Source organism: Lithobates pipiens, unplaced genomic scaffold, assembly GCF_037356315.1.
Source record: "Lithobates pipiens isolate NorthernLeopardFrog02 unplaced genomic scaffold, aLitPip1_a1.2 Scaffold_18, whole genome shotgun sequence".
Taxonomy (NCBI): Eukaryota; Metazoa; Chordata; class Amphibia; order Anura; family Ranidae; genus Lithobates; species Lithobates pipiens.
This window is the reverse complement of record NW_027507758.1, coordinates 333,327,171-333,615,528: the sequence shown is the minus strand read 5'-3', so window position 1 is coordinate 333,615,528 and position 288,358 is coordinate 333,327,171. Positions and strand designations below refer to the sequence as shown.

Below are 288,358 nucleotides of genomic sequence, written 5' to 3'. Positions count from 1 at the left end.
ATTGTTCCAGAGAACAATGTATAGCTGGACTATTCTACACCTCCTTGTGGATGGAAGGTTATCCACAGATGTGCACTGCCCATCGCCTCTGCTGATCAGACACAGCAGAGACAATCCGCCTACAACCAATCCTTGCAGAGCAAGCATATGTCCCCAGACGATCGTCTGTCCAGTGTACAGGGGCCCTTTTGCTGGCAGACATACCCCCACTCCACAAACACCTCTTTCCAATCCCAGGAAGTTATCCACTACCTAACGGATCTCAACCAGCGTCAGTCTGCCCCAGTCAGTTCTTTTAGAGCAGGCTAGGGGAGAACGAACACAGGGGGACGCTTATGACAAGACATATACAATTTTCCACAAAAGAGGACAAGGACGACGAGGAGGCCTGGGCCACCGCTAGTAAAAGAGCTATAGGAAGATAGCGGAGGCCCGGCAAGGAGAACCAAAGAGGGGGACAAGTCAGAACAAGACCCCAGGCGGCGAGAACGAGGATGATGACTAGGAGTCCGGCAAGAAGACCCCCCAAGATGGAAGACCACCGGAGCTGTGCAATAAATTTTAAAAACGTGTTGATTTTTTTTTCTTTTCTTTTTTTTCACCAGATGAATGGGTAGGGGTACATGGTACCCCATACTCATTCACATAAGGTGGGGGGCCAGTATCTGGAGCCCCCTTAAAGGGGGCTCCTGGATTCCGATAAACCCCCCACCCGCAGACCCCGACAACCAACGGCCAGGGTTGTCGGGAAGAGGCCCTTGTCATCAACATGGGGACAAAATGCTTTGGAGTGGGGGGCCGCAGGGTCCCCCCTTCCCCAAAGCACCCCCAATGTTGAGGGTGCACGGCCTGGTATGGCTCAGGAGGGAGGGCGCTCGTTCGTCCCCACCCCCTTTGCTGACCGCTCGGGCTGTGTGCTCAGATAAGGGTCTTATATGGACTTGGGAGGGACCCCCACTCTATTTTTTCGGCGTAGGGCTTCCCCTTTAAGTCCATACCAGGTGACGGGGCAAGCAAGGTGTCAATCTCGCCTATGGAGGCGGTGAGATTGAACTCTTTCGCTAGTCCCGTCTACCTGGAGCCACCTGGAGCCACGTTTAAAATGAACGGACTTTCCTCCGTGTGTGGGCAAGTCCGTTCATTTGAAAAGTCCGGTCGTGTGTGGGCAGGTCCATCGTTCGGAAAGTCCGGCGGACCTCATCTGCAAAGTCCGGCTGTTCCTCCGGACTAGGTCTACCGTACTAAGTCCGCTGGATAGTCCGATCATGTGTACGCAGCATTAGGGACACTAAGAAACTGAGCAGGATTGTGTAGTTAATGGTTTATAGTTCCTAGCAGATGGCCTTCAGTATTTGTGTGCGTGCCCCTAGTGTACATTTCTCCTATAGGCAGCAGTATAACCATTATGTTGCTTAATATGAAGTTGTGTCCCTCAATATGGCCTAGAGAAAATGTAATTAACCATAACTCTTAAATTACAATATACAAGGAATATACAAGACCTTTTCAACAGTCAAGGGAAAGTAATAATTTAATTTCCAATTTGCCATAACTGAAATACTAAATTATTGGTCAAAGGGGTTTGTAAAATTAAACTTCTAGGAAAACATCTTGGGAATTAGGTTGTTTTGGATTGCAGTACAACATATCAATCAACATTGCCATGTTATATACAGCAACTGCAAAATACACAAGTTCAACAGTGCATGAAAGATCCAAAATAATTGGCCTGAGTTATTTGAAAAGCAAAAAAATACACGTTTAATACATAATGTATGTGACGCAATATTTAAACGCTTAAAGGTTACTTGTCCTGAGAGGCATACTAAGCCTGCAATAGTTGACTTTTCATTTTGCAGATGCTAGCTGGCTGTCTGTCAATAACCATGCTCATTTCAGATCAAGGACACAAATTATTTAAGCCTGTAGGCCAACATACTTGCCAAGTAACATTTTCATGAGGTGGTCAGCAAAAGCAGCTCCCATTGTTCTCTCAGGAAAGGTTAAATTTAAAGTAAACCTTTCGGTAACTGGCAATGGAACTAGCAGTGCCTAATCACATCTCCTCTATTCCAGGAGCCCTGGGATCCACTATACCAGGGTGTAAATTTCAACACTTTCTAGTGGAAATGGTTTCCTCAGGCCGGTAAAGGTCAGGGAGCGACAGATTTCTCCTGCAACTTTATCAGGCCACAGAAAGTTTTGAAAAGCGGCCTCTGCAGCATCATCAGGTGAGAGGGAGCACTGTTGGTAGCTGCCCCCATCAGCCTCCCCGTCAGTAAGGTCAGAGAACAGTGTTGACAGAAGGTCCAGTAAGGTCAGATAAGTGTAGAAGGCTAGAGCCTGCAGCTTCCTCTGGCTAGTAAAGACAGAGAGCAGTGTAGATAGCTGTCCTATGCTGCTTTCCCCTGGTCAGTAAGGCCAGAAAGAACATTGTTGAGAATTTCCCTAACAGCTTTTTTTGGCCCTTCAAGGCCAGAAAGAAGTGTGCTGAGATAACTCCTGTATTTCACACAGGCCAGAATGCAAAAGTGTCCCTTGCAGCTCTCAGGCCAAAGAGAGAAAGCAGTATTTGAAGATGGCCCAGGTGGCTTGCTAAGGCCAGAATAGCCAAGTGGAGCAGTGTTGGGGAGCTGGCTCCTTCAGCTTCCTCTCACCCTAAAAGGTTTAAAAAAAAAAAAAAAAACAATCCCCACTGGGTGACCAATGTACATTGCAGGGATTTTAACAAACGTTGCTACAGATTTCTACCTGAAGGGTTTGTTCTTTGCCTTTTGGATAGGGATTCAGAATGCGAAGTACTTCGATTTTTCAGCTGATGCACTTGCAGGGCTCTAATGAGGAGAGCATCAGGGTCTGCATTCCTTTAGAGGTGGTTAACCATTTAGGAGCATCACGTCCAACCTGAAATTTTTGCTGCAGCGGATGTCTAAAATCTAACTTTTAGTGCAGACTTCTGGGAAAACTCGTCAGCCAATCACCCAAGGAGGAAACTATATTTCTGGGGGCATTCTGTACATCAGAAAAACTTAAGGAAGAGTCGGCACTGCTGGATATAACATCTGTGATCTTTATTATATCATGACAGGTATAAAAAAAAAAAGCAGACGTGTTTCGGCACACGCCTTGCGCACATACCAAATCCCTCCTTCAATTAATTTGATGATATGAAAACAAATTGGAAACATTTCTGCATGATTGTGAAGGAGCTGCAATACATAAATGTAAAGAAAACATGCAAAATAAAATAGACATTGAACATGGATCTGTGAAGAAAAAAAGTAATAAAAAAAAATAAATAAAAGCACTTATATTTCATTTACACCATTATAATTTATATTGTCATGGCTGAGATACATTAAAACATTATATTTTTCATGGAGCTTTCAGATCAGGAGTCATCACTCCAGGAGAGCGGGGACAGGGAAGATGGTTAAAATTGAGGGGAAGATGGATGCAGCCAAATACAGGACCATTCTGGATGAAAACCTGTTGGAGTCTGCAAAAGACCTGAAACTGGGAAGGAGATTTATCTTCCAACAAGACAATGATCCCAAACATACAGCAAAATCTACAAAGGAATGGTTCACAAATAAACGTATCCAGGTGTTAGAATGGCCAAGTCAAAGTCCAGACCTGAATCCAATCGAGAATCTGTGGAAAGAGCTGAAAACTGCTGTTCACAAACGCTCTCCATCCAACCTCACTGAGCTCGAGATGTTTTGCAAGGAAGAATGGGCAAGAATTTCAGTCTCTCGATGTGCAAAGCTGATAGAGACATACCCCAAGCGACTTGCAGCTGTAATCGCAGCAAAAGGTGGCTCTACAAAGTATTAACGCAAGGGGTCCGAATAATTTTGCACGCCCCACTTTTCATTTTTTTATTCGTTAAAAAAAGTTTCAAAAATCCAATAGATTTTGTTCCACTTCACAATTGTGTCCCACTTGTTGGTGATTCTTCACAAAAAATAAAAATGTTATATCTTTAGGTTTGAAGCCTGAAATGTGGCAAGAGGTTGAAAAGTTCAAGGGGGCGAATACTTTTGCAAGGCACTGTAACCCCATTGTTTCAAAGGGTGAAATCGCCTCCATAATAAGAGCCTTTGGATTCCTTCTGCCCGGAGAAATTCAGAGGACTGTTTCCCTGAGTGACAAGGGGTATTGTGTTCTTAAACATAAAAGCACATATTTTTCTAACAGAACAATTTGGGCTCCCCTGAGTTATTTTATAATATATTAAGAAATATTGTTTTATAGCAGATTTTTTTTATAGTGTTGATGTTTTGATAATGTGTGTGTGAAATATCAATCAGAAATTCCAGTTCTGTATGAAAATGTATAACTATACTTGTTCATTAATCAAGTCAAATTATTTACTTATTAAATTTTATTGGAAGATATTTATGCATTGGTAAGAAATCCCCATAAATGAGCAAAGTATTGTGGTGTGTACTGATTATCTTAAAGTTAAAAATTTTACCGTAAGGTTGGAGGCGCTGAAATACAGAACACTGAGATATTAATTAAGATTCCATGCCACATTCACAACATAAAACTGGCAAGCACTGCTGAGATATTTTGTAAGAGGGAATCTTACCACATTACAGAACATACTGGTGATTGTATTTGCATATACATTGTGAAAGATATCTGTTGTATAATAACATGGTAGGTAGTGATAATCAAGTTAATTTAGAAACAGCCAGGATGGTAATACCGCCCCAGCTGTAACTACATCAAACCAGAAAAAGGCCACTGGGCCTCAGAAAAACTTAAGTGGGGTCCTTGACTATGGTGTGACCGAATATATTCGCAAAAGATTAGACCTAGTAGGCAATTTTGAGAAATTTATCAAAGAGGAGAAAGAACAGGCCCAAAGGTTAAGTGATATTTTTTTTATTGAAGATTGTCGGGTTTAGCGCAAAAGATAGAAAAAGTCGAGATCGGCTCAATATGGAGTCTTGGCCGATCTTGTGGTTTTTGTGTAATGAAGTTGCCAGAAAAACGCCAGTCTTAAAGAGAAAATTGTTGGAAACCCCTTAAATAACAAAACAGACCGAAATCCAACAGGCCGATAGTAGACTCAGACAATCTAAAGAAGGTCGGGAAAAGTTAGTGGGCCAGATCCAAAATGCTCAGGCCTTACATGAAGTATCCCGTCACCTCCTTAGAAAACTACAAGAGAAATATCAAAAATGTAAACAAGAAATAGAATATTACAAACGAGAGAGAAAAGGCCCCACTGAAGCAAACTCTGCCACTAGAGATAAAGAAAGCGAAGCAAAAATTGAGAGACTCAAATCTGAGCAGAGAGCAATGGAGGGATGGGAAAAAAAAAAAAAAAAAAAAGCTCTCAGGCCAAAGAGAGAAAGCAGTATTTGAAGATGGCCCAGGTGGCTTGCTAAGGCCAGAATAGCCAAGTGGAGCAGTGTTGGGGAGCTGGCTCCTTCAGCTTCCTCTAACCCTAAAAGGTTAAAAAAAAAATAAAAAAATAAAAAAAAAACAATCCCCACTGGGTGACCAATGTACATTGCAGGGATTTTAACAAACGTTGCTACAGATTTCTACCTGAAGGGTTTGTTCTTTGCCTTTTGGATACTGATTCAGAATGCGAAGGACTTCGGTTTTTCAGCTGATGCACTTGCAGGGCTCTAATGAGGAGAGCATCAGGGTCTGCATTCCTTTAGAGGTGGTTAACCATTTAGGAGCATCACGTCCAACCTGAAATTTTTGAAGTTTGGAGCAAAAATTGAGAGACTCAAATCTGAGCAAAGAGCAATGGAGGGATGGAAAAAAAAAAAAAAAAAAAATGAATGGACCAGTTAGAAAATTAATCCATGAGCCGAAATCATCGCGTACACATGTTCGGACTATCCGGCGGATAACCCGCTGGACTTTGCAGCGGACGTCCGCCGGACTTTACGAAGGAGCGGACTTGCCCACACATGACCGGACTTTCCGGTGGACAATCTGCCGGACTATGGCAGGAGTACGTCAGACTTTTGAAATGAACGGACTTGCCCACACACGGAGTAAAGTCCGTTCATTTGGAACGTGGCTCCAGGTAGATTGAGCTAGTGAAAGAAGTCAATGTCGCCACCTCCATCGGCGATATTGACACCTCGCGAGAGCAGTCACCTGGTATGGATTTAAAGGGGAAGTCCTACGCTGAAAAAACGGCATAGTCGTCCATAGCAGACCCTTATCCGAGTATGCAGCCCAGCTGGACTTTCCGAACGAGCGGACCTGCCCACACACGACCGGACTTTTCCGGACTTTTAAAATGAACGGACTTGCCCGCACACGAAGTAAAGTCTGTTCATTTGAAACGTGCTCCAGGTAGACGGAACTAGCAAAGTCAATGTCGCCGCCTGAATGAATATGGGGTACATGGTACCCCTACCCATTCACCAGGGGGAAAAATGTGTACATAAAAAAAAAAAACACAACACATGTTTTTAAAATACTTTATTAGACAGCCCTGGGGGATTTCTCACTGGACTCCTCCGCTATCTTCTGCTCTTTTGCTATCTCTTTTACTAGCGGAGGAGCCCGGCTTTCTCCTTTGTCGCCGCCACCCGGGGGGACTTCTTCCGACTTCGGGGTCTTGTACCGCTTTTCGGTTCTTCTTGCCGGGCCTCCGCTTTCTTCTTCCAGCTCTTTAACTAGCGTTGGCCCGGTCTTCTGTCACCGTCGTCTTCTTCCGATGTGGGCACGATGCTCTCTTCGGCCTTAATGGCAGGGACGCATTGTGCGGCGACTTATATAGGGACAAGGGGCGGGACAAGGGAGCTGTTGCAGACAAATACACCCTCAGAGCCCGAACCACATCCAGGGCATGAAGGGCCACTTCCTTAGGATGTGTCGGCTTAGGACACAAAGATGGTAACACAATGTCTTCATTGATGCGGAATGATAAAACCACCTTATCCCTGTGGATAACAAGATAGAGCGACTTGCAAGATAAGGCCACCAGTTCCAAAAACCCTCCTGGCCGATGTAATGGCCACTAGAAAGACCACTTTCTGGGAAAGAGTCAACAGGGGAATCTCTCTGATATTTTCAAATGGCGGATTTTGAAGCGCCGATAACACCAGGTTCAGATCCCACAGGGGGTAAGGGTGGATGTACCGGAGGAACTACATGTCGGGCCCCTTGAACAAAAGTGCTTACTAGATAGTGAGACAGCCAAAGCTGATATTTGTCCTTTAATAGTGCTTAAAGCCAATTTCTGGTCTACTCCTTGCTGTAGAAACAGCAGGATCCTGGATATAGAAAAGGAGCGCGGATGCCATCCTTTCTCCTCACACATGGAGATGTAGGCCTTCCAGGTAAGAAGATTTCCGCGCTCTCAGCATAGTTGGGATCACCGAGTCCGAAAGACCCCGGTTCCTCAACATGTGGCTCTCAATAGTCATGCCATTAAAATCAACAATGGTAAAGCAGGATGGAGAATCGGACCTTGAGACAGAAGGTCTTCTCATAACGGAAGTCGCCAAGGGTCGTCTGCCACCAGGTGCACTAGGTCTGCGTACCAGGGATGCTGGGGCCAATCTGGGGCAATCAGTATTACTGGAATCCCCTCGGCCTCCACTCTGCGAAGCAGACGTGGTAACGGTTTCAGTAGAGGGAAGGCATAGATCAGCTGGTACTGATCCCACGGAGCCACCATCGCGTCTGCCACATCTGCCCAAGGATCTCTTGTCCTGGACATGAATCTTGGCACCTTCCAATTGAGACGGGAGGCCAGAAGATCCACGTCTGGTGTGCCCCATCGCAGGCACAGTAGCCTGAACACCTCCAGGTGCAATGCCCATTCTCCTGGGTCCAGCATCTGGCGACTTAGATAATCCGCCTACCAGTTCTCCACTCCCGGGATGTAAATGGCCAACAGGTCCGGTACATGGTGCTTGTCTGAAGGGAGACACACTCTTGCTTCCATGGAGTCCAGCAGCAAGCCTAGGTACTCCAAACGCTGAGTCGGTACGATCACCGAATTTTTTAGGTTCAACAGCCACCCAAATTCCTGCAGGGTCTGCATGGTGATCACCACATCCTCCTCTCTGAGGTAGAAGAAGCTCTCAGGAGATAGTCTAGGTATCCCTTGATCGCGATCCCGCGTTGCCAGAGCAACGCCAAAACAGGAGCCGATACCTTGGTAAAGACTCGGGGAGCTGATGCCAAACCAAAAGGAAGAGCCACAAACTGGTAGTGGGCTTCCCCGACTGCAAATTGCAGAAACTTCTGATGCCGGAGGCATATGGGTATGTGCAGGTACGCATCCCGGATGTCTAAGGACGCCAGGGAGTTCCCTTGATGGAGTGCAGAGACTACAGAGGGAACTGATTCCATTCTGAACCTCTGTACTTTCACAAAGTAATTGAGGGCTTTCAGGTCCAAGATTGGACATACCTCTTCCTTTTTGGGGACTACAAACAGGTTTGAGTAGAACTCCTGGAAACGTTCCGAATCCACAACTATCACCCCGTGACTCAGCAAGTCCCTTACCGCCCCCAAAAGGGCCTCCCGGCGAGCCGGGTGTACGGGTATGCTGGAGGGGAAGAATCTGTTTTGTGGCCAAGAGAGGAACTCTATCTTGTAGCCTGAGGAAATCAGATCGCAGACTCATTGGTCGGACAGCCGAGAGGTCCACCGGGCTGCAAACCCCAGAAGGCGACCCCCCCACCCGTGTTGTGTGCAGGGGCAAACCTACATGTGGTAGCACTTTTCTCGCAGGCTTGCGGTCTGAAGCCCTGAGGGCCATTGCCTACGGCGTGGCTCCTTAGCCTTCCTGGCCTGTGGGAGCAGTGTACTCTTAAAACCTGTGGCATTTTTAATAATGTCATCCAAAGGTCGCCAAGGAAGGGAAGATCCATCAGGGCTTTTTTGGATGCCTGGTCAGCAGACCTAAAAAAGGGGGGGGGGGGTGTTTTATGTGGCGCTACCTATAATAAAGCTACCTGTGTCTACTCAAAAACCATAAATAATAATAACACAATATATAATAATACAGTACATACAAATGCGCAAATAGTGCCAGATAATAAAGTGCATAAAAGTATCCGTATTAAAGTGTAAGAAAATGTATATCAATATACTAAATGACATCAAGCAATCAATCCATGCAAATAGTGCAAACTAGTGTACAAAGCAAGAATGAGCATACCAAAATGGAAACAAATGTTCAAAGATCAAAAATAGAAAAAAAATTATATATATCCAGTGAAAAGTGTAAATAAAACAAAGTCCACTCAAATGATGTGCAATCCGTCCAAACGGCTAATATTAAACCGTGCAATGTGAGTAAATAAAGTGCAATCTACATCCTTCTTCCAGGCTTCAGTGCTTAACTTGGACCCCTTAATTCCCCCAGCCTCTCACCTCAAATAAAGGTCCCTATGGACCGGATGCCGCTTAGGGGGTGGTTGGTAGAACAGTCTTCCACCTCTTAACAGTATACCTCCGGGACCCAGACTCAGTTCATCCACTATCAGCACTCCGGTTTCATATACAAAAGAGTAAGGGGGCCGCCAATGTGTAGTACCGTTAAAACACTTTATTGATAAGAAATATCCACACTTACATTAAAAATCTAAATACAGATGTAAACACTGATGCTTCCGGTCTCGGCTGCGACCGGAAGTGACGATCGACACCTAGACTCCTCCCTGACGCGTTGCGTCACATATCACGTGACTTTCTCAAAGGGTATGGGAGTCAGGTGTCACAATTCTTTATATATGGTCCGCGCAGCTGTCGCATTGATTACACGGCAGCGGAGCGATGCCCATCTCTCTCATATAAAGTAGGTTTATTCATATAACTTCATATTACATTACCAATTTAACTTCCAACATAAAATATCAAATATATGCATATATAAAATCTCATTGCTACACTATATAAGCAAAAACAAAACTTTCAAAATATAATCCTTAGAAAACCCACTGAGGCCATCTTGTGGATGGAATAAAGAATGCAACATCAATACATAGAATGGCATTTAGCCATCTAACAAAATAATTCATATAGCCATTTTGTGGGTAATAATGAACTTCAATACTCATATGGCCAAGACCACAATAATAAGGCCATCTAATGGCCATTTAATGAATTAATCAATCAATTAATTTATAAGCAATCAAATCAATATCAAAAATAAGAAGTATATAAAAAATATGTAAAAAATACATTAAAATATATAAAAAAATACATTAAAATATATAAAAAAAATATAATTAAAATGTAATAAAAATTTTTTTCCATTATTAAAAAATATCTATTATAAAAATATATATTTAAGTCGACAAATATTCAAAATCCCCACAGATAGATATAGGATTCCTGAATAATAGTAATCAGACCATAAACTAGATAATCCTATAATATTTTAACCAGAAGGAGTACAAAGAAGCAAAGTATTAGGGAACATCTGATAATTAAAAATAATTAATTAAATCAAACTCAACATTGTGGCCTAACGGTGTTAAGGTGCATAATTCATGGATCCACCGGGATTCTGCCTGACTAAGCTTAATAATTTTGTAATCCCCCCTCCAATGGGGTTTGTATTTTTCTATTGCACAGATCCTTAATGAGGAGGGATCTTTTTTGTGATATTTAGCGTAGTGTCTTGAAAGACTGTGTTTGTCAAAGCCCTTTTTAATGTTCTGAACATGCTCCCTTAACCTTTTCCACAGTTCCCTTTTGGTCCTTCCCACATATTGGATATGGCATGGACATTCAAGAAGGTATACCACACCCTCACTACGACATGTGATTCAGTCATTAACTGTATATTCTTTTCCAGTAACAACTGAAAAAAAATGGGATTTCTTCTTTTTATTTTCCATTGTATGTCTACACGCGTAGCATTTTTTACAAGGGTAAAATCCCTTACCTTCAAAAAAGGAAAGGAAAGGAATTTCTTGGGGGGATCCAAAACATTTTTTGCTAAACAGTCTCTTAGGAGTGGGAGGTCTCCTATAAATGAACTTGGGTTTTTCTGGGAGAATCTTACAAAGATTGCGGTCAGTTCTAATGATCTCCCAATATTTCACAATTATTTTTTCAATTTGTTTGAACTGAATGTTATAATCCATAATTAGAGGGACTAACTCATTTCCTTCTTCCTTTCTGACATTATCATGTATTAATTTATTCCTATCAAGTTGTAATACAGTATTAATTTTCTCTTTGATAAATTCAGTTTGATATCCCTTTTGAATAAACCTCTCACCAATCACTTTTGCCTGTTGAAGGAATACCGAATTTTTAGAGCAATTGCGCCTCAATCTTATTAGTTGCCCCCTTGGGATATTTTCTAGCCATCTAAAATGATGGCAGCTGTCTAAAAGGATAACTGTTCCTATCAACAGATTTAAAATATGTATGCGTTTTGAGTCCCTCTTCAGTTTTTTCAATAACCAAATCCAAAAAATTATTTTTTTCAGTACTTATTTCCCATGTCAGTTTGATATTTTTATTATTCATATTTAGTTTAAAACAAAATTCCTCTAGACTTTCTTTATCTCCCGCCCATATCAATCAAATCATCAATGAAGCGTCTATAGAGTATTAATTGACGAGGCATATCATTATATAGGATTTCTTCTTCCCATTCAGCCATGTAAAAATTGGCTACACTTGGTGCAAATTTTGCACCCATAGCAATCCCACAAATTTGCTTATAGTAAGTATTGTTGAACCAGAAATAGTTTGACTCTAATCCGAAGCGTAAACACTATTAAAAATCTCCTTTGTCTACATTTCAGACTACTGAGGTTTCTCAAACCCCATTTAGTCGCTTGTATTGCTTCTTCATGGTTAATAATTGTGTACAATGAAGCAACATCTGCTGTTATCAGATATACAGGTCCTTCATTTAAGTTGATATCGTTCAATAATTGTATGAGGTGTTTCGTATCCCTCAGGTAAGATTTTGTTTTTCTCACAACAGGCTGCAGGAAGAAATCTACATATTCGCCAAGTCTGGCACAAACGGAGTTAATCCCATTTACTATGGGCCTTCCCGGAGGTTTCTTCTCGTCTTTGTGTATTTTCGGGATCATATATATTCTGCATACATTAGGCAATAAATATTTTGCCTCCTTCTTATTTAAAAGTCCCTTTTCTGATCCCTTATGTATAATTTTGGCTAATTCTTTTTTATATCGCATCGTTGGATTGCTTAATAATTTTTGATAGGTATTCTCGTCGCTCAATTGGTTATTAAGTTCTTCATTATAATCTTTCTTTGATTGTATGACAATAGCTACTCCTTTGTCAGCCTGTCTTATCACAATAGCTTTCCTAGATTCTAGTTTCTTGATACCATTCTTAATGAATATGGGATCCGACATCTTTTTTATTTTTTATTCATGTAGATCTTTCAGGACCATTTTTTTAAAAACTTCAATATGGCCATCATTTGATACAGGAGGATTAAATACTGATTTATTTTTTAAGTTATTAAATTGTATCCCCCTTTGTTTCTGGGAGTTTCGTTCCTCTACCTACTCCTGACTCACTTAACATATATTTCTTTATATTCATGCTTCTCACAAATTTGTTAATGTCCAGTCCAGAAAGTCACGTGATGTGACGCAACGCGTCAGGGGGGGAGTCTAGGTGTCGATCGCCACGTCCGGTCACGGCCGAGACCGGAAGCATCAGTGTTTACATCTGTATTTCGATTTTTAATGTAAGTGTGGATATTTCTGATCAATAAAGTGTTTTAACGGTACTACACATTGGCAGCCCCCTTACTTTTTTGTATATGAAACCGGAGTGCTGATAGTGGATGAACTGAGTCTGGGTCCCGGAGGTATACCGTTAAGAGGTGGAAGACTGTTCTACCAACCACCCCCTAAGCGGCATCCGGTCCATAGGGACCTTTATTTGAGGTGAGAGGCTGGGGGAAATAAGGGGTCCAAGTTAAGCACTGAAGCCTGGAAGAAGGATGTAGATTGCACTTTACTCACATTGCACGGTTTAATATTAGCCGTTTGGACGGATTGCACATCATTTCAGTGGACTTTGTTTTAGTTACACTTTTCACTGGATATATATAATTTTTATTGTTCTATTTTTGATCTTTGAACATTTGTTTCCATTTTGGTATGCTCATTCTTGCTTTGTACACTAGTTTGCACTATTTGCATGGATTGATTGCTTGATGTCATTTAGTATATTGATATACATTTTCTTACACTTTAATACGGATACTTTTATGCACTTTATTATCCGGCACTATTTGCACATTTGTATGTACTGTATTATTATATATTGCGTTATTATTATTTATGGTTTTTGAGTAGACACAGGTAGCTTTATTATAGGTAGCGCCACATAAAACACCCCCCCTTTTTTATGTTTGAGTGTAGAGAACACTTTGTTATGTGAGCAGCTTTCTAGAATTTTCATTTAGTCCTTCTGGCAAGGTTGTGCGCAACAGTATTAATTTATTTTACATGGTCAGCAGACCTAGGCGCCTCGGCGCCTCAGCGCCTCAGCACCACAGCTGACACTGAAGCCCTGGACAGAGGAAGGGTATCCAGGGCTGCATCACAAATGTACTTCAGGCCTTGCGCTAGTTGGTCTGCTAATTCCACGCAGACAGGAGAAGCCTGTTCTCTTAATTTGCGGTGCAACAGTTTTACCCACTCCGTTAGTGACTGCGACACAAGTGTGGATGCCAGTACTGGTCACATGGTTGTACCACAACCGTAAACAAGGAACGAGCCACTTCCTAGGCCTTGCTGTCCGTGGGGTCCTTAAATGCAGGAGTCCCTCTCTCCTGGGATTGTGGTTACTTTGTTTAACCTGGATATTGGGGGGTCCGACCATTTTTTAAGAAGGCTCTCCTCAAAAGGGGTAATGTACCACCATGTATTTGGGGACCCCATTCCTTGTAAATTAACTTAACAAAATAAGTCCGATACAGAAACACCTTAGGTGAACGGGCTGGCTTACAGGACCCAAAAGGGACCGTCACATCAGCAGAGGGATCTGCTGGCTCCTGAATTTTCAGAGTATCACGCACAGCTGTGATAAGTGCTCCAACAAGCGCTTTGTTGTGCACGGACCCGGACGGGGACTCATCCTCACTGTCCGAACGGTCCTGGTCAGTGTCATCAGAAAAGACAGAGCAGGGGTCACCAGCCTCAGCAGGGCCTGAGTCTACGTCAGAGCTCTCCCTGGAAGACGAGGGGGCAGGGGGTCACTTTTTTGCACCTTTGCGCCCATGCACCACCTCCATCTTGTCAACGAACGAATTGAGGACCGCCGACAAAGCGTCCAGAGGCACTGCACCGTGCAGGCAAACCAGTTACAATTGCCTGGATTTCAGTGGAAGAAACACCAGCTTCTGAAGCCATGCTGACCCTACCCTGTCTGCCACCTGAAGGGGACTAAGGACAGTGGTGGTCCCACACTCCTAACTGCTGCTGGCTGAGAGGCTCTTTCACGCAGGACTCAACACCATGACTGGTTTCTGCACTGTCCAGCTAGTAGTGCCTTTGTCAGCTCCCAGGTGCATAGGAGAATCCAATGCGCTGTCCAGAGCTGCTGCAAATGGTGCTGAAACTGATTAAAAAAATGCTACGGCTTCAAAAAAATGGCCGCCGAGCGTCCAGTATAAAGGACAAACACAGGGAAGATGGCCACCAAGCTACAGGAAAGCATGCTGCTCCTTGAAACTGTGCTATATAAAAGTGTAGCGCTTCTCAAAACTTTAAAAACCAAACATAATTATGCCTTCACTACATAAGCATAATGCGTGCAAACTTATACCAATACATTCCGTGAAAAATTCCACTATAAAAAAAAGTGCACAAAACATGTAAAATCTTACATAAGTATTGACTACTATATGAACATATATTAGTGATTATGAAGTGAGAAAAAAAAGGAGTCCCAATACAACGGTATAGAGTCCTTTGTGTATAATATCCTTCAAAAGTCCACAAGTGTGCAGGAAATATATTACACCTTCTTCATAAAAGACTCGTGTATTAACCACGTGATATTCCCGTCACCAAGCGAATTGAACGCTTACCGGAATTATTGGATCATCACAAATTTACATTTGGGGGATTATACAGACTTTTGCAAACATATGCAGATACTTTCAGCAGCCAGTTATCCAGGGGGACCTTGAATATAACTAATCCCTTCATATGTTGAGCGGTATTTTAACTCCAGCCAGATATATCCATAGGTATGATTAAAAACATATAAAGAAAAAACAGGGACCAAAAATAGTGTAATTCCGTTTTTTATAGAAAGATAAAAAGTAAAAGTACAAAACTCACATGTGTACGGTAGTATAAGCGCTTATCAAGATAAAATACGATTGCAGTAGAGTCCCTCCTTGAAACTGACCAAAAACGTGTTGAGGCTTCAAGAAAATGGCAGAGCATCCAGTATAAAGGACATAAACACAGGGAAGATGGCTGCCGAGCTACAGGAAAGCATGCTGCTCCTTGCCCCACCAAAGATGGCCACCAAACACTGTATACCATGAGGGACAGTGAAACAAACAGGCAAGAATGGCAGTGAACAGAGCTACAGCAATTGACAGGTACAGCCTCCAGACACCCCCAGGGAGAGACCAGCACAGCCCCCCCCCCCCCCAGGTGAGAGCCCCTGCATATGACACACACACACCGCTCAGCCTCATGCAGCATCCCCCACAGGGAGGGGAAGGGAAGATAGGGACAGGGAGAGAAGAGAGGGAGGTGAGGGACCCCTGAATAGACCTCCCAGGGAATGCCCATCTGCTCAGCCCCACTGAAGCAGGGAGAGCTGTACTTACCAGTCCTGCAGAGCTGGGAGTCATTCCATCACAGACAGACACACTCTCCAATCAGTACGGGGTGGCTGCTGGCCCGGCACACTGTGACACAGACATCAGTAGCTCAGTCATATGTGTGCCCCGGCGCATTAACGCTCACCGACCACCTCTGGTGCTGAGGCCTGTCGTGGCCGACCCAGCACATAGCTCTGGTCTGCACATGCTCGCTGGCCAGGCTGAGGAGACTACAAGGATAAGGTTATCCAGCCTGTCACCCAGCAAGCTGTTGATAGCAGATCACAGGATCTTTAATCTTGCCCAAAAAGCAAAGCGTCTGCAGAAAAAACATGGACCGATGGGCCGGTCAGGGTTCCTAGGTCCTTCTCTTTCACTAGGCAAAATAAAACTGAAGCTGCATGGCAGGCTGAGGGGTGGTTACCTAAGGGACCGCCCCTTGGGCGGAACTAGAAGTTGTGAGTTTTTTTCATTACATGTTATGCCTAGTCCTCTCCTAAAGGTGGCGTAACAACCCAATGGTCTAAAGAGAGTAGCTGTGTCAGTCTGTGAATATAAGAGAAAATGCCACATCTGATTAACTGCCAATATACCCGCCTGTCTTTTTTTAGGGGCCGCTCCTGTGACCAACCCAGGGTCACAGAATGCTTAAAACCCCAGACAGTCCTCTAGCAGGGGACAACCCTGGGTGCGATGCCAGGAGACACACCACACCCCTCACATGCCCCTAAACCGGGGGATCAGTGTAGGATTATTAATTCTGCACTTTTTTTCCAATATCCTTTTAACCTCTCTAAGCTGAGTCGCTGGGAGCCGTAATTGACAATTTGGGCAGCATGCCTCCTACTCCGTGTGCTTTTCTCGAGTAGGCCGAGCAGACCATCCCACGGGAATAAGCACAAAGAATTTATGTCGGGGTGGGGCGAATGCAAAGTAACAAATACTTCTACAGAGGCACCATCCCGTAAAGATATGCAACGGTTTCTAACAAAAATATATAGAACTGGATGGGACTTTAATTATGCCTCAGAGAAGTGTGAATAAATAGAAAACTGAAAAAAGAAAAAATACATAGTTTTATTCAATATAAAAACAATTGATAATACATTAGTTAATACAACTGAGTTGGATTCAGGGTGTGCAAATCCCCAATTTTAACAGAGTTGTGACCTATGCGTTTCGTGGACAAGGCCGATTCGTCAAGGCCTTGAAAGTGGCACAATATGATATAGGGGTGCGCATCTTCACTGGTCTCAGGATTCGATTACGATTATCTGGTCAACGATTCAATTCGATTCCGCAATGCATCACGATTACCGACATGCTCCCACTTCCGCTTGGGCCACCTAGGCGGCCCTTCCTCTCTGCAATCTACTGGGACACATCACAGGTCCCAGAAGATTGCCCGGCTGTGCAGGACAGCGCAGTAAGACATGCGCACCTGGATGCCCACAGTAGTATTGCCAGCACCGTGGACAGGCAGGGGAGAGAATGGAGGGTTCGGGTGGCCACATCGCTGGATTGTGGGACAGGTGAGTGTCTTTTTTAAAAATCAGAAGATACACTTTTTTTGTAGCTGCTGACTTAATAAACAAAAAAAATACTAGGCGGCCCCTCTCTGCCAACGATCTTCTGGGGCCGTTGTCTGGCCAATGGCAGAGCACAGTGCATGCCCGGCCGTAAGCTGTAACGGGTGGGTGTCACTGCCCACAGTAGATGATGGCGCTGAGGAGAGGAGGGGGAGAGGAGCAATGCTCCGTGCGGCCACATCGATGGACCGTGGGACAGGTGAATGCGATTATTAAAAGTCAGCAGCTACACTTTCTAGCTGCTGACTTTTAATAAACTAAAAAACAGGTGGAACTCCGATTTACTGAGTGCACTAATCTGGTGCACTACAGGGTACAGGAATTCACACACACCCAGCTGCTGGGAGGTCAGGAGGGATTATAATCCAAATCCACAACTGACAAACAGCCCTGTGAAGTTCCTTGTACTGTCTCTCTGATGACATTTACTCGCCTCCCCCCCCTCGTTTGCACCTTCCAGCACACTAGGAGTTAACAGTGGAATGTGCAAACGAGGGGGGGGGGGCTGGGTAAATGTCATCACAGAGCACGTGTAGGAGCCAGTGTATGTAGAGTACAAACATACTTGTACTCTACATACTTCTGCTAAAAAATGTGGTGATATAAATGCAATTATAATCTATTAAGTGCCCACCGCTGTATGTGCATTCTAAAATATATGCAGCTTTTCATACCTCGTTTCTTAGTGTGTGTGTGTGTGTGTGTGTGTGTGTGTGTGTGTGTGTGTGTGTGTGTGTGTGTGTGTGTGTGTGTGTGTGTGTGTGTGTGTGAGACTGCATAAGCTGCTCATGTGACTGCTCACTGCTCTCCTCGTTCTGGTCCGCCTCTCTCGTCGCTCAGGCTCACGTCTCTAGTCAGGTCAGTAGGAGTTCTCAGCCCCGCTCACCGACTGTAGCTATCAGATTAGAAGAGAGGCGCGTCAGGAGGGACGCGAGAGGAGGGGGGCTGGCTGGACTGAGCAGTCACATGAGCGGTGTATACAGTTATATACACACGCCATAAAAAGAGGTTTAAAGCTGCATATATTTTTAAAAAACACACAGGAGGTGACCACTTAATGGATGATCATTGTATTTATAAAAATAAAAAAAAGGCATTTTGATAAAAACACTCGGATTGCTCTTCCGGGAGGGGCGGGCAAGTCGGGATGACGTCACCCAACATCGATTTTTCGGGTCGCATGTATCGATGGCGCATCGGGGACCCCCGAATCGCGATGCTGCGATTAAATTCCACACCCCTAATACGATATCATGTAGATTCTACAAAAAGAACATCAATTATTTACATAAATTTATACAGTTACATCAGTAAAAATGAAATACAAAGTATTTTTACATAGGTGTGTATTGATGAAATATTATAAATATTTACCAAACAGACCTTGTGACAAGCATCGCTACATACGCCCCTAACGGGTTGAAAATGCAGCCATATTTGTTTGTCCAATATTTCATAAACATCTAGGTCTGTTTAGTAAATATTTATAATAATTCATCAATACACACCTATGTAAAAATATATGCATCAATGTTTATATATACTTTGCATTTCATTTTTACTGACGTAACTGTATACATTTATGTAATATTAATTGATATTCCATTTGTAGAATCTACACGATATCACATTGTGCCACTTTCAAGGCCTTGACGAAACGGCCTTGTCCATGAAACGCGTAGGCCACAACTGTTAAAATTGGGGATTTGCACACCCTGAATCCAACTCCTATTAACTGTAATGTATTTTAAATTTTTTTTATATTAAATAAAACTATTTTTTCATAAACTTTATTTATTCACACTTCTCAGAGGCACAATTAAAGTCCCATCCGGTTCTATATATTTTTCTTAGAAACATAGTTGCATAAGCACAAAGAAGCTGTGACATGCGGTGAGATAAATGCCAAATGTAAATTATTGGAAAGCCCACAGATCCTCAACCACGGTAATTTCACCTGTGAGTTTACTGAATGCGATGGAAGGTATTTCACCATTTGTAAAAGGTACATGAGGTCAGTGATCACCCCATTTCAGGTTTAATCGTCATGGGATCCCAAGCCACCATCCTGTCGCAGGAACAACTTAAAGCGGGAGTCCCCCGGGACTCCGCGTTTTTTTTTTTTTAAAAGCCAGCAGCTACAAATACTGCAGCTGCTGACTTTTAAAATAGTGACACTTACCTGTCCAGCGCGCCCGCGATGTCGGCACCCGAAGCCGATCTCTAGATCATCTCGAGTGCTGCCGCCGCCATCTTGGGTATGGGAATCAGGAAATGGAGCCTTTCGGCTTCATTTCTCGGTTCCCTACTGCGCATACGCGAGTCGCGCTGTGCAATAAGGACGGTCCCCGCTGCCTCTGGGATCTGTGCGTTTCCCAGCAGGCAGCGGGGCACTTGCGGAAAGGGGCGTAATCTACGCCCCTTTCCGCAGAGAGCTATCCCGGAAGTGGGTGCAGAATACCTGTACTGTACAGGTATCTGCACCCCCCTCCCCCCTGAAAGGTGCCAATTGTGGGGGGGGTTCCGATGAGCGGAGGTCCACTTTAGGGTGGACCTCCGCTTTAATGAAGCAATAAATTCAATGCCCTACAAACCAAAACTTAGGAGTTTTAATTGCTCACTAATTGGGGTAGGGGGAGAGCCATTGCAAGTCATGGGTACTGCCTGGCTAAAACTCAAAATTAGGTAATGACCTGGACATTTTATAGGCAACTCCTATCATCATATTGATCAGTAGTTCCAAATAACTACTGCAGTAGGGAATAGACACAAAAGATATGCTCAGCATCTTTCCAAATAACTGTTCTGCTTTAACCACTTTCAGACCGGACCATTTCGCTGGTAAATGACCAGAGGTCTTTTTACACTTTGGCACTGCGCTGCTTTAACTGGTAATTGCGCGGTCATGCAATGTTGTACCCAAACAAAATTTGCGTCCTTTTCTTCCCACAAATAGAGCTTTCTTTTGATGGTATTTGATTGCCTCTGCGATTTTTATTTTTTGCGATATAAACGTAAAAAGACCGCAAATTTTGAAAAAAAATGATATTTTCTACTTTTTGTTATTAGAAAAATCCAATAAACTCAATTTTAGTCATACATTTAGGCCAAAATGTATTCAGCCACATGTCTTTGGTAAAAAAAAAGTCAATAATTGTATATTTATTGGTTTGCGCAAAAGTTGTCACATCTACAAACTAAGGTACGTTTTCTGGAATTTACGCAGCTTTTAGTTTACGACTGCCTATCTCATTTCTTGAGGTGCTAAAATGGCAGGGCAGTACAAAACCCCCCCAAATGACCCCATTTTGGAAAGTAGACCCCCTAAGGAAATTGATAAGAGGCATGTTGAGCCCATTGAATATTTTATTTTTTTGCCTCAAGCGATTGAATAATGACAAAAAAAAAAAATTTTTTTTTTTTTTTTACACAAAGTTGTCACTAAATGATATATTGCTCACACATGCTATGGGCGTATGTGAAATGACACCCCAAAATAAATTCTGCTGCTTCTCCTGAGTATGGGGATACCACATATGTGGGACTTTTTGGGAGCCTAGCCGCGTACGGGGCCCCGAAAACCAAGCACCGCCTTCAGGCTTTCTAAGGGCGTAAATTTTTGAGTTCACTTCTCACTACCTATTACAGTTTTGAAGGCCATAAAATGCCAAGATGGCACAAAACCCCCACAAATGACCCCATTTTAGAAAGTAGACACCCCAAGCTATTTGCTGAGAGGCATGTTGAGTTCATGGAATATTTTATATTTTGCCACAAGTTGCGGGAAAATTACAAACTTTTTTTTTTTTTTTTTTTTTTTTTAACAAAGTTGTCACTAAATGATATATTGCTCATGCATGCCATGGGCATATGTGAAATGACACCCCAAAATAAATTCTGCTGCTTCTCCTGAGTACGAGGATACCACATATGTGGGACTTTTTGGGAGCCTAGCCGCGTACGGGGCCCCGAAAACCAAGCACCGCCTTCAGGCTTTCTAAGGGCGTTACAGTTTTGAAGGCCATAAAATGCCAAGATGGCACAAACCCCCCCCAAATGACCCCATTTTGGAAAGTAGACACCCCTAAATTTAGGGGTACACTAGTCAGACTAGGTAATAAATGGCGGGTGCCCTGAAACTATAAAAAAATAACTAACCAACCAGCGTCACCTGTAACAGTTATATGGTGATCACTGGTGAAAGGGTTAACTAGGGGGCAATTAGGGGGCTTTATGCGGTAGTATATGGGGGTCCCTGGCGCTATAAAAAGCTGCAGCGAACCTAAATACCTACCTGCCTAACTAGCGTCACCTGTGACACTAATACAGCGATCAGAAAAACGATCGCTTATTAGGCTGGGTTCACACTGGAGCGATGCGGGAACGCCACGAATGCGCGGCGGGTTCCCGCATCGCATGCCTCCCGGCGGCAGTTCACACTGCCCTATGCGAACTGCTGGGAGTGTCAGTGAAATGTTACTGACACCCCCAGATCAGTTCGCATATCGCAGTGCGATCTGCAAACTCGGATCGCATGGTGTGAACACCCATGCGATCCGATTCTGCTGCGGGCCAAAAAAAGGGTCCCGTGCGAATTTGCGGCGGGTGCGGCGGGTGCGGCGAATGGCTGAACTCGAATCGCACAGAGATCGGATGTGATTTGCACTGCAGTGCGGTGCGAATCACATTCGTTCTCATAAACCGCTGCAATGTGAACCCAGCCTTAGTGACACTGGCGACGGGGGGTGATCACGGGGTTAAACCTTTATTGGGGGGGTTAGGGGGGTACATTAGAACTAAAGGGGGCTAACTCTAACTGCCCTAACAGTTATTACAGTCACAAATGACACCAATGCAAAAAAAAAAAAAAAAAAAAAAAAAATGACATTGGTGTCACTGTGACTGGGGGGCAGGGGTAATTGGGGGGGTGATCGGGGGGTAAAGGGGGGGTGTGAGTGTGCCTGGCATGTTCTACTGTGTGTGTAGAGTGTTGGTGCAACTTACTGATCCGCTCTCCTCCGTGTCGGAACGAAAAATACCGACACGGAGGAGAGAATACATCACTTCCTCTCCTGTGTTTACATTACAGGAGAGGAAGTGATGTCACCGGGGATTTCTATTCGTCGGGAGCGATCGCGAGGGGGTGGCCATGAATGAATGGCCGTCCCCTCGTCCGGGATCGCTCCCGTACGAATACCGACCGCCGCAGGCACCGGGCGGGGGCCCGATCGGGCCCCCGACCCGCGGGAGGCAAGGGACGTACATGTATGTCCTTATGCCTGCCCGTGCCATTGTACCGACGTACATCGGCGTGCGGCGGTCGGCAACTGGTTAAAGTGGTTGTATACCCGCTGAAGTTTTTTTTTCTGACCTGCAAAGGAAAAGGCATAATGAGCTAGTATGCACCGCATACTAGCTCATTATGAAATACTTACCTTAGAACGAGGCCCCGACATCTGGCCCGATCCCCGCAGGGGGAGCAGACATGTTCCCTCTCCGTTTCTTCCGGGTATCACTGTGATATCGCCACTCCCACGCATGCTCGCGGGAGATTTCTTTCCGGCGTCTGTCGGACTTTCAGCCGAGAATCCCCTGTGGGCATGCGCCGCTGCAGTCAGCGGTGCATTGCGAGGGGAATATCTCCTAAACCGTACAGGTTTAGGGAGATTGTTACTTACAGGTAAGCCTTATTATAGGCTTTCCTGTAGGTAAAAGTCATTTTTATGACTATACAACCACTTTAATTATGATGCAATTGAAGGTTTTTATAAACATGATTACATAGGAATCACATTAATATTACAATTGTACGTTTATGGTAACAAGGGGCGTTACATAGGCAGGATAATTCTAATCAGGACACGAAAGAATGCAAACGTACTGAAAACATTATTAGTGCCGTGTGTAACACATACAAAATAGAATAAAATTATATATAGAACTTACAAATTCCCATTACAGGTAATAAGGAAATTAGGCTCCCTGTTATTATTGTAAATCTCCCAGACCATCACATAATAATCGAAATGGATCTCCTTAAGAGGCTCAACACAATTGTTGACTGTGTGAATCAGGTAATGTGGTCCACAGGTCAATTCCCCGTGGTGGAAGAAAGGCCGGGTTCCCTAGAAATCCACTTCAGGAATAGTCAGTTCCCCGATGTTATGGTTATCCAACCTGACAATCAAGGCCTGGAAGTAGGAGATGGGGACCAGCTTTTTAAAATTCCCCAGGATAAAATAAAAGATCTGCCTCCAGGATAATGTACTGACCATATCCTTACATCAGGAAAATAAGACTAAGAAAGGGGGAAATCACTCCCAGATCCTGACAGAAGTAGAAAGGGTTAGCAACAACCTATTCATCCCTATCCTGATAAACGGTCTTACATAGGTCAAAATTAGAAAATGTATCTAAAACAAGAGCATAGCTTTGTGAGCCATGGCCTTGTTACCTTTCTGACAGGGAAATGATCCGTTTCTCCACTCCTCAGCGACATCGGACGGCAGATGCCCTTGAGGACTCCGAGGACCATAATTCAGTCATTAGATGCCTTTTAAACATTACTATAGGTAATAAGACAACCACCCACTTGTTCATAGTGCTGGATAATCCCCAATCCCAAATTTACCTCAGCAACGACTTACTGCATCGGTTTGCCACCCAAATTGACATGATAAACGACTGCTTATGGAGTTGACTAAAGGGGGACTCCGAGGGATACCAGGATATAACCTCAGCCCTTCAAGTTCCAGCAACAGATGCCTTATGCTGTTGAAATTCAGGTAGCTCAATAAATTATCATCCCTAGGGACATAAAAAATTTCCTGCAGGAGGGAATAAAAATTATTCACGCACCTTTGATCAATACGCATCAGTCGATAATATCTATATCCACAACCTCTCAAATCAGGACCTTAACCTAACCAAGGACACGCTTATCGGCCTTGCGGTAGAGACGGGGTATTATACTTTTGGAGTCACCAACCAAGTGATTGGACTCATACTAGATGAATATTTATCTGAGGAAAAACTAATTGAACAATTGTTCAATTCTTTACCCGAGGGCATGTTCATCACCATAGAGTCCATTTACCCCTTCAATTCTAAGGACGGTACCTGTAGAATTGATCAGCCAAAGAACAAGAGAACCCCTGATGGTCTGGGAACCGATTGGGAGAGAACTACACCTCACACACCCAATGACCTGACCACCAGGCTTAAAGAGGCCTATGAGATGGGGCAACGTGAAATCTTTCCAGGATTCAAAGAGATAGTCGAGGGGGGTCATAGCCCTAGCCGACGCATGCACCAATGATCTTGAGAGACAATTTCTCTGCAAACTTTTTTGAATGCCAGGAAATCTTTGCTCAGGATTCCTACAATTGTGGGAATAGGGATCTCCACATGCCAAAATCCAGACCAACCCTCAGGCCCCACCAGCATTTGTAAAGTAGTATATACTTCCATTAGCCTCCTATGAGTCTCTCGCCGAGATCATTATGGAGTTACATGAACGGGGTATAATTAGACCCATTCACAGCTTGTACAAATCACTCCATCCTGGGGATTTTGAAACCCAACGGAAAGTGCCGCGTGTGCGCTGATCTCCGGAAACTCAGTAAGCGTTTACATGTCAATCTGGCCCGTACCCTACATAGACCAGTGCCTTGCCCAACTCCAGGGATCCCAGGTATTCTTAGCCCTTAACTGTGCCCAGGGATACTGGACCAAAAAAAATTACGAAAAGAAGATCGGTATAAACTGGCCTTCGGTTTTGGAAACCAACAGTACTGCTGGGCGTGTATGCCTTTCGGCTTTATAAATTCTGGCCATGAATTTGCAGTCTTCATGCACAAGGCTATGCCAGATGCCTTGGAGCAAGGAACATTGGCATACGTCGAGGACATAGTCATGAAAAGTACTGACAAGACCAAACACCTCACAGAACTCCAACACATCTTGGGCCAGCTAAGGACGGCCGGAGTGAAGTTATCCATTCAGAAAGCACAATGGTGCTGCACCCGAGTACATTTCTTCGGCCATGAAGTTACCTCAGAAGGTTAAAACCGCCAAAAGAAAAAGGTTGAAGCAGTATTTAACTAAGTTTCCAACTAATCTTAAAGAATTAAGATTGTTTCTAGGAATGATTAACTATTCAAGTAAATTCAATCGACAATTACGCCGAGATTAGCAAACCATTACTTCATATGCTGAATAAAGACCGGGCATGGTCATGGGGCGAGGAACAAGCAGACGCAGTGCAGGAACTGAAGGTATATGCAAGCCCCCTGCCTTGCATATCCAGAAGGAGGTAAATCTTTTTTCCTTGACAGGGTAGACACAGGTGAGTACGAGTTCTGTTCTTAATCAAAAACAAGAGAATGTCAGGCAGACCATCGCCTATACCAGTAAAACATTGTCCTCAGTTGAGATTACGTTTTCTGACTGCGAAAAAGCTTTATTGTCCACTGTCTCGACAGAAATTCCGCAGTTATATTCAAGGTGAAAGAATTATTGTTGAGACTGCGCACCAGCCTTTGCAATATTTACAGAGTGAACTTATCAGTGATGGAAATGTGTCTAGTAGCCGCATCCCTGCTTGGACTTTGTCATTACAAGCAGAACAAGAAAAGTCCAGTGGCCCAGGGCCTTGCTGACCTGCATAATTGTTCCGCCCCCGATCCCTGCACGGGGACCATGGACACTGACTTCTTAGAAAAACAAATGTTGTCTCCCTACAAGGTTTATGATGATGAATATTGTAAACGGTTGCTGTGTATTTATGTAGATGGCTGTGCCTATCATCATAAGGACAAAGACCAGCTCAAACAAGTGGCTGGCATCGGGATCTCATGGACCCAAGATGTAGCCCCAATCTCTGTGGCATACAAGCTTGGGCCAAGAAGCAGCCAAGTGGCTGAACTTGCTGCAATCCTGAAAGCCGTTGAGATGTCTATAGATTACTGCTTTCATCACCGATTCAAATTATCTCAGCAATAGTTTTGTATCTCCCCCCGTGGAAAAGGAACAACATGGTAAAAAGTAACCATAAACCTGTCACACATGGTAAGTTGTTTGTCAAATCGACCACTTGGTAAGGGAACATGAGATCACACTATTTCAAGAAAACCAAGGGCCACTCCAAAGTCCTAGGTGAAAAGAAGGAAGGGAATGATCAGGTCGATACTCTAGCCAAAGGAGGGGCCCTAACAGGCAAGTAGCTAGATTTAGATCATCTCTTAGGTTCAGTAAAGTGAGAAGCTGTCTCTAGACAATAAGCTAGGATGACTGATGATTCAAATGTATTGGAATCCTCCGGGATTACGCCTACTGGCCTCATATGCTGCGTGATGTGAAGGCATACTGCCAAGGCTGCTCAATATGTCCTCACTTTCAACCGGCTTCGCCCACCCATAGGGCACACCTTTAGAAAATGGGGATTTGTATGTCTTGGTCAGACCTTCAAATGGATTTCATTGGACCTGTAACAAAATCTTCACAAGGGAATTGATGTGTTAACCATGACATGCTTATTTACCAAATATGTTGATTGAATTCCAGCACCAAATAACAGTTCCGACACATGCCGTGCTGCCTGCTACTTACCTGGATTGATTATACTGACCTCAGCTTGGACTCTCTACTTCGCTCTGCTTGCCAATTCTGTACCTCGCTGCCAGCACATTGCCAACTCCTGCCTGTCCTCGACTACGAACCTGCCTTCCGCTCCTGTACCTTATTGCCAAACTTTGCCTGTTCCTGACATAGCAGTATTCCTACTTACCTGCTTGGCTTCTGCTGAACACTTCTGGTGACCAGTCTACACTCCCTCCTTCGTGAGGATCCAGTATCTCCGAACCTGCACCCTTTCGCTACCTCAGCAATTCCTGTCCTCATTACCAGGGGTGTTGAGACCAGAGCCATGCAAGAGGCCACCCTCAGCATTCACACTCCGCTGTAAGGTACATGACAATTACACATTGCCTACTGGCCAGTCTCTAGTGCTGGAATGGAATGGTACAATCAGACCATTGTAAACATACTCAAAAAATTTGTAAAGGAAACAGGCAAGAACTGGGATGTAAAGCTTCCCTTACTCCTGATGGCCATAAGGGCAACTCCCGAACACAAACACAAAATGTCACCCTTCGAACTCATGACCGGAAGGCGGATGGTCCTGCCCCAACACCTCTTGTATCGCACCACTGACCATATTTTGATCAATGCCACCACAACTCACCAATATACAGATGATTTACGAAAGAATTTACAATGTTCTCATTCACCCAGAGAAATATTGAAAGAGCCACAACTAAAAACTAAAAAACATACTATGACCTTAAAACCACAAAGGAGTATGAAATTGGGGACAAGGTATAGCTCTACAATTTTGGGAGAAACCAGGTAAAGGAACGGAAACTCCTGCTGTCCTGTAGAGGCAAATAAATTGCATATTCCACAGACTAGTGACATCAGTGAGAGATGGGTGCACATCAATTACGTGCTTGCAACCAAGTCCCAATTACAGTTGCTGGAGGACTAACCCTCCTGCCCCTCACTGGGTATCAAAAGGTCGTGATTGGCAACCTCTACATTCAAGGTCAATTAAAAAGGGTTACCTAACCAGATCATTTTTTTTTTTATATCTATGCGATACACAAACTATTTTCCTTTTAGCAGTTTATACATAAACACATCCCTACCACCATCCAAACTATCGGAGGTGATAGTGACTGGATAATTAAAGGAAGGCCCATTGATTTCCCAGGGTTCCGAACCAGAAACCCGCCCATCCATAATCACACCAGAAAGAACAACCAGATACACCAAAGAAGGGACCCGACCCTGAGACCGCCCCAGGAAACCCCCATATGTAAAGTCCTTTGTATACTGCTATGGATGTCCATGCCAGGTCATGCCAACCTCCTCGCACGGCCGAGACCTTCCTCGGAGATACTGATCCAGGAAGCTCCCGGATTCATCTTGACAGACATAAGAATCACCACCCATCAGGAAAGACTAAACATCTGACCCCCGCCATGTTATGGATTTAATTCCATGCATGTTTCCCTGACATGCCTGGAAAGCAAAGGGGGAGTTTGTCATGGCTGAAATACATTAAGGGCCAGTTCACACCAGACTCAGTTCCGTGTGCTTTTTTTCTGTACTAAAAATGCATGCAGTGTCTTCCATGTATTCCAATGACTCTAGTTCACACCATGCAGTCAGTTTTGGGTGCAGAAACTGACTGTATTGGTGCAGAAAAAACAAACTGCATGAAACTGCATCTGGTGTGAACTGGCCCTAAAATATTATAATTTTCATGGAGCTTTCAGATCAGGAGTCATCACTCCAGGAAAGCGTTCACCCCTCCCAACAGAGAAGGCTAATAAAGTTACACTATCCATTGGAGGAGCTAAAGCCAAGAGACAAAACTTATGCTGAAACCGAGTAAACATGAACAATAGTGCTGCCTTACACGAAACCAGCTGACAATGGTAAATTTTGTGTTTTCAGATCCAAGTTACAAAGCCTTTAAAGGAAAAGCTTTGGCAAATAACCTTCATTGTTTCAAAGGGTGAAATCGCCTCCATAGTAAGAGCCCCATGTAGACTCAGCTTTCCTCAGACAATGACCAAGATATAAGGTTAATGTTACATCAGAATGACAAACAGGCAAAAATCTCTTCACAGTCAATGAATATGTCTCTAAATTGTCTGAAAGGAGAAATTGTTTGGACAGCTAAAACCCTGATTTAAATCTTCACTGATCCTGTCCAAGGTTCATTTCAAATGCTCTAGCAGAACATTTAAAACCTGTATAAATATATGTGATCATAAATAACTCAAATGCTATATTAGACTCCACGTCATAAATGCAACTATAATTTTGATATCCACTGACCCCATGAGTAATCTGCCATAAGGTAGAAATGTAACATTTTGATATAGAACAAATTAGGAATTGTGTAAAAAATAACCATATATCATGTGTTATCCCAAGACAAATTGGTCTTCATAGAATATGCAGGAGTCATGCATTTATGCATATAAACATCCATTTTGTGTGATAATGATTAATCAAATTTATACTAAGTATATTGAATTTTGTACCAGTTGCCGGGATCCCTGAACAATATAGATATATAGTCATTAGTCCTAATACATAGGTAGATGCCCATTATGAAAGAACATATTTTCTTTTAATATATAATTCAGAACACATTTTTCTGCCCTCAGACACACCTAGTGGCCGAAGATATTACCTGAGCTCACCAGGTAAATCATTAGAGTTCTCCAACCAATGGAGAATAAACCAAACCTTCTGGGCTGAGCTTATAATTTTATGAGCTTATTGTCCCAGATGGTATAAAGGATGTGGGGACCATAGATAGGGATCACAGACCCACATGCTGTAAACACCCCTAGACTATCAAGAGACCTGCTGATAATTGACCACACCCCATCTTGCTGGACCTTGCCACTGAAACTACTCAAAGTGCTTCAAATTTGTTGGATATCTTCCCCTTTTAAACAGTTGGTAGGATAAAGACCAAATGAACATTATCTTTTTCTCTCAAAATTGTAGGGAGTGTAGTTTATGTGTTAACATTATCATGTGCAGTGTGTAGGGTAGTTTACCATTAATGATTTGCCCATATTGATTGTCTAGACTGTGTATTATTGAAGCCATGTTTGAGGGAATTCAGACAAACTTGTATAACATCAATTTAAATTGCTGTGGTCCCAGGGAAAATATTTATCGCCCCATTCAAATTAGCAATATGTATCTGTTGACTCCCTGAGACATACTTTGGATTCCTTCCAGCCAGAGAAATTCAGAGGACTGTTTCCCCCGAGCGACAGGGGATATTGCTTTCTTGAACGCAAAGCGCAATTATCACACATTTTTTTCTAACAGAACAATTTGGGCTCCCAAGTCAAATTACTTATTCATTTTATTGGGAGATCTCTGCATTAGTAAGAAATCCCCATAAATTAACGAACTCCGGAAAGTATTGCGGTATGTACTGAAAGTTAAAAATTTGACCTAAGGTTGGAGGCACTGAAAAACAAACCACTAAGATCTTAATTAAGATTCCATACCACACTCACAACATTATGGTGCAAAATTAGAGGAGTTTATTGTGTTGACAGTTGATTTTCTGCTCAAACAATACTTTCACTTTTGATGAGGCTTTTTATTTACAGAGAGTTTTCTCCCTCCCTAGCAAACCTCTACATGGGATGGTGGGAGAAGAAATTTATATTCTCCCTCCACAACCCCTTTTATGGATAGCATTAAATGGTACAGTCGTTACATAGACAATTTTCTGCATATAGGGGAGGGTCCCCCTGGATATCGTACCTTTTGTAACTTACATCAATAATAATTCTTTTAATCTTGAATTCAGTCACGAAAGCCATTCTCATATCATCAATTTCATAGATACTACATTGGTGGGATGCAGCTCTACAGGATGCATACATACCCGTACTTGTCGTAAAGTCTGTGCCGGTAACTCGTTGCTATTGGCTACAAGCTGCCATCTGGCACATACGATATGGACGATCCCTCTGGGGGAATGCATTAGAGGCAAACGGAACTGCTTATCATTGGATAGTTTCAAAGATGAATGTAGAGTTATAACCTCCTAGGTTATAAGCATGTAATTATAACTCAGACCATTGACAGAGCTATTAGGGTGGCTGGGAATAAAGATAGAGCTTCCATTTTGAAATATACATGCAAGAACATCAACAAAAGGGCTAAAGAGGGGACAGTTACATTTGTAACAAATAATTCAGTTTTTCTCAAGTTTGCCTATTTTTTTTGTAGGAGGATATCCTGAGCCCTAGAGCACCTGGATTCTGGGTGTGCCAAGGTTACCTGGATATCGTAGTTCAGAGTGGTGTTATTTTTGTGTTGTTACCTTGCCTGTACATCAGTTGTGTATAGAATGCCTCCAGGTTGCCAAATTGCATTGAATTTTACAGAAAACAAAGAGCTGCATGTTGAAAAGGAAAGCATGTTTAACCGCATACCGACTGCTGCATGTAAATATACGTCCTGGACGGGAAGCACTTGTAGGAGTCTGGTAACATTCTTTAATACTGGAGATGGGCTTTTTTTTGTAAAAGTGATCAGAGCGGCCTTCCACAATGACAGAAGTGCAGAAATACTATGAGCCTGCGTTTTAGCCCTGCGGCCAGTGTAGACTGTTTACTTTTAGGAGATCTTTAACATTTTACATTGGTGAAAGCAGCATTTAAGGATTTTGATACCTAGCTTTTCAGCTCAACCTAACCTTATCAGTACCTCTACACAGGGTTGTTTATAGTGGTTTCTAGGCAGAACTTAGAAGCATTTTTTGGAAAGCAAAATAAGCGTTCAGATCGGATGTGCAGAGGCATTTGAAACACCAAATTCATGTAACAGCTTGTAAAAGGCAGTAACTTGCGTTTAGCCGTGTTTCGTTTAAAAAAAAAAAAAAAAAAATATCAAAAACGTCTGTAAACGCTTTAAAAAACGCAAATGCAGCTAAATGTGGCAAAACAAGTTTTTAAATGTTGTTTACTATCTGTCAAGTTAAATCAATCATTCAGGGGAGGTTGTAAAACGTCTTGTGTACATTAAGCCTTACTTTCAAACATGCAAACATTTGTGCAGGTGTGAGGTCTTACATATGGAAACTGTTGCAAACAATGTGCACTGAACAGTCTAACAAAAGCTTTAAGTACATATTCACAGTGAATGCTGTATGCAAGATAAACTTGAATCTTATACTTACCTGCCTACTTACCACCTTGCTGTGCAGCATGCTGGGAGTTACATAATTGCTTCACTGAACATCTCCTGGCAGGTATCTGCTTCTACTGTGCATGTACAAAACAATTTGCATTCATTCCTATGGAACTATTATTTGTCTCAATAGTGGATGGTTATTCCAATAAGTACTAGTGATACTTCTGCGTGAAAATTGGAGCACAGCTGGGGAACTTAGGGAGGCTGTATGATGTTCCACAGCCTAATGTTTTTAAAATAAAATGAAAAGGTCTGCAAGCAGGAAGAGTGAATAAGAAAAAAAACATCATAACTGCCACCTCCTAAATAGACAAGAAGCATTTCATCACAAAATAAAGTCTGGGTGGCCCACAGTAACATCACTTGATAAAAACTGTGAAAATACATTTTGAAGAAAGGGACAGTACACATCTACACATTTTCATCTTTAAACATTCCAACAGGCTTGGTTGAAAAACTGGTAAAACTGCTTCATTAACCACTTAACAACCGCCCATTGCCGATTAACGGCTTCAGGGCGGTTGTTTAACTCCCAGAATTCTGCTCTCGCGCGCCCCCTGGGGCGCGCACACGAGAGCATCCGTGACCGCTGGCGCATCACGAATTACGGTAAACGGCCGCTCATCGCGGCCGTTTACCACGTGATCGCTCCGTCAAATGACGGAGTGATCACTTGTAAACAAGCCGGCGTCATGTTATGACGCCGGTTCCTCCCTCCCCTCTCTGTACCGATCGGTACAGCGGAGGGGGAAGAGATCGGTGTCAGCAGCGATGTGGGCTGCATCTGCAGTGCCCACATCGCTGCTCACCGAAAATTAACCCCTCAATTCCCTGCAAATACTCTGCATTACTCTGCAATTCCCTGCAAATACTCTGCATTGCCCTGCAACACTCTGCATTGCCCTGCAACACTCTGCATTGCCCTGCAACACTCTGCATTGCCCTGCAACACTCTGCATTGCCCTGCAACACTCTGCATTGCCCTGCAACACTCTGCATTGCCCTGCAACACTCTGCATTGCCCTGCAACACTCTGCATTGCCCTGCAACACTCTGCATTGCCCTGCAACACTCTGCATTGCCCTGCAACACTCTGCATTGCATTGCCCTGCAACACTCTGCATTGCATTGCCCTGCAACACTCTGCATTGCATTGCCCTGCAACACTCTGCATTGCCCTGCAACACTCTGCATTGCCCTGCAACACTCTGCAATGCCCTGCAACACTCTGCAATGCCCTGCAACACTCTGCAATGCCCTGCAACACTCTGCAATGCCCTGCAACACTCTGCAATGCCCTGCAACACTCTGCAATGCCCTGCAACACTCCGCAATGCCCTGCAACACTCCGCAATGCCCTGCAACACTCCGCAATGCCCTGCAACACTCCGCAATGCCCTGCAACACTCCGCAATGCCCTGCAACACTCTGCAATGCCCTGCAACACTCCGCAACGCTCTGCAATACCCTGCAACACTCTGCAACACCCGCCAATACCCTGCAACACTCTGCAACCCCCGCCGATACCCTGCAACACTCTGCAATGCTCTGCAACCCCCGCCGATACCCTGCAACACTCTGCAATGCTCTGCAACCCCCGCCGATACCCTGCAACACTCTGCAATGCTCTGCAACACCCGCCAATACCCTGCAACACTCTGCAACACCCGCCAATACCCTGCAATGCTCTGCAACGCAGTACTCTGCAACACCATGCTCTGAGATACCCAGCCATAGTCGGTGATACCCTGCAATACCCAGCCATAGACATCTCCCGCCGCCCTCCGCCCTCCGGTGCTTCTACCGAATCGCTAATACGATCAAAGCCAGAATCTTTTTTTTTTTTCAGGCTTCCCAGCTTAGAGGTGAGATGTGGGTCTTATTGACCCCACATCTCACTGTAAAGAGGACCTGTCATGCCATATTCCTATTACAAGGGATGTTTACATTCCTTGTAATAGGAATAAAAGTGATCAAAAAAATTATTTTTGGGGAAAAAAATGTCAAACTAAAATAAAGTAAAATGAACAATAAAAAAAAATGTTTTTTTAAAAGCGCCCCTGTCCCCATGTGCTCGCATGCAGAAGCGAACGCATGCGTAAGTCCCGCCCACATATGAAAACGGTGTTCAAACCACACATGTGAGGTATCGCTGCGAACGTTAGAGCGAGAGAAATAATTCTAGCCCTAGACCTCCTCTGTAACTCAAAACATATAACCAGTAAAAAAAATGTAAATCGTCGCCTATGGGGATTTTTAAGTAGCGACGTTTGCCGCCATTCCACGAGCGTGTGCAATTTTGAAGAGTGACATATTAGGTATCTATTTACTCAGCGTAGCTTCATCTTTCACATTATGCAAAAATTGGGCTAACTTTACTGTGTTTTTTTTTTTTTTAAGCACAAAACAGTTTTTTTTCCAAAAAAAAGCATTCGAAAAATTACTGCGCAAATACCGTGCGAGATAAAAAGTTGCAAAGACCACCATTGTATTCTCCAGGGTGTTTGCTAAAAAAACATATATAATGTTTTGGAGTTCTATGTCATTTTCTAGCAAATAAATGATGATTTTTACATGTAGGAGAGAAATGTCAGAATTGTCCTGGGTGCTCCAGAACACCTGATGGCGCTCCATGCATGTTGGGCCTCTGTATGTGGCCACGCTGTGTAAAAGTCTCACACATGTGGTATCACCATACTCGGGAGTAATAGCAGAATGTGTTTTGGGGTGTAATTTGTGGTATGCATATGCTGTGTGTGAGAAATAACCTGATAATATGACAATTTTGTGAAAAAAAAAAAAAAAAGTAAAAAGAATCTTGATTTTGCAAAGAATTGTGGGAAAAAATTACAACTTCAAAAAACTCATCATGCCTCTTACTAAATACCTTGGAATGTCTTCTTTCCAAAAAGGGGTCATTTGGGGGGTATTTGTACTTTTCTGGCATGTTAGGGTCTCAAGAATTGAAATGGGCCGTCAGTCCTTCAGGTGTGATCAATTTTCAGATATTGGCACCATAGCTTGTGGACTCTATAACTTTCACAAAGACCAAATAATATCCACCAATTTGTACTTATTTTTACCAAAGATATGTAGTAGTATAAATTTTGGCCAAAATTTATGAAGAAAAAATTACTAATCTGCTAAATTTTCTAACAGAAACAAAGAAAAATTCGTTTTTTTACAGAATTTTCGGTATTTTTTCTTTTATAGCACAAAAAATAAAAAACCCAGCGGTGATTAAATACCACCAAAAGAAAGCTCTATTTGTGTGAAAAAAAGGACAAAAATTTCATATAGGTCCAGTGTTGCATGACTGAGTAATTGTCATTCAAAATGCGAGAGCACCGAAAGCTGAAAATTGGTCTGGTTATTAAGGGTGTTTAAGTGCCCAGTGGTCAAGTGGTTAAACTAGCAAATGAGTGTCCATTAATGAACAGGTTTATTTAAGCCTCTGAGTGATTTATAATGCACTCATATGTGTTACTGTCAAAATGAGACAATATTTTATATTAGATGGGAGAAGAGACAGTGAATAAGCGGGACACATGGACCAAAAGGGGAAGAGAGTATTGTGGCTGAACAAATAGTAGATTTTGATTACCCAACCTTTCCTCTGCATAGAATACCTCAAACCAGGAATTTTTCAAAAATTAAAAAATGTAAATAGGCAAAGAGCTGTAACCAAGAGCAGTCAAGAAATTATTTCTTATGCTCTAACTGCTCCAAGTGATGACCTTCAAATAACTGCTATATATTAACACTTTTTAAATATCATTATCCTTCTTTGTGCAATGCAAATAGAACAAGATGACTATAGGTTTAAAATCGGTATGACTATTGTCCTACACCTAAACTTGCAAGACCGCTATTAACAGTCCTATGCAAAATTACAGTGGGGTAATGCAATGCAAAGATATATGCAGGTATAGCTCTAATAAACCCCATTGCAATGTATCTGCCAGTACAAGCAAAAGATTAGAGGGCCCAAGGTCAAAAAAGTTGAGGGTCTACAGCACTTCATTACTGGACCCTGACAGAATAACTTAAAACCCATGCAACTAACCTGCTACCTACGTTTACAGATTTCTCCAAGTCCAACTGAGCTACTGATTCTCTATATATCTTGGTCTAGTTACAGATTCTAGGTGAAGGGCAATGAACCTAAGATAAATTCTTGACTTTAGGTGTGCTTGAGGTGGACAATTTTTGAGGATTAAAAGAATACGCAATGTATTGGTGGGTTCTATGTTTGATAATGGTGCCTTGTGTATTTCAACCACCAATTGAAAAAATTACATCAAAAATCAGAGGTATAAGTGGTTAAGCAATTGCATAATTATTACACAAGTTACCTGTATCCTGGTATGTTTTGAGTTGCGGGTCCTGTACAGCTTCTTTGGCAAGGCACTAAAGCTCGAGCCTGGCAGTGTAGTTAAGAGTAGTGGAGCTAAATAATAACCCGTATGTCAGCACCCACAGGTTATTTCACCATTTATGGATATTTTGGATCCAGGCAGGTGCAGGCCTTTTTCTCCCAAGCATCCCCCCCCCCCCCCCCCCAAACTTTTCATATCTTATAGAAAGGTCCTCAAACTGCATGTATCACATTTTTTAATCCTCATGATAAAATTATGCTTAATGAAGTGAAAGGCAGACACCATAAAATAATCAAATGGTAGGTATAACTTTAGTTGCAATGAACAATTCTGAGTTCAAAAGTGTCAGAAAGCATTTGATGATTCAATCCATCTAAAAGTGAAATAATCAGCAAGAGGACATAGATGATCTTCATCAATTCATACTGTTGAGAACATCCTGAATAGAGTGATTTTAATGGCAACAAGCAAGGCTGAAACTAGGGCACATTCACTATTGGCTTCATTGTCTAGTGAGTCATTGACCTAGGCCAAGTTTGTCAGGGAAGACTACTTCAGTGTCCCCTTTAAATCGATGAAAGGAAAAAAAAAAAAAAATCACTGAAAGACATACAATATGTAAGCAGAAGGTTGTGAAAAGAAATTTTAATGATTTTCTTTCCAGAGGAACATAAATGGTATGCTGCAATGAAGTGACTACACTGAGAAACGCATTGCTGTAGTGTTATAAACAATGTCTTGTCTTTTTCAATGGCACTGAAACATTTCATACATTTAGCTAAATGTTAGGATTTTACAATGCTAAAACTTGGGATAAAAGCACAACTGATGTTTTACCAAAAATATCAACTTTGCTAATGTGGTATGAACCAGAGATAATATAAATGAAACTGTAAGTGTGCATTATTACTGTAAAAACATAGGTACATGAAAAGACATGACCTTTATATAAACTACCCAGCCTTAAGACGCAAACTAAAAAGATGGCATTTTCAAATTGGCTTTTAACTAGAATTTTTATTAAAAAAAATAAAAATGTCTGATACCTGCATTATAAAGATGTGTAAAACAGTGTTATTACACATACATGTATACACATATGTACATGTGTTATATACACATTTTTACAGTTGAGCATCTTGGGAGAAAATGTGGAACATTCAAACAAAAAGTAGCTTTGCCAAATAAAACAATGTAATAACTTCAATCCATAAAAATGGATTTTTAAAACAGCTTACCTGTAAAATCCTTTTCTTGGAGTACATCACGGGACACAGCACACCAGTAATGACTATCTGGGTTATAGGCCACCTTTAGGTGATTGGACACTGGCAACCAATAGTAAGAAGGTTCCTCCCATACGGGAAGTACCTGTTTTGTAGCAAGCAATGAAGATCCCAGAAAAGAGGGGAGGGACCTCTGTCCCGTGATGTACTCCAAGAAAAGGATTTTAAAGGTAAGCTAAGGTAAAAATCTATTTTTCTTTATCGTACATCATGGGACACAGAGTACCAGTAATGACTATCTGGGATGTCCTAAAGCAATGTACCCAAGGGGAGGGAACACAGTATTTCTAAGCCCAAAGGGCCCGTAGACTTATAAAGCTGCCTGCAATACGCTGTGGCCAAAGAGTCTCCTTTTGAGATCTAACATCCACCTGGTAAACATACGAACTGGAGACCAAGTGGCTGCTTTGCAAACCTGAGCCATAGACCCCTGTTGGCACACTGCCCATGATGCACTAACCCTGCGTTTTAACCCATACGCCTGGATAATAGCCTGGCGAATCCACCTAGAGATAGTTGAACTCTTAGCTGCCTGTCCTTTTTTAGGACCTTCTGGCAGGACAAAAAGGGAGTCAGTCTTCCGGAATAGAGTTGACATCCTTAAGTAAACTCTGATTGCCCTCACCACATCAAGCGAGTGAAGCGATCTTTCTTCCCCAGGCTTAGAATTTGGAAAAAAGGAAAGTAAAATGATATCTTGAATCAAATAAAAATTGGAAACCACTTTGGGCAAAAAATCTAGATGAGGGCGCATGACCACTTTGTCCTGATGTAGAATCAAATAAGGTTCCTTGCAAGAAAGGGTGGCCAATTCTGACACCCTTCTGGCCTTCTATCCAATTATCTAGTTAAATAGGATAAAAGGAATATGTCTAATAGGCTCCAAGAATTGACTCTGAAGGGTTGACAGCACCAAATTCAGGTCCCAGGGGCATAAGGGTGGTTTAACCAGCAGCCTCAGGTGCGTTACTTCCTTGACAAAGGTTCGCACCAGAGAATGGGATGCAATCAGTCTCTGGAAAAAAAAAAACCTTAAGGCCGAAATTTGTCCTTTAATTGTGCCTAAAACCAGTTTTAAGTCTACTCCTGCTCGAAGAAAAGCAAGGATCCTCCCAATCGTAAAATTACGAGGGTGCCTTCCCTTTCCCTCACACCAGGAAATGTAGGACCTCCAGAATCTATAGTAAATAGTTCTAGAAACTGGCAGGAAAAACCTGAGGTACTTCCCGTATGGGAGGGGTTATATGGGAGGAACCTTCTTACTATTGGTTGCCAGTGTCCAATCACCTAAAGGTAGCGTATAACACACATAGTCATCACTGGTGCTGTGTCCCGTGATGTATGATAAAGAAAAGGTATTTGCTACGGATAATTGCAATTAATCGCTTCCCACCCACTCAACGTCATATGACGTCGCAGACTTTGAGCGGTGATATCTGAATGCCACCTGCAGTTACAGGCATCATTCAGATATCTTTTACAGCCGGCGATTCCATTCACCATAAGATCATACATAGCATCCATTTAGTCACTTGATTGTTCTGGGGGAGAGGATGTTCCCCTCCTGCTGCTTCTCCCAGCTCGCCCCTGTGATCGGCGAAACAGAGAAGGAACGGACCAGCGCTCAGCCTCTGCATTTGAAAAAAATGCTGCCGCCTTGGCTGAGAAGCCAATATTGTTTTATTTTAGGTTTTCCAGCCTAGAGGTGAGATCTGGGGACTTATTGACCTCAGATCTCAATGTAAAGAGGACCTGTCACGCACTATTCCTATAGGGATGTATACATTCCTTGTAATAGGAATAAAAGTGATAAAAAAAAAAAAAAAAACGTAAAAAGAAAGCATCAAACTAGAAAAATAAAAGTAAAATTAACAATAAAATTTTTTTTTAAAAGAAAGCGCCCCGTCATATCGTGCAGAAGCGAACACATACGCAAGTCGTGCCCACATATGTAAACTGCATTCAAACCCCGTGAGGTATCGCCGCGAACGTTAGCGTCAGAGCAATAATTCTAGCCCAAGATCACCTCTGTAGATTGAAACATGTAACCTGCAAAAAAATTTAAAGCATTGCCTATGGAGATTTTTAAGTAGCAAATTTGGCGCCATTCCACGAGCGTGTGCAATTTGAAGCGTGACAGGTTTGGTATCTATTTACTCGGCATAACCTCATCTTCCTCATTAAAAAAAATGTAGCTAACTTTACTGCTTTTTTTTCTTCAAATGCATGGAATGCAAAAAAAAAAAGTTTGAAAATTGCTGCGCAAATACAGTGCTAGATAAAAAGTTGCATCGACTGCCATTTTATTCTCTATGATCTCTGCAAAAAAAAAAAAAACATGTTTTGGGGTTCTGTGTAATTTTCTAGCAAAAATATTAGGATTTTTACATGTAGGAGAGAAATGTCTTTATTGGCCTGGTAGGCAAGTGGTTAAAGTGATTTCAAAGTATTTTTCTCTAAAAAACAAACGTGGATTTGCACAGTGCAGCCCAGAGCCTCCTTTTCACTGCTCCTGGCCCCTCCCTCCTGTCGAGTGCCCACACAGCAAGCAGCTTGCCTATGGGGGCACCCGAGCAGTGCGACAGCTCCCTGTATGCAGACACTGAGCCCTGGTTTAGCCCCACCTCCTCTCTCTGATTGGCTGACTGACTGCAACGGGAGCCAATGGCGCTGCTGTGTCTCAGCCAATCAGGAGAGCCCCCGGATGGCTGAGGCACTCCTCGTGGACATTGCTGGAGAGAGATGGGGTTTAGGTAAGTTTTAGTGGGTGCTGCTGTACACAGGTGTTTTTATCTTAATGAAGTTTTTATCTTAATGCATAGAATGCATTAAGATAAAAAAAATCTGACATTACAACCCCTTTAATTGCCAACATACCCCCCAAAATGTTACGTTTCTTTTTAAATTCCATTCTTCCAACCTAAAATATCAAATATATAAATGTGCCTAGATTTCAATAAAAATCTAGGCTGCCCTTTTTTCTTATACATAAACAGTCAGGGTTCTCTAAACAGTGAAACCACTGCTGATTCTCAACAGAAGCAAGTAAATGCTTTAAAAATCCAACTTTATTATGGCAAATAAGATGACCCTTTAATTTTTAAGGCTGACTCCATCTAAAGCGGACTATTCAATTTTATTTGGAAGCCGATGTGTTCAAGGACCTTTTTATAACTCAGGGAGAAGGGAAATATCATTAAAAGTGTATCTCAAGCCCTGTAATGGCCATTGCCAGCTTACTTGCATTCTTGCTGGTGTCGGTAATAACATAAATAAGCAACATTGAACTGCACATGGTATAGTAAAGCAAGATAGCAATTAGTGGGATTGATTCATTGATTCATCATACAAACACTGTCCCCCTGACAACTATGGATAAATAGAAGACTGCCATGTTCTTACAAGCTTCCCTCCATAGTCCGCAGCATCTGCAAGTGTGATGAACACAACAGGAACTGTCCTAAAAAAATGTAAAAAAAGCTGATCTGCCACCCAGATTTCTGGAAATTGTGGAGAGAGTCTGCAAGAGGTGCTATGATGAACTTTCTTCAACTGCTGCGGAGCAGAATAATCAGGAGCAGATATCAATTTTTTGGAGGAATACATCCAACAAGAATTTGATAGAAATAACATGCTGTACTCAGGTCCTCAAGGAATGGGTTTGTATTTCCAAACAGTGACATTGGTATACATTATCTCACAAAAGTGCGTACAGCCCTCACATTTATGTAAATATTTTATTATATATTTTCATGTGAAAACACTGTATAAATTACACTTTGCTACAATGTAAATGAGTGTACAGCTTTAATAACAGTGTAAATTTGCTGTCCCCTCAAAATAACACAGACATTGATATCTAAACCACTGGCAACAAACGTGAGTACAACCCTAACTGAAAATGACCAAACTGGGCCCGAATGGTCAATATTTTGTGTGGCCACCTTTGTTTTCCAACACTGCCTTAACCCTTTTAGGCATGGAGTTAACCAGAACTTCACAGGCTGCCACTGGAGTCCTCTTCCACTCCTCCATGATGACATCACGGAGCTGGTGGATGTTAGAGACCTTGTGTTCCTCCACTTTTTGTTCAAGAATGCCCCACAGAAGCTCAATAGGGTTTAGGTCTTGAGACAAGCTTGGCCAGTCCATCACCTTTACCCTCAGCTTCTTTAGCAAGGCAGTGGTTGTCTTGGAGGTGTGTATGGGGTCGTTATATAGGAATACTGTCCAGAGGCCCAGTCTCCAAAAGGGAGGTGATAATGTTCTGCTTCAGTATGTCACAGTACATGTTGGCATTCATGGTTCCCTCAATGAACTGTAGCTCCCCAGTCCCAGCAGCACTCATGCAGCCCCAGACCATGACACTCCCACCATCATGATTTACTGTAGGCAAGACACTTGTCTTTGTACTCCTTGCCTGGTATGCCACGCTCAATTGACACCATCCGAACCAAAATGTTATCTTGGTCTCATCAGACCACAGGACATGGTTCCAGTAAGCCGTGTCCTTCATCTGCTTGTCTACAGCAAACTGTTTTCAGGCTTTCTTGTGCATCTTTAGAAGAGGCTTCCTTCTGGGACAATAGCCATGCAGACCAAATTTGATGCAGTGTATGGTCTGAGCACTGACAGGCTGACCCCCCACCTCATCAACCTCCTGCAGCAATGCTGGCAGCAATCATACATCCATTTCCCAAAGACAAGCTCTGGATACGATGCTTCGCATGTGCATTAAACTTCTTTGGTCGACCATGGGGAGGCCTGTTCTGAGTGGAACCTGTCCTGTTAAACCACTGTATGGTCTTAGCCATCATGCTGCAGCTCAGTTTACGCCTAGGCCATCGTTAAGTAGAGCAACAATTATTTTTTCTATCCTCAGAGAGAACTTTCCCATGAAGTGCCATGTTGAACTTCTAGCGACCAGCATGAGAAAGTGATAGCGAGAAACACGTAATTGAACACACCTGTTCCCCATTCACACCTGAGACCTTGTAACACTAACGAGTCACATGACACGGATAAGGGAAAATTGAGCCCAATTTGTACATTTTCACTTAGGGTGTACTCCCTTTTCTTGCCAGCGGTTTAGACATTAATGGCCAAGTGTTTAGTTATTTTGAGGGAACAGATTTACACCGTTATACAAGCTGTACACTCTCTACTTTACATTTTAGCAAAGTGTCATGTCTTCAGTGTTGTCACATGAAAAGATATAAAAATATTGACAAAAATGTGAGGTTGTGAGATACTGTATGTTAGCCCTTTGATGATTAAGATAATGCTGAGCAACTAAACCACCAAGTTGAAAACGTGGCAAAAACACTCAAAAATACCCAGGTTTAAAGAACATTTTGGCTTTATCAACAGCCAAGACACCAATCATAAAATTTGAACACAGAGAAAGCCATGTACCACATGCTGGCTCAGCACATCAAACTGTTGGCAACACATGCAGAATTTGATCCTATTGTAAAATATCTAGGATATGCCAAAGTTTTTTTTGCAAAGCAATGCGATATTGGGGGATGTATAGAGGGGCAGCCTCTCTTCCTATGCTTACATCTTGATGACCCTGTACTTTTTACAGCAGAGAAAGCTTCCCATCATACCGGTGCTACAAGAGATTTATGATGAGCATATTATTCCCAAGAGAATGGTTGGAACCCTTACTTTTATGATAATTGAGGAATTGAGAAGCCGGTTTCTATCCCGGTGAAAAAACTGACCGTGGGAGATCTCTGGATTGCGTTTTTAAACTTCTAAACAGAATTTGATTTTAAGAATTAATTTGCATTAGACAACACATTTAAAATAGTGGATATCTGAAAAAAATGTTTAATTTTATCATAAAGACATTCAATAAAGGAAGGAAGCCATTTTGGGACCACATTCACCACAGCTTGGGCATGAAATTTAACTTTTCTTCAATTTGAAAGTCCCAACAGCTGCAGAGCTGGTTTCGGACGAGAAGCTATCGAGGGTCTGGGAAGATTGGGCATTACATTATCCATATAGATCAAACCAACTTCATCCCACAAATAAAAAAAACCATGGCAATCAACCTCATCCACTCTGCAGTTGATTGCTGCTGCTGCCTTAATACATTTACTCATGTACACGGCACAGGCCTTTGGTAGAATGAACTGGAAATTTCTGCAATGCACCCTGGGCCATATAGGCCTGTTTCCCAAAGTGTTTTTCAGGACTGCTGCATGAGAGATAATGGACTCTAGCCTCTACAGGAACCACAACTCCAGAAACCGTTAAAAGACCCCCTCATCCTCTGTTATTGTGTTTGAGCCTCAAAGGGAACACATTGCTCCCGATTGTTTTTAGGTTATAGTAATTGTGGTTACCTGCTTTTCTCAGGGTTACTGACCTGCTTGTGGGTAAGGTTTCAGTGGCTCCCTTTCCTGAGTGTTTTTTTTTTCCCTTGATCTTACTCCCCCACGTCTGGTTTGACTCCGGAAGCCTCTTTAGGCTCCCCACTGGCTGTGTCTCCATGGCAGTATTGGGGAGTGTTGATACTGCAGGGGAAATTGGGTAGACAATGTGGGAGCGGTTGTTGTGTCACGGCTGCCACTCGGCTTTCTATTTGGTCCTTGGCGCTGTCTTGCATTCTCCTCTATGCTTGGGTGCACCAAACTGGTGACCAGTGTTTCACTTACGGCAGGCGGATGATGTAATTCCGATTCCAGCTTGACAAGGTTCCGCCTAATTTAATTTGAATGTTCAAAGATGGCGTTCACCGCTATTAGGCACCAGGGGATTCTGGTCACCATTGAGACACGTGGGGTTACCATTTTTGATGAGAGAAGCTGTGGGTCAGGGCACGTTGAATTTTGAGAACTAAGTTTATTGTTAACAGGACTCTGCACTAACCGGTGATCCATCTTGCCGTAGGAATAAAGCAGCACAGATGTTTGAAGCAGTACTCACCCAGCATGCAGGAGGGGGACATGAAGGACTCCCAAGATTGTATCAAAATCAGGCGCCTCTTCAGATGGGTCTAAACCCCCAGTGCCCCACAGGTAAGAAAGAGATAGTACCAAGTATAGGAAGAAAAACAGGATTCTATGCAAGGTGCTTATGAAAGTTATTTTTTTTCCTATATGTTTTGCTTTAAGTTACCACAGAGCAGCCTGGCAGGTCTAGGAGGATAAGTGGGAAATGACGCTTTAAGCCCTTGGATGCTTACACTACAAAATTGTTACAGGAGACCCGGCTTTGGGCTGAAGCAAATCTGGATTTACTGATAGCAAATCACCTCAGGAGCTCAAACTTTTAGCGGACTATATCAACCGGAATCCAATAAGGCAAAGAGTTGGAGCAAAATTAAGGAAGTCTTTGCATGGACAGATGAGGTACTCGGAAGATAAAGTGCATTCATAAAGTATTCAGATCCTTCACTTTTTTTCAACTTTGTAATGTTGGAGCCTATTACAGTTTAAAGGGTAAGTTCACATTTACAGAAAACATGTACTGGAACCCGCCCCCGCCCCCCGGTCCCACAGTACTGTATTCCCATGATCCTGCTATGTCTGAGATCGGAACGCCTCACCAGTCTGGGGATTTAAAGTCCACCTGGCTTTCTTTCCTTCGCAGTGCTGACAGGACAGGCTAGATGTATATTGATTGAATTCCATGAGACAGTGCTGATCAATTAGAATGTCTCTCGTTCGTACACACACAGGTATGGAAAGGCTATTAACCACTTCAGCTCTGGAAGATTTGGCTGCTTAATGACCTGATCATTTTTAGCGATACAGCACTGTGTATTTTAAATTACAATTTCATACCCTTTCGACACTGTACCCAAACAAAATTGACGTCCTTTTTATTCCCACAAATCGAGCTTTATTTTGGTGGTAATTGATCATCTCTGCAGTTTTTATTTTTTGCGCTATAAACAAAAAAGTGACAATTTAAAAAAAAAAAAAAAAAAAAAAAAAAAAAAAAATCGCAATAAGCGTATATCGATTGGTTTGCACAAAAGTTATAGCATCTACAAAACGGGATAGATTTTTGGCATTTTTATTATTTTTTTTTACTAGTAATGTCGATGTTTATCTGGACTGCGACATTATGGCAGACACATTTTTTCAGCTTGACAATTATACAGCGATCAGTGCTATAAAAATGCACTGATTACTGTGTAAATGTCACTGCCAGGGAAGGGGTTAACACTAGGGGGGTGATCAAGGACTTATGTTCCCTAGTGTGTATTCTGTGGGAGGGAGGGGACTGACTACAGGAGATGACAGATCGTGGTTCCTAGCCATTAGGAACTCATGATCTGCCTCTCCTCACAGAACAGGGATTTGTGTGTGTTTATACACACGTCCCTGTTCTGCCTCTCGTGCCCATGGACGCCAGCCACGAGCATCGGCACCCCCGCAGTGTAGCGGGCACGCGCACCTGCTATCCCGGAGCCGACGTACAGCTACGATGGCTCGCAGGATCGTGTCAAACTGCCGCATTATAATGATGGCGGCTGGTCAGCTAGTTAAGCTGCGTGGATTTTAAATCAACGGACTGGTGAAGTGGTGTTCCAGTCCCTGACAGAGTAGGATCGTGGGACTACAGCACAGCGGGACCAGAGGTTGTGGAGGCAGTCCAGTGTAAGGTCACCTTACAGATTTTCTGTAAAGGTGAATTTATACTTTAATTTTTTTTCTCAATTTACACTTGGTACCCCATAATGACAACATGAAAACAGAAATGTTTGCAAATGTATGAAAAAGGAAAAACTTATATATCACATTGACATAAGTATTGAGACCCTTTGCAACACTTGAAATTTAGCTCAATGGCCTAATTTCTCTTGATTGGTGCAGAGATGTTTCTACACCTTGACTGGAGTCCACCTGTGGTAAATTATGTAAATTGATTGGACACGATTAGGAAAGGCACACACACGTCTCTATAAATGGCATATTGTACCAGAGCAAAAGCTATGAGGTCACAGGAACTGCCTGCAGAGCTCAGAGATTGGATTATTGCAAGGCACAGATCTGGGAAAGGCTACAAAAAAAATCTGCTGCACTGAAGGTTCCCAAGAGCACAGTGGCCTCCATTAATCTTAATGGCAGAAGTTGGACACAACCAGGACTCTTCCAAGAGCTGGTCGCCCAGCCAAACTGAGCAATCAGGGGAGAAGGGTCTTAGTAAGAGAGGTGGCCAAGAACGCCATGGTCACTGCCTGAGCTCCTGTTAGGAGATGGGACAAAGTTACAGAAGGACAATCGCTGCAGGCCTCCACCAATCTGGGCTTTATGGCAGAGTGGCTAGACAACAGCCTCTCTTCGGTGCAACACACATTAAAGCCCGCTTGGAGTTTGCAAAAAAGCACCTGAAGGACTCAGACTGCGCAACAACTCTCTGGTCTGATGAAACCAAGATTGAACTGTTTGGCCTCAATTCTACACATTGTGTCTGGAGGAAACCAGACAGACATTGCTCATCACCTGCCCAATACCATTCCCAACAGTGAAGCATAGTGGTGGAAGCATCATGCTGGGCGGTATTTTTCAGCAGCGGGGACTGGAAGACTGGTCAAGGTTGAGGGAACGCTAAATGGAGCCAAGTACAGAGATCTCCTCAAAAACTTGCTCCACACACACGGCCCCTCAGAGGTTCACTTTTCAACATAGCAATGATCCTAAGCACATGGCCAAGACAACAAGAGAGTGGTTTAGGGACAACTCTGAATGTCCTACATTGGCCTAGCCAGAGCCCTGATTTGAACCCTACTGAACATCTCTGGAGAGACCTTACAATGGCTGTCAAGTGACGGTCCTCATCCAAACTGAGAGCTTGAGAGGATTTACAAAGAATGGCAGGAAATACCCCAATTCAGGTATACAAAGTTTGTCGTATCTTACCCAAAAAAAGACTTGAGCCTGGGTGTTTTAACAAAGTACTGAGTAAAGGGTCTGAATGTTAAATACATGTAATTTTAGTTTTTAAAAGATTCAGACATTTCTGTCAATGTTGTTTTTACTTTATCATTATGGGGTACAGAGTGTAGATTGGGGGGGGGGGGGAACTAATTTAATCAACTGTAGTATCAGACTGCAATATAACCTTGAAAAATTGAACGGGGTCTGAACACTTTAGGACTGCACTATAGGCCTGCTTGGCTTCGGCAAGAACAAGGTGGTTAGGAATTTTGTGTTGGAAAAGGAATCTAGTTCTGGAATTGGATCCACTGACTCTAGATTGGAATTCAAGCTGTTTTTTTTCTTCAATCCTTGTATAGCGTATAGATTCTTCAGAAAGATAATGTTGGAATCCTGCCAGGTCATTATCATAGCCCCATATTGGCTAAAGAGGAGCTGGTTTTCAGCTCTTAACGTTCCTGTTGACCTCCCCTTTGACACTTCCAGATCTGCTCTTCCAGGGTCCAGTTCTCCATCCCAATCCTTGGCTCTTCTATTGGGTGACATGAAAGCTGAGTGGAAAATCCTCAGGGACAAGAGGACACTTTGTTATGTAGTAAGAAGCACCAGGGAGATCTATTTCAAGGTGTGGAAGGCTTTATCCTCCTAGAGCGCAAGATTTGGAAGGTCGGACACACTTATACCTAAAGGTTTGGAATTTCTGCAGGCGGGGTGGATAAAGGGCTAGCAACTAGCAAGGTGCAGGTGGCTGCTTTGTCTGTTTTTCTAGATCTTATATTAGTGGAATATCCTCTAGTTAAGAGATTTATTTTGGCAAGGCAGAGGATGCACTCCCAAGGTTATTTAAGCGGTGGCTCCTTGAGATTTGTCACTGGTATTAAATGTCCTGATGAAGGACCTGATTAAGCCCTTATCCACTTGTTAACCAACATTTTCTAATGAGTAAATTACATTTTTGATAGCAATAAATTTGGCCAGGGGGTGGGAGACAGTCTTTCTTGTAAGGATCCTTTCTTAATGATTTAGGAAGATATAATCATCCTTAGGCCTGATCCAATGTACCTTCCTAAAGTATCTTCATATTTGCACTGTTCCTAGGTATAGTCTTTTGTAGTTCCCCCAGGAATGAGAAAAGGGGCAATTCAGTTTTTGGGACAGAAGGATAGGATATATTCTTCCAGTGATTTTAGGAGATTCAGTCCAGTCATGTCTAGATTCTTTTCAGTGGTCCAAACATTTTTTTTTCTGCTTCCAAGGAATCGATCACTAGATGGATACGTGAAACGATCTTATTTGTGTACAAGAGCTTGGACTAGGGGCCACCTTCCAGGGTGCGTGTGCATTTGACTAGAGCTTTGGCGGTTTCATGGGCAGAGAGCAGGTTCCTCATGGGAAGACATCAAGAACAACCATCTGGTCCACTAAACAAGCTTTTGTGAAACATGATTGTGTGGAACCTTTTCCAGCCAGGATCTGGCCTGTGGAAGAAAAGTTCAGCAAGCTGTGTTCTCTCACTGAGATAGAAGTATTACTTTTTTATCTCCTCATGTAGCAGTCCTAGAGGATGTTTTGGGAAAACAACGGTTAGACTTACCGGTAACAGTGTTTTCAGGAGTCTTCCAGGATAGTGCCTTTTTTTCCTCACCAAGTCTATGAGTGCCTGGCTATGATTATCGGTTTATTTTTGGATATCTAGTTTTTGCCCCTCCTGCACATTGGTGGCGGTTCTTTTTTGGCAAAGGATAACGAGTGGGTGGGAGGGGCCTTTTAATTGTTTCTGGAATTGTGTTTCCTGTAGAGGGCAGAACTGGTTACTTCCCATGTAGCTGTCCTGGAAGACTCCAGGAAATACTTATCAGTAAGTCCAACTGTGGTTTTCTGCAATACACCCTGGGTCATAGAGGCCTAGGAACCCACGTTATCCTGGATATCAACCCTTTACTCCACCCTTAAAGCAGCAGTAAAGGTTAAGGGAACCTAATCCGATTACTTCACTCTGTCCTATGACACCCCATACAGTTACCACTTGTTGCCCTTCATCCCTGTGCAGTTAGGGCCAACCAGAATATCAAAGGCCTGTCATTCCCGTATGCACAGCATACACAGATGTCTTATTCTTTACTTTGAACTTAGGATAACTCTGTCACACTTTATGACCCTCCCCAAACAATATGTGTTTAACTTTAACATGCCCTACAACAAATCAGAAGTCCTCAACATACCAAACCAGGTACAATAGGCATATCAAAGAGTGGTTTCTCATTTACCTGGACTCAAGATAGTTCCAAAATTTTGAAGACATTTTCCACTTCTGATCCTAGCAAACTATGTAAGATCTGAAAGGATATTTATTTATGATTGTGCACCCTGCATTGTTTTTACATGTTATGAAATTGGTAAGAATTCAGTTGTCTGTAACATTGTACAGAAAGGTGTCAAAAAATAAATAAAAAATAAAAATAAAAAATAAAAAACACGTGTGGGTTTAACCAATAACCCCAGCCCCCCACAAAAAAAAACAAAGATACACATGGGTCCTGTATCACACCAGAGGGAGTTCATGACAAACTAGATTTAGCCTTTATAAAGAAAAAGGAGTAACACAATAATGGCAATAACCAGTGCTTCTAAACCTCACATTTGCTGGAAAAAAATGAAAATAAAAATTGACAGATTCTCACCTAAATATTACGTTACATCTTTTTTTAAAACCGATTTTAAAACATCTTTTAAAACAACCCTGCCACAGCATTTTTTAATAAAAGTACCAAAATGGGATTAAGTGAGCACAGCTTACAATATTCTCAAAAGCAATATACAAGTTGTTTTGTATGTCTTATATACACAAAGATTGTGCGCTATTTTGACAGGCAGAAATCATAAGCTTTAACTGCATGGAGTCTCAGTCTTTGGCACACTAATCTGAATTATTGATTGGTACTAGAATTGAGGTCTGCAAAATTAGACATAAATGAAATATTTTCCAATGTGGATATATAAGTATATATAATTATATACCTGCTTACGTATATATATATAAGATATTTCACTGCCTATGTAAAAGATAATGTACAAAGTCTGGGATTAAAACTGGGTATTTTTCCCACCTGCAGAGGTTAACATTTGGTAGCATATTTGTCCTTGCTTATATTTCTCAGCTAGCTACCAATGTCAAGAAATGTTCCCAAACAGATGCCATTTTTGCATTTAGTATAATGTACCCACGTGCGTCAGATATTATTTTGTTAAAAGGCTTTTAGTCTGAGGACTACATATACTGAAATGCTTAAACCTAATCCATAGGCAATAAAGATCAAACACTTAAAACACCAACCCAATGAAAAATGTCTTTCCTTCCCCTGGAAGGGTTTTCAATTCTTTATAGCAGCACAAAAGTAGGAGTACTTAAGTAGAGCTGCCTTAGAGTACATTTTCACCAGCCTATTAAATTGGCTTTAGCTTTCTCTGTTAATTTCCGTACCCTTCCTCTGCTTGAGGTTCCGAATGTCAAAGAAGTGTCCTCAAACAGCAGCTGCCTTTGTTCCTCCTCAGAGTCATCTTCATTATAAAATGCAGTTCTCTTGCCCTGATTTCTAGTTCTCATTTGGGATTCAGAATGATTAAGGCCCTCAGTAGTCTCTCTGGATACATCCATAGGTTCCTCAACCTTTTTACATTTACTTCTTGTCTGTATTTTAACAAGTTCCTGTTCTGCATTTTCTGGCACTGTCTGTGTTGGTAATGACTGTGATAGTGGAGGTGGAGGAGAAGGAGGAGGAGGAGGAGGAGGAGAAGGAGGAGGAGGGGGAGGAGCAGTATTAATCTCTGTATGCTCAATTCTTATTTTTGGTTTTCTACCCCTCCGTTTTTTTGGTACCTCATTCTCATTCTTAACTTTCAGCTCTGCATGAGAATTACAGCTGGATGAAGTCGGCAGCTCCTTTTCCTTTTTAACTGGGGAAACAGGCCTGACTTGTTTGGTATGAGGTGTGACCTGGGGTACAATCTGTTGTTGATCATCATTCCTGGGATATTTTGGCTTCCTCCCCCTTTTCTTTGGAACCACTTGAACGCTATTATTTGGGTCACTGTTACTAGCGTTGTTGTTGAGAACAATCTTCGGTTTGCGGCCAGGGGGGCGACCTCTCACACCTGGCTTCTTGACCTGGCTGCTGTGCCCATTAACTTGAACACGTACTGGCAATGCACCTTCATTTCTTTCAGCTGCAACACAATGTAAAATAAAAAAATTAAAGGCTTCAATGTTTTGGAAAATCATCAATTAAATAAACCTGTCAGTAAAGGTAGCAGGCACAACTCGTTTCTTTTAAATCTGCCAAAGCCCTTTGGCTTCAAATATCAGAATTAGATATGCTAGTTATTATAGATAATTACCATATGCAATTGAAGTCTACAATCCTCAGTGATGAAGGGATTCAGGTTACATAGTTAGTTAGGTTGAATAAAGACCCCAGTCCATCCTGTGTGTGCGTGTGTGTACTATTTTCCATATCCTTGTACACTGCACTACAAAAACACACACAAAACTTTATTTTAAGGTTAAATAAAATAAAAAAGGTGTTGAGCTTGCCATTTAAAACAAATTGTGTATGTACATGCAAGAAGGCTGGCTGGAGGCTAGCCTGTATTTGTTGGAGGAGTCCGAGGGGTATATATCCCTCCTCCCCAGTCTGAGCCTGCTTCGGCTCATTTACAGAGTTACAGCTGACGGAATTTCTGGGCTTACGGGGCCTCCGCCTCACTTTTGTTTTTTTTGGGTTTGCAGATTGGCAGCAGGAGACTCGTAGCGGTCCCTGTGTTCACAGTTCCGGTTGGTGAAGGTGAGGACATCCCTCACCACCACAACCGTACTGGTAATTTCTCTGCTCTGGCTACCAATACTGCAGCAAAGCAATAATGCAATTTTTCTCCTTTATCATGCCGGCGGTGGTGGGGCGCGGGGGGAGGGGGATAGGCTGGTTGATGACTCTGCTCCATTTTCATGGTCATTCTTGCGACACAAAATGCGATTTGTCTCGGCAGGTATCGTCTCAGCAGATTTCTGTCATAGCATATCGGTGCCATGCAGTTTTGCATATTCACCAGTAGTCGTTTCATTTTGTTTGTTTTCCATGTCTCATTGTACTGTTCGTTCAGGTTTCTTTGTATACCTGGGCTTAGTTAGCTAGTGCTCACATCTCAGGATCTGTCAACGTCTACAGATTCATACAGGCTGAGGTTTCATTTTAAATGATTGCTGACCACAATCTTCTCGCCTGTATAACATACGTCATACCATGCACGTTGATTTCATTATACCTGTACGGCTACCCACCAGTGGGTACATTAGCTCTGAGTGTTCAGTTTTAAATTACCTGTCTTTGTGCTGCAGGTTACTCGAGCTCACTCACTACATACACTAAGGTGGAGGTTGTCATCAGGTTCACTCACACGTTGTGGTCTTGTCATTACTGATAAACTTCCTCATACTCGGATAGGCACAGAGGGGTGTTCTCATGTTTCGCTATGTTTGCGTTTCCTTAGGTTGGGCATGCCACACGTTTCAGGAGAGGATTATTTCACATTGATCCCTTCAACCCCACGTGGGAGTTCAGAGCATGGTAGCACCCTGTCATTAAGCAGTTGGTCCATACTTAAACCCATAGCGGAGCTTCGTCACAGGGTTTTTTTTCCGCTATCCCGGCCGGGAAAGTCGGGAAGGCGGAAAGCGTTGGATTGCTTCCAATTCTATCCCAGCTACTTCCTTCCACCAGCATGGAACATGTTCTGGGCACTATTCTTTAACTCAAATTCATGTTGGCTAAATGGGCTCTCCATGACCTGTTACGGTTGCAAGACAGGATATAGGTGATCGAAGCTTGCTTGGTTATGGTAATATTTCTTTGATAGGGACTTTCATGCGGGTTCCATCGGTGTCTTTCGTATGTAGTATATTGGCTTCAGCAAACAGTCATGCCATCATTGTCAATAAGTTACTGTAGGCAGTAATTTCCGAGTGGTGCTTAGTCCAGTTCTTTCACCGTCATTCTGAAGGTAGAGCGTCGGCACACCAGGCTTGTCTAGTGGCAAGGTTCCGATCTAGTTTTCCATTTTGACTGCCCTCTTTCATGTGGAAGCATTTTCATCGAAGTACTCGTCTGTGGATCTGGCATTTCAGCACTTTCTACAGTTGGGGGGGTATTGGCTATCCAGCTGATCTTACCTATGCTTTGAAACGACTTCTATCAGACCTGCCCAACTGCTACGGCATGGCATATGGCACAAACGTCATTTCACTACCAGGTTAACCTTTGGGTCAAAAGCAGTCCTTGCTTATTTGTCACCTTGGCCGACCACTCCATTCGATTTTGGGTTACTGCAAGGGGTTTATTAATTTAGTTGATTCCTACTGTGTGAAGATTCTGGTTACCCAGGACCAGGCAGCAGTTCCTCTCAGGGTGGGTGCTGAGCCAGACAAAGTGGTAGGTCGGGGCCAAAAATAGGATTTTTATAAGCGCTTTCCTGTAAAATCCTTTTCTTGAAGTACATCATGAGACACAGAACCTTAATATTTAATGGGTTATGGGCCACCTTCAGCTGTTGACACTGGTATACCCAATACAGGAAGTCGACTCCCCTATATAACCCCTCCTCATTCCAGGTGTACCTGTTTTTGTAGCCAAGCAATATACTTAAACCCCATAAAAAGAGGGATGGGACATCTTTGTCCCATGATGTACTCCAAGAAAAGGATTTTACAGGTATGCGGTTATAAAAATCCCATTTTCTTTATCATACATCATGGGACACAGAGCCTCAATTACTTAATGGGACGTCCCATAGCAACTCTACTCGAGGGGAGGGAGACACAACCCGTAGGGCACCACCAGACCTGAGGACTTATACTGCTGCCTGCAGCACACTGCGCTTGAAGACGATATCCTCATTCCTCCTTACATCCACTCGATAACATTTTGTGAATGTATGCACTGAAGACCAAGTTGTGGCCTTGCAGATCTGAGCCATGGAGCCCTGGTGACACACTGCCCAAGAAGCAATAACCGCTCTGGTAGAGTGCGCCTTAACTTGAAAAGGGGCAATCTTACCCCTTAAATCATAAGTTTGAATTATCACTTGTTGAATCCACTTAGCAACAGTGGATTTCGACGCTGCCTGTCCTTTCTTAGAACCCGCTGGCAGAATAAATAAGACATCAGTCTTACAAATCTGAGCAGTTGCCTTTAAATAGATTTTCACTGCTCTTACCACATCAAGACAATGTGGTGACTTTTCTTCCCTGGAACATGGTTTTGGAAAAAAACGACGGCAGGACAATATCTTGGTTCAGGTGAAAGGCGCAACACCACTCTGTCCTCATGAATAATCAAGTATGGCTCTTTACAAGTAAGAGCAGCCAATTCCGAAACCCTCCTTGCTGAGGATATAGCAACCAAAAATACCAGCTTCCTTGTCAAAAAGATTAAGGGAATATGCTTGCTGTATCAGTTCAAATGGCTGTTTTTGTAACACTGACAAAACTAAATTCAAGTCCCAAGGGCTTAAAGGTGATTTAACTAGCGGATAAATCCACATCACCCCTTACATAAAACCCTGGACTAAATAATACGTAGCAAGCGGTCTTTGAAATAAAATCGATAGGCTGAGACTTGGCTCTTAATAGTACTCAGGGCCAATATCTCTATGCCAAATTGCAGGGTGCCAACCCTTGGATTCACATCAGGAAACATAAGTCTTCCAAACACTATAATAATAGTTCTGGAAGCTAGTTTCCTTGCATTAATCAAAGAAGAGATAACTGACCCAGAAAGCCCACATTTCTGCAGAATGTGGTTCTCAATAGCCAGGCCGTTAAATTTCGCGTTCATAAAGTAGGATGGAATATTGGCCCCTGTGAGAGCAGAGCTGGTCTTAGTGGGAGGGGCCATGGACCCTCAACTGCCATCTTTACGATTTCTGCGTACTATGACCTTATGGGCCATGCCGATGCTACCAGAATTACCATCTTTCTTTCCAGCTTGATCCTGCAAAGAAGTCGCGGCAGCAACTGAATAGGAAGGAATGCATAGATCAGTGAGAACTGATCCCACGGGGTTATCAGCGCATGTGTTCCACATGCGCGTGGATCCCTTGTCCTGGACACAAAGTTGACTAACTTCATATTGAATCTGGATGCTAGAAGAGCTATGTATGGAGTCCCCCATCTTTGGCAAACAGCCCGAAAAACAGGGTGAAGAGACCATTCCCCCGGGAATAACTGCTGGCGACTTAAGTAGTGCGCCTGCCAATTCTCCACTCCCGGAATGAAGACTGCCAATAGGCAGGGAACATTTTCTGTTAGTTAGATAATGGTTCACCTCTGAGAGACTCTTGGTGCCCCCCCCAGTGATTGATATAGGCAACAGCCATGGCATTGTCAAATTGGATCCTGACAGGACAATTCTTTAACCTGGAAGTCCAGGTTTGCAGAGTCAGATGCACTGCCCGAATCTCTAGGATGTTGATGGGCAAGGCTCTCTTGGTTCTTGCCCACTGTCCCTGGACAGTCGTCTTCTCTAGCACTGCTCCCCAGCCTGAAAGGCAACTGTTACTACTTTCCAGATAATTGGTCTGAAGGATTTCCCTTTCGGCAGATTCTGGGTTAGTAACCAACTGAGGCTTTGGGACACTCTTGAGGACAGCTTGGATCGTTTTGTTCCAAGCAGACAGGATACTGTTTTGTAACAGTCTCAAATGGAAATGGGCATAGGGAACTGCTTTGAATGAAGCCACCATCTTTCCTAACAACCTCATGCAAAGGCGAATTGAGGGATTTCATTTCGACCTGACCATCTGCACCAACTCTCGTATGGAGCTGATCTTTGCTGGAGGCAATTACACCCTTTTCTGGGCTGTGTCTATGATCAGGCCCAATACTCCAGCTTTCTCAGCTGTTTTAAGGAAGACTTCTCTAGGTTGGGAATCCAACCCAGACTTTCCAGGTAACTGGTAATGGGTACGTTTTGCTCCAAGCGAGCCACTGACTGGTCTATTAACAATAGATTGTCTAGGTATACCAAGACTGTTATGCCCTGTGCCCTTAGCCTGGCTAGAGGTGGGGGCCAACCCTTTTGTGAACGCCCGGGGTGCTGTAGCTAACCCGATGGGCAAGGCTACAAATGGAAAGTGCTGTTCAACTTCGAACCGCAGAAATCTCTGGTGAGCAGCAAATATAGGGGCATCTCTGATGGATGCCAGAAGTTCTATACCTTGTAGGATGGAAACTACTGACTTGATCGACTCCAATGCGAAAGGAGTGGATCTTCAGGAACGGATTTAGATTCCTTAGATCTAGAATGGGTTTGACATTCCCTTTTGGTACCGTAAACAGGTTTGAATAAAACCACAAACCTTGCTCTTCTGTGGGGACCTGTATGATCACCCCCTGAGCAAATAATTGGTCTAATGCTTGAAACATGGACTGCCTTTTCCCTGGCTCTTTGGGAACATTTGATCTCAGAAAACGAGACGGTGGAAACTCCCGAAATTCTAGTTTGTATCCTAAAGACACCGTGGAGAGAACCCATCTGTCCAGAATTTCCCTCTGCCAGACTTCTGAGTATTTCAGAAGTGTTTCCCCTACTCTGGTGAGGAGGAGACGCCTCTTCATGATGAAGCTTTAGAATTCTGCTTTGCAGATTTGCAGCCCCATGTCTTCTTTTGTGCCCGACGCTGAGATTTTTCTCTAGAGTCTGACGGCGGAGGCCATCAACACAGCTTAGAGGCAGATGCCTCTGGCGTAGGAGAAAAAGTCAGTTTAAATGAAAGACATACTTTTTTTGACTGGCAAAAGAGTACTCTTTCCACTAGAAAATGTCTGGATGTATTTATCCAAATCATCAAATAGCCACTCCCCATGAAAAGTGAAACTAGTCAGAAGCTTTTTGCAAGGTGCTTCGGCTGAACGCCTGGTGATAATAATCTTTCATAGAGTCTATAGCAAAACATAATGCCTTTGGTAATTCAGCTAACTCACGGCTCTGTTGTGCAGGGACCTCTTTAAGAGCTTCTGAACTGGTCCTTTAAGGACTGATAAATGCCTATTGCTGCGACTGCAGGCCGAGTAACGGTCTCTGCCAAGGAAAAAGAGGATTTTAACAAGAATTCCAGTTTCTTATCTGTTGGATCTTTGAGCATTTGCGCATTGTCTACTGGACAAGTTAAACTTTTATTCACACTGGAAATTGCAGCGTCAATTGCTGGAACCTTCCATTCTGAGAATCTTTGTAAGGAGAAAATGCTTATTCGGATGATCCCATTCAATATAAATAAGCTTTTCTAGTAATGCATGGACAGGAAACGCATGCAAAGGCTGTAAAAGTTTCAAAGAACCCAAGGAAGAAATCAGACTTTCAGCTAACCCTGTTAGGGGTAAAATGAAAGCGGAGTGAACTCCGTAAGGATTTGTACCTCAGATTGTGAAGCTGAAACATCAACTGTATCCTCAGCAGAGGAATAGTCGGCTAGTTTTTCCTCTCGATTGAGGGTAATATCTCATCCTGTCCCCACTGTTCCCTCGGTAAGGGGTTTGAGGTGGCGGAGGGGCATCTAGCATGCTTACCATTCCCTTGGATGGAGGATGCGATTAAAGCTGCTAATCTTCCTTCTAAGCCCTGCAAGGCAGAGGAAAAAGCATCTTCAGTCATGCATACAGGGGCTGAAGTGCGATTAGTAGTTGCACCAATCGGTTCCAAAAACTCCCCCCGGCTTGCCATAGCTGGCATCGCCGGAGAGGATGACAGTGTGGAGGCATGACTGGAGTTCTCAGCGGCTGGGGGTGGAACTTTTGGTACCTTGGTAGTAAACCTGGAAGCCATAGTGCTAAGCATAAAAGCAGAGGCACTCTAAGAAACATACTATTTGCTGAGCAATAGTAACAAAAAACAATGGCAACATAGATTAAACTGATGCTAAACACTGTCTTTTCCTGTACTGAAAACGCACACCCCTCACATTGCTCCAGCGCTCCTGTGGCAGCTCTTCATTTAGCTGCTCTAGTAGACACATCTAGTGATAAGGGTCCCTCCTAGACCTCTCAGGCGTAAGCCTGATTGCCTTGCGCTTCACAAGGATGCAGAGTCCACACACAGTGCCAACCACTTTAGCCACGCCCCTTCATCAACCCACCCTCATCCTCTTTCAAAATAAATCTCAGCCTGCGCGAGAACGGCACAGCTTCGGGTCTCAGAGAAGACAGATGCCGCATGGTGGCTGCAGCCCCCTCCCCTCCTTCTGGTCATTGTCTATGTGAAGAGGCTTCTTTGTAACAAAAGAAAACCACCCTGGGGGGTGTATGGGGGTCTTGGCAGTTTGAGGTTATTACAAGTGTGCTGTCATACTGGGAATGTCACAATGCCTACTGCTTACAGGATGTAATTGTACCTTCACAGTACATGCACCCTCAGCCATGCAGTTTCCCCAATTGGGGGGGGGGGGATAAAGACCCCCCCCCCCCTCCAGATGCTAGGACACCCACACTGTTGTAGCACAGATTGAAAGGTTATGTGTAGTCTTACTGCCTCTAGAGAAGACTTTAAGGCAATACATTACATATTGAAAGAAAAGTCATAGGTGGACTTTGCAGTTCCTAAGCTTTTCTCTTACCTTTACCACGCTGCAAGATACTGCTGAAAACAGACAGATCCAAATTTCACCCACCGCGGTGGGCAGCGTAGTTAAACCTTCAAAGGCCGAGTCCCTTAATAGGGATTCTACTCCTTTGGACCTGTATAGCACCCCGCAGGACAACTTTAGGTAATGTAGCAAGCCCAAAAAGAGTCCTGGTTCCTAGGGTCCAGCCCTCAAAGGGAAGCGTTACAGGCATAAACTTGTTCTTCTATGGGAGGCCTGGGTATCATCCTGTGGCTGCAGTGACATGGATGGATCAGGTTGTGGAGGTTTTTATTAAAATCCAGCATGGATCCCTCCTGGAGCTCCTCAGTGCACATCTTCACTTGTTACCAACACCTTAGACACTGGCGAAAAAGCTGAGGTACTCCTGGAAGGTTATATAGGGGAGTCAACTTCCTGTATTAGGTATACCAGTGTCAACACCTGTAGGTGGCCCATATCCCATAAATTTTTTAAGGCTTTGTGTCCCATGATGTACGATAAAGAAAAAGCATTATTTTTGGGTTTCACTGTCGGATCTTATCTCGCTTGCGAGGGTACCTGCAGAACTGGTCGGACACGTTGGACCATTCATTTTTGGTCCGATCCTCTGTTCAAAAGGGGGGGGGGGGGCTCTCAGCCATTTTTGGGTATGCTGTATCAGGCCATGAGAATTCTTCCTCGGAATGCAGTCTAGCCTCCTTCCCCTGTTTTAGGACCCCGACTTTATACTTGTGGGACCGTTTTTTGTGCATCTGGAATGGTCTCTCCATGTTATTCTACAACCACGAGCTGGGCTGTCAGAGTGTTTGTCGCCGATGACTCAATTGGTTTGGCCCCCAGAAGTTTTTTTTCTGCCCTAGTTTGCGCATAATTCATAAATTTGCCCAATTCTGGCAGTTACAGCCACATAGGGACCGGTTGGTCAGAGAGCTCAGAGTCGCAGAGGATTTGGCCATAACTAATTTTTCTATCAGGTGGATCGGGGGTTGGTAGATTTCTCAGGTTCCAGACTTTGGCTGTAATGCATATTGCCACAGCATATTGGCCTTATTCGCCAGCAAGTTCCAGAATATATCAGATGTTCTGCATTACAGGCCCCTGAAAACTCCTCACAGGTCATACATTTTTGCGGTTCACCCCTCTCAAAAGCTCCCATACCAAGAATAGACAGACCGGCCAGGGGTTTGTGGGAATTTTACAGAGCTACTTAACTGGTGTCCCTTTTGAAGCGATTGATCTTCAATGCAATTATTTCGCAGGGGCTCCTTGGGTCAGCCCTTGCTCCCTTACCCCCACGTATCCCATCACTGCTAGCAGTTCATTCTCAGGTCTGTTTTCTCTGTAACTAGGCTTAATCCAAATCATTACAGAACATTTATTTGGGTTCTGGGCAGTTTCGCAGGTTCCTATGGTTGGGAAAGGGCACATAGAAGAATCTGAGTTAGCTGCACACCCACTGTCGTATTGAAAATACAAACTGGAGCTTTCCCCTTGGGGTTTTTAAGGCACGCAATGAGAAACGAAAAAGTTGTAAAAAATTGTTGATTTTATTATCCAAAACACTGATGGTTTAGCATAAGGTACACAAAATGTTTTAAAATATGAGCTCTGGTATACATTGTGCGAAAGGCTTTTTGTTGGTAGAAGGTAATGCAAATACAATTTTATGCCAAACAAGATACATTAAATGTGATGGGAATGTATTTTTAAGATCACACTCTGGTATACAGAATACACCAATGTATTTTGACCTTTGGGAAGATTATGGTCTTCAGGGGGAGAAGGGAAAAATGATTTCCACATTTCTGTAAGGATCACCTTCAGGAAGGAGGATGTGGGGGTTGTTTTAAGCAAAGTCTCTGGCCTGTGCGGAAATAGCCCTTGGTGGAAAGGGTAATATATTATGAACAGAAATAAATAATGGTAATTGTAATGTAATGAAATGCTTCAATTTGTCTTTTTTGGTATACTTACAGAAATGTGGAAATAATTTTCCCCTTCTCCCCCCTGAAGACCATAATCTTCCCAAAGGTGGAAATGCATTGGGCTATTCTGTATACCAGAGTGTGATCTTAATTAAATGTCATGGGACTTTATTTGTATTTAATGTATCTTGTTTGTATTTGCATTTCCTTCTACCAATAAAAAGCTTTTCGCACAATGTATACCAGAGCTCATATTTTAAAACATTTTGTGTACCTTATGCTAAACCATCAGTGTTTTGGATAATCAAATCAACTATTTTTTACAACTTTTTTGTTTCTCATTGCTGCTTAAAAACCCCAAGAGGAAACCTGCAGGTTCCAAAAAGGAACTTAAATTTGTGGGACGCTGGAATTCCTCCTGTTATAGCTGATACATAACAGATACGTATACTGAAGCCCTCCGGGCGTTTGCTAATTTACTAGACTGATCGTTACCTACCCTTAATCAAGCTCTCTCATCACCTATACTTTCGGGTCTTTTTTGCCCTCTTTTAGCAACACTGACCAGCTAGGCCAAGGCACACCGCAGGTCTCGGTAGTTAGGGTATTGCATTCTATATATAGTGTGCGTATACATATATATTATATATACACATACATACACACATATATATATATATATATATACACACACACACATACATATATACATACACACAGAGTATATTTGATATGCACATGTTTATTAGGTTTGAATGACAGCTCAACACACATTCTCCCAATGCTAGTCTTCATTTAAATATAATATATATTATACTATTTGTATGTTGCGATCATATCCCAGCTTAACTTGCCGCCAAATCACATACATGCACATCATTTTGGGTAAGTGGTTGCACCCGGGTGATGCCTGCAGCCAGAGCCATCACCCCGGTACAGATTTTTTTTTTTTTTATTATTTTTTATTTTTTTTTTTTAGAGTGGGCGATCGGCTTTTATGTTGGAACAACCAATTCGGCCAAGTCTGGTGGATTTTCCACCTACAGACAAGGGTACCTGCAGGAATGAACCACCACTATGATGTGGACCTTTTTTTTTTTTTAACTCGTTTCATAAAAAGTACTGGAGTTATGGGCATTGTATTATGCCCATTGCTTGTGAAACACCTTGAACGTGTATAGGTATGTTTATGTATAGTCTTTACATTTCATATCTTATGGATTTTGAAATCTATATTTTTTCATTAAAGATTCTCTCAGAACTTTTAATACATGTATTTTCTCACATGTCAAGACAGTCTGTTTTGTATCTCATGTGTTGTATTATAGCTAGACTCTGTGCTTCTCACTTCTCATCTTCACATCTGTTGACAATTTGTAATCACTTGATTTTAATTGAACACATTGCTGACTGGAGAGGAGCAGTAGTCATGTGTTTTTTTTTTTTATGTATAAATGTTAATGCTTTTCAACAAACTTGAACAAGGCTTATCGCCAAAACTAGTCTGCTGCTGACTATACTCACTGTGAAGGATTTACAATAAATAGGCTTGATGTTATGTAGTTGCTTGCTGCTGCTTCTTTATCTTGTTGACCGTATAGAGCCACACAGCTGTAATCACAAGCAGCAGTAAGAGGAGGGGACGGCCCCTGCACCTCCACCACAATGCCAAGGTCTCCCGTACCAGCAGGAAACCCGAGCGACCAGCTGGCTGAAGTCCTGAACAAAGCCGGAATCGGCTTTGATTGGGTCTCCAATGCAGTAACCCGGAAGTGACATCACGGCGCCACTTCCGGTTTACTCGGCAGCCAACGGTGCCGATTTTATAAAATCGAAAACCGCTGATCTTGTCGTTTTGAATACTTTTAAGTGCAAAAAAGGGGTTTGGGGTCTTTCATATATGTTTGGGAGTTCTACGTAATTTTCTAGCAAAAAACACCAATTAGAACTTGTAAGCAACAAGTGTCACAAATAGGATTGGTCCTGAAGTGGTTAAGTGTCTCTTCTCCAGGGAGAATAAGATTTATAGTGTTCCTTATAACAGAGGTCCTCCCGAACCCTTATTAAACTTGCCTGCCCTTCTCTGGACTCCCTGCAGTTCCAGCACATTCCTGAGGATTGGTGACCAGAACTGGACGACACTTAAAGATGTGGCCAAAGCAGAGTTTTGTAAATAGGTAGAATTATAGTTCTATCTTTTGAGTACATCCCCTTTTAATCTACGCTAATAGTCCGCTAGCCTCGCTATCGCTGAGCCTGTGATCTACCAGGACCCCCAGATAATGTTCCATCCTCAATTACCCTTAAAAGTTTCTACCCCCTAGCGAGTAACATGCATTCATATTTTTAGCTCCCAAGTACAGTGCATCTGGAAAGTATTTACAGCGCTTCACTTTTTCCACATCTTGCTATATGTTCCAGCCTTATTCAAAAATGGATTAAATTCATTATTTTTCTCAAAATTCCACAAACAATACCTCATAATGACAATGTAAAAGAAGTTTGTTTGAAATCTTTGCACATTATAAATAAAAAAATGAAAAAAAATTTGCATTAGTATTCACAGCCTTTGCTTAATATTTAGTTGAAGAACCTTTGGCACCAATTACAGCCTCAAGTCTATTTGAGTATGATGCTACGAACTTGGCACACCTATTTTGGGGCATTTTCTCCTAGTGCTTTTTGCAGAACCTCTCAAGCTCCATCAGGTTGGATGGGGAGTGCTGGTGCACAGCTGTTTTCAGCTCTCTAAAGAAATGTTTAATCAAATTCAAGCCTGGGCTCTGACATTCACAGAGTTGTCCTGTAGCCACTCCTTTGTTATCTTGGTTGTGTGCTTAGGGTTGTTGTCCTGTTAGAAGATAAACCTTCACCCCAGTCTGAGGTCAAGAGTGCTGGAGTAGATTTGCATCAAGAATGTGTATGTATATTGCTGCAGTCATCTTTCCCTCAATCCTGACTGGTCTCCCAGTTCCAGCCGCTGAAAAACAACCACACAGCATGATGCTGCCATCACCATGCTTCACTGTAGGGATGGTATTGGGCAGGTGATGAGCAGTGCCTGATTTCCTACAGACATGATGCAAGAGTTCAACCTTTGTTTCATCAGACCAGAGAATTGTATTGGTCTAAGAGTCCTTCAGGTGCCTTTTAGTAAACTCCAGATGGGCTATCAAGTAAATTTTACTGAGGAGTGGCTTCCGTCTGGCCACTTGACCATACAGGCCTGATTGGTGGAGTGCCGCTGAGATAGTTGTTCTTCTGGAAAGTTCTCACCTCTCCACAGAGAAACGCTGGAGCTCAATTTGAGTATCATGGCAAAGGCTGTGAACACTTCTGTACACGTGAGTTTTTATTTTTGTTTTTTATTTTTAATAAATTTGCAAAGGAAACAAACTTTTTCACGCTGTCACTATGAGGTATTGTTTGTAGAATTTTGAGGAAAATAATGAATTTAATCCATTCAGGAATAAGGCTGTAACAAAATGTGGAAAAAGTGAAGCGCTGCGAGTACTTTCCAGATACGTTTTTCAATATTAAACCTCATCTGCCATATAGCTATCCTCCCTTTATTTTAACTAGGTCCTCTTGTAAGTTATTCCCTGGTTAGCTTTGTATCAGCAAAGACTGAGATTGGAATAAATAGTCCAAACTCTATATTTATGAGCAAGTTAGAACAGAATTGGTCCCAAGACAGAACCATGGGGTACCCCGCTCATAACTGCAGACCATTCAGAAATATATGCCAACACCACCCTAGGACATGTTCCCGTAACCAGTTTTCTATCCTGGTACATGTTCTCATCAATGCCAAAAGAGCTTAATTTGTAAATTAAGCATTTATGGGGTAGTATAAAGAATGCCTTAGTGAAATTCAGATATGCCATGTCCACAGGACTTCCTCAATCTAGATGACAGCTTAGCATAGAATGTCTAAAGGTTTGTCTGGCAAGAGCGGGCTTTCATGAATCTCATTTAGTTGTCATGTGTTATATCACTAGCCTGTAATAAAAAGGCAATATAATCCATCCAAGGTCTAAATGAGTACTGTAAAATGTCAGCCTGCTTTCTCCCAAAATGTGGTGTATGACCAAAGTTAACTATCAGTAGAATGGCAAAAATTAGGAACCCCCAAGACTAAATATTTTAACACTGAATCTCCTCTTTACATCAAGGCATGTACACATTATAGCTACCTTGTGGTTGACTACACATCCCTTTCATCTTGCGTTTCAGAGACTTCTCCTTTTCCAGGTTTTCTTTGGGCACACTGTTCTTTTTAAGCTGGGTGGTTGTCATTGGCTGGCTGATACTGCTTGGAGTACTCTGATTTCTAGGATGTTTAACTGAGTTTTCAACTATTGCTACTGAAGAAAAAACGCAACATAAAACATATTAGTTAACATGTAAATAACTTATTCTGAAATATTCTTAATAGTACAATATATGTACAGTACCATATAATAATCACTGTAGAAAACTCCCCTTGTATAAACTATCCTGGGCATGTTTTTAGCACTAGATGTATTTCTAATGAACAGAAAAAAGCTCTCAAAACAATTCACTTTGCAGTCGCTTTCTAGGACACCTTGCTAAATCTTAGCTCTATTTCCATGCAGAATTAGTTTATTTCCCACTAAAGGGCAAGCAATTTTGGTTTTCCTTCCCCCACCTATCAATGGGTTGTTGGCTTATATTGCAGAGGTTGCTTGCGTCCCCCAATCTGTACATACATGAGTTAAAAACCCAAATCAGCTAGCGATACACATCTACATTTTAGAATACTAACTTACAACATACCTGTTTTTCCTGGAGCTGCAGCATTATTCAATCTTGTTGTCATGGGTTTAGGTGAAGATGTAGATGGTTTATCAGCAGAAACTGGCTCTATAGAACGCTTGTAACTCCTTGTGCGGGCCAATGGACTGGATTCTGCTCCTTTGCCATTTGTTTGAGCAGCTGGCACCTTTTGAACTGCTGAACGTGGGTTGGGCAGTCCTGAAGGCATTGCTGCGTTTTCCTGCTTTGGCTGTTTCACATATTTTCTTTTTCTTTCAGGACTTTAATAAAAGCACAAGTTACATATTAAAACCACCAAACCTTATATTAAAAATATTTAAAAAATGCTACATAATGCTTTTAGAGCACATTTGCTTTTCTTATGCTTAAAATGTATGTACAAAAACAAACCCAACATGTACTATAATAGTAAAGTGGCATTTGGGTTACTAAAAACGTTGCCAAATTACCTAGATGCTGCACTGCTGGAAGAGCTACTTCGATTCCTTTTATTCTTGCGTTTGGGTATCGCGCTCCTCTGATGAAATTTCATGGCAGAGCGATAATCTGTTAAAATAGTGCCGGCACGCTCCTCAAAGAATGCAGATAATCGCAAACTCATGCTATAGATCTATAAAGGAAAGGTAAAGCAGGAATTGTAATAATGCAGGAAAACAAGCAACAATTATCTTATTAATCAAAGGTTTATACTCATAAGATTTTGTATACCTCAAAACCTGAGAAAAAGCATTTCTGTATGTACTGTAAAACCCTTTTCTTGGATTCTACCAAGAGACATAGCATGTTTTAAGCCATTAGGGTGTACTGCTGCATACAGAAGGATTGGAAGGGCAAACAAAACTGCAGACCAGCCCAGGTATAACCTTTAATACGCCCATGCCTCCATTATTCCAGCACAGCATTACCGAAAGCATGATTATAAACACAGGAGAGGTGAGACCTGTGTTTCTCAACGGGCTCCAAGAAAGTATTTAATTTAATGGCGAGTACAAAATTCTATTTCCTTTGTCATCAGTTGAGGGACACAGCAAGTCTTAAAACTTTGGGATGTCCAAAATAAGTACAAATGAGGGGTGGGCAACACAGCAACAACTGGCAATAATCCCAAACTAAAAATAACTGTAGACTGCCTACAGCTCAAAAAGATACCTTAAGGCAGGGGTGTCCAAACTTTTTTCAAAGTGGGCCGGATTTGATGAAGTGAACATGCGTGAGGGCCGACCATTTTGCCTGACATTCTTTGAACCATTGAAAATTCGGTCTAAGTGTGTCCATCCGAGCACCAATACACGGCCCAACAAGAATTCTCTTGCCTTTGTTGCACTCGTTCCCAACACACAGACGAATGCTCTGCACTTTAGGGGGCACCGTTAATTCTTAATGGTACCCCACACATTGGAAAATGTAGGGTGCTTTTGGTGCAGTGCAATAAAAAAAAAAAAAAAAAAAAAGCTCGGGAACTTCTTGCCCTGCATTTTTGTGAGTAGGAAAGTCCATTGAAATTAATGGGCTGCCCTACACACAGTACGCAGCCACAGATGTTGCATTTATGGGCTTAAAACAGGTGGTGAGGAGGCAACATAATGCCTATTTACCGCCATTCAAATGCCTCTGCAAAGAGATCTGTGCATGGATTGCTTTTCAGAGGAGCAGCAGTCCTGGCTAATATCACACACAAGCCCTACAAAAGCAGTTTTGATGGTATAAGAATGGGGGGAGGGGGGTCCGGATTAAAAGTAACATACACACAGACACAAGCACACAAATGCAGGCACACATACAGACAAATGCACGCCGCACATACATACAGACACATGTGCACACACACACACACACACAGACATACATACAGACACATGTGCACACATACACATACTTACAGACACATACAGAAATACATACAGACACACATGCACACACATACAGACACATGTGCACACACACGTACATACAGACATATATACAGACACACACACATACACATACACACAGACATACATACAGACACATGTGCACACACACATACATACAGACATACATACAGACACATGTGCACACACACATACATACAGACATACATACAGACACATGTGCACACACACATACATACAGACATACATACAGACACATGTGCACACACACATACATACAGACATACATACAGACACATGTGCACACACACACAGACACATGTGCATACAGACACATGTGCACACACACATACATACACACACATGTGCACACACACATACATACAGACACATGTGCACACACACACATACACATGTGCACACACACACATACAGATGTGCACACACACACATACAGATGTGCACACACACACATACAGATGTGCACACACACACATACAGATGTGCACACACACACATACAGATGTGCACACACACACATACATACAGAGGTGCACACACACACATACAGATGTGCACACACACATACAGATGTGCACACACACACATACATACAGATGTGCACACACACACATACATACAGATGTGCACACACACACACACACACACACACACACACATACAGACACATGTGCACACACACACACACATACATACAGACACATGTGCACACACACATACAGACACATGTGCACACACACATACAGACACATGTGCACACACACATACAGACACATGTGCACACACACATACAGACACATGTGCACACACACATACAGACACATGTGCACACACACATACAGACACATGTGCACACACACATACAGACACATGTGCACACACACACACAGACACATGTGCACACACACATACAGACACATGTGCACACACACACACATACAGACACATGTGCACACACACATACAGACACATGTGCACACACACATACAGACACATGTGCACACACACACATACAGACACATGTGCACACACACACAGACACATGTGCACACACACAGACAGACACATGTGCACACACACACATACAGACACATGTGCACACACACACATACAGACACATGTGCACACACACACATACAGACACATGTGCACACACACACATACAGACACATGTGCACACACACACATACAGACACATGTGCACACACACACATACATACAGACACATGTGCACACACACACAGACACATGTGCACACACACACATACAGACACATGTGCACACACACACACATACATACAGACACATGTGCACACACACATACAGACACATGTGCACACACACACAGAGACACATGTGCACACACACACAGAGACACATGTGCACACACACACAGAGACACATGTGCACACACACACACACACACACACACAGACAGACACATGCGCACACACACATACAGACACATGTGCACACACACACATACAGACACATGTGCACACACACACATACAGACACATGTGCACACACACACATACAGACACATGTGCACACACACACATACAGACACATGTGCACACACACACATACAGACACATGTGCACACACACATACAGACACATGTGCACACACACACACATACAGACACATGTGCACACACACACACATACAGACACATGTGCACACACACACACATACAGACACATGTGCACACACACACACATACAGACACATGTGCACACACACACATACAGACACATGTGCACACACACACATACAGACACATGTGCACACACACACATACAGACACATGTGCACACACATACAGACACATGTGCACATACACACACACACACACACAGACATACAGACATACATGCACACAAATACAGACACATGCATACACATACATACATACATACATACACACACACACATGAATAAAGGCCTTTTTAACACTAATCTAGCTTGTAGTACAGTACCTTTGCAGCTTCCTCATTCAGCCGGGTACTGCACTGTAGGGGGAAGCAGAGAGCACAGCACACTCCTCTGCACTTTACTTTCACTTTTGAAGCTCACGGAGCTTCTCACAGTGTCGGGGATCGGCTGATCTGACAGCCCTGATCCCGCAGCACAATAAATTGAGAAAGACCAGGCGGGCCGTTCAAAACCGGACCGCGGGCCGCAATTGGCCCGCGGGCCGGACTTTGGACATGCCTGCCTTAAGGACTTTATACCTGATAAGATGCCAGCTTCAGGTATAAACGTCAATCTGGTAGAACTTCAAAACTCGAGAACAGAAGACCAGCTGTGCAAATCCAGGAAACCCTTGCCAAAAACCCCACAAGGCTTTTACAGCCCTGGTGGAGTGAGTCTTAACAGGAAAGAGAATCAGTTATAAGATGAGCCACCTGGAGATGGACCCTTTAAGAGTAAAATCTGGAAAGAAGCCCTGAAAAAAGCTTGCACAGCCCAAGCCATATCCAGAGAATGAAAGGAAAGTTCCTTTTGATAAAAAGGAGCCAAAAGGAATGTGAAAACAATGTCCTGTTAAAGCCGAAAGTCAGACTACCTTCAGCAGGGTTCGTCTGGGTCTTTACCACCTAGTCCCTATGCAAAATCAAGTGTTTTTTTTTTTTTTGCAAGATAAGTCTACCAGTTAGAATACTTGTCTCACAGAGGTGATTGAAACAATGAGCTTTGGATGTGGTACAGTCTAAAAGCGAGGCCGAGGACGACCACGGCAGACACCTGCACATTGGACAAAACCTTCAGTAGCATTGTAGAGAAGAGTCTTGAGTAAAAGCTTTAAAGAAGTGCTATAAAAATCACAGCTTGAGAAGATAAGCTAGTCTAGGTTGTCACTTTACAGATCTGCGCAAGTGATATTCTGGCTCTATTCTGGCTCTATCAGTTCAGAAGGCTGCTAAGTCTCTTTCAGACTGTGCTTAGATTATTTCTGACAGGAAAGACCTTGATATATTTTTAATTTTTTTATTAACAACCTTGCAATGGTGCTTCTGGTTGTTCTATTCTCTGAACCTCAGAAGTGAATAAGGGCAGAGTTTGACACTCCTCAGTCTGATAATTGTCAGGAAGGCCATGATGGCTCTTTTTTCCAATCATGACAATGTAAAGATGCTTCCTTTTCCTTAGGCGGCTTGTCACAGAATTGTTGAATTATAATTTCTATGGAATATGGACGAAATATGGAAGAAATCCATTATCTACTCCAAGGAATATTCTGTATGCAAACACTGTTAAAAAAAAAAAAAAAAAAAAAGTTCTGCAATGGAGGAGGTCCAAATTTAGTTTACCCCTGGTGGCTAGTGCAACTAAAATAGGATTTTTGTACTCACCGTAAAAAATTTTCTCTGAAGTTCACTGAATGACACAACACCCTCCCCTCCTACTACCGGAGTACGTTTATACTGCTTGTTGACGTACTGAGCTGCAGGAGGCAGGCTGAGGGGTTATTACCTGGACGGAACTGTAAAGTTCTGCTCTTCACATGTATTACATGTTATTATGCCTTGTCCTCTCCCGAAGGTGGCGTAATAACCCTACGGTCAAGATTACTGGAGCTGTGTCAGTCAATGAACTTCAGAGAAAAGAATTTTACCATGAGTACAAAAATACTATATTTCTCTTTCGTTCATTGACTGACACAGCTCCAGTAATCTTGCCCGTAGGGACGTCCCCAAGCAGTGTCATAACGAGGGGTGAGAACAGCAACATAAGTTCACCCACAACCAGAGATGCTCCCTAACGGGGGAGTTACCATCTGAACCAACCGCATCGGAACTTGCGGTCAATGTATGCATCAGAGCGCATCAACATTCAAAAGGGTAACTCTCTCTTAACAGAAGAAAGTGTAAAATTGCAACATTACACGGCCGCCTGCAAAACTTTACGGCCAAAGCAAGCATCAGAAGATGCGCTTACATCCACTTTGTAGAACTTTATAAAAGTGTGAATGGATGACCAAGTCGCCGCCTTACACACTTTAGCAACTGACGATTCATTTCGGAAAGTCCAAGAGGTCCCAATTGCCCTGGTGGAATGGGCCGTGACAGCAAAAGGGGGCACCTGCCCCTTTAAAGCGTAAGCCTGGACCACAATCTGTCTGAGCCACCTAGAAATGGTGGCTGATGTAACCGCCATCCCTTTTTTTCAGACAAGCCACCGAAACGAACAGAGAATATGACTTCCGGAAGGGAGCCGTGGAAGACAGATATACCCTTAGAGCCCAGACCACATCCAGGGAATGGAGGGGCACCTCCTTAAGATGTGTCGGCTTAGGACACTGATATGCAAACACAATGTCTTCATTGAGATGTAAGGCCGAACCCACCTTCGGCAGAAAAGAAGGTTGTGGACGCAACACCACCTTATCCCTGTGGATAACCAGATAGGGCTACTTGCAAGACAAGGCCGCCAGTTCAGAAACCCTCCTGGCAGATGTAATGGCCACTAGGAAGACCACTTTCTGAGAAAGAGTCAACAAGGGAATTTCCCTGATGTTCTTAAACTGCAGCTTCTGATGCGCCAATAGCACCAGGTTCAGATCCCAAGGGGGCAAGGGTGGACGCACCGCAGGGTGTACATGTCGGACCCCTTGTACAAAGATGCTCACTAGAGAGGGAGATGCCAGGGGTCATTGAAAAAAGACAGCCAAGGCTGATATCTGTCCCTTGATGGTGCTTAAAGCCAGATTCTGGTCTACTCCTCGTTGTAGGAACAGCAGAAGCCTGGAAACGGAATAGGTGCGCGGATGCCACCCCATCTACTCACACATGGAGATATAAGCCTTTCATGTACGATGGTCTATCTTCCTAGAAGATTTCTGTGCCACCAACATAGTTGAAATCACCAAGTCAGACAGGCCTCGGTTCTTTAGCACCTGGCTCTCAACAGCCATGGCGTTAAAACCAGCGATGGTAAACTAGGATGGAGAATCGGACCTTGAGACAGAAGGTCTTCTCGCATCGGTAGCCACCAGGGAGCGCCCGCAACCAGGCGTACTAGGTCGGCATACCAGGGACGCCGAGGCCAATCTGTGGCAATCAGTATCACTGGAATTCCCTCAGCCTCCACTGTGGAGCAGACGTGGTAACAGTTTTAGCGGAGGAAAGGCGTAGATCAGTCGGTACTGAGCCCATGGAGTCACCAACACGTCCGACGCGCCCGCCCAATTATCTCTTGCCCTGGATACGAACCTCGGCACGTTTCGATTGAGTGGGGAGGCCAGGAGATCCATGTCTGGTGTGCCCCACCGCAGGCACAGAGCCTGAACACCTCCGGATGCAACGACCACTCTCCTGGGTCCAGCATCTGGCTACTTAAGATAGTCCGCCTGCCAGTTTTCTACTCCTGGTATGTATATGGCCGACAGGGCCGGTACATGTCGCTCTGCCCACCGAAGGATGTGAGCGACCTCCTGTGCTACAGCAGAGCTTCTTGTTTCTCCTTGATGGTTGACATATGCCACTGCCGTGGCGTTGTCTGAGTGGATCCTGATCAGACGCCCTCTCAGTCTCATCAACCATGTGGAGAGGCATAGCCTGATTGCTCGGAGCTCGAGCACATTGATCGGCAATTGTTCTGAGTTTACATACTCTGCGTCCACCACAAGCCGGCATTTCTCTAACATCAGTAGTGGACAACGCTGAGAGGAACAGGAAGGACAGATGTGGACCGGATTACTGGCTGACGTCCTTAATCAGATACACCAGATGACCTCTCTTGTGATAAATGCCTACTTTTAACCTTCTAAATGTGAGTGCAAATCTTACTACTGTCACATTGTAAATAAAGTTTTTGGAAAAAATCTGCACCCAGAGGCGCCCCTCTCTTCTTCTCTTTTCATCCATTGTGATCACTGTCCAATGCAGAGGTAGGAAGAACGACTTCCCGGACCGAAGTGCTGGGGATCTCAGCCATCAGAGCAGGGAGTCCCTGACTGACAGGCTCACCCAAATCTGCCGATCCAGTGATAACGGAGATTTGTGCCATTTTTGGGCGGCACAGTGGTGTAGTGGATAGCACTTCTGCCTAGCAGTAAGAAGGGTCACTGGTTCGAATCCCAACCATGACAATACCTGCTTGGAGTTTACATGTTCTCCCTGTGCCTGCGTGGGTTTCCTCCGGGTACTCTGGTTTCCTCCCCACTCCAAAGACATGCTGCTAGGTTAATTGGATCCTGTCTAAATTGTCACTAGTATGTATGAATGTGAGTTAGGGACCTTAGATAGAAAGCTTCCTGAGGGTAGGGACTGATGTGAATGTACAATGTATATGTAAAGCTCTGCGTAAATTGATGGCACTATATAAGTAACTGAAATAAAATAAAATTTTGTCAATATCTCCTTCTGCTAGACTTTGGTGTGAACCAGGGCGTACGGTACTGCCTCGAAGGATGCCACCATGAGACCCAGAACTCGACTGCAGAAGCGCAGCGAGGACCACCAGCGGTTCATAAACAGCTTCACCGCAGCTCTGAGAGTCTGCAGTTTGTCTGAAGGGAGAAACTCTTGCTTCCACAGAGTCCAGCAGTAAGCCTAAGTACTCCAGTCACTGAGTCTGCATAAGCACCGACTTTTTGAGGTTCAACAGCCACCCAAATTCCTGCAGGGTTTGCATGGTGATCACCACATCCTCCTTTAATTCTGAGGCGGAAGCTGCTCTCAAGAGGAGATAGTCTAAGTAACCCATGATTGCGATCCTGTGTTGTCACAACAATGCCAAAATTGGAGCCAATACCTTGGTAAACACTCGGGGTGCTGAAGCCAAGCCAAAAGGGGAGAGCCACAAGTGGGCCTCCTCTACTGCAAATCGCAGAAACCTCTGACGCCTGAGGCATATGGGTATGTGCAGGCACGCGTCCTGGATGTCCAAAGACGCCAGAGAGTCCCCCTGATGGAGTGTATCGACAAGTGAGCGAACCAATTGCATTCAGAAACTCTGTACTTTTACAAAGCAATTAAGGGCTTTCAGGTCCAAGATTGGATGTACCCCTTCCTTTTTGGGGACTACAAATAGATTGGAGTAGAACCCCTGAAACTTTTCAGATTCAGGAACAGGCACTATCACCCCGTGGCTTAGCAGGTCCCATACTGCCCCCAACAGGGCCTCCCGCCGAGCTGGGAGTAAGGGTATGCTGGAGGGGGAAGAATCTGTTTGGTGGCCAAGAGAGAAACTATCTTGTAGCCCGATGAAATCAGTTTGCAGACCCAGTGGTCCGACAGCCGAGAGGCCCACCAGGCTGCAAACTCCCGAAGGCGACCCCTCAACCGAGTGACGGGCAGGGGCAAACCATCAAGCAGAAGCATTTTTGTTAGGCGCATGTCCAGGGACGTTTCTGTCCCTCAGTAGTTGCCCTGTTGGACTGGGAGCGTTTAGCCGAAGTCCCGGGCGGACGGAAAAGTCTCTTGAGCGGAAAATGAGGGTCCTTGCTGCGGCGTGGCTCCTTACTCTTCCTGGACTGTGAGAGCAAGGTGCTCTTCCCACCTGTGACATTCCTAATAATGCCATCCAACGAGACTCCAAATAGCCGCTCACCAAGGAAGGGTAGATCCATCAAGGCTTTTTTGGATGCCTGGTCCGCAGACCAGCATTTTAGCCACATCAGGCACAGCACCACTGCTTACACTGAAGCCCTGGAGCACAAGGGAAGCGTATGCAGGACAGTGTCACAAACGTACTTAAAGCCGTGCATTAACTGGTCTGCTAGTTCCACGCAGACTGGAGTAGCCTGCTGCTCCTCCAATTCACGGTGCAAAAGTTTTTCCCATTCAGTAAGTGTCTGCGACACTAGTGCTGTGGCCAGTACTGGTCGTATTGCTGACCCCCCCACCATAAACAAGGAATGGGCCACTGCTTCAGCCTTCCTGTCGGTAGGGTCCTTAAATGCAAGAGTCCCTTCTACCGGGTTAGTGGTTACTTTGTTTAACCTTGATACTGGGAGGTCCACGACTGGAGGAGCTGACAATTTTTTAAGAAGGCTCACCTCAAAGAGGTAGCGTACCGCCATTCTTTTAGGGGCCGGGAAGGTCCGCTGCGGGCTTCCCCATTCCTTGTATATGAACTTATCGAAATAAAGACATCTTAGGTGTACGGGCTGGCTTACGGGAAGCAAAAGGGACCACTACTTCAGCAGAGGATTCTGCTGTATCCTGAATTATCAGGGTATCACGCAAAGCTGTGATAAGTGCTCCAACTAGCGCTTTGTCTTGCATGGACCCGGATGGGGAATCATCCTCACTGTCCGATCGGTCCTGGTCAGCATCATCTATCAGGGCAGGGGCCGCCAGCCACTTTAGGGCCAGAGTCTGAGCTCTCCCCGGAGGACACTTTTAACCACCTTTGCGCCTGCACACAGCCTCCACCCAGGCAACGAACGTTTCAAGGACCGTCGAAAAAGTGTCCAAAGGCACTGCACGCAGATGAGCCGGTTGCAATTGCATGGCGTTCTGGGGAATTAACACCAGGTTCTGAAGCCATACTGACCCACCCTGTCTGCCACCCTTGGGGACTTAGGACAGATGCACAGTCCCACCCTCCTAGCTGCTGCAGATTGAGGGGCCCCCACCGCAAGACTCACCACCCCGACCGAGTGCTGCGCCATCCTGTTACAGGTGGCTGTGTCCAGAGCAAGAAAATGCGCTGTTCTGAGCTACAAGGACCAGCACTGAGGATAAAAACCGTGCTGAGCTACAACAAAATGGCCGAACTTTGGGAAAATGGCCCTTGACCATGCTTTCCACAGAAACTCAAAGAAAATGGCCGACAAGTAACTGTACACAGTGAATGAACAGAGATAATGGCGGCAGACATCGCTAAATGGCAGCAGCACATGCACACTAGACACCAGCAGAGACCAAAGGCAGCGCAGCCTCCAATCCAAAATCAAAGCCCCCTGGAGGACCCCGCTAGCAGCCCAGCAATGCAGCATCCCCCACGGGGGGGGGGGGGGGGGGATAGGGACAGGGAGAGAGTAGAGGGACCCCCTAATCGACCTCCCAGGGAATACCCAGCTGCTCAATCCCGCCGGGGCAGGAAGAGCTGTACTTACCATCCGGACGAGCTGGGGACATCCCATCACAGACCCACTCCCGAGCAGTACTGGGTGGCTGCTGGCCACGGCACACTATGACAAAGACATCGGTAGTCCGGTCATATGTGTGCCCCGGAGCATTGCGCTCAATGGCCGCCCGTGGAGCCTGAGGGGTATGTCGTGGCAGACCCAGCGCGTAGTTGGGGTCTGCACACGCTCGCGATGGCCAGGCTGGGGTGACTACAAGGATCTAGATTATCCAGCCTGTCACCCAGCCGGCTGTTGATAGCAGATCACAGAATCTTAAAGCTTGCACAAAAGGCAAAATCCAGGTGCTAAGCAGAAAAAAAAAAAAAAAAAAAAACTGAGCAGCAGGAGGCAGGCTGAGAGGTTATTACTAGAGGGACCGGCCCCTGAGCGGAACTGTAAAGTTCTGTTTTTCACAAGTATTACATGTTCTGTCTAGTCCTCTCCTGAAGGTGGCGTAATAACCCAACAGTCAAGATAACTGGAGCTGTGTCAGTCAATGAACGAAAGAGAAAGTTATGTTTAAGGTAATCAACCTGGGTGAACATAGTACTATATTTTTAAGGCACTGTTAGCACCACAGCTATAGGAAAGGGTTAGCTGTTTTCTGTGTGTTCTTTTTGAGAAGGGATAAAAAGAACCTAATTAGCTGATCGTTGGCTAACTTTTGGACAATAAAAATATTAGAGCTGATACTTGTTCTTTAAGTGTGCCGAGAAAATTTTTATCTGCTCTGTCTTTGGAAAATTCTAACACTGAAGCCATTTGTGAATGAGAGCAGCCTGTGTTTTTGAACAATCCAAGCTTTTTCCTTTTTGCAAAAGGTATGTGATTTTTTTTTTGCAGCTAGTACGGAGTAAAGAAATCCCTTTTTCTGAAAACTATTTTCTCAATGATTCCTGTTCATGTAACAAGCCATTAGCTTGAAAATCTGAGTCTTTGGTGCCAGATCAGTCCCTGGTCTCTTGGGATGCCACACGGTCTTCCAAAGTAGCGGCTGAAGCCTCACCGTTACCTGATGCAATCTGACCATCTACGTTACTTTGTGGCTTGCACCGCTGCAGCATCCGTTTAAAAAAATGGCATCACTTTTGCCCTTGCTGTTCCAGCTCACAAACACCTGCGTAATGTGCACACACCTTCATTCGGTCTTAAGTGCCTGCGCTGGTGGTCATAAGACTGTTCACACATGCACACATCTGTACTGCCTATGCTGGTTTACCACTTGCACCGGTGGCTCCAAATGGACTCAGCTGCTTCCTCTGCTGATTCCATATACTCCAAATGTGCCAGAATATACAGTAATGTGTAAGGGTTTTAGGCAGGTGTGAATACATGCTGTGAAGAATGCTTTCAAAAGTATATATATTATAAATTGTTCATTTTTATCAATTTACAAAATGCAAAGTAAGCCAATAGAAGAAAAAAAACTAAGTCAAATAAATTTTTGGTGCGACTACCCTTTGGCTTCTACCAGCATCAATTCTTATGCTTGCACACTTCGTACATTTGCACAAAAGTCAGGTATTTTGGAGGTTTAGAGTCAGGTGTACGATTAATCAATTATAACGGTTGTAGGTTGAAAAACAGCCATTAACTGAAACAGAAACCGCTGTGTAGGAGGCTTAAAACTGGGTGAGAAAGAGCCAAACTCTGCTACTAAGATGAGGTTGTGGAAGACAGTTTCATGTGAAAGGTCATTCACCATGACTAGACTAAGCACAGCAACAAGACACAAGGAAGTTATACTGCATCATATATAAAGAAAGTGTAGCGCTATATTACAAAAATTACCACAAAATGAGTCTGACTCTAGTGCATAATTATATCTAGTGATATAAACATAAGCTTATACAGTATATAATTTGAAATTTATATATATTCTGTAGAAAGAACTATATATAAAGCACCCAAAATCAAGTGAGACGTGTAAATATAATCAAACAAAAAAGTCCAACAAAGTCCTTCGGTGCATATTAAGAGTGCATAAAAATAATCAAATCCGGGTGATTTTCTGTGATATATAGACAAATGTGAATGTCCATGAAAGAAAATCCAAAATGTGATTCCTTGAAACGAAAAAACACCACCACCGTCACCGTGATAGGGAGGAGGCTTACCAAATAGTTTGAACCTGGCGGGGCATGTGCCACCCAAGTCAAAGCAAGCTTTATCAATAGGACGGATCCATCGGGTATATTCCCATCTACTGCATCAACAAGGTCAATTCCAGGCAAAGATTTCAAAGCAGACCAGGATTTTAGGATGTGCTGTTCAACCTCTTAAAGCACAAAGAAAACTGGGAATGTTGAGAACTGTGGACACTGTGGTTGGTCAAGGAAAAAATGCAGCGGATGAAAAGACAAATCATTCTTACTTCCCTTCGACATCAGAAGTTGTCCAGCAGTGCCATCGACACGGAATGGGCAGAAGCAAGTGGGATCCAGGTGCACTTATCTGAAGAAATCTGTCCAGAAGTTGTCTTCATGAAAGAATTTTAGCCAATAATCCATACCACAACATGGAAACAAGGCTAAGGAGACTCAACTATGCATGAAAAACACAGGAACAGGGGTGGAGAAAAATGTCAGCAGGTTTTCTGGATTGATGAAATTTAAAATATTTGTAGCAGGAGGAAGTTTGTTGGGGGAAGGGCTAGAGAACGTTTTTTTGCAGGCGATTTGTTGGGGAAACAGCTGGTGTTGATGCTTCAATCAGTGCATAATTTTCATTATTACATTGTAATAAAAAAAAAATAGTTCAACTCACCATAATGCAAAATCAGTGGGAAACCTGAGTGTGTCACGATCGCCTACCACCAGGTGCGGACTGTCCCTTGCCAGGTGAGGGTGAAATATGCGTCAATGCGGGTCGAGCAGTGAGATTTTATCTCTCATCCGCCGCACCTCAGTGTAGCGTTCGCGTCAGCTGTGAGGATTGGACGGTGAAGGGGCGGGGGGTGAGAGATGACATCATCTCTCTGCTCTCACACAACACCTCAGACAGTGTTGTGTTCGCGGCCAGCTGGGTGGGTGGAACAGCTGTGATGTGGGGCAGAACGCAAGAGGTGATGTCATCTCTATGCTCGCCTGCTCCTGCCAAACCTCTGAAAGTGCAGCATTCATGGTTCGGCTGCAAACAGACTACGGCCCAGCAGTGGGCCGTGACCCGGGGGTTGGAAACCCCTGACCCTCAGGAATTTATGCCATATTTATTTAAATTCCCATTTCTCTTCTGTGCATTCACTTTCCACTTTGTTCATTGATGAAAATTAAAGATTAGGACTTCTATTTCTGTAAGCATTCTTAATTTACAGCATTTTTCAGGACTGCCTAAAACCATTGCACAGTAGTGTATTATGTATATATGGGCATAGTATATGGGCAAAGAGCCTGAAAGAGGACACCAGATTATGTAATTTCTTGAATAATTGATAAATATTTTTAGTAATACATTGGACTATTTATATATTTATTATTTATAATCACAGAAGAAGCGAACAGGTGAGAGCCTAGAGATGCAAGTTCTTCCTCTAAGTAGTATAATATGGACTCTTGCATAATCTTCCGCACCGAATAGCTGACTCTGGTGTGCATCAGACCTTAAACCAGAACTTCACCCTAAAGGGGAAGTTGCGCATTATGCCCTACCCCACCCACCCCCCCCCCCCCCCCCACCTATTATTGGCACTTGTTGGGTGGGAGAGAAGGGGAAACAGGTACTGTATCTGGCTTTCTAGGACGTCACAGGTCCCAGAAGGCTGAAAGACCACTCACAAAGTTCAGCGCGCCTCACGCATTCCCAGTAGGCAGCTGGCTGTAAATCTGCAAGGGATCACAGTAGGTTGTCTATAGTAAGCATGCTGCCGCCAGGGAACCAGAGACTGGTGAAGAAGTGGTTCAGGTGAGCACAGCACTGGACCCCTGGACAGTTTTCCTTTTATTAAAAAGGAAACAGCTAGAGTATTTGTAGCTGCTGACTTCATTTTAAATCCAAAACGCTGAAGAACTACTTTAATGTTCTGACCAATTAACAGAGTTTCTTCTGTTAAACACAGAATACTTCAAAATTTTCTGCACAAACTATACAAAAATGTTCATTCATAAATCAGTATAAAACACATTTGCCTTAAAATGTTCTTAAAAACAAAAGCTAGTGTACCTTGGATCTTTTGCTTGGTGTATAAGCCTTTGAATTACTGAAAATGAGCCTCACGTCCTTGTACAAATCCATAGGAGATTTGTAAGTCCCAGCATCAAGTTTTTCTTTTACTGTTCCAAAATCCATAGGCGTGTCTATAATGTCTCTATAATCCTATAAAATAAACACATTGTTGTACAACATATCTTTTTCAGAGCTGAAAACATTAAGACAGAGTCCACTTTTTTCCCTAGCTTTAAATTCCATATCTTGGAGTACATTACAGAACACAAGAAACAATTCATAGAGCAGAGTGTGTATATGCATCCATATAACCTGTCCATTAAACTCCAGCTTTGTTAGCAATAAAGAAGATCACAGACCAGGGCCGTCTTTAATATTGATTGGACCCTGGGCAAAAATTTTCACAGGGTCCCCCCCCCCCCCCCCCCCCATGCAATTTCACTCTCCGCTTGCTCTGAGACATACAATAAATAGCAGCTAGACTTAAAATCAGTTTACTGTATCAAATCAGGAAGAAATTGCGATTGGTTGCCAGCAGATAAAAGCAGATCATTACTGCTTATTGAGTGGTTACTAGAGGTTACAGCACACATTACGGCTCACTGATTAGTTGCTAGAGGTTACAGCACATCATCTCCTCACTGCAGGGGAGCATGGTATACATATGAATGATCCTTTATTTAAATATCAATGCTGCCAACTGCAGTTATTTACATATAAATTCCAGTTTTTTACATGTAAACACAGGGTCTGCAGGTGAGTCATCTGTACACAAAAATAGGGCAGAGCTGGGCAGCATTAGTACCAGCACTTCACACAGATATTGGGACACAGCACAGGACTAAAAATTCAAGGGACAGGGGAATTTAAACTGGGATAGTTGGCAAGTATGAGGCAGCTGCTTTGGACCCCACAACAATGACAGGGCCCAGGGCAGCTGCCCCTTTTGCCCTTCCTTAATGATGGCCCTGTCACAGACCAGTAAAAAGGGAGGGACCGGTGTCGTGTACACTGCAAGATATGGAATTTACAGGCACGTCAAAATAACTTATCTTCATCATACAGTAAGTGACACATGGAACCTGGGCATCTCCAAGCAATATTCTAAGGGTGGGCAACAAATTATCTTAACAGTTGCAAGAGGCACCTAGGAATAAACATCACTTTGGACCCTGAGGAAGACCTGAAAGCTAATATACTCCCTTTAGTAGAATTTGTCAAGAGAAAATTGGGAAAATGGATAAAATTACCAATATCAATGGCAGGAACAATACAGCTGATTAAAGCGGAGCTCCACCCTAAAGTAGAGCTTCCGCTCATTGGAACCCCCCCCCCCCCCTCCGGCGCCACAATTGGCACCTTTCAGGGGGGAGGGGGTGCAGGTACCTGTACAGTACAGGTATCTGCACCCACTTCCGGCATAGATATCTGCAGAAGCTACGCCCCTTTCCGCAGAATCTACGCCTCTTTCCGAAGGTCCCCCACTGTCTGCTGGGAAACACACGGATCCCAGAGACAGCGGGGACCATCCTTATTGCGCAGCGCGACTCGCGCATGCGCAGTTGGGAACGGGACATGAAGCCGCAATGCTCCACTTTCTGATTCCCATACCCAAGATGGTGGCGGCAGCACCCGAGAGACGATCGAGAGATCGGCTTCGGGTGCCGACATCACGGGCGCGCTGGGTGGGTAAATGTCCTTATTTTAAAAGTCAGCAGCTGCAGTATTTGTAGCTGCTGGCTTTAAAAAAAAAAAAAAAAAAAAAAAAAACGGCAGACTCCCGCTTTAAGTTTATTGTATTGCCTAAGTGCTTGTAGGCATGGATGAGCATGAATGGGAATGGCCGAGTACGGCTGGGTATGGCCAATTATGGATGGGGGTGGATGGGAGGGCTGAGTATGGATGGATTGATGGATGGATGAGTATTACTGATGGATGGATGGATGAGTGAGCATAGATGGATGGATGGACAAGTATGCTGAGTATGGATGGGTGAGCATGGATGGATGAGTATGCCGAGTATGGATGAGTGAGAATGGATGGATGAGGATGCAGAGCATGGATGGGTATGCATGGATGAATGGATTTGCAGCCCACAGCGCTGCAGCCACCAATCTCTCCTCTCTCCGCTCACATTGGACAGAGGGGAGGCAGGAACCGGAAATCACACTGGTTTGTTTACATGTGATCGCTCCGTCATTTGACGGAGTGTTCACGTGGTAAACGGCCGCGATCCGTGATGCGCTGGGTCCTCTGGACCCAGCGGTCACCGAAGTTCTCGGGTACGCGCCCCAAGAGGCGCGCGAGAGAGCAGGATTCTGGAGGACGTCACTGTACACCCTCCCAGAGCTAAGCAACCGCCCTGTAGCCATCATTTGGCTATGGGCCAGTTGTTAAGTGGTTAAGCAAGATGCAGATAGATTACTTTGTAGGATTAGAAAAATAGGATTTTTGTACTCTTAAAATCCTTTTCTCTGAAGTTCATTGACAGACACAGCTCCAGTAATCTTGACAGTAAGGTTATTATGCCACCTTCAGGAGAGGACTAGGCAGAACGTGTAATACATGTTAAAACCAACAGAACTTTACAGTTCCGCCCAGGGGGCGGTCCCTCTGGTAATAACCCCCCAGCCTGCTTCCTGCGCTAAGTACGTCAATAAGCAGTATAACGTAAACCAACAGGAGGGGAGGGTGCCGTGTCCGTCAAACTTCAGAGAAAGTGATTTTATGGCGAGTACAAAATTTTTTTTTTTTTTTTTTTGTTTATTGACTGACACAGCTCCAGTAATCTTGACCGTAGGGAGGTCCCCAAGCAGTGCCATAATGAGGGGTGGGAAGAGCAACATGACTTCACCCACAACCAGCGGTGCTCCCTAACGGGGGAGGCACCTTCTTAACTAACCGCATCAGAACTTTTGGTCAACAATGCATAAATACTCAAAAATAACTTTTTTTGTAACTGAAGAGTAGAACTGCAACATTACACGGCCGCCTGCAAAACTTTGCGGCCAAAGCAGGCATCAGATGATGCGCTTACATCCACTTTGTAGAATTTTGTAAAGGTGTGAACAGACGACCAAGTCGCCACCTTACACACTTTAGCAACTGACGATTGATGTCGGAAAGCCCAAGAGGTCCTAATTGCCCTGGTGGAATGGGCCGTGACAGGAAAGGGGGGCACCTGCCCCTCCAAGGCGTAGGCCTGGACCACAATCTGTCTGATCCACCTAAAAATGGTGGCGGACATGACCGCCATCCCTTTTTTTGGACCAGCTACTGAAACAAACAGAATCTGACTTACGGAAGCCGTGGTAGACAAATATACCCTTAGAGCCCAGACCATGTCCAGGGAATGGAGGGCCACCTCCTTAGGATGTGTCTGTTTAGGACACAGATGGTAAAACAATGTCTTCATTGATGTGAAAAGCTGAAACCACCTTCGGTAGAAAAGAAAGTTGTGGACGCAACACCACCTTATCCTTGTGGATAACCAGATAGGGCGACTTGTAAGACAAGGCCGCTAGTTCCAAAAGCCCTCCTGGCCGATGTAATGGCCACTAGGAAGAGCACTTTCTGAGAAAGTCAACAAGGGAATTTCCCTGACGTTCTCAATCGGCGGTTTCTGAAGCGCCGATAGCACCAGGTTCAGATCCCATGGGGGCAAGAGTGGACGCACCGGAGGGACTAAATGCCGGATCCCTTGTACAAAAGTGCTCACTAGAGAGTGAGATGCCAGGGGTCATTGAAAAAAAAACAGCCAAAGCTGATATCTGTCCCTTAATGGTGCTTAAAGCCAGTTTCTGGTCTACGACTCGCTGTAGGAACAGCAGGATCCTTGAAACGGAATAAGTGCACGGACGCCACCCCATCTCCTCACACATGGAGATATAGGCCTTCCATGTACGATGGTATATATTCCGAAAAGATTTTCGTTCCCTCAACATAGTTAAAAACACAGAGTCAGACAAGCCCCGGTTCCTTAGCACCTGGCTCTCAACAGCCATGCCGTTAAAACCAGCGATGGTAAAGCAGGATGGGAGTATTGGACCTTGAGACAGGTGGTCTTCTCGCATCGGTAGCCACAGGCAGAGTCCGCAACCAGGCGTACTAGGTCGGCGTACCAGGGAAGCCAAGGCCAATCAGTATCACTGGAATCCCCTCGCCTTCACTCTGCGGAGCAGACGTGGTCAAAGTTTTAGCGGAGGAAAGGCGTAGATCAGTCGGTACTGATGACATGTCCGCTCCCGGATCTCTTGTCCGGGATACGAATCTTGGCACCCTCCGATTGAGTCAGGCGGCCAGGAGATCCACGTTTGGTGTACCCCACCGCAGGCACAGAAGCCTGAACACCTCCGGATGCAACAACCAACCATTCTCCTGGGTCTAGCATCTGGTGACTTAGATAGTCCACCTGCCAGTTTTCTACTCCGGGGTTGTAAACGGCCCGACAGGGCCGGTACATGTCGTACGTGAGCGACCTCCCATACTGCAGCCGAGCTTCTTGTTCCTCCTTGATGGTTGACATATGCCACTGCCATGGAGTTGTCTGACTGGATCCTGATCGGACGCCCTCTTAGTCTCATCGACCTTGTAGAGAGGCATAGCCTGATCGCTCGGGGCTCGAGCACATTGATCGCAACTTGGATTCCTCCCCCGACCAGAGGCCCTGGGTCGACTGTACTCCCATTACTCCAACCCAGTCTGTCAGGCTAGCGTCCATTGTGATCACTGTCCAATGTAGAGGTAGGAACAACTTCCCTGAACGAAGTGCTGAATCTGCCAATCCAGGGATAACAGATTTGCCCCATTTTGTCAATATCTCCTTCTGCAAGACTCTGGTGTGAAACTGGGCGTATGGTACCACCTCGAAGGAGGCCACCATGAGGCCCAGGACTCACATGCAAAAGCTCAGCGACGACCACCTACGGTTCATCATATGGGTATGTGCAGGTACGCCTCCTGCATGTCCAAGGAGGCCAGGGAGTCCCCCTGATGGAGTGCAGACACAACTGAGCAAACTGATTCCACTATGAACCTCTGTACTTTTACAAAGCAATTGAGGGCTTTTGGGTCCAAGATTGGACTTACTGCTTCCTTTTTGGGGACTACAAACAGATTGGAATAGAACCCCTGAAAACTTTCCGTTTCCGGAAAAGGCACTATTACCCTGCGGCTTAGCAGGTCCCTTACTGCCCCTAATAGAGCCGGGATTAAGGGTATGTTGGAGGGGAAGAATCTGTTTGGTGGCCAAGAGAGGAACTCTATCGTGTAGCCTGATGAAATCAGTTCAGAGACCCATTGGTCGGACAGCTGAGAGGCCCACCGGGCTGCAAACTCCCGAAGACGACCCCCACCCTTCATGTGGTAGCACTTTTGTTCACAGGCTTGCGAGTTCAGGGATGCTTCTGTCCCTCCGAAGTCGCCCTGTCGGACTGGGAGCGTTTAGCCGAAGTCTCGGACGGACTTTTTTTGAGCGGAAAATGAGGGCCATTGCTTGTGGTGTGGCTCCTTAGTCTTCCTGGCCTGTGGTTGCAAGGTGCTCTTCCCACCTGTAACATTGTTAATAATGTCATCCAACAAGGCTCCAAATAGCCGCTCACCAAGGAAGGGTAGATTCATAAAGGCTTTTTTAGTCAAATCTGGTGCCGCAGCACCAAAGCTGACACTGAAGCCCTGGAGAGCAAAGGAAGCGTATCCAGGGCCACGTCACAAACATGCTTAAGGCTATGCACTAACTGGTATGCTAGTTCCACGCAGACTTATGTAGCCTGCTGCTTCTCCAATTCACGGTGAAAAAGATTTACCCGTTCAGTAAGTGTCTGCGACACTAGTGCTGTGGCCAGTACTGGGCGTATTGCTGACCACCACAATCTTAAACAAGGAATGGGCCACTGCCTCGGCTTTCCTGTCGCTAGGGTCCTTAAATGCAGAAGTCCCCTCTACCGGGATCATGGTTACTTTATTTAACCTGGATACTGGGGGGTCCACTACCGGGGGAGCTGACCATTTTTTAAGAAGGCTCTCCTCAAAGGGGTATCCCGCCATTATTGTTTTGGGGACCGAGAAGGTCCGCTGCGGTCTTACCCCTTCCTTGTATATGAACGTATCGAAATAAGTCAGATACAGAAACCCCTAGGTGTATGGGCTGGCTTACGGGACCTGAAAGGGACTGCTACTTCAGCAGAGGATCCTGCTGCATCCCAAATCTTCAGGGTATCATTCACAGCTGTGATAAGTTCTCCAACTAGCGTTTTGTCTTGCGCAGACCCGGATGGGGAATCATCCTCACTGTCCGATTGGTCCTGGTCAGCATCATCGGACACATCAGCAGGCAGGGGCAGTCAGTCGCTGCGGGTCCCAAGTCTGCGTCAGAGCTCTCACCCGAAGGACAACCCACATCAGGTAGACTTCCAGTGGAACTGTATAGCATCCCCTCTGCTAACTCACTCATTGCATAACGTACAGTGCACCAAGGTAAGCTTTCAACGCAGGATCCAGTGCCTGAAGAAAACATTACAGGCCAGCCCTGCTATGATGAGCTCTGGGTATGGTTCCCAAGGTGTAGAAGATTATCAATTTGGAAACTGCTAGTGAGCCTTGAAGGCAGCAAGCAGTCAGATGCTGACAGAAGTGACAGTTGAAAAAGGAAAATCCTCCCCAAAGGTAGGAGGTGCCCATCACCTAAGAAAACTAGCAAAAAACGTGTGTCAGAGTGAGTGGGGTTATATGGATACACTAGAGCAGGGGTAGCGAATTAAAATTCAAGGGGGTCCAGTAAAAAAAAAAAAAATACAAAATTTCGACCGAGGTCCAAATCACAAGTCTGTGACATTAAACATTGTATGCGTCTACTTTCCTTTTTTGGCTGTGTTCTCTAGCGCTTTTCTTACCATTTCCTCCACACACTCTGGTAATACTCTGTAAATGTCCCCAATAGTGTTCCCCCTTAAAATCAGGTGCCCCTACCACAGTAATTCATTACATCGGGTGCCCCCATCAGACTACCCACATAAATCGCGTGCCCCCATCAGACTACCCACATAAATCAGGTGCCGCCATCAGCGTGCCCCTTACGTAAATGTACCCACCAGCATGCCCCTTAAGTAAATGTGCCCGCCGGCGGGCACATTTACGTGGCACGCCGGTGGGCACATTTACGGGGCACGCCGGTGGGCACAAACTATGCCCATCAGTGTGCCTCTTATGTTAAGGGGCACTGATAGGCACATTTTGTTGTGCCCGTCAGAGTGAACCTTACATTAAATGTGCCCAGAGTGCCCCTGTAAAAACCCCACATACCTTGTGGCTGGCAGGGATCAGGAGGTAAAAAGCTGCAAGGACGAGAGGTGCGCCGGAGTCTTGCTGAAGGGCGGGGCGCACGCACAATGTCATTGGTTGCAGGGCGCTCGCTTTCCCAGAAACCAATGACTGCTGCGCAGAGCAGTGGGGATGTGGCGCTGTACACTGGCGGCCCAACAGTAGCGTCACTCGGTCCACGCTTTTATCGGAGGCCGCCATTTAGTGCCGGCTGCACTAGAGGGTGGGCCCAGAAAAGCTTTTGCCAGTGCCGATCAGCTGAAAGTAGCAGCATATGTCTATGGTCTATGACTCAATTTCCCAGTGCCCCGCACTGTATGATAAAGATATGTTACAAAATATACATTCATGAAAACCACTGACTTTTTAAAACGGTGTTAAATTACAACAAATTTTTAGCTTAAAGAAAAAGCAAGAAAAGTGGGGGGGAATGTTTATTAAATCTACTCCCATTTGAACTACAAAAAAAATTACATGAAGGCCCCAGCCTAAAACTAAAATACTTACAGAATACTCATGAACATCAACAGGGTGCCTAAAAGGTTCAGAGTCTTCACACTGAAAAATTAGATTTAACAGCTCCTGGCATTGCTTCTTCCAAGACTGTAGATCATAGGACTGGGCTCGGCTACGCAGTGTTCTCCTTGGCTGGTATTCCTACAATTAGCAAGCAATACTTAGAATTTCAGATTTGAAAATTCAGTGATATCTTGTATAACAAAAATTCCAATAGAACGACCAATATAAAGCCAGCCTAAGTGCTGTGTTCTGATCTGTGATGCAATTTGCCAACCTTTCATGAAATTATTAAAAGGTTGGCCGTTTGATTGATTCGCTTGTTTCATTTGAGTCTCCCTTTAATGTTGAGGTCTGTGTGTAAACATCTGCAAGGCAACTAGGATTTTCAGAAGGAAGCCAGGTATGGCAGTCCCATACACTTCAAGCACTCATTAAAAAAAGGTCAAATACTGTAGGGAGTGTAGCTCCTATTTAAACTGCCTAGGAGAACTAATGTATTTCCTTCAGCCCTGCTGAATAATGGCAAGCCCCCCCCGCCTTTTGTTAAATAAAGGAGAAGTAGGACCAGTTTATTTGCCCATACTTCTGTGGGTCACAGGAATGCACTTAGCTCTGCACTCCTGTGACCCAGATTCAGCGGACTAAGGTAACAGTCACCAATCTGCTCATTGAAGACCGGGAACTGAGTGGTCAGCAGTCCGATTGTGGAATTCACTGTGCAGAGGCGGCCAGGGACAGATGCCACATCCACCTAGGTGAGTATGTAGGTTTGTTATTTGGAACTCAAACACTTCTCTGAATTATATTTTTCAGATCTGCCTTTCTTCAGCCTGACCTTGTTCTAGTCCCCATGTCCGCTTGTTCTCCGCTACTGTGCCACTTCTAGGCCTTCACTCTTCTCAAGAAAAAACACTGCCATCAGTGGAACCTCTCAGCCTTCCCTTCCTTCTACAGTGGGACCCCCCCTGACCGACTGTCACCCAGAGAAGGGTATAAATTCTCAATATTGCCCATGGGGACCAGATACTTAGAACACCAACTGCCTGGCTTAGAGCTTTTTTGGGAATCTCCATTGTGGGACACTGTCATGACTTCCTGTGAGGAGAGCAGGCATTGTTGATCCTAGTGGGAAACACATGGCTGAGGGACTTAGTGCCTTGCAAGATTAGGCTGGAATCAGCCTGGTCTGGTTTCAGTGTTGGAAACTGTCACCTGTGTTACCTTGCTGCAAAGGTCCACAGCAGGTACAGTGCCTTGCAAACGTATTCACCCCCTTGGCTTTTTACCTATTTTGTTACATTACAGACTTTAGTTCAATGTTTTTTTTTTTATCTGAAATATACAGTATGTGATGGATCAGAACATAATAGTCTAAGTTGGTGAAGTAAAATTAGAAAAATATATACATAAAACTATTTTTCAGAAATAAAAAAAACAAAAACTGATAATTGACATGTGCATATGTATTCACCCCCATTATTAGGGCCATAAAAAGCTCTGGTGTAACCAATTACCTTCAGAAGTCACATAATTAGTGAAATGATGTTCACCTGTGTGCTAAGTGTCACATGATCTGTCATTACATACACACACCTTTTTGAAAGGCCCCAGAGGCTCCAACACCTAAGCAAGAGGCACCACTAACCAAACACTGCCATGAAAACCAAGGAACTCTCCAAACAAGTAAGGCACATTGTTGTTGAGAAGTACAAGTCAGGGTTATGTTATAAAAAAATATCCAAACCTTTGATGATCCCTAGGAGTACCATCAAATCTATCATAACCAAATGGAAATAACATGGCACAAAAGCAAACCTGCCAAGGGACGGCCACACAAACACTCATGGACCGGGCAAGGAGGGCATTAACCAGCAGCACAGAAGACCTAAGGTAACCCTGGAGGAGCTGCAGAGTTCCACAGCAGAGACTGGAGTATCTGTACATAGGACGACAATAAGCCGTACGCTCCATAGATTTGAGCTTTTTGGCAGAGTGGTCAGAAGAAAGCCATTACTTTCAGAAAAACACAAAATGGTACGTTTTGAGTTTGTGAAAAGACATGTGGGAGACTCTCAAAATGTATGGAGGAAGATGCTCTGGTCTAATGAGAGTAAAAACAGGATTTTTAAAACAGCTTACCTGTAAAATCAATTTTCTTTGATGTACATCAGGAGACACAGAGCCATAGTACTTTGTGGGTTATAGGGCCACTGATAGGTGATGGACACTGGCATGCCCTAAGGCAAGAAGAGTACTCCCTATATAACCCCTCCCACTACTGGGAGTCCTCAGTTTTGTAGCCAAGCAATACAAGTGTATACCAAGAAGGGAGGGACCTCTGTGTTCCCTGATGTACATCAAAGAAAAGGATTTTACAGGTAAGCTGTTTTAAAAATCCCGTTTTATTTTCTTACATCAGGGGACACAGAGCCATAGTACTTACCATGTGGGATGTCCCATAGCAATGGCAACAGAAGGGAGGGAGACAACAAAAAACAGGATGCCAGAGGATTCATACTGCAGCCTGCAGTATACCGCGCCCAAAGGCAATATCCTCACGACCTTTAATATTGATTTGATAAAATCTGAAGCTTGAACAATCACTTGACAAATCCATTTGAAAAATAGTGGATTTTGACGCGGCCTGTCCACATTTTGGACCGTCTGGCAGTACAAACAAAACATGTGTTTTGCGAACATGAGCGGTCGCCTTTAAATAGACTCTGATCGCTCTTACATCAAGGGAATGTAGTGCCTTCTCTTACCTAGAATGAGGCTCTGGGGAGAAAGAAGGAATAAAAATATCTTTTTTTTTAAATGAAAACCTGGTACCACTTTTGGTTGGAATTCAGGATGAGGACATAAAACCGCCTCATCCTTATGCATGATCAAATATGGCTCTTTACAAGACAGAGATGCTAGTTCTGATACTCTTCTAGCAGAAGAAATGGCAATCAGAAAGATGATCTTTCTTGTCAAAAAAAGACCAGGGCAATTTCTCGTAAAGGCTCAAACGCCTGATTCAGCAAAGCCGATTAGACCAAATTCAAATCCCAAGGATTAGAGGTGCCTTGATAGGCGGATTAATCCGTGTTACCCTCTGAATAAGTTATGCACCAAGATGGGGAAGCAAGAGGCTGTTGAAAGGAAACACTGACAGAGAAGGCCTGGATCTGGCCCTTGATGCTGTTGATTATAGCTCGTGTATTTTAGGGAGGCAGCAACCTCTTGATAAAGACAAAAATAAAAAATAAAAATTAATAAACAATTTTTTTTTTTGGTAGTGTGCTAGCACGTATTTATCTTCCTATCTATTGTGTTTTACTCCATAAGCGCGGCTCTTTTTCTGTATAATTGCTTAATTTCAGATACCATTTGCAGGAAATCAAGGATCCTGCCTATGACATGCCTTCCAGACTCTACAGTAAATGATTCCGGAAGCTGGATTCCTGGCATTAATCAAAGTAGACACTATTTGAAGGAGATCACCCATGATCCTTTATAAAGTGGAATTCAACAGTCAAACCTGTTAAATTTTTCATCCATAAGGTAGGATAGAATACCGGACCTTGTGCGAGAAGTTCTGGCTATAATGGCAGGACTCCTACTGCCATCTTATGATCTCGGTAAATCAAGATCTTCTGGGGCCACCAGAATCACCTCCTTTCAATCCTGCATGAACCTGAGGAGAAGGCGCGGACGTAGCAGAAGTGAAGGAAATGCATAGATCAGTAAAAAACTGATCCCATGGGAGGACTAATGCGTCTGTTCCACCTACTAGCGGATCTCTTGTTCCCAACATAAAGTTGTCGACTTTGTTGTATACTCTTGACGCGAATAGGTCCATGTCCGGAACACCCCATCTCTGACAAAGCTAGGAAGAGGTCTGGGCGAAGAGACCATACTCCCGGAAATAATTGTTGGCAATGCTAGTCCATCTGCCAACTCTATTCCTGGAATGAAAGTTGCCGATAGGCAAGGAATGTTGTGTTCTGCCCAAGCTGGAACATTATTCACCTCTTTTTGGGCTGCACGACTTCTCGTGCCCCCCCCCCCCCCACCTGGTGATTGACTTAAGCCACAGCCGAGGCCTTGTCGGACTGAATCCTGACAGGGCAGTCCCGTAGTCTGACCGTCCCAGATTCTAGGGCCAGACGTACTGCCCGAATTTTCCAAAATGTGGATAGGCAAGGTCCTCTAACCTGGACCATCTCCCCTGGACAGAATCTTCTTCCCGAGCTGCTCCCCAGCCTAGAAGGCTGGCATCTGTTAACACTTCCCAGGATACAGGTAGAAAAGATTTTCCCTTTTGCTGGATAACCACCAATTTAGGCTCTGACTTACGTTGGGAGGCCAAGCGTATTTGGGAAAAAACAAAGGCCTGAATCCTTTTATTCCAGACCGACAGGAAGATGTTTTGAAGCAGTCCTGAGTGAAAACTGCACGTAAGGGACAGCCTCGAAGGAGGCCACCATTTCCCCCCAACAATCTCCTGCCCAGCCGAATGGAAAACATTTTCTTTGTTTTGATAAGTTGAATTAGTTCTACAATGCAATCGATTCTCATCTGGGGTAAGAATACCTTCTTCTGTACGGTATCCATAACCTACCCCAAGTACTGTAATCTCCTTTGTGGTTTTAAGGAGGATTTCCTAGGTTGAGTATCCAACCCAGAGATTCTGCAATCAGACTCTGGTTTAGTCCTGAGACTGAATGATCTATTAAAGGTAGATTGTCTAAATAGGCTAGGACAGTTATGCCTTGAGCCCTTAATCTGGCTAAAGGAGGTGCCAGAATCTTTCACAACACCCGTGGTGCCATGGCTAAACCAAATGGCAGGGTCACAACTAAAATTATGATTTTATATTTCAAAGCGCAGAAATTTCTAGTGAGTGGGAAAATTTGGCACATGGAGATATGAATCTTTGATATCGATTAAAGCCAAAAACTCACCTCTCTTTGCAGGATGGACACAACCTATCGGATTGTGCAAAAGGATCAGATGTTTAAGTTTCGATTCAGATCTTTGAGATCTAGAATAGGTCTTAGCTCCCCGTTTGGTTCTGGAACAGTGAAAGTTTTGAATCAAACCCTGTGCCCTGTTCCACCAAGGGAACCTCTGATATCACCGACTGGGATAATAGATGATCCAGAGCCATAAAGACTTATTTTCTCTGGATCCTTGGGAACATTTTCCCTTAGAAAAAACAAGGAGGCAAACTCCCAGAACTCTAGTCGTAACCTAGAGAAAAACTGCAGAAACCACCCATCTGTCTTGACATTGTTTCTACCAGATCTTGAGAATTGCAGGAGCTCCCCTCCCCCACCCGAGCGAGCGGGGGTGCCCCTACATGAGGAGGCTTTAGCATTCTGCTTTGTGGGCTTTCTGCCCCAAGATATCTTCTGATCCTGGTGCTTCCCCTTGAACCTGACGGTTGAGGCAGTCGAGACTGCCTAGAGCCTGATGCCCCTAGCACAGGAGAGGCAGCACGATTAAAGGAGAAATATTTGAACAACTTCTTTACTGGTAAAAGAGAGCTTTTCCCATTAGAGATCCTTTGGATGTACTTATCCAGAGCGTCTCTAAATAGCCATTCACCATGAGGCTGGGTTCACACTGCTGCGGTGACGAGATCGGATGTGATTCGCACCACACTGCAAATCACATCCGATCTCTGTGCATTCAGCCATACAGATAGTATGGCTGAATTTGCATCGCATCCGGCCCAAACTCGCACAGGACCCTTTTTTTGATCTTCAGCAGAATGGGATCGCATTGGGTGTCCACACCATGCGATCCGATTCCTGTCAGAGATTGCAGATAGCACTGCGATATGCGAACTGATCTGGGGGTGGCATTAACTTTTCACTGACACTCCCAGCAGTTCACATAGGGCAGTGTGAACTTCCGTCGGGAGGCATGCGATGCGGGAACCCGCAGCGGATTCGCAGTGTTCCCACATCGCAGCAGTGTGAACCCAGCCTGAAAGGGAAAACTGGCTAAGAGCTTTTTACACGGTGCTTCGGCTGACCAATTTTTCCGCCACAGAACTCTGCGAGAATGCACTAGTCCAAGCACAAGCCATGAGGCTTAAATGATAGAGCCTTTCATAGCATCTACTGTGAAACATAGTGCATCTGATACACTAGCCCATTGCTGGGCCTGTTGATCAGGCAGAACTTTATGTCCACAAACTGTTCCTTAATGGACCGAGAGACACCAATTGCAGCAAGAACCGGCTGCACTACTGAACTTGCTAAAGACATTGTTTTTAGAAACTTTATCTGTTGGATCCTTTAACATCAGTGCATTATCCACTGGACATGTGAGATTCTTGCTCACTGAGGCAATTGCAGCATCAATTGCTGGAACCCCCCCATTTTCTTAGAAATCCTCTTCCATGGGATAAAGTGTGGAGAATTTCTTAGGAGGACAATATTGTTTATCCGGATGTTCCCATTCAGAATACACAAGCTTCTTTAGCCATGCATGAATAGGAAAAAACATCCACAGATGGGGGAGGTTCTAATGAACCCAATTAGAGGTGGGTTCCTCAAAAGCAGGCAGCAAAAAGGTTGAGTAAGGGAGTACACAAGCAACCTGTCTTGTGATGCTACTCCTTCCGTATTAGGATCCTCAGAAGAGGATAAATAAGTAACTTCCAAATATTTGGGAAGATGTACCTGATCCCCAGCCTCCTGCACCTCAATAAGAGGGTCCTGAGCACTAGATGGGAATCTGCTATGTTTAGCCCCACTATGGAGAGACATCATAGCATCAATCTTCTTTCCAAATTACAAATGGTAGAAGAAAAAACCTCTTGTATGATACAGGGACTGAAGTGTTTATGCAACAGCAGTTTCCCCTGACGGCTCAATCTGACCAGCCGCATCCCTCTCAGAGGAGGACGACATTCTTTTGGAAATGGATTTAGTTTATAGTGAAAACCATTGACCCCTTTAGAACCCTTAGAGGAGTCCCTGGTCTTATTACCACTCATAGCAAAAGAACGTACACTTTAGCTGCTATTAATCCTAGCCTGGTAAGGTATAATGTGTCAAAGGGAAATGCCTGTATCACTAACCTGAACAAGCCATCCTTCTCATGTGTCCCTCCACAGCCAGCAGCAGCTACACATACACGGCGCTTTAACACTCCCTCCATGTGTGCCCGGCATCGGACGCTGCTAGCCATGCCCCCCCCCCCGCCCCCCGCGCACGAGCGGTGACGGCTCAGGCATCCTGTAAAAACAGCTGACATGGGGGGGGAGTGGCCACGCGGTCTGTTTTTTTTTTTTTTACAAAAAGGAAACTGCTTTTATGTCAATCTCCCGAAGGGGAAGAAAAACAATATTGGGGACGCAGGAGCAGAACCGGACCCCCCTTTCTTAACAGAGGATCTGTTGTGGCCGGAGTAGAGGAGAAAAGAAAGGCTTCTGCACTGTTTACAGCATCAGGTCAGTGAGTGCTCAATACAGCCCCCAGTGGTGACACATAGGCATGACAGCATTATACATAGAAGGAAAAATTCCTGAGAAAATCTCCCTTACCTTTTCCTCGCAGCAGGGTTATCCGAGATAAAAACCCAATCTTCACCCTTCACGGTGGGCTTTGAGACCTTTAGGAAACCTTCAGGAACAGGGGAACCTCAGGTTACCCACAATCATTGACCTGCGACTGCACCCTACCAGTAAAAACTTTATGGCCTTACTACCAAAAAGTACTGGATCCCAGGGTCCAGCTCTCTAAAGAGAAGCGTTCGCAAGCAAAACCTTGTTTCTTCGGACACGAGGCCCGGGTACCATCCATTTAGCCCATGAAAGGACAACAGAACAGATCCGGTCAGCATGGCTAGCCCAAGCAGGGAAGCTTTCAGTCGAGTTCAGCATATCACATCTTTACTCGTGACCAACATCTTAGACACTGGCGAAAAAACTGAAGACTCCCAGTAGTGGGAGGGGTTATATAGGGAGTACACTTCTTGTCTTACGGCGTGCCAGTGTCCATCACCTATCAGTGGCCCTATAACCCACATAGTAAGTACTATGGCTCTGTGTCCCCTGATGTAAGAAAAGAAATTGGACTTTTTGGCCAAAGAAAATGCTATGTCTGGCGCAAACCCAAAACAATCACATCACCCAAAGAACACCATCCCTACAGTGAAATATGGTGGTGGCAGCATCATGCTGTGGGGATGATTTTCAGCAGTCAGGACTGGGAAACTCGTCAGAGTTGAGGGAAAGATAGATGGTGCTAAATACAAGGATATTCTTGAGCAAAAACCTGTACCACTCTGTGTGGGATTTGAGGCTAGGATGGAGTTTCACCTTACAGCAGGACAATGACTCCAAAACACACTGCTAAAGCAACACTTGAGTGGTTTAGGGGAAACATGTAAATGTGTTGAAATGGCCTAGTCAAAGCCCAAACATCAATCCAATAGAAAATCTGTGGTCAGACTTAAAGATTGCTGTTCACAAACACAAAGCATCGAATGTTAAGGAGCTGGAGCAGTTTTGCAAGGAGGAATGGGCAAAAACCCCAGTGGTAAGATGTGGCAAGCTCATAGAGACTTATGTATTCTCTGTTGACCACATCAGGTTATGCATCTTTCCTGCCCTACAAAAGAATGCTTTTGTCCTTCCATTTTTTTGGGGGTTTGGGTCACCTTGTCACCTGTACCGGGTTTAGGGTTTCCCTCCATGTGTATTGAAGCTAATAAGAAATGTAAGATTTTTTATTTTAGCTTCAATAAGAGTACATCGGGGTAATTATACTCTCTCTTTTTTTTTTTTTTTAAACAGGTTCAAGTTTTTATGTTTATTCCTTTACTTAATTTTAACCCTGATGAAGGGGGGGGGGGGGGGGGGGTCTCTTGAAAATCTGGGAGCAATACATTAGTTGGTACAGTTCAATACTTTAGCTCCTTCCATATGGGGAGTATCTTCTCTGCTGTAGACTTACTATTCTTCGTCCTAAGCATAAGGTTGATTGTGTGTCCTCCCTCTAGCCGCTTTGGCAGATTCCCCTATGTTGGCAGTTGCCAGTTCTGTTCCTTTGGACCTGTTAGCAGTTGTATGGTTGCCTTTCTCTCAGTTGGACCGCTTTGGACCTTTTTCTAGTATCTGAATTCCTGTGTCCCTCAAAGGGCTATAAGGCAGGATTTCTGTATTAACTGCATTGAGGGACTATATATGTTTATATTCATCCCCTTGGTAATGCTTGTAATAAATGGAGACATGCTGAGTAAAAAAAAAAAAAAAAGGAGCGGTTTACCCTGGCTGGCCTATAATTTTGTTTGCGTTAGCCAGCTTCCAATCCTCCTGTAGTCGGCAGTATAACTGGACTGTAAACCCATTCCTGGGTCTTTTTGTTCACCTTTATCTGTCCCATGGGGCACTGTTCCTCCCACTGACACCAACAATGGGGCACTATTTCTGCCACGAAAACAAAAGGCACACTATCTGCCACAAAAACTAATGATGGCGCACCATTTCTCCCACTAAAACCAATGATGGCGCACCATTTCTCCCACTAAAACTAATGATGGCACACTATTTCTCCTCCTACTGATCACAGGCACCAAGTAATCTTCTTTACTCCAATTGACCATCAAGCTAGGGCCGTTATTCCACTGCTACGAACACTGGGGCATTTCCTACTTCCACTAACCACAGTACAGCCCCCTAAAGTCTAAAGGTTAGCAAACTGGCCTTACAATTCTTTTAGGCAACAGCTGTTTAGTACACCAAGAATGCTCTACTGCACATAAACTTATTTAAATAGCCAGGTAACATTGGGTACAAAATTATGTTTGTACTTTGGTTTAGCTTACAAAAATTCAGGACTGAATAAAAACACTGCAAGGTAAAAGGGGTCTGCTTTGACACACTGCACCTATTTTTATTTCTCTACCACTCAGTATTAAAACCCTTTACCTTTCTCTTCCTAGTGGATGTCCCAGGCAAATCTGCATCTTTTTCTTCTTCCTTTAAGGTACAAAGAGGTCCATGATTAGAACAGATAAATATGTGCATTATTTTTATAATACTAGAAATTTTGTGAAGTCTATCTCCTCCCAATGGCCCCTTCTAGAATTACATGATACCTTGCATATACAGGATGTTACAAATGAGTTCTGCCATCTTTACTAATTTTAGTATTGTTTTAGTTTAATTCACAATGTTCCACACTTGCCATAGTGTACCCCAGTTTTATAGTAATTTTATTAAAATGTATATTGCCGAGCTACACTGCCATATCTTGTGCATGTAGGGCTGAAACAACTAATCGATTAATCAACTAATCGATTATGAAATTAATCGATTACTATTTTCATAATCGATTAATCGGCCAGTAACAATGGGGTTTAAAAAAAAAAAAAAAAAAAAAAAAAAAAAACTTATATGAGCCCTTTATAGTATAAAAATATAATCACTACTGAAAATATTACTTTCACTGTTCTACAGTAAAAAAAATAAACCCCTTCCAGTGATTATCTGCTTTTTTGTACTATAAAGGGCTAATTTTAGTATTTTTTAACCCCATTATGTTACTACTAGTCTTAGGCCTGGTTCACATCTATATGTTTATTGGTGCTTTTTGCAGAAACACACTACAGTTCATTTACATGGTTTCCTATGGAACACGTTCATATCTGTGCTTTTTTTCAGCCGTTGCATATTTGGGAAGGGCCAGGGACTTTTAACGCGAAACTGTGCTTTTTTTGGTTCAATGTACTTCAATGGAGAAGCTGCAGAAAAGAATGTAAAGTTTTTAAGTGTTTTTGCATCAATTTGTTTTTTAATCTATATACAATTAGTGCAATTGCTGCAATTGGTTTTTTAAATTAATTATTTAGTTTATATATTGCAGCAATGTGGGGGAGTCAGGCTATGCCCGTTGAAGACTTTGAGGTCGAAACGCGTAGGGATAGCAGTTGTCTGCTCCCCACATTGCTATTTTTTATGTATCACGTGATTTTATAATTTTAGTTCTGTTCATCAAAAACTTTTTTCAATAAACCATCATTGGTTGTATTTCACCATGCGAAGCGTTTTTTATGCTTTATTCCTTTTATGGTGAACTCTTACGAGACTTATGGCATCAAGTTCGATCGCAGTGTATGGCACGGAAACCCCACTCACCTTTCCCATCTGGAGACCGTGAGGAACCCTGAGAGGAAAACAACATCGGGTCGGTGTATTGGGGTGAGTGGCTGGAGCCCCCCCATAAGCTCACAAGACACACTACTATAAGGTGGATGTGTCCAACCCATCCGGTAAGGGTACTTATTCTTTCTAATTGCCTACAATCCAATTCCAAGAGTTGCCGAGGTCTGAGAACGTAGCAGGATAATTCACCTTGAATGCCATCTGTGGACTTGTAATTAAGCTTTGGGCGCACCAGAGTGAATAATTTTGGGACTGTTCTCAAACATTTCATGAACTTTTGTACTCACTTGCTTGTATTTTCAGTTACGCACATTATTCACGTTTTTCACCTATTCAAATAGGTGCCTTTAAGCGCAGCACTAATTGTATATATGTTATGTGAACTTGGTTTGTTTGTGTGCTAGCAGCTGGGCTGTGTTTTTCACAGAAATTCTATAGTTTTATCACTTCTTTTTTTTCACTTTTTTGATTTTGAAATAGCGCGGTGTTTTCTTTTCTTTTTGTTTTGCAGTATTTGTTTTTTAATCTGACCAAAAAACAAAACAACAAAAAACGCAAATTGCAGTAAAATCACGTGCGCAAAAAACAAAATGCACAGCAAAAAGCAAGACAAACAGATCAAAAGCAAAAACTGCATAGGTGTGTACTGAGCCTTATGCTGGCCACATGGATCAATTTTCAGATGAGAATATTCAGATGAAAAATCTTTGTACATTCACTGAATGAAAGAAATTTGTTTGAAATTTTCACTTCATTTCTGAACAAAAAACACATATTGTCTGAAAATTCCTTTGCCCAAGAAGTTTTCTATTTCCAAATTTTCCTGTCACTGTGGTTGAAAATGAACGTCAATTTGACCCACTTTTTTTTGTTTAACCACTTGCTCACTGGGCACTTAAACCCCCCTCATGCCCAGACCAATTTTCAGCTTTCAGCGCTGATGCACTTTGAATGACAATTGCGCGGGCATACAACACTGTACCCAAATGACATTTTTATCATTCTTTTCCAACAAATAGAGCTTTCTTTTGGTGGTATTTAATTACAGCTGGGAGTTTTATTTTTTGCTTAACAAACAAAAAAAGATGCAAAAAAAAATAAATCATGTTTAATAGTTTGTTATAAAATTTTGCAAACAGGTCATTTTTCTCCTTCATTGAAGTGCGCTGATGAGGCGGCACTGATAGGCTGCACTGGTGGGCACTGATAGGCATAGTTAAGACGGCACCGATGGGCACAGATAAGGCGGCACCGATGGGCACAGATAAGGCGGCACCGATGGGCACAGATAAGGCGGCACCGATGGGCACAGATAAGGCGGCACCGATGGGCACAGATAAGGCGGCACCGATGGGCACAGATAAGGCGGCACCGATGGGCACAGATAAGGCGGCACCGATGGGCACAGATAAGGCGGCACCGATAAGGCGGCACCGATGGGTGGCACTAAGGGGCACTGATAGATGGGCACTGATGGGCACTGATAGGTGGCACTGCTGGCCACTGGTAGATGACACTGATGGGCACAGATATGTGGCACTGGGGTGCAGCACCTTAGTTGAGGCAGATTGTGGGCACTGCTGGGTGGCACTGTGGGCACTGCTGGGTGGCACTGACAGGGGAGGGGGGGGACACATTTTTTATTGATATGGCAAAGCAGGGGGCAGGTGGGCACTGGCAGGGGGCAGGTGGGCACTGGCAGAGCTGGCCGTGATCGGGACTGATGTCCCGATCACGGCCGCCGGTGATCGGCTCTTTTTTTCTGCTGTCTGCTGATCTGCTGTCAGCGCGAGGAGGAATAGCCGATTACCGGCTCCGTTGTATCACATGATCAGCTGTCATTGGCACACAGCTGATCACATGATAAGGGGTCGGTATTGACCCCTTGCTCGGATCGGTGATCAGGCGAGTCTCAGACTCGCCGATCACAGAGCGCGCCGCGCACGCCCCTCAGGGGGCATGCAGGCCACTCGTGCATGTCTATTGACGTCGTCCCGGCAAAGGAGATCCGCGCTGTAGCCGTCATTCGGCTATAGCGTGGGTCTCAAGTGGTTAAAGGTTATAAACCGATTAATCTAAACAATATTCGGACAAAGAAGATAGCCAAGAACGGCCGAAAATACTCAGAAGCCGCAGAGAACGGCAGAAAACTGGTAGCAACAGCAGGGGATCAGCATATAACACGCACCCCCATTTTCCCCCTGGGGAAAAGGTGCGTGTTATACGGCGATAAATACGGTAATTTACACCGTTAGTCATCCTGCCTATATAATGCTCCTTTATGCTCGTCTGGCCACGGCGACATCTGTTCATGACTAAAAGTGCATTTCTTGTTATTATTCAAAATAAACCGTTAAGATTACTGCACCATGAGGCCTGTTCCATTATGTATCCTGGGGATGTACGCTGGTGCTTCAATGCTGTTATGAGCATTGGGAACAAACTATGGAGATCTGGTTTCCTGTATCTGTTATACGTTGATGCTGTCTGGTGTGCTGTAATTAAGGATACCCGTTTATATCTCTGGCTGATCTGACCCCTGTAATAAGGGTCCACAGAGGAGGGTAAGAGACAGTGTGTTCGGGTGATGGCTCTCCTTCTTTGATCCAGTGTTTTTCTCACCAAGATATGCAATGCATTTTGAGTTCATTGCTCTGTGGACTATATCTTTAAACGCTGCACCTTTTTTATTTTCTTTATATTGGTGTTCATCCATTTTTTGTGCTGGCCACTTGAAGGACTGTTTATTTAATGTTAAGTAGCACAGCAGACTTTTTATAATATATGAGGGTTTACATCCACTTCAAGCATGCAGCGACCACTTCAAGCGATGCAGAAACCAGTGCAATTCCAGTACCCGTTTCCACATCGCATCTCCCTCGCAGGCAGTTCACAGTGCCCTCTGCGAACTGCTGCTGGTCTCAATACAAACATAATGACACCCCCAGATCGGTTCGCCATGCGAACTGTGAATTCAGACAGGAATTCGATCAGATGCAGTGGGGGGTGGGAAGGTTCCTGCACCTTTTTCTTGCGAATCCAATGCGAGTTCAGCCATTTAACTACGTCGGAATTCGCATTGCACAGACACCACATGTGATCGGCACCGCAATGCGGTGCGAATCACATGTAATGTCTGTGTTCGCAATAGTGTGAACCCAGGCTCAAAGGTGTAGTCAAATATATCTTAAGCTTTCACATTCAAAACAGGCTTATATTTTGAAGGTGGATCAGACAGAAGCTAGCAGTAGCAGAAAGCTGTATATCTGTAGGACAAAGGCTGGCACCAATGAAACTGTGCACACCTCTATTATGGAAACAATTTGGTTACTGGCTTACCACTCTAGTGTACATGCAGTTGGCCTTTTACTGTTAGAATTCTGATGCCAGGTGTAAAAACAGTATGGTAAATACCACATGGAAAGTACATTTATATTGGTGTATGTTATCTGGAACATAGAATCAAGTCAGCTCTTCCCCGACTTTAATGAATCCAAACCAAAAAACAAAAAATGTAATATGTTGCAGCTTACCAATCCGAATACCCCTTTCACAAGGATGGGCCGATCTGACCATCCGCTGCTCTCTATGGAGCGTCAGATGTCAACAGACATGTATTCATTGATATCTGCCAACATCCGATCCAATCTGCTAAAAAAAGATGTATGGGGGATTTGTTCCCCATCATCTGTCTGGCGGATCAGATAACAGATGGAAACAGACAGACAGTTAGTCCGTTTGCATAAGACGGCCCATAGAGGGCAGCGGGCTGTGTCTGCTTAACATGCCATCCACCTGCTCACTGAGGATCAGCAAACATATCCACTGCTGAGCAGGTGGATTTGCTGGCAAACTACCAGCGTGAAAGGAGCCCAAGTTCCATTTCACACATTTCCACACTGGAAGAAAGCCAGTAACCTCTAGGACACACAGAAAACAACTATTTTCTGAGTCCAATTCACGCTGCAGTGATCTGTGATATCATGAAGACAAGCTGCTTTTTATCGCAGCACACAGGACAGGATTGAATGTTACTGTACAGCAGAGCACCAAGCCGCTGTACAGTGGAATGAAATGTTATCTTTCAAATAAAAAGTGCACAAAAAACAAAAGTGTGATTAGCTGAAACACGCATAACAGTGACAGTGGCGGGTTCTACTGTCAGAATACACCTTGTTTGTGCGGATGTAGCGTTTCTTTTTTTTTTTTTCAATCTACTATACAATTCTGCTTTTTAAGGCTACCCTTGGAAAGCAGAACTGTCAACCTTTGGAGAGGGCAGTGTTAGACGTATGAGCAAATGTAGGTGGACTTGACCAACTTAAGCAGACATTTGACACTTCCTGAAGACGTGAAAATGAAACGTACGTCGAGGCGGTACCTGGTCACGTTCGTATACGCAATTTTCCGGTCCTCTTGGTTGTCGGTTGTATTTGGTGGAATGCATGCTGTACACAACGAGGAACCACGATTAGACTACGAAACTATCTGATTAAGCGAGCAGCCCCAGTGCCAGGCGGGCACTGAGTAATGTAAGCAGCCATTTGGCTTTAGGTTTTTAAATTTTCGTTTTAAATAAATAGTATTACGCTATTGATATTGTTTTCTCTTTTTTATGCCCCATCTGAGCCTATGAGGAGGAAGCGATCTCTATAGAGTCCATGTCATATTCTATGTGAGCAGGCATGCACCTGCACAAGCTCGGCTGACTAATTCATTTTTGCAATTGATTTTGTATTATTGCATGCACAGTGGGTTGCAAACATCACTATAATTACGTATTGGTGTTATTGTAGGATATTTCACTTATTAACCATTTAATTTAATGCCTAGGGAATTAGGTTTTTCTATTTCAACAGCGCCCCTATTGTCACCAGATGACAATTTATGCAGACAGCCAAGCATTTTTTAAGCAGTTACAGCAAAAGGTGTTTTTTTTTTTACCTTTTGGAATAAAAGGTTTTGAATACTTTATCGGTAGAGAGGGGTTAAAAAAAACGCCATCAGGTCTTTAGTGAGAATTGGTACAGAACATATCGTCGAATTACAGCAAAAAAATAAAAATAAATAAATAAAAAAAAAACAGAACGAATTTCATTTCTCTTTAGAGACAAAGGTAATGTGACTAACTTAAAGAGGAACTTTAGTCAGAAAATGAAGTCCTGCTAGATTACTTCAGTCTGGCCTCTCTTGCATTTATAGGTAGGTAAAATGGTAAATATAAGTGTCTATACTGGTTAAAATCCATAGAGTTGGTCTGTATTTTTAGGCACTGTGCTGTATTTGTAGAGGCAAATCTGCTGGCAGCCTAAAGCTTTACTGCTGTTCGGTGGCTCTGGGCTTCAGCAAAATGGCAGCCTCCAGCAAGAAGAAACAGTAACAATGCTGGAGGCAATTAACAGCACACACTAATTTTAGTAGCATAATTATTAACCTAGAATGTAGGTTTCTTGCTAAAGAACATTTTTATCAAGTTGTTATGGGTAAAATTCCGCTTTAACACACTACTACCTTGAATTGTACAATGTGTGCCCAGTTATTGGGCTTGAGGTCAGAAACACAGACACTTGGTGCTATTTACCTCTTCAGAGTCTGACAATAGCTTCTTCTTCATGATGTTGTACTGTGGAATGATATCATAGCAAGTCTGGTCTCTGAATGAAAATAGAACAAGTAGTTCAGTGCAAATGCAGACAAAATTGCCGTTTACCAACTCATAGCTACATTGAATGGGCATGAGCCATATTTTAATCATATTGGTAAACCATCACTTTTTTAAGCTTCATTAAATTGGAACACAGGCATTGCAATCAGGTTCTGAAAAGCACCACATCCCCCAAGTTGCTGTTGGCATCCGCTAGCTGAAGTTTAGCAAGAGAACAAGTTAGCTAGCTATGTTTAAAGGGAAACACAAACACTTATTGTGTGTTTACAAGTTTACTTGTATTGTACTGTTGATGTATTTCTGCTATAATTTATTATAAAATTAAACTACATTTAATACTGAACGCTTCCATCACACTGTGCAGAGTAATGCCTCATCCCTTCCTGACTTTCCTAAAAGGGGTTGTTTTTCCAGGTTTTTTTCTTCTTATACAAGTCAAAAGCAACTCAACACAATCTAGAAAAACTCAAAGTGACTGCAAGACATGTATGCCCGTGTGCACATAATTGAGAAACAATACAGTTTCATAAATGTGAAAATTGCCCTTGAATATATTTAGGTGTTGTGTATATATAGCTGCACTTAAGATGGAGTTTGCATGTTCTCCCTGTGCCTGTGTGGGTTGCCTCCGGGTACTCCGGTTTCCTCCCACACTCCAAAGACATGCTGGTAAGTTAATTAGACCTTGTCTATAAAAAATTGGCCTTAATATGTGTACGTGTATGTCAATGTTGTATGTGTTTGTAAGCGTGTCAGGACCTTACGGGGTAAAGGACCACGCAAAGCCGCAGATGGACTCAGGTGGCAAGAAAGTGCCCTGAGGCTTTTCAGTTCGCATAGGTAGCGCTATACAAGTCCCTCACTCACTAAGATGATTAAAAAATGATAATAAAAAATTAAAATTTAGATAAACATATGAGTACGCAAGTCAAAGCAAGTAAAGATGCGATCAACTTTATACCATACTAATAAAAAAAGGATTTTTGTACTCCTCATAAAATGATTTTCTTGGGAGTTCATTAAGGAGCATGAAGTCTTTCACAGGATAATACATATACTCATGTGCGCTCTATCAGCTGGTTGGAGAGTGTGGGCAATTAGAAAATTCTCTGTGACAAGGAGTCCATGTATGGAGGTTCACATGCTGCATAAGATGTAATGGTGGTCTCAGGTGGGCCAACTGTGGATGGCTGCCGCCTCGTGACAAGCTAGAAGGGGCTCTGTCGAATGCAAAACACAAATGGTGCTGCTCTCAGTGTTTTGCATGAAGTCTTTCACCCTTAGTTTAATCACCACCTGCATAAGGATTTGACACTGGCAAAAAAAAACGTGTAGGCCAGCCAAAGATAACCCCTCTCATAACTAGCAAGCCATATTGAGAGCATGATCAAAAAACACACGGGGGTATTTTACATCAAGTAAAAAAAATATAATTTTCTTTCTCTACCATTAAGGGACACGGGACGTCTTTCATCTTTGAAAAATCCAAAAACACTCCAAATGAGGAGTGGGGAAAACCCGCAAGCAGTCGCCAACAGGTTAAAAGTGAACAGAAAAAATAAATAATAAAATAAAATGTGACTTCTTGCAGCTCAAGAGCCACCTGGAAGATCTTGCACCCAAAGTTGGCACCAGATGAGGTCACAACCTCATACTTCTAGAAAAACAAAACAAAAGAAACACTAATCAGTGAGTATGGCTTGACAGAAAAAGGAGTAAACTGATTCTTAAGCCCATAAGCTTGGAAGCTGGTTTATCTGAAAACCTTTACAGCACTCCGTAGACAACTTGTTACCAGAACCGGGTCTGGAAAGCGCCCTATGTGGAATACAGTGATCAGAGATTACTTCCCAACTAACCCCACAACCCTGAGTCTACGAGGGTTTGGGCAGATCACTCCAAAAGCCAGGTAAAGAAGTCTGGAATCAAAGATAACCGCTTTAACAGTGATGTACAGGATAAGTCATGATTGAAGCAAAAAAACACAAACACCACACACACAAATAGTTTATCCCAAACAGCAGAGCTGGGAAAAAAGATGTCCATCCTCCTAGGACAATATCAAAATCTTTGACACACTGATTGTAGACGGGATTAACCTGGGCTGGCCTAAAGTTTTTTCATTTGTTACCAATCCTTAAAGGGGCAGCAGTATATTACAAAAGGTGAAAGACGTTGTGTCCCCAATGGACTACTTGGCACTGTTGAGTATGCAGGTAGAACCCGTCATTTTTAACCTACTGACTGCCAGGAAGAACTAAAACGCAAACACATTTTTTTCTTCATTTTAAAAGGCAGGGTTATAACCCCAGGCAGACTTTTTTTGCCATCCGAGTCCCAGAGCCAAAATATGAAGTTATAGACAATCTCCCCAAAATCAGAGATTTCCTAGTTGTCACCAGAACTAGTGTCCCCACTGCAAAGATATCCCCTCTATTATGGTTCTAGGGACAAACCACAAATTGGGATTTCTTCCCAATAGGGGCAGTCAAACTGACAGGACGTTCTATTCCCTCTCCAATCTATCTAAAACTAGAACAAAACAAACAAAAAAAAAAAAAAGTATTGTCTTTAGTTATAACCAAGTTTAAATGTTTTTTTTTGTCTACAGATTTAGTTACCTGTAATTAATGTATACCCCATGATATACAGACTGCTGAACTTTTGGTGCTGTGGGGGTTTAGAAGCTTTGAATCGCTGGGCTTAGCTGCACTAAACACACGACAGGGACACACACCCCTCCTCAATTGAGGAACATTTTCATTGCTTCATTACAATGCCAGTAACACATTCTGAGAATGGGAGAGTATGATTAATCAAGGGAATCTATCTTTTGTTTACAGTTCATGTTACAGGAAGTATAATGAGTTAAATAAGTTCTCAATAAAGTAGCAGGCAAGAGGGCCTGTGTTTAGTCTAGCTGAACCCAGAGACCCAAAGCTGTCAACTCCCTCAGCACTAAAGGTTGGCGGCAGGAATAGGACAGCCCTGCATAAGACCCCTTTCACACTGTGCCGCCCCAGGCGTCAGCGGTGAAGTGGCGTCATTTTTAGCGCCGCTTTACCAACGTGTTAGTGGTGCTATTCGGCCGCTAGCAGGGTTAAAACCGCCCCGCTAGCGGCCAAAAAGGGGTTAAATCCGCCTGCAAAAAGTCGCTGCAGAGGTGTTTTGCCGGCGGTATAGCAGCTCTGCACCATTGTTTTCAATGGGCAGGGGTGCTTTAGGAGCAGTGAGTTCACCGCTCCTAATGCGCTGCAAAGAAGCTGCTTGCAGGACTTTTTCCAACACCCTGCCAGCGCAGCACCCCAGTGTGAAAGCACCAAATATGCCACACCCTGCAGAATACTATTTTAGTCTTGTATGTGCAAATGCATTCGACCATTCTACCCACTATAATTCTCGAGGGTAAAGGAGTCAACTGGACCATAAACACAGCTGAACCTAGGCACTAAAGTGTGCTTACAATTGCTCACTTTGTATAGGTATCCCTCTTATCCATTCTCTTGGCAATATATTATTTTAACAGGAATAAACATGGATGGCAACGTACACACTTACTTTATAAATGCCAGTAAAATATCTGTGACAAACTTGGCTGATTTTACAATTGGACTCCCAGGTTCATTAAAAGTTCGAGTGTTATGCTCTATGTATCGTACTTCCCACATCAGCGAAGACAGGCGTCTGAAAAGAAGATAATTTTAAATTATTTTACAAACATGAAAAAGAACCATGGAACACAGAGAGCCAACAATTTTTATAAGATAGTATTACAGTGGTGTTGTCTTATGCTCCCACATGCAGTTCCCCAAACATGTTAGATATTAGTAATTTTACCAAGGCAGTGGATGGGGCAATTCCTAATTAAAAAATAGTATTTTTACGGCATACTGAACTGTAAAATCCTTTTCTTTGAGTACATCATGGGACACAGTCAGGCTAATATTCATTACCTGCTGGGACATCCCAGAGCAATAGAGCAGCCCACAGTACACTGTGGCCCGAAAGCTGAATCCCCGGCTGCTCGAACATCCACTTAATAAAATTTTGTGAACGTATGCACTGAAGACCAGGCAGCACCCTTACAAATCTGAGCCACAGATACCTGATGGCAAAAAGCCAAGGAGGTTCCTATACCCCTGGTAGAATGAGCTCTCACCCTAAAGGGAGGAGCTTTATGTTTCAGACCGTAGGCCTGAATAACCAATTGACGGACCCAATTGGCAATGGAAGCTGCCTGCCACTTCTTGGGTCCTTTTGGTAAAACAAAACAATATGTCCTCGGATCTCTGCAGATCTAGACAGATAAACCTTGACTGCCCAGACAACATCCAAAGAATGCAGTAGTCTCTTCTGCCAAACGAGGCTGAAAGAAAAAAAGTAGGGAAGTAACGCCCTGGTTTATATGAAAGGCCGACACCACCTTTGGCAAAAAGGATGTAACAGGTGGTAACATGACTCGGTCATGGTGGAGGATCAAGTATGGTTCCCTGCATGAAAGGGCCGCCAACTCCGACACCCTTTTAGCCGAGGTGACAGCCATCAGGAATGCTAGCTTGCATGACAGCAAGTTTAATAGAATTACCTTAATAGGTTCAAATGATTTTTTCTGTAACACAGACAGCTCCAAGTTCAAGTCCCAAGGACACATTAAATTGGGGTAGAATATAGGACCTTGAGACAGTAGATCAGGGCGACGTGGAAACCTCCATGGCCTGTCTATCCGCAGTCTGAAAATCTCCAGGACCAGGGCCTTCTGGGCCAGACTGGTGCCACCAGAATGACTGGAACCCCTTTCTCGCCGAATCCTGCACAACAAATGAGGAAGGCGAGGGAACGGAGGGAGGGCATAAACCAGGGAGTACTGGCTCCATAGAACTATCAGAGCATCTGCTCCAATTGCCAGAGATCTCTTGTTCGAGACACAAAGTGCTATAGCTGGTTGTTTAACCTGGATGTCAGTAGGTCAACCTTTGGCCATCCCCAAAGTTGGCAAATTTCCTGGAACACCTCTGGGTGTAAGGACCATTCCCTCGGGCGGATCTGCTGGCGGCTGAGATAATGTGCCTTCCAGTTCTCTATTCCCGGGTTATGGACTGCCGATATCATTGGCACATGTCCCTCTACCCAGTCTAGTATGTAGTTCACCTCCTTCAGAGCTGAACAACCCTTGGTATCGGTGGTTTATATAGACCATTGCCGTGGCATTGTCGGACTGAAACCCGATGGGGCAGTCCTGAAGCTCCACTGTCCAGGATCGTAGGGCCAGACATACTTTCCGTAATTCTAGGACAGTGATGGGCAGGGTCTGCTCTTTCCCTGACCAGCCATGAGCCCATCTAGGGTTTATCCCAGGCTGAGAGACTGGCATCTGTAGTTAGTACTCTCCAAATTACCGGGAGAGGTTCTGATCCTGCAACCACCAGTTTAGGCTTCAAGCGGGAGTCCGCCTTTTTTTTATTTTTATTTTTTTAAAGCCAGCAGCTACAAATACTGCAGCTGCTGACTTTTAAAATAATGACACTTACCCACCCAGCGTGCCCGCGATGTCGGCACCCGAAGCCGATCTCTCGATCGTCTCTCGGGTGCTGCCACCATCTTGGGTATGGGAATCAGGAAGTGGAGCCTTGCGGCTTCATTTGCCGGTTCCCTACTGCGCATGTGCGAGTCGCGCTGCGCAATAAGGATGGTCCCCGCTGTCTCTGGGATCCGTGTGTTTGCCAGCAGACAGCGGGGGACCTTCGGAAAGGGGCGTAGCTTCTGCAGATATCTATGCCGGAAGTGGGTGCAGATACCTGTACTGTACAGGTACCTGCACCCCCCCCCCCCCGAAAGGTGCCAATTGTGGCACCAGAGGGGGGGGGGGGGGGGTTCCAATGAGCGGAAGCTCCACTTTAGGGTGGAGCTCCGCTTTAAGCATGCCCGACGAGATGAGCACATTGGATAGGGCTTGTCTCTGTTCCAATCCAACAAGATTTCTTGTTGTTAAGTCCTGGAATGGAACTGGGCACAGGGCACTGCCTCGAAGGAGGATACAATAATACCTACAAGACTCATACAGAGCCGAATAGAGGGACGTCTGGTGCCCCTTATCTGACTCACCTGATCTTTCAGGGAGCAGATCATTATGGGTGGCAACAATACTCTCGCTTGGACCGTGTTTAGAATCAAACCTAAATATCTTAGTCTTTGAGCTGGTCTCAAGGCTGACTTTTCAGTATTATACTATGATTGCACTACTATGATCCAGCTTATGGAGGCAATCATGCCGGCAAACCTGTGCTCTAACCTGGCTAGGCCTGACAGTGTTAAGGAATCTAATGTACATAATGATAACCAGAAAATGTCTATTTGCTTATGTGTATACATGTTTCTATGCTCCTTACTTATTATGTAGTATACAGATTGGCTTTCTGTACGGAGTTTAAAATGGCGCCTGTACCCTACATCCCACACGTTGCATTTGAGATAACAGAACCAGCTTCAACCAAACTTCAAGCATCAAGTTTCCCCATTTTTCTTGTATTTTAACCAATAAGATGTACCTATTAGACTGACATAGCAATGACGTATCTTTCTGTATAAAATATTAACACCGCCCACGAAAAAATCTGAAGTTAGAAGTAACCGAGCTGAACATGTTTCAGAGAGCGTTTACTTCTAATGTGCATGCACATTTATACTTTTTAATTAGAAATAGCAGCAGATAACCTCAAACTAGTTTGTAGTTCTTATCCATTTCAACGGTAGTTCATCCTTAGTGATAAAGGGTGAAGCAGCAGCGTAGACTACAGGCACAATACCAGATAGGTGCAGTGGCTCAGATTGCCCAGGAGCCTCCGGTCTTTCAGGGGATAAAACACTAGGGATACAACTAGGTTCATCAGTAACTACTGATAACATAGGTGTGCTCTTCCCTATGGTGTTAGTAGTCCCACTCCTCTTTTTGTAAGACATTCAATGCCACCAACAAAGAGTATTTGGGTGTAGTTAAAACACCTCAGAAGGGAGACCCTCTAATAGGGATGCCCAAGCCCCTATGCAACAATTCTGCTAAACACCTTTAGCCTACCAAGCAACACCTGGTGACTCGGTTAAGGAAAAATGAACCACTGCAAGTGTCTGTTCAGAGCCTGCTCTGTGTCCCACAGCTGTCTTCTGGAAGCACCACATGCTTGGCCTGCACAGCTTAAATAAGCTGGGTGTGCTCCAGAACGTTCGACGAGCAGGCGTGACTGTATTTGCATACAATGCAAATCTTTGTGCGCACAGATAAAGGCTACAGCGCATGTGCGGCAAAGCCGCGTGTGCCATGGCCAAATAAACTGCTGAGCCCAGCAGCGCTCTTGCGAATGCACATGCCACGGTGAACCAAGGCGAAATGGCGCACCATTGTGCATCATCATACAGGTATAAAACAGCCAGACAAGCAAAAAGGGTACACTTGGCAAACACCTAGAGCTCCCCCGTATGGTCACCGCACACAGGTGTCTAGCCTTTAGCTAGCTTGACTGATTGTTACAATCACTGGGAAATCCCACAATAATAAAATAAAGGGGTTTCACTTACCCGTCCAGGCGCAGGGCCACTTAGAAGCTAAGGGCCCAATCTTCGCGGTGGGTTTCTGACACTTGGATCTTCAAGGACTGGGTACTAGGGGTGTGCATCTTCACTGGTCTCACGATTCGATTGTGATTATTTGGTCAACGATTCAATTCGATTCCACGATGCGTCTCGATTACCGACGAGCATCCACTTACGCTTGGGCCGCCTAGGCACCCCTTCTGCCCAGCAATCTTCTGGGACACATCACAGTTCCCAAAAGATTGTCCGGCTATGCAGGACAGCACAGTGAGACATGCGCACACGGCTGTGAAGCTGCAAGCTGTCACAGCCGGATGCCCACAGTAGTATTGCAAGCACCGTGGACAGGCGGGGAGAGAATGGAGGGTTTGGGTGGCCACATCACTGGATTGTGGGACAGGTGAGTGTCTTTATTAAAAGTCAGAAGATACTTTTTTTGTAGCTGGACTGGAACTCCGCTTTGAATTAAAAACACCACTCCCTTAAAAAGTGCACTAATCCGGTGCACTACAGGGTACAGACATTCACACACACTGCTGCTGGGAGGTCAGGAGGGATTACAATCCACAGCTGTCAAACAGCCCTGTGAAGTTCCCTGTACTGTCTTCTGTGCTGACCATTGGCAGCTGGTGCGCAAAATTTTTTTTTTTTGGGGGGGGGGGGGGGCGCAAACTGAAAAATATTGAACCTCCCCTGTCAAACGCAGCCACCTGTGCCCGTCAAAAACGCAGCCATCACTTCGCTAACCGCCCCCCCCCCCCTCCCACAATGCAAGGGCCGCCACTGGTGCTGACAGTTCCTTGGCATTCCTGTTTGCACCTTCAAGCACACTAGGAGTGAACAGTGGAATGTACAAAAGGAAGCCCAAGCACCTGTCAGAACCGAGCGTGAGGTGTAAGTTGAGTACAAACTTGTACTCTACTTACTGTTGTTAAAATTACTTTGCTTTAATAAATGCCATGTTACAATGAATAATGTGCCCTACTGTATGTGCTTTTAAAAAACATGTCACTTCATATTGAATTTGACAGTACAATACCATCCTGGTCGGGCGTCGGCCTGGCCCGTCCCGCCTCCCTCCTCTCACATCTCTCCCAAGGCCTGACATCAGCGGGGAATTTTCAGCCCTGCCCGCCTCTCTTCTGATATGATAGCTATAGTCAGCGGGCAGGGCTGAAAATTCTTTGACGTCAGGCGAGACATGAGAGGAGAGCGGAGAGAGGCGAGCTGGGCAGTCACATGAGCGGGATGTATTGTACTGTCAAATTCGGTATGAAGTGAGATTTTTTTTTTTAAAACTACATACAGCGGGGCACATCATTCATTGTAACATGGCATTTATTAAAACAGTCATTTTAACAATACGATCGGAGCGCTCTCCTAGGAGGGCAATTCGGGATGATGTCAATCGATTTTCCGGTCCTTATGCATCGATGCCACATGGGGGACACCCGAATCACAATGCAGCGATTTACAGCATCCCTACTGGGTACCCTTTCATGTTTAGGGTCCACTCCCTTTGACCTGTACAGCACCCTGCAGGAAATGCCTTAGCGCTGTAGTGTCCAGGATTTCCATTCCACAGGGTCCAGTGCTTGGAGGCCACGTTACAGGCAAAACACTGCAGGATCATGAGTCTTCTTTGCGAGGCTCTTATACCATTTATCTAAGCATAAAAACCCTGTGTCAAATGGATCCGATTGGTCAATCCCTTGATTCATTTTGGAACAGTTCGTGGGATTAGAGACCTGGTAAAAAAAAAGAAAATACTTCCTGTATGGGAGGGGTTATCTAGGGGATCACTTCCTGTCTGACGACCTTTGGTCTATCAGTGTCCATTTACCTAATGGAGTATAACCCAGCAGGTAATGAATATTAGCCCGACTGTGTCCCATGATGTATGAAAAAGAAAAGTGTGTTTTTATTTTTACACCACACGTAGGGTTTTGTTTAGGGTCAAGTTGACGAGACCATTTCAAGAAACCGATTGTTGGTATAATGCATAAATACATTACTGTCAATTTGTCAGATCACAAATCATGAAAAAGTTACCTGTAGAACCTGTTTTCCAGTCGCTGTTTGATGGTACTAAGGTCAGTTGGGTATGCCACAACCATACTGTACATTGGGTAGGCTTGGAGGTCTACAGGAGCCACAAAGGCAGAAGCAATGTCTAAAGAAAAGAAAAATAAATAAGACAAGTTAAATATCTTAGACAAGATGTACAAAAAAAAAAAAAAAAAAAACGCATGTATTTTCATATTTTCATCTTTACACATTTTGGTTTTAAAGGATCCAATTCTACTGACCTGAATATAAAGAGGCTCTTCACTAAATTCAAAACAATTTAAATGCCTTTACTTATATGACTTATGTAGTACAGTCACTTGCATTTAGAGAACAAAGTTGGGCTCTGAGCAAAATAATTTCCCACCTCACACATCACCTCCCTTCCGCTTCCATGGGGGGGTGGGGTGACCAGAAGTCGACCTGCATGGTAGCTTCAGCTCCTAGCTCTCTCTCAGATCACAGCTCCACAGCCTTTTGGGGGGACTTTCTGCACCCATAGATGGGTGGATCCAGGAGAACTCGCTCCTCCAATGCACGAGGATCATCTCAACCTCTTCCTGGATCTTCCATGACCTTCCAGGGCTACATCCCATGCCGCCCGGACAAGATGGCACCACATGGGACACAGCTCGCTGTACTGGACCTAAGCCCCGCCTCGTACAGACACCTCCCGAGGGCTTCTATGCACCGCTTCAGACCCTAGCCTGACCTCATACAGGGAACCAACAATGCGGCATGGAGTGATCCATGGGACCCCCAAATGAGGCCCAAAACGCAGAACCAGACCACCGCTTCCCAGCGACCTCAATTGCCATCCTCTCTTCCTCACAGCCACAGATTGCGGTGGACCCCCCCCCCCCCCCCATCAGGTGCCCTCCTCCTGACAATCCTATCTCCAAGCCATACCAACCAAAGAGGATTTTAAACTCCTCATTGAGGATGTCGAATCCACTTGTCGTGCAGAGATTCAAACACTTAACAGAGTGGAGATGGCAGAGGGGGATATACAAGAAACGAAATTAGCATTACAAGGCACTCAACTACAAGGAGCAGACCATCACATACTGCTGAGAGACATTCAGCGCCATGTAGAGGACCTGGACAACTGGTGGGCGCAGGAACAATATCCGAGTCAGGGGCCTGCCTGAAACGGAGGGCCCAGAACACCTACAAATCACCCTGCAAAGCCTATTCAACGACCTTCTGGGAGAACCCCTGGACAAACACATTGAAATGAATACCGCAAACCGTGCCCTAAAGGTCCTGCCTCCAAACTCCGTGATGTCATTTGCAGAGTTCACTCTCACCCCCCTGAAAGATGATATCAGGCGTAAGGCCCGCTCTAGCCTCAAAGTAGTCTTTGACGATGCACTGGTACAGCTATAACCAGACCTCTCTTGGATTACCATGCAAAAGCGCAGGCTCCTCCAACCCCTTCTCCTCCCGCTGCAGGAAGAAGACACTCTACCGCTTGGGATTCCCTTTCAGCCTCACAGTCAAGGGCAATCTGCCGTGCTACGTTATCCAGAACACCTGGAAGCTTTCTGCGATGTTCTGGGGATTACTGTCCCCCAACTCCAGGAATTCATCCCTAGGACATTGTCCACTCCTTTGAGGAATTCTACACCACTCTATACAACAACCCAGAGATCCCTCATGACATCCCACCAAACTGGCCGCATGAACCACTATCTAGAACATATTGGAATCTCCCGGCTTCAGGCCTCGGACCTCCTTTCCCTCAACGCACCCATGGCGGAATAGGAACTCATGTCCACCATCAAAACCCTACCTATGCGTAAATCCCCCAGTCCACACGGTCTCCCCTACGAGTATTATAAATCCTTTCTTCCCTTACTCCTGTCACATATGTGTAAACTCTTTAAGCCTTCCTTCAGCAAACTCCCATTCCCTCAGACATGCAAAGATCATTCCTCACTTTGATACCGAAACCTGACAAGGACCCCTCCTTTATGCACTAGCTATAGGCCTATAGCACTCAAACTCTGACCTGAATTTTTTTTACCAAACGCCTCTCAATACAACTGAACGTGATATTACCCTCTAATACACAAATATCAGGTGGGCTTTGTCCCTCTCCATCAGGCAGGGGCAACACGAGAAAGGTTATTAACTTAACAGATGTGGCAAAAAGGGCAGGCCTGGGGTCCTTAGTCCTCAGTCTGGATGCGGAAAAGGCCATAGATCGCCTTAGCTGGCCTTACCTGTTTGCCACATGAGATTGCGGGGACCCTTTCTGCGGGCTATTCTACACCAACCCTATATCCCAAGTGAAAACTCCTTTTGTTCTGTCTCCCTCTTTCCCGATTACAAATGGGACCCAACAGGGGTGCCCACTCTTACCTCTATTGTTTGCAATATGTGTTGAACCCCTTTTGGCATCCATCTGCAGAAACCCAGACATCCAGGGTATTCCAGTCAGAGGGAAGGCATTTAAACTATCACTGTTAACGGATGATGTCATACTCACCCTGATCCATCCTAGGATGTCCCTGCCCAACTTGCATTCTGAACTCATCACCTATAGGCCCATCTCAGGATATAAAATAAATGCAACCAAATCGGAGGCACTACCAATCAACATCCCGGCAGCCGAAGTGCGCCAACTGTAGCAGTGCTTCCCCTATAAATTGGAAGACCTCAGCCCTGAAATATCTAAGGGTTCATTTCACCCAAACCTTTGACACCTTGTACCAAGCGAACTTCCTGCTCCTTGAGAGCTACTGCAAAAAAATAGGATTTTTATAACAGCTTACCTGTAAAATCCTTTTCTTTTGAAGTAGATCATGGGACACAGAGCCATAGTAATTACTATGTGGGTTATAGTCCACCTTCAGGTGCTGGACACTGGCACACCCTAAATAGGAAGTTGCCTCCCTATATAACCCCTACTGGGATCAGAGGACACAGAGCCATAGTAATTACTATGTGGGATGTCCCAGAGCAATGCCAACTGGAGACATACCCAAAAAATAGGGCACTATGAGAACAGAGGATCTATACTGCTGCCTGCAGTACACTGCGCCCAAAGGCAACATTCTCATGTTTTTTTACATCCACCAGATAGAATCTGGTAAATGTATGGATTGAAGACCAAGTTGCAGCCTTGCAGAATTGAGCCACGGAGGCTTGGTGATGCAGTGCCCACGAAGCACTAACAGACCTAGAGGAGTTTGTTTTGATTCGAGAGGGTGGAATCTATCTCTTTAAACCATAAGTTTGAACGATTACTTGTCGAATCTATTTAAGATAGTAGATTTCAATGCTGCCTGTCCTCTTAAGATTTTCAGGCAACACACATCAGTTTTCCAAATCTGAGCAATCCCTTTTAAGTAGACATTGCCTGCTATCACCACACAAGAGAATGTAGTGATTTTTCTTCCAAAGAAGAGAGTTCTAGAAAAATGAAGGTAGAACAATATCCTGGTTTAGATAAAACCTGATACTACCTTAGGTAAAAAGTTAGGATGAGGACGCAATAAAACCTTATCCTTGTGAATAAAAACATGGCTCAAGATAGAGCAGCCAATTCTGGTAACCTTCTTGCAGTAGATATGGTTACCAGAAAAAATGGGTTCCTTGTCAAAATAAATAAATAAATAAAAAGTAACAAGGGAATATGTTGTATCGGGCCAAAAAAAGGCAGTTTTGTAATGTCAACAAAACTAAATTCAAGTCCCAAGGGTTCAGGGGTCAACTAACTGGAGATTACCCCGTGTTACCCCCTGAATAAAGTTATGAACCAAAGCATGCGAAGCAAGTGGTTGTTGAAATAATACCGATAAGGCTGAGACCTGTCCTTAGAAAGCACTCAAGGACAGCTTAATTTCTCACCCCATCTGCAGAAAAGTCAAGGACTCTACCGAGGCTTATTTCCTGGGGTGCAGTTCCTGGTTTTACACCAGGAGACATGTTTCCCAGACTGCATAATATATAACCATGGAGGCTGGCTCCCTTGCATTAACCAAGGTAGAAAATTACTGAACCTGACAGCCCACGCTTCTTGAGTGTGGGTCTCAATAGCCAAACCATTAAATTTAGCATTTGTAAAGTAGGATGGAACTCTGGACCTTGTGAGAGAAGATCTGGCCGTGAAGGTAGGGCCCATGGGTCCCCTACTGCCATCTCTACATACCAAGATTTCATGGGCCCCACTGGGGGGGTCACAAGAATCAAAGACTTCTCTTCCTGCTTGATCCTGCAAAGAAGTTATGGATGCAGGCAGAATAGGAGGGAATGCATAAATCAGTGAGAACCGATTCCACAGGAATAGCAAGGCATCTGTTCCGCATGCTAGTGGATCCTTCGTTCTTGACAAAAGGTTGTCAATTTCTTTGTTGAACCTGGATGCAAAAACAGATCTATATCTGGGATCCCCCATCTTTGACATATTGACAGGAAGATATCTGGGTGAAGGAAGCATTATCCCAGGAACAACTGCTGGTGACTCAAGTAGTCCGCCTGCCAATTTTCTATTCCTAGAATGAAGACCGCTGATAGGCAAAGTACATTGTTTTCTGCCCAAGATAGGATAGGACAGGACAGGACAGGATAGGATAGGATTCACCTTTCTCTGGGCCGCACAACTTCTTGTGCCCCCTTGGTGATTAATATAGGCCATTGCTGTGGCATTGACGGATTAAATCCTGGCAGGACAATAGCGTGAACTGAGCATTGAGGCCCTCAGGACCAAGTGCTCTGCCTGAATTTCTAAAATGGTAACGGGCAAGGCCATTTCTGATCTGAGCCACTTCTCTTGGACAGCTGCCTCTTTCAGGGCTGTTCCCCAACCTAAACAAAAAAAAGGTTGGCATATGTTGTTACTATTTCCCAGGTAACTGAAGGAAGGATTTTCCGCTTTGCAGATTTTTGGATGTTAACCATAAACGGAGGCTCCGGCGCATACAGCCTACTGCACCTGGTATTTTCAAGTGGTCTTTCATCCAGGTACTAACCAGGCCGGACCCTGCTCATCCTCCAATATCAGACGAGATCAGGCGCTATCAGGGAGACGTGGCCATAGGCTTTGGAGTCAGACACATTGGGAATGTAGAGCTTGAACCCTTTGTTTCAAGCCGATAGGATACTGTTTTGCAGCAGTCGTGAATGAAACTGAGCATAAGGAATGGTCTCGATTGAAGCCACCATCTTTCCCAACAACCTCATGCAAAGTTGAATAGGAGAAATTCATCTTGCTTCAACTATCTAAATCAGCTCCTTTATGGTGCTGATCTTTGCCTGGGGTACGGATACCCTATTCTGGGTGTACCCATGATCAGACCCAAGTATTTTCTTCATGGTTTTAAAGAAGATTCCTCCTCGGTTGAGAATCCGACCTAGATATTACAGGTAGTCCAATGTGGTGACCATACTTCGGTCTAAGCTGCTACCGACTGGTCTATCAAGAACTGATCGACTAGGTAAACCATAATCATTATACCTTGGGCCCTCAAACTGGCTAGTGAACCTTTGTACTCGAGGAGCAACAGCTAGATCGGAAAGCAGAGCTACACACTGTATATATACACATATATATATATATTAAAATGATGGTTGTTGAAATATTTTGTCACACTGTATTTGCGCAGCGGTCTTTCAAATGAAAAAACTAACCAGTCAAGTTAGCCCAATTTTTTTTTTGTATAACGTGAAAGATTTTACGTTGCGAGAATCATGACCTTTTTATTCAAAGCAAAAAAATTGCGATTCTCATTTTGCCCAGAATCATGCAGCTCTAGTTCATAGTATGATTTAGCAATGATCCTGCACCAATTACTGCTACAATGTCTATACTGGCTATATGCCTGTTCTAGTAATGCCTGTAACTGTGTTCTGTCTATGTTCTTTTACCTGCTGAGATAATAACTTATTTACGAAAAAAAAATCAGGAATCACACTAGCATGTAGACAACCTTAGTGTGTTTAGCTTAACTTAAAACGATGTGTTTTTGAAAACATGCTGCACAATTAAACCATCTCACAATGCATTTGTCTCTGGAATTCTATAGAGGATATCTATACGCTTGAGCTCCTTGGGCAAAAGCCCAGGCGGTTATGTTTGCTGCTGAATTACAAAAGTCAATCTAAAAGAAAGTGTCAAGCATGCAAAGTTGGGAAAGAACACACAAAACTGGAATGGAACAGTCAGGAATTACACACATTCCTGGTTGCCGCAGCAACTGGGATTGTGTGTAAATCTGGCAAGCCGACTTCTGGCTGTCAGATGAAAGACTCCAGTAACACTGGATTGCTTTCATACACCCCGCTTGCCACCCCCCCCAAATGAATTCCAGGCTCCACTTGTCTATCTGCAGGCCCAGTATAGGGAAGGGAGTAAAGTGGACACTCCAATCTCCCTCCCCTTCTTAGGAAAAGAAGACAAGAAGAAAGACTTATTGTCCCGATATTTATCTCTTAAATAAAAATACCTCATGTGCCCCGTAATAGTCCCGATACTCACCCCTCTATCTCTGTTGATGTCCCCCTTGGGAGATAGGAGACATCCACTGTTCCTTTAATCTCCCTCCCCTTCTTGTTGGCGATTTGGAAAACAATGTAAAATGTCACTTCTTGGTCTCCATGCCAATGTGGCCACGAAAAAATGTATTGCAATGTAATTTGCATTGTATAACAATGAACGGGGGGGGGCATCCAGGGTGAACTGAGCCAGAAGTGGGTAACCGCACCCCCCCAAAGAGAGCAAAATGTGGCACCCGAGGGGGAGGAGGCAGACAAGCTTCCCCTTTTGGATGGAGCTCAGCTTTCAATATACATTTTTTCAAGTGATTTACATTTACAAGACAAGGGTCATTTTGGCCTACAAAATGACCCAATAATGATGAAGCTAAAACGCTTCCAACATACATTTGAATCAGTGGCATAGCCAGCAGGTAATGAGGTACAACTGACAATTTAAACATGTCTAGTTCTCGTGCGTTTGGGACATAAACATACTACAAAACTTTAGATATACCTAGAGTCATCAGCTGATTGATTCCATCAATGATTCTTTCGCATTCTTCATCTCTGCTTCTACACCCCCACTCTCCATCCAGGGACCTGTAGAGCAACGACCGTACCTCAATTTCTGTCAATGGTACACTGGTGCCCAACTCCTCAGGAAACACAGCTAATATTCATAAAAATGGAAGAAAAAAAAAATGTTAAATGTGGTCAGTCAAACCATGTAATAAAGTACTAAATTGCCACAAAAACTGTTGCAGCTTTCACCAAAACACACAGCTCTAAAATGGTTTTGCTCATCTTTACATATTTTAGGGTTTACATATCATTCCCCACAATCTATGATTTCTACTGGGGAAGAAAAACTTTTTTTGTACTTACCGTAAAATTCCTTTTCTTAAAACAAGGTTTTACCAGGGCATTTTTCGATTTTTAGCAAAGAGCTACTTTAATGGGTTAATAGCAATACATGCAATATTGTACACAAATTAAATGTATAGCTTTTTCACACAAAGTTTTGGTGATATTTGATCGCCACTGGGTTAAACTATGGTATATATACCACTTGCCGACTGCCCCATAGCATATTTATTGCTACAGGGCAGCCACGCTGTGCAGAATCATATATATACACACATGATCATGCACTTCCGGGTATCAGGCGCGAGAGCCCACCGACAGGGGCTCGCTCCCATTGTGATTTTACACAACAGGAGCTGAGGAGCAAGTCCCGCAGACCCAATGCCCCCCAGCACCCGCTAAACATTCAGTACACAGGCAGAATAACAGTCTGCCTATATAAACAAGGCAGATTGCCATTCTGTCAGTACAGAAACTATGAATCCTCTGTTCCTTTAAAGTAAAAGCACCTTCCCCACTACACTGAATCACCAGCTAGGCACACATTTACCCTTCAATCGTCCTTGTTAACCACTTCCCCGTGCATGTCATTAGTACAGTGATAGTGCATATTTAAGCACTGATCACTGTAATAATGTCACTGCTCCCCCAAAAAAGTCTCAAAAGTGTCAGTTAGTCTCCAATTTGTCCGTCACAATAACACAGTCCTGCTATAAGTCGCTGATCACTGCCAATACTAGTAAAAAAATAAAAATCTATAATATCCATAAATATAGCCTATAATTTGTAGACGCTATAACTTTGCACAAACCAATCATAATAATCAGATACTACAAGTGGCATGCGACAGTGACAACACAGGAAATTACTTGGGAGATAGGGACATGTGGTATGCACAGCCAAACAGCTAACCGGTGCAATTCAATAGCAACCAATGAAGTTGCCATAAAAGTTAGAGTGCAGGAAAAAAAAAAATACATAGTGGTCAAGTTTTACCAGTAGGATTTAATAGGATGATAAAACCTCATCATAAGGAAACTAAAAATCTGGCTTGAATGCAGCAATTTAATAGAGCATATCTAAACTCAAAAACAAAAACGTAATATACTGCAGCTTATCGATCCTAAACCACTTGCCGTCCGCAATACATACATTGTAGTTTATCCGGATTATGGCTGAATATATCTTTTTAGATTTTTTTGAGCTGGCAGCTAGATTTCTAATGAAAGCATTCGAGTGGCTCATGAACTGCTGGAACGCTTTCAGAAGTGGTGGAAGGGTGGACGTCCCCTCCCACCGATCGCTGGTGTTTCTCTGGCTTATCGTTTCTGCCAGTTCGCCCGAGAAACAATCTGATGGTGCCGCAGGCTGGTCACACAGGCAATCAAAGAGCAGATCCGCTTTGATCGCCTCTATGGCCTTGAACGGCCGGAACGACGTCATGACATCACTTCCGGTCCAGGATGGAACAATTTATTTTTATTTTTTTAATCTTTTGCTAGGTAAAGGAGAGTTTGACCCTAGATTTCTCCATGAAGAGGACCTGTCATTTCCTTGTAATAGGAATAAAAGGGATATAAAATAAAAAAATATAATAATTTTTTAGAAGCGACAGTGTAAAAATGAAAAGTAAAATAAGAAAAAAAAAATGAAATGCGGCCCCATCTCTAAGTGCTCGCAAGCAAAAGTGAATGCATACATATGAGGCGCACGCATATGTAAACTGTATTCGCGCCACACAAGGTACTGCTGTGAACATTAGAGCGCGAGCAATAATTCTAGCACTAGACCTCTAACTTTAAACAGGCAACCTGTAAAGGCGTTTAAAGCGACATCTATGGAGATTTTGAAACACCATAGTTTGTCGCCATTCTACGGGCGTACGCAATCTTAAAGCATGACATGTTGGTTATCTATTTACTATGCGTATCATCTTTCACATTTTCCCCAAAAAGTTAGGGTAAAATATTGTGGGGTTTTTATCCAAAAAAAATTGTGTTTGCAAAACAGCTGTGCAAATACCAGTGACAAAAAAAAACTAACGATAATCATTAAAAAAAATGTTTAATGCTCGGGGGTTACAAGTAATTTTCTAGCAAAAAAATACTGATTTAAGCTTGTAAACAAAAAGTGCCAGAAAAAGCCTAGTCTTAAAGTGGTTAAATGTGGTGGCTGCATTAGTTTTTGTTTTGTTATTTAGGCTTTTTTCCTTTTATATTCATTGGTGAACCCGCCAGTAACACACTCCCTGTCTTACGCTGACAGTACATGCAAAGATAATTATACAAACATTCTGAGTACATTGGATGACTTAATAAAATGTCCGAAAGTATTTGGAAATTTTCATTTGTTTTGGAACGAATGGGTTTACCCGAATGAAAACCACATTCACTATTTGAAATGTGTTCTTTCGAGAAAAACTTTCCAGACTGCTCCTTCGAATTTTCTCATTGCTGCATTTGGAAAATACAAAAATCTAATGAATGTACTAGTGCAGGGCCATCTTTAAGGTAGTTCCACTCTATGGAGGAGCAATAGAGCCACCCTTAGGCCCCGTTTACATGATCACGTAGCAGGGAATCGTTCCCCCTAAGTGAATTTGACAAGATTCCACGTGTCGAGTGGGGCAACACATTCACTTGAATAGGCTGGCCTATACGTGTTTGTCGCCTGAAAAAAAGCTACTGCTCCTTTTCGGGTGACAAGTTTCACACTATTTGTGAAGGCATAGCTTGCTGCAATTGCTAGTTTCACTAGCAAATTTAGATGGCCTTCACTAACAAAATTAGAGCTGAATGTCATCTAACAGTAACAGTTTTTATTTTACCTTTTGTGATACATTTTTGACATAGTTAACTATTACATATACAATCCTGCCAGTGGTAAACGATTTGTCTTATCCCTCTTAATGCCACTTTTGCAGGACAGCTTGGTCTGTTAAAGGAAGAAAAAAAAATAAAGTAACAGACTTACTGGCTGGATCACCGGTAAAACTAGTGCAGACCACATTTAGGGATTGGCAAGCTGTAACATATAAAATGTTTGCCTTTAGGTTTCGATACGGTTTAATGAAATGATAAGAATACATTCAATAAGTAGGTTAGAATTTCTAAACTCAGGTTCATGATTAAACAACAAAAACAACACAATTACAGTGCTAGCCTTCTCCTCTTATACTATGCAAATAAAACATTAATAGCTGCAATTTAGACACAGACTTACATTTTCAAAATGTATTTTTATATTTAAAGTCCAAACATAAAGCACTTGTTGCTAAAAAGTCCATAAAACTTGTGCATAAACGAACAAATCCGCGACTGCACTCCTTGTGCTCCTGTTGTCACTCTGTGGCCCCCCTGTGTTCCCCCACACTCACCTCAAGTATATGACTCTTAGCTAGCATAAAAGAGTTAAACAAGTGCCTGTTTTGCTCCACTTATGTATCTCCCCGATGCTCCAGTGCCCTTCAGCTGGCATGGTGTGGACTTATCCCATATGCATATGATACAAAAACACTAATTTGTGAACCTCGGTAGGCAGGCATTGAAATAAAGAAAAAAATAATCTAACATAGTGTAACCTTGTTTATTGAATTTAAAACCAAGAAGAATCAATGCACTTAACTAGTGTGCTCACTGGAAGATATCTCCACCATTTCTGTTCTGGGGACAACCCAAAATTAGGGATTTTTTTTTAATTTAAGAGATACCACCTACCTTTTTGGTGCCTGTTGGTGTCCTTTAGCCTCTGTTTTCTATGCTCTTATTTTTCTTTTAACCACTTCAATACAGGGCACTTAAACACCTTCCTGCCCAGACCAATTTTGAGCTTTCAGCGCTGTCGCACTTTGAATGACAATTGCGCAATCATGCTACACTGTACCCAAATGAAATTTTTATCATTTTTTTCCCACAAATAGAGCTTTCTTTTGGTGGTATTTGATCACCTCTACGGTTTTTATTTTTTGCGCTACAAATAAAAAAATACCGAAAATTTTGAAAAAAAAAATGTTTTTTTTTGTTTCAGTTTCAAAGCTTTGTAAATAAGTACGTTTTCTCCTTCACTGATGGGCACTGATGGGGCTACACTGATGGGCACTGATAAGGTGGCACTGATGGGCACCAATGTGGCACCAATGAAGTGGCACGGATGGGCGACACGGATGGGCGACACGGATGGGCGACACGGATGGGCGACACGGACGGGCGACACGGACGGACACTGATAGGTGGCACAAATTGGCACGGATGGGCATGGATAGGCGGCACAGGTGGGCATAGATAGGCGGCACAGGTGGGCATAGATAGGCGGCACAGGTGGGCATAGATAGGCGGCACAGGTGGGCATAGATAGGCGGCACAGGTGGGCATAGATAGGCGGCACAGGTGGGCACAGATAGGCGGCACAGGTGGGCACTCATAGGCGGCACAGGTGGGCACTCATAGGCGGCACAGGTGGGCACTCATAGGCGGCACAGGTGGGCACTCATAGGCGGCACAGGTGGGCACTCATAGGCGGCACAGGTGGGCACTCATAGGCGGCACAGGTGGGCACTCATAGGCGGCACAGGTGGGCACTCATAGGCGGCACAGGTGGGCACTCATAGGCGGCACAGGTGGGCACTCATAGGCGGCACAGGTGGGCACTCATAGGCGGCACAGGTGGGCACTCATAGGCGGCACAGGTGGGCACTCATAGGCGGCACAGGTGGGCACTCATAGGCGGCACAGGTGGGCACTCATAGGCGGCACAGGTGGGCACTCATAGGCGGCACAGGTGGGCACTCATAGGCGGCACAGGTGGGCACTCATAGGCGGCACAGGTGGGCACTCATAGGCGGCACAGGTGGGCACTCATAGGCGGCACAGGTGGGCACTCATAGGCGGCACAGGTGGGCACTCATAGGCGGCACAGGTGGGCACTCATAGGCGGCACAGGTGGGCACTCATAGGCGGCACAGGTGGGCACTCATAGGCGGCACAGGTGGGCACTCATAGGCGGCACAGGTGGGCACTCATAGGCGGCACAGGTGGGCACTCATAGGCGGCACAGGTGGGCACTCATAGGCGGCATCGGTGGGCACTCATAGGCGGCATCGGTGTTATAGTAATGGATGCCAATCAGTGCCAAACAATAATGCATGCCAATCAGTGATGCCCATTGTGGCCACTGATTGGCATCCATTATGGGCACTGATTGGCACCCATTGTGCTGACTGGCACCCTGGTGGTCTAGGGAGGATTATGGATTTTTATTACCTTTTCCCTGGTGGTCTAGTGGTGTCCCTGGTGGTCCAGTGTGGGCATCCTCGGGGGGGCTGTGCTGATAATTGATCAGCACAGACCCCCCCTGTCAGAGGAGCAGCCGATCGGCTCTCCTCTACTCGCGTCTGACAGACGCGAGTGAGGGAAAGCCGATCACCGGCTCTTCCCATTTACACTGTGATCAGCTGTGATTGGACACGGCTGATCACATGGTAAAGAGTCTCCGTCGGAGACTCTTTACCGAAATCGTAGTTGCCGGGTGTCAGACTGACACCCCGCAACAACGATCGCCACGATGCGCGCAGCGGCTCATAATCCTAATCACGTCATATGACGTCCGGTTAGGATTATGAAACCACTTTGCCGCCGTCAATTTGTAATAGGGCGGGCGGCAAGTGGTTAAGATTAGAGTATGAGTCAGAGTCTTTAAATTCCCTGCAATTGTCTGTTGGTTTTAGGAAGTGAGACTTTGATGCTTATGAATATTCTGCATTTACTGTATTTTCACATTATACTTCCATGATACTTTGTATTGTCAACATTTTTTGTTTTTGTGAGATAATGTATTGATGTTGTATGGTTATACTTTTTTAGATGCTTTTATAAAATAAGGAATTTGAAAAATAAAATAAACATTTTGGTGATAATCATAAACAAGACTAAGGCTGCTTTCACACTGGGGCGGTATTCAGGCGTTACAGCGCTAAAAATCGCGCCTTTGTAACGCCTGAAAAAAACCGGCCCCTTGAACTCCAGTGTGAAAGCCAGAGGGCTTTCACACTGGAGCGATGCGCTGGCAGGACGGTGAAAAAAGTCCTGCTAGCCGCATCTTTGCAGCGGTGAAGGAGCGGTGTTATTCACCGCTCCTATACCGCTACTACCCATTGAAATCAATGGGACACCGCGGCAATACCGCCGGCAAAGCGCCGCTACAGCGGCGCTTTGCGGGCGGGTTTAACCCCTTTTCGGCCGCTAGCGGGGGTTAAAACCACCCCGCTAGCGCCCGCACACTGCCGCTAAAACGACGGTAAAGCGCCGCTAAAAATAGCGGCGCTTTACCGCCGACGCTGCTCCCGCCCCAGTGTGAAAGCAGCCTTAGTGTAGAAATCTCCCCAACGAGGGGGTACAGACAGAATTAAAATCCTGCTAGAGCTTTTTATGGGTTTCACAACAAAGGGGGTGAATACATATTGCACATGCCAATTAACAGTTTTTTTTATTTCTGAAAAATAGTTTCACGTATATATTTTTCAAATTTTACTTCACCAACTTAGACTATTGTGTTCTGATCCATCAAATACAATTCAGATTAAAAATAAAATTGAACTAATTGAACTAAAAAGGCTATAGCTTAACAAAATAGGTAAAAAGCCATACTTTTGCAAGGCAATGTATTTACCTGAGCACCCTCCTTATCCAACAATGGGTGCCTCGGCCATCTGGGACTCTCCTTCCTGACTGGCTGGGATACAGCAGCCTCATTGGCTCCCGATGCTGTCAGTAAGCCAATCAGGAGAGAGAGGGGGTGGCGCTGAACTGCGGCTCTTTGAGTGGACACACTGAGCTGCGGCTTGGCTCGGGTGTCACCATAGAAAAGCAATTGCTCTGGGGCACTCGACACGAGGGAGGGGCCGGAACGCTGAAAAAGGACCAGAGAAAAGGAGGATCTGTGCTCTGTGCAAAACCAACTGCACAAAGCAGATAAGTATAACATGGTTGTTATTTTTAAGGAGAAAAAAAAAAAGACTTTAGCATTACTTTAAGCGTTCAAGAAGTATCAAAAGTAGCATCTGAATACCTATCACATTTTCAGATGCTCTGAAGTGCCAGGACACAACGTGGATATTAAACACAAAAAGCACACTCTGCCTTGGATCGCTCTGACAGGTCAGTCTCCGCTCACCGTGCAGGGATGGGCCTATCAGAGCTCCGCAGTCCTCTATAGCGAGATCAGATGAAAATGGACAGCTTGTGTGTTTTCATCTGATCGCTGGACGGATGGGGAATGCATCGTCATCCGTCTGATTTGAATGGATCTTGTTGGATCGGATGGCATGGGGGCAGGATGGGGTGTCACAAGCAGATCTTTGCAGGCCGATCGCCTGAAAGGAGCCTTAAAGTGGGATTCCGCTCTTTTTCTTTTTTTTTCTTACCTGTCTCACAGGTGGGCGAGTGCTACCTTCGATTGGCATCCACATCCGGCGTTTATTTGACCCCCGGCGCGACGAATCTTTTCCTCAGGATGACTTATAAAAACCTGCTCTGGCGTTTTCCATTTTAACTGTGGGCGTCTGAAGCCCACAGTCATTTACTTCCTGGTATATGATGACGTCTGGCTCCCAGCATGCTCCGCTCCATCTTGCACATGGCTCAGTGAGAGCAGTGTAATGGCAGATACAGCTGCCTGCCCACTTTAAAAATGGCAAATTCGTACACGCCCTCGTCACGTGACCGGCGTCCTAACGAAATCTCGCGAGATTTCGCAATTTCATTGTCCCCCATGGATTCTTGGGAAATAGCTTACAAATTTCCCAGGGACCATTGCGAGGACGATAGCCACGCCTACTCCCACGGGAGGACAACCCGGAAGTCAGCTGAAACATCAGAAATAAAAGGTAAGTAAATAATATTTTTTTTTTTCAGGGTTCGTTTAGGTAAGTATGCCATCTGTTGATTTTAATAACATGTACTTTCATTTTTAGGTACCAAACCACTTCAACATTTGGGCTGATTAAGTACCAAACATTGTATCATGTATAGAAAAAAAATAAAATAATTATATATATATATATATATAAATTTATTTTTTATTTTTTTAAATAATATTGTATCAAAAACTGTACATTAAAGGGAGAATTAGGACTAAAGCTCTTTAGGTGTCATTTCTCCTGTGGGTCACAGGAGTGCACCTAGTTGTGCACTTCTGTGACACAGATTCAGGTGTCAGTGGCTAAAGACTCGTTTGCTAACATCACTCATCCAGGCTCTGGGAGAATCCTGACTTTAACGTAGCCTCTCAGCACGCCAATAGCAGCCTGAACCAGCTGCTCCTGCCCCCTACACAGCCTAGCACTCTAGTGCTCCAATGAGCAGTCTTTGATCGCTCAGCTCTTGGTGTAGACACAGCAAGGGACAGCTGCAGCAATTGCCATCTGCTGCACCCACCTAGGTGAGTATGTCGGGTTGTTTGTTAAAATCTGTGTCTTCAGTGTGGTATAACAAATTCAACTACAAAAAAAATAAAAAAAGCAAAAGAGCAGGTATCTAAAATATAGCAATTCAAATGTGTATAATCAATAATGCATTACTTGAAACACTGGAACTGTCTGATCAGCAACTGCAAACAAACTGTGATCAGTAAATTGGAAACATTGGCACTTGCTGTGATCAGCAACAAAGGCACTTGCTACGATCAGAAAACTGGAAACACTGCCAACGTCGATGCAAAAACAGGAAGCATTTGCTGTGATCTCCAAACTGTAAACATTAGCACTTGATGTGATCTGCAAACACTGGCACTTGCCATTATCGGCAAAACTGGAGAACTGGTACTGCCTGTAATCAGGCACTGTCAATGTTTAGGGGCACTGTGATTTAGCAGCAACCATCAGATCAACAACAGTGGAACATTGGCTGCAGATTAGCACTTTAATCTCCCCCTCCCACAACTGCTGTGTGTATGCCTAAGAAGAAAAAAAACTGGCAGCTGTGGTCACGACTAATAGAAGGTACAGTACCACACTCATTGGCACTATATTATTAGCTGCGTACCTTTTGCCTGTGATCTGCATTGTCCAATGACAGTAGAATCAAAGAGACTGTGGATGTACATAGGGAAAAACCAATTAAAAAAAAAAAAAAAAAACTAAAAAAATTAAGTGTAATTTCTGTCTGCTGCTTTGTTCCTCTGCTAACAGCATGAATCACGTCTGAAAATATATATTTTTTGACACTGAGAAAAAAGGTGATGGGAGGGAGCTCCAGCCGACTGATAGCCTCAGCTCTATGGAGGGGGGCATTTCCAATCCATTCCAATCAGCTCAACACACCGAGCTCTGCAGAGTGTAATTTAATCTCTGTCCCCTTTATTGTGACAGCCCTGGCAGGCTTTATAAATTCTGGACTTTTAAACAACAGTAAAAAAGAGAAGACAGCAGATAAACCGGTACAACTCATGTAGGATTTGTTTCATCTGTGTGTTACACCTGAGGCCAATCATTTCAATGGGTATATGTGAGACCCGGTTCACACAGGGGCAACTCCGATCCGACTTCAGGTCACCCCTAGTTGCGCTACATGTAAAAATCAACGCAAGTGAATGAGAACCATCTTAATGCACACTACTAAGTCGCTCAGACTTCAGAAAAGGTTCCTGTACTACTTGTATCCGACTTCTAGGCGACTGGTACCCATTGATTTCAATGGAAGTCGCCTCCAAGTTGGATCTCCATCTATATTGAGACGACTCACAGAATTATCAGCTCTCGAGAGGTCACTCCACGCCAAATTTATTAAAAAAAATCTGACGTGGGTCCCCCCCCCCCCAGATCCATACCAGACCCTTATCCGAGCACGAAGCCGGCCGGTCAGGATGGGGGTGGGGACGAGCGAGCAGGAAGGGGGGGGGGGTTGGTGCTTTGGGGAAGGGGAGCGCCCTGCGGCCCCCCCACCCCAAAGCACCTTGTTCCCATGTTGATGAGGGCCTGCAGGCGAGGGGGCTTATCGGAATCCCAGAGCTCCCTTTAATAAGGGGGCCCCCAGATCCCGGCCCCCAACCCTATGTGAATGAGGGGTACATGGTACCCCTACCCATTCACCTGGAGAAAAAAATGTCAATAAAAAACACAACACAAGTTTTAAAAGTAATTAATCAGCTCCGGGGGTCTTCTTCCGACATGGGGGGGGTCTTCTGACGACTTCTCCGCTCTGTTCGGCCTCTTCTCCCGCCCTCCTCCGCTGTCTTCTTGGAGCTCTTTTACTAGCGGAGGAGCCTGGTCTCCTCTGTCCTTTCTTCCCTCTTCTTCCGATGTTGACCCAGTGCGGTCTTCCGCTGTACTGGCTTGTGCGAGGCGACTTATATAGGTATAGGGCGTGGTCACGGGTGAATGTCACACGGTGACCCCGCCCCTTTATGACGTCACAGTCCCAGCATGCACCAGGACGTCATAAAGGGGTGGGGACACAGTGTGACATCACCCTGTGACCACGCCCTATACAAGTTGCCACGCACGTCGCACAAGCCAGTACAGCGGAAGACAGCTCCGGGTCAACATCGGAAGAAGAAAGAAAAGGGAAGAAGGACGGAGGAGACCAGGCTCCTCCTCTAGTAAAAGAGCTCCAAGAAGACAGCGGAGGAGCCCGGGAGAAGACGCCGGAGAGTGGGAAAAGAGGCCAGACGGAGCGGAGAAATCATCGGGAGACCCCCCGATGTCGGAAGACGACCCCCGGAACTGATTAATAAATTACTTTTAAAACTTGTGTTGTGTTTTTTATTGACATTTTTTCCCCCGGTGAATGGGTAGGGGTACGATGTACCCCTTACTCATTCACATAGGGTGGGGAGCCGGGATCTGGGGGCCTCCTTATTAAAGGGGGCTCCGGGATTCCGATAAGCCCCACCGCCTGCAGATCCCGACAACCAACGGCCAGTCCTCAACAACCAACGGCCTTGTCCTCATCAACATGGGGACAAGGTGCTTTGGGGTGGGGGGGCCCCAGGGCACCCCCCTTCCCCAATGCACCAACCCCCCCCCTCATGTTGAGGGCATGTGGCCTGGTATGGTCCAGGAGGGGGGCCGCTCGCTCGTCCCCACCCCCTTCCTGACCGGCCAGGCTTTGTGCTCGGATAAGGGTCTGGTACGGATCTGGGGGGGGACCCCATGATGTTTTTTCGGCGTAGGGGGTTCCCCTTAAAATCCATACCAGACGTAAGGGCCTGGTATGCTCCCGGAGGGGGAACCCATGCCTTTTTTTTTTTTTGGCGGAGTTCTCCCTTGAGAGCTCATTGTCTGATTGTCCATGGCCAAAGTCGCCTGTGTGAACCAGCTCTCAGAGTTTAAAATCACTTTAAAAAGGATAAAGTCACCCTTGTGAACATGTTACACCCATAGTTGGGGTGTAACGTTTAACATGTTCAGCATCTGCCTGCTCTCCCATTACAACCCTCTCCCACCGCCCACACAGCCGCATTATTCATTCATAGAGTCCCAAGAATTAACGAACTACAAGTACTGACAGCCTTAGTGGCTGATGGCTTGTAGTTCTTAATGAACTACCAGGGCGCTGATGAGCGCTCTAGATACCGTATTTATCGGAGTTATAAGACGCACTTTTCCCCCGCTAAAATCAGGGGGAAATCGGGGGGCACGTTATACACCGATCCCCCGCCGTCTCCTAACCTTCTCAGCCGCTCTCGATGGCTTTCAGGTATTTTCGACCGTTCTCGGTGGCTTTTCTGAAAATAGGTGAGAAGGGGCGAAAATAGCTGCGTGTGGCCGAAAATACCCAAAAGCTGCCGAGAACGAGCAACGCCAAGATACACAGGCCATCCGCTCTGTATCTCCGCAGCGCCATTTTTAAAATGGCAAAGACACTGACAAGGCTGCAAACGACTGGCAAGGCTGCAAACGACTGGCAAGGCTGCAAACGACTGACAAGGCTGAAAACGACTGACAAGGCTGAAAACGACTGACAAGGCTGAAAACGACTGACAAGGCTGAAAACGACTGACAAGGCTGAAAACGACTGACAAGGCTGCAATTGACACTGATAAGGCTGCATTGATGGGCATTTAAATGTAAGTTTTTTTCCTTAAACTTCCCTCCTAAAAGTTTTTCCTTTTAAATTCCCTCCTAAACTTAGGGTGTGTGCTATACGCCGGCGCGTGCTATACGCCGGCACGTGCTATACGCCGGCACCTGCTATACGCCGGCACCTGCTATACGTCGATAAATACGGTATTTCACAGATTTTCCTGTCATTCAGTAACTGCCTGCCCGTATCGAAGGTACCGGCACTAAAAACTTGCGCTTGAGAGTTAACTTAAATATTGAAATATGAACAAAGATTAATGAAAATGAATAGGAAGACCGCAGCTGCTGCACAAAGGTGCTACAACCTTAAAGCAATGGGAAATATCAAGCAATATACATCCTAATAAACAGTGCCTAATGTATCAGTGTTAAGCGTAAACAAAAACATAAAATCTAAAAAAGGTGCTCCCTCAGGATTTCCTTGATGACGCCCTGGAAGAGGGTCGAAACCCATTGACATACTTCGGGTTCACGTTAACCTTTGACACAAAATTTCCGTCTCCGTGGAACGCACACCATATAGTGGCGAACCTCGGATGATTTTTTTTTTTTTACTAATGCCCGTTTTTGCCAAAAATCCTGTAAGTTGCACATTGAATGCGCTTGATAATTGATGCCAAACGTTATTTCACTAGGAGTCCTCTCTTGTTTCCCCCATCTATGGAGTGCGGTATATCCTTCCCGTCTTAAAACGTCTCCCTGCAAGATTTTACTGAGGAATCATCCAGCATATCCCCAGATCATTTGATTAATGCCTTTTTGATCCCAGACTGAGAAGCTGAGGTACAATTTTGGTGAGTGGGGACACCAAAGGGGGTGCAACTACACAGTCTGCAGGAGCTGGACACTGCATTTAATACTTTTTTTTTTTTTTAATGCAAGTTATTTTTTACCTACAAAAATGTGCATTTATTATTTTTAAAGGTGAACTTACCCTTTAACTACAAGACTAGTAGTGGGGTGGTTTAAGATGAAGTGCACTTGAAGAATGCACATTTATCCTTTTTACCCCTTTCCTCTGACCTAATCCACCCTTCCCCCTTCACAGATGTATACATACTTTGGATCTGATGGAAGCAGCCTTTGCTGTGTGTTTATATGCAGCATCATATGTCCCACTGTCCTGATTGCATGGCTGATTACAGGTCTACAAGAACTCCCAGATCCTTTTCCATCCTCAATTCCCCCAGAAGTTCTTCTTCTAGCATGTAACTTTTCATATTTTTTAGCTTTCGAGTGTATTACTTTTTTCAATATTTAACCTCATCTGCCTTAAAGCTGTCCACTCAACTATTTTATCGAAGTCCTCTCATAAAGCTTATATATCCCGTTTTGAAGTTGTTAGCCTTGCTTAGCTTTGTATTATCAGCAAACACTGAGATTGAATGATCTATTCCAACCTCTATATAGTTTATGAACAAGTTAAAACAGAATTTGTCTCAGAAAAGCCCTGGGATACCCTCTTCACAACTCTAGACCATTTAGAAAATAGGCTATTAATCACCGTCTTCTAGATGCATTTCTGCAACCAGTTTTCTATCCGGGTAGTGAACAGTGAACAGCTATGTAGTCACACATGAAAACAAATGTGAAAAATATGAGAAAATCAAGTAAGAAAGAAATGTGGCAGATAAAAAAAATAGTCCAGGAAGTAATCCCACAAAGTCCTATAACACAATTGGGTTGATTTACTAAAACTGGCGTGTGTAAAATCTGGTGCAGCTCTGCAGAGAAACCGATCACCTTCAGGTTATTTTTGTGAACACGTAAAAAAAAAAAATCTGTAAGGTGAACTTACACTGGACCCCCTCCCCATCCACCGGCGATCTCCCATTCTGACAGATCGTATCACCGCTGTAATGTCCTGGTGATATTAAATCCCAGCGGCTTTCTCTACTCTTCGCCTGCGACAGGACGGGGTACGCGGGTTCTAATTGGTCTGCACCATCCATGTGATGGCGCCGACCAATTAAAATTCTCCTAAACCTACCTCCTGACTAGGTGCATTTTGGAGATTAAGCTGCGGGGGAGGACCGGTGAGGCGGTGAGCCGATGTGTCAATGCGGGTGATCGCCGCGCTCCAGGTCAGTGGGACTGGGGGGTGAGGAGGGGGTGCTGTGTAAGTTCACCTTACAGATTTTTTTCTGTAAAGGTGAACATACCCTTCAAAAACAGAATTCCACCCACATTTTTCACTACTCACTATGCGGCACTAATGTGCAGCCTTAAAATGAATTGGCAATTTATTTTTTGTGCTCACTTACCCGATTTATGCCTATATCTACATTTTAAACTTCCTCCTCAAGAGGGCCGCAGCGCAGTGCATCATTAAATGTTTTTTATTGGCTCTTGAGAGATCTTTGTCAGCTGGGGATGGCATCTATGGAAATACTTTGTCAGCTTGGCATTGCATGGTTCTAGTAACATTTAACTTTGCCATAGAAAATTGGCTGCGCTATGCCAAGCTGACCAAAATTGCACTGCACATGCGCGAGATCGACAAGCGCATGCTGGGTAGCCAGCATGCACAGAATCTAGGAAGGAGGAAACTGTGGCTTCAGATGCCCACACTGGAGATAGCCGTGCTGTGCAGAAACGTCACAAAGAAAGTAATGCTGCACAGATAGAAAACTGTGCATAGTTTACAGCATACCTTTGTTACATTGCACGAGACAAGTATTCTAGTATTTTTTTTTATCTTAAAAGTCATATTTTGGCCAGAACTCCGCTTTAAGTTAGAAGCTGATCGAATACCATGCACAGCTGAACCAAATACAGTGTTTCAGGGGCGCACACACACACACATTTTTAAGGATTGGCATGTGTGGTATCTATTTACTGGGCACACATTTTTATGGGGTAATATATTGCATTTGTGTGCACTAAAATTAAACATTGCCTTTAAAGATTTTTCTTAATTAGAATAAATACAAACCATTGTTGGGTATGAGTTCCATATCCCAAGGGCTCATCTTCTCTGCATCACCATTGTCCCAACTGAAAAATACAATAGCTTGTGTGAAATGAAAACTATAAACCAGACTACACATTCTTATACTGCACGCAGTTAGTGCATTCAAACCTTAAGTGCAAGGCCAAAAGAGGCCTATAACCTCAAAGCGTTTGTTACCCCAAAACTTCATATGACTGATATATGCCTGCTGTATCATGTACTTCTACAAAAAAGTATCCTGTTCTCTTTGTATTGCTTTCTTTATGTGAAATCTCTAGTGTCCCTCCCAGTCCCTCTGCTTTTCTATTAAAAGCTGACCATTCTAAGCAGGAGCGTGGTCAGTCCTCTAGCTATGCTTGGAATTCTGTGTATTCTCCTCCAATGATCATACTTGTCTTGACACACCCCTGCTACACAGCCATTCACTGGGAAAACCCAGAGTGCTGCTGCTCTGCTCCCCCCCCCCCCCCTTACGCAGCTGAAAACAGAGGGCATGCGATCACTTAGAAAAAATATATAAATGCTCCCCCTTTTTTAATATCTATACAAAAATGTTTTGCCTTTCATTTCTATTTTATACTGAATGGATTGTTTTACAAGGTGTTAGTTTACAATCTGTTTAATCATGGGGTTTGAAGCAGCAGTTCAAAAGTTGTCAATGGCAAAAATCAATGGCTTCTCAAAAATTTTTGAACAGATTGCCCAGGTATATTCAGCCATATTTGGCCAGTGTACAATATTGTTACACTGGTATGGATAAACAGCTTACAGTTAGAACTTTAAGCACACTCGAAATACTGTGGACGACCTAAGAGTGTTTAAGCAATCCATATACGATTCCATTTAAAAATGTTTCATTCAACAGGAGGTTGAAAAAAAGAAAATCCCTAGATTTTCCCATCCACGCCCTTGATGTCCTCATCCACACACTTTAAGTGGACAGGGGAATCACCCCCCTTCAGCTATTGTGCTCTGACAGCAGGGACACTTTTCAGCCATCAGAATACAGAATACTGATCAGTACTGCAGGCTATAGCAAGGTGGCGCTGATCGAACAGAAATTTTCCAAGAGGTTGGAAAAGCAACTACTGTACAACCAGACTGCCCATTCCTGCTGAACAAGCCGAATTTCGATCCATGTATAGCTGGTTTTAGATGATTAGCAGAGGGTAAAACTTGATATACACGCATCGAAATTTGTCCGGGTTAGCAAGAACCAGACAAATTTTGGTCTGTGTGAAGCCCTCTCTGTTGAACAGTCCAGCTGGAAAACCAGCATTTGATCAGAGCATGGAGCCAATGGCTGGAGTGCTGACCTGTGTATTCTGACAGGTGAGAGAGGGAGGATATCCCTGCTGTCAAAATACAATAGCACAGTGGGAGAGATCCCTGCATTCCCATCCCTTGTGTGGATGCAGGAATCAGAGTTTTTCATTCAACTGTGTGTATACCCAGCTTAAGACTAAAGCTACTGTAAAACTGATTGATCTAGCCACTCAGGAACAGCCTACACCATTTTGTGTACATTAGAACAAGAAATTAAACAAGATTAAATATTCATATTTTGGTAACCCAAACAATGTTGGTAAATGGCAGATAGGCTCATGTATAAAACTGCTTACCAGACATTGTAGCACTGGAATAAACTGTCTGGATACTGTGACTGCAGCGGCTCCTGACTTTCTATAGTGCCAAACCACCATGCATCATCAATCACTGACCGAAATCTGTCTCCTGGAAATTAAGAGATATACATTTCTTACTGGTATTTCATTAAAATAGAACAGCAACCCCCCCCCCCCCCCCCCCTTTTGGATAAAGTAAACAATTCCTGTCCTATAACCAAAACAGGAAAGGAGTAGAAACTCCTTCCTATGTGAGGAAATTTCTTGGTCATCACTGGGGCTACTAGTACCAGTGTCCCAATTGGAAAATTTTCCCTTTATTTGTTCTAGTGACAGCCCAAAAACCAGGGTTAAATCTACCGGTAACCATTTCCAGAAGTTGCTCAAGACAACATAAGAGAGTGACTCCGCCTCCAGACGCAGGAAATACAAGAGGAAGGGCAGTCTCAAGCATAATCCTCCAGTATTTTGTCGGAGAACCCCATAGTGAAACTACAAGACAAAAATCTCATACAAACTAGGAAATACCTGCTGTCCTGGACGTTTCTCAGAAATAGGAGTTGCCAGTAAGTCTAACACTGGCTTTTCTCCAAGTCATCTGTCCAGAACAGGAGAGGATCAGTGACCATTTACCAGATTGGGAGGTACCACCACTTCTTCTCACGCTGCCCAAAAGGCAGACAAAGCTCTGGTGAAATGTGCCATAGAAGAGAAAGCGCAAATGATGTCTTATGCCTCATAAGACTCAACAAAAGCTTGCTTAACCCAGCTAGCCATAAGTCTTTCTGGATGATTGACTTCCTACTTTACTATCAGATTGTAGGACAAAAAGGACATGCGTCTTTCTAATGCTCTTTGTTAGCTCTAAATACTAAATTTAAAATCTAAGCTCTCACATTGGATGGTTAAAGGATAAGGACAGAAGGAAGGCAACACGATATCCAAATTAGAGGATACCTTTAAGTCAAATTAAGTTCTCAACTCCTGTCCTGTCCTCCACTAATAGGCCGGATTTAAAAAAAAAAAAAATTGAACCTATAGGTAAGCTGAGAATACGGTTCACCTATAGGTACTGTAAATATCTCCTAAACGTGCGCTGTTTAGGAGATTCTTACTGTGTTTTGCGCCAATGTCATTGGCGCATGAGCTGCGAAGAAACGCCATCCCCCGTAATTTCTCCATAAGCAAGTGCAATGACTGGTGGATCGCACGCGCATGCGCGGGAGTGACGTCACGCGGCTCAGGCCAGCCACAGGGCTGAGTCTGCAGCACTGGAAGGAAGAGGGGCGAACATGGATGTGGCCTGCATTTGCAGGCAAGTGTCACATAATATCCTAGCATGCGATGCATACTAGCACATTAGGCTTTTACTTTGCTTTACTTCCTCTAAGGCCCTTTTCACACTGGGGCAGTTTTCAGGCGCTAAATCGCTAAAAATAGCACCTGAAAAAAGCAGCGGCTTTCACACTGGAGTAGTGCGCTAGCAGGATGGTGAAAAAAGTCCTGCTAGCTGCATCCTTGGAGCGGTGAAAGGAGCGGTGTATACGTTGAAATCAATGGGGCAGTGCGGCTATACCGCTGGCAAAGCGCTTTGCGGGCGGTTTTAACCTTATACAGGCTTTCCTGTAGGTACAAGTGGTAGAACGGAGTTTACTATCACTTTAAGGTAAACAGTGTTTTAACTTTAGAACCACTTTAAGGCAGTGACCTGCACCTTAAAGTAGTTCTAAAGGCAGATTTTTTTATTACCTTTAAGCTTCTATATCCAGCTCACCCCCATAACCCCCTTATACTTTCCTGAGGCCAATCGTGATCTAGCAGCTCTCTGCTCTGTCCTACCTAACAGGGCAGATCCAAAGCTACAGGAGCCACTGGCTCCCGCTGCGGTCAGCCACCCTGACGAGTGGGTGGGGGACGGGGCCGTGCCCTGCTGTCTGTACCTATGGACAACGGCAGCACATCTTGGGAGTGAGCTCACACAAGTGCCGCCATAGGAAGTAGCTTCCTATGGGGGCACTGGATGAAGCAGAGGAGCCAGAAGCACTGGTTGAGGACCGGGCAGCTCTGTGCAAATCCATTGCACAGAGAAGGCAAGTATAACATATTTGTTATTTTTGTATAAAAAGGTTTTCCCTTTAGAAAACACTAGCAGAGTCACTGCTGACAAGTTCTGACACATGAGATAACAGCGGCTGAACATGTGTCTGGGAGGGAACTTAGAGGAAGATAAGCCTATGTGGAGTGTGGGGGGGGTGCCTTTCCGCCAATCAGCTCTCACATCTTGTTAGCCCAGATTCCACACGCACTACTGGAATAGGAAACACGATCTGCGATTTCCAAAGAGTGTAGAAAGAAAAAAACAGCAGATATACAAGTTAAACTTATGTAGGGAGATTTGTTTAATCTCTGTATCGTCTGAGGCTGTTCACTTCACTGGTTATAGGGGCGGGTCTACAACCACTTTAACTGCTTCCAGACCATCCCACGTACATTTACTGCCGCAGGGCGGCACCGGGTACGCAAAAATCACGTACCTGTATGTGATATTCATTGGTTTGACTAAAAAAAAAAAAAAAAAAAAAAAAAAAAAAAAAAAAAAAAAAGCCAAGTTCCCCAATGATTCCTGGGTGACAGCAGGTCCTTGCATTTTAGCCTCATACATTTTTTTTGTTTTGAACCCAGATTTCTGTCAGTCACAGAAGTACATTCAATACACTGGTGTTCACATTAATGTTCCGACTAGCAATCAAGAAACTTTTCTTTGAAGAAATTTTTTTTTAAAGAAGAATTGCATGAATATTAGAAACATAAAACTAACCAAAAACTGTGTGGGTTGGGGGCTGTCTGAGCTAAGCCGAGCTATGCTGTGTCGATAGACATACACAGAAATGCTCAGGATCGGGCCCACGGGTGTGCCCTCATAGGAAGAAGAGGAAGCCAAGAGCTCTGGGTAGAGGGACCTCAGAAGAGGAGGTTCGGGCCACTCTGTGTGACATCATTTCAATGAGCAGGTAAGTATAACATGTTTATTATTTTAAGAAAAACAAAAACTAACCTTTCCAATCACCTTAATATTAGTTAGTTCTATCCTGTAACTCCACTTTAATACATCCGCCTTCTACCTGTCATTTGAGACCAACTTCCAGTGTTCATCTTTTACAGGGCATAAAGGTTCTGCCCTCACCTCTTGACAATTGATATATTTTGAGAAGTTGGTTTTATACCTACTGTGGCTATGTGTTATTTTTTATCTATTTTGGATGCCCCAACTGTTCTCTTATACCTTTTTGCATGCTTTGCAGCTCTGAAATGCCAAGGATGTCCCTTTCAATTTGTGTTTTCTAAAGGTCCTTTTTATGCATTTGCTTGCTTTTTCTACACTAATTTAGCCACATTTTGTTTTTCTTTTCTTTAATAATGTCACATTTTGTTTTTCTTTTCTTTAATGTCCTTAAAGCACTCCAACTTGCCCTGTATTCCTAGTTGAGAATTGGCCCCATTGAGAACCATACCGTAAGAGTGCAGCAGTTTGAAATTAGCTCCTTTTTTTTCTCTTGTCATTAGCCTGAAACTTATTTGCAAGTATATAATGAGCCCTGTGTTTTTTTTATTTTGTTTTTGAAAACGTTTTTTTATTTTTATTTTTTACACGAAGTGGTCAGTTTAGAAGTTCTAACTCACAGCATGTACATAGCAAAAATGACACCCCAAAATACATTCTACTACTCAGCCTGAGTATGACGATACCACGTGTGCGACTTTTACACAGCCTGGCCACATACAAATGCCCAAAATGCAAAGAGAACCGTCAGGCTTTCTAGGAGCATAAACGACACCTCTAATTTCCTAACGAGGGAAGGCCCTGGAGCACTAGGACAATAGAATTACCCACAAAATGACCCCATTTTGAAACACACACCCCATAGTATATTCTATGAAGCATTGAGAATCTTTTGAACAGTTAATTTTTTTTTTCTTACGCAAGTCTTCAGAAAACGTGGAAAGAAAAATGAAAATCAATTTATTTTTTTTACACAAAGTTATGCATTTATAAGATATTTCTAACACATAGCATGTATATAGCATAATTACATCCCAAAACACATTATGCTACTGAGTATGGCGATACCCCATGAGAGACTTTTACAGCCATATACAGAGGCCCAACATTGAAGTAGTACCTTCAGGCATTCTAGGAGCATAAAATTACACATCTCATTTCACACTTTTGAAGGTCCTGGAGCACCAGGACAAAGGAATAACCCCCAAAATGACCCTATTTTGGAAAGCAAACACCCCAACGTGTATTCTATGAGGCATGGGCTGCAAATAGGTAACCTGGTACTCCGATGGCCGGGAGACAGGTACTTAGGTACTCAGGCGGACTGTGACAGGTACGCACAGGTACTTTGATGGCTGGCGACAGGTCCTCTTTATTGGGGGGTAATCAGTGTGTGTTGTGTGTACACTAAGCAGTAACGAGAGGTTACCACAATCTCCTTCTCACACACGATTGGTGTATGAGGAGGAGGATTGGACATAGCCGGTCACGTGATAAAGACACGGTCGGGGGTGGATCGGGGATGCCAATCTCACAGAACGGGGATGGGCCGTGTCCAAGGGACACAGCTCATCATCGATCGCCGCGGGCCCGCAGGAGCGGCGAAATACCGAGGACGTCATATGATGCCCACCCAGGATGGGAGATCCCATCAGTGGGCGTCATTTGACTATGGACGGTATTGAGGTGGTTAGCATCCACCTACAATTATTTCACTATTTGATGCGTGCTCAAATTGTATTTTCTCTCATATTTCTTCTGGAGTAGCTTCCGTACATACCAATGCTCCAATGCCTGCGTCTTGCTTCATCAAACTGCTGTCGAAGTACTAAAAAATCAATTACATCTGGCATGTCGTGATACCTGTGAGAAGACAGTATATGATTATAAACTTATACATAATTCTCAAATCTGAATACATCACTACTTTAAGATGCTAAATAGCAGATTACCCAATTTCTATTAATCTTCTGAGTAAAATTATCTGAACGAACAGGCAATGTTTGCGATAGCAACCAGGGGCTTATCCATTTTAATATTGTGCATTATCATGAAAGGCAAAAGTCTGATTAATATGGACAACACCCACTGTTCCTGCAGACCTTTTAACAAATTAAATCCATTGCTCGGGAACCCTGTAAAAAATTTTATTTTATGCCATCATATAAAATTTAAGAGGCGCTTTTCTGCGTTTCAAACAGCCCATATAAACAAATACAAGTGAAATCCAGTCACAAATGCATTCAGACTGGTATCCCTTCCATATGCTCATTTCACCCACTGTAAAACCCACACAAAATATGTAAATTTTCTCCTACCAACCCAAAAAATAAAAAAGCCAACAAACAACTCATTTACTCACTTCATTGTGAATGCTCCTCCAGTCAGTTTGCCAGTATCAGAGTCAAGGAAAGCAAGTTTAAGACAACAAAGCGTCGGCAAACCCACTTCATATTTAATTCCAACTATCTTCATAAGTTCTTGCTCCTTTGGGAACAGAAAGAAATTCATTTAGGAGTAGAGCACTCCAACATTTACTTTTCAAAAAATATACTACTATGGATGCTCTAGTCCAGTAATGGTGAACCTTGGCACCCCAGATGTTTTGGAACTACATCTCCCATGATGCTCATGCACTCATGCAGTGTAGCTGAGCATCACGTGAAATGTATTGCCAAAATATCTGGGGTGCCAAGGTTCGCCATCACTGCTCTAGTCTAATACATAAAAGAGAACTCAGGAATCAAATTATTTTTCTTAATCGTACATCACAGGACACATAAGAGTTAATAATCTTTACTACATGGGTTATAATTCCAGGTGAAGTGATAGTGGCTAGGGAAAAGAAAAAAAAGAAAAAAAAAAAGGAGGCAGGAATCCCCGACCAGGCATAATCCCTCCAAGCTCATCTAAGCCAAGCTTCCATTTGTCTGAAGGTGATGAATACTTTTCTGAGCCTCTCTGAAGATTTCTTATTGGGACTTTTCCTATCTTTTTGGACTCTGTTCTTAACACCCGAATCCAGAGTTGGGCCCTATCCGAATTGGTCACTTCAGCCAGCATTACAAGAGAAGCCGTTCCCAGATCCCACATACAAGAGTGAGGATCTCCTGTAATGTCTGCCAGTTGGCTCAGGTTCCTCTGGGCAGTGACCTCTGACGTACAGCATACCCGATGATCCCGCTGGCAGGGTGCTCAAAAGGTTCAGAGCAGTGATCCTCCTGGAGGGAAGTAGAGTCCCTGAAGGCCCGGCCCACCACTATGAGAGAGACGTTTGGGCCTAGTAAGCCCTATAGCATGGACTGGTAAATGCCTCTGTTTGTGGACTTGCGGCAGGCAGGAGCATGTGTATTTAGGGTGGGGGTGGGATTGCCACTTTAGTACTTTAGCATAGGTCCCTCAGTTTCTCTGCTAAAAAGGTTTGAACCCAACCATGAATTGGTAAGACGGATTACAACCTTAATAGAGCTGTGGTAAAAGCCATGCACAATCACCAGTATGCTACAAACACATCTGGGACAAGCCCTAAGAGGAATCCTGCTAAAAAAAAAAAATCCTGCTGGTCTGCGACTTAACGAGTCCAAGAATGCTCTACACACTCTACAATAACTTGGTGTTGAGTTATTCACTTTACAGTCAACAGAGGACAAGGGGGCACTTTTTAGGTCTACAGGAAAAGAGATTTCATCTCCAAATACGGAAAGGTTTCTTCACAGGCAGAGCTGTGAAAATGTGGAATAGACTCCCTGCAGAGGTGGTTCTGGCCAGCTCAGTGGATTGCTTTAAGAAAGGCCTGGATTATTTCCTAAATGTACATAATATAACTGGTTACTAACATTTATAGGTAAAGTTGATCCAGGGAAAATCTGATTGCTACAGCAGGGGAGAAAATTCCTTCCTGATCCCCCGAGAGGCAAATTGGATCATGCTCTGCTAGGGTGTTTCACCTTCCTCTGGATCAACTGTGGGTATAGAATTGTGTATATGGGACTGTATATTTTTTTTATGGTTGAACTGGATATCCTTAGAACAAGGGACATGAGTTCTTTCAAAACAGTGAAGAACATTTTAGCGAAACCAGAAAAGGGAGCAGAGCAAGAAAGGCCCACTTCCCAAACTTGAGGCTCAACAAATAGGGGCCTATCCCCAGGTAGGCCAGAAGTCATTAAGACATCCCCTGTTCCTGATAAAGGACTAGGCTGTTCTAAGGAGACGCAAGGCTCTCCTGCAAAGACCTTCATCTATAATGCAGGGTCTGAGACACTATTGGTTCAGAAGAAATGTATTCCATGAAATTGCCATTAAGTAGAACAGTGCGAATAAGATAGATCCACAGCATGGGCGTAGCATAAGGGGTTGCAGGGGTGACAATTGCAATCCCAACCCTAGCTCCAGGGGGGCCCCTGCAGCCTCCCTGTCATGATCATATAAAATCCAGCTCCGATCTGCCCTAGGGTCCCACAGCCACGCTCCAGTACTGGGCTTCTACTTTGCCTTCCACAGTCCACACCCCTCTGTCCCCATTGACTGGGGAGAAGCTGTGAGCCATTTCCTGAATGGAGAGGAGCACAAGGTGAGAACCGCCCAGAATGGGGAAGTGTCTGTGCTGAGAACATGGAATGGTAACCAAGCTCACCGTGGCAAGAGGAGGAAAGCGCAGTCTTGTAGCCACAATGGAAACGATGTCACTGGTGAGGTAAGACACCGCTCAGTGGTCGCACAAGGTCAATTGCTCTGAAATTTGCAGCTTCTATTTGGACTTTATAGAACCTACAGATGACAGACTATAAACCTAATGAGGCAAGACTGAGGCAGTCTTTGCAAACTTACAACCACTTGAGGAGCTGTCTGCCTGGACCCATGGTGACTGCATTCTTGACAGATCTGAACACCCCACAATAGGGATGCTAAAAAAAGGTGCAGGAGCAGCATTGAAGATTCAAAATCTTGTCTAGGGAAGGTGAAGAGTGACACTGAATGCTACTCTACTAGGTACTGTAGCAATGATAACCTAACATACAGCAAGGGCGAAGGATTACTCAGAGAAGGTGGTCATAAGAGTGCATCTACAGAAGTGGTACTAACAAAAGCACTATTGCAGTGGGATTATCCCCTGTGCATAGGCATGTTGCGACTAAACTAAGCTCAAGGTACTCACAAACTGCATTATCACCAAGGTCATTTTAGATGAGAAGTAAAAATTAAACCGAAATTGGCATTGCATGTGGCTCAAGTAGAGAAGATTATATCCTGAGCTGGCCTACTGATTTTTTTATTTTTTTTTTGTCTGTCATTATCTAAACCGCCTGCAGGGTGGCAGAACCCCCCACCCCGAGGTTCAGGGTTGTATCTTTTATTAGAAGAAAAAAAAGGCAGGTGGCATATTTAAAAAATGCTGCTCCCCACCGCGCTACCTTATCAACATCTTCGATTCTGTTAGCCTCCTTGGAACAAGACACACTAAATAAACTTGAACTATTTTTAATCCTTATGCTGCTAGCATTATTAAACAGGAAGGTATATTCATATTTACATTTCAAATTAGGTTTTACACCTCAGGAGCCTTCATGGGCATTTTTTCTTTCAACTAGGAGGAGGGGCTCCATCAGCTAAGCACACCCTCATGCTTGCAAGGTTTATAATGCTTAACATAAAAAATAAATAAAAGGGAGCAGAGCAGCCTGTATCCTCCCTCTTCTTGGGTCCCCCACTAGCGGTTCTGGCTCTCTCGTCCCCACAAGTACCCCTGTAGGAAGCTGCTTTCCATGGGAACATTTGTGCGTGCCTGGCCCTGCCTTTTGCTGACAGGTTTTGATTGATAACAGCAGGAGCCAATGGTTTCCACTACTCTCAGCAAAGCCTGTCAGGGCCGGAAGAGGAGCTGCCGCAAATATGTGCAGCGCTGGACAAAGATTGTATACAGGTGAGTATTTGAGGCAGTGGGGAGGATTCATTAGCTTAGGCTTATGACATGCACAGCGCTCTCTCTCATGAACATTTCCCAGACTCAGTGGAGGGAGATTTCTGCAGCATATTTGGCAAGTACAGAATCACAGCCTATATAAAATAAATATGCAAAGTTGTTGGAGGGATGCTTCAGAATGGCAAAGATGTTTTTATTTACAAATTATGTGAGCAGACTGCAGTTCCTCTTTAACCACTTTGCGCCCGCACTATAGACTAAATACATCTACAGAGTGGATGCCAATTGCCAGGAGAGCGTCCCTGGAAGTGCTCCTGTTTACTTCCTCTCTGTGTGCTGCTGCAGGCACGCATCGGGGGAATCACTGGAAGCACCCTGTATGATGTGCTTATGAGCTGTGAAAATAAGAGACTTCTTAAACTTACCCTCAAATCCATTTTATGCCAGGGTTGTTTCTTGGCATTTATCCGATAAATTTTATTCTTTTTGGCCATTTCAACATATGCCTCATGCCCTTGGCGAAAATAGTATACCTAGACAGATTTGTAGAAGTTAAAACAGAGATTAAAAAAAAAAAAAAGAAAAAAAAATCCAATAAAAATATGTAGCATCACAATTATTAAATGGAAGATCAATTTAAAGGAAGAATAATGCAAAGTCATAAACCAGATGATGTTACTACAAATATTGTCAGAAAAGGTTGTCAAGATTCATTACCATTATCCATAATATTTTAACATTAATATAAAAAGACTACATGCTTGCCAGAATGCCAGTGCCAACATCTGCAAGGACAGATCCACACACTCACTTAGCAATTCTGAATTACAGGGTCCTTTTGCACAAGAACGGGGGGCTCACTAACCAACTGTGGATCACCATTTCTGCTAAATTTGCTGGTGGACTGCAAACCATCGACCAAAATACAATTTCCACAGATCTTGCTGCTAAGCCCCCCACCAACACATTCCTACTTGCCCATCAATATAAAGGGCAGCCTCACTGGTCATTAGTAAAGGAAAGGGCAGGTAAACTTCAGAACTATCAGAAAGTGCCAAGAGTGGATGGATTTATATGGGTGTACTAGGAGGCAGACACAGTAAAGACTTTTGCCAGTGTCCAACCACCTGAAGGGAATGGCATATGACTTAGTTTATGAATCGATTCCTGTGTAATACACTGTATGAAGATAAAGTTAGGCCAAGCTATAACATGGCTAGGGGGCCAATTATGACCTCATAAAAAGGTATATTTAAGGCCAAATCTTAAAAGGCACAAAAAGTTGAATATAGCAGCACTTTATGAACCCCAAATAGGCCAGTTTGAATTCAGAATTAAAACGGAGCTAGAGCAACAATAGTTATTTATGTTTTTAATTTTTTTGTAATCCATGCTGAAGCCAATAAAAGGAATCTACAACAAAGGAAAGCAAGGGTCCAGTGTTGTCTGTGCCAAAACCATCCATAGAAATTTTGTAATGCACTAAAGGTATGCAATTATAAATATCAGACATTTACTACATATTTGTTATGTGATCAGTGGAAATATTAAAGTCAACTGATTAGCAAGACAGCCCAGTATTCTATTAAGGACAGTAAAGACCAAACAGGTGCACACTGTCATTTTTAAAATGTGTAGAATTTAGAATTACGTGTTTCTATGCACAATGCGCAAAATAGTAAAGTACTGTAGTTGAAACCTTCAAGTTGAGCTATGCTTTGTATAGTTAATCAATATCGCCAACCTAAAGGAAACATATTTTTTTTTTTTTACAGGGGCTGCCATTGCAGACCTTCTGCATTGGTAGTTGCTGGCAGTCATTGTCACCTGGTGGGTATGAATTTTCAGATCAGAAAACACATTAAAAATGTCAGAAGTCTTTATACATGTATAATTCTTCTATCAGTAATGCAGTTATGCACAACAACCAAGCAGCTGGCATTTACAAAGATCATCAACGGCAGCCTGCGTTTTTTTTAATGACAGGTTCACGTTAAGATTGTTTCCCTTCCCCCTTTTAATGCATGATTTAAGTTTACTTATGTAGTGCTGAGCCATTCAGAGACACTAAACTACTCACATGCAACTGGAATTTCAGCATATAAAATAACAGTACCTCGTCACCCATCTGAGGAACAAAAGGACATCTCCTTGGAACAGTATCAGTAATCCACACAGATGGCAGCCACTCTTCAAGGTTCAAGCCTTCCTCTGTAAGGGCTGCAACTGCTAAACGCTGTAGACAGAAATTTCAAAACATTTAGCTCATATTTAAAGATATTTCTCAAAACACAGATGCTGATGACAAAAGACTCCTTGCAATTGATTTGTAAAACTGTCAGTATTTCAAATTAAACTAAGTACAGCAATTGCGCCAAAAACAAAACAAAAAAAAAAAAAACAACACCTGTATTCAAGCACTATCAGGCTGTCATGCATTGCCAAACCAAGTGAGAAAGAATGACTCAGTAGCAATTGAAAAATTGCAGTGGAATTGTGCATATACTATATAAACCATTCAAAAACTGATACTGGATATCGAAATTGCAATTTCACTTTTTTATTCAGTATACATTTTTATATGGTTTATATCTTATATGCACAATTTCACTGCAATTTATCAACATCTTTGTTTTCTCAGTCACTTTGTAAATCACCCCTAGGGGCATTTTGCACGGTATATCTTTTTGGTTTATCGCAAATAAATGTGTAACATGAACGGTTTAAGAATTTTATTGTACAGCAAAATAAGAGGAGCATGGTGCCTTAGCATAAACAGACGGATCAAAAAAACTCACGGATCGGATTGTTCCTCGAATCAGAGTCACAGATTGGATAATTTTTCCGATCAGCAAATTTAATTTGCAAAAACCTATAAAAATTCCACCACCATATAGTCCCCACTGTAATATCCATGTCATCTCCCCCGCTGTAATATCTATGTCATCTCCAGCACAGTAATACTGGCTGGGTATGGCAGTGTATTGAGGGATGGTTGAGCATGGATGGATGTGACTGCAATTGTCACGGAGCAGCGCTGTGGGCACTACAGATACAGCCCACAGCGCTGCTTTCATCCGATCTCTCCTCTCCACTGAACAGATCAGTACAAAGAGGGGAGAGACACTGGTTTGTTTACAAGTCAAATGACGGCGCAATCAAATTGTGAACAGCCGCCGGGTGTACCAAGATGGCCGCTGCTCCAGAGCTAGGCCCAAGCCGCGGCCTTTCCTAAGGCCGAGGCAGCGGATCGCGTTCAGATCAGGGATCGGTGATGATCCGTTGGACGCTTAGACATTAGACCTAGGTTGTAAAAGACAGGCAGTATTTGTCTTAGCAGCTTGCACTATACATTGCCACTGTGACAAGCAGTGATGTATTACGCTGCGACAGAAACGTACTAACACACCTTCTGCTTCCTTTCCTTTGGCTTCTTTTTCTTTGGCGATGCAGATGGCCCATCTTTTTCTTCAGTACCCTTCTTTCTTTCCTTTTTACTCTGCTTCTGCTTAAACTTCTCAGCCCCTTCATCTTCAGAACTGCTTTCTGCTTTTTTGTTTTTAACTTTAGGCGTTTTCTTTGGTGGTTGCAGATTAATTCCAGCATCGGCAGTCCAGTCTGAGTAATCACTTGAGCAGTCACTAAGAACGTATATGAAAATCTTTCAAATTATGGAGAGGTCTGGATAACAGCAAACTTTATAGGTATAAAATTGCTACACAAATGGATCACGTTGTAGTAAACGGACAGTTGTCAAACACACACCAGAATTAAAAATAAATAGGCATTTGTAACCATTTGAAACTAAAATGAACACAGTAGTATACACTGCTTGGTCACTTATACCTACAGGTAAGCACCTGAATGTGCCGTCAATTTAGAGCACCGTGCCATGGCCATGACTACATCATGGCTTTGCCATCCAAACAGCTGAAGCCTGCAAAGCTGGAAGGAAGACCAGGTAAAGATGGAAGTCTGACATCGGTGACAGCGTACCTCGAGAGGATAATAAAGGATGGTGCTGTGCTGTTCCCAGCAGAATAAGGGAATAAGCTGCTAAAGATAGCAGTACAAATGTAAATGAGATGACTCAATGATGTTCATAGGAGTGCAAAGCGCAAGAAATTAATAATAGAACTGTTATGCTGCTACAAGTAGCAGTACAATGTAAATTGATTCAAATAAATATTAGTACAGATGCAAAATACAATTGCTGGCGTTTCTATGGCGTTTATTTATTTCTTTGGGTTTGCACATACTTATTGGAGTGTTTTTTAGTAATATATTTTTTTGCACCTTGCGCTTTGATATTACCACCCAGGAATTTGGATGTCACAATTTATCTTGACTTCTTAGAAACACCAGCAATTTGTTGTATTTTGCATCTGTAAGAATATCCATTTTATTCCATACTACTACTTGTAGCAGCATAACGGTGCTACTAGTAATGTTTTGCACTTTGCACCCCTATGAACATCATTGATTCATCTAATTTACATTTGTACCGCTACCTTTAGCAGCTTGTTCCTTTATTCTGCTGGTAACAGCGCAGCACCATCCTTTATTACATTCTTTTCTTCTGTGGATATGGTTTGACTCACATTCAGTGCTTGAAGCAGTCCCATCTTTCAAACTTTGTTATACATGGCAGCACAGGAATAATTACACACTATACAAGTACCTCGAGAGGGAACCCTATTATGGGCAAGTCTGTCATAATGTGCTAGTATGGCAGAAATCTGCAGGGGGACTTTTTTTTTTTAACTAAAACTTAAACTACTACTTCAAGTCAGATTCAATAGCAAGACAATATTCAACATCCATTTTCATTGTGGTCTCTTCACTTTTAAGCAGCCGTGTAGTGTGTTTAAATACCACTGTGTAGCCCAACAGGCTCAAGAATTTGACCATACTGCCCACTGTCCTGTAATCTAAATGAACCTTATCTACTTTGATTAGTGCTATAAAAAAAAAAAAAGGGCCAATAACAAAGTTTCCACTTTTTTTATCCTGTTCATAGCTGTAAAAATAGCATTTCTGAACCAGCAAAATAGGATTTTTTTGTACTCACCGTAAAATCCTTTTCTCTGTAATTCTCCGACCGACACAGCTCCTCTCTGTAACAAAATGGGTTGTCAGCCCTATCACTGGAGATTACTAGGCAAGTTGTAATACAACACTTCAGAACTTTAAGTTCCACCCAGGGGGCAGCCCCTAGGCTACAACCCCCACAGCCTGCCCTAGCAGACCCAGTAAGTCAACAAGCAGTATAACGTAAAGAAAAAAAAGGAGGGGCGGGTGCTGTGTCGGTCGGTGAATTACAAAGAAAAGGATTTTACGGTGAGTACAAAAAAAATCCTATTTTCTCTTGTATTCACCGACCGACACAGCTCCTCTCTAACAAAATGGGACATCCCCAAGCAGTGCCAAACAAGGGATGGGAAAACAGCATAAAACGTCATCCACCATGGCAAGTGGGAACTAGTGAAACTAAACCCACAAAAAAAACAGCAGCGTGTAGAAAAACACCACTATATAACCGGGCATCCTCAACAGGAGGACCGCAACCAATTGCGCAAGTAATGCAACAGTGCATTAACATAACAGTACTGAGTTTTTATCGAAAAACTAGGAAAAAATAAAGATTGCATATTTAATTTCAACTACATGGCCGCCTGCAATACTTGCGGCCAAAAGATGCATACACCGATGCACTGAAGTCTGCCTTGTAGAACTTGGTAAACATATGGACAGACGACAAGGCTGCCTTACACACCTGAGCGACCGACGATTGGAAGGCCCAAGTCGTTCTGATTGCCCTCGTAGAGTGGGCCTTGACCGGAAAGGGGGGCACCCGCCCCTTCAAGGCATAGGCTTGTACCTCAATCTGTCTGATCCACCTAAAAATGGTGGCCGAGGAGACTGTCATGCCCTTCTTTGGACCAGCCACTGAAACAAACAGTGAGTCTGACTTCTGAAATGGAGCCGTGGCAGACAAGTACACCTTCAGGGCCCTAACCACGTCCAGAGCGTGAAGGGCCACCTCCTTGGGGTGCTTCGGCTTAGGAAACCGCTATGGTAATACAAAGTCCTCATTGATATGAAAAACCAAGACCACCTTTGGCAGAAAAGATGGTTGCGGACGCAACACCACCTTATCTCTGTGGATGACCAGATAGGGTGACTTGCAAGACAAGGCCGCCAATTCCGAAACCCTCCTGGCCGATGTGATGGCAACTAGAAAGACCACTTTCTGGGAAAGAGTCAACAGGGGAATCCCTGATATTCTCAAACGGCGGCTTCTGAAGCGCCAACACCAGGTTCGAATCCCATGGGAGCAACGGTGGACGCACCGGAGGGACTACATGTCGTACCCCCTGAACGAAAGTACCCACTAAGGAGTACGATGCCAGGGGTCATTGAAAAAAAGATAGCCAAGGCTGAGATTTACCCCTTGATGGTGCTCAATGCCAATTTCTGATCTACTCCTTGCTGGAGAAACAGCAGGATCCTTGCTCTGGAAAAGTAAAGCGGATGCCATCCTTTCTCCTCCACACATGGAGATGTAGGCGTTCCAGGTACGATGGTATATCTTCCGAGAAGATTTCCATGCCCTCAACATAGTTGGAATCACCAAGTCCGACAGACCCCGGTTCCTTAACACCTGGCTCTTGGTAAAGCAGGAAGAAAAATTGGACCTCGAAATCCTTGGTCCTCTCGCGACGGCAGTCGCCAGGGGGCGTCTGCCACTAGACGCACCAGATCTGTGTACCAGGGATGCTGAGGCCAATCTGGGACAACCAGTATTACTGGGATCCCCTTGGCTTCCACTCTGCGAAGCAGACGTGGCAACAATTTCAGTGGAGGAAAGGCATAGATCAGCTGGTACTGATCCCACGGAGCCACCAGCGTGTCTGCCCACAGATCTCTTGTCCTGGACACGAATCTTGTCATCTTTCGATTGAGATGGGAGGCCAGTAGATCCACATCTGGTGTGCCCCACTTCAGGCACAGCAGTCTGAATGTCTCTGATCGCTCTTAATTCGAGCAGATTGATCGGAAACTCTGATTCTTTCTTCGACCAGAGGCCCAGAGTCGACTGAACTAGGGCTGAAACAACTAATCGATTAATCGACAACTAATCGATTATGAAATTAATCGATTATTTTCATAATCGATTAATCGGCCAGTAACATAATGGGGTTAAAAAATAAAAATGAGCCCTTTATAGTACAAAAAGAGCAAATAATCACTACTGTAAATATTACTTTCACTGTTCTACAGTAAAGAAAAAAAAAAAAAAAACACCCTTTACAGTAGTGATCTGCTTTTTTTCTACTATAAAGGGCTTGTTTTTGTTAACCCCATTATGTTACAAAACGTCTTAGATCTGGTTCACATCTATGCGTTTTATGATGCTTTTTGCAGAAATGCAGTACAGTTCATTTACATGGTTTCCTATGGGACACGTTCACATCTGAAAGGGTCAGGGAATTTTAATGCAAAATTATGCTTTATTGGTTCAATACACTTCAATGGAGAAGCTGCAGAAAAGCATGTAATGTGTTTTTGTAACAATTGGTGTTTTTTAATCTGCCCAAAAAAAATGCAAATTGCAGTAAAATGACGTGCACAAATATCAAAACGCACAGCAAAAAGCACTGCAGAAACAGATCAAAAGCCAACTGTATAGGTGTATAACGAGCCTTATGCTGGCCACACGGATCAATTTTCAGATGAGAATATTCAGACGAAAAATCTTTGTACATTCGCCGAATGAAAGAATTTTATTTGAAATTTTCACTTGTTTTAACATTCTGTCTTTAAAATGAAAACCACTTACACTGTCTGAAAATTCCTTTGACTAAGAAGTTTTCTAATATCTCCAAATTTTCCCATCACTGTGGCTGAAAATGAACGTCAATTTGACCCACCTTTTTTTTTTTTTTTTTTTTATTAAGGTTATTAACCAAAACAAAAAATCGGCCAACTAATCGATTATGAAAATAATCGTTAGTTGCAGCCCTAGACTGAACCCCCATCACTCCACCCCAGCCGGATAGACTGGCGCCCGTAGTGATCACCGTCCATTTCAGAGGAAGGAACGATTTTCCGGACTGAAATCACCAGGGACCTCAACCACCAGATCAGAGAGTCCCTGACTGGTTGGCTCACCTAGATCTGTCAATCTAGGAACTACTGAGACTTGTCCTATTTTAACAAGATCTCCTTCTGCAGTACTCTGGTGTGGAACTGGGCGTAGGGTACTGCCTCGAAGGAGGCTACCATAAGTCTCAGTTCTCGCATGCAAAACCGGAGAGACGACCACTTGCGGTTCCTCAGCAGTTTCACCGCTGATCTGAGAGTCTGCAATTTGCCTGAAGGGAGAAAACCTCTCGCTTCTCTGGAGTCCAACAGTAAAACCTAGGTACTCCAGATGCTGGGTCGGCACAATCACTGACTTCTTTAGGTTCAACAGCCACCCAAATTCTTGCAGGGTCTGCATGGTGATCGCCATATCCTCCTCTAATTCTGAGGTGGAAGATGCTCTCAGGAGATCGTCTAGGTAGCCCACAATCGCGATCCCACATTGTCTCAGCCACGCCAATACTTGAGCCAGTACCTTGGTAAAGACTCGGGGGGGCTGATGCCAGACCAAAAGGAAGAGCCACAAATTGGTAATGGGCTTCCCCGACTGCAAAATGCAGAAACTTTTGATGCCGGAGGCATATGGGTATGTGCAGGTACGCATCCTGGATGTCTAAGGACGCCAGGGAGTCCCCTTGATGGAGTGCAGCAACTACTGAGCGAACCGATTCCATTCTGAACCTCTGCACTGTTACAAAGTGATTGAGGGTTTTTAAGTCCAAGATCGGACATACCCCTTCCTTCTTGGGAACCACAAACAAATTTGAGTAGAATCCCTGGAAGCGTTCCAATTCCAGAACTGGTACAATCACCCCGCGATTCAGCAAATCCCTTACCACCCCCAACAGGGCCTCCCGGCGTACCGGGGATACGGGTATGCTGGAGGGGAAGAACCTGTTTAGCGGCCAAGAGAGAAACTATCTTGTAGCCTGTGGAAATCAGGTCGCAGACCCATTGGTCAGATAACCGGGAAGACCACCGGGCTGCAAACTCCCGAAGATGACCCCCCACCCGAGACATAGGTGGGGGCAAACCTTTATGCGGTAGCACTTTTATTCGCAGGCTTGCGGTCCCAGGGACTTTTTTGACGGTCAGATGAAAAAGCCATTTGTGAGCGAAAAAGAGGGCCCTTGCCTGTGGCGTGTCTAATTAGCTTTCCTGGCCTGTGGGAGCAGTGTACTCTTACCAGTGGCATTTTTAATAATGTCATCGAACGAGGCTCCAAAGAGCCGGTCGCCAAGGAAAGGAAGATCCGTCAGGGCTTTTTTGTATGCCTGGTCAGCAGACGAGCATTTTAGCCAAATCAGGCACCTCAGCACCACAGCTGACACTGACGCCCTGAAAAACAGAGGGAGAGAATCCAGGGCCGCGTCACAGACTTACTTAAGGCCTTGCACTAGTTGGTCTGCTAGTTCCACACAGACAGGGGAGGCCTGTTCTCTCAATTCATGGTGCAAACGCTTTGCCCACTCAGTCAGTGACTGCGACACCAGTGCAGATGCCAGTACAGGTCACACGGCTGACCCCACAACCGTAAACAAGGAATGAGCCACCGCCTCGGCCTTCCTGTCCGTGGGATCCTTGAATGCAGGAGTCCCCTCAACTGGGATCGTGGTTACTTTAACCTGGATACTGAGGGGTTCACGACCAGAGGAGCCATTTCTTGAGAAGGCATTCCTCAAAGGGGTAATGCACCACCATGTATTTGGGGACCACAAAGGTCCGTTGCGGGCGACTCCATTCCTTGTAAATGAACAAATAAGTCCATGAAGTCCAATGAATCAAAATAAGTCCGATACGGGAACACTTTAGGTGAATGTGCTGGCTTGTGGGACCCAAAAGGGAAATCAGCAGAGGAATCCGCTGGCTCCTGAATCTCCAGGGTATCACGCACAGCTCTGATAAGTGCTCCAACTAGCGCTTTGTCGCGCACGGACCCGGACGGGGACTCATCCTCACTGTCTCAACAGTCCTGATCAGCATCATCTGACAAGACAGAGCAGGGGTCACCGGCCTCAGCTGGACCAGTGTCTGCGTCAGAGCTCTCCCCAAAGGACGGGGGGATGGGGGGGTAGGGGCCGCTTTTTAGCAAATTTCCTCCCACACACCGCCTATATCTTGGCAATAAACGAATTGAGGACCGCCGTCAGGGTGTCCATAGGGAACGCACAGTCCGCAGGTGACCCGGTTGCAATTGCCTGGATTTCGGGGGAAGAAACACCGGTTTCTGAAGCCATGCTGACCCTACCCTGGCTGCCACCCGAAGGGGACTTAGGACAGTGACAGTCCCACCCTCCTTGCTGCCGCTGACTTAGAGGTTCTAATCCACCGGACTCACCGCTCTGAGTAATTGCGCGCTGTATTACCGCAGTGCCTGTAGGTCCCCAGTGCTCCCAGATGCAGAGGTACCAAAGCTGTGTCGGTGGCAGGCTGTCAGAACGATCTAGGAACGATCGCTGAGCGATCTAAAAACGTGTCCAGTGTTCTAATAGAGAATCACTAGGAAAATGGCCGCTTGAAGCCCAGAAGCATGTCTGACCCTTGTCCACACTTAAAATGGCCGCCGGGCAGCGCCATGGGGGGGGGGATAGAGAAAACATGTGGCAGACACAGCGCTGCACCAACACAGGGGCAAACCTCACAGGCATCCACCGGGACTAAGCTTCAAGACCCAGGCACCCCAGTACAGCCAAACCCCCAGGTGACAGCCCAGGGCGCACACACACACCGCTTAGTATCACAGGCCCCCCCCCCCAGTGAGGGGGGAAAAGAGGGGAGTTAGGGACAGGGGAGAGAAGAGAGGGGGGCCCCCGAATCGACCTCCCAGGGAATGCCCAGCTGCTCCACCCTGCCGAGACAGGGAGAGCTGTACTTACCAGTCCTGAAGAGCTGGGAGTCATTCCATGGTAACTCTTGATCAGTACAGGGAAGACTACTGGCCCGGTATACTGTGACACAGACATCAGTAGCCCGGTCATATGTATGCCCAGGAGCATAAAAGCTGGCCTGCCAAGCGCGTAGCTGTGGCCTGCACACGCTCGATGGCCGGACTGGGGAGACTACAAGGAGAAGAGCATACAGCCTGTCACCCAGCCGGCTGTTAATGGCAGATCACAGGATCAATCATCTTGTGCAAAATGTCACGCTTCTGCAGGGGGGGAAAAAAAAAAAAAAAAAAAAAGCACAGACCGATGGGTTCCTAGGTCCTTCTCCTCCACTAGGCTAAATAAAACTGATGACTGCATGGCAGGCTGGAGGGCTGTTGCCCAAGGGACCTTTCCCTGGGCGGAACTGAAAAGTTCTGAGTGTGACATAACAAGTAATGCCTAGTATTCTCCTAGTAGTGGACATAACAACCCAATGGCTAAGAGGGGAGCTGCGTCAGTCGGTGAATAGAAGAGAAACATGTTTTGGCTCGAGGGGAACTTAAAATTTTACAAATAAAAAAATAAAACCACTGCAGTAAAAAAAAAAAAAAAAAATTATGTGAAATCAGGAGTGTCAACTTTTTGCTTACCTTGAACTGCTACCATCACTGTTCCAACCAGTTTTTTCCTCTTCATCTGATGTTACACCACTTGCAGCTATAGCTTCGCTTTCAGCATCTACCTCCTAACAGGAAATTTATCATTAGGAGTAATACAAAATGAGTGTACAGTAGCCAAAGAATACAAGGGAAAATAACTGTCAGAACATTTGGAGTTAAAAGAGAAATTATATATATATTATATATATATATATATATATATATATATATATATATATATATATATATATATATATATACACATATACACAGGGCTTGACAAATTTGCTTGGAATCTAGGAGCCAGCTTAAAAAGTTAGGAGCCAGGTCGGTAATGGCGATCCGGACCTGTCCCTGGCCTGACATGGAGACGAGTGAGGGGAAGATAGCGCCGCAAAACCCCCCCCCCCCCTTTTTTTTCCTTAATTAAAATAATTTTTTTTTTTTACTTTTTACAAGAAAAAAAAAATGATATATATATATAATATATATATATATATATATATATATATATATATATATATATATATATATATATATAATATTAAATTAATAATATATATATAATATAATGAGAAGCCATTTACCAGCCACCACACTCACCGTTGGGCAAAAGGCGCCAGATGACGCCCGCAATCACTTCCTTCTCTTCACTTTGGGAAGGAAATGGGCGGGCAGTGAAAAACAGGCAGGGGAGCTTCACTCCATTAGGAATTAGCATTATCGGAATAGGGTGTAATTTCTACATCCACCACAAGATGGCGCCAGACTACCGAAAGATTTTAGAAGGCCGTAAAGCCGCGGCCTCAATTACTGGCCGGCGCGGCCCGATGCAATTGCGCGGCGGAGTTCGGGGTCCAAATGGAGACGGGATACCCCAGCAGCGCTGCCCCAGTCGCCAGGACACGAATTCTAGGCGCAAATGCGACCAGGCGCCCGGGGTTTGTCGAGCCCTGTATATACACATATACACACACACACACACCTTTATATCATGTATATTTTTCATGAATGCTTTGAGCAGAACCAAAGCCATCTTGAGGAGGAGTTCTTTTTAGAGGTTAATTTGAGTTCACTGTCTTTAAAGGGATTGTAAAGTGAATTTTTTTTTTTTTCCAAATAACAAACATGTTATACTTACCTCCACTGTGCAGCTTGTTTTGCAGAGTGGCCCTGAACCTGCTCTTCTGGGGTCCCTCGGCAGCTGTCTCGGCTTCCTCCCGCAGGTGCTTCTCACATTCATGCGAGCTCCCTCGCATGGTGAGAAGCATCTGCGGGCGCTCTACCTTGATACAGCCGGCGGCTATAGCGGCTCGCTGTATCACACGGCCCCGACCCGGCGCTCCTCGTCAGTGGTTGTGATTGACAGCAGCGCGAGCCAATGGCTGCGCTGCTTTCCATCGATCCACTCCAGCCAATCAGCGGCCAGGCTGAACGGTGGAAAGAGGGATGAGCGCGGGACTTTCGAGGGGTGAGGTAAGTAAAACGGGGGGACTGGGGGCGCAGGCAGTGTCAGATATTTTTTCACCTTAATGCATAGAATGCATTAAGGTGAAAAAACATTTACCTTTACAACCCCTTTAAAGAAGACATTGTTTTTCTGTCTTACATGGAGGTTGTATCAGTCTTGTCTGTACCACCTTCCCAGACCATGAATTGAACACAGTCAAGATAAGGGAACATGAGCTTTACAGACCTAATCGTTATTTCCAGATTTAAACAACAGAGACAAGAGGGCTTATTGCACAATTATTATCGTATTGTATTTTAAATGTTCTTTTATAATATGGTTATAAATATATCTGTATTAGTTATTCATTTATAAACCTGTCCACACATCCTATTATTCTAAGGTTGCAAGTGTGGGTTCCTATGAAGAGTTTGTTCATGAAACTTATGTTTATCGTCAGAATAATGACTTTAGGTTCTAAGATCGTATTGGCATGAAAGTTTTAGAAGCTGTACTTGTGAGGTTGTAACTCGAAGTATAATGTCACTTTAATGGCATTTACCAACACAACTAATTGTGTGGGTACATGTTCTCATGCCTATATATTTTAAAGAAGCGCCAGGAAGGCTAGAGGAAATTGAGACATGTTGGACAGTATTAGACAATGGTGCTTTGCTAAGCCAAGGTCAGAAGGTCATGCCAATCCCATTTAAGGTAAATTCTGATACAACACTGCCCCCTAGAAGGGAAAATAGTCAGAATCTAAAATGGCCACCCATATATGGTTACCATAGAAATATAAACATCGCCATTTTACACAATCAAGTTACAAAGTAGACACATACATACCCACTTTTAGGGCAAGATAAAAAGTAGCTACAAACCACAGATCTGGAGTCTGATGAGAAGAAAGAGGTGGCTGAAGGAATGTAGGGAGATTAGGAGTCCCTTTGGGGGACTCATCACCTAGCTGAAGCTTCTCAATATGACAGACTTCTTAAAGCTCTGGTAACGTATTTGTTTATTATATATTTTTGGTAAATTGTTTTGACATATACAAAACAGAATCATTTAATATTGTGGTCTAGCATTTGGAGTTATGTCATGTCTACCTGCATCAAGATATAATTATTCTCCAATTAATAGACATACTCATTTGTTGTTAGTCTCTACAAAGCTAAGACCAAAGTCTGCATAATGGTTTTGTCATGATATGTGATTAATAGATTCATTCTAAATTTAACAGAAGCCTTGATCAAATTATCAAGCTGTGCACAATAGAACAAATTTTGTTTGTGTATTTAAGAGTATAAAGAAGATCTGTTTGTTTGAGAAGGATCACATAGTTAAAGTAAACAGATTGTTTACACCAGTCCGTGAAGACATGGGAAAATATTCACAAGTTACCAAGTCTCAAATTGTACAAGTATCATTCTAATATTGAAATGTGGCATTTTGTCATAAGAACTTGAATAGAAACGTGAATAAGATTATCTTCATCATCATCTCTGATATGTAGAAGTATACATTTGTATATCAGTTTATTTGTTTTATCACAAAATATACCTGATATTATTTTGCACTGTATTTTAATAAATATATATTTTTAAGCAATATCATTTGTATCACTTGTCTTCAAAATATCACGGATAAAACTTAAATTTCTTGTTTGTATTGTTAGAAAATTGTAACTCTCCCAAATCAAAGATTTGCATATTTTCATAATTACAATACTATTTTAATATTTCAGTATAAACATTCTGACATAACAGTACAACATGAAATGCTTACATCTGAGGAGTCATTTTCATTATCCAGGTCTTCTGCTGCCCCTGCTGGCTCTTCCAGGGCAGCTCTAGTGCGATAGTTGTGCTGGCCAGATAGCTGCTTTCTTGCATCCACAGGATCAAGTAACAGCTCAGTAGTGTTATTCTGTGCACAAGAAAGATTAAATGCAGGTCATAGGAAAACATTCTCCAACTTACAATACACATCTGTCAGACAAACATTTTACGTAACATGAAAAATTGTATTTCCCGAGTTATATATACAGTGCCTTGCAAAAGTATTCGGCCCCCTTGAACTTTTCAACCTTTTGCCACATTTCAGGCTTCAAAAAAGATATACAATTTTAATTTTTTGTGAAGAATCGCCAACAAGTGGGACACAATTGTGAAGTGGAACAAAATCTATAGGATAATTTAAACTTTAGCAAATAAACTGAAAAGTGGTGCGTGCAAAATTATTCGGCCCCTTTACTTTCAGTGCAGCAAACTCACTCCAGAAGTTCAGCGAGGATCTCTGAATGATCCAATGTTGTCCTAAATGACTGATGGTTATAAATAGAATCCACCTGTGTGTAATCAAGTCTCTGTATAAATGCACCTGCTCTGTGATAGTCTCAGGGTTCTGTTGAAAGCGCAGAGAGCATCATGAAGACCAAGGAACACACCAGGCAGGTCCGTAATACTGTTGTGGAGAAGTTTAAAGCCGGATTTGGATACAAAAAGATTTCGCAAGCTTTAAACATCCCAAGGAGCACTGTGCAAGCGATCATTTTGAAATGGGAGGAGTATCAGACCACTGCAAATCTACCAAGACCTGGCCGTCCCTCTAAACTTTCAGCTCAGACAAGGAGAAGACTGATCAGAGATGCAGCCAAGAGGCCCATGATCACTCTGGATGAACTGCAGAGAACTACAGCTGAGGTGGGAGAGTCTGTCCATAGGACAACAAATCAGTCGTACACTGCACAAATCTGGCCTTTATGGAAGAGTGGCAAGAAGAAAGCCATTTCTCAAAGATATCCATAAAAAGTCTTGTCTAAAGTTTGCCACAAGCCACCTGGGAGACACACCAAACATGTGGAAGAAGGTGCTCTGGTCAGATGAAACCAAAATCCAACTTTTTGCCCACAATGCAAAACGATATGTTTGGCGTAAAAGCAACACAGCTCATCACCCTCAACACACCATCCCCACTGTCAAACATGGTGGTGGCAGCATCATGGTTTGGGCCTGCTTTTCTTCAGCAGGGACAAGGAAGATGGTTAAAATTGAGGGGAAGATGGATGCAGCCAAATACAGGACCATTCTGGATGAAAACCTGTTGGAGTCTGCAAAAGACCTGAAACTGGGACGGAGATTTATCTTCCAACAAGACAATGATCCCAAACATACAGCAAAATCTACAAAGGAATGGTTCACAAATAAACGTATCCAGGTGTTAGAATGGCCAAGTCAAAGTCCAGACCTGAATGCAATCGAGAATCTGTGGAAAGAGCTGAAAACTGCTGTTCACAAACGCTCTCCATCCAACCTCACTGAGCTCGAGCTGTTTTGCAAGGAAGAATGGGCAAGAATTTCAGTCTCTCGATGTGCAAAACTGATAGACACATACCCCAAGCGACTTGCAGCTGTAATCGCAGCAAATGGTGGCTCTACAAAGTATTAATGCAAGGGGGCCGAATAATTTTGCACGCCCCACTTTTCATTTTTTTATTAAAGTTTCAAAAATCCAATAGATTTCGTTCCACTTCACAATTGTGTCCCACTTGTTGGTGATTCTTCACAAAAAATAAAAATTTTATATCTTTATGTTTGAAGCCTGAAATGTGGCAAAAGGTTGAAAAGTTCAAGGGGGCCGAATACTTTCGCAAGGCACTGTAGTACCGCAGTCCAAAATAATTTTGGCATTTCCCCTGTTCACACAACACAATATCATAACAATATCGTATGCATTTTTATTTTTTTTTCCAGCACAGAAAAAATAAGGAAGAATTATCAGCACCAAATAAGATCTGCATGTTTAGAAGGTAAAGACACTAAAACAGCAAATTAAGAGCAGGTTGAGCATCACAGTTAAGCCCCATTCTAGAATTTCTAGTTATTCCTGTCTTACGCACTCCAGCAACTTTACCCCCCTTCATGACCAGGCCATTTTTTGTGATATGGCACTGCGTTACTTTAACCGGTTCTCAACCGGTGCATGCCGATGTACTTCAGCAGAATGGCAAGGCTGCGCAAATGGGCATACCTGTACGGCCCTTTGAATTTGCCGCCATGCCATCTCGTGCACGCCATTGCGAGCTCCGCGAGTAGGATCGTTGGGATACCCGCGATCGTTTCACTGAAAGGAAGAACGGGAAGATGATAATGTAAAAGAAGCATCTCCCCGTTCTGCCTAGTGACAGTGTCACTGATCATAGCTCCCTGTGATCGGGAGCTATGATCAGTGTCACAGCTAGCCCATCACTCCTCAGGACACACTTAACCCCTAAAGCGCCACCTAGTGTTAACCTTGTCACTGCCAGTCACATTTAAACAATAGTCAATGCAATTTTAAAACTCACTGATCGCTGTATAAATGTGAATGGTCCCAAAATCGCACCAAAATTGTCTGTATCCGCTATAATGTCGCAGTCACGATAAAAATCGCTGATTGCCGCCATTATTGATAAAAAAAATAATAAAAATGCTATAAAAACTATCCCCTATTTTTTGCGCAAACTAATGACTGCTTATTGTGATTTTTTTTAACAAAAATATGTAGAATACATATCAGTCTAAACTGAGGAAAAAAAAATGTTTTTTAAATATATATTTTTGGGGATATTATAGCAAAAATATTGCTTTTTTTTTCAAAATTATCGATTTTTTTTTGCTTATAGTGCAATAAAAACTGCAGAGGTGATCAAATACCACCAAAAGAAAGCTCTATTTCTGGGGGAAAAATTACATCAATTTTGTTTGGGAGCCACGTAGCACGACCACAAAATTGTCAGTTAAAGCGGCGCAGTGCCGAATCGCAAAAAGTGGTCTGTACAGACAACTCTGGGGTAAATAAATAAAAATACAGTGGGGGTGTGAGACTTCCGGTCACGTGATCGGATTATCATGTGGCTATAAAGGCCCGCCCATTGCTGGGCTTGGCCGTGCTGTGTTTACCGCATTGCCGTGGATACAGCAAGGGCAGAAGTGACACACTGACTCCTTCTCTCTTGAGATTGGCTCTGCCTTACTCATGTGACTGTATAACGATCATGTGACCAGAACATGTGGCTTGAGTTTGTTTGTTTGGCTTTTCTACATGTGCTGACACTGACGAGTATAACATTACAACATTACCTTTGAGCAAGATGAAATTTAAGCTGAATTGATGACTTTTGATATTAGTAAGTGTGATTTATATGTTTTAAATCATGTGAATGATTATATATGTTGATTATTTTTGACTTAATGGGGACGATGTAAAAAGTTTTGAATATCTGTCTCATTGGCTACAGGCTTTTAATCATGATTCAATCAGCTGGGGATAATTAGTGGGTGGTTATAAATTTGAAAATGGTTGCAAGGGCCTCTTTATCCGCTGATGAAGTCCCGTTTAGGACGATACGCGTGCGGGAGGACCCTGGAATGTCACTGCAACCACCTTACTGCATTGTTTAAGTGAACTTCGTTCATCCATGCTTATAATCCAGCACTAGTTGTAGTGCTCTGTATGTGAGTACCTGTCTTTTGGCAATAAAATTTGTTTTTTTATCTATACGGTCTGCACTATATATATTTTTCTATTTTATAATGTCCATATAGGGAGTTTGAGCCATCATTGATGACAACGCTGTGATATCCAAGGAGCTGAGTTACATCTTTTTGATCCACCTGAATCCTGGTATATGACCACTGGCAGTGGTGAATGCTCCATTTGACCTATCTGTTCAGTCAGGGGTCAATTCTTTAAGGTGAGCGGTTTGGTGATGGGAGCACCTGTTTTCTGGGGATTAAGGATATCAGTATGCATTCTATCCACTGAGAAGAATGAAGGATTGTCGATCAGTACTATCATAGACTGTTCATTCACTTTGTATCATATTCCTTTTTATGTGGTTGTTTATCTCGAGAGACTTTATATAGTACTAATAGGGGGGTTTGTTTCAGCGCTGCACTGCTCTGTTTATGATGTTTCTTTGAGGTTTTTGTTATATTTACCTTTAGTGTTCAGCTGCTCCGTTACTTATACTGTAAAAAGAAAGTTTTTGTTTTGCGCTGACTGATTTTGCATTCAATACTGTATACAAAGCCGACCCTGTATGGGTAAGGCTGCATGTACCCAAGTTGAGCGATTATAGCCGCTAGCAATAATCACTGTTCTCACGCTGAGAGAACACATTGGCTGCGCAGGAGTGATTCCTGTAAACAACCGTGGTTGCAGGAAATAAATTTGCCCTCTATGGCCAGCCAAACCCCAAGAATCTATGAAGGAATTTAGCCAGTGTAGCCAATGACTTACCTTTGAAGACGAGGCTACTTTATTTTCTCTCACGCTATGACTGGGTACAGTTTTCCTTTTCTCTTCTGCTTTATAGAGATGTATTTCTTCTTGACCTTTTGCGGTTCGCCATTCTTCCTGTTTACTAGGAACAGAATGAGAATAGACTTAGCAATGAGCTGCATAAACACACACAAAAAATAAGTTTATACAATTCCACAGATTAAAAAAAAAGAAAAAAGTAATTGAAAAAAGCAGAAAATATATTACTGTGTGTAGATGTTCAAGAGCTCCTGAATAATAAAAAAACAAAAACAAAAAAGTGTAACCCATGGTGTGAAAAACTATACCTGGCTACTCCAGGGGAGAGTTCAGGAACTACCACTCTCCGACTCCAGGCCACTAGATCCCTTTCAGTTGCCATCTCACTGCGGGGAGCATTGCTATGCATCTGTCGAACACCTTCAATCTGACCGCTGCGTCTTAATCCAATATTTGGCGGAGAATGAACTTCTGGATTGGAGCTGATAGAAGCTGCAGGATTACATAGACAATTACAGTTAAAATAAATTTCTAGGAAATTAAAGGGGTTGTAAAGGCAGAAGGCTTTTTTTTATCCTAATGCATTCTATACATTAGGATAAAAAGCCTTCTGTGTGCAGCAGCCCCCCTCAGACTTACCTGAGCCCCCTTTATGTCCATAAGAGTCTCAGCAGTCCGAGATTCCCCCATCCCGACTGGCACCATTGGCTCACGCTGCTGTCAAAATCAGCTAGCCAATCAGGTGAGAGCGGGCAGGCCCAGGTCTGCCTGAATGGACGCAGGGAGCTGTGACTCTGCTTGGGTGACCCCATAGCAAGCTGCTTGCTGTGGGGGTACTGAACAGGAGGGAGGGAGGGACCAGAGAAGGAGGATCTGGGCTGCTCTGGGTAAATTCACTACAAGTGGCAAGTATAACGTTATATTTATAGGAGGAAAAAAATAAAAATAACGGAGACTTTACAATCATTTTAAGAGATTTACTATGGTAGCCAAACATCAGTATAATTGCAATAAGAATAATAAATGTAACTTTTTGGGATAAGGGTTTCCACTAAATAAAAGCAGATCATTGCAAGCACACGTCAGTAGCAAACGGTTTGTCTCCTCCCTATGACTGCTACTACAGGTTGTTCTGTTGAAAAACAGATTTACTGGCCAGATCACCAGGTGAAAATAAAATAAAACTAATGCCAGCACATTTAGGAATTGGTAAGCTGCAATAAAATAAATGTTAGCTTTTTGGTTTAACGACTTAACAACCAGCTGCCGTAATTATACATCGCTACTTTGACATTAAATACCGTTGTTATGGCAGCAGCTAGCTGCCATAACCCCAGTATTTTTAAAAACAGTGGACTGTCCTTTCTAGATAAAAATGGTCTCAGCGGAACAGTCGGCAGCAGTGGAGCTGATCCATTCTTCTCCCCTCACTGCCTGGATGCCGAGTGGGGAAAGATGGCAGAAGTGACGTCAAATGTCACTTTCGCCCAATGCTCTTAAAGGGGAATTTTTTTTATTTTTCCACATGACATTTTTTTATTGCATTTTAGTGTAAATACGAGATCTGTAGTGTCATGGCCCCCCATGCCCATGCCCCCCCCCCCCCCCACCACCACGCTCCAGTGCCCTCTGCCGATTACTGGAGCTGTTGGTAGCGGCGAAGGCGATCGGATCCCGTGTCCTCCGTGGTATAGAGCTGAGTGAGGGGAAAATGGCCCCCACCCAGCTCCATATCAATTTGCTCTTAAAAGCAACTTTTTTTATTGCATTTTAGTGTAAATATGAGATCTGAGGTCTTTTTGACCCCAGATCTCATATTTAAGAGGTCATGTCATGCTTTTTTTCTATTACGAAGGACGTTTACATTCCTTGTAATAGGAATATAAATTACATTTTTTTTTTTTAAAAGAACAGTGTAAAAATAAAAAAATGGTAAGATTTTTATTTTATTTTTTAAACACGCCACGTCCAGCCGAGCTAGCGCGCAGAGGCGCTCGTATAGGAAAATGGAGATCAAACCACACATGTGAGGTATTACCGTGATTGATAGAGCGAGAGCAATAATTCTAGCCCTAGACCCCTCTAACTCAAAACATGCAGCCTATAGAATTTTTTAAACTTTGCATATGGAGATTAAGGGTAAAAGTTTGCCGCCATTCCACAAGCGAGCACAAATTTGAAGCATGACACGTTGGGTATCAATTTACTGGGCGTATCATCTTTCACAATATAAAAAAAAAATTTGGGCCAACTTTACTGTAGTCTTATTTTTTAAGTCAAAAAGGTGTATTTTTTTCTAAGACCGCTGCGCAAATACAGTGTGAAAGTATTTCAATGACCACCATTTTATTCTTTAGTGCGCAGTACGGGGCGGACGCTATATGATGGCCGGACACTATACAGCAGAACACCGGCCGGCCGGAATGATATCTCCCACGCGCATGCGCGGGAGGGACGGTATCGCGGCTCCGGCCACTCACAGCGCCGGAGCCGCGATACCCGGAAGAAACGCCGAGGGAGCATGTCAGCTCCCTCGGTGTGGATCGGGCCAGATGTCGGGGCCTCGTTCTAAGGTATTTCATAATGAGCTAGTATGCGGTGCATACTAGCTCATTATGCCTTTTGCTTTGCAGGTTTAAAAAAAAAAAAAAAAAAAATTTGCGGGTTTACTACCGCTTTAAGGTGGTTAATACTGCTTTAAAAACACTGCAGCATGATGGGGATATTTTGTAGACTCGAGAAACCAGAAATCCCACAAAGAGAAACATAATAGAATGAGTGCTGCAGGTTTAGGCATATCAGTGCCTAGATTTTTAGGCTTCATTCATACTGGCACTCCTGTGTTTTAGCTTTCCTAAATGCAGGGGGGATCATCTGGGAAATATGAACATATTATGCCTCCCAGATCACTTTTTATCGCGTTTATAAAGTGTTCCTGCTTTAAAAGCAAGTTTAGCCACACTCAGTGTTTAAACGGATCATGGATGCCTTGAATTCTTTTTTTCTGCAAACGCAGCTAAACTGACCATGTCTCAACAAAGCACTTCACAGCATAAATTGCATGATTTAAACATTATATGCATTTAGAAATATCCTATAAACACATAGAAACAGTATTGACACTGCCAGTGCAAATAAGGCCTTAGAAGGAGTTTAAAGTAGAATTAAACTCACTGATTTAACGATTTGCTAGCACACTTCTAACACATGTTCTGAACACTGTTACAGTTAGAGACCACTACTGTATAAATACATACTTCCATAGGGCTTGCAAGGAAATGCAAATTATTAAAAAAAAAAAAAAAAAAAAAATGTATCTGACTCTTATGAAGCGAATGCGTAAATTTTTTTTTTTTTTTAATCAAGCCATCTTTTTATTCATTTTATATACAGACAAGAAAAAAAATATAAAAACAAAAACAAAGGACATACAACCCCAGCCCGTATTAAGAGGGGAGAAGGGGAAAAAAAAAAAAAACAACACACACCCTGGCCCCCGTGCTCCCCCTCCCCCCCGCTACTCATACGTTGATCCTCTCCTCTCTTGTCATACTTCCAAGATATCAAACCACCATTCTCCATATTTTTGTAAAACATTTTATTACAAAAACAGAATATTGTAGACACAAAACTCCGGGTAAAAACATCGGCATGCCTATTAAAACTCACATAACTCCCAACATTATTTCCAAAACATCCTAGAATAAAAGAGAAATGATGTTTGATACTGCGCCACGGAATACACAAAACAGGAGACTAGAATGAAATATATAAAGAGAATATTTGGTAGTAAGAAAGGAGGAATGGCTGCCTCTACATATTACTACCACCAAGGTGGAGCAAAGAAAATTAATAGAGGGGTGTAAATGTGGCGCTATTAGGATTAACAATAACAAATAATAACAAATAGAAACCAGGTGATAGAGACCTACAATTGCTGCAGATTCTCATATGAAAAGCCCCTTTAGGATGAAAGAACATTGAAAATAGGTAAAAATTGCTAATTGTGTTGCAACCTTTGCCTAATTGTAGGATTGCAATAGAAAAAAGGCGGTGTGCTGAAGGTGTTCTGCCTAATGTATTTAGGCCTTAATTTATAAATGGAAAATAACCCAAAAAATTACAAAAATGTATAGTGTATAATTGGTGATAGGTTAATGTGTATGGGGGTGCGAATTCTCTGTTACCATACAATATTAGTTGATCCTATTGTATGCCAAACATGCGTTTGACCCTCTGTTGCAGTATCTGACTACATACAACATGCGATCATTAGCAGAGATATGGCAAATCAGAATACCAAAACAGGTATATAAAATATATATAATTGGTATCCCACTTTAAAAAGCAGTAAGTAGGCTTTAAAAAGGCAAATACAAACAAAAAAATAGTTAAATTAGCCCATTAGTCAAACGATGGCTAAATAAACAAAATCAGTGTCCGGTGTTTTATCAGAATGACGTTGTTTATCCTTTTAAGTGACAGTGGTGCCATTGATATTATCCATGCTGGTAGTAGAATTGCACTCACCAGATGGTCTTGCCCCCCCAGGGGGACTGCGTCTTCACAGTATAAGCCACTGCGTAGCTCTCTGGAACCAGCTGGACACTCTGTAGATCACCTACTCCTCTGCTGCCACTTCCAGCAGTGTCTTCTCTCTACTTCCTCCCGAGGGGAAGAAGTAGAGAGGAAGTGACAGCAGAGGAGTAAGTCATCTACAGAGTGCCCAGCTGGCTCCAGAGTGCTACACAGTGGATTATACTGGGAAGGCACAGTTTTTTTTTTTTGTTTTTTTAACGGAGTGCAAGGTTTTGAACTGTTATGAATGGGTTTCATGCATAACTGCTGTGATTACTATTGAGATCTGCGATTGGCCCACAACTATCACATGGTGCTGTGACTGGACCAGGTACCATATGATAGCTGTGGACCAATCGCAGCATCTCAACACCAGGCACAGCTGTTATGAATTAAACCTATTTGCAACAGTTGTGTTTAAGTGATCGCATATCAAGTGATACCCCAGCCTCTCAAAGCGTTGGGGTACCGGAAGCCACAATCTGCTGTATCTTGTGGCACACCCAGAGATGTAAAAAAGGTATGTCGCCTGGCCTGTAGCTACTGATCACAGTAAAACTACTGTGGAGAGGCGGGAAGTAGTTAAATGTGGGCAGAAAGCCACTGAAGATTTCAACTGCATTCACACAGTGTCTAGAAATGGTACTTGCCTCTCGCCATGCGACTGTTGATGTTCCCGGTCCCTGCATTTATCCTCTGGTCTTGTTCCTGCTGAAGCCTCTGAATAAGACTGTCCAAAGGACTGACTTCATCATTTGCTTGCTGGCTGAGTACTTGGTTCAGCCCTGTGATCACAAATTCAGAATATTAAAATATCTTTAGCCAATATTCTATGCAAAATGAAAAATGGAACACCACATAACTACAAAATGCAGCGCATTACATTTTTTAGCATGTTTGCCTAATATACTCTATTAGCATCTGTAGTGTTGACACTGAGCCATAATGCAAGTCAAACTTACTATGTACCTAGTAAGAAAGTATACATAAATAATGCAAATATAGAAAAAGCCTGGTAACACCAAGCAAATCAATAACTATATGTTGTGAGTTCATGATGAAATACATTTAATATTCACTGGCAGAGATTAGAGATTTCAGTAGGCCTAAGTGGATGAACTATCATTTTGATATTATTGAACGGTTATCCTCTTGGAGACCTTTAAATCAAAATACATGATTTCACATGTTTTTCCAAATGTTCAGGGGATTAGTTATCTATAACTATTACAAACCCTGTATTGAAGAAAGACTGGAACAATGGTAGCTTTTGTCACCAAACAAAAAGATGTGTACTTATCCTTGTTGGTTGGTGAGAAGACCAAACCTGCATAGGGAACGACTAAGTATTTATCACATGGAAATAAACTAGGAAAAACCATTGTGCTCAAGTAAGGACTGTTTCTTTGGACAATATACAACCACGAAGACAAAATTAAATAGCCGACACCTTGTCCAACAAAACCTATTGCATGAATTTTTAGGGACTTGTGGACACAGCTAAGCTATCTAAACATGTATTGGACTGCTCTAAGTCCATCTCAAAACATGGTGTTAGAGAGATGTGAATGGATATGCAAGGCAGAAATATTTCAAAGTACCTATGATTATAAGTCATTTAGATTATCTATGATATTTGTAGGTCACAACAGAGATATTATAATTTTAGTATCTAATGATCTAAAGAACTTTGTCATAAAGAAAATATATATGAAAGTGTGATAAGTAGAAGTGTTTTAGCAACGAATTTGTATTCTGAAAAACCTACAATCGTGAATTATATATCAGAATTATCCATATAAATAATTTTATGTGATATTGATATCTATAACCTGTGACCTTTCTAAGTGGACCAAATTTTTATAGATATACATATATATAACCATTTTATATAATAATTATGTTAAGCATACTTTCTATTATCAATGAACACTAGAGATAGATATTCGTTAGAACATATCTAAAAAAAAAATAATACACATTATAAATATAAAATATATTAACTTAAAGAGATAAAACCACCAAAACACATGTGAGACACCTGGTGGTTGAAGGTGCTATTACCTTTAAAATCACACTCCTGAGAAAGGTTAATTATTACGTTTTGACTGCCAATGAGGAGGGACCCACCCTGAGAAGGGGCATTGGGAGAGGCACATACTCCCAGACAGACTGACACTCATGCACCATGCATGAATACATATTTTTACATTCATGAAGATCCCTGGTGCTTGGCACTCGGAGGTCACAAGAAGTCAAGAAGTAATTCCTCTTTAAGTGTATCCATGTTAAAGCCACGGCATCCATCTTAAAAATCCTGGTAACCAACAATCCATTCTAGTAGCCATTTGGAATGGGTAAATATGCCATGGTGATTATATCTTGTATGTTCTCTTAAATATTGATGTATTGAATATTCTATTATTGATAATCGTTCTCCTGAGTAAATACCCGCCTTTTAGATTTTTTTTCTCTACATTAAATTTTTCATTATATATTTCTTTTTGCATAGTTGCCACTTTTGACAAACGTCTAATTTATTTCACATTATTAACCACTTACTTACCTGCAGTATAGTAACAGTTTAATGTGTGAAATTCAGACGCTGTTTAATTGTCAATTCTACCGAGAAGTTATCATTGTGATATTACATCCAAGGTACTACGCCCATTTTGTGGGTGTTTCCATTAATTATCAAGGTGTTCATGTGACACAATCGATATTTTAATTTCATGTACATATTTGTTTTTTGTCAACCAATAAATGTAAGTATTTTGTATGATCACTTGTCTCCGTGAATAAGTTTCACATGTATAGACTGTCATATAGATTGATTTTGTATCTTAAAAATATCTTCGTTAAAACTACTCATAATAAATACTGGGCGGGAAACGGTCCTTAAAAAGCAAACATATATAACCATACACACAACAATTAAAGTAATACTAAATTCTGATAAATGAAAAAAATATATATTCAAGTATGTATTCTTAACTTCAAAAAAGTACCTTCTATTCTATTACTCCGAACCCCCTACAAAACTCAAATTTTTTGTTTTTGCTGCTATCATCTGACTTCCTGTAAGAGGTTGGCTATGTTCGTTCTCCATGATGTCCCATATGTAACGTAGCCACCCCTCATACTCACTCCCACGATGAACTATGGGATTTGCTGTGTGTATACGCTCTGGGGCGCGCACTCGAGAGCATCCGTGACTGCCGGGTCCACAGGACCCGGCGCATCACAGATCACGGTAAACGGCCGCTCATCGCGGCCGTTTACCATGTGATCGCTCCGTCAAATGACGGAGTAATCACTTGTAAATAAACGTCGGTTCCTCCCTCCCCCTCTCTGTACCGATCGGTACAGCGGAGGGGCAAGAGATCAGTGTCAGCAGCACTGTGGGCTGCATCTGCAGTGCCCACATCGCTGCTCACCGAATTTAACTCTGCAATACCCCCCCGCCAATGACCCCCCGCCAATACTCTGCCAATACCCCCCCCCCCCCGCCAATGCTTGGCCAATACCCCCCACCCCCCCACCAATACTCGGCCAATACCCCCCCACCAATACTCGGCCAATACCCCCCCCCGCCAATACTCGGCCAATACCCCCCCGGCCCGCAATACCCTGCCAATACTTTGCCATAAATTTCCATACCCAGCCATACTCGGTGATACCCTGCAATACCCAGCCATAGACGTCCCCTCGCCCTCCGATGCTTCTACCGACTCACCAATACAATCAAAGCCAGAATCTTTTTTTTCCCAGCCTAGAGGTGAGATGTGGGGTCTTATTGACCCCATATCTTACTGTAAAGAGGACCTGTCATGCCATATTCCTATTACAAGGGATGTTTACATTCCTTGTAATAGGAATAAAAGTGATAAAAAAAAAATATTTTGGGGGGAAAAAATGTCAAACTAAAATAAAGTAAAATGAACAATAAAAAAAAAATATATTTTTTTTAAAACGCCCCTGTCCCCATGTGCTCGCATGCAGAAGCGAACGCATACGCAAGTCCCGTCCACATATGAAAACTGTGTTCAAACCACACATGTGAGGTATCACTGCGAACGTTAGAGCGAGAGCAATAATTCTAGCCTGAGACCTCCTCTGTAACTTAGAACATGTAACCAGTAAAAAAAATGTAAAGCATCGCCTATGGGGATTTTTAAGTAGTGATGTTTGGCGCCATTCCACGGGCATGTGCAATTTTGAAGAGTGACATGTTAGGTATCTATTTACTCAGCATAACATCATCTTTCACATTATGCAAAAATTGGGCTAACTTTACTGTTTTGTTTTTTTAAGCACAAAACATGTTTTTTTTTCTCAAAAAACGCATTCAAAAAATTGCTGCGCAAATACCATGAGTGATAAAAAGTTGCAACGACCACCATTGTATTCTCTAGGGTCTTTGCTAAAAAAAACGTATATAATGTTTTGGGGTTTCTATGTAATTTTATAGCAAATAAATGATGATTTTTACATGTAGGAGAGAAATGTCAGAATTGGCCTGTTTGTTCCAGAACGCCTGATGGTGCTCCCTGCATGTTGGGCCTCTGTATGTGGCCAGCCTGTGTAAAAGTCTCACACATGTGGTATTGCCATACTTGGGAGTAATAGCAGAATGTGCTTTGGGGTGTAATTTGTGGTATGCATATGCTGTGTGTGAGAAATAAACTGATAATATGACAATTTTGGGGGGGGGGGGGGGGGAGGAAAAAAAAATCTTGATTTTTCAAAGAATTGTGGGAAAAAATGACAACTTCAAAAACCTCATCATGCCTCTTACTAAATACCTTGGAATGTCTTCTTTCCAAAAAGGGGTCATTTGGGGGTATTTGTAATTTTATGGCATGTTAGGGTCTCAAGAATTGAAATGGGCCGTCAGTACTTCAGGTGTGATCAATTTTCAGATATTGGCACCATAGCTTGTGGACTCTACAACTTTCACAAAGACCAAATAATATCCACCAATTTGTACTTATTTTTACCAAAGATATGTAGTGGTATAAATTTTGGCCAAAATTTATATAGAAAAATTACTAATCTGCTAAATTTTATAACAAAAACGAAGAAAATTTCATTTTTTTTTTAACAGAATTTTCAGGCTTTTTTCTTTTATAGCACAAAAAATAAAAAACCCAGCGGTGATTAAATACCACCAAAAGAAAGCTCTATTTGTGTGAAAAAAAGGACAAAAATTTCATATGGGTACAGTGTTGCATGACTGAGTAATTGTCATTCAAAATGTGAGAGCACCGAAAGCTGAAAATTGGTCTGGTTAAGGGTGTTTAAGTGCCCAGTGGTCAAGTGGTTAATCTGCGTTTGTTCACTTGTAGCTATTCAATAAAATTAAGAAATTTTAAGAGCAATAACCGGAGTGCGGGTAATTTTTTCCCACATTACTCTATTCAGCCAGCGACTGTGGATCGAGCACCTGGGAGCTCTGCTATATGTTGTATGGGTAGTAGCACTGACCTGTTTATACTGTTCTGTGCAAAACCACTGCACAGAGCAGGCAATTATGATTACTGAAAAGAGAAAAAAAAAACAAAACAACAACAACCTTTTAATAAAATTGCTCTCAAGGATAAGATCACTTTTGGAACATGTTGCATATTCCACCTGTTTTTAGGGTGGAACATAGTTCGAGCATTTGCAGCCCTCCCCCAGCCGCTCATCATGACAGCGAGCCGGGGTCTCCTCCCTGTGGTCACTATTTGAAACGGGGCAGAGGCTCACACAGACACATCATTCAATTTCCTGTGAACAAATGCCTACAAGTACTGCCACAGCGATTGCAGCTGACTGCTTATAGTTTTCAATGAACTGCGAGGGCACCGGTGAGCGCCCTCACAGTCCATTGATCTTCCGGTTCCCAGGTAGATGTCTGCCTGTACATGGTCTGCAGGAGCTGGACATTGCACCCATGATCATCTTATCACTGGTGAAATGCTCTGCAAGCACCTTAGAATAAAATAAAAATAAATAAAAAGCACGTGCAAAAAAAATGCATTTATTTTTATTTAAAGGTGAACCTATCCTTTACAAAAAAAGAGAAGGAAATCTCCTAATTCTTCATAGAGGAACAGCCGGAATTATCAAAAATATAAATAATTCTTTATTGAAAAAGTCCACATATGTGAAATTTTCAATAAAGATGTATTTATATTTTTGATCATTTCGATAATTCCAGCTGTTATTCCATGAAGAATTACTTAGGAAATTTCCTTCTTCCCCCTTTTTTTGTATGCTTGCCCTAATTCAGGAGGAACACAACTCAAGCCTTTGATTAAAGTGGAGGGCCACCCTGAAAAAAAAAAAAAAAAAAACATGAAAAAAAAAAGTTACCAGAAATGCCTGTTGCTAGGCACATCATCCTAATATGCCTCTTCCTCCTCCGCGGAGATCTTCTGGTCTTCTCTCCTCCGTGCGGCGTCTTCTGGGTAATGGGTCGCGCTGTGTTCTGGGAACTGCGTGTGCCAGAACACAGCGAGCCCCATTCACAAAGCGCTGCGCGACTCGCGCATGCACAGTAGGAAACGGGCAGTCAAGCTGCAAGGCTCCACTGCCTGTTTCCCTTAGCCAAAATGGCGGCACCGGGACCCGAGACCGAGGGACAGGTCAGCCTCGGGCGGCCGACATCGCGGGTGCCCTGGACAGGTTAGTGTGCTTATTAAAAGTCAGCAGCTAGTGTTTGCAGCTGCTGACTTAATTTTTTTTTTTTTTAAACCAGCCCTCCTCTTTACGTTAACTCTTGAGGCGATGGTATTCAATTACTTTTTGAAGAATTGCTAAAATTTTGTTTTTCCTCTCCAGTCTAGCTTGTATTAGGTGTAGCCACGGTGTCATTTATTTATTTTTTTTGTTCAACCTATCCTTTACATGATACATCCATATTTCTCAACCTTTTTTCAGTTGAGGCACCCTTTAAAAATGATATAGGCAATCTCAAGGCATCCTTAAATTATGGTCAGTCTCGAGGCACCCCACTCTAAAATGTAAAAAACTACTCTAACAGCTTTACATAATGTAGCAACATGCACACATAAGACACCCAACGTTAAAGGTGATTTATTCTTCCACAGCAAAATACACTTTTGTACACTGGTACTGACGGCCCATTTTAGATATTTGTTTTATTGTATGAATTGTTAAATTTTTTCCTTTTTTGTTTTAACATGTAGCAGAGATCTTGATGAAAAGCGCACTATAAATAAAATGTATTATTATTACTATTATAGTATTCCAAGGTTTCTCCTCTTCCTCAAATTCTCTCCATCAGTCAGCTAATGTCACCCCAGTGTGGAGGGAGAGGGGCACAGGAAGGTCTAACAAGGATGCTGTGGAGGCAACAGACATCCTCCTTATTAAAGGATGAGGTCATTGGTTGTTAGGATACCAGTATCTAGAAAGTCATAATGTGTAACTAAATGGCAGGCTTCATCCACCTGCTGGCTTGTATACACATTTTTGATACATTTTTAAGCATTTTGCCAAAGCACCCTGGTTGAAAAAAAGCTGCTTTATGTAGTGGATGTGTATGGCTTATTTTTGGAGAATAAGGTTATTTAGTTTCACTTTAAATGACATGACGCATGAGACAAAATGCTATTATAAATATTGTGACAATTTGTTTGCAGTATTAAAGTATAGCTGTACTTTTAAAAACATTTTCCCAAAACCAATCCTCCTCCCAAGCTGCCACAGCCTTCTCTGAAATTGAGTGGGTAAGCACTTTTTTTTTTCTTAACAAGAAAAGGTTTATTCAAATCTTTACAGTACAAGCGATGAATTGGTAACATTTTCATTACAATAGGGATTACCATATAGCGCAATTAGCTAATATCCCAAGAGAAGAAAGGGGTGGATCGGTGGAAATAGAGGGAAGACAGAGGATTATTACCTAAGCAATAAGTGGTCCTTCAATGGGGTCCTATTCTAGGATGAGAGAGGGTGAGAACTGCTGATGAAACGCATGGCGAAGTTGGAAGTAGCGGAACATCATCCATCGTGGTAATGTATATGCATTTTTAAGGTCGGGGAAGGAGCGCAACTTTCTGTTTGAAACATGTTTAAGATTCACTAGCCCTCTCGTTGCCCAAACCTGTGGGTAAGGAACCCTATTCAAATGTGGGAGATTTGGCTTACCCCAAAAGGGGAGTATGTGGGGAGAAAGTCTCCGGACAACGATAACGGGCCCTCACCCTGTGCCATACCAAAACAGTGGTACGCATCAGAGCAGTAATCCCGAGGTGGGATTTTGCTGCCCTGAATACAAATTTTCTAAGGGTGAAATATGACCCCATGATGGCCGTCTCTAGAGTAACCGCTGGATCATCTTTAGGCTGGGAGAACCACCATCTTACTGTTACCAGGACGGCCGCCCAGAAAGAAGCCTGAAAGTTAGGTAGGGACAAGCCCCCCTGAGTAGGAGGTAGCTGTAAAGTAGAAATGGCCAAATGGGGAGGTCTCCCATTCCACACAAAGGATGATATAATAACCTGTAATTTGTTTAAAAAAAAAAAAAAAAAGTAAGCTGGAGGAACCAGAGAACTATGAAAGAGATGGAGGAACTTGGGTAAATATACCCTCTTAACAAGATTCACTGCCCACTGGAGTAAGAGGGAGAGAGCTCCAGGCAATACATTTACGAGATATGGGTGTTAATAAGGGGTTGCTGTTATAGTGAACCTTAAGTGATACAAAAAAGTGCTAGTGCTTAATAACACCTCAGACGCGATTTAAAGCAAACCTTAAGTGATACTAATAAAGTGCTAGTGCTACTAAAGTAAACCTTAAGTAATGCAAATAAAGTGCTTAAATAATACCACAGATATCTCATAAACCAATACATACTCCAATGTACATTAAATAAATACAGTCACTCAATTCAAAAAAATTTCCATATAGATGAAAAGCAAAAAACTGAGTGAGTGAATCCTGTGCCCCGTCACCACTTGGAAATATTGCACAAACATGTCACCCAGTGGATTATGGTAAGTAGCCTACTCACCATGACCCCTTTATAGAAAAAAAAAAAAAAAAAACAGGTCAGGTGAGACTTTGGTAGGTTTGAGGAACTGCTGACCTTGACGGAGAAATACTGCTTAGGTGCACCAGGAATAATTTTTCAATCCACGATTGCTCAGGAAAAATACATTTCTGAGAGAAGGTCCTAAGCAACGGCAAGAGATTCAGCTCAAATTATGGAGGACAAAGGGGCTCGTATCACTACACCCAAACTGAAATTCAGTATTCCATGTTAACTGAGTATTAATCTGGGTACGGGGATCCGAGGTGTGCAACGGAAATAGGAGTGGCTTTCCCCAATTAATCTTGATGCCTGAAAAGGATCCTAAAACATCAATAATTTGAAGGGCTGGAGGGAGAGAGATGTCTTTCAGAAACAGGAGAGAGTAGACAAAATATTCCTGTATGCAGATAACAAACACCTCCACCTGGATACCCTCAACCAATGAAGCAGACCTAATGCGCATCGCCAAAGATTGCATTGCCAGCGTGAACAGGCCCGGGGAGAGGAGGGAACCGTGTCTATTACCCAGACTCAGTTAGCTATAAGTACGTATTCAGGCCACAGGGTTATGAGAAAGAAAATGGACCCACCTAATAAACTGAGAGGCGAAAACCAAATTTACATAAGATGGGCCAGACATAGTGCCACTCCACTGAATCAAAGGCCCTTTCAGCACCCAAGGAGGCCACCCCCCCCCCCCCCCCCCCTCGAACAGCCTCTGTCTGCCCTTGAGAAATGCGTAAGCAGGCAGATGATTAATATCTGTTCCCCTACCTGGCATAAATCCAGACTGATCTGCATGCAGTGATCACGGTGTTCAATCGACCGGCCAGGAACTTAGACCAAATTTTTGTATTCACATTATGGAGGGATATTGTCTGGTACAAGGAACACTGCTCCGGATTCTTACAAGGTTTGAGAAGGACCACAACAACCACTTCAGACATGGCAAGAGGAAGAGTCTTCCTCCATTGCCTTTGGAAGCTTAAGTCTAACTGTAGGGAGCAGTTCCTCCACATACGCCTTAAAGAGGAAGTAAACCCTTCCAAACAACTTGGACCTATAGGTAAGCCTAGATTAAGGCTTACCTGTAGGTCCAAGCAATATCTCCTAAACCTATATGGTTTAGGAGATATTTGCCCGAAAATGGGCACCGCTGTCTACGGCGCATGCGCCGTAGACAGCGGCGCGCAGGCGCACTAAATGCGGCAAATCCAAGAATGGATTTGCCAAATTTGTCGACTCCCGTGCGCATGCGCGGGAGTGACGTCATAGCGGCTTCGCCGTATGACAGAGGCGGAGCTGCGAGGCGCGACTCCCGTGCGCATGCGCGGGAGTGACGTCATCGCGGTTGCGCCGCTGTGATTCGTCGGAGCTGCGAGACGCCACAAGCAACATGGATGCGGCGGACTACAGGGGACAGCGGCGACTTCGCTGGCTCCTGTGTCAGGTAAGTGACACATAATGAGCTACTATGTGATGCATAGTAGTCCATTATGCTTTACCTTTGCAGGGAAAAAAAGAGGAAGTAAACCCATCAGGGTTTACTTCCTCTTTAAAGAACTCAGCAGGGAGGCTGTCATGGCCTGGTGCTTAACCATTTTGCAGAGAGGCCACCACACGCTGAAGCTCCTCCAGAGTAATGGGGCCATCCAATGCATCCCTGAAAGTAGATGTTAAGCATGGCAGCTCAATTTCCTCCAGATAATCGTATAGTTCAGGGATATGCAATAAGTGGACTCCCAACTGTTGCCAAACTACAAGTCCCATGAGTAATAGCAAGGCTCTGACAACCACAAGCATGACATCCAGAGGCCGAGGTATGATGGGACTTGTAGCTTTGCAACAGCTGGAGGACTTTTAAGTGCATATCCCTGGCATAGTTCCTCATCCATGTCCACCATTCGAGAGCTGTATAGCCCTTGATAAAATTATGCAAAACAAGCAATAATAGAGGTGGGATCAGTCAGACGTGTCCCACTAGTAACTCGAATGCCAGAGATAGACATAGGTGAGGAACTCTCCCTAGCCAACCATGCCAACATACAACCAGTTTTTTACCCATGTTGACGGTATGTTGGGATTGATGTAGGAGCCGAGTTTTAATAGCAGATGTATTGAGCAGAACGTCATCTCTCAGTGTTGCCTGAAAGTCAGAATATACTTGGGGAGCTCTTGACAGGGAGTATTCCACCTCGAGGGCAGCAACCCTCCTTTCTGCCCTCTGCAAATCTTTCCTCAAGCCCTGAACTTGACGGACGTGTGACTGAAGACTGCCTCTGGAGAAATTTTTAAAAGCATCCCAAGAGGTGGATAGAGAGAGCGGTCTTGGTCATTCCAGTAGTGTACCATGTCAGACCTATACGGCACAGAACCCCTCGAATTGGACAACCAGAACCTGGGTAAACTCCACAAACTATTTGCCGGAGCAGTAGACACATTCAGTTTCAAGGCAAGGGGAGCATGGTCCAAAATGCCACAAGGTGGGATGGAAATGTCCCAAACTCTAGAATGCACAGATCCCCCAGCATAGACTAAGTCTATCCGGGAATTTTTTTTTTTTTTTTTTTACGAAGCAGACCGACAGGTGTAGGCGCACTGATGGGGGTGACGCCACCTCCACACATCTGGCAAATTGGAAGCTTCCACTCATGCGGATAGCTCAGATGGAGTACACGCCACGGTGGAAAGTCTGTCCATCCCAGGATCTGGGACCATATTGAAATCAGCAAGAATCACCACACTATCCATTGAATAGGTAGTCATTTTGGCAGTAAGTTTGTTAAGCAGTCTCATGGAGGCGGGGAAGGCAAGTATAGCCCCACCAGTTCCAATCTATCCAGCATGGCATGCAATATGACATAACTGTCTTCCAAATCCATCTCCAGTAGCCTAAATGCAAGAGATTTATGATTTAAAATGCTACCCCCCCCCCAGGAATAATTGGTATATGGGTAATGGTATCCTACCCAGGGTCTCTTAAGACTTAAACATTTACTTCCCACCAGCTGGGTCTCTTGCAAAATACAAATCTGGGGGTGGAATGAATTCAAAAATTGAAATACCAGGGACCGCTTCACGGAGGAGTTCAGACCCCTGGTGCGCCAAGACACTATGTTACAGTCGGCCATAGATAGGCACTACAGGTCTAGGCAAAAATATCAAAGGGGGCCTAGGAGCAGAATCCAGACCACTGCATAAAACCGTTCAGGCAGAACATGGCAACTCAGGATATCAAAGCACAGGTTAGCATAATTTAGTTAAAATTGTGTCATTCCCTTAAGAAAATTAGAATGCCAATAGTGGCAATTTTTTTTTTCAATTACTGTACCTGAAGCAGTAACTCCCATTTGAGGAATAAGTTGTTCATCCCTGCAGTTTTCACGGCCGGGTACTAAACGCTGGAATCGTTGTGGATGAGGATTGCCATCAACATCTACCAAGAATGGTGGTGGCATTAGGTGGGGTGCTTGTTGTGTTTGTTCATCCAAAACATAATTGTTGGCATCACGAATAAGAGGTCGATAATCACTGTGAAAGAACATTTGATCTGCGATCTAAAAGTCAAAGTTGCAGAAACAAAAGTAAAAAAAAAAAAAAAAGCGTTAATTTCTAAAAAGTCAGCCCCACCCAAGTAACTAATCCATGTGGAATCAGCCAGTTCTGCAGGTTTGAAATAGATAAACAAGTTGCATATGTGGTTCAATTGGGAACCCAGTGGTAAGATATCCCTACCAACATTTCCCTCTTCACTTTTTCAAGGGATGCTAGAATATACAGTGTAGAATACATAAATAATCAAGGAGCTTGAATCTAAAGATTAATAGCATCATACCCTTGTAAGTAGAAAAAAAATGGGAACACAAAAAGGGAAAAATACATTCCCATCTACGAGTCTGTCAAGGGATGTACAAAGATGATTTAAAAATCGCTAAATTTCACTTTAAGGAAAAGTTACAAATCTACAAATGCTTTACATTTCAAACAACTGTTAATCTGGCCAGGACTAGCCAATTCGGCAATTTCAACCCAAAAGCTGATCATCTTATTCTAAGGCCTCATACACACATTCGATTTTTTGCATATTTTTGTCTTCAGATTTACCAAAACTATACAATATGAGGCCAAACCTTAAGAGTTTTATTTGTATGCAATCAGGCAGACTCTTGCACTACATGGTTTTGGTAAATCTGAAGACAAAAATCTGCAGAAAATCTAATAGTGTGTATGGGGTCTGAGGCTTTTGTAAACACTTTCCTCCTAGCAGTAGAAATGCAGCTTTAAAAACACGACTATGCCCAGTTTTTGAAAGCGCATTAGGGCCGGTTCACACAGGGGGCGATGCGAGGCGACACGACTTGCCTCGCCGCGACCTGCCGCGACCTCAGCGGCGACTTGCAAATGACTTCTGTATAGAAGTCAATGCAAGTCGCCCCGAGGTCGCCCAAAAGTAGTACAGGAACCTTTTTTCTGAGTCGGAGCGACTCGAGTCGCTCCTCTTAGAACGGTTCCATTGTACAGAACGGGGGCGACTTGTCAGGTCGCGGCACGGCAAGTCGTGTCGCCTCGTGTCGCCCCCTGTGTGAACCGGCCCTTAAGGAGAGTCAAACGCTTGGGCATTTATTTCTTGGCCAGAATAAGAATTTATTATGGCCATTGAAATTTAAGAAGGCACAAGCGTTATCACACCTTGCACTAAGGCGCATTTACCAGCATTTAGGCGCTGTTGCCATTTTTCGGCCAAAACACTGCAGGAACACACAAGTGATTTTTTATTTTTTTTTTGCTTCTAAACTTTTGTAAACGCAAGACCACAGACTAACATGGAGAGGCATTTAGAGGCGGACAAAAAATGGTCAAACTTCTGTTAAAACAGGCGTTTGAGCTGCAGTGTGCATGAGGTCCCAAAGAAGTCTTCAGGGAACCACAAAAATGTCATCACTGGATATTCAGGTAACTCTGGCAAAACAAAAACTTTCTGTACTAGCTCAATACAGTGCATCCAGAAAGTATTCACAGTACTTCACTTTTTCCCAAGTTTTATGTTACAGGCTTATTTCAAAATGGAGTACGTTCATTATTTTCCTCAAAATACAAACAATACCCCATAATGACAACTTAAAGAGTTTATTTAAAATCTTTGGAAATTTATTTAAAAAAATAAATAAATCAAATGTACACAAGTATTCACAGCCTTTACCATTCGACACTCAAAATTTAGCTGAGATACATCCTGTTTCCACTTCAACTTGATTGAGTCCACCTGTGGTAAATACAGTTGACTGGGCATGATTTGGAAAGGCACACCTGTCTATATAAAAAGGTCCACAGTCAACAGTGTGTGTCAGAGCCCAAACCAATCCAGGAAGTCCAAGAAATTGTCTGTAGACCTGAGACCGGATTGTATCAAGACAGATCTGGGGAAGGGTACAGAAAAATGTCTGCAGCATTGAACATCTGGAGGAAACCAGGCACTGCTCATAACCCGGCCAATGCCATCCCATGCTGTGGGGATGTTTTTCAGCAGCAGGAACTGAGAGACTAGTCAGGATTGAGGGATATATATATATATATATATATATATATATATATATATATATATATATATATATATATATATATATATATATATATAGACACATATATATATATATATATATATAGACATTCTTAATGAAAACCTGCTCCAGAGCACTCGACCTCAGACGAAGGTTCATCTTCCAAAAGGAAAACAACCCTAAGCACACAGCCAAGATAACAAAGGAGTGGCTGCGAGACAATTCTGCGGATGTCCATGAGTGGCCCAGCTGGAGCCCAGACTTGAACCTGATTCCACATCTCTGGTGAGATCTGAAAAAGGCTGTGCATAGACACTCCCAATCCAACCTGATTGGAGCTTGAGGTCCTGCAAAGAAGAATGGGAGCAACTGCCCAAGAATAGGTGTGCCAAGATTATAGCATCATACTCAAAAAGACTTCAGGCTGTAAATGGTGCTTAAGGTGCTTTAACAAAGTATTGAGCAAAGACTGAATACTTATGTACATATATTTGTTTTTTTATTTTTGATAAATTTGCAAAGATTTTAAAACAAACTTCGTTTATGCTGTCATTATGGGGTATTGTTTGTAGAATTTTAAGGGAAAATAACTTTAATCAATTTTGGAATAACAAAATGTGGAAAAAGTGAAGTGATCTGTATACTTTCCGGATGTACTGTGAATTACAAAAAAATACCCACCAGCAAAATCACAATTGTGTCAAACCTTTGTAAAATGGAATTCTTAAATAGAAAACCATCTTTAGAAAAATCAAATAAGATTTAAAGCAAATTTTTTTTTTTTTTTTTTTTTTTATTTTTTTTTAAGATCATTGATTTTTATCCACCCTGAAACTAAGCATAAAAAAAAACCTTTACACCCACCCCACCCCCACCTCCATGGATGAAATAATATGCATGCAAACAAAACTTACAATACATACATATTTAAATGATTAAACAATTGTCATAGAGTCTTTTAAATATAAGAATCTGTAAAATTGTGTTTTTTTTTGTAATTATACATTCATTGTAAATTGTGTATTCAAGGATCCTTTGTTGTAACTCTCCATCCTGAAAAACACAACCGCCTGTGTGCCCTCCCATCGAAGGCTAAAAATGCACTCAAACCAACCCTTTGTACCTTTCAGTTTAACCGCTTGCCGCCCGCCCACTGTCAAATGATGGTGGGGCGGTGCAGCTCTTGTTCTGGGCCACCGTCATATGATGGTGGCACAGAACGCCCGCGCTCACTGGGGCGTGCATTGATCGCACCATGTTGCTAGGACACAGTGCTACCCCGAACTGTGTAAAGTGCCGCGTCTGCGGCTCTTTACACAGTGTGATCGGCTGTGTCCAATCACAGCTGGCCACATGTAAACACGGAGATCCTGGTAATCGGCTCTCCTCACCTCACACTCACAGAGTGTGAGAAGAGGAGAGCCGATCAGTGGCATCTCCTCACAGAGGGATACCTAGGGAAATAATCAGGGCACTGATCATCAGTGCCCTGATCACAATATATAAAGTGTAAAAATACCATGCCCACCAATGCCAGCATACAGTGCCCAGCAATGCCAGTGATCAGAGCCCACCAGTGGCATCAGTGCCCAAACTGCCCACAATGTCACAAATCAATGCCCATTAGCCATGCCAGTCAGTGCTGGAATTAGTGCCGCCTATCAATGCCCATCACTGCTATCCATCAATACCCATCAGTGTCACCCAATGCCCAGTGCGCATCTGTACCTTCTATCCATGCCCACCAGTGCCCATAAGTGCAACCTCATCAATGCCCACCAGTTGAGCTCATCGGTGCCCATCAGTGCCGCCTCATCAGCGCACATCAGTGAAGGCGAAAAATTACTTTGTTACAAAACTAAGACCCCTTTCACACCAGAGCGTTTTGCAGGCGCTATAGCGTTAGAAATAGCGCCTGCAATCCGCCCTAAAGAAGCTGCACCTTTGTGTGTAGTGTGAAAGCCCGAGGGCTTTTACACTACAGCGGTGTGCTGGCAGGGCATCAGAAAAAAGTCCTACCAGCAGCTTATTTGGAGCGGTGAAGGAGCGGTGTATTTACTGCTTCTCCACCGCTGCTCCCCATTGAAATCAATGGGGCAGCGCTGTAATACCGCCGGCAAAACGCCGCTATTGTGGCGGTTTTAACCCTTTCGCGGCCGCTAGCAGGGGGTAAAGCGCCCAGCTAGCGGCCGAAATGCGCCACAAATTCGGTGGTAAAACGCTGCTAAAAATAGCGCCATTTTACCGCCGACGCGATGGGCGGTGTGGTGTGAAAGGGGTCTTACTGACAGAAAAAAAAAAAAGTAAAAAAAAATTCCCAAATTTTTGGTCTTTGGTAAAAAAAAAAAAAAAACCCAGCAGTGATTAAATACCACCAAAAGAAATCTCCATTTGTGTGAAGAAAATGATAAAAAAATTTGTGTGGGCACAGTGTAGCATGACCACGTAATTGTCAAAGTACGACAGCGCTGAAAGCTGAAACATGGCTTGTTCGTGCCTGATAAGCAAGTGGTTAAGGAAAGGTAAATAAATGCTGGTGGGACCTCCAAATGAATGATAAATTAATCCTTTAATTAAAATTTTAATGTATTGAGAGGGCTAAGAGGGGAGGATGGGATGTGTATTTTTTACAAGGCTTGATAAGCCATTAATCACTTTCAAATACCCATAAGTTGATTGGTTTCACTACATTAAGCTCTTGATTTGCAAACTTACCTTGTCATATTTGCTACTAGAACCAAAGCCAAAAATCAGCAGATGACCATGTGAGTCCGTGCAAGCAAAGTGCTGACCGTCTGGAGAGCATTTACAGTCAAACACGGCTCCGTGCCCTTGTCCTTCAATCTGTTAATATAGTCACACATTTTGAGAGGTTTAAAAAGTTCATACAGATAATTAAATTTATAGCCTAAATAGCAGTCATCCATGTATTATAACAGAGTACAAAGCTATCAATAACAAAAAAAAAAAAAAAAAAAAAAAACAGAAACAGGATAAGCAATAAAGCCCAGTACACACAATTAAAAAATAGAATGAAAAATACATATTTCGAAGCAATCGTACGAAAATTCGACCGTTAGTACAACGTTATCGAGAGCCATCCAGGTCAGATCCAATGGGACAGGCAAGAAAATTTCTCATACGATTTTTGTTTAAAAAGGACAAGGATTTGCCCAATAATCTCATTGTGTGTACCAGGCTTTAAGTCTACCAAAGTTTATCAAATAGAATACAGGGTCAAGTGACTCCGAAAACAAATAGGTAACAGGTCTATAGCACACAGAGAAAAGCACTATGTACATTCCAATTTGTACACAGAACTGGGTTCTTGAGGCAAACAGACTATATTTGTATTTGAAAGGTAGAAAACTTTATAGTACATGCTGGTAGAACAAACAACTTCAGAATTTGTGGCTAACCGCAGACAATGTTAAATGCATTGATTCTGATAAATCACATCTTTTGACAAAGATCAAAACCACTCAGTCACCATCAAATGAAACAGGACCGTTTTTTGCACATAATGTACATTTGAACATTATCTCAGTGCTTTTGTTTTGAATAATTTAAATGTTATTTAATTAGACAACAAAAAAAAATGACTTGTAGTAGAGCCATGTGTAGAAAATAGATGAGGATGAACTTTATAGGAGGATCTTCAGTCAGTTCTGGAAGAAATAGGATTTTTGTACTCACCGTAAAATCCTTTTCTCTGAAGTTCATTGAGGGACACAGCTCCAGTAATCTTGACCGTAGGTTATTACACCACCTTCAGGAGAGGACTAGTCAGAACATGCAATACATGTGAAAAAAACAGAACTTTACAGATCCGCCAAGGGGGTGGTCCCTCTGGTAATAACCCCTCAGCCTGCTTCCTGCAGCTAAGTATGTCAACAAGCAGTACAACGTAAATTAATAGGAGAGGAGGGTGCTGTGTCCGTCAATGAACTTCAGAGAAAAGGATTTTATGGCGAGTACAAAAATCGTATTTTCTCTTTCGTTCATTGACAGACACAGCTCCAGTAAACTTGACTGTAGGGACATTCCCAAGCAGTGTCATAACGAGGGGTGGGAAGAGCAACATAACTCGCAGTCAACAAATGCAACAGTGCATTAATACTCAAAGTGACCGTTTCTTAAAAACAGAGGAAAGAGTGCAGAATTTCAACATTACATGGCCCCCTGCAAAACTTTGCAGCCAAAGCAGGCATCAGACGATGCGCTTACATCCACCTTGTAGATCTTTGTAAAGGTGTGAACGGACGACCAAGTCGCCGCCTTACACACTTGAGCGACTGACGCTTGATGTTGGAAAGCCCAAGAGGTCCCAATTGCCCTGGTGGAATGGGCCGTGACAGGAAGGGGGGGGGGGGGCACCTGCCCCTTCAAGGCGTAGGCCTGGACCACAATCTGTCTGATCCACCTAGAAATGGTGGCCGACGAGACCAACATACCTTTTTTTGGAACAGCTACCGAAACTAACAGAGTCTGACTTCCGGTAGGGAGCCATGGCAGACAAATATACCCTTATAGCCCGGACCAGATCCAGGGAATGAAGGGCCACCTCCTAAGGATGTGTCGGTTTAGGACACAGATGTTAACACACCTTCGGTAAAAAAGAAGGTTGCGGACGCAACACCACCTTATACTTGAGGATAACAAGATAGAATGACTTACAAGACAAGGCCGCCAGTTCGAAAACCCTCCTGGCCGATGTAATGGCCACTAGGAAGACCACTTTCTGAGGAATAGTCAACAAGGGAATTTCCCTGATGTTTCTGAAGTGTGGATAGCACCAGGTTCAGATCCCACGGGGGAAGGGTGGACGCACCGGAGGGACTACATGCTGGACCCCTTGTACAAAAGTGCTCACTAGAGAGTGACGCCATTGGAAAAAAAGACAGCCAAGGCTGATATCTGTCCCTTAAATAGTGCTCAAAGCCAATTTTTGGTCTACTCCTTGCTGTAGGAACAGCAGGATCCTGGAATTGGAATAGGTGTGCCGACACCATCTCATCTCCTCACACATGGAGATATAGGCCTTCCATGTACGATGGTATATCTTCCGAGAAGATGATTTTGTGCCCTCAACATAGTTGAAACCACTGAGTCAGACAGGCCCCGGTTCCTAAGCACCTGGCTCTCAACAGCCATGCCATTAAAACCAGCAATGGTAAAGCAGGATAGAGAATTGGACCTTGAGACAGAAGGTCTTCTCGCATCGGTATTTGCCAGGGATAGTCTGCAACCAGGCGTACTAGGTCAGTGTACCAGGGATGCGAGGCCAATCAGTATCACTGGAATCCCCTCGGCATCCACTCTGTGGAGCAGACGTGCTAAAAGTTTTAGCGGAGGAAAAGCACAGATCAGGTCGGTACTGATCCCATGGAGCCACCAACGCATCTGCCTAAGGATCTCTTGTCCTGGATACGAATCTCGGCACCTTCCGATTGAGCCTGGAGGCCAGGAGATCCACAGCCCCACTGCAGGCAGAGATGCCTGAAAACCTCCGGATGGAATGACCATTCTCCTGGGTCCAGCATCTGGCAACTTAGATAGTCCGCCTGACAGTTTTCTACTCCCGGGATGTAAATGCCCGACAGGGCCGGTACATGTCGCCCTGCCCACCAAAGGATGTGAGCGACCTCCTGTGTTGCAGCCGAGCTTCTTGTTCCTCCTTGATGGTTGACATATGCCACCGCTGTGGCATTGTCTGACTGGATCCTGATCGGACGCCGATCATCGACCATGTGGAAAGGCATAGCCTGATCGCTCGGAGCTTGAGCACATTGATCGGCAACTTGGATTCCTCCCCCAACCAGAGGCCCTGGGTCGACTGTACTCCCAGTACTTTACCCCAGCCAGTCAGGCTGGTGTACATTGTGATCACTGTCCAATGCAGAGGTAGGAACAACTTCCCGGACCGAAGTGTCGGGGATCTCAGCCACCAGAGCAGGGAGCCCCTGAATGTCTCACCCGAATCTGCTTATCCAGGGATAACAGAGATATGTCCCATGTTGTCAATATCTCCTTCTGCAAGACTCTGGTGTGAAACTGGGCGTATGGTACCGCCTCGAAGGAGGCCACCATGAGGCACAGCAACGACCACCTGCGGTTCAGCAACAGCTTCACCGCGGCTCTGAGAGCCTGAAGTTTGTCGAAGTGAAAAACCCTCTCACTTCCACGGAGTCCAGCAGTAAGCCTAGGTACTCCAGGCGCTGCGTCGGTATAAGCAGCGACTTTTTGAGGTTCAACAGCCACCCAAATTCCTGCAGGGTTTGCATGGTGATCGTCACAGCCTCCTTTAATTCTGAGGCGGAAGCTGCTCTCAGAAGGAGATTGTGTCACGATTGCGATCCCGCGTTGACGCAACACCACCAAAACTGGAGCCAATACCTTGTTAAAGATACTGATGCCAAGCCAAAGGGGAGAGCCACAAACTGGTAGTGGGCTTGCCCTACTGCAAAATCGCAGAAACCTCTGATGCTTGAGGCATATGGGTATGAGCAGGTACGCATCCTGGATGTTCAAAGACGCCAGGGAGTCCCCTTGATCGAGTGCAGCAACAACTGAGCGAATCAATTCCATTCTGAACCTCTGCACTTTTACAAAGCAATTGAGGGCTTTCAGGTCCAAGATTGGATGTACCCCTTGCTTTTTGATTCCGCAAACAGGCACCATCACCCCGCAGCTTAGCAGGTCCCTTACTGCCCCCAACAGGGCCTCCTGGCAAGCCGGGAGCAAGGGTATGCTGGAGGGGAAGAATCTGTTTGGTGGCCAAGAGAGAAACCATCTTGTAGCCTGATGAAATCAGTTTGCAGACCCGTTGGTAGGAGAACCGAGAGGCCCACCGGGCTGCAAACTCCCAAAGGCGACCCCCCACCCGAGTGACGGGCTGGGGTAAACCTTCATGTGGTAGCACTCTTGTTCGCAGGTCCAGGAACGCTTCTGTCCCTCAGTAGTCACCCTGTGACTGGGAGCATTTAGCCCAAGTCCTGGACAAACAAAAAAGCCTCTTTGAGCGGAAAATGAGGGCCCTTGCCTGCGGCGTGGCTCCTTAGTCTTCCTGGCCTGAGGGAGCAAGGTACTCTTCCCACCTGTGACATTCATGTCATCTGACTAGGCTCCAAATAGCCACTCACCAAGGAAGGGTAGATCCGTCAAGGCTTTAGATGCCTGGTCCGCAGACCAGCATTTTAGCCAAATCAGGCGCTGCAGCCCCACTGCTGACACTGAAGCCCTGGAGAGCAAAGGAAGCGTATCCAGGGCTGTGTCACAAACTTCCATAAGGCCGTGCACTAACTGGTCTGCTAATTCCACGCAGACAGGAGTAGCCTGATGCTTCTCCAATTCACAGTGCAAAAGTTTTGCCCATTGAGTAAGTGTCCACGACACTAGTGCTGTGGCCAGTACTGGTTGTATTGCTGACCCCACAACCAAAAACAAGTAATAGGCCACTGCCTCGGCCTTCCTACCCTGTTTCCCCTAAAATAAGACCTAGCGTGAGTGTCGGTGATGGCTGCAATATAAGCCCTACCACCCAAATAAGCCCCACCCTCTTTCCCCGAAAATAAGCCCTACCCTGAGAATAAGACATAGAAGGACTTTAACTAGGGCTTATTTGTGGGGGTAGGGCTTATATTGCAGCCATCGTCGACAATCACGCTAGGTCTTATTTTAGGGGAAACAGGGTATTAGGATCCTTGAATGCAGGAGTCCCCTCTACCGGGATCATAGTTACAGTAAACGTGGTTTACCACGACCATTTTTTTTTTTTTTTTAAGGTGGCTCTCCTCAAAAGGGTATCGCACCGCCATTCTTTTGTGGACTGAGAAGGTCCTCTGCGGGCTTCCTCATTCCTTGTATATGAATTTATTGAAATAACAATATGGAATATGGAAACACCTTAAGGTGTACGGGCTGGCTTATGGGACCCAAAAGGGACCGCTACTTCAGCAGAGGCTCCTGCTGTATCCTGAATTTTCAGGGCATCACTCACAGCTGTGATAAGTGCTCCAACTAGTTCTGTGTCTTGCGTGTACACAAACGCGGAATCGTCCTCACTGTCCAATCGGTCCTGGTCAGGGTCCTCTGGGACAGAGCAGGGGTCGCCAGTCCAAATAAAAACGCCATTCTGAGCAACAGGAACCAGCGCTGAGGATAAAAACCGTTTTGAGCTACAACAAAATGGCTGCCCTGTATAAGGGACAATTACAAGCAAAATGGAAACTTTGTCAAAATGGCCCCCTACCATGTTTTCCACACAGAAAATGGCCAACAAGTAACTGTACACAGTGAATGAACAGAGATAATGGCAGCAGAACAGCACTATGGCGATCAGCACATGCAGACCCTCCAGACACAGCGGAGAGCCCCCCGTAGGACCCCTGGCTCAGGTACACACACACCACTCAGCAGCCCAGTCATGCAGCATTCCCCACTGGTGGGGGGTATAGGGACAGGGAGAAAAGAGAAGGAGGAGATGGACCCCCTAATCGACCTCCCAGGGAATGCCCAGCTGCTCAATTTCGCCAAGGCAGGAAGAGCTGTACTTACCATCCAGACAAGCTGGGGACATCCCATCCCAGACCCACTCCCGAGCAGTACGGGATGGCTGCTGGCCACGGCACATTGTGACAAGGACATCGGTAGTCCGGTCATATGTGTACCCCCAAGTGTTGCGCTCACCATCCACCCTTGGAGCCTGAGGGGCATGCCGTGGCCGACCCAGTGCGTAGCTAGGGTCTGCAAGAGCTCGGAGGCCAGGCTGGGGAGACTACAAGGATCTAGATCATCCAGCCAGCTGTTGATAGCAGATCACAGGGTCATAAAGTCTTGCGCAAAAGGCAAAAATACAGACAATTTAGGGCTGCAACTAACGACTATTTTTATAATCAATTCTTTGGCCAATTATTGTTTTGATTAATCGATTAATAACCTTAAAAAAAAAAAAAAAAAAAAAAAGTGGGTCAAATTGACATTCATTTTCAACCACAGTGACAGGAAAATTTGGAAATAGAAAACTTCTCGGTCAAAGGAATTTTTTAGACAGTGTATGTGGTTTTTGTTCAGAAATGAAGTGAAAATTTCAAACAAAATTCTTTCATTCAGTGAATGTACAAAGATTTTTCATCTTAATATATTCTCATCTGAAAATTGATCCGTGAGGCCAGCATAAGTCTCAGTACACACCTATGCAGTTTTTGCTTTTGATCCGTTTCTGCAGTGCTTTTTGCTGTGCGTTTTGATTTTACTGCAATTTGCGTTTTTTGCATTTTTTTTGGGCAGATTAAAAAACAAAAATTGCTGCAAAAACGCATTACATTCTTTTCTGCAGTTTCTCCATTGAAGTATATTGAACCAAAAAAGAACCCTTTTGCGTTAAAAGTCCCTGACCCTTTCCAAATATGCAGAGGCTGAAAAAATCACAGATATGAATGTGTCCCATAGGAAACCATATAAATGTACTGTAGTGAGTTTCTGCAAAAATCATCAACAAACATATAGATGTGAACCAGGCCTAAGACGTTTAGTAGCATAATGGGGTTAAGACTAAAATTAGCCCTGTATAAAAAAAAAAAAAAAAAAACAGTACAAAAAAAGCAGATAATTACTGGAAGGTGTTCGTTTTTTTACCGTAGAACAGCGAAAGTAATATTCACAGTAGTGATTATATTTTTGTACTATAAAGGGCTCATTTTAGTTTTTTTAACCCCATTATGTTACTGGCCGATTAATAGATTATGAAAATAGTAATCAATTTCATAATCGTTTAGTTGTCGATCAATTTGTTGTTTCAGCCCTAAGAAAATTCCCAGGACCAATGGTCCCACAGGGAGCCTAGGTCCTTCACTAGGCAGAAAAAAAAATGAGCGTCAGGAAGCAGGCTGAGGGGTTATTACCAGAGGGACCGCCCCCTGGGCAGAAATGTAAAGTTCTGTTTTTCACATGTACTACATGTTCTGCCTAGTCCTCTCCTGAAGGTGTCGTAATAACCCAAGGTCAAGATTACTGGAGCTGTCAATGAACAAAAGAGAAAACCATTTGCTGACCGGGCCTTTTTCTGACATTTGTTGATTACCAGTAAAAAAAAATATTAAAAAAAAAAAATACTTAAAACCACCCCAAACATTATTAGTGGTGAAACCAATTATGAAAATAGTTGTCCACTATTTTCATAATTAATCGGTCAGCCGATTAGTCGGCCTGCATACAGAATGCATTGTTTTCATAACAGGAAATACAGTGCAGCACACAGCTTAGTACACCTTCCATACATGTCAGTAAGTGCCTAAGAACTTGTGAATGTGTGAGGAGCAATGCCTCATGGTAGTCCTGGGCAGGAAGTGAGTAGGTCTAAAAGGCAGAAGTTGTTTTTGCACCATGCTATAGGGGCACGTTATACTATAATATTTAGCTTGCTATTGGGGCACTCTGAAGGCAGGAGGAACCAGAAGCATCAGTGGGGGACCACAGAAGAGAAGAATCAGAAGTGCTTTGTGCAAAACCATTACACAGATCAGGCAAGTATAACATGTTTGTTTAAAAAAAAAAAAAAAAAAATTACTTTAAAGACTGTGCGGGAAGATAAGCATCTGAACCCAGAGAGGGTGGAGGCGGATAGACTGGAGGTAATAGAAGGCATTACAATTACGTTAAAGGCCAGTTCACACCCTAGAAACACAGTCCGGGTGACCTCCAGGTGCTTTTCTGTATGCACATTTTTGATGCAGTCCAAAGCCCCCCCCCCCTTTTCTTTCTTAACCTCAAATAAAGACAAACGCGTTGCAATGCGTTTTTGGTGCATTAAGGTGCGTTCCAGTGCATTTCAGATGCGTTTTACAGAGTTCAGTAGAGTGCAGAAAAAATGCAGCATGTTCTACTTTTTTTTTCTGGAACGCACTGGAACTGCATGCACTGGTGTGAACTATGCCATTGAAAAACTAATAACTTACTTTTTATGCATTTTTGAAGCAGAAAAAAAAAAACACACACTGGACTGCAGGTGGTGTGAACTGGCCCTTAAAGTCAACATTAACATGGAGGCAAGCCACATTACGTGGGAGCAGGGCACATTACAAGGGGGCAGGGCACATTGCATGCGTCTCAGTGTAAAAGGGGTCTAAATAAAAAAATGTGATCTCAGAGTCTGATATTTGACAGATTCAACCTCCAATAGTATATACAGTACATCTCTTCTGTCTGTTATTCTCAGAGTGGATTAGAGATTTTGCTCCCTTACCATATAGTTGTTTTTTATATTTACCACTGCATTGAGATATTCAAAAAGGCAATTTATTCTTAAAGCTTTACATATTAAATTATACACCACACTAGAGCTGCACGATCCTGGTCAAAATGAGAATCACGATTTTTTTGCTTAGAATAAAAAGATCATGATTCTCGCAACGTCAAATATTTTCGCGTTATACAAAAAAAAAAAAAAAAAAAAAATGGGCTAACTTTTCTGGTTATTTTTTAATGAATTAAAAAAATAGAAATAAAGTAATTTTTGTGCAAAAAAATTGCATTTGAAAGACCGCTGCGCAAATACAGTGCGATATAAAATATTACAACCATTTTCTTCTCTAGGGTGTCTACTAAAAATATATATTATATCAGGGGTTGACAAATTTGCTTGGAATCTAGGAGCCAGCTAAAAAACTTAGGAGCCAGGTCCGTGACGGCGATCTGGGCCTGTCCCTGGCCTGACATGGAGACGAGTGAGGGGAAGATAGCGCCCCCAGCCCCCCACCTGTCTCCAAGTCATTGCCCATAGCTCTTAGAGGGACATTTTATTTGTTTTATTTTTTTCAAATGACGATTTTTTTTTAAATTGCATTTTAGTGTAAATATGAGATGTGAGGTCTCTCTGACCCCAGATCTCATATATAAGAGGACCTGTCATGCTTTTTTCTATTACAAGGGATTTTTACATTCCTTGTAATAGGAATAAAAGTGACACACATTTTTTTTTAAAAGAACAGTGAAAAAAATAAAAATAAAAGTTAAAATAAGAAAAAAAAAAAATAATTTAAATACGCCCTGTCCCGCCAAGCTTGCGTGCAGAAGCGAACGCTTATATGAAAGCAATGTTCAAACCACACATGTGAGGTATCGCTGCGATCGGTAGAGTAAGAGAAATAATTCTAGCCCTAGACCTTCTCTGTAACTCAAAAAGTGCAACCTGTAGAGTTTTTTAAACGTCGCCTATGGAGATTTTAAAGGGTAAAAGTTTGTCGCCATTCCATGAGCGGGCGCAATTTTGAAGCATGACATGTTGGGTATCAATTTACTCGACGTAACATTATCTTTCACAATATAAAAAAAAATTGGGCTAACTTTACTGTTGTCTTATTTTTTTTTATTAAATAAATTCTTTTTCCCCCAAAAAAGTGCGCTTGTAAGTCCACTGTGCAAATATGGTGTGACAGACATTATTGCAACGACCACCATTTTACTCTCTAGGGTGTTAGAATAAAAAAAAAAAAAAAGAGTGTGTGTGCATACATATTTATATATATATATATATATATATATATATATATATATATATATATATATACTGTTTAGGTGTTCTAAGTAAATGGAAGGAGATGGCTCCATTAGCATTGCTGGTTTTAATTCCAACGGCCACCACAAGAGGGCGCCAGATTCCAGAAGGAACAGGATCACAGAAGGCCTCAATTACCGGCCGCCGGCGGCGCGGTCCGACACAATCACGCCGGGGGGGTCCACGGAGACAGGATACCCCCAGCTGTGCTGCCCCAGGTCGCCAATTCTAGTCGCCAATGCGACCTGGCGCCCGGGTTTTGTCGAGCCCTGTATTAGAGATAGAGAGATATATATATATATATATATATATATATATATATATATATATATATATATATATATATATATATATATATATATATATATATATAATGTTTGGTGGTTCCAAGTAATTTTCTAGCAAAAAATAATTATTTCAACTTGAAACCAACAAATGTCAGAAAAAGGTTTAGTGTTTAAGTGGTTAAACTTTTTTCACTTACAGTCTATTCCATTGACAAGTTGTTACAATGTTTATACTTAAGTTCAACTGATAAAGAATGTTGTGATTCTTCGCAAACTGCCCAGTATTCCTCTTCCTTTCTTTTGAGGGCTGTGGCTTCAGAAGAGCAGAGAGAATTCTTTGCATATAAAGAATTGTGAAATACTTTAGTCAAGATTGCAATAACGATTCTTGACAATTGTGCAGCTCTACACCACACACATTTTTTTGCATGATTCTACCTGTATGAGCTCCACTCCGGACGCTAAGCCGATTCCTCTCCTCTGTTCTGTCTCAGGGCTGTAGTGGGCGAGGGCGAGCCCCCCTGCTGACGTCAGCCGACCAGAGGGAACGGAGCCCATACGGTAAGAATTATGCATTTTTTTTTTCTTTTTTAAACAGAACACAGGCACAGGGAAACTTCTTAGGCCTCATGTACACTGCTGCCGGTAAACGAACATTTAGGAGCAGTTGGGCATTTTTTTCAACTGCTCCTGAACCCTCCTCTATGTTAGCTTATCAGTACATGTACACTGGTTCGTTTATAGTAATTTCTAAGCAGTTGTGTTTCAGGCTTTTTCAGGCTTGTGCTTAGAGGCATTTCAAACGCTAAACGCGGCAACTCGTGTTTAGCAGCGTTTCATTTACAGGCGTTTTTCATTTTTGGCTACTTTGAAGGAAAAAAAACTTTTTTTTTCCCAAAGGCTTCTAGACGCAAACGTGGTTAAACGCGGCATGTAAAAAAGCAGCTAAACGCCCATTTTTGGACACCGGTTTCTAGCTATCAAGTTAAATCTTTCAGGAGAGGTTGAACAACGTCCTGTGTACATGAAGCCTTATAATGGTGCAGAGAGGATGGGATGTTGTAATAGAAGATATGAGAGCAGTTACAGCAGTAGAAGAGGGGTTGGGACATTGTACGAGCAGAGACAGAGGGAGGGGGAGAAGGACACAGGAGACAGATGGCAGGCTGCAGATAACAGAGGCACACAAACGGACCATAATGTCAGGGCTCAGCAGCCATGATTATAGTGGTCAGTCTGCGGGGGGGGGCATAGCTAGGCAGGATCAGCCATGTAGTTCAGATGACACAGAGGTCCAAATGATACAGCACAAGCACTGCGCTGTATAACACGCTTTAAGGGAACAGGGTCTGTTTTTTGTTATTTTTTTCATGGGTTAACAAATGCTTTAAAAAAAATAAATGTACAGTAAAATTAGCCCAATTTTTTTTGTATACTGTGAAAGATGAGGTTTACGCCGAGTAAATAAATACCCAATATGTCACGTATTAAAATTCCACACGCTTGGGGAATGCCGACAAAGTACGGTACTTAAAACTCTCCATAGGCGATGCTTTCATTTTTTTTTTTTTTCTTCCTTTATCTGTTCAGAGTTGGAGTAGGTCTAGTGCTAGAATTATTGCTTTCGCTTTAACAATCACAGTGATACCTCACGTGTGGTTTGAACAACGTTTTCATATGTGGGAGCGACTTGCGTATGCATTCGCTTCTGCGCGCAAGCTCAGGGGGATGGGGCGATTTAAAAAAAAAATAAAAAAAATTTACACTGTTCCTTACATTTTTTCTTTTGATCACTTTTATTCCTACAAGGAATGTAAACATCCTTGAAATAGAAAGCAGCATGACAGGTCCTCTTTACTGAGAGATCTGGGGGTCAAAAAGATACCTCATTTACTACCTCTAAAAGCAAAAAAAAAAAAAAAATAATCCTATCAGCCCGAGATCAGGAAGTGACGCCAGATGTCCCTCCGGTCTTCCAAGGGCATGGAGCCGAGTGGGGCCTATCTTGCCCTCCCCTTGACTTCCTGCCTAGACAGCCATTGTCCACACCGGATCGGTTCTGGGGTTACCGATTGCTCTGGAAAGCGTGGAAACGACTGGGAATCGCCAGAGGGGTACCTCACCTACCGCCTATAGAAGTGATCCCGAAGCAAATCTGTTGCTGGGATCGCTTTGATCAGAAAGCAAAATTGGTACCAGGTTTATGGCATCTAGCTGCAGCCATAAAGCCAGTATTTAACTGTAAATTTGTGACGTACATTTACAGTTAGGCAGTAAGCAAGTGGTTAAAAGTCAGCAGCTATGAAAACTGTAGCTTGCTGACTTTTAGACTCCTTTCACACCACACCGCCCTTTGCGTCGGCGGTAAAACGCCGCTATTTTTAGCGTCGTTTTACCGCCGGATTTGCGGTGCATTTCGGCCGCTAGCGGCCGCAAAAGGGTTAAAACCGCTGGCAATACGCCGCAATAGCGGCGTTTTACCGGCGGCATTACAGTGATGCCCCATTGATTTCAATGGGGAGCAGCGGTGGAGGAGCGGTAAACACACTGCTCCTTCACCGCTCCAAAGAAGCTGCTGGCCTGACTTTTTTCTGACGTCCTGCCAGCGCACTGCTGTAGTGTGAAAGCCCTCGGGGCTTTCACACTACACACAATGGTGCAGCTTCTTTAGGGCGGATTGCAGGCGCCATTTCTAACACTATAGCGCCTGCAAAACTCCCTGGTGTGAAAGGGGTGTTAATAAACAGAAACTCACCGGTCCCAAGAATCTAGGACCATCCTCATCCAATCCGGTTCTTCACCAGTCTTCAGGTCCCCGATGCCAGCATGTTAAAGTAGTATTAATTAAATCCCAAGCCAAAAAATGTATTGTATTGCAGCTTACTGATCATTAGATGTAGTGGCCATTAACACACAACTTTGGAGGAATGAATAGAGAAGGTAAAGCAACTGCAGCCTTATAAGTCTGGGGATAGGGGAGAGTTAAAGGTATTAGAAGATTTAAAACCAGTAACAAATTAAAGCAAAACTTAGTAAGCTGGGCGTGGCTAGCATGTGAACCAGGGCAGACGTTCTTCACAGGAGCTCCGATCCTGCTACCCATCTATCAGCATTTTACAGCTGTTCCAGTCCTCACTCCAATTATCACCATTACCTCCCCGATCGCCCCAGGAACACAACCATCGTTTCTGCTTCACTCGGATGGGACCACCCAGGACCCAACTCCATGCAACCCAACTCCAGAAATCTCCCTTCTTCTCGGCCGGAGGCCATATTGACCACACGTGTGCAGCCTGCAACATGTCTGCCAGCAAATCCCCGGAGACAGAGGATGCGGCTCACCCCTCCGGAGCTGCTTTTCTAGCAGCGATCGTGCAGAGCATAGCATCCCTGCTGGCCAAAATCGACTGTGGAGACAGATGTCGGCCTCATCTGCCAGGGTCTCAAATTCTGGGTCCGGGTGGCTGAGGTGAAGGACCGGGTCTTTAGTGTGGAGGATGCGGTCCGGCTGGACTCCAGGGACCTCAGGCATAAATTCTTTACAGAAGTACGCAAGAGGCTAAGAGAAAAAGGCATTTGTTTCAGTCTCCTCTACCCCAGCAGGATGAGAATCACAGATTACGTCCGTACACGCTTCTTTGACAACACAGTGGCTGCATCAGCTTGGCTGGACACCCACTGAAACCCACCCAAAATACCGTACAACCTGTCTGTTCGCCCATCTTGCCTCATAATACCAACTAAGTACTTTAGATCTCTTTCTATCTGCCCCAATTTTGTGGACATCTGAAATGTCCTCCTCTGCACTACGCCTCACTCCTCGGGCTAAATGAGCTGACTCTAAAGCCTCCTGGAACCTTCTACCAGTTTCCCACACCCATACCTCCTGGTTCCGTAGCTCCGACTTCTCCCCTTGTACCCCTATTGCTCCTGCTCACTCACCCCATCCACCGACCCCCACCCCGACTTCAGGGAACCTGGTACAACACGTCGTGCTGTTACTGTCTTGTACATGCTTGCCCACCCAGAGAACTTCCGCAAGTATTAACCCATTGCATTGAACTGTTGCTAAAGTTTAAAAGTTTCCTTTTTTGGGTATAGGCCCGATCTGAACACTCGCAACTTCTCAGGGATGTCATCAGAGAAGGGCAGGATTGATACCTTGCTGTCACCACGGGTACCATTTTGTGTGTCTATGTGCATGTTTGTTTGGTTGGTTAGTCACTGGTCATAACTCTACCTGGTATAGGCCCCCTGGGTTCTTACTGCTCCTGAGATGTACTCATAGGCTTGTATATGCTCCCCCTTCCTCTCTTCCCTTCGTAAGTACACCATGACTGCACGGGATACCCCTAATTTTAACAGTGTTCTGTAATGTCCAGGGGCTCGTAAAAAACAGTGCTCTTCAAATACCTCAAACTACAGTCCCCACATATGGTGTTACAGGAAACGCATCTCATGGGCAGCAAACTCCTAGCATTAAAAAAAGGCTATGGATCCAGAGAACCTTCCATGCCTCCTATTTTCCCCATGTGTGATGGAACAGATCCCCACCCCCCACTCCCCTCGCCCCCTCCAGGCAAATATGTGATAGTGTTCACTGTATGGGGCACCCGGCATACAGTGGTAAATGTATACATCCCTCCTCTCTTTACACCATCTACGCTATACACCATTCTAGAGAGGGTCACCCCGTACTGTCCTGCAAGGCTGTTTATGGGTTATTTTAATGCCATTGTGGCCCCAGACTTGGACAGGCCTGTCCCCCCCTCCCCCCCAAACATTTTTCCACAGATCTGCTCTCCTGGGACCAGGCAATGGGAGTGACCGAGGTTTGGAGCTGGAAACATCCCGCAACCAGAGCCTACTCCCATTTCTCCACTACATATAAAAACGTCCTCTCGCACTAACCTGGCCTTTGAAAACCCGACCATGATGGCGGATGTTTTGGACGCCTCATACTTACCCATCGGGCTCTCAGGTCACAGTACCATTCACTCCCCCTCCTCCCCAACTTCAGCCCTTTGGCAGTTCACTGGCTCTCACACATTGACTACCATCCCGCCTCTCCTTGCAGAATACTCAACATGGGACACCTTAAAAGCTTTCATCAGAGGGCTGTGTATCTCCTCTATTGCCGGGATCCGCAGGGAACAAACCGCTACCACAAATGCTTTCCAAGCCACAGTAATATCCCAGGCAGACACCTGGGCTGCTGATCCCACTAACACACACTTTGACACCCCTCAACGCCGCAAAACACGATTTGCACCTCCACCTCACTGAGGTCACCAGACTGGATCTCTACCGGAAAAGACAAAGATTCCTTGAACAGGATGACCGCAACGGTCATCTATTGGCGATGCTGGCACAACATGACCAACCCTTGATGGTGATACCTAGTGTAGTATCCCCTTCGGGAGAATCGGTCTCTTCCCTACCAGACATACTAGCTGCCTTTCGCCACCATTATAGCTCCCTCTATACCTCCAGGCTGCCCTTGGATTTCCAGCCCTGGGACCTCGCACCCTGGCTGGACTCACTGGCACTTGGCTGGCTCTAAGGTGCCGAGAGGGAGTCCTTGGTGAGACTTCCCCCAAAGGAGGTACTGAAGGCAATCGGGTCCCTCCCTACTGGGCCAATCTCCATACCCAGATGGCCTTCCCATCAAGTTCTACAAGTCCCATGGGGACCCCTGCTTGGCCCCAAATTGGCTCCGCTTTACTCCCAGTGTTTGACTAATGGTGCCCTCCCAGCCTCAACAAGCCATGCCCATGTAACTCTAATCCACAAAGCGCCTAAGGACCCCACCTCCTGCAGGCTTATTGCCCTACTTAAAACAGATTTCAAAATCCTCACCAAATTACTGACCAGGAGAGTACAGCCCCTAATTCAAACTGTCATTGTGACGGGCCAGACTGGTTTCATGGTCAATAGAGCAACCAACAGCAATCTGAGACGCCCATTCACCAACATACATGCACAATATCTGAATGACGGATCCAGGGTGGTTCCTCCCTGGACATAGAAAAGGCCTTAAACACTGTTGAGTGGCCTTTTCTCTGGGAGGACCCCTTGATCTTTAAATGGATGCAAGTTCTCTACCAGCACCCTACTTCAGGCATTAAACTGGGGGGGGGGGGGGGGGGGGGGGCTGCATGCTCTGTGGTCACCCAGTCTGAGACTCGGCTGTCGGCTGAGTAAGGGGTTGATCACAGACCTTTACCACGCGATCAGACGTCAGCCAATGAAGGCTGATCACGTGATGTAAACAGAAGCTCGGTTATGGGAATTTTTTTTCCCACCTCACGCTATCAGCATGAGGGGGAAAAAAGCCGATCACCAGCTTCTGTCAGAGGGACATCGGTCCCTCACAGAGAAAGCAGCGGCTGCATTTTCTGTGCCCACCAGTGTCAGCTACCAGTGCCCACTGTGCCACCAATCAACGCCCATCAGTGCAACCTCATCAGTGTCCATCAGTTGCGAAAAATCACTCGTTCTGAAAATTTTATAACCATGAAACTTTTTTTTTTTCCAATATTTTCAGTCCTTTTTTGTTTTATTCTGTGAAAAACTCAGCAGCAATTAAATACCACCAAAAGAAACCACTGAAAAAAAAAAAAAAAAAAAAAAGATAAAAATGTAATTTGGGTAAACTGTAGCATGACCACACAATTGTCATTCAAAAGAGTGACAGCGCTGAAGGATGAAAATTAGTCTGGGCAGGAAGGAGGGTTTAAGTGCCCAGTTAGCAAGTGGTTAACGATGCAGACTCATCTCTCAGGGGGTACAAGAAAAACCGAAATGGAAGGCGAGCACACCTAGTGCATTACCAAATATAATTTAATAATAAAAATGTTTTATATAAAAAGTGGGTACTCACAAAATGCAACTGACAAAAGGCCAGAAAAAAAAAAATGCATAGACATGCACAGAACACGAGATACATCTAAAGCGTTTCAGGGGCATACCCCCTTCCTCGGAGCTAGGCCGCGCTAGCTATCGGCGGGTACTGGAAGGAGGTATTAGCTTTCGGAAACCAAATCACCAACATATCATTACAACAGTCTATGGCAATCTGCATGCTGGGCTTGATAGAGCAATTAATCCCTACAGTAACGAGACGCACTCTGGTGGGGTTGCTCCTATTCAACGCCTGCAAAGCCATAGCCCTCAGCTGGCGCAAACCTACTCCCCCCTCCTCTCTCCCTATGGAAACTAATCAAAAACAGCTCACCCCTCTACAAAAATTCACTTATGTGAACAGAGGCAGTCCTCAAAAATATGACAAGGTCTGGTCCAAATGGCTAGCGGACCCCCTCTACAGCCTCCGAAGCCCCCTAATTAACCCGGATATCCAGGATACTTCATACCAGATGCTAGTTGTAGAATTCTGTAAACGTAATATCCTGTCTAGATCTGTACATCCGAGACCAGCACAGATTCACAACCCATATTCCCTGATATGTTTTGTACAATTGTATACCAGATAACATGTCCCTTGCATGGGTCACTCAGATACCTTTAATGACCAATGTATGTTCTGCTTTTTTAAACTTTGAGAGTTCTGAAAACAAAGAAACAGATTTAAAAAAAAAAAAAAAAAAAAAATAAAAAGAAGTGTAAGCTGCAATATATTAAATATTTAATTTTAATACGGCTTTGTCTGTGGGCAGATGGCTGTGACTTCTTGTGGCTGCCCACTGCACATGGATCTGCCGCAGAGATTTGACCAGAAATGGAAGCGATGCCTGTCAAAACCAGGTAGCCGCTATCCTATTCCACCCTTGCCCTTTTGGGTGAAGTTCCGATATAATCTAGGCAAGTAATGGTCCTAAATAGGCTATATAAGACTATGGTACATTCACTAGGTCTAATTTTACATAATTGCGCAAATCGTTAATCACATATGGCCACGTTCTACAAGTGTTACTTATCTAAAATAAGCTTACCATGTTAAAGTAAGAACGAATTTTAACTCCTCGAGCTAAATCCCATACTATGACATTGCCATCATGACCTGCAGAAAACAACACTCTTGGATCAAAGGGATGGGATTCGAGTACAAAAACTTCATCTTCATGCCCCTAAAAAAAAAAAAAAAAAAAAAAAAAAAAGTTGAAAAGCCTTTCATCAGGCAATAAATTATATAAAAATTAGAAAATTAAAAACTAAGAATATTGTACAGTTTATTTTCATTTAAGAAATCAAAGCACTTTAGAGACTAGAACATTGTCCAAGCTATGCAGTGAGCTCTGGAGAGAGTTGAGACACCAAAAATGTACTTCCAATCACAATACAGCAGCAAAGAAGGCTGAATTAGGGCAATATAGATAAGCAAAGAAGCAGAGTGACGCAAATTTTATTATTTATTATTATATTATATAAAAATAAAATGGAGCTCTTGGTCCCTTGAGGCAGATTACACAGCACTTGTGCTGTGTAATCTGCCACCCTCCAAATAAAAATAAATAAATAAAAAAAATAGAATTTGCCACTTCCTGTATGTCCTCTCTAAATATACCACAAAAGCCAGGGTAGTTCCCCCTGATCACCGTGGTCAAAGTACACCACTCCATCAAACGTTGACCGATCTGCTTTCCTCTCTCCCCCTTCCTTCCTGTCAACCACCTCTGTGTCCGTCTTCGGCCAGCCCCGCTGCCATTCTTGCAGGATGAAATAAATAATTCACTACCAGCCTCTCTATTAGAGGCTGGCATAGAACACTGTCTGTAGTCTTAAAAAACGAGCAGTGTAAATACCCAATGTCAGCTGTCTTCAGACTGGTCACGTGACCTGTGGCCGCTTTACAGCTATGAGACACAAGCGGCCATGTGATCTCCCCAGCTGACATGAGAGGTAGATCATGGCCCCTCCCTCAGAAGCAATATATCAGAGATGTAAAGCGGCCGCGAGTGATGTAATCGGCCTAAAGACAGCTGAAATTTGGTGAACACTCGTTTTTAAAAACTACAGAAACTGTGCTATGCCAGCCTCTAATGGAGGGGCCCGCATAATTTTATATGGATGGGTTAACAAACCCTTTAGAACAGGTAAATGGAAAAAAAAAAAAAAGGAACTATGGCGTATATATACACCACATAGTGTGACAGAAGAGTGGGGAAAAAAAATGGTGCAAGGTAGGAAAGATCTATTGAAATTCCATAGGGGGGGTGGAACCTGCCAATCCAATCCCAATTTGTGCTTTAAAACTGGTTGCCAACTCTGTTATGCTTCTTACCATAAGGATATGGATGAGCTGTCCAGTGTATGAGTTCCAAACTTTTAAAGTCATGTTGCTGACTGCAGTGATCACAGAATTATCATGACGGTCCCAAGCTACCATGGTAACTTTAAGTTTTGTTGTCTTGTCTTCCACACCTTGTGCGCTGTGCCAGCAAGTAAAAAGAGGAAACTGATTATTATTTGGCAAAGTCTGAATAAACACATGCTAACAAAAAAAACATATGCTTATTTACATATAAAGGTCGAAGATGCAGAAGAAACCAAGATGCTCTAAAAGAAACCTGTGCTGAAGAAATGTGATTTTTCTAATGACCGTAAAATCCATTTCTTCAGTAACGGACACAGCACCTCCTTAAACTTGACCATTGGGTTATATCGCCTCCACAGGAGTAGGACTAGGCAGGACAAAAAACACCTGGCTACGCTCATGGGCTGTCTTCAGTCAACATACAATTCCCTCCCTGATCTAGGTATTCAGTTTATTAGCCAGCAGTAATAGAAGTATCAAAAACTCCATAGAGGAGTGGGTACTGTGTCCGTCGAACTCAGAGAAATGGATTTTACAGCGAGTATAAAAATCTAATTTTCTAATTTGTTCATCGACTGACACAGCACCTCCTTAATCATGACCATTGGGATGTCCAAAAGCCGTGCCAAAGAAAAAATGAGGGGTGGGGAAAATAACTCAAGGCTAAACACAAAAGCTCTAACCAGGACACAGGAGCCCCATCTGAAGAAAAAAAATAAAAAATAAAAATAAAAAAACACCCCTCAAGAGGGAATCCCGCTCTTTAAATAGCAGCCTGCAAACTTTGCGGCCAAAAGAAACAGTCGCAGATGACAAAATAGCTACTTCATAGAAGTTAGTGACGGTATGTGCAGCACTGACCAAGTCGTCGCCTTGCAAACCTGTGATATTGACGCTTAATGACAGAAGGCCCAAGAAGTACCAAGTGCCTGAATTGAATGCACCACGACAGGGAAAGGTGGAACCCGACCCTGAATAGAATAGGCCTGAGTCACAGTATGGCTGATCAAGCTGGAGATGGTACCTGAGGAAGCGGCCAGCCATTCTTTGGTCCCTGTGTAAACAAAAAAATAAATAATTGAGTCTGACCTCCGGAAGGACTCAGTGGCTCCCAGATACACCCAAATCGCACAAACCACATACAAGGTATGCAAAGCAAATTGCTTGGGATGAGCCGTCTTGGGACACAAGGACGGCAACACAATGTTCTCATTCAAACGGAAGTCAGAGACCACCTTGGGTAGAAATGATGAACAGGGACTAAGAACCACTTTATGCCTATGGAGTACTAAATGGGGACGACATCAGGATAATGGCACAAACTACAAAACCCTGTGGGCCGAGGTAATAGCCACCAAGAATGCCACCTTCTGGGACAACATAGGTAAGTGAATCTCCCGAATATTCTTGAATGAAGGTTTCTGTAGAACCGATAGTACCAAGTTTAAATCCCATGACTGCAAAAGATCGTACAGGCGAAGCCACATGCCGGCATCCTTGAATGAAGGTACGAACTAAAGAGTCAATGACCAAGGGTTGGTGAAAGAAGACTGCTAAAGGCAGACCACCTAGCCCTTGATGGTACTCAAGGCCAACTTCTCCTCAATGCCCTGTTGAATTAAAACTAAGATCCGAGCCACGGAAAAAGTTTGAGGATGAATGCCAATCAACTCACACCAAGAAATGTACGTTTTCCATATACGATGTTATATCTTACTAGAAGTCCACTTCCTTGCCTTCACCATAGAAGGGATCACTGATTCCGACAGACCTCTCTCAGTACCGGCTAGGCTATTAAAACCAGTAACTAAAGCAGGATGGAAGCGCAGTCCTGGTCCTCTCTGACAGGTAGATCTCAAGGGATGTTTACAGCCACCAGAAGGACAACCTGCAGGTACCGCAGAAGAGGAAGGTGTTGGCCCTGTAGTGGCACTGGGATGACTGCAGCATCTACCACCAGAGGACCCCGGGAGATTGCCACGAGTCCGTTACTTCCTGTTGAACTGAACCTGAAGGGGCTGACGTTTAAGAAAAATGAATAACCTGGTCAGTATTCACTCCATAGTCAGACCCAGGTCACCCAATTTCTTGAGGGGAAAGATCTTGGGTAGTTTGGACATCACTCGAACCTTTACAGGAATTATACCGACACAGGGGAAGAACACCATCCCCCTTCTTTGGTACCCCAAAAAAGTTCAATTTGTGGACCCCCTTGATGCTCACGAAGGAGCTCCATAAATCTGGAAACCAGCGAAGATGTCCCCCCACCCCAGCAATGGGTGAAGGCAGACCTTAATGCTGAAGAAGTCTCGTCAGTGGATCTGGAGAAGCCTGCTCTAGGCTTACCAGACAAAGACTGTTAGGAACTTCCCGGGGAGAGATTGGTTTCCTTTATCTGCAGTCCCGGGAGACCAGAAGAATTTCTTATGGGCCGAGAAGGAAGGCCCTACCATCTGCGACGAGGCTCCTTCTCTTTCCTAGATTGAGGCAGGAAACTGCTCTTCTCCTGCGACAACCTTAATGATGTCATCCAGGGTAGCCTCAAACAGGTGGTCGCCCTGAAAGGGTAAATCAGTGAGAGCTTTCTTAGAGGCTTGGTCTGCCGACCAATTCTTAAGCCACAGCACATGTCTAATCACCACTGCTGAAACAGAAAGCGTGGACAACACAGGAGCTGAATCACAAATATACTGCAGTCCTGGACCAACTGGTCCACTAAATCAACACAAGCAGCAGGAACCTGCTCACTGCTCAGACCCTGGCGCAAAAGCTTGGCCCATTCAGTTAGGGACTGCGACACCAGGGCCGAGGCCAAGACTGGGCGCAAAGCCGAACCAGCCATAGAAAACATGCTGTATGCCACAGCCTCCGATTGCCTGTCAACCACATCCTTAAAGGACGGGGATTCCTCTACTTGGATCATGGTTGCTTTATTCAACCTGGAAACAGGATGGTCCACCACTGGTGTCGTATTCCACTTTTTTTTTTAAAGTGATTCTTCAAAAGGGGTAGCGTACTGAGAAATGTTTCGGAACCACAAACGGTGACTTTGGTTGTTCCCATTCCTTATAGGTAAACCTATCAAAGGGAAATAAGGAAACACCTTTGGTGTGCGAGGCGACTTCTGCATATCAACGTCAGCTGCATCCTCCATCTTTAGAGTCTGATACACCGCAGTAACAAACGCTTTTTCACTCACTGTCGAGACTGCGGAGGACTCATCCTCACAATTGGACGAGTCGGGGAGAGAGAGATAATAAACCCCCCTGGACAGGCTGCACCCCCAGGAACATCAGGTCCAGAATCAGAGGAGAGACTGAGCAGGGGAAGGTGGGGGATGCTTCTACCTGGGTCTTTTCCCACACACTACTTCCACCCAAGATACCAAAGTCTCAAGGACCGCCGTCAACACAACCATAGGAAGCTGGGATTTGAGGGACCTGCCACATCCATGAGGGGGATCAGTGGATGAGATGCGTCACCCGAGGCTCCAGAGGGAATAAGACCCTGTAGTACAAAGGAACTCTGGCACCACTAAGGGACCACCAATGCCCAGGATTCCTACCAGCAGAGGGTGATATACACCAGGACCCCCAAATACGCACCCTATCAGCTGAGGAGCGCTGCAATTTGGACCCAGCAACACCATGGACGCCATCTAATTCATATATCCCGGGGCAGGAAGAGGAGAAAAGTGGAGGAAGAGGAGCTCCGGCGTCTCCAGCATCTAGACCAGGGGTCTCCAAACTATGGCCCTCCAGTTGTTCAAGAACTACAATTCCCATCATGCCTAGTCATGTCTGAATGTCCAAGTTTTACAATGCCTCATGGGATGTGTAGTTCTGCAACAGCTGGAGGGCCGTAGTTTGGAGATCTCTGATCTAGACTAACAGAAAATAGCAGCCATGACATCAGCTACACAAATATGGCCGCAGGCTGGAGACCAGCCAAACCAAGGGAAAAACGGCATTGTGATGTCATTGGATCTCCCCAACATGGCCGTTTGCCATTTGACATGCTGAAGCATGCTGCCAGGATCCTCTGTGCCTTCAACATCACTGCACCCTCTGCAAGGGGACCCCCTCCAAAAAAGGTACTGTACACCACCAGGCCCGGTGAACATTCAAGGGAACACCACTGCGCTCTCAGCACTTGGACCCCCAAACTGCACACTACCTCGTACTGCACACACAGCAGGGCATGCACCTAGGGGTCTCCGCGGCACCAAAACCCCCGCTCCATACCGCCAAGGCAGGACAAGCCACCCTGAAGGAGAATGGCGGGGGGAGACCCCCAGAGGTCCCTGCTGCCTGCCCTGTGACTGGCACCAATAAATGGGGGGGAGCGAGAAGCCCAGCTTAACTAAGGGAATTTAGGATGGGAGAAGGGATCCTGCAGGCAGGTCCAACCATCTCTAAAGTGTACCCACATTGACTCCAAACCACACAAAAGGAGAAGGGGGACTGTACTTACCGATCCATGGTGTGGGTGACGCTCCAGACAAAATGCCTTGCCACTGAAGTGAGGGCTGTAGGCCAAAGGGCTCAGACCAAAGCCTGTTCGTATGCAACCCTGCAAGGCGTTAACAAGTGGCCAGTATCTGTCGCCGACCTAGTGCGTAGCTGCGGTCTGCACATGCTCTCTGGCTGGACTGGTGAGACCACCGGCTCTAGATTATCCAGCCCGTCACCCAGCCTGGCAGTTGATTGTAGAGCTTCCAGGAGAAAATGCATGTTAGAAAGACAAAAAGCATAATTTGCTAGGACCAAAAGATCCCAGCAAGGAGCTAGGACCTTATTCCTGACTAGATAGAAATAAACTGAATACCAAGAGCAAGCAGAGGGTTACACACACTGACTGAGGACAGACATGGGCATAGCCAGGTGTTTTTTGTTCTGCCTAGTCCTACTCCTGCGGAGACAATATAACCCAATGGTCAAGATTAAGGAGGTGCTGTGTCCGTCGAACAAAGGAGGGGGGGGGGGTGAAAACATAGGCCCCCCCTTTTCTTCCAGAAATGCCAGTTTCTAGGCTGTTATTCTGATTCAATGGCTTCAGTCATTTCAGAGCACAGTAACTAGGAAAATATGCAGGTCAGGCCGTTCAGAAATCACCCTGGCTTTATCTAGTTTATTTAATATATGAAAAACACACTATCTTTGATATGTTAAAATGGAGCACAAACTTCACAGATTTGGATGTACGTGTCAAATTTAAATCATTCCAGTGTCTATGTTAGCTTCCAGATTATGCACCGACATTAATGGTTGTGAAAAATTTAAAATACCCTCACAGAAAACATAGTAAAAAAAAAAAAAAATATTTTACTTCACAAAATAATCTGACATTAACATTAGACTGTACAGTCTCTGTACACATTGGTAGCTCTTATGGTAATGCAATTTTCTTTTATAGGGCTTTAGTAGCACATAATCAGTTTGCTCTGTTTAGCCTTGATATCAAGTGCAGTAAAGTGTAGGACTTACCCAGTAGGTCGAGTAGCCATGTCTAACAAAATGCTCTTCCATTCCTTTTTCTTGTACTGCCAAATGCGTGCAGTCCCATCACGACTCCCACTTACAAACCTTAAAAATGTATAATTTTTAACAATCAAATGCTGAAAATGCAGAAGCGACAGTAATGAAATTGTGACAAATTGAATGATTGTTTACAAAAAGGGTGCGTCTCATGCTGGTGTTGGACCACGTGCACAAAACCGCTAATGATGCCACAGCCCAATAGTGCTACTCACCGACTACTACCATTTGAAAACTGGATGCTATCCACTTTATCCTATAATAATAAAAAAAATAAAAATAAACACGTACAGGTATGAGTAAAGTCTGCATTCATTATAAACCTAAAATCTAAAGCTGAACACTAACCAAAGTGCTAAATGCATTGAAGAAAAACATGTGGAAGCATCTGTTCAATTTTCTCTCTGTTCAATAGTGCCTGTGAGCACTAAACCATTAGTGACTTAATACAAAGTTAAGACCTTTCCTTTTATGAATGAGCCAAGGCAAAGCATATCCACTACTACAATATTTCTGTACTTTTTGTAAATGTGTTGCAAAGCAATTAAAACCACAAGTCAAAAGAAAAAAAAAAAAAGTTTAAACCGATAATGAAAAAAAATAAAGGTAATTTTTAAATCGATGGCAGCAATCTTAAAGTTGGGACAGGGCAACAAAAAAGATGAAAAAGTGCAATCCTTTTACAAAAAAAAGTCGGGGTGGCCAGGTTTACTACAGTGTAGCATCCCCTCTTCCTTTAACATTCTGTAAACATATGGGAACTGGAGGAGACCAGTTGCTGGAGTTTTGGGAGAGGAAGGCTGTCTTGCCTGAGCAGATGCTGCTCTAAAACCTGGATAAATATTTCAGCATTAGCAGTTACCAGGTGAAAATAAGGGGGGAAAAAAGCCTAATGCCCCATACACATGAACGGAATTTCCGTCCGAAAAATCTTGGATGGTTTTTCCAACAGAATTCCGCTCAAGCTCGCCTTGCATACACACGGTCACACAAAAGTTCTCTGAACTTTCGACCGCCAAGAGTCCGGTGATGTACAACACTACAACGAGCCGAGAAAATTAAGTTCAATGCTTCAAATGCGTCAAATTGCTTCCAAGCATGCATAGGAATTATGCGCGTCAGAATTGCTACAGACTTCCGATCTGAACTTTTTCCGACCGAAAAATAAAGTACCTGGTCTCAATCTTTTGCTGGAAAGAATTCCGTCTCCAAAAGTCAGATGGAGCATACACACGGTCGCATTTTCCGACCAAAAACTCTCATCGGTCTTTTACTGCCGAATTTGCGATCGTGTGTACACGGCATTAGAAAAGAAAACTGATTCAGCCACCACATTTTATGATTAGTAAGCTGCGATATTACATTTTTGGTGTTGGATTAATATCACTTTAAACATGTGCAAAGTCAAATCACTCAAAATTCTTAAATCAACATGGGCATAGATAATCGGTTTATTGCAAAAAGTATGTTTGTTACGCTACATTAAAGTATAAAGCCTCGTACACACGCTTAGATTTTCGGATGACTGAACTTTGTTTTTTGTAGCATGCTAGTCTCATGTCGAAAGTGCAGAGGTTACTCACAATACGGAAATTTTAGGACGACAGAATACGTCGTCAGATGTGATGTAACGTGTTGAACAGTTTTGTATGTATTCTTCCATTTGTGAGCATACGTAGTCTTGCTCTTAAGATTTTTTTCATACAAAAACTGTACTAATGAAACAAAAATCAGATGTGGAGTTCACATCCAACAAATTTTACAAATTTTTCCATCCGATTTTCGTATCGTGTGTACGGGCCTCAAGTCCAGGCTAAAACTACCCAAGCTTAAACCTGCTTCCACCTCCTTTCTAAGCCATATATTACCCTGTAAGGAAAGATGTGTCTACTTAATTTAGGGGCGCTTCACTCAGGTCACGTCAGGAGAGAGGAGAGACCAGAAGCAATGGCTGCAATGTCTGAGTGGGGATGTCACCCATAAACTATGGGTGCACCCTTTGTCCGCTGCCACTTGACTCCCCTGAAGCTGGCACTGGGAGCCGATCACATGACTGGACCAAAGCTCCCTTAAATTAAATATTCACATCTTTCCTTTATAGGATAGATTTCATTGGGCTTTGAATGGGAGTGGAAGAGCAGGCTTAAGCTTAGAGAGTATTAGCCAGAGTTGGCGTAGAATTGGGGTCACCGATGCCAACTGGAGACACATAGTTACGCAGTTAAGGTTGGAATAATAAAGATATAGATATAGAAAACACAAGCAGGTCCATTTACAACCAAAATAAATAAAATAGAAAACCCCCCACATACACAATCCTATACCCTCAGATGATCTAGAGCACAAGTTTAAAATTGGCGGCCCGTCAGCTGTTGCGAAACTACAATCCCATGAGGCATTGCAAGGCTGAGTTACAAGCATGACTTGTATTTCCGAAACAGCTGGAGGGCCAACATTTTGGACAATCCTGATGTAGAGGAAGGACAAGCATAACAAAAGTGCATATGTTACATAAGACGTGGCATCTGTTCTTGGTAGTCAATGGGTTGAAAGCCAATTTACCCAAAAGTTGTGCCACACGCCTACAATAATTATGTTTTTTTTATAAACGGCACAGCAACATCACTTAGCTGTGCACACCCTGCAGCAGCTGGCAGATCACAATATTTTTTCTCCTGGAGATTCAAATGGATAAAAAAAAAAAAACTGGTTATTTTAAAAGCAACAATGCAAAACTAATAGCTACTCGGTTAGGGAGGCGTATTTTTGCATAATGCACATCTGTTAAATACTGGTTAAGTGAATTATAGATTAAAATACTTACAGTGTGAAACTCTAATTCAGAAATCTTTTCCGGCTGACCAGAGCCAAAATAATAAACTCTTATCATGTGGTCAGTGCTCCCTGTAGCTAGAAACATCCCTCCTAAAAAGGACAAAATGAAGAGCATATATTAAAAAAAAAAAAAAGTTTTTAAAAATCTATAAATTCTTGATCATACATGCCAGAGGCTGAAGGACTGCTTTAAATGAAACAGTATAGATGCAAATGTTTCTAAAGTGCATCAGCATAAATACAATTCCAAGTTAAGATGGCAAAGAACAATATGCAACTCCACTGGGAATAGTATACTGTGAAAAGATGTAGGTTTGTAATATGCAAGTATTTTAACAAATAAAAAACAAACACACTTTGTCATTGTTGAATGCCAACTATGTCAGTAGTATTTTTCTGGTTTCTTTTTAAACTTTTCCTTTCGGCTTAAAGGGACCATCAATAAACAGGGGGGGGACACAAAAAAAAAAAACCCTACCACACTTCTAAATGAACGTCAACACTTAACAATTCTGCTGCCTATCATTAGTATCTTCACTCTTTGACAGATACACGTTGGTAGAGCGTTTAGCATACACCACTAACAGGTTTGTCCAATGCTTGCACCTAACTGAACTTTATGACCACTTTGTCTGTGCAAGGACAAACTAGTGACATAGTGGATGACAGGTGGAAGAACCCAATAGACCTGGTAGAGCCAAAGCTGAAAAGCCTGTGCATCTTTGCAAGAGTACAAAGAATGGAGTGACAAGCATCAAGACTGGAAAACTATCATCGACATTGTTTTGCCGGTATTGCCATGATAAACCAGTTACTAAAAGGACACTCATTAAATGCAATAGCTTATTCCAGCTGTGTTGGAAATTTATGGATGATCAGATTTAGCAGACATTTTCTAACAGAGGAAGTAAAGCACAAAGGAAGTAAACAATATCTACTATATCTGTATTTAATAATGTATCTTCCCCCCAATAATGCCTATGCTTGCTTAGTACACCCAACTGAAGTAGGTCTCATCGTACCCACTGACATAAAATTGCCAGCACCATTTAATAAAGAACCACAAGAGATATCCTGTGCTCCCCAATTTAATACTGGGGAAATCTCTTTTTTTTTTTTAAATTGTAAATATTTTTCTTTGAAATCACGAACCAGAAAGGAAAACAGGATTTTTGGTTTACCCATCAACTCCTTTTCTTGGAGTGCACTGCAGGACACAAGGCATCTTTCTATCAATTACGATAGAGTTATATGCTACCACATTCAGGTGGTTGGACATCAAATAAATAAAAAAATAAAAAAAAACAAAAAGGAAAAATTCCCTCAGACAAAACCCCTCCTAGCCAGTCTTAGATTCAGTTGGTTTTTGGAAACCCAAACACATAAGGAGGAGTGGAAATCACATGTCCTGTGATGTACTCCAAGAAAATAATTTTACAGGTAAACCAAAAATCGAATTTTCTTTATTGTATATTCAAGGATGCAGAACATGTTCATATCCATTACGATAGTGATGTCCCAAAAAAAAAAAAAAAAAAAGAACAAGAAAGGGGCAACATGCCAACAAGTATTCCCGGCCCCAAACTAAACCAGAATGGGTTAGAATTTCACACAGCAGCCTGCAAGACTTGCCCAACAGAGGTCACATCCTCAGATGCTTGAATATCCACTTTAATAAAACGGTGTAAAATACGAGCTGAAAACCAGGTAGCAAGTTTGACATCAAAATGCCCCGGAAGCACCAAACACTTCTCTGCCTCATCAAGAATGGCAGAGCTTTTCTCTTGAGGCCATAAGCTTGAGAAATAAACTGAAAGACAAAATGAGAATTGTAGATTTGGAAGCTGTGTGACCCTCCTTTGGGCCTTCAAAATGCACTCAGTTAGGATATAAAGAGGAAACACAATGCCCTGGTTTCCCACAGTGAGGCAGTCTATAGCCCATAGAAATAGCAACGAGTCACCAGCAAAATGGTCAGGGCTGCAATACAGCATAATTGAATTTTTGTCTATAAATACACTTGCAATGTCACCTCACCTCTTAAGTAACCTGAACAGTGATGAAATGCGCTGGGCGGAGCCTGTACATAATCTCGCATCACCAGGAAGTACATTAACTTCTGGTGAATATACAGTCAAGCACCTGCAGATGTCTAGGTGATCCTAAGGGGACCTTACGACCCCCATGTATCAGGCAAGTCACCTGAGGCAGTACACCATCAAAATGTGTGCGTGTCTTCATTTAAATTCAACAGCTCCCTGACCCCTCCACGCGCATTTACTGCAGGCGGCAGCACCTGTGTGCAGAATCACATCCAGCTACGCGATTCTGCACTTCTGGGACACGTCACCGGTGTGTCGCTCCTGCTATGATTGGACACAGCGGCAGCCAGTGGGTCTGGCAGGACCCCCATGGTCATTCTCAAGAGTTGCAAAGCGGCGGTCTACCTGTGTAAACAAGGCAGATCGCCGTTCTGTGACAAAAGATAGACATCCTGTGTTTCTGCTAAGCAGGATTAATTTTATTGGACGCCTTTTAAAGCAGAAAATACGTTTTTTTTTTTTCTAAATCACACAAAAAAATAAAAAGGTGTTCAATTACCACCAAGAGAAAGCTCCATTTGTGGGGGAAAAAGTGCAATTGTCAGTTATAGTATCACAAAAAATGGCCTGATCATTTAGGTGGGTACCTTCCGGAGCTGAAGTTAATCAAGCGAAACCATTTACACAGTTCAAGCACTATAAAGTTTTCTCTTGTCCATTTGACATTTATTGGCTAAGGTGAAAGAGTCACAGGATCAAACAGAGAAGCTGCCATCCAGTGGATTTAAACCCCTAAGGGGAAGGGTCCCCCAGGGTCTCCCAGGGATTTTCTTTGGATTTAATGAAGAACACCGAAAAAGTGTGCCATACCAGTTACAATCACAGAGTATTCTGGCAAGTTCACTTATTGTATGGAGTTGTTGCAATATAAGAACCCTTGATGCTTCACATGTAACACTGGTTAAAGGGGTTGTACACCCTTGTGTTTATTCACCTTAATGCACCCTATGCATTAAGGTGAAAAAACAGCTGGCAGTGACTGCCGTTTACTTACCTGAGCCCTGGAACTTCACCCAGTGGGGACGCGCTTGTCCCTCTGCCCGGGGTTCTCTGCTCTTGACTGGATAGATTGTGCAGTCATTGGCTCCCACTGCCATCAATCAAATCCAATGATGCGGGCGCTGGGGCCGAGTCATACATTCAGCGGCTATGGACACAGAATGATGGACTTAGGAGCGCACCCGCAAGGTAACCCCCTGGGAGGGCATGTGGGGAGGAGACACGAGAGCCGCTGGGGGACCCCAGAAGACTAGGTTCGGGGGCCACCCTGTGTAAAACTAGCTGCACAGTGGAGGCAAGTATGACATGTTCGTTGTTAAAAAAAAAATATAAAAAAACCGAACCCTCACATTCACTTTAATTGGCCATGCTCCCTATAATATATGTTGATTTTTCGTTATGTTGTAATAAGTCACTAGAATATCCCTGACATTGTATGGAATGAGGCAATAGGAGGTTGTTACCAGCATTGTTTCAGTATATAAGTCATTTGATACACCATGTGCATATTAATGGTTGCCAATTGGGAGCACCACCATCACCGTTTAAGATTTTTTACTTGGAATTGTGATTTAATTTGCTTTTGGAGGAGGTAGCGCTACATCCTTACACTTACAATGCCCTCGTTAAGAGGGGGGTATAAAAAAAAAAAAAAAAAAAAAAAACAAACCACCACACACAACAAAATAAGTAGGAAAGTACGCACATTTCCTCTCACGCAAGCGCTTATTAACCACTTGCAGACCGGACCATTTTGCTGGTCAAAGATCAGACCACTTTTTGCGATTCGGCACTGCGTCGCTTTAACTGACAATTGCGCTGTCGTGCGACATGGCTCCCAAACAAAATTGACGTCCTTTTTTTTCCCCACAAATAGAGCTTTCTTTTGGTGGTATTTGATCACCCCTGCGGTTTTTATTTTTTGCGCTATAAACAAAAATAGAGCAACAATTTTGAAAAAAACTAATTTTTTGTTATAATAAATATCCCTCAAAAATATATAAAAAAACTATTTTTTTCCCTCAGTTTAGGCAGATATGTATTCTTCTACATATTTTTAGTTAAAAAAAAAAAAAAACGCAATAAGCGATTGATTGGTTTGCGCAAAAGTTATAGCGTTTACAAAATAGGGATAGTTTTATAGCATTTTTATTAATAATTTTGTATTTTTTTTTTTTTACTAATAATGGCAGCGATCAGCGATTTTTATTGTGACTGCGACATTGTGGGGGACCCATCGGACATTTTTGACACATTTTTGGGACCATTGTCATTTATACAGTAATCACTGCTATATAAATGCAGTGATTCCTGTGTAAATGACACTGGCAGTGAAGGGGTTAACCAGTGGGTGGCAGTGTAGGGGTTAAGTGTTCCTAGGGGTGTGTTACTAACTGTGGGTGGGTTGGGCTTTCATTTAGTGAACACTGATCTCTGCTCCAATCACATGGAGCAAAGATCAGCGTCACTAGTTGCTAGGCAGAATGGAGAAATGCTGTTTACACGGCATTTCCTCCATTCAGCCGTCCCGTGAGACGATCACGGGGAAGCCCACAGCGATCGAGTCCGCGGGTCCCGCGACCGCACTCACGGGGGTCCCGACCAGCGCGGGAGCGCGCTGCCGGCGGCGCGCTCCCAATGGCAGGGCGGCATTGAATATTGGACGTACCTGTATGCCAATATGCCTATAGGTTATCCTATAGCTGAATAAAGGCCCAAGCTGCTACCATAAAAACCTAACATGGTACGCACAAAAATCAACAAACAAATATTGGCAGCACTATAAATGATATAATGAAATAACAAAAAAGAACTAATAGTGATGTGATGGAAATAGAACATAAGAGTCCATAATCTATTACAGTTAAAATGTCCATAAGATTCTGAACCTGTCACCAACACCACCACACGTAAAGAAGCAGGGGGGTACTCACATCCCCTTTGAATTAAACTCTTACCAAATCTGATAATGCTATAGGCGAAAAACATCGAAAAGAAAAAACAACCTCCATAGTGCAATCCATTAAAACCATTTGAATCCACAATATACAAACAACATATCATATTAAACAAGATTCTGTTGGCGAACCACAGCAGAGATAGCGCAGTGTCTCTTACCACAACATGGTGATGGCAACCAGGAAAATAACCTTCCAAGTCAGAAGGATTAAGGGAATATCCCAGGTGGGTTCAAGTGGGGATTTCTGCAATATAGAAAGAACCAAGTTGAAGACCTACGGAGTCTTAGCTGGTGGAACAATACACGTGACCCCTTCTTGTACAATAGCATGCTCCAAGGAATGTGAAGCAATGGATCTCTGAAGGAGAACCACCAAGGCCAAAATATGACTATTGATAGTATTCAGTGCCAGTTCCTGGTCTATCCCATATTGCAGAAAACACCAGGTTATGGCCGATGACACGTGCTTGCAAGGATGAAGTCCTCTAGCCTTACACAAAGCAAAAGAAGATTTCCAAGTCCTGTAATAAACCTTCCTAGATGTTGCCTTCTGGCCTTCAGAAGGGTAAGGATGACTGAATCATATGCTCCCTCTTAAGCCTTTGGCTTCAACAGCCATGACATTAAAGCCAGCCACTGTAAAAAAAAAATTAAACCAGCAATGGCAGATGAAAAGGTCTCCCTTACAACAAAGGAACTGGAGGAAGATGCTCCAGAAGAAGCAGAAAAGCCAGACAAGTAGATGGAGTCAGAGCCACATGGAACTGATCTCCAGGGGATGAGTCAAGGACCCTCTTAATACTTGCTGTGACCAGGTGTCCCACAATTTAAGGTTTCTGCTTTTTTTTTTTTTTTTTTAACATTCTTCAAATCCCCAGCAGCCAAGATGGTGCTGCTCCCTTCTGACAAAACCAAGCAGCAGCTAAGTGCACCAACTAAGGCCAGGAGACGAAAGCATCCATACAACATAAAATTTACTTGGCCTACCCAGCTTCACACCAATGCTTGGAGCTTCTCTGTATCTTATGAGACATAGCAACCATGTTCAACCTCACTACCTCATGATTTGCTGGACCTACTCCAATTGCTCTCTACCAAGGTAGAACTAGAAGTGTGGGTGCAGCAACATTCCATAAGAACTTAAGTCGAGGGAATCTATCAAAACAGACTCCAAAGTCATGTCTTAAGACATCCGCTGCCCAAAAGACACATATAGCTGTTCTGGAACGGGCATGGACCCTGCAGGCACAACACCTAGCTCAACTACAAATCCAAGCAGATGACAAGAAAAATAGAAGCCCCCACTATATCTGGCTCCGGAGCATCCCGAAGATCATCACAGGCCCCATCCTCAAAGTTACAGTTACTGCCAACCTTAACACCTCCCCTTACTCCTTATCCTATTTCTGAATTCTGCTCCTGTTTGGGTCACTGGCAGACAAAGTTTTAGACAAGAAGTCTGCCCCTATATAACCTCTCCCCTACAGGAAGTACTTCAGTTTGTTAGCAAGCATTGAATCCTCAAAAATAGGGTAAGGGCCTCTGTGTCCTGTGATGTATTCAAAGAAAATGTTACTGGTAAGTATAACAAAAAAATCCTATTTTCTTCATCATACATCATGGGACACAGAGTTAGGCTAATATTCATTACCTACTGGGACATCCCAGAACAACAGCCTTGAGGGGAGGGAGACGACATGCCAAACAAAAATAGTAATCAGACTTTAAAAGGCAGCCTGTAGTACACTGCGGCCATAAGCCGAATCCTCGGCTGCTCTAACATCTACCTGTTAAAATTTAGTAAACTTATGCACTGAAGATCATGTAGCAGCCTTACAATTCTGAGCCATAGATATCGGATGGTGAAAAGCCCAGGAGGTTCCTACACCCCTGGAAGAAAGAGCCCTCACCCTGGAGGGAGGAGCCTTATGTTTCAGAAAATAGGCCTGAATGACCAACTGGCAGACCCACTCAGCAATGGAAGCTGCCTGCCCCTTCGTATGTAGGGACCATTGCCCCAAGCAGATCTGCTGGCGGCTGAGATAATCTGCCTTCCAGTTCTCTACCCCCGGGATATGAACCGCTGATAGAACAGACACATGTCCCTCTGCCCAGGCTAGTATGTAGTTCACCTCTTTCTGAGCTGAACGACTCCTGGTGGTTTTTTATTATCCACTGCAGTGGCATTGTCGGACTGAACCCTGATAGGGCGGTCCTGAAGCTCCACCATCCAGGGCCGTAGGGCCAGACCTACAGTCCGCAACTCCAGGATGTTGATGGGCAGGCTCTGTGCTGCCCTTGACCATCTTCCCCTGTGAGCCCCTCTAGGGTCACTCCCCAGCCTGAGAGACTGGCATCTGTGGTCTGTACTCTCCAAGACACCAGAAAGATCTTCCCTTTCGCAGGTTCTGTACCTACAACCAACAGCTTAGGCTTACGCTCGCCCGAGAAGATAAAATGGAATACTTCAAGGTTTGCCCTCTCCTGTTCCAAGCTGACAAGATGTCTTGTTGTCTGGTCATTCAGGGGATACAACACTAGGGTTTTGACTAGGCTCCTCAGGAGCTACTGATGACAGATGTGCCCTTCCCTGTAGTGTTTGTCCCGCTCCTCTTTTTTTAAGACATTGCAAGCCACAAAAAGGGAGTTCCTGGGTTTAGTATTTACATACCCCAGAAGGGAGACCATTTATTAGGGCTCACCAAGCCTCTATGCAACAATCCTGCTAAATACCTGCCAACCAATGCCTGGTGACTCACGTGACCCAGGTAGGGAGAAATGAATTGTGGAAAGCGAATGGCTCAGAGCCTGCTGTGTGTCCCACAGCTGTTCCCTGGAAGTGTTGCATGTCAGCCATTCTCTGTTTAAATAAGATGGCTGTGAGCATACGTGTGAATGCACATGGTCCTGGCGAATATGAGCAGCTGTATACGCACATGACGCAAATCTTTGTGCACCAAGATCAAGCTACGGCGCATGCACGGCCCGAGCGTGCACAATGTATGTGCAATATATTTTTTTAATTTTTTTTTTCTATATTACAAACACACACTTATATACACATACACACAAATGTAATCATCCTATTTAACCAGGAAGTACAAAGGGAAAAATAAAAAACAGAATATAAAAATTCATTCATGGAGGGGCAGTGAGAGACAACGGGGGGGCCTAAAAACAAACATCCCTTGTATAGACAGCCATGTATTTTTTCCTTTGTCCTTCCTGGTTAAAATAGAATGACTAACTTTGTACTGCAGTATATATACATTTGTTGCGCTTTTGCTTTGATTTTTGGCAAGTGTTTGTTTTTTCAGTCTCCATCGCCAAGTGTGAATCCTGAAGAAGCATAGCAAAAGGAGTTGATTCTACACACTTATACATTGACTGTCCAACACCTTATTGGTTTTATATGATAAGGTTTTACCTGGATGGCACTTTATCTTTTAATGAGACAATGAGACATGACCACTTCGCACCAGGGCCAATTTTGACATTTCTCTCCTACATGTAAAATTCATAATTTTCTTGCTAGAAAAATCACATAGAACCCCCAAACATTATATATGTTTTTTTAAGCAAAGACCCTAAAGAATACAATGGCGGTTGTTGCAACTTTTTGTCTCGCACGGTATTTGCGTAGCAATTTTTCAAACACTTTTTTTTTTTTCCCCCAGAAAAAAAGTTTCATGCTTAAAAAAAAAAACAAAAAAAAAAAAAAAAAAAAAAGTCAAGTTAGCCCAATTTTTTTGCATAATGTGAAAGATGAAGATACGCCGAATAGATACCCAACATGTCACGCTTCAAAATTGCTCGTGGAATGGCGCCAAACTTTGTTATTTAAAAATCCCCATAGGCGACGCTTACATTTTTTTTTACTGGTTACATGTTTTGAGTTACAGAGCAGGGCTAGAATTATTGTTCTCACTCTAATGTTCGCTGCGATACCTCACGTGTGGTTTGAACACCGTTTTCATATGTGGGCGGGACTTACGTATTCGTTCGCTTGTGCGTAAGAGCTCATGGGAACAGGGGCGCTTTAAATTGTTTATTTTTTTGTTAATTTTACTTTTTTTTGACACTTTAAAAATAAAAAAAATGCGATTACTTCTATTTCTATTACAAGGAATGTAAACATCCCTTGTAATAGGAATATGGCATGATTGGACCTATTTACAGTGTGATATGGGGTCAATAAGACCACACATCTCACCTCTAGGCTGGGAAGCCTAAAATCCCAAAAAAAAAAAAAAAAAAAAAAGAGAAGATCACGGCTTCCCAGCCGAGGCGGCGCTGTTACTTGAATGCAGAGGCGGGGCGTGACGTCATAACATCGCGCCCGGCCTCCGAACGATCAGAGACTCCGGCGACCACCTGGTCCGCCAGAAATCTCTATGATCACCATCCGAGGGCCAACGGATCCGGTGTCCGACTCACCGATGGAAGCAGCGAGTTGGTAAAAGCACCGGAGGGCAGCGGGAGGGGACGATCAGCCGCTATGATCATTCTTATGGTGCAGGGAATCGCTGGCTGAAAATGCCGGTATCTGAATGATGTCTGTAGCCTCAGGCATCATTCAGATAAACCCCCGGAAAGTCAAGGACGTACCTTGGGCATCAAGTGGTTAAAAATGATTATATATAATCGAATGTGCCAACAAATGAGGAAAGACAAAAATTTCAAACTCCCTTCTCCCCTGTGAGTGATGCTACACATGCAGTTTATACAGAGCTCCCAGCAGGTGTACCTGTTAGCGAAGCAAATTGTTTGTTTGAACTAGCTTGGTCCAAACAAAAGTATTTGAAGTCAGAAGAAAAAAACCCTGGAGTTAGTCTTTGATAGCAAGCAGAATTCCAATGGCGCCAATCTCACTTTTACCCTGAATTCTTTTCCACTTATGTCTGAAGTTAGTTGCTAAAAGGGAATTCCCTCTTCTTGTAAACATTCAGTTCTTTGCATTTAGGAAAAAATAAAAAAATAAAAACACTTACCTGCGCTACTATACTGAGACTACAGCAAAATGTGTCAAAAATAGGTAATAGTGTGAACATAGTCTAAATGGAACTGGGATTGCCAGAAGTAAAAAGACCTGTCCGTGATTACGATGGAATACTCCACTAGAAGGCATACAAATTCTTGAGAAATACACAAAATCTACACAATTGTTGTATGTTGCTTACATTACAGCTACTTACCAGAACTGAAAGAGGAGCAGATCATTTGAACCCCCGGTCGTGGTCTCTCTGTGTACTTTATGGGCCGGGGACTAAAGAAGAAAGTTCAAATATATTTGACACAAAAAAACAAGATACAATGTTTGGGTATGTTAAAAACACACTTTGGAAAGTTCGCAGATGGCAAGAACGTACCCACTGTCTGATCTACAAATATGGTCGTGACTAAGATCTTCTCTACGAGAGTCAAGCTGATGGGCTGAGCAGTCAATCATGTGAAAAATAGTCTATCATTTTGCATTTCTGTATCAGTGGGAGGTATATAGGGTAGTACCATAGGACATACAAGATCTTGGGTAGTATAATCATCTTAATTTATTCAGGAAATCATTCATTTTGCGGCCATAGTGATACCACTACTAAATGAATCACTACGGCTGCAGCCACAAATGGCTATTTAGTTCGCCCATTAATTGAGGTTCAATTCTCCCTGGACCTGAACCAAAAGCTCATTCCTAGTCAGGATGAGCAAAGGATCCATAGCTATAGGCAGCTAACTTTGCAAATCACAACTTTTTCTGCTCAAGACAGAGCTTCTCGCTGTCCTCTACTACCACACAAACCTTGCTTTTGGGGTACAAATGTGCATATAAAACCTAAAACTACTGCTTTTGCATGCAGAAGAAAATGTTCTTACTAGATAAAAGTTGTAAAGCAAACCATAACAGGAGATCACTGCCCATACAAGTTTACAAACCATAAAAGATGCTCTGCTACTTATTAGGAAATATTAATTGAGAAAGCACTGGAAATTTGTCATCCCATCTTCTCAATTTAGAGGTAAAGAGCGTCTAAAAAATAAATAAAAAACTTACTTTATTTTTAGAGTGCCTGCATCCCAAAGCCAGAAGCAAATTGTGCCATCAGCTCCAGTAGAGGAGAGGAATCGCTTAGATCCACTGCACAGCGGCGAGAACTAGATAATAAAAAATAAAAAAAATAATATGAATAAATTACATGGGGAGAGAAAAACTATTGTATATATGCATGAGTTCTAAGGTGCTTATGTAAAGTGTATGACCAACACCATGCCTCAGCAGTTAAATACTTTATGCATGAAATTATAAAACAGCATTTGGAGTCCAAAAAAAATTAAATAAAAAAATACTACATTACCAAAGCATATGGTAGCCATCTTCAACCTCAACCTCCCATCCCCTTCATATCAGTTTAGTAAACACCACCACTAGGTATTTATATTTAAACACAGTGTGCATCCAAAACCTTAAAGCGGGATTCCACCCTAAAGTGGAACCTCCGCTGATCGGATCCCTCCCCACCTCCGGTGTCACAATTGACACCTTTCAGGGGGGAGGGGGGTGGAGATACCTGTCAAAGACAGGTATTTACACCCACTTCCGGGCATAGACTCCCATGGGAGCCTACGCCATTTCCTGCCCTGCCGCGATGTCTGCTGGGACACACACGGGTCCCAGTGACAGCGCAGAGATTTCCTATTGCGCGGCGCGACTCGCGCATGCGCAGTAGGGAACCGGGAAGTGAAGCCGATTCGCTTCACTTCCTGATTCCCTCACCTAGAATGGTGGCGGCAGCAACCGAGCGATCGATCGGCCTCGGCTGCCAGCATCGCTGGAACCCGGGACAGGTGAGTGTCCATTTATTAAAAGTCAGCAGCTGTAGTATTTATAGCTGCTGGCTTTTAATTTTTTTTTTTTTTGGTGGAATCCCTCTTTAAGGCCTTGTGCACACTGGACGTTAAAATAATGTTATAAAAACGTCAGTAGCTTTTCAGTGAGTTTTTCTACTTTTTCAACATTTTTGCAATAGCGTTTTTAGCGTTATTTCACTTTTTTTTTTTACAATGGATCAAACACGTTAAAAAATGCTGGTGAGTGACGTTTTTGAGCGTTTGACATTGATCAGCGTTTAACCCAGCTGAAAAACGTCTCTCAGAACCCACTAGTTTTGGGGGGGTTTTTTTACTGCTTAAAAATGTTACTGCCCAAAACTGCTGATATAACAGCCTGTGTGTTCATGGACACATAGGATTACATGAAGAGTTTAAAGACTAGGAAAAAAATAAAAAAAAACACATCTACTGCCAAAAACAGCTGCTGTAAAAACGTCCATTGTGCATGAGGCCTTAAAACAAAACTCCGTTTTGTTTTCTTACTGAATTGTTTGTAATGTTTAATATAAAAAAAGAAAAACATAAAAAAGAAAAGAACAAGTGGAAAAAAAAAAAAAAAAAAAACTCTCCCATCTTTTAAAGCCATGGATGCCGCTATCAAGATAAATATGTATACAAAGACAGATCAAACTACCAGATCTCCTATGTCTAGTGTAATTAATAAATGATTACCTGTAGAGAAGTTATAGAAGCACTGTGACCCTGCAAAATGGCCAGTGGGGCACATGTCCTCAGGCACCAGATTCTGATCATCTTGTCACAGCTTCCAGCAGCAATCATTGTATTTTCATAATTGACAGCCATATCAGAGATTTCAGCAGCATGTCCCCTTAATGTTGCCAGGAGGTGGCCATCATCTGTTGACCATATTTTTACTAGGCAGTCATCAGAGCCCTGAGATTTATGTTAAAGCACACAATCAATATCACAGATTTCATTAAACAAAACTGTTTAGAAAGCATCAACCAGCATCTAAAATTAACTTGTGCGTTATCAAGGCAAGTAATCAACCAAATGACACTCTCAAATGATGTGATACTTAAAAAGGTATGAATAAACAAAGCCCAACGCGAAGGGGCATAATGGACTTCTGGACACAAGGCAGACTTTTCAGATTTTCTAGTTGACAGATTTATTTAACCCTTGCGTCATTGAAGTTATACAAATACTCCCTACTACTGCATGTATTGAATGCAGAAAGGCATGCGTACTACCATTTTAAACAAACTGCCTCACCACCCAAAAGTCTGTGCTTCGCTAAAGTAAAACAGGAGATCCAACAAATGGATTCGCTTATGGCCTCAGGGAAGAAGGTTTTACTGGACAGAATTCACATGCACTTCTGAATACCGGGACATTCTATCACCTCAAGCCCAACTCCATCAATCTTGACCACTGGTTGTATAGGGCTACCCAAACTTATTTCACTACTGCGCTGACCCTGGACCAAACACTTTCCCTTTCCTCTGACCCCTTTTCTTGCACTGCTTGGGGCAATCTGCCTGCAAAATTTTGCTTCATACTTTTTTTTTCCTTCACTTTTCTGTTCCTCGCGCTATACAGTTTGTTTCAATGGAGCAACCAGGACTAAGGGTTGTCTGCTCCAAAATACAAAGGAAGTTTCCTTGTGGGTGCAAGTGAATCTCTATAAAGACCATTTGTTCTCACTATGTTGGAGACTTACATTTTTCCTGAGTTCTGAAAAAAAAAAAAAAAAAAAAAAAAAAAAAAAAAAAAAAGCTGTTTTTCCTATTGGAGCTTGTACCTTAAAAATGCAAGTACATGTAGTGCATACACTAAGATACAAGTCGGATTTTGAGCACTCTGCAACAAAACATTTAATTTTTGATGAGCTACTCCTAAAGGGAAATCACATCCAATTATAAAGTTCGTCCCATTCACACTCACTTTGTACACTGACACAGACAACTAGATCTTTAGAATAACAAAAAAGTAGGAATCTGCAACACTGTTTGTTAAAATCTGTGTAATGTACATAGATCAGAGGCAAGGTTTTTGGAGTTATTCTAATCTAAATTTCTAAACAAAAAAATCATCCAAGACATTGCTGTATAGTATTAATGTAAGATCAGCACATCAAACTCACTGTAAATATCCTTCGGCCAGTCCGATCAAAAGTCACACAGTAAACAGAGGAGAGATGTCCCAAAATCCTCTTGTGCATCTTCATATGCTGATAAACGGCTGTTGGAACTAGTGTCTCAAACTTGTACTTTCCATTTAGCTTTCTTGCAAAAAGTGTATTTCCTTTCAAAAGAAACAATACATAACATTTATATTGATTCCCAACATTCAAATTTGTCTAGGTTTGATGGCGGGTTATCATGGGTAAAAAGGAACTACAACACACATGCAAGTTGAGGGCTAAGTTCACCTCATAGGGTGAAAAAAAAAAAAAAAAAAAAAGTGGCATAGAGTACATTAAAAACACTTGGCTGCCCTGGGTACTTCATGGGGATATGCCCAGCCCTGCAATCCTGACTTGACCTAGGGTAAACATTGCACATTGTTGAGATGAGGAACACTCGCCTATTCCACGGATGAGCAAATTCCCATCTTTTTTCTTTGGACTATTCTACTCTTGTCATTTCCAAATTCAGTTTTTCCCCCTTCTACTTTCAATGCTTTTCATTTGATCATCCACCTTACTCTCCAGTCTCAACAGCCCCGTAATACCTTAAACAGAACTCCCCACTCATTAGGGCATCTTGGTATATTTAGATGTATCCTGCTGCACTTTTCAGAGATGATTCCACACTTTATATGCTGACTTTTCTCATTTAATCTGATCTGTACTTACACCATGCCCTTATTACTGTACTTTACCAATCACATTGCTGTTCCCAGATGTGCATTTAGCTGGTTGAGGCACTTGCCTATTTTTGGCGATGTCTATATATATTTAGATTCCTTTGAATAGTTCAATAAAAACGTAACACACACACCACACATCCCTTGTCAGAGATCCCCTATCCTTGCTTGGGATGCAAAATACAATGAGCGTTTGCCCCAGTTCAGATCCAGTGCATGTGCAGGTTTTGATTGAGGAATATTGCTTGTTCATTTCTGTGCTATGAGCAAGCACTCATTGTATTTTGCATCCAATATATTAGACAGGATGAAGAAATTACTGGCAGGAAGAGTTTTTCAGACAGCGTGTGGGAGGTGCCACAACAGGCCTACAAGTTTGACATTTAAAGTAAGCAACAGTTTTAGCTGAACAGTGTTTAGCTTACTGGGGCACCATGACCACGTATGATTTTGTTTTTTAACCACTTAACAACCAGCCCATAGCCGAATGACAGCTTCAGGGCGGTTGTTTAACACTGAGGGGCCGTTAAATAAAAGCCTCCCAGAATTCCGCTCTCACACGCCCCCTGGGGCGTGCACTCGAGCATCCATGACTGCCGGGTCCTGTGGACCCGGCACATCACGGAAAACGGACGCTCACAAATGACGGAGCGATCACTTGTAAACAAACCGGCGTCATGTTATGACGCCGGTTCCTCCCTCCCCTCTCTGTACCGATACAGCGGAGGGGGAAGAGATCGGTGTCAGCAGTGCTGTGGGCTGTATCTGCAGTGCCCACAACATTGCTGCTCAACGAAATTTAACCCCTCAATTCCGAACCAATATTCTGCCAATACTCTGCAATACCCTGCCATTTTTTTATTTTATTTCAGTCTTCCCAGCCTAGGAGGTGAGAGATGCGGGGTCTTAGTGACTCCATATCTCACTGTAAAGAGGACCGGTCATGGCATATTTCTATTACAAGGGATGTTTACATTCCTTGTAATAGGAATAAAAGTGATCAAAAAATTTATTTTTGGGGGAAAAAAAAAGTCAACCTAAAATAAAGTAAAATGAACAATAAAAAAAATAATAAAAAAAAAAAATTAAAGCACCCCCATGTGCTCGCATGCAATAGCGAACGCATATATAAGTCCCGCCCACATATGAAAACTGTTCAAACCACACACGTGAGATATCGCTGTGAACGTTAGAGCGAGAGCAATAATTTTGGTCCTAGACCTCCTTTGTAACTCAAAACATGTAACCAGTAAAAAAATTTAAAATGTCGCCTATGGGGATTAAGTAGTGACGTTTGGCGCCATTCCACGAGCGTGTGCAATTTTGAAGGGTGACATGTTAGGTATCTATTTACTCAGCGTAACTTCATCTTTCACATTGTGCAAAAACATTGGGCTAACTTTACTGTTTTGTTTTGTTTTTAAGCACAAAACTTTTCCACAAAAAAAAAACGCTTTCGAAAAATTGCTGCGCAAATACCGTGCGGGATAAAAAGCTGCAATGACCACCATTGTATTCTCTAGGGTCTTTGCTAAAAAAAAAAAATATATATATACATATATATACATATACATATATATATATATATATATATATATATATATATATATATATATATATATATATATATATAATGTTTTGGGGTTCTATGTAATTTTCTAGCAAATAAATGATGATTTTTACATGTAGAAACGAAGTTTCAGAATTGGCCTGGGTGCTCCAGAACGCCCGATGGCGCTCCCTGCATGTTGGGCCTCTGTATGTGGCCACGCTGTGTAAAAAAGTCTCACATATGTGGTATCGCCGTACTCGGGAGTAATAGCAGAATGTGTTTTGGGGTGTAATTTGTGGTATGCATATGCTGTGTGTGAGAAATAAACTGATAATATGACAATTTTGGGGAAAAAAAAAAAAAATTAAAATCTTGATTTTGCAAAGAATTGTAGGAAAAAAATGACAACTTCAAAAAACTCATCATGCCTCTTACTAAATACCTTGGAATGTCTTCTTTCCAAAAAGGGGTCATTTGGGGGGCATTTGTACTTTTCTGGCATGTTGAGGTCTCAAGAAATGATAGGCCGTCAGTCCTTCGGGTAGGGCTGAAACGAATAATCGACATTATCGATAATAATCAATAATAATCGATAATGAAAATCATTGTCAGCGATTAGTTGGCGGTGTTGGAAATTGTTACCCCGTCACTTCCGGTGCGGCTCCGTCCCTGAAACAGCTGACGGCGGCCCTTTACCGTGCATAGTGTTATACCTTTAAATTTAAATAAACAATGTGGCTGTGCCAAGCAAGTGGAAAGGCTTAGATAGGATTAGATAATAACGAACTACTATTTAACCACCTTCAGACCGGACCATTTTGCTGGTAAATGACCAGAGGTCTTTTTACAATTTGGCACTGCGCTGCTTTAACTGGTAATTGCGCGGTCATGCAATGTTGTACCCAAACAAAATTTGCGTCCTTTTCTTCCCACAAATAGAGCTTTCTTTTGATGGCATTTGATTGCCTCTGCGATTTTTATTTTTTGCGATATAAACGTAAAAAGACCGCAAATTTTGAAAAAAAATTATATTTTCTACTTTTTGTTATTAGAAAAATCCAATAAACTCAATTTTAGTCATACATTTAGGCCAAAATGTATTCAGCCACATGTCTTTGGTAAAAAAAAAAGTCAATAATTGTATATTTATTGGTTTGCGCAAAAGTTGTCACATCTACAAACTAAGGTACGTTTTCTGGAATTTACGCAGCTTTTACTTTACGACTGCCTATCTCATTTCTTGAGGTGCTAAAATAGCAGGGCAGTACAAAACCCCCCCAAATGACCCCATTTTGGAAAGTAGACACCCTAAGGAAATTGATAAGTGGCATGTTGAGCCCATTGAATATTTTATTTTTTTGCCTCAAGCGATTGAATAATGACAAAAAATAATTTTTTTTTTTTTTTTTTACACAAAGTTGTCACTAAATGATATATTGCTCACACATGCTATGGGCATATGTGAAATGACACCCCAAAATAAATTCTGCTGCTTCTCCTGAGTACGGGGATACCACATATGTGGGACTTTTTGGGAGTCTAGCCGCGTACGGGGCCCCGAAAACCAAGCACCGCCTTCAGGCTAAGGGCGTAAATTTTTGATTTTACTTCTCACTACCTATTACAGTTTTGAAGGCCATAAAATGCCAAGATGGCACAAAACCCCCACAAATGACCCCATTTTAGAAAGTAGACACCCCAAGCTATTTGCTGAGAGGCATTTTGAGTCCATGGAATATTTTATATTTTGCCACAAGTTGCGGGAAAATTACAAACTTTTTTTTTTTTTTCACAAAGTTGTCACTAAATGATATATTGCTCACGCATGCCATGGGCATATGTGAAATGACACCCCAAAATAAATTCTGCTGCTTCTCCTGAGTACGGGGATACCACATATGTGGGACTTTTTGGGAGCCTAGCCGCGTACGGGCCCCGAAAACCAAGCACCACCTTCAGGCTCTCTAAGGGCGTTACAGTTTTGAAGGCCATAAAATGCCAAGATGGCACAAACCCCCCCCCCCCCCAAATGACCCCATTTTGGAAAGTAGACACCCCTAAATTTAGGGGTACACTAGTGAGACTAGGTAATAAATGGCGGGTGCCCTGAAACTATAAAAAAAATAACTAACCAACCAGCGTCACCTGTAACAGTTATATGGTGATCACTGGTGAAAGGGTTAACTAGGGGGCAATCAGGGGGCTTTATGCGGTAGTATATGGGGGTCCCTGGCGCTATAAAAAGCTGCGGCGAACCTAAATACCTACCTGCCTAACTAGCGTCACCTGTGACACTAATACAGTGATCAGAAAAACGATCGCTTATTAGGCTGGGTTCACACTGGAGCGATGTGGGAACGCCACGAATGCGCGGCGGGTTCCCGCATCACATGCCTCCCGGCGGCAGTTCACACTGCCCTATGCGAACTGCTGGGAGTGTCAGTGAAATGTTAATGACACCCCCAGATCAGTTCGCATATCGCAGTGCGATCTGCAAACTCGGATCGCATGGTGTGAACACCCATGCGATCCGATTCTGCTGCGGACCAAAAAAAGGGTCCCGTGCGAGTTTGCGGCGGGTGCGGCGGGTGCGACACGAATTCAGCCATACTATCTGTATGGCTGAACTCGAATCGCACAGAGATCGGATGTGATTTGCACTGCAGTGCGGTGCGAATCACATCCGTTCTCATAAACCGCTGCAATGTGAACCCAGCCTTAGTGACACTGGCGACGGGGGGTGATCACGGGGTTAAACCTTTATTGGGGGGGGTTAGGGGGGTACCTTAGAACTAAAGGGGGCTAACCCTAACTGCCCTAACAGTTATTACAGTCACAAATGACACCAATGCAAAAAAAAAAAAAAAAAAAAAAGCAATTGGTGTCACTGTGACTGGGGGGGCAGGGGTAATTGGGGGGTGATCGGGGGGTAAAGGGGGGGTGTGAGTGTGCCTGGCATGTTCTACTGTGTAGTGTAGTGCTTGTGCAACTCACCGATGCTCTCTCCTCGGTGCCGGAACGAAAAATACCGACACGGAGGAGAGAATACATCACTTCCTCTCCTGTGTTTACATTACAGGAGAGGAAGTGATGTCACGGGACATTTTCATTCGTCGGGAGCGATCGCGAGGGGGTGGCCATGAATGAATGGCCGTCCCCTCGTCCGGGATCGCTCCCGAACGAATACCGACCGCCGCAGGCACCGGGCGGGGGCCCGATCGGGCCCCCGACCGGCGGGCAGGCAAGGACGTACATGTAAGCCCTTATGCCTGCCCGTGCCATTCTGTCGACGTACATCGTCGTGCGGCGGTCGGCAAGTGGTTAATAGATAGTAGTTGGTTTTTAGGTTAGATTTGTTGTAGATTTTTCTGCGACCCATGAAAAAAAACTAACCCCGTCACTGAAACAGCTGACGACGGCCCTTTACCGCGCATGTGCCACTTCAATGCTATTAACAGCGCATGCGCAGGATATTTCTTTAGCGGCGGAGAAAAATTATGGACTCAAGCGGGCAGAGATTTGCGGGGGGGCGGAGCTGGACAGATAGTTAGAACATCAGCAGCAGCCCCGCCCACCCCACTAACATGCCCCCCTTTGTTTACGGTCTAGAAATTATGGACGCAAGCTGCTATTAACAGCACATGCACGGGATATTTGTTTAGCAGTCGAGAAAAATTATGGACTCAATCGGGCGTAGACTTGCTGGGAGGGAGAGAGAGCGGAGCTTGGAGAGGGGTACATGTAGTCAGTGATATGCACGGGGCTCCGCCACCCTCTCCAAGCTCCGCTCTATCTCCCTCCCAGCAAGTCTATGCCCGATTGAGTCCATAATTTCTCGACCGCTAAACAAATATCCCACGCATGCGCTGTTAATAGCAGCTTGCGTCCATAATTTTTCTCGACCAGTAAACAAATATCCCGCGCATGCGTGATTCGGGGGCATGTTAGTGGGGTAGGCAGGGCTGCTGCTGATGTTCTAACCATCTGTCCAGCTCCGCCCGCCCGCAAGTCTCCACCCGCTTGAGTCCATAATTTTTCTCCACCACTAAAGAAATATCCTGCACATGCGCTGTTAATAGCATTGAAGTGGCACATGCGCGGTAAAGGGCCGTCGTCACCTGTTTCAGTGACGGGGTTAGTTTTTTTCATGGGTCGCAGAAAAATTTACAACAAATCTAACCTAAAAACCAACTACTATCTATTAGATAGTAGTTAGTTATTATCTAATCCTATCTAAGCCTTTCCACTTGCTTGGCACAGCCACATTGTTTATTTAAATTTAAAGGTATAACACCATCTCCCCCCAATAAAATGCAGCTTATTACAAGCATATCACTGATGAATTGCGCCAATAGGTGTCATCCCGGGACTCATCACGGCGGTCTGTTTGGAGGAACTTTGATCGGTGATGAGCTTGGCGCAAATCAATGATATGCTGACTATGTTTTTTGCTTGTAATAAGCTGCATTTTATTGGGGGGGGGGGGAGTGTGTTACTCCATCATTGGTGTTGGTAAGGCCCCTTTCACACGGACGATCCGTTCAGGTCTGCCTGTCAGTTTTTCAGGCGGACATGAACGGATGCTCCATAGAGGTCTATAAAACGTTGGATGTCAGCGGTGACATGTCCGGTGACATGTCCGCTGACATCCGAGCCACTCCGATCTGAAAAAGTGTGACGGAGGAAAAAGCTATTTTTCCATCCGTCATCGGATCGGATGACGACGGACACTATGGTCCGTCGTTACCCGATCTCCCATAGGGGAGAGCGGCGCTGTGACAAGTCTGTCCCTGCGCAGTGTGCAGGGACGGATCTGTCATCTTCCTGCTCAGCGGAGATCGCTCCGGTGATCCCCGCTGAATAAGCGGATATCCACGGGGCGGATCAGCACTGATCCGCCCCGTGTGAAAGGACACTTACACTCATTTTTTTCATTATTACTTTTAAATAAATGGAAAAATGGCATATTACGTTTTTTTTTTTTTTTTAAATATGATTTTATCCGATAAAAAAAATTATCGGCCGATTAATAGATTATGAAAATAATCGTTAGTTTCAGCCCTACCTTCAGGTGTGATCAATTTTCAGATATTGGCACCATAGCTTGTGGACTCTAACTTTCACAAAGACCAAATAATATCCACCAATGTGTACTTATTTTTACCAAAGATATGTAGTAGTATAAATTTTGGCCAAAATTTATGAAGAAAAACGACTAATCTGCTAAATTTTATAACAGAAACTAAAGAAAATTTAATTTTTTACAGAATTTTTGGTCTTTTTTCTTTTATAGCACAAAAAATTAAAAATAAACCGCGGTGATTAAATACCACCAAAGAAAGCTCCATTTGTGTGAAAAAAAGGAAATTGACTGAATAATTGGCATTCAAAATGAGAGAGCACCGAAAGCTGAAAATTGGTCTGGTTATTAAGGGTGTTTAAGTGCCCAGTGGTCAAGTGGTTAAAAGGCGACCTTGGCCTTTAAGAATCTTAGGTCTTGGCATTAGAATTTTTACATTTACTGTAAAATCCTTTTCTTGGGAGACCAAACGACGTTGTCATATTATACTATTGCCTACAGGAGGCCTGGACACTGGAAAATTTAAAAGTAAATAGTAAACCAGTCCAGGATAACCCCTTCTATTGCCAAGTACACCTCAGTTTTGTAGCAAAGCAGTACCAAGTGCATGTCTACAAACTAACAGAGGAGCAGGACATGTGTCCCTCAATGGACTCCAATAACAGGACTTTACAGCGATTACAAAGATACCATTTTCTTCCCCATCCCTTGAGGGCCACCGAATTATCAAAAATGGTTATAAAAGGCATTTTTCACCTCAATGCATTCTCTGCATTTAAGGATAAGTGCACCTTTGTTCAAGAAAAAAATTAAATTATAAATGCATTTTTTTGCAGGTTACAAAAAAAAAAAAAAAAAAAAACGTGCATTTATTTTTTTTTCTTTACTAGGTTCTTGTAAAACATTGCACCTGCAATCAGAAGATCACAAGTGCAATACTGGACTCCTGCAGACTGCCAGTGTATCTGTTTGCTCGTACCTTGTATGAGCAGGCAGTTAAATACTGACAGAAAAAAAAAAAAACAGTAAACTACCGAGAGCTCTCAACAGCACCTAGATAGTTCATGGAGAGCCGACAGCCACAAAGGCTGTTGATACTTGTATTTCTCCCATTCAAAGAACTCTGACGCAGCCCATAAAGCGTTTTTTTTTTTTTTTTTTTTTTACGTGACAGAGTTCGGAGAGAAGATCCCTGCAGCAGTGAGAACAGGTTACATGTTCCACCCCAAACACATCCCTAGAGGTGAATGTATCCTTTAGGTAAAAAACATTTCAAAAGCTGCTCTCATCAGCCTCCCCCCCACAACTTACTTGAGCCTGATCGCAATTTAGCGATGTGCATGTCTGCAGCAGCTCTTCTCCCCTCTGTTCTCACAGGATAATCAGCAGCAGGAGCTCCTGCTGCGGTCAGTCAAATCCTGCGAGGGAGTGGGGTCTAGGCCTGCTGTGCATGTGTCTATAGACACACAAAGCCCAGCGCAGGATTGAGACTGCACCTATAACAAGCTGCTTGCTATGGGGGCACTCAGAAATGGAGGACACAAGATAGTCTGAGGTGGACCCCAAAAGAGGAGATTCAGGGCCGCTCTGAGCAAAAACAAACATAGCACAAATAAAACAGGTTTGTTATTTTCCGGGGGTGTAGGGGGGAGCTCTGGAACCATTTTAACTGTTAAGGCAGCCAAAAGCAGCGAGAGCCAACTGAGGGTGGTCATCAAACACTAAGAAGCCCACTAAAAAACAGAACTTGGGACTGCCTGCAGCTCAAAGAGCCATCTGCAAGCCCATACATCTGAAGCTGGCATCAGATGTTGTCTTAAACCTGGTAGAGTTAATAGAATTTGTAAACCGAAGACACTGTAGCAGCTATGCAAAACTAGCAAAGAGTAGCCTGGCTGTCAAAAAGCTCAAGAGGCACTCAGATATAGTAGAGTGTGCCTTGACAGGAAAGTGGTTGCTGAAAGACTCAGCCTGAACCACATACAAAAAATTAAGAAAAAAATAGTCTTCTAGTGAACTGGACAGAGGGATGTAAAAATGAGATCTTAGTTGAGATAAGAGGCTGCCAGTTCAGACACTCCCAGAGGTGATGGCTACGAGATACTGATTGGGATAGGGCGGTTTTTGAAGTGTTGCAAGAACCAAATTCCCAAATTCAGATCCAACAAAGTCAAAGAGGACTGAATAGGATGGGTTCACACAGGAGACAACCTGAACTTAAAATAAAAAATGTATGTATGTATATATATATAAATATGTATGTATGTATGTATGTATGTATGTATGTATGTATGTATGTATGTATGTATGTATGTATGTATGTATGTATGTATGTATGTATGTATGTATATATATATATATATATATATATATATATATATATATATATATATATATATATATATATATATATATATATATATATATATCTCCAGTGGTTTCTTGTACAAAATCCCAAGAGCAGAAACATGGCCCTTAGTGCTGCAGAAAGCTAAATGCTGAGCCAACCCCTGCTGCAGGAAGTAAAGGACTTGTCATATGGAAAACTTCCTTTAATTCCAAAATACCCCATCCCACAAAACTTGGGCTTTAACAGCTATACCGTAAACAGTGTGGTAAATGGAGCCACTAGATGTCTTAAATGGATACCATATCTGCTGGGACCAATTTTGGAGCCATGAGAATCGCTGGGTTGTTGATCAGGGTGTACAGATCCCACAGAGCATCCGTTGCATTCACTAGAAGATCCCTGTATCTGGAGAAAAATTGCCCATTTTGTTATTTAACCTGGAGGCCTAGATCCGCTACCTGTCACACAGGTCTTGAACACCTCTGGACGCAAGAACTTTTCCACAAGATCTAGGCACTGCCTGCTAAGGTAGGCTGCCTGCCAATGGTCAACATCTGAGATTTGAAAAGGGAGACAAGGCTGAAAAAATGAAGTTGTGTCCAGGACAGGATCAGTCTTTTTAGCAAGTTCTCTGTTTCTCCAGATGACCCTCTAAACTGGGTGGTCTAATACTGGAGTGACAGTCAAATTGCTTGAATATGTTGGTCAGGAGAAGTTTCATCTGACATCCAAGTCCTCTGCTCCAAAAAGGTGCCTAGAATTCATTCACAGCCTGACAGGCTAGCATCCGTTAAAAAGATCTTCAAAAAAAATACGAAGCAAAGACTTCCCCTGACTCCAGAGCCAGATTCCTGATCTATAAAGCCAGGAAAACCCATTACTCAGTACTAGTGGAATCGGTCTGTCCAAGGACTGGACCCACTTGTTCCATAATGACAGAAACTGGGCAAATGGAACTCAAACGAGGCTACCATCAGCCTCAGAACTTTCATGCAGAAGCAAAGGGTAGAGTGATCTGAACTTAGGAGTACAGAAAGACAGTCACTTCCAGCACAAAGAGGTCTTCTATGGTAAAGAGCAACATTAATTCAAGGCTAGGTGGATGCTGCCCTCCTCAATGGGGTAATCTAAACAAAACTAAGAAAACAAAAGCAAATGTAGGGAGCACACACCTAGTGCATTACCAATGACATTTATTCAATAGTAAAAATTATAAAAACTGGGTACTCACAAAATGCAACGCTCAATGAGGGATAAATGCCACATTTCAGGGGAGCACCCCCTTCCCTAGAGCCAAGCTAAGGTCGGTCGCCCCTCGAAATGCGTCAACTTGATCCCTTGATGTGTTAAAGGCTCATGTGTCCACACTATTCCACACTGTATTATGGCTCATTGAGCGTTGTATTTTGCGAGTACCCATTTTTTTTCATAATTTTTACCATTCAATGTCATTGGTAATGCACTAGGTGTGCGTGACTTCCATTTTCTTTTGTTTTCATGAAAAGTATGAGTCTAGGAACAGAGTTTGAAGTCTCTCCTGGGGAAAAAAATTAAAAATAATAAATACGCTGTCGTTCACTTTGTCTGGGACTAGAACTAGGTATTTCAAAGGTAGACTCAGTTCCTGTGCTGCTTTTTGAAGGTTTGGGCTTGGTGTGGACCGTGTGTTGCGTGACTGACTTCTTGTGGACAAGTTTGTCTGGAACACAAAGGAGAGGCTCAGAATCAGTCTCAGTAGCTGATGGTACAGAAGGCAGAATGGAAAGAGAATATGCAGGAAATTGAATGAAGTCAGTGCCTAGTCCCTTCTGCAGTAAAGTACCCAGTAGAGGGGAAATTCGAAAGAGCCCAATGGTGCAAAAATTGAAGTAGTGCATGAAGCTCAGCCGCCTTACAGAGTTTTCATCGACAGGACAAATACTGAGGCAATGCCAACAGCTATGGACATGGAAAGTGCTCTGCAGCTAACTGGTTACTGGAATAGCATCTGGAAAGCACTGTATGCAAAATCTTGTGGTCAAAGGTCACTTTCAAGCTAGCCCCAGAATGTCTGTTACAGCCAGGTCTGAGAATAGTACTCCAACGTTGGGCTGAGAAGTCGATACAATTAACTGTTTTTGTAGAGACCAACTCAAGCAGTAATGTCAAAGAAGCTTGACTGAAGAAAAAAAAAAAAAAAAATGCTAGCATAAAGAAAGATCCCAGCAGAGCTGAATGAAAAAATAAATAAAATGTACTTCCTCCTAGGACACTAGAAAATATGCATACATTCTGGCAGTGTTACCCTGAACTGGCATACACTTTTTCTGTCATGGTCAAATCCTTCTGTAGGCAGCAGTATAGCCCAAGAGTTGATGACTAAGACATTTCTAATTGTTTAATAAGTTCTCAAATGGTTAAAGAAACATGAATCTCATTAGTAGCACTAATAACCCTCCCTTGATAGTACTTTAAAAACACAAACAATGAACAAACTGCTAATGATAGCCAGCAAAAAAATATAAAACTAAAGTTTTTTTTTTCCCCACAACAAAAAGTGGGATGGCAATATTCTGAATAAAAAATTAAAAATAAAAAAACAACAAAAACCCACCATAGGGTGTTGTTGCATGTTTTCCTCTACACTATGCTAAAATAACTACTTCAGACCAGTGGGGGTTTGCACAAGAATTGCTTTAGACATCTCGCATACTGCTGTGAGAAACCTGGCCTCTCTACAGAAAAACCTGACAGTGTTGACTGCTCTGTCAGGTATGTGTGCAAGACAGGTAGAACACATTTTACAAAAGATAGTTTTACTATTTGAAAAAAAGCTGCTTGAGGCTGGGTTCACACTGCAGCGATTCGGGAACGCTGTGAATCCGCGGTGGGTTCCCGCACCGCATACCTCCCGGCGGCAGTTCACACTGCCCTATGTGAACTGCTGGGAGTGTCAGTGAAACGTTAATGACACCCCCAGATCAGTTCGCATATCGCAGTGCGATCTGCAAACTCGGATAGGAATCGGATCGCATAGTGTGAACACCCATGCGATCAGATTCTGCTGCAGACCAAAAAAAGGGTCCTGTGCGAGTTTGGGGCGGGTGCGATGCGAATTCAGCCATACTATCTGTATGGCTGAACTCGCATCGCAGAGATCGGATGTGATTTGCACTGCAGTGCTGTGCGAATCACATCCGGTTCTCGTAGCCGCAGCAGTGTGAACCCAGCCTGAAAGTAATTAAATAGTAGGACTAGTAACTGGATGATAAAGCTGGCCATAAAATATAAAATCTCAAGTACAATCTCACTTTGATATTTAGCAAAAATATATATAACGAAAGGTCAAACCTAAAAATTACATTCAATTTGTATCAAACCAGATTGCACTACATAGGCAGGGGCGTAGCTACCGCAAGGCAAACAATGCATTTGTCTGGGGTGCCATTCCCGCAACATTTCCAATATTGGTCACCGCTAAATCCACACCAGACCTGCCAGCAGAAACTTTTGACCCTGCCCTCCTTCTCCGCACTGTCCCTGCCACGCACTGGCATTGGGAGTGGGAATGAGAATGGCTGTTGCTCCCAGCCCCCCATTCCGCAGCTGCATCCTACTTCCTTACCTGTCGCATCCTACTACTAATGGCCGTGGCCACAGGTTAGGGAGGAAGGAGGAGGAGTAAGCAAGAGCTTCTGATTCAGGTAGCACAAGCGAGCCAAATGGGACAGAACATAGCTCAGACAGTGATGCTGGGTGATGCCGGGGTGATTTGCTATCCTCTGGATACAAAAGTGTGGGCACTGGTGTATGAGGTGACTGGGTACAGGGGGGTGCCTCTCATTGGTCTTACCCATATACCCCCATCTCTCTCTCATTCCCGTCTACTCTTCTCCTAGCAGGGGAATAGTACTGTGGCAGGCTAGCAGGTGGGGAGAGCGCGGTAAGCACTGTGGCAGATTAGCAGGGGGAGGGAGGGTATACCGCACAGTCCACCAGAGACCCCACACAACCACTAATAGAAACCAGGCCTAAGCTCAGCTCTTTGATGCCAAGCTCGACACACTATTCCACAAATTCAACCTGAGAGTCTTAGTGGGGACAAACATTTTTTTAGCTTTGAACATGGTACTTTACAGACTGCATCCTCGTCGGGAGAGTCACCTCACTTCTTAGCCTAGTGAATAGTGTCAGCATGACTAAAAACTTAAAACTGAACTTCCACGAGGATTGAAAATACAAAAATTATTGCATCACTGTATTTAATAGTACATTGGTAAATGTATTTTTAAACACAAGCTGTGTAGGTGTTTGAATTAGACATATCAGCCTCTTGCAGTCCTAATACAGCAGAGTTCAGAAAGGGGAAACATTTTCACATGGAGCCAATCAGTTCTCATGTGCTAACAAAAGATATGCTGATAGGACAAGAAAGCAGAGTGACAAACAGGTGAGCTCATCAGTGTGATGCTTCCCCTTTCACTATCCAGTCACAGGCAGGGGGAGGGACAACACCTGTAAATGTAAGCAGATCTCCTCTTCAGCCAGACAGTTAATGTCACAAGGGTTCTGAAGCCAATTCAAAGAGGCAACATAGGAAGCTGTAAAGCTGACCCAGGAAACAGACTGATCAACTGGCTTGTATGGCTGAAACAATAAGACATTTTATCATGGTAGTGGAAAGTGGTCAGACATCTTGCCCTCCCAAACATATCACATACACTCACCTATACTTGGGGGGTTTCCATAACTGACCGGCAGCTCTGGGGGTCTTCCACAGTGTAAAGCAGCCAGGCCTGAGCCTTTCCATAAAACGTGTTTGCAGCCTATAAAAAATAAAACAAAAATACATATACTTTATATCCACACATACACGTTACAAAACTATCAAGCACCATGGTCTTGGAAATCAAATAGGAAGTCACCCATACTTTTGTTTGTGCGCAGCAGAGACTGGCGTCCAGCTCCTAGTAGCGTTAGCACGCCAGGTACACTTTGAGGAATTTCTTTCTCGAGGAGTGGTCCTACCCTCTGGCATATTTGCAATAAATGGTCTGGTGCCAAATGTCGGTAATATTTTACCTAATGAAAAAATAAAAACGTTTATGTTACAACCTATAAATTCTCATTAAACACTTTTGCTTCAAACAAGGATGTGTAAAAAAATAAATAAATAAAAAATACTTATTGAAAGTGAAAAACTCAAAATGTACAATATTTTAGTATGAAGGAATATATGTTGAAGTATGGACATACATTTTACAGTGTATGTTTTAAGACTTACTTCGAGGTAACCATAGGACATAGCTTAATAAACATTTCATACAATAACTGGGGATAAGAGCAGGCAGAACATCAAACAGGTTTCCAGATTAACGCACAATAAAATTTGTGAGGCAGCATGGTGAATAACTGGTTAGCACACCAGCCTCGAAGATCTGGATATGCATTGAGTTTATGCTCATGTTTGAGTTTCTGTCTCTGCCTTTCTACTACTACAAATGAAAATACAAAAATATCTGGTGTATCTACTGACATCTGACCAAATTGGCCCAGGCCTAGATTATGGGTGTTGTAGGAAATTGAACTGTAAAAGTATGGAGTGCAGTCTAATCGAGTCTGTACAGCGCCGCCTCTCAACGTTTTTATGCTAGAGGAACCCTTGAAAACGTTTCCAGGTGTAGAATCCCCTTGCTGAGATTAGCCCTTCAGGGGTAATAAAAAACATGCCCCTTGGTGGTCAGTAACACAAATTACCCATTACAGCAGGGGCTATTGATGCCCCCTTACCGTGAGCTGAAAGATCATTGGTGTCATACTACTGGCTCTGCCTAGTGGCAATGGACCTCGAACTATGAAAGCTTAAATAAGATAGGTCAACTAGCCACAGTTCAAGGAATCCCCAGGCAACCTCTGGAGGAACCCTGGTTGAGAACGATGGTTGTAATGGCTTAAAGCAGTAGTAAAGGCTTTATGTAAAAAAAAAAAAAAAAAAAAAAAACAAACACACTGCAAGGTAAAGGCACAATGTGCTAGTATGCACAGCATACTAGCACATTATGAAAGACTTACCTTGAAACAAAGCCCTTCAGCAGCACACAGTCACCACTGCAGAGGCTTCCGTCTTCACCCAGTCTTCCTTCTGGGTTCTCGGGCTCTGGGCCCTTAAATAGCTGAGCCACGATGACATCATTACCTTGGCACAGAGCATGTTTTGATGATATCACCGGCTGCTGCTCCCTAGAATACTGCCCAAGGCCTGATGCACACTGGTTTCTTACAGGAGAAAGTCAGTGTTATAAACTCACCTACAATGCATTCAGAAAGTATTCACAGCGCTTCACTTTACACACATTTTGTTATGTTACAGCCTTATTCCAAAATTGATTAAAGTTTGTAAAATTTCAAGGAATATTATATATACACACATACACAATTACATGCCCATAAACATTCACAGCCTTTGTCATGACATTTAAAATTGAGCTTAGGTGCTGCGCCCTGTTTCCACTGATCATCCTTGAGATGTTTCTACAGACAATTCCTTGGACTTCATGACTTGTGCTCTGACATGCACTGTTAACTGTGAGACCTTATATAGACAGGTGTGTGCCTTTCCAGATCATGTCCAATCACCTGAATTTACCACAGGTGGAATCCAATCAAGTTGTAGAAACATCTCAGGGATGATCAGTGGAAACAGGATGCACCTGTTCAATTTTGTGTCATGGCAAAGGCCGTAAATACTTATGTGCATGTAATTTTTTTTTTTTTTTTATAAATTTGCAAATATTTTAAACAAACTTTTTTCAGGTTGTCGTTATGGGGTATTGTTTGTAGAATTTTGAGGATAATAATGAATTTATACCATTTTGGAATGAGGCTGTAACATAAAATGTGGAAAAAAGTTAAGCGCTGCAAATGCTTTCCAGATGCACTGTAAGCTGCATTTTTTTCCAAAACAGTTTAGATGAGTTTTACAGTGTTTAGGACTTCATTTCAGAAGCACATCTATCCCCAACTAAATAAGAGGACACTGCATGTCCTCTTATTTAGCCATGTGCTTGCTTTCTTTGCTTCCTCCCCAAGAAGATACTGCTGCCATACAATGACTAATCAGGGAATATCACCTCCTGATCTCTGTGTACCCTACCATAGTCTGATCAACATTGCCATAGGAAGTTACCTCCTATGGAAACGCCGATACCACTTCAGCTATCACTCTCTGTGCTACTACTGGCATCTTTCCAAGTTAACAGGAGCTGGGATTACAAAGGAGGCATCAGGGATCCAAATGTGTGCCAACAGTACTGACTGTCAGCACGCACTGAGAACATCCCTGGAAACATTGGCCAGTATACATCCACCACAACGTTGATTAGTCGCAGAACCCCAGGGGACTTCTCACAGAACCCTAACCCTGGTTGAGAAACACAGATTTAGGGAGCTGAAACAGCTGTCTCTTCACCACCTGTTAAATAATCTCTGAAAAGCAATTCAAGCTTGGATCACTCTTCAGAGACTTAAACCTCCATAAAATTTTCAAAAGAAATTGGCATTAGACAGTTTCTCTTTCCCATTAAGATGAAGTTCGTAGTATTACTCCACTGTGACGTAAAATATGATAGCATGAAGTTAAATATGTTGCCATACAAGATCATCAAAAAAAAAAAAAAACTCTCTCTGAGATGGTATATTTCCCATTCACTGATCACACATCTGCAAGAGGCACTTTATATATTTACACACCAAGTAGCAGGTGTTTCTCATAGGTCCTAAGGGGCTTGTTTGTGGTAAAGCGGCTTTGGAAAAAAAAAAGAAAAAAAAAAAAGTCCTTCCACAACCTATCCTGGGAATAGTAACATATTTATGCAACACAAAAAAAAAAAATAAAGTGTACTATGTGCACTTAGCAAAATATAAAGTATAAAGAGTTGAGCACCCCTGGTCTAGATGAACCAAGGCACAGTAAATGGTTTCTTCTCTCAGACAAGTGACTTTGGAATACGCTGACATTTTAATGGCCGATTTACCATCTCCAATTGATTAAACATAAATACAGTTCTATAGAAAATGCTTGCTGACATTTTTATTTTTAACATTCTTAAGGTTTACTGGAACATATATAGACTAAAGTCACATGACTGAACAAGTGCCAATGTATTGCAGCCTTAAATCACTGAAATAAAAATCTTAAATACATACAGTATTTTCAGATTTTTTTTGTGTATAACAGGGTTCATCAAAACACAATGTTCTCTGTAGCAGAAGAGGCAAACTGAAAAGTAGTCTTGAGGAGGTCCACCCTAAAGTGGACCTTCCGCTCATCGGAACCCTCCCCGCCTCCGGCGCCACAATTGGCACCTTTCAGGGGGGAGGGGGGTGCAGATACCTGTACAGTACAGGTATCTGCACCCACTTCCGGGATAGCTCTCTGCGGAAAGGGGCGTAGATTACGCCCCTTTCCGAAAGTCCGCCGCTGCCTGCTGGGAAACACACAGATCCCAGAGGCAGCGGGTCCATCCTTATTGCGCAGCGCGACTCGCGCATGCGCAGTAGGGAACCAGGAAATGAAGCCGAAAGGCTTCACTTCCTGATTCCCATAACCAAGATGGCGGCGGCAGCACCCGAGAGACGATCGAGAGATCGGCTTCGGGTGCCGACATCGCGGGCGAGCTGGACAGGTAAGTGTCACTATTTTAAAAGTCAGCAGCTGCAGTATTTGTAGCTGCTGGCTTTTAAAAAAATAAAAAATAAATAAAAAATAAAAAAAAACGCGAACACCCGCTTTAAGCTGCCCATACATTCGTCAGTTTTTCCTGCTGAAACAGCCGAATTTCGATGCATGTATGGCCAGGTTTAATCAAAGGAATAATGCTCCACAGCACTTTCTTTTGTTCAAATTCTGTTCTGTATTAGGTCTCATGCACACTGGCACATCCCATCCAGTACCGCTGCCTGCATCCTTCAAAACCATGAAAGGCTGAACACACAGCACAAGTGGTACCGATGTTTAGCCCAGTATGCACCCTAAACTAAATGCTTGAAACAGACCTCTTGCATTCCAGACATCCGTCCCTGGGAGCAAACTCCCGTAAACATTAGTACCACTCAGTGCTCTGTGCAGTGGCAGCTTTAAGCATCTCAAAGTAATAAGCTACAGCAAGGCTGGACGGTGTGCCTCTGTCTTTCACCCGCATAAAAACAATGGAATTTCATGTATAGGAGAGTTACATAGACAGTGTGCATGAGGTCTTACATTCCAGGCAACAAATAAAAGCAATTTGAATACTAAAACGCAAACCACAACCATTGCAGCTGGGCTAGAAACTGAAAGCTCACTCAATTTGCCTACTCCACAGGTGTCAGAATACCCTAATGCATCTTTTTTGGAAAACACCTTAAAAATGGATAAGATAACCTTTTTACATAAAATAATAAATGCACATTTTTTGCAGGTAAAAAAATTAAAATGGGCACTATTTTTTGTAGTAGGAGCCTGTAAAGCATTGCACCAACGATCAGCAGATCACTGATGTCATGCAGGTCTTTTCCAGATCGGTCAGTGAATCTACTTGCTTGTACAGGTAAGCCGTTACACTGACAAGAAGCATCAATGAACTACCACAGCGCCGCGGTAGTCCATTGAGAACTACAAGTCGACGGCTACCAAGGATTTCAGGACTTGTAGTTTTCCCCATTCACAGTGCATTGTAAATGATTGACCCGGCTGGGCAGGCGAAGCTCAGCACAGCCAGGTTTTTTGTTTTTTAACAGCAAGCTGGGGGAGAATAGTCCTGCTGTCTGAGTGGTGGAAGCGGGGACCGGTCCTTTTATAACATGTAACACCCTGAATATGGATGCAACATGTGAAAAGGTGAACTTATCCTTTAAATCTGCCTGCAAATTTGCACATAGGCCACAGTGCTATGCAAACACTGCACAAACTAAGCTGCTAACAATACATACATTTCATGGATATAATGCCAAGTGACCAGCATATTGTATTTGGAATGTTTTTAATGCTTGGTGAATTCTGTAAACATTTCGCAAAGTAACCAAATGTAATACAAAATGTCCTGATGTAACACGGGTTTATGAAAATGTAGATACTAAACTGATCATTGGAATGTAAAATCCATTACTTGCAAATTTACATTGTTTTCAGTACTATGGGCAGTATTGGTCTAAAAAAGGTCTATTTTTCAATAAAAAATAAAGAATTATGGCATTCTCTGATGCAGCAACTCCTAAGCATGCCTTGTTTACACAAAGCAATTATACCTGTGCCCCGTGTGGGACTGTATACACCTGCACAGGGCATGGATGTAATCACCTTGTGGGAACAAGCCCTAATCTTGCATGGTGACCAATATCGGACTAATCTGTGAAGATATTAAAATCACAAGATCAGCCTCTGATCTCATATAATGTAAAACACCTTTGTCCCAAGTCCTGTCAAGGCCTGTTATACTCTGAAAGTGCCCATTTCATTAACCCCAGTTAGTGTCATGGCCCTCTAATCTACATATAGGGGGGAGAGATAGAACCAAAAGGGTACACAAAAAAATGAATTCAAATTTTATCAAAAAAAAAAAAAAAAGTCCTATGATCATAAACATATCTTTTTACCTATAGTTTGTACTAGTCACTCAATCCCAAAAAGTCTAGATAAAAAAGGTATATTTAGAATCATGCAACTTGGATAATGTTTCAATTGATGAGGGAACAGAATAGTTGAGATGAAGCCAACCATACAATTATTTTTGTTGTTTTTGCTAGTTCTCTCCAAGTTTGAATCTTTAATCCTTTCTCCCTGTGCCTCAACAAAAAAAGTCATAGCATCTTGTAAAACTGTACTGTCTAAATTGTAAATATGATAATCCCATTAGCCCTATGGAGATAAAGTGATGATATATACCTAGTGGTGTAAATCTACTGGACTCCTTGTGACAGATTCTCCATCTGGAGCAACAGGCTATTTTCTTAATGAGTGTGTGTGCCTCATCATCTCAGGGCCCTGGAATATACTAAAGCAGGAGACCTTTGATGGTCACATTCTGTTTCCTATGGAGATATTTTTCCTGCTTATGTTCCACTCCAAAGACATGCAGGTAGGTTAATTGGCTTCTGTCCAAAATTGGCCCTAGTATATGTATGGGGACTTTGGATTCTGGGCTCCTTGAGGGTAGGGACCAATGTGAGTGTGCAATGTACAGGGATAGGGGTAGACAACTCACTCAGGTTGAACTGGATGAACTGGTGTCTTTATTCAACCTTACTAACTATGAAACTATGTTCTGAGGCCTCACCATTCTCTTTTGAGCTCACAGCCACTGTCCTTTCACCTAGAGTCCAGTCTGGTACACTTACATCCGCTAGGCTTGTTATTGAAACTCTTACAACTCCATAGCCAAGCCGCAGCATAGACTGGGAGACGACATGAGTTATTACGAAACGCTTAGGGCAGAGCGACACGCTGACGTCACCTCGTGCTCCATTCGTGTACCCAGAAGGACGGGCTGGCTGTCTGTGCACCAGCCCACACATCAGACTTCAGGCTCTTTTACTGCAACATTGTGAGCGTGTTTTTCTTTTAGAATATTAAACTCTTTGTAAGGTTTTAAACTATGTGGAGCGCTTTATTTTTCTAGGCATCACGTTTATCATGTGATGGTCTGAGCGGCCGTAAGGTGGTTTCCAGCAACCCGTGATTGTGCCTGCCTTTATTTGGAGCAGAGATGTGATTTATTCCCTGTGTCCCTTGATCCTCTGTCACGGGATATCACGGTGAGTTGGTAAGAGTTTATTCCTGCTGGTGGATTCAACAACGTTTCCCGCTTATAGAATTTTGAAGATTTTTTTTCAATTTTATGGCCTTTCATTTCACATTGCACTGGTGTTTATTTTTTATTGCTTACAACCTTTTAAATTTGCAACCAGTTTATTGTGCACATTTATGGACTGTGTGTTTTATGTTTGATTCATAATTTGTGGACACACTTTTGAATCTTAATGTTTTGATTCATCACTTTTGGTCATATGTACATGACTCTTTTTCTACACTAATAGGTGTTCTAGCATTTGTGATTCTATATATTTAGAGCTACACAGGAAGCGTGATTCAATTTTTTTCCAGATAAAGTGATGAGCTTGAGATTTCCTGCTTTTTTTATACACCGTCAAAACATTTGATTCACAAGCCCGAGGGAGGTTGATGGCTAAAATATACAGGATAATGAAGAGGAAGCTTCTCTTTTGCAGGACACAGTTATTATAGATTGCTTTGTTAAATACACAAAGAGATTAGGAAAATGCAATTTTTAGTGTTACTAAAACTTCCTTTTAAGATTCTTCTGACTGGCTCAGAAAATGCGGTCAGATTTTCTGAGCAGCGACTGGGTACCCAAACTAGAAGCTCATGGTCAAAGCAATGTCAATTTACAGGCCAGTGCCTTTCCAAACAGTGTGCTTGTAACGGATTATGAGAAAACAGTCTACAACAGGGATGCTCAACCTGCGGCCCACTGAGCCCTCTGATTACGGGTGTAACGGATCGCCACCGATCTGTGATACGAACAGGTCAACCTGTTTGGATAGGCACACCCTGTGATCCGCTCCCTCGGTCTTGGGAAAGGCCACGGCTTCTGCGGCCATCTTGGTACACCCAGCAGCCGTTTACAATGTGATCATTGCCTCTCTCCCCTCTTTGTACTGATCTGTACAGTGGAGAGGAGAGATCGGATGGCAGCAGCGCTGTGGGCTGGATTTGTAGTGCCTACAGCGCTGCTCTGTGACAATTGCAGTCACAGCCATCCTGCCAATACCCAGCCATGCTCATCCGTACCAAGCCAATATTACAGTGGGGGAGATGACGTGGATATTACAGTGGGGAGAGATGACGTGGATATTACAGTGGGGGGAGATGACGTGGATATTACAGTGGGGGGAGATGACGTGGATATTACAGTGGGGGGAGATGACGTGGATATTACAGTGGGGGGAGATGACGTGGATATTACAGTGGGGGGAGATGACGTGGATATTACAGTGGGGGGAGATGACGTGGATATTACAGTGGGGGGAGATGACGTGGATATTACAGTGGGGGGAGATGACGTGGATATTACAGTGGGGACTATATGGTGGTGGACTTTTCACAGGTTTTTGCAAATTGAGTTATTTTCTGATCCGAAAAATGATCCGAGGAACGATCCAATCCGTGCATTTTGATCTGTTGCACCCCTACCTCTGATGTAGCCCTTGACCTCAAAACCAGGGAAGCGCTTCCCCAGGGTTGGCAACCCGATGATCATGATCTGGTCTTGCCAACCTACCATCCCAGAGTGCAATTAGCCTCCTCTGTAGCTCCGGCTCCTGTCCCGGGCAGAGTGGTACCAAGTGCACTTCACCTGGGTCCTTTCTAGCAACCTAGAGAACTAGAAGAAGAAAAAAAAGTCAGTGTAATAATCACATACACTGCACTTTTGCAATGGGCATGTTAGCACCTACAAAAGAGGTCAACTAGTAGGCTGCTTTCACACTGATCTGTGGGAGCATCACAGTGCACCTGAGACTTTGCTGCAAAGTGCAGCTAGCCCGCAGTAGACTTCTATTTGTGGGTGTACATTTTCTGAAACTGCATTGAGTTTTGATGCATTTCAGAAAGCGCACCACACCTGTGTAATCTGTAAACCGCAGTGCATCAGTGTGACAGCAGCCTTATCGGGCTCATTTACATTTAAGGCTTGCGGGGGGCATAAAACTCCATAGCCGAGATGTATTTTTTCCACACCTTCCAACCCCCCATGTAGCGTCAGGGAATGCAATGGCAAGCTCGCCCCATGCTCCAGGGAGTACGTGCGGGGGCAGCATATACAGGAACCGATCCTCTTCATTTTCCTTCTGCAACCGCTGAAAGCCAGCTTTTCCTCTTTTCCCTTCCACCAGCATTCAGTGGCTGCAGAAGGAAAACAATTCTACTATTCCAAATAAATCTAAATTCTGAACCATTACATTTCATTGTAGCCTGCGACCAGTTCATAGCCCTCACTCTTCAAAAAGTGCAACACCCCAGGCCTACAACATGTACTCATGTTAGTAAACCGGTAGGCCTCAGAAACTAGTTTTGAAAAGGTATCTGGTCATGTGCAATCAAGTGGTCAGCCAGTCTGCATTCTTATTTTCTGCTACAACAGAGATTGTGTGACTAGATATCTTGGTTTTTGGTCATGTGAGCAGCACTGAAGGACAAACCCCAAGAAAGGAGATAATAAAACAATTTAAAATGCCTCCCTGGCCTGTCAACTTTAATGCAATCTGAGTCCCCCCGCCCACCATGTGCAGTTCAGACCACATGTGCACCACCCACTGTGCCATGGAAGCAACTCGTGACATAATCAAGACCCAGCTATTTAGGCAGCCAGAAAGCATGAACCTGGAAGGAACACTGGGCAAAAATGGAAGTTTATCATTTTGGATGATGTTACTATTATGATGCTACAATAAGGTTTTCTATGGAGAGGCTGTCAAGTTGCCAGTGTCTTGTCATATAACGTCCTCCATCAGATAGTGTCCGCTGTGTACTGCGCATGCGCAGTACATAGCAACACAGATTCCGAAAATTGCCGAGGATGAATGGCGCCTGCGCCGTGAGTCCAGGTTCTATCCCCACTATCCAAGTGGACATAGAGTAGTAATAAAAAAGAGCCGAGCGCAGCGAGGCCGAGCCCGAACGTGGCGAGCGAAGCTCAACCGCGAGGGGCCCTCTAATATTCACAACCCTATGTCCGCTTGGATGGTAGGGCTACCACCCCCACTCACGTCGCAGGCGCCGTTCAACTTCGGAGATTTTCCGAAGCTTCGTCTGCTCCATACTACGCATGCGCAGTACGGCCCGGACACTATACGGCAGAACACCGGCTCGTACTTGTTATGGATTCACTGTGAACTCAATTAGCCAGAGCACTGATCACTCTGCACACCAATTGCATTATACAGCAGTAGAGCGTGGGCAAGTTTTCTCTTGAAAAGATGGAAGTGCCTGGGACCTGCTGGAGCACTGGCAGTGCAGTGTTGGAAGGCTCCATTTGACAGGCAAGTCTGTGGTAATGTGCCAATTTGGTGCATAATAGTAAATTATGGCATAACTCTCCTCGGCGCAAAGAATAAAAAAAATTTAATGTCTCAGAGTTTAATGCAGCTTTAGGTCTACTGATTTTTTTTTTATTATTTTTTTTTTAATCCCTGTAGCAGCACAGTCCTATGTTAGAGTTTGCAGATTAAAATAGGAATCATCTTGGATCATAATATATATTTTTAGCTCAGCCTGTTTACAGAACCACAAATTGTCACCACAGCAGTGACATGACATACAAATGTTGATATAGACAGAGATATATAATGTATGGCAAGTCATTGCTGGGGTGAGTCTTCGGGGGTTGTGTAAATAAGCTGAGCTAACAGCTAAAATAGCTAAAGTATGTGAAAGGCTACAGCTCAATCTGCTGGCTGGAGGGCCACATATAATGCAATACTAATATTAAAACAAAATAAATAAGTATTGGTTGATGATGAAAATAGCATGTACAAAGGCTCTATAGATATTCCAACCAATCATCTTTCCAGGAAAAGACTTAGCATTACGTTAAAGTGGTATTAAACACAAAAATGGAACATTGCAGATTAGCAATTATTAGGACTCATGCACACAGGGCGTTAGAAAAAATGAGCTGCAAAGCCACTACTAATGCCAGGAAAAAGCAGCTGTAAAAAAACATGCTTCTTAGAATTTTTCTGCCTTTATTCAAAATCAATGGTTCCCTAGGATTTCAATAGAAGTCGCATCACGATGATCTGACATTGCAGTGCGACTTGTGTACTGAGGATCTTAACCACTTCAATACAGGGCATTTTCACTCCCTTCCTGCCCAGGCCAGGCACTCTGAATTGCGTGGTCATGCAACACTGTACCAAAATGAAAAGCTTTCTTTTTGGTGGCATTTGATCATCTCTGTGGTTTATTTTTTGCGCTATAAAAAAAAAAGAAGACACAATATTTTTTACCTTTTGCTATAATATCCCATTGTGTGTTGGAAAATTTGATGGCTTCAAAATATTCCACCTGCTACAAGCGATAAACCTTAAAATGTGGAACACTATGCATTCATCAAAAAACAAATAAAAAATAAATAAAATAGCATAATATACATAAACCACTCCTTAATATAAAAGTACTTGTAAGCAATTGAAAAAAACAACATACAAAAGTGTTTGTGACCACACTTGAAGTGATGAATGTATACTTTAAAAAGTTTTGACTAAACAAAGTGCAAAAACACAATATGTATATCTTAGTATATTAAAAGGCAGTCCAATCCTATGTAAACGTTGATAACGTAATATTGAAGTGACTTGTGCTTGAATTTCTAACCCTTGTGCAAGGTAACGAGTGACTGTTGTGGTCCCCTTTTAAAAACCCTACTCACCAGATCCTAGCACCCCTGCAGGGGAAAACTGCATGTGGTGAGTATATGGTGGCTTCCAGGTCGATCAACCCCTTTATCCAGCACATCCAAGGAACTCCAAAGACTCCAGATTCTCAAGAGACCGTTGGAGCTCACTGTTAACCTTGGATCAGAGTATGGTACTCTCTTTCTCTATGACCCCAATATTGTGTCCTCATACAGAAAAGAGATGGGCCCCCATAGTGTAAATCCGAAAAGTATTATTAAAAATTTTTTTGTTTTTAAAAAGTCCAATGGATGGTAAACTCCAACCCAATGCAGTTTCAAAATAAACAAGCGCTTTAGGTCGGCATGTGTTCCACAGAGCGGAACTTCTCTAGACTAGAAATGGTGTGCGAGTAGCCCTGCGTTTCTTCACTGGATCTCATCTGAGGTGGTGCCATGTGGATGCACCTCATATCATTTATGGTAAGCGGCCGTACAAGTTTCTCCCCCCCTGTAATTGGTTGCAATGGGTGGGTTATGACGGTAAACTATGCTACTCCCACTACATTAAGTAAGGATAAGCAGTATAAAAACGATACCCTTCACTCGAAACTAAGCACTGCAAACTTAAAGTCATGCTACTTCATATTCCTGGAGTTAACTTCCAATTGAAAATCTGCATAGCCGCTCACCCAGTGCAGAGTAGATATTACCTAGTAAAGCATACGTATACTCTATAAAAGATTTGTCCGATACAGCTCTATTTATTACACCTTCCATAAAGATTAATATCTACACATTACATCACCACTACACACTCTCAGCGGTGGCACTGCTATACATATCCCCACTGCACGGCATCGCCGGTTCCATAGCCATAGCCCATGAAGCCGGCAGTGAACACCACAGCCGTGCAGTAAATTATATTGGTAAAATCACTTTTATAAACCTCCCCCCATTATACTCCAGGCCCTTTTAGATATTGAAATGCTCAATCCTATTGCAATCCAGATACTACATGGCAAAACTAAGTTCATAAGATTGGGGGGGGGGGGGGGGGTGAGCATGGCACACAGCAGGCACCTGCAAAAACTAGTACAGGGACCGCCGTACATGTATGGCGATTGACACAGGAGAGTCAACCTGTTGAAGTATAACTGTAGCAGATGTTTGGGAACTAGTTAAACCGTTTATAGGTTTTCTAAAATGTACTCTCTCAAAATTTACTCTTCAGGCCCAAAATAATTTTCACTGCCCCAAATAAAAATATACCCCAAAAACAGGTTTACTGTAAATCAGTAAAAATACATTGTTGTGCTTAAGGGTCCTTTCACACGGGGCGGATCAGTTCTGATCCGCCCCGTGGATGTCCGTTTGCTCAGCGGGGATCACTCCGCCGATCCCCGCTGAGCAGGGAGATGACAGCTCCGTCTCTGCACACTGCGCAGGGACGGACCTGTCACAGCGCCGCTCTCCCCTATGGGAGATCGGATGACGACGGACCGCAGTGCCCGTCGTCACCCGATCCGATCCGCAGACGGATGGAAAAATAGCTTTTTCCTCCGTTACACTTTTTCGGATCGGAGCGGGTCGGATGTCAGTGGACATGTCACCGCTGACATCCAACGCTCCATAGACCTCTATGGAGCACCCGTTCAGGTCCGCCTGAAAAACTGACAGGCGGGCCTGAACGGGACGTCAGTGTGAAAGAGGCCAAAAGAAGTTTTGGGCACTTGAAATAAAATGCTGTTTAACTAGCGATACGATTAAAACTGAGGCTTAATGTACACGGGACGTTTTGAAAGGCTCCTGAACAATTTAACTTGGCAGATAGTTACCGACATTTAAAAACGTCAGTTTAAAATATTTGGCTGCAACAGGAGGCAGTTTGTTTGCCGAAGGCCTGAAGATCCGTGCAAGGACGAACGTAAGCATGAGACCGTTAATAAATGAACGATTCTTGCAAGTTAAGAGCCAGATTTCTACACATGGAATTGAGAATTAAGTCAAAAGTAAAAGGTACAAATACTTAAAAATCATACAGTACAATCAAAGAGATGCCAGATCAATCCCAAAGTCATTGTGCATTAGGAAATAAACCCCAAATATACAACCAGAGTCACAAGGAACTCTTTAGTCACAAAAAATAAAAAAGTCCTGGGAGAGATGGTATGTCCCCCACAGAGACTCGATTTCAATGTCACAAGTCTGTTAAAGATTATATGAAGAGACCGAAGCACCCAAGACAAAAATATATCCATTGTGGCTGTTCCCCTATATAGGCAGTCCCCTAATTACAAACAGACTTAAACACTGTGGGAGACAACAGGAAGAGAGGAAATCTACCCCTAGTAATGGAAATTCACTCCTGTAAGATTTATTATGGGAAAAAAAAGGTGTCTTGACTGAAGCTTTATCACCAAGACTTGTTTTAACAACCCAAAATTTTCAAAATCCCATTGTCATTGGGACAGACAGTAAGGGTAAAATCTTCTGAGCAGGGGCGCAGACAGCGAAACAAATGTTACAGGGGTGTTAACACTTGCCTATGCTATCCAAAAAACAAAACAAAAAAGGGTACCTGTCCCGACTTACAGATTCAACTTAACAAACCTACAGACTATCTTGTTTGTAACCCGGGGACCACCTGCATTTTCAACAACCTACCTGCCAAATCTCTAAAGTGGTAGCAAACTCTATACTACCACTTACAGGTAAGCCTATAATAAAGGCATACCTGCAGGTACTGTGAATATCTCCTAAACTTGCAGTTTGAGAGATATTCAGAGTGCATGCAAACGTTGACTTCACCGTCACATGCGCTCCGAAGGGCCAACTTACAGTGCCGCACCTTCAGAGCCCATGCCAGAAATGGCGGCTACAGCAAGCATGCGCGAAGTGACGCCCTGTGCCCCCCCCCCCCCCCCCCCGTCCACTCATGTAGCTGGAGGCTGGGAACCCAGGAGGAAGACTAGGGGAAGGTGACATGCACTGGAGGGCTTCATTCTAAAGGAAAGTCCACCATAATGTGCTACAGCATACTGCAATAAAGACATACTGCATTTTACCACAGCACACCATACAGATTCACAAGGAACTCTACAGCAGAGCACTGCACTACAGCGCTATGAAGTGTACATTTTGTACAAATATATATATATATATATATATATATATATATATATACACATATATACACACACACAGTGTCTTGCAAAAGTATTCGGCCCCCTTGAACTTTTCAGCCTTTTGCCACATTTCAGGCTTCAAACAAAGATATGAAATTTACATTTTTTGTGAAGAATCACCAACAAGTGGGACACAATTGTGAAGTGGAACGAAATCTATTGGATATTTTAAACTTTTTTAGTAAATAAAAAACTGAAAAGTGGTGCGTGCAAAATTATTCGGCCCCTTTACTTTCAGTGCAGCAAACTCACTCTAGAAGTTCAGCGAGGATCTCTGAATGATCCAATGTTGTCCTAAATGACTGATGGTGATAAATAGAATCCACCTGTGTGTAATCAAGTCTCTGTATAAATACACCTGCTCTGTGATAGTCTCAGGGTTCTGTTGAAAGCGCAGAGAGCATCATGAAGACCAAGGAACACACCAGGCAGGTCTGGAATACTGTTGTGGAGAAGTTTAAAGCCGGATTTGGATACAAAAAGATTTCCCAAGCTTTAAACATCCCAAGAAGCACTGTGCAAGCGATCATTTTGAAATGGGAGTATCAGACCACTGAAATTCTACCAAGACCTGGCCGTCCCTCTAAACTTTCAGCTCAGACAAGGAGAAGACTGATCAGAGATGCAGCCAAGAGGTCCATGATCACTCTGGATGAACTGCAGAGAACTACAACTGAGGTGGGAGAGTCTGTCCATAGGACAACAATCAGTCGTACACTGCACAAATCTGGCCTTTATGGAAGAGTGGCAAGAAGAAAGCCATTTCTCAAAGATATCCATAAAAAGTCTTGTCTAAAGTTTGCCACAAGCCACCTGGGAGACACCAAACATGTGGAAGAAGGTGCTCTGGTCAGATGAAACCAAAACCAAACATTTTGCCCACAATGCAAAACGATATGTTTGGCGTAAAAGCAACACAGCTTATCACCCTCAACACACCATCCCCACTGTCAAACATGGTGGTGGCAGCATCATGGTTTGGGCCTGCTTTTCTTCAGCAGGGACAGGGAAGATGGTTAAAATTGAGGGGGGGGAAGATGGATGCAGCCAAATACAGGACCATTCTGGATGAAAACCTATTGGAGTCTGCAAAAGACCTGAAACTGGGACGGAGATTTATCTTCCAACAAGACAATGATCCCAAACATACAGCAAAATCTACAAAGGAATGGTTCACAAATAAATGTATCCAGGTGTTAGAATGGCCAAGTCAAAGTCCAGACCTGAATCCAATCGAGAATCTGTGGAAAGAGCTGAAAACTGCTGTTCACAAACGCTCTCCATCCAACCTCACTGAGCTTGAGCTGTTTTACAAGGAAGAATGGGCAAGAATTTCAGTCTCTCGATGTGCAAAACGGATAGAGACATACCCCAAGCAACTTGCAGCTGTAATCACAGCAAATCAAGAATATGTGAATGAAAAAAATATTGCATTATGGCCACTAGATGGTGCCAACTATCATAAGTGTGCTCCTCAGCTCTATCTAGTGGCCATATGAAGTATTTTCCGCATTTAACATGGAGAGAATATCGCCTCAGCCATTTGTGCAGAGGAAAAAATAATAAAGTATATGCAGTTTCATTGGACAAGCACCCTTGCCTACTGTGGCTGTGACCAAACCCCCGTTAGGCGGGGCGAAATAGGTCAGGCGGCGTGGTCAGAGCAGCGCTGCCTGAGGCCATACACAGCCAACCACATCTGAAGCACTGGGCCTGCTTTGAGTGGTGTCTCAACCCACAGATGTTCACACTTCTGAATTAGTGCCTGATGCCTGCTTCCACTTTCTGAATACCAGTAGGGGCACCTTTTATCCTTCATCGGCACTCCAAGTCTACATATGATTCAATGGAAAAGCAGGTAGACCAAAAAAATTTTTTTATATATAACTACATGCCATTAAATAATAAAATGTGATATCTGTAAATTTACAGATGAAATCAGCAAAAACAAGCACAAGAACATTTTCTGGATCAATGAACATTTGCGGATATTAACCACCTAAATGAGCATTATGCAAAAATGAATCTGTAAAAAGCTAAAGCTGCAGATGGTATACCAAATACATAAAAGACAATAAGGGAAAATGACTAAAATTATACTAAAACGTATTTAGACCCCATTAAAGCAGTATAAACCCAAAATCAAAAATCTAATGTTACAGCTTAGTAATATTTAGATATGGTGGCTGCATCAGTTTTATTTTTTTAGGGCCCCCCCCCCCCCATTTTAATCTAGTGATCTGGCCAGTAACACAATATCTTTATTAGAGTGCCCCCACTGTGGATAAAAGAGCGCAGGGCACCTTTGGACAGCAGTATTGTCATTCTGCGAGAAGGGAAGTGTAGATGGACCAGCAGATTCAGATACACTAACAAATTCAAACAAAACTCCAGCTCACACTACAGTTAGAGCAACAGTTTTTTTTGTATGTTTTTTCCCCTTTTTTTGTCTTGAAAAATAGATTAAGAAAAGAAAGTCTATAAAAGAAAACCAAAAACAACCATCACATCTAAAAATTGGTAAGCTGCAATAAAGGTTTGCTTTTGGGTAAAATACTGCACTAACCAAACTTGTTATTAACAAAAAAGTGGTTTAAGGCTCCATTCACACCTAGGCATTTTGAAACGCAGGCGGAATTGCTGTGATTCTGCTGGCGATTCCAGAATTGTGGAAAAACGCGGGACGCATTTTCAATGCCATTACTTGTCAATGGCACCCAAACGTGGTGTGATTTTGCCGCAGTTGTCCTGTGATAAATGGTGCTGCAATCGCAGCAAAACCACAACACACGAAGCTTGATGATCAAAAAGGAGGAGCTTCTTTTGGGCGACAGCATTGTATGGCAAAAGCACACCATGATTGCGGTGCCAAATCGCCTAGGTGTGAATGGAGTACTACAGATTTCTGAGCCAAACTATTCTTCAGAGATACATGTCAGGGGATGAAATGTAAACAAGTTCAATATATATTTTTTAGCAGAGACCTCTTCTGCTGCTTCTAAAAGCAATCCAGTGGGCCGCTCAGATCACATTCTTCAGAAAGAGAAATGCTGGTAGAAAGAAAATAAGAACCGGGGGTTATAGCCGACAGCTGCAGTCGTGCGATTGGTAAACCTCTTCAAAAAACACTAAAATTTATAATATATATATATATATATTATATATATTATAATATATTATATACACACACATACATACATACATGCACACACACATTACATACTTTAAGTGGATAAACTAGTGTGTTTTTTTTTTGTTTTTTTTTTTATGAGCATAAGAAAACAGACATTACTTTTCTCATTGGGAAACAATAGAATATTAGCAAATTAATTTTTTCCTCTATCATTTTCAAAAACTTACAGAAAAGACTTGCTATATAAATACAAGGCAGGTCAAGATGTCATCTGAGAGCACCATTATCTGCTTTTGAAGAGGAATAAAGAGAAATGTGTATTTCTGGAGTGCGGTTTTTAAAGAGCTGTAGAAAGCACACCTGGGCTGCCAATGCTCTCATGACTACCTGCAATCTTAGCAGTCCTTGAACAGTTCTGATCAGTCATGATATACAGAGCCAAACAACTTAGCTCTGTGTTGTGATCACTGTGCACCAATCACATCAGGTGTCAACACTATAGTGTAGGAATGGAGCAAAATTTCAGCAGCCGAAAATGCAGTTTTGGGCATTTTGCTGATGGGAGAAAAAAAAGGTGGCGATAATGCCACTGAAATCGCATGTGATTTTACCGCAGCTTTGCTGTGATTTTCTGTGCTTATGGTGTGTTTTTCATAGGTCACATGACTCAAAAACCACATCAAAAATGTAACAGGTGCGTTATTGCTGCATTTTCAACACATTTCAATGGGGAGGTGCATTTTCGGTGTGTAACGGACCAGTGTGAAGGCATGCATAGAATTTAAAGGAATGCATATTTCTTGAGCTTTTCTTCAGCTAAAAAGGTGCAGATAATGTCCAACAAATTCATATTAAATTAAAAAGTAGAATACAGCACAATTTTTTTTTAAACTGTAATTTTCAGTGTCCGTCAGGTGCATCTGGCATTTTTGGCACTAAAGTTTCCATTCGGTGCAGCTCTACTACTACTATAGTGTTTACAAACATTCACCTCAGTGATTAAAGTGCTACTGATCACCAATAATTGCACCGGGATTGGTACAGAAATGAATATAAAATCTAAACAAACTCAAATGTTTTTTTCGTTACTTTATATAGTAAAAAACAAAAACTGATCGCAAAACAAAATTACATAAAACTTGAATACAGTGTTGCAAGACCAAATATTTGTCAAACACTGAACATTGAAATGAAGAACCTGGTAATGAAGGAGCATATAAATTCAGTCCTCTAAATGATCGTTTAACTCTTGCATGACTGTTAAGGGCGACCTCCATTAATTGTTAAAGGTTTTCTTTGATGGATAAAAAAAATTAAAATAAATAAAAAAGTATTAAAATGGAAAGTTACCTTACTTGGAGAAAACATTGCTTTTGGATGCCTGACCTCTAGGGCTCAGAGTATCACATGACCAAAGTTTAACCAGGGGCACATTAACTCTTTGCATACGTCTATATACAGCTTTAAATCTTTTTGTTGACTTTACGTTTTTATATTCACTGCATTTTGTTTATATACTGTACAGTAGTCATACGGCCAGAGTGCTAGGTATGTTCAGATATCAGATTAAATAAGTATAGTCTATAACAGTGATTCTCAACCAGAGTACCGCAAAACCCTAGGGTTCCTCCAGAGGTTGCTAGGGGTTCCTTTAGCATTGGGCCATTTCTGCCTCTCAGATAAGTTCCCACTGACACCATTGATCTTTTTAGCCATCTGTAAGGAGGTAATTGTTTCCAATGACCACAAGTGTAAGGACCATTCTTCCCACTGACCATCACACTAATGTATCATGAGTTGTATGTTTCAAATTTTTAGCAGGGGTTCCCTGAGACCGGAGAACTATTTCAAGGGTTCCTCTGTGTTGAAAGGTTGAGAAAGACTGATCTATACTGTTACTATCTAAATTCTATGGCCAACACTGTGCAACTCATTGCTACTGGCAAGTCAGCATCTTTTTCCAGTGCTGGGCATCTATTACTGTGGGATGTGCTCACTCTAATCAATCCTGCCAAGAAACAAAGCCTAGTTGTTTAACCACTTAAGGACCGACGTATTGCCATTGTACGTCATCGCAATGGCACAGGCAGGCACAAGCACGTACATGTACGTGCCTGCCTTCCAGCGGGTGGGGGGTCCGATCGGACCCCCTCCCACTGGATACGGCGGTCCGGTTCGCTGCAGGAGCGATCCGTGATGAGGGGGTGGCCGCTGGTTTCTGGCCACCCCCTCTCGATCGCTCCTGGCCAATGAGAAGCTTCCTCCCACTGTGTATTGTATACACAGGAAGGAGGAAGTGATGTCATTCTCCTCGGGGCGGTCTTTTTGACCGGACTACGAGGAGAAGACAGAAAGTAAGTACACCAAACACTACACTGACATGTAGGTACACACAGGCACACAAACCCCCCCGATCACCACCCCCCCCCCAGTCACAGTGTCACTGATTGCAGTGATAATTTATTTACTGATCACTGCATTCAGTGTCAGTTGTAAAAGTAAAAAAACTGTCAGGGCAGTTAGTGTTAGGTCCAGGGTAGCCCCCTATCACCCCCCAATAAAGGTTTAACCTCCGATTGCCCCTAGAGTTAACTCTTTCACCCCCTTTTGCGAGTGTCACTAAGCGATCATTTTTCTGATCGCTGCATTAGCGTCACTGATGTCCCTAGGTAGCTAGTTATCTTTTTAGGTTCACCGCCAGGTTTTTATAGCGCTATGTACCCCGATATACTAACCAATAATGGTTTTAACCCCCTGATTGCCCCTAGATAACCCTTTCACCAGCGATCACAGTATAAGTGTCACTGGCGATGCTGGTTAGCCAGTTAGTTATTTAGGTTCCCCGTCAGGTTTTTATATAGCGCCAGGGACTCCCATATACTACCTAATAAAAATTTGAACCCCCTGATTGCCCCTAGTTAACCCTTTCACCAGTGATCACCATATAAGTGTTACGGGTGACTCTGGTTAGTTTGCTTTTTATAGCATCAGGGCACCCACCATTTATTACCCAATAAAGGTTTAACCCCCTGATCATCCGGCGGGTGATATCAATTGGGTTTTAGGGTCAGGGTCTGCGTCGCCCCAGGCAGCGCTAGGTTAGTGCCAGTACCGCCAACACCCACACGCAAAGCATACACCTCCCGTAGTGGTATAGTATCTGAACAGATCAATATCTGATCTGATCTATACTAGCGTCCCCAGCAGTTTAGGGTTCCAAAAAAACGCATTGTTAGCGGGATCAGCCCAGATACCTGCTAGCACCTGCGTTTTGCCCCTCTGCCCAGCCCACCCAAGTGCAGTATCGATCGATCACTGTCACTTACAAAACACTAAACACATAACTGCAGCGATCGCAGAGTCAGGCCTGATCCCTACGATCGCTAACAGTTTTTTTGGTAGCATTTTATATTTAAATCCGGAAGGCAGTGCTTGGTTTTCGGGGTCCCGTACGTGGCTAGGCTCCCAAAAAGTCCCCCACATGTGGTATCCCCGTACTTCGGGAGAAGCAGCAGAATTTATTTTGGGGTGTAATTTGACTTTTGCCCATAGCATGTGTGAGTAATATATCATTTAGTGACAACTTTGTGCAAAAAAAAAAAAATTGTAACATTCCTGCAACTTGTGGCAAAATATAAAATATTTCATGAACTCAACATGCCTCTCAGTAAATAGCTTGGGGTGTCTACTTTCCAAAATGGGGTCATTTGGAGGGGTTGTGTGTTATTTTGGCATTTTATGGCCTTCGAAACTGTGATAGGTAGTGAGGAGTGAAATCAAAAATTGGCACCCTTAGAAACCCTGAAGGCAGTGATTGGTTTTTGGGGTGCCGTACGCAGCTAGACTCCCAAAAAGTCCCACATATGTGGTATCCTCATACTCAGGAGAAGCAGCAGAATATATTTTGGGGTGCAATTCCACATATAACTATGGCATGTGTGAGCAATATATCATTTAGTGACAACTTTTTGTAAACTTTTTTTTTTTTGTGTGTCATTCAATCACTTGGGACAAAAAAAAAAATATTCAATGGGCTCAACATGCCTCTCCACAATCTCTCCACATCTCCTCTCCACTTCCTTGGGGTGTCTACTTTCCAAAATGGGGTCATTGGGGGGGGGGGGGGGTTTGTACTGCCCTGTCATTTTAGCACCTCAAGAAATGAGGCAGTCGTAAATTAAAAGCTGTGTAAATTCCAGAAAATGTACTCTAGTTTGTAGACGCTATAACTTTTGCGCAAACCAATAAATATACGCTTACTGACATTTTTTTTACTAAAGACATGTGGCTGAATAAATTTTGCCCTAAATGTTTGACTAAAATTGAGTTTATTCGATTTTTCTTATAACAAAAAGTAGAAAATATCATTTTTTCTCAAAATTTTCAGTCTTTTTCCATTTATATCGCAAAAAATAAAAAATCGCAGAGGCAATCAAATACCATCAAAAGAAAGCTCTATTTGTGGGAAGAAAAAGACGCAAGTTTCGTTTGGGTACAACATTGCATGACCGCGCAATTACCAGTTAAATCAGTGCAGTGCGAAATTGTAAAAAGACCTCTGGTCCTTAGGGTGTTTATTGTTCCGGGGCTGAAGTGGTTAAGGGCTCATGCACACTGCAGCTCAGAAAAGTGCAAAAAAGCGGCTCCTACAGGCTTTGGAGCTTTTTTTCTGCCTGGAAACTCCCCTCCACATCAGCCAATGTGTCCATGCACACTATGGCTTTTTCAGTAGTTTTAAAGGCCTAATGTTCTTACAGGGAGAAATCCCCGCACCAAACTCATGTTTTTTGAGAGGAACTTTCTAGCAGAAAAGACATCCAAGTGCCCAAAAACGCGCTTAAAAAAAAAAGCGCACAAGCTTTTTCAAACTTAAATAAAAGCAGCTTTTTTTTTTTTAAACTGCGTTGTGCATGAGCCCTAAATCACGTTTCAAGACTCCATGACAATTTTTAGAGAGCAGCTTCCGAATTAAACAATGATCTCTTGAAAGCTGTGTGGCAAAGTGTGACTACATACGATGACAGGGAACAGGAGACAAGCATATATAAGATACAAGCTTTTGCTCAGAAGGTTGAAAATTAGAAAGCCCACTTAAGTCTTATGACGATGTCCCAGAACAGGCACGCAGTGCGGCGGCCGCGCCGTGTTGCTTGGGCACGGCGCAACCCCGATCTCTGGAAAAAGCTGTGCTATGTCCGATCGTAGCCGGTTACATGTAGACAAGGAAGTGCCGGTAATCAGCGTTCCTCGCCTCACACTGACAGAGTGTTTGGCGAGGATAGCCGATCAGCGACATCTCCATGCAGGGCAGACATCTAGGAATGTAATCGGTATTGCAAAATAATGTCACAAATGCAGGCTATCAGTGCTGCCCATCAGTGCCCACCCGTGGCACCTATCCATGCCCATAAGTGCATCATTAGTGCCCAATAAGTGCCACCTCAATGCCCATCAGTTCAGCCCATCAGTGGCGCCTCATCAGCACACATCAGTGAAGGCGAAAAATGACTTGGTTACAAAATTTACGGAAAAAATAAAAAATAGAAATCTTCTCTTCAAGAAAAAAAAAAAAATAAACACAGCAGTGATTAAATACCACCAAAAGAAAGCTATTTTTGTGAAGGAAATGATAAAAAAAAAAAAAAAAAAAAAAAAGGTTTGGGTACAGTGTAGCACAACTGCGCCATTGTCATTGAAAGTGTGACAGTGCTGAGAGCTGAAAAATGGCTTGAGCAGGAAGGGGGTTTAGGTGCCCAGTAGGCAAGGTGAATGAAGCTATAGGAATGGAGGCACTATTTAAATATGCTTGCTTACAATCGGGTATGTCCAACATTGTGTATGCCAGCTTCGCTAAAGTGGAGCTGTACAACTATTGCTATACTGGTATGAGAGATGCGGCCGCCAACTGCCTGCTCCTCCTCACTGCTCTGTCTTTTCACAGAAGGCTTTGTATTTTGTAAATGGGGTCACATAATAGAAAGCCTTCCATGACTTGACAAAGAAGAGAGGAGAGAGGTGGGCAGAGCTGAAAGTCCAGCATTGGAATGCTTAAAGTATAGCAATAGTTCAGTAAAAACTTAAAATATTAAGAAGGTAAATACTAGAGATGGTATACAACTTGTTTGTTTGTCTTAACCCATTGTAACCCAGCACATTTTAAATAGTGACTTAATTCTTGGATGACTTCTTTAAAGAATCAAGCACATTTCTGGCACGTCAACAGGTATTGTTTTTGTATTTGCAGGGTAAAGGGACAAAACTTAGACGAATGATAATACTGTTCTAAATAAGCTTATTTTTCCACAGAAGTTTAGACTACAGCAATGTTATGACTTTTTACTGAGTCCATCCCATGATACTAAATATGCAACTGCATAACTGTAAATCAGCTTACTTTACTACTACACCCCCCCCCCGGAAAGGGGGGGGGGGGGGAACAGGAAAAAAAAAAAAAAAAAAAAAAAAAAAAGAGAATGTCCGGACAGCCTTTTTACTATAACATGAAATGTGTAATACCACCCAGAGGCTGCTGGGTACAGCCAAGATGTGTGGTGTGAATGTTAAAACATTTCTGGAAAAGAATAAAAGGTGGAATGGTTGGATTGTTAATCAGTTCTATCACATTACACTAGTTTTCAGCTGGCTCCCTGCAGAGCTAAATAGTTCCTCAAACAACTCAATATTCAGTAATACAAATCCAAGTGAAAAAATGCACCTGCCATTGCTTTTGTATTCTGAATGCAGTTTGGAAATTATAATTTTTTTTCCCCTGGATATTTTTGGACATGTAGCAGTAAATGAAGTTGGCTTTGGTTGGCTCAGTATATACATTACACTCAAAGTTTATGTCACTCCTGCATTAACCCCATCCACATGCTTTAATCACATGAAGTTTCTTTCCACAGATGTGCAGTTTTATGGTTTCACCAACTTGTTTTATTATTTTAGCTTTAAATCAAGAGATAAAGTGTTAAAAACTGTCAGGTTTTACTACTATATTGAGTTAGGAAAAGTCCAATGACAATACACACAGAAATACCACCCCCCTCCCCAATAGCGAAGAAAGGAAAGTAAGGAAAGGCAAGGCTTCCACTCCAATCAGCTTTTTACAGTTGCCCGTGTCCCCTTTACAACAACTTTTCCTGCACTGGTGTCTGTTGAAACACTTGTAACAAAAAGTGAGGGGAGAGAAGACCTCCTAATGGAATCCTGGACAGCAGTAAAACCAGACAGCTTGTAACCCATCCCCTTTATAGCATGAGCTGCGTCTCACAATCCATCAGGCTCCGTTCACACAGGGGCGACTTGTCCAGGCGACTTCGCCGCCCGACAAGTCGCACTCCGTTCTGTACTATGGAACCATTCTAATAGGAGCGACTCAAGTTGCTCCGACTTAGAAAAAAGGTTCCTGTACTATTTTTGGGGCGACTTGCATTGACTTCTATACAGAAGTCGTTTTGCAAGTCGCCGCTGATCGTGTGCAGGTTGCGGCGCTGCAAGTCGTGCCGCCCCTGTGTGAACCGAGCCTCAGTGTTCAATTACTAAATTGGTTTGTTAAATAAAGTCAACGTCATTGTTTACTAAAAGGATTTTAAAGTGGGGTACCCCCTAAAAAAAAAAATATTAAAAGTCAGCAGCTACAAATACTGCAGCTGCTGGCTTTTAATAATCGGACACTTACCTGCCCCAGGGTCTAGCGATGCGGGGGAACGAAGCCCCCCCCTCGCTCCCCGCTCCGCTCGCGGCGCCGTCATGCATACTGTGGGCACCCGGCTGTGGCTTCACAGCCGGGCACCCACTGCGCATGCGCGAGCGGCGCAGGGCGCCGTGATACGCCGTACAGTCACCTGGGACACATGACAGGTCCCAGGTGAATGTGTGGCGTGAGGGGAAGTGATGTCACCAGCCCGGGCAATGAGGAAGGCAGATTACGAGGGACCCCCTAGCAACCGGTATTTAGAGGTGAGTAAAAAATTTTTTTTTTGCCAATTATTTTTTTTTTTTTTTTTTTTTAAGAATTTTAAGCAGTTTTAATTTTTTGGTGGCAACACCACTTTAACAATGTCAACACTCACGTTGGAAAATGAAAGCTAGTAAATGTGCATGGAAAAAATAAAAAATAAAAACAGACACACTCACATTAAAAAGTCTCAGTAGCTTTGTACTGCAGAAGATAAACCATTTTTTCCCCAACAGAACAAATAACTATTCAAAAGAAAAGAAAAAAAAATAAAAGTAAAAAAAGAAAAATCGTATCTGTCAGATGGAAACAAAGTTACATGGAGCTCCAGCTTTGGGTCAGGCTAACTGAAAGACATGTTAGCTCATGTGACCTGAACAATTGTGGATGCTGATGTCAGACTTCACTTTCACTGAACAGCCCGCTATCAGTGACCCAGTGCACTTCCACTTTTGCCCTAGGAAACAAAACAAGCAATGGTATCTGCAGATTCCAACTGGCAGGTATAGTTTTACTCTTCAGGATCCAACATCCTACCTCCCCATTCATTTTACTGACATTGATCTAAAGTCTTTAAAATTCGGTATTTATCACATTAAAACATACAAAGTTTTTAAAGCTGCACGAACACCTACCAAAATTGTGTGCATTGTAGTTCCCAGTGTTGCACACATGGTCGTATTGGCATCATGGCACATTGTGTTGCATCAAAATTGACTTGACATGTTATTTGCTGGGCATTACTGCTGCCCAAACACTTCCATTAATGTCAACGTAAATCCACTGCAAACGGCCGCACACCAGCGGAGATGACAACACAAAAACCCAAACAATCGAAAAAAAAAAAAAAAAACCAGACACAACATAAATTTGTCAATGCTCAAATTTCTTTGCATGTCCAAATGAGACACTGGATCAGCCTTTCAACCTTTTGAACACAGGAACCCGTGTGTGTATATATGTATATATGTATATATGTATATATATATATATATATATATATATATATATATATATATATATATATATATATATGGCTGCGTTCACATCCAGACCGCCCGAGCATTAGCAGTAAAGCGCCGCTAGTTTTAGTTTTTGCCCCAAAGGGGTAAACAAGGGGTTAAAAGTGCCTGAAAAGCACCACTGCCAAAGTGCTTTGCAGGCGCTTCGGCAGCAGTGCCCATTGAATTCAGGCGCTATTTTTAGCGCTAAAACACCTGAAAAGCTCCTTCAGTGTGAAAGGGATCTGACTTTCCGGTCTCAGAGAACCCCAGCTAAAAATTGCTATCTACAACTCATGATACATTAGTGCGATTGTCAGTGGGAAGAATGACCCCCTTACAGAAATCACTCAAGGGACCCCTATAGCAACCTCCAGAGGAACCCTGCCTAAGCAAACACTCTTAGTTAAATTTCAAGAACCAGAACCTGCAAGAACATGTGTGTGCTCTTGCTGGCAAAGCTAGCAGAAGATCCTGTGTAAAATAAGCATTCACATTTAGATGCTCAGTGTTTACATGCATACTGTTCTGCTAACAGTCTTATGCATAAAATCTGTACAAAGCCTACATCTTTTTGTTAAATAAAAAGCACATTTTCATTTGAGGACCAAGCTGTGTGTAGCACCTCATTGATTCCCACAGAACTGAATTTCGATGCATAAACTACCGTATACATCTAAACAGTGTTGTGGACACCCATGTGAATAAGCATAAAAAATTGTTTGTCTTGTGCTTCAAAAAAAAAAAAAAAAAAAAACTGGTCTATTTCAAAATTTCCAAAGGCAATTTTTTTGTGATTGGCCCTGCAAACCAAAACCACTGTCAGACCTATGAACATGGCAAAAATAAATAAATCCCACATGTGAAATTCCATGAAGGCGGCTGAACTAAAATACTTTGTGTGTCTCCCTGGGATGTTGGCAATGTGGTGCCTCGCCTGGAGACTTCCCGCACATTTTCTGGAGCTGTCCAAAGGTCCAACAAGACTGGGAGATGGTGCTGGAACTAATTGGAAAAGTCACTTTGACTACTGTGCCTTTGGCTATGGAGGTTTGTATACTGGGACTCATTGAACCCATAGTGCCATCTGCTGCTAAACGCACGATGATAAGCTTCTATGGTCGTAAGAATATTGCTATGCACTGGAAAAAGCCAGAACCCCCTTCCATAGTGCAATGGAAACACCTGGTGAGTAATAGTCTTCCCCTATACAAGGATACCTACTCACACAGGGGGTGCCCAAAGAAATACGACAAGGTTTAGCACACTTGGCTAGCTGAACCCGAAACAGCCTAGAGGAGGGAAGTTAAGTTGTTTGACAGGATTCTGCTCTCTCCTCCCCCCCGATGGTTTCCAGGGACTCCGATTTCGTGTAGGTTCCTACAGGGGATCAAACCTAATGTGCCTGTTGGGTTGGGGCTACCAGCGATATACCCTCACAGATGTAGAGTACTGAAATGCCTTCTTGCAATGCACCTCTTTATGTCATTCGAAATCCCTTTTGTATACTGTAAGCACTGTTATAAAACCCTTAATAAAAAAAATAAAAAAAATTAAAAATACTTTGTGTGTAGCAGTCAATGAGTTAAAATGGTTTAACTTTAGAAAACATTTTCAAATTAAGAACTGAAGTTATATCATTTTTTGAAAGGTTTGATGATTTAGGCAGAAGTACCCATTTAAAAAACAAAATTATATACAAGCTTTACTACAAAAATCCTAGGCTGCTACTATGCTTTTGAGATAAAAGAAACAACATGTACTCCAGTATGCTAGCCGAGAGCTTCAAAGACCCTGTACAGTAAACCCCACCAACCTAAGGAAGATCCAGAAAAGAGCAAACGCAACTTTGTGGTCTGTTCCACAACAGGCCCCGAAGGGATACTGCCCAGTTCCAGTGCCAGACCATCCTGGTTGCAAAGGAGGTACGGCGAGGAAAAAAAAAAAAAAGTAGTATTTGATCCCCTGCTGATTTTGTATGTTTGCCCAATGACAATGAAAAGATCAGTCTATATTTGAATGGTAGGTTTATTTTAACAGTGAGAAAACGAAACAAAAATATCCAGAAAAACGCATTTAAAAAAATAAATAAATTTAAAAAAAAACACGTCCACACAAGCAGATTTTAATCTCTCCATCATGGCCTAGGCCAAAGGACATCAGGGACAAGATTGTAGACCTACACATCGCCAAGCAGCTTGGCAAGAGGGTGACAATAGTTGGTGCAATTATGCGCAAATGGAAGAAACACAAAATAACTCAATCTCACTCAGTCTGGGACTCCGTGCAACATCTCGCCTCATGGAGTTTCAATGAGAACAGTGAGGAATCAGCCCAGAACTACACGGGAGAATCTCGTCAATGATCTCAAGCCAGCTGGGACCATAGACACCAACAAAACAATTGTTAACACACTACTCCATGAAGGACTGAAATCCTGCAGTGCCTGCAAGCTCCCCCTGCTCAAGAAAGCACATGTACAGGCCCGTCTGAAGTTTGATAATGAACATCTGAAGGATTCAGAGAACTGGGTGAAAGTGTTGTGGTCAGATAAGACCAAAAATAAAGCTCTTTGGCATCAACTCAACTCGCTGTTTGGAGTAGGAGGAATGCTGCCTATGACCCCAAGAACACCATCCCCACTGTCAAACATGGAGGTGAAAACATCATGCTCTGGGGTGTTTTTCTGCTAAGGGGAATTTGTCCTGTCCCCTTATCAAAGGAACGATGGGCGGGGCCATGTACCGTCAAATCTTGGGCGAGACACTCCTTCCCTCAACCAGGGCATTGAAAATGGGTTGTGCATGGGTATTTTAGCATGACAATGACCCAAAACACATGGCCAACGCAACAAAAGAGTTGCTCAGGAAGCACATTAAGGTCCTGGAGTGGCCTAGCCAACCTCCAGATCTTAATCCCATAGAAAATATGTGGAGGGAGCTGAAGGTTTGAGTTACCAAATGTCAGCCTTGAAACCTTAATGACTGAGAAAATCTGCACAGAGGAGTGGGACAAAATGCCTCCTGAGATGCGAGTAAACCTGGTGGAAAAAAAACTACAAGAAACCTCAGACCTTTGTGATTGCCAACAAGGGTTTTGCCACCAAGTACTAAGTCATGTCTTGTGAAAGGGGTCAAGTACCTATTTCACTCATCAAAATGCAAATCAATGTATAACTTTTTTGAAATGTGGTTTCCTGGACTTTTTTTGTGATCCTGTCTCTCACAGTAAACGTACCATTAAAATTATAGACTGATCATTTGTCAGTGGCCAAATGTACACAATCAGCAGGGGATCGAATACTTTTTGTTTTCCCCCTCACTGTAGGGGCCATAATTCGATTATATACAAACACAACACCTGCACACCCACACCCTACCCCCCCCCTCCTTTTCTGACACAGGACCATCTCCACTACAGAATTTCAGAGCAGAGCGAGGAGGTATTGCAGGTCAGCTCCCTCATACAAATACAATAAAAAAGAAAAAAAAAATGGGGATGCTGTGAGAGTGCCTGCAGGAGGCAGCAAACACAAGAACTGAGGGGCAGCCCTGGCAAGGGTGGACTTTTAAACCTCTCTGGGCTTGCGTTTCCTGTAAGAGGTGGAGCCTCTCATGGGACCATTCTGGATGACTTGGTGAAAATTATGTTTTACTACACCAATTAAAATTAAAGACTAGCAATATACTTTTGAGATATAATCTATTTTATCAGAATTAAAATGACTCAAGGAACAAAAGCATAAGCTTGCTAGAGACTAGTAGATTTTTTAAAGGAAAATTCGTTACATTTTTTTGTACATTCGATGACTGGATGAATGTCATGCCAAAGTACTTCAAAATGTTTTCTTTTAACATCTGATTTTGGAACGAAATGTAATGTCCAAAAAAAAAAAAAAAAAAAATTCACTGTTAGAAAGCCCACTAATTAGAAAAAATTAGCGATCATGCTTAAAAGAAAAGAACTCATCATAAAAAGTCCAGAAAAACTGTTTTGATGTTATAATGTAAAAGATTTCATAAACTCGCAACTACAACCCTGAGCAAAGCATCACCACTTGCATTTTTCAATATTTGTATGGCAAGAAAGTTTAGATACCTTGGCTAACAAAGTAGAACAATAGTCATTTTTTAACCCCATTTTGGATAGAGTAAAACCTTGTACACACGATCAGATTTTTGGCCAACCGAGCATCAAACCTTTGTCCGAAGGGCGTGTACCAGGAACTTGTCTTGCATACTAACGGCACACAATTGTTGGCCAACAAACAAACGTAGTGACCCAAGTGGAATTTCAGCTCCAGTGCCACCCTTTGGGCAGCACCGATTCCTTTGGACTTTTGTGTAATGGACTTGTGCACAGACGATACAAAAATTGACAACAGACCATTATCAGCTGAAAATTTACTAGCCTGCCACCCGACATTAGTTGGCTGAAAGTTAGACAACAATTGTCTGAAGAAGCGTACGAACGGTTGGATTTTAGGCAAACAGTCTGTCATCACACAATGCCCTGTCAACATTTGAATTGTATTTATGAGGCTTAAAGAGGAAGTAAACCCTGATGAGTTTACTTCCTCTTTCATACCCTGCAAAGGCAAAGCATAATGGACTACTATGCATCACTTACCTGACACAGGAGCCAGCGAAGTCGCCGCTGTCCCTTGTAGTCCGCCGCATCCATCTTCTTGGTGGGGTCTCGCAGCTCCGCCGCTGTCATTCGGCGAAGCCACGATGACATCACTCCCGTGCATTGGCATGGGAGCCGACACACGCGGCAGCTCCGTCGTTGAGAATGCCGCGCTCAGTGCATCTGTGCGCCGCTGTCTACGGCGCATGCGCCGTAGACAGCAGTGCCTGTTTTCAGGCAAATATCTCCTAAACCATACAGGTTTAGGAGATATTTCTTGGACCTACAGGTAAGCCTTAATCTAGGCTTACCTGTAGGTCAAAGTGGTTTGTAAGGGTTTACAACCACTTTAAGGGAGGGTAATAAAGGTTTAGTTTTGCCATCTTTGTCCCATTGGGGAGATTTGCCTTCACTTCCCGTCCCATAGTTAAACAGGAAGTGAGAGGATATCCCAACAATTAAGGCAATTCCTTAGAGATCCCCAGGTCACCAGAACTAGTGTCCCCATTGTAATATTTCCCTTCTTTTTCTTTTACTTTCAGTGAAAATGGTAAACAGGAAAAATAGAAAGAGGGTGAATCTCCCTAATGGGGACACAGAAAGCAATAAAAAAACTGACAGGTTCTAATCCGTCTCCACTCTCTCCAAAACTGAAAATAAATAAAATAAAGTTTTGCCTTTAGCTATTAAAGGGATATAGGTTATCCCAAAGGTTACATCTTTAATAAGATAAGTTAGCAAATACAGTTCATCACCTACACTCCGTATTTTCTGCATTAATCAATGCCTGACAAGGTACAACACTCAGCCTGGGCTCCTCCAGAGGTTGCTAGGTATATTAAAAACAGTGAGCCTTTCCTACCTCCTTTGATAACCACTGACATCTTTTTTAGCTAGGTGTATTCTTCCTACTGACCACAAATGTAAGGAACATTCTTGTCACCAACCATCATAGTAATGTACAGTGAGCTGTAGATATAGCAATTATTAGCATGGGTAGCCTCAAACTAGAAAGCCATTTCAAGGTTCCCATGTGTTCAAAGTCTGGGAAAATCTGCTCTAACACTAAAATATTTGTATTAGAAAGGTCAAAACACTGATAACACTTGCATCGCAAAAAAAATTCCACAGTGCATAAAACAAGTATAAGTATCCCCTGTATAAGTATAGCATATAAATAACAGTCAAGTAATGAACCCTAAAGCTGGGTACACACAGTTCATCCGAATATCAGCCAGTTCAGCAGGAGGCTGCCAATATATGGACCATGTGTACAGCTGTCCTTTTCGTCAGAAGCCAGACCAGCTTTTGTTGAAGGGGCATGCTGGAAAACCAGCGCCCGATGAGTGCTTGCAGCTCTCGCCATCAGAACAGAAAGGGACAGCTGGAGAGTTAGTACAGCGATCTGTTTTGTTTAATTCAGCTTGTTGGGATGAAGGAACAAAAAAAATAAAAAAGTTATATGAATGTGTGTACCCAGGTATTAGCATAGATAAGAGCTTTAAAAAACACTAAAGGCTGACATGACAATACATTATACAATTTTCCCTTAGATCTACCAAAACCATATGAGGTCAAACCTAAACACTTTCAACTTGTATGCAATCAGGCAGGTTCTTGCGCTACATAGTTGAAGGTAAATCTAAAGGAAATCTTAGAAAATTGTATAATATGTGGCCAGCTTATGAACCCTGACCAGGTAAGCCACAAAAAAGTATGCAAACAGTTCCAAAGATTTTTTTATGAAGGCCTAGTACACACTGGCCAAATGCTGGGTGACATCGGCTGGTTCAATATGTGTATGCCACCCTGTCCGACAGATGCCAGCCGTTTAGAAAGATTTTTTCAGACAAGCATGCTGGAAAACCAGCAGCCGTCCGGCTCCCGATCAGAACACAATAGCTCAGCGGGAGAGAATGCTGAACAAACACTGGTTTGTTAGTACATTAGCTCCAACCAGGGCTGTCAGGTTTTTTTTTTTGTTCAACCTGCTGGGTTGAAAGAAAGAAAAAAAAAAAAAAAAAATCACACACACACACACACACACACACACACACACACTAGTGCTGTGTACAATCTGCTTCAGATCATCAATGTAGTGCAAGAACCTGTCTAATTTAGCCCAATTGCTATGTAAAGCTGATTGTACAGCATATGAACAGACTGATATATACTTACTGCTGATATTTATAAAGGGGGTGCTTTTTTTTTTTTTTTTTTGACAGATATTTTTAAAACACTGACTACTAATGGTGACCCTGCAGGTTTCATTGAATGACAAATTTTATTTTGCAATCAATCCCTCCCCGATAGGAATAACTGTACGATAGCTGACATAAGTTGAAATCAACTAGGTGTGTACCAGGCTTTAGAGTGGTCAATGAATACACAATATGTACCGTACAATCTGCTATAGATCTATCTTCAACTATGTAATGCAAAAATCTGTCTAATTTGTTGGCACATATACGTAAAGCCGATTGTACAGTGCATGGTCAGACAGGAATATATATATATATATATATATATATATATATATATACATACACACACACACACACTCTGACATTTAAATAACAGTTTTTTGGGGGGGGGTTTTTTAAGACAGATATTTCTGAACACTGGCCGTACAGGTTTCATTAAATAACTTATTTTCCAATCGATCCCTAACCAACAGGAATAACTTGAGAACACAATCAGGCAATATACCACACACTGGGAAGTGCAATTCAATTGATAGTTGGAAGATATGATCATAAATTATCCATCCTGTTTCAACCAATTTCAAAATCTGATCAGTGAAAATATGATCGAAATGAATGATCGGCTCATCTTGGTGCTTTTGACTGAAGCACAACAAATCGATCAGCTTCCACCCTGATCGATATCACACATCAATCGGATAACAAGAAGCATGTGTGGCCACTACAAGACTGATATTTGTAAGCACTTCAGATATTTTGGAATGGGTTTAGGAAGGAGCAGCTCTGTTATGTAAAAGCAATCAGTTTTGAATAAAAGAAAAGGTCTTGTGACATAAGTGTGCCCAGCAGATGAGAGGGCAGTGGCTTTGCTCCTGGTGATGTTTTGCCTAGGTGTGTGGCATGTTTGCAGTGCAGTGCCCGAGGCATAGAGAGCCTGCTAGTGTATGATCAGCTCATTGCATGAATCCCAAGCTGGCTCCCTCCCCCTCCTTCCTCCATTTCTGCTTCCAGGGCTGCTAGTCCCTCCCCCTCCTCTCAGCACAACATCCATGACGTCTCTTTTATTTCCAGCACCTCCAAACCTCATCGTTCCCCCAGATTTCCTCCCATCAGTGTCCCCCCAATCCCACCCCCCACCCTGTGTGCCCTCAGTGTGTGCCCCCCACAGGCCCCCCTGCCAGGCCCATTCCCCTAGCATACACTACACCACAGTGGCAAGTAGCAGAAAATGCGGGAAATTCAATTCGCTGTGACTGTGAAAATATAAAGGTAATAAAAAACTTTTGCTGGGCTGACTCACCAAATTCTGGTAGGTCCGGGGGTGCTCCTTGCCCGTCCAGTCCACCCTCTTGGGCAGCAGCTGTAAAATAAAAGGGAGCCCGATGATGATGAGGAGAGGGGGGGGGGCGGTAAGTGGCCGTACACCTCCTGGTCGGATCCTATTAATGCCCACTGAATGTTTCCAATCATCATTTGTAGGATGACAGCTCTGCCCGCACCCAGCACACGGACAGGGCCCCGATCGGCCCTCTGGATGGCCTTGTAAGGTACCATCTGGGGGGGGGGGGACAGAAGCCGATCTGATGATGTGGGGGGTAGAAGATGAGGGTGGGGGGGCACAGCAGCCCCCCAAGACTGAAAGAATGGCTCGCACGCCCCCTCCAGATCTCTAACTGGGAAAGAGGGGGGAGGAGCGGCACGATCAGCCTTGGCATCCCTTCTCTCCTTGTGTTTAGGGGAATCAGATCGATGGGAGCCTTAGAATGGGGGGTGCAGGTCTAACATAAGGTGGGGGGGTGCCCTGATCACCCCCTCCCCCCCCGATCTCCGGGGATTCCCCTCCCCCATCCCTCTCCTCCCCCCCAAGCAGACTCCATACCCCTTCCTCACCTCCTTCTTCTCCACTTCTCTGATCAGGACCTGCAGAAACAAAACATAAGGGTCACCAAAACAAATCACCAAACCCCCTGACATATCGGGGACCCCCTCCTGCCCTCCTTCCTCTGTGTACCTGAGCTGCCTCCTGGCACGGTCCATCTTCCAGAAATCGGGCAACGAGGTAATAGAGCTCTGCAAGACACAGAAAGACACCGAGGGTGAGGGCACCGTCCGCCACATACATATATATAAAATATACATACATTGTTTATTGGGGGATGGGGAAGGCTGCCCGTACCGGATTTCAGCTCGCTGCTGGAGGAGGACATGATGAGGCGGCTGGCTGCCTACCTAACCTATCTACCTACCTACTATCCCCCTTAACTCTCCTCCTCCCCCTTCTTTTCTAGCCTGCACCGCAGCCGGAGCGGTTCCCGGGCCCAGCCCCTGGAGCTGTCAGGGTCTGAAGCAGGAAGGAGAAAGAGAAGCCTCCGCTCTCCACCATGCAAAGCCAGGCGGAGGGAGGAGGAGGAGGAAACAACAAGCTGTGTGTGAGAGAGCGAGAGAACGGGCCCCTCACTCGTTCTGGTATCCCTCCGCCCAGCGCTTCAAGAAGGAGATCATAAAAAAAAGTCCCTGCTTGGAAGCTCTGCTGGGCCGCCAGCGCCGCGCTACTTGCTCATGACTGGAAAGCACCTAGTTTTTTTTTTTTTTTTCTGTTATTTCCTCACAAAAATTCTCCTCACAGGAATGCTTTGTGTTTTTGTCGTCTGTCGTGTGAGGAAATGGGTCAATTCCACTCCTAGAACTCCAAAGTGACGTTTCTTGAATGACTTTTTACAGTGTGAGTAGAACGTGAAGCTGACAGTAATGCTAGACCATACACCAGTCGAAAAAAAAAAAAAATGATTTAAACGTGTTTTCATAAAAAAAAAAAAAAGTTCAAACGGATTTTCATAAAAAATTGTTCAAGCGCATTTTCATTAATCGTTAAAGCGCATTTTCATTAAAAAACGTTCAAGCGCATTTTCATTACAAATCGTTCAAATGCGTTTTCAGAAAAAAAAATCTTTGGAACGCGTTTTTGAAAAAAAAAAAAAAAAGCAAAACACATAGGAGAGGAAATAATATTGCCAGTGTTTAATGACCGAATTTTGAAAAATAAGGCCCATTTCACACATGCGGGGCCCTTCATTTAATCAGCTCAGTCACGCTTTTTCCAAGAAAATAAACAGATGAAGTTTACATCAGTTTCTCATCAGTTTTTTACATGCCCTACCAATGCAAAAAAAAGGACTGTTTGTCAGTTTATGTCTGTTTTTCGTCTGTTCCGTTTCTTTTTAACAGAACAAAAATAGGGCTTTGATTAGTTTAAAAAAAACGGATGTCGGCGGATGTAAATGGATGATCATCCAATGATCACTTCCTGTTTGGCTATGAGACAGGAAGTGAAGGGAAATTGCAATGGGACACATGAGGGGAAAAAAAAATCCTGACAGGGGTTAAAACAGTGATTAGCTAGTCAAAGTAGTTTTCCTGACAGACTCCATGGCAGCAACGTGTGGGTTAAGTCCCGCCTCCACTACCCTATAGGACACCACTCCCATAAATCTTTGCTCCCTGCCCATGGCCGTGTTCTTTTTTTGTCCTCCTCCGTAGGACCAGACGTTATGGTCTTTCTACCTGAAGATTGCTCCCACACGGTTCGGTTTGGCCGAATTGCGACTGGATGGAATTGTCGCATGACTCCGCTAAGCCCTAGCTACTAGCGGGGTATGGAGTGGGCATTGGATATAAGCGCTGGAGGAAGCCAGAAACCTAGCCACTGGCAGGCAGGCTGCGCATTTGGTCGGATAGCCCAGCTAAATAGCAGGTGACCTATTTTGCCCTGAGAAGTCCGGTATGTATGGTGCTTACCTTCGGCCTGGAGACGATCGTGTGGGAGCGGTAAGATTGTTCCTCTTTTCCATGGCAGCAGTTTGTGTTTGTTTTTTGCCGTTTCTCCTTCATTTTCCGTTCGTTTTCTATGTCTGTGTATGTGGGTATAGGCATGACGGTCGGATTAGCCTGCGTTCCAGACCGGCGCTCACTTCCGGGTCTTCGTCGGTACGTTCGTTCTGCGCATGCGCGCGTACGGCACAGGACCGAGGCTTGGTTCGCGCAGGCGCGGTGGCGGCGGGATAATGCTATTCGCGCATGCGCTGTAGCGGTACACAGGACGCGGTGATGACGTCATTAAGGCGCTTTATTTAAACTTAGAAAATAGCCTGCAGGCTTTGGGAATGCTTGCAGGTTATTTCGTGACTTCCCCTTGTCCAGGTTTTCTGCTGTGGAGGTAGGTGGCCTTCTGGGAGAAGGGGGTGGGCGTGTGTGTGTTTTATGCCCTCAGCCTTACTTATATGTCTTTGCAGCATTTATGGAAACCCCTAGAGATATGGACTCACCTCCGCCGGTATGTGGCCAGCCCTCTCATAATAGGTACTGTCTGGGGAGGAAGTAAGGGGGGGGGGGGGGTGGTCCGGTATTAGTCAGTGTGTTTTCTTTCCTTATCTGTGTGTCTCTTCTATCTCTGTCTTAGCCCATCTAGATCAGCACAGCAACGCAGCTTAACGCATAGAGGAAGCGATTCTTCTAAGTCTTACCACCGGCATTCATATTCTAAGTCTAAACATCACGGCTCACCCTCAAGATCTGGGCGCCGTAGCGAGGATCGATCTCGCTCCTCCAAGGCTCATCCAGCCGTTCAGTTATTAATACTTGCTGAGGATGCAGATCGCAAGTTCCTACTGGGAAATCCCTGTGTGACCTCTGCTTTTCCAAAGCCTCTAGTGAGAGAGGGGGTACGGACCAGCATCTAAGGTCCCTTGTGGAAAATGTGGTGAAGAATCCCTCAAGGGGATCGGTGCCAGTCAGGCTCCTGTGCCTCAGTCAGAGTCACCTCAGTCTCCAGTCAGGGAGTCGCATGCTCAGGAGCTTCTGAGGAAGATAGTACCTGTGTGGGGTTTGACTTTGCCTTACTCTCCCCCTTGGTGAAGGCCATCAGAGAGGCTGTGATCTTGGCTAATCCTTCCAAACAAAGGAAGTATTTTAAGCATCTTAAAAGGGAGCGTCTTAACTTTCCATTCCTGTCTGAACTTGGTGAGGTCAGCACGGATGAATGGACTAAAAGTTGAGAAAAAGAATAGTATGCTCTCAAAAGTCCTAAGGTTATATCCCTTTAAGGAGGATGAGGTCAAGTATCTGGTTTCAGCTCCTCTCGTGGATGCAGCGGTGATGAGACTAGTAAAACATGTAACCCTTCCATTGGAAGATACAGTTTCATTTAAGGATGCCTTAGATAGGCGGATTGATTCCGATTTAAAAAGAGTCTACCTCACTGCTGGTTTGGCATGCAAGCCAGCATTGGCTTTAGCGGCAATGTCCAAGGCCATGGAAGTCTGGACGGACAGGGTGGATGATACCCTCAGAAACATTTCAGATGAAGTCGCAAAACTCTCCTATCCAGGAGTTACGGCTTGTATCGGCTTTTCTGGGGCAGGCTTCGATTGATATCATCCGCTTGGTGTCTCGGGTTATGCTTTCAGCTGTAACCGCCAAACGGGCTCTTGGGCTCCGTCCCTGGCTGGCTGATCCAGCATCTAAACAGGTGTGGTGCCATATCCCTTTCGAGGGTTCTTCCCTTTTTGGGAATAAGTCGGATAATGCCATAACCCGGGCCTCTGGTGGAAAGTCGGGGTTTCTCCCTCAGGATAGACGTTTAGAAAGCCAGACGAGATTTTTTCCTAAAAAGCAATATCAAGAGCAGGCCAGGGAGGCCCGTAGCTATAGACCGGGTCAAAAATATTCCAGGTCATGGAAGTCAAGGCAGTCCTCCTTTCAAGAAATCCGCCAAGAGCAGTGCGACAGGAGAGAGGGAACCAAGCAAATCTTTTTGAGATTGGGCCCGCTCAGATAGGCCAGGTGGGGGCTCATCTTCTACTTTTTCGGCATGTCTGGGCAGCCTCAGTCCAGGACTTCTGAACCGTCAGAACGGTCTCTTCAGGTCATTCTTGGACCTTCAGCAGGTCCCCAGGACTAAAGTATGTTCCCACCTCCCTTCCGACCTCAGAAGAAAAAAAGGCAGATCCTGTTGGCCTACGTGAAATCTTTACTGGCTCAAGGCGCTGCCGTTCCCGTGCCAGATGATCAACGAGGGAGAGGAATTTATTCTCCTCTTTTTATGGTCCAAAAGAAAAACGGTTCTTGGAGGCCAGTCATAGACCTTACACATCTGAATCATTTTATCAAAAAGGAAAAGGTTCAAGATAGAAACCTTGTCAACAATACAACAGTCAGGCGTCTGGATGTTTTCAATAAACCGTCCTTTTTCAAGGACCTAGGACGCTTACTTTCATGTCTCTGTGGCAGAAGATTTTCAGCAGTTTCTGCGATTTTCAGTAGGATAACCACATCTTCAGTTCGTATGTCTTCAGTTCGGGCTTTCAACATCCCCCCGAGTCTTTCAAAGGTGTTGTTGGCCGTAGTGGCTCTATTGAGATCCAAGGGGATTCGTCTTCACCACTATTTGGACGATCTTCTGCTGCTAGTCCAGGACAGAGACCGTCTGTTATTGCACAAGGATCAGGTTATTTCCACTCTTCAAGAATTCGGTTGGATCCTGAATCTAGAAAAGAGTCAGTTAATTCCTTCTCAGTCTCTTGTATTCCTAGGCGCACTCTTCAACACAGTGAAGGGCACCATCTCATTACCCGAAGAGAAAGTAGCGGTAATTCGGGACAGAATTCGTCCGGCCCTCTCAGCCTCCCATCTCCCGGCTCTTCAGTGCCTGAGAATTATTGGCACTATGGTGGCCACCATTCCAATGGCGAAGTGGGCCCAATGGAAGATGAGACCATTCCAAAAAGGGTTTCTTCACCAATGGTTAGGCGACAAGACTCAACTTATCCGGATCACATCTTCAATGAGAATCTCTCTGCCCTGGTGGCTTCGGAAGGAGAATCTATTCAGTTGTCATTCCATTCTCCCCATCTCATGGATATCAATAACTTTGGATGCCAGCAACAGGGGCTGGGGCGCCCACTGTTTGACGGAAGTAGCACAAGGCACCTGGGACTTCCCTTCCAGGGGGATGGTGTCGAATATTCTAGAATTAAAGACAGCCTTCCGGGCGCTCCTAGCCTTTCGTCATCTGATCTCAGGAACTTCGGTTCTTCTCGGACTAGACAACACAACAGCAGTGGCATATATAAGGTGACAAGGAGGTACTCGGAGTCTGTCCCTTCTTCAGGGGGTAGAGCCAATCATGTCTTGGGCTCAGAAGAACCTGGTCAGCATTACAGCAACTTATGTTCCAGGAACGCAGAACGTCCAAGCGGACTTCCTGTCTTGAGTCAATCTGGACAACAACGAATGGTCTCTTCACGAGGAAGTTTTCAGGCGGATTCTAACGTTATGTTTCTCCCCAGAGGTTGACCTATTTGCCTCTCCTTGCAACAAGAAACTGGCAAGGTATTATTCCAGGTTTCGGGATCCTCAGGCTTACGGAGTGGATGCACTGACGGATCGATGGCGGTTCAACAAAGCTTACGCCTTTCCTCCGATTCCTATTATTCTACAGTTCCTGCGGAGACTCAAATCAGAAGCAGTAGAGGTGATAGCTGTAATACCTCTTTGGCCCAACAGGCCATGGTTTCCGCTTCTAATGCTCCTCAGCGTCAGAGATCCGATTCCCTTACCTCTCAGACCCGATCTTCTATCCCAGGGCTCGAAGCTCCATCCCTGTCCGGCCCATCTATGTCTGAGGGTCTGGTTTTTGAGAGGGGAAGATTAGAGGCTCTGGGTTGTCCCAAGGAGGCCTTTTCTACTCTCATGAGTGCAAGGAGGAAAAGTACCAACCAGGTGTATGAGAGGATTTGGTCTAGATTCACAAGTCACTTGTCTTCCAAGTCTTGCTCTAATGGTAATCTGACGGTTCAGGATGTTTTGACTCTCTTACAGTCCAGACTAGACATTCCCCTATCTGTCAGCGCTCTTCGTGTACAAGTCTCTGGAGTATCCTGGGCTAAACATCCCTTGGTTCAGCAATTCTTTAAAGGAGCAATTAGACTTAGACCACAGAGGAAACCTAGATTCCCCAAGTGGATTTACCGCTGGTTCTCGTCTTCTTTTCACAACTGGACTGAACACTTTCAATCAAAGAATTGTCCCTAATGACATCTTTTTTGGTAGCCATATCTTCAGCAAAAGGAGTCTCTGAGTTTCAGTCTTTAGGATCAAAGGATCCTTTCCTCACATTTTTTCCTGACAGAGTGGTCCTAGTGCCAATACTGGGGTCGAATCCAAAGGTTACCTCAGTCTTTCCACGAAATTCAGGATATTACTCTTCCTACCTTTAATTCGGCTGGGAGTCAGGATCTTCATCCTCTCGACATGGGAATTATTCTGAAACGATAC

At 43.4% G+C, this 288,358-nt stretch overlaps 1 protein-coding gene across 2 annotated transcripts; it reads right to left on the bottom strand.

The window, feature by feature from the left end:
* Positions 1-50,108: 50,108 nt before the first annotated feature.
* PHIP (PHIP subunit of CUL4-Ring ligase complex) lies at positions 50,109-282,459 on the bottom strand. Of its 2 annotated transcripts, XM_077487346.1 has the most exons (41): positions 282,204-282,458; positions 282,039-282,097; positions 281,918-281,947; positions 281,328-281,387; positions 246,393-246,543; positions 246,189-246,287; positions 231,776-231,936; positions 230,341-230,562; positions 228,833-228,933; positions 227,979-228,049; positions 217,712-217,812; positions 215,103-215,143; positions 214,837-214,935; positions 209,318-209,465; positions 208,029-208,163; positions 189,952-190,080; positions 185,010-185,235; positions 173,283-173,417; positions 168,363-168,546; positions 168,034-168,157; positions 163,537-163,677; positions 160,287-160,381; positions 152,031-152,262; positions 150,738-150,857; positions 149,047-149,154; positions 145,061-145,185; positions 144,479-144,561; positions 139,635-139,746; positions 137,995-138,056; positions 125,957-126,007; positions 122,634-122,789; positions 115,622-115,742; positions 109,544-109,669; positions 105,902-105,974; positions 99,085-99,135; positions 89,136-89,285; positions 81,309-81,461; positions 66,623-66,783; positions 66,174-66,433; positions 65,570-65,740; positions 50,109-52,002 (listed from the first exon to the last, which is right to left on the bottom strand). In XM_077487346.1, exons 1-41 carry the CDS (start codon positions 282,232-282,234, stop codon positions 51,212-51,214), a joined length of 5,649 nt encoding a protein of 1,882 aa, XP_077343472.1. In that variant the 5' UTR covers positions 282,235-282,458; the 3' UTR covers positions 50,109-51,211. The 2 variants fall into 2 exon arrangements, with proteins under 2 accessions (XP_077343472.1, XP_077343473.1); XM_077487347.1 differs by lacking the exon at positions 125,957-126,007 and having other exon boundaries at positions 282,204-282,459.
* Positions 282,460-288,358: the final 5,899 nt, after the last annotated feature.

What these genes read in the sequence shown, in the direction of transcription:
- PHIP (XM_077487346.1), bottom strand. Translation starts at nt 282,234, where the DNA reads ATGTCCTCCTCCAGCAGCGAGCTGAAATCCG. An exon ending in CTGGAAAACAGGTTCTACAG is followed by an intron (nt 109,670 to 115,621) that starts GTAACTTTTTCA and finishes TCTTCTTTTCAG; the next exon opens with ACGCCTGTCTTCGCTGATGT. An exon ending in TGCAGCTCCAGGAAAAACAG is followed by an intron (nt 65,741 to 66,173) that starts GTATGTTGTAAG and finishes TTTTTTCTTCAG; the next exon opens with TAGCAATAGTTGAAAACTCA.